General features: G+C 57.5%; 74 protein-coding genes and 2 non-coding genes across 76 annotated transcripts; 39 read left to right on the forward strand and 37 right to left on the reverse strand.

Annotated features, from left to right (window-relative positions):
* Window positions 1-890: 890 nt before the first annotated feature.
* TRAVEDRAFT_42845 (uncharacterized protein) lies at window positions 891-1,760 on the forward strand (the record flags this gene model as incomplete). Its single annotated transcript, XM_008035515.1, has 2 exons — window positions 891-978; window positions 1,036-1,760. 2 exons carry the CDS (start codon window positions 891-893, stop codon window positions 1,758-1,760), a joined length of 813 nt encoding a protein of 270 aa, XP_008033706.1.
* Window positions 1,761-2,365: 605 nt separating this feature from the next.
* On the forward strand, window positions 2,366-5,765 carry TRAVEDRAFT_55947 (uncharacterized protein). Its single transcript, XM_008035758.1, has 10 exons — window positions 2,366-2,666; window positions 2,713-2,819; window positions 2,878-3,178; window positions 3,231-3,537; window positions 3,587-3,696; window positions 3,744-3,824; window positions 3,879-4,433; window positions 4,491-4,901; window positions 4,957-5,132; window positions 5,184-5,765. Exons 7-10 carry the CDS (start codon window positions 4,335-4,337, stop codon window positions 5,359-5,361), a joined length of 864 nt encoding a protein of 287 aa, XP_008033949.1. The 5' UTR covers window positions 2,366-2,666; window positions 2,713-2,819; window positions 2,878-3,178; window positions 3,231-3,537; window positions 3,587-3,696; window positions 3,744-3,824; window positions 3,879-4,334; the 3' UTR covers window positions 5,362-5,765.
* A 1,731-nt stretch (window positions 5,766-7,496) lies between these two features.
* Window positions 7,497-9,450, reverse strand: TRAVEDRAFT_160370 (uncharacterized protein). The gene is made up of 6 exons (XM_008035867.1): window positions 9,050-9,450; window positions 8,897-8,993; window positions 8,732-8,842; window positions 8,297-8,499; window positions 8,152-8,243; window positions 7,497-8,093 (listed from the first exon to the last, which is right to left on the reverse strand). The coding sequence occupies exons 1-6, from the start codon at window positions 9,408-9,410 to the stop codon at window positions 7,821-7,823; spliced, it is 1,137 nt and encodes a 378-aa protein (XP_008034058.1). The 5' UTR covers window positions 9,411-9,450; the 3' UTR covers window positions 7,497-7,820.
* Window positions 9,451-10,316: 866 nt separating this feature from the next.
* On the forward strand, window positions 10,317-12,861 carry TRAVEDRAFT_55948 (haloacid dehalogenase). The gene is made up of 11 exons (XM_008035759.1): window positions 10,317-10,533; window positions 10,606-10,657; window positions 10,706-10,763; window positions 10,824-10,926; window positions 10,975-11,069; window positions 11,125-11,189; window positions 11,243-11,594; window positions 11,654-11,844; window positions 11,904-12,149; window positions 12,212-12,733; window positions 12,788-12,861. Exons 1-7 carry the CDS (start codon window positions 10,407-10,409, stop codon window positions 11,478-11,480), a joined length of 738 nt encoding a protein of 245 aa, XP_008033950.1. The 5' UTR covers window positions 10,317-10,406; the 3' UTR covers window positions 11,481-11,594; window positions 11,654-11,844; window positions 11,904-12,149; window positions 12,212-12,733; window positions 12,788-12,861.
* A 503-nt stretch (window positions 12,862-13,364) lies between these two features.
* TRAVEDRAFT_104248 (uncharacterized protein) lies at window positions 13,365-14,187 on the reverse strand (the record flags this gene model as incomplete). The annotated part of the gene is made up of 2 exons (XM_008035868.1): window positions 13,365-14,033; window positions 14,080-14,187. Coding segments are annotated over 2 exons (777 nt in total), but the record flags the coding sequence as incomplete, so codon positions are not given.
* Window positions 14,188-14,448: 261 nt separating this feature from the next.
* TRAVEDRAFT_160372 (uncharacterized protein) lies at window positions 14,449-16,390 on the reverse strand. Its single transcript, XM_008035869.1, has 2 exons — window positions 15,906-16,390; window positions 14,449-15,850 (listed from the first exon to the last, which is right to left on the reverse strand). Exons 1-2 carry the CDS (start codon window positions 16,342-16,344, stop codon window positions 14,544-14,546), a joined length of 1,746 nt encoding a protein of 581 aa, XP_008034060.1. The 5' UTR covers window positions 16,345-16,390; the 3' UTR covers window positions 14,449-14,543.
* A 3,086-nt stretch (window positions 16,391-19,476) lies between these two features.
* TRAVEDRAFT_33947 (U6 snRNA-associated Sm-like protein LSm2) lies at window positions 19,477-19,990 on the forward strand (the record flags this gene model as incomplete). The annotated part of the gene is made up of 5 exons (XM_008035436.1): window positions 19,477-19,479; window positions 19,537-19,634; window positions 19,690-19,750; window positions 19,813-19,915; window positions 19,965-19,990. The coding sequence occupies 5 exons, from the start codon at window positions 19,477-19,479 to the stop codon at window positions 19,988-19,990; spliced, it is 291 nt and encodes a 96-aa protein (XP_008033627.1).
* Window positions 19,991-21,602: 1,612 nt separating this feature from the next.
* Window positions 21,603-23,332, forward strand: TRAVEDRAFT_114871 (acid protease; the record flags this gene model as incomplete). The annotated part of the gene is made up of 6 exons (XM_008035870.1): window positions 21,603-21,633; window positions 21,686-21,865; window positions 21,920-21,939; window positions 21,991-22,532; window positions 22,590-22,778; window positions 22,843-23,332. Coding segments are annotated over 6 exons (1,452 nt in total), but the record flags the coding sequence as incomplete, so codon positions are not given.
* Window positions 23,333-24,390: 1,058 nt separating this feature from the next.
* TRAVEDRAFT_42853 (acid protease) lies at window positions 24,391-26,339 on the forward strand (the record flags this gene model as incomplete). The annotated part of the gene is made up of 7 exons (XM_008035516.1): window positions 24,391-24,564; window positions 24,618-24,648; window positions 24,704-24,883; window positions 24,941-24,960; window positions 25,010-25,548; window positions 25,607-25,798; window positions 25,853-26,339. 7 exons carry the CDS (start codon window positions 24,391-24,393, stop codon window positions 26,337-26,339), a joined length of 1,623 nt encoding a protein of 540 aa, XP_008033707.1.
* A 1,104-nt stretch (window positions 26,340-27,443) lies between these two features.
* TRAVEDRAFT_42854 (acid protease) lies at window positions 27,444-29,535 on the forward strand (the record flags this gene model as incomplete). The annotated part of the gene is made up of 7 exons (XM_008035517.1): window positions 27,444-27,626; window positions 27,679-27,709; window positions 27,765-27,944; window positions 28,004-28,023; window positions 28,073-28,614; window positions 28,674-28,865; window positions 28,920-29,535. The coding sequence occupies 7 exons, from the start codon at window positions 27,444-27,446 to the stop codon at window positions 29,533-29,535; spliced, it is 1,764 nt and encodes a 587-aa protein (XP_008033708.1).
* A 1,826-nt stretch (window positions 29,536-31,361) lies between these two features.
* On the forward strand, window positions 31,362-32,878 carry TRAVEDRAFT_33948 (endo-beta-1,4-glucanase; the record flags this gene model as incomplete). Its single annotated transcript, XM_008035437.1, has 8 exons — window positions 31,362-31,619; window positions 31,681-31,771; window positions 31,826-31,952; window positions 32,073-32,089; window positions 32,143-32,289; window positions 32,342-32,646; window positions 32,708-32,764; window positions 32,825-32,878. 8 exons carry the CDS (start codon window positions 31,362-31,364, stop codon window positions 32,876-32,878), a joined length of 1,056 nt encoding a protein of 351 aa, XP_008033628.1.
* Window positions 32,879-33,746: 868 nt separating this feature from the next.
* Window positions 33,747-37,488, forward strand: TRAVEDRAFT_33958 (uncharacterized protein; the record flags this gene model as incomplete). Its single annotated transcript, XM_008035439.1, has 15 exons — window positions 33,747-33,843; window positions 33,960-34,039; window positions 34,087-34,106; window positions 34,246-34,300; window positions 34,358-34,735; window positions 34,787-35,137; window positions 35,207-35,364; window positions 35,423-35,491; window positions 35,545-35,704; window positions 35,759-35,876; window positions 35,940-36,172; window positions 36,223-36,353; window positions 36,408-36,431; window positions 36,483-37,325; window positions 37,401-37,488. 15 exons carry the CDS (start codon window positions 33,747-33,749, stop codon window positions 37,486-37,488), a joined length of 2,805 nt encoding a protein of 934 aa, XP_008033630.1.
* A 3,341-nt stretch (window positions 37,489-40,829) lies between these two features.
* On the forward strand, window positions 40,830-43,209 carry TRAVEDRAFT_113190 (carotenoid ester lipase; the record flags this gene model as incomplete). Its single annotated transcript, XM_008035871.1, has 13 exons — window positions 40,830-40,978; window positions 41,028-41,227; window positions 41,282-41,346; window positions 41,403-41,443; window positions 41,501-41,575; window positions 41,633-41,640; window positions 41,692-41,757; window positions 41,811-41,880; window positions 41,941-42,208; window positions 42,277-42,382; window positions 42,431-42,482; window positions 42,547-42,797; window positions 42,917-43,209. 13 exons carry the CDS (start codon window positions 40,830-40,832, stop codon window positions 43,207-43,209), a joined length of 1,644 nt encoding a protein of 547 aa, XP_008034062.1.
* A 231-nt stretch (window positions 43,210-43,440) lies between these two features.
* Window positions 43,441-43,856, reverse strand: TRAVEDRAFT_42858 (uncharacterized protein; the record flags this gene model as incomplete). The annotated part of the gene is made up of 3 exons (XM_008035518.1): window positions 43,441-43,528; window positions 43,578-43,649; window positions 43,717-43,856. The coding sequence occupies 3 exons, from the start codon at window positions 43,854-43,856 to the stop codon at window positions 43,441-43,443; spliced, it is 300 nt and encodes a 99-aa protein (XP_008033709.1).
* A 1,662-nt stretch (window positions 43,857-45,518) lies between these two features.
* TRAVEDRAFT_55952 (carotenoid ester lipase precursor) lies at window positions 45,519-47,891 on the forward strand (the record flags this gene model as incomplete). The annotated part of the gene is made up of 14 exons (XM_008035760.1): window positions 45,519-45,637; window positions 45,691-45,890; window positions 45,940-46,004; window positions 46,064-46,104; window positions 46,163-46,237; window positions 46,295-46,299; window positions 46,353-46,418; window positions 46,472-46,541; window positions 46,597-46,864; window positions 46,933-47,038; window positions 47,093-47,144; window positions 47,210-47,460; window positions 47,519-47,553; window positions 47,616-47,891. 14 exons carry the CDS (start codon window positions 45,519-45,521, stop codon window positions 47,868-47,870), a joined length of 1,608 nt encoding a protein of 535 aa, XP_008033951.1. The 3' UTR covers window positions 47,871-47,891.
* A 601-nt stretch (window positions 47,892-48,492) lies between these two features.
* TRAVEDRAFT_42860 (uncharacterized protein) lies at window positions 48,493-49,132 on the forward strand (the record flags this gene model as incomplete). Its single annotated transcript, XM_008035519.1, has 4 exons — window positions 48,493-48,521; window positions 48,594-48,621; window positions 48,674-48,718; window positions 48,773-49,132. The coding sequence occupies 4 exons, from the start codon at window positions 48,493-48,495 to the stop codon at window positions 49,130-49,132; spliced, it is 462 nt and encodes a 153-aa protein (XP_008033710.1).
* A 1,056-nt stretch (window positions 49,133-50,188) lies between these two features.
* On the forward strand, window positions 50,189-52,405 carry TRAVEDRAFT_160385 (HET-domain-containing protein; the record flags this gene model as incomplete). Its single annotated transcript, XM_008035872.1, has 3 exons — window positions 50,189-51,342; window positions 51,415-51,952; window positions 52,004-52,405. 3 exons carry the CDS (start codon window positions 50,189-50,191, stop codon window positions 52,307-52,309), a joined length of 1,998 nt encoding a protein of 665 aa, XP_008034063.1. The 3' UTR covers window positions 52,310-52,405.
* Window positions 52,406-54,616: 2,211 nt separating this feature from the next.
* On the reverse strand, window positions 54,617-55,757 carry TRAVEDRAFT_68910 (golgi SNAP receptor complex member bos1; the record flags this gene model as incomplete). Its single annotated transcript, XM_008035873.1, has 5 exons — window positions 54,617-54,784; window positions 54,840-55,222; window positions 55,278-55,344; window positions 55,483-55,585; window positions 55,661-55,757. The coding sequence occupies 5 exons, from the start codon at window positions 55,755-55,757 to the stop codon at window positions 54,703-54,705; spliced, it is 732 nt and encodes a 243-aa protein (XP_008034064.1). The 3' UTR covers window positions 54,617-54,702.
* A 145-nt stretch (window positions 55,758-55,902) lies between these two features.
* Window positions 55,903-58,651, forward strand: TRAVEDRAFT_160389 (uncharacterized protein). The gene is made up of 7 exons (XM_008035874.1): window positions 55,903-56,077; window positions 56,509-56,819; window positions 56,896-56,997; window positions 57,047-58,144; window positions 58,196-58,268; window positions 58,332-58,437; window positions 58,494-58,651. Exons 1-4 carry the CDS (start codon window positions 55,988-55,990, stop codon window positions 57,570-57,572), a joined length of 1,029 nt encoding a protein of 342 aa, XP_008034065.1. The 5' UTR covers window positions 55,903-55,987; the 3' UTR covers window positions 57,573-58,144; window positions 58,196-58,268; window positions 58,332-58,437; window positions 58,494-58,651.
* Window positions 57,699-58,606, reverse strand: TRAVEDRAFT_33953 (uncharacterized protein; the record flags this gene model as incomplete). Its single annotated transcript, XM_008035438.1, has 4 exons — window positions 57,699-58,144; window positions 58,196-58,268; window positions 58,332-58,437; window positions 58,494-58,606. 4 exons carry the CDS (start codon window positions 58,604-58,606, stop codon window positions 57,699-57,701), a joined length of 738 nt encoding a protein of 245 aa, XP_008033629.1.
* Window positions 58,652-59,979: 1,328 nt separating the features above from the next.
* Window positions 59,980-63,673, forward strand: TRAVEDRAFT_68913 (OPT oligopeptide transporter). Its single transcript, XM_008035875.1, has 19 exons — window positions 59,980-60,295; window positions 60,355-60,429; window positions 60,483-60,652; window positions 60,709-60,870; window positions 60,927-60,981; window positions 61,037-61,068; window positions 61,135-61,192; window positions 61,244-61,488; window positions 61,539-61,571; window positions 61,638-61,716; window positions 61,770-61,824; window positions 61,880-62,190; window positions 62,254-62,340; window positions 62,393-62,456; window positions 62,512-62,785; window positions 62,835-62,923; window positions 62,993-63,225; window positions 63,295-63,487; window positions 63,567-63,673. Exons 1-19 carry the CDS (start codon window positions 60,190-60,192, stop codon window positions 63,580-63,582), a joined length of 2,337 nt encoding a protein of 778 aa, XP_008034066.1. The 5' UTR covers window positions 59,980-60,189; the 3' UTR covers window positions 63,583-63,673.
* A 1,986-nt stretch (window positions 63,674-65,659) lies between these two features.
* Window positions 65,660-67,728, forward strand: TRAVEDRAFT_68914 (S-adenosyl-L-methionine-dependent methyltransferase; the record flags this gene model as incomplete). Its single annotated transcript, XM_008035876.1, has 9 exons — window positions 65,660-65,950; window positions 66,006-66,171; window positions 66,227-66,350; window positions 66,424-66,477; window positions 66,534-66,808; window positions 66,875-67,023; window positions 67,080-67,250; window positions 67,305-67,523; window positions 67,591-67,728. 9 exons carry the CDS (start codon window positions 65,660-65,662, stop codon window positions 67,726-67,728), a joined length of 1,587 nt encoding a protein of 528 aa, XP_008034067.1.
* Window positions 67,729-67,903: 175 nt separating this feature from the next.
* Window positions 67,904-69,585, reverse strand: TRAVEDRAFT_68915 (uncharacterized protein; the record flags this gene model as incomplete). The annotated part of the gene is made up of 6 exons (XM_008035877.1): window positions 67,904-67,960; window positions 68,025-68,333; window positions 68,388-68,853; window positions 68,928-69,205; window positions 69,272-69,390; window positions 69,461-69,585. 6 exons carry the CDS (start codon window positions 69,583-69,585, stop codon window positions 67,947-67,949), a joined length of 1,311 nt encoding a protein of 436 aa, XP_008034068.1. The 3' UTR covers window positions 67,904-67,946.
* Window positions 69,586-70,426: 841 nt separating this feature from the next.
* On the reverse strand, window positions 70,427-71,894 carry TRAVEDRAFT_42868 (ubiquitin; the record flags this gene model as incomplete). The annotated part of the gene is made up of 6 exons (XM_008035520.1): window positions 70,427-70,527; window positions 70,584-70,799; window positions 70,854-71,075; window positions 71,132-71,347; window positions 71,400-71,627; window positions 71,684-71,894. 6 exons carry the CDS (start codon window positions 71,892-71,894, stop codon window positions 70,427-70,429), a joined length of 1,194 nt encoding a protein of 397 aa, XP_008033711.1.
* Window positions 71,895-73,356: 1,462 nt separating this feature from the next.
* On the reverse strand, window positions 73,357-76,437 carry TRAVEDRAFT_115187 (ubiquitin 10.1; the record flags this gene model as incomplete). The annotated part of the gene is made up of 5 exons (XM_008035878.1): window positions 73,357-73,838; window positions 75,371-75,844; window positions 75,898-76,125; window positions 76,178-76,281; window positions 76,334-76,437. The coding sequence occupies 5 exons, from the start codon at window positions 76,435-76,437 to the stop codon at window positions 73,357-73,359; spliced, it is 1,392 nt and encodes a 463-aa protein (XP_008034069.1).
* An 856-nt stretch (window positions 76,438-77,293) lies between these two features.
* TRAVEDRAFT_26238 (uncharacterized protein) lies at window positions 77,294-77,775 on the forward strand. Its single transcript, XM_008035325.1, has one exon. It carries the CDS (start codon window positions 77,394-77,396, stop codon window positions 77,688-77,690), a length of 297 nt encoding a protein of 98 aa, XP_008033516.1. The 5' UTR covers window positions 77,294-77,393; the 3' UTR covers window positions 77,691-77,775.
* Window positions 77,776-78,619: 844 nt separating this feature from the next.
* Window positions 78,620-78,720, forward strand: TRAVEDRAFT_t19. The gene has a single exon. It is a non-coding gene; the product is annotated as a tRNA-Trp (tRNA).
* A 484-nt stretch (window positions 78,721-79,204) lies between these two features.
* TRAVEDRAFT_17178 (ubiquitin-domain-containing protein) lies at window positions 79,205-83,464 on the reverse strand (the record flags this gene model as incomplete). The annotated part of the gene is made up of 13 exons (XM_008035247.1): window positions 79,205-79,281; window positions 79,336-79,551; window positions 79,606-79,827; window positions 79,885-80,103; window positions 80,156-80,383; window positions 80,440-80,651; window positions 81,127-81,247; window positions 81,364-81,512; window positions 81,796-81,857; window positions 82,104-82,543; window positions 82,612-82,736; window positions 82,772-82,876; window positions 83,331-83,464. The coding sequence occupies 13 exons, from the start codon at window positions 83,462-83,464 to the stop codon at window positions 79,205-79,207; spliced, it is 2,310 nt and encodes a 769-aa protein (XP_008033438.1).
* A 1,581-nt stretch (window positions 83,465-85,045) lies between these two features.
* On the forward strand, window positions 85,046-85,146 carry TRAVEDRAFT_t20. The gene has a single exon. It is a non-coding gene; the product is annotated as a tRNA-Trp (tRNA).
* A 2,854-nt stretch (window positions 85,147-88,000) lies between these two features.
* On the forward strand, window positions 88,001-90,098 carry VP2 (manganese-repressed peroxidase). Its single transcript, XM_008035326.1, has 12 exons — window positions 88,001-88,208; window positions 88,266-88,309; window positions 88,367-88,412; window positions 88,466-88,524; window positions 88,579-88,592; window positions 88,645-88,765; window positions 88,836-89,067; window positions 89,196-89,365; window positions 89,442-89,479; window positions 89,540-89,752; window positions 89,816-89,840; window positions 89,899-90,098. The coding sequence occupies exons 1-12, from the start codon at window positions 88,092-88,094 to the stop codon at window positions 89,912-89,914; spliced, it is 1,095 nt and encodes a 364-aa protein (XP_008033517.1). The 5' UTR covers window positions 88,001-88,091; the 3' UTR covers window positions 89,915-90,098.
* A 993-nt stretch (window positions 90,099-91,091) lies between these two features.
* Window positions 91,092-93,164, forward strand: TRAVEDRAFT_113364 (cytochrome P450; the record flags this gene model as incomplete). Its single annotated transcript, XM_008035879.1, has 10 exons — window positions 91,092-91,290; window positions 91,347-91,476; window positions 91,538-91,726; window positions 91,778-92,046; window positions 92,112-92,231; window positions 92,288-92,301; window positions 92,366-92,637; window positions 92,690-92,818; window positions 92,874-93,017; window positions 93,074-93,164. The coding sequence occupies 10 exons, from the start codon at window positions 91,092-91,094 to the stop codon at window positions 93,162-93,164; spliced, it is 1,557 nt and encodes a 518-aa protein (XP_008034070.1).
* A 314-nt stretch (window positions 93,165-93,478) lies between these two features.
* TRAVEDRAFT_55960 (cytochrome P450) lies at window positions 93,479-95,911 on the reverse strand (the record flags this gene model as incomplete). The annotated part of the gene is made up of 11 exons (XM_008035761.1): window positions 93,479-93,795; window positions 93,866-94,072; window positions 94,136-94,429; window positions 94,493-94,502; window positions 94,560-94,785; window positions 94,848-94,993; window positions 95,054-95,156; window positions 95,214-95,279; window positions 95,332-95,363; window positions 95,491-95,605; window positions 95,663-95,911. The coding sequence occupies 11 exons, from the start codon at window positions 95,909-95,911 to the stop codon at window positions 93,627-93,629; spliced, it is 1,617 nt and encodes a 538-aa protein (XP_008033952.1). The 3' UTR covers window positions 93,479-93,626.
* Window positions 95,912-97,427: 1,516 nt separating this feature from the next.
* Window positions 97,428-98,520, forward strand: TRAVEDRAFT_62539 (uncharacterized protein; the record flags this gene model as incomplete). The annotated part of the gene is made up of 4 exons (XM_008035880.1): window positions 97,428-97,497; window positions 97,561-97,780; window positions 97,843-98,084; window positions 98,147-98,520. The coding sequence occupies 4 exons, from the start codon at window positions 97,428-97,430 to the stop codon at window positions 98,518-98,520; spliced, it is 906 nt and encodes a 301-aa protein (XP_008034071.1).
* Window positions 98,521-98,898: 378 nt separating this feature from the next.
* Window positions 98,899-101,655, reverse strand: TRAVEDRAFT_112944 (uncharacterized protein; the record flags this gene model as incomplete). The annotated part of the gene is made up of 6 exons (XM_008035881.1): window positions 98,899-99,550; window positions 99,603-99,881; window positions 99,934-100,412; window positions 100,470-100,727; window positions 100,781-100,948; window positions 101,002-101,655. 6 exons carry the CDS (start codon window positions 101,653-101,655, stop codon window positions 98,899-98,901), a joined length of 2,490 nt encoding a protein of 829 aa, XP_008034072.1.
* A 1,871-nt stretch (window positions 101,656-103,526) lies between these two features.
* On the forward strand, window positions 103,527-110,448 carry TRAVEDRAFT_55962 (multidrug resistance-associated ABC transporter; the record flags this gene model as incomplete). Its single annotated transcript, XM_008035762.1, has 41 exons — window positions 103,527-103,549; window positions 103,755-103,926; window positions 103,977-104,402; window positions 104,455-104,518; window positions 104,574-104,614; window positions 104,667-104,713; window positions 104,770-104,884; window positions 104,945-105,182; window positions 105,245-105,308; window positions 105,378-105,474; window positions 105,528-105,558; window positions 105,613-105,748; window positions 105,800-105,845; window positions 105,902-105,929; window positions 105,989-106,015; window positions 106,068-106,130; window positions 106,184-106,224; window positions 106,274-106,654; window positions 106,716-106,764; window positions 106,823-106,910; window positions 106,970-106,982; window positions 107,035-107,094; window positions 107,146-107,238; window positions 107,293-107,557; window positions 107,608-107,705; window positions 107,758-107,825; window positions 107,876-108,019; window positions 108,070-108,131; window positions 108,185-108,424; window positions 108,480-108,582; window positions 108,644-108,762; window positions 108,822-108,888; window positions 109,001-109,130; window positions 109,181-109,244; window positions 109,295-109,317; window positions 109,376-109,501; window positions 109,559-109,805; window positions 109,862-109,876; window positions 109,929-110,041; window positions 110,101-110,124; window positions 110,179-110,448. The coding sequence occupies 41 exons, from the start codon at window positions 103,527-103,529 to the stop codon at window positions 110,299-110,301; spliced, it is 4,374 nt and encodes a 1,457-aa protein (XP_008033953.1). The 3' UTR covers window positions 110,302-110,448.
* Window positions 110,449-110,506: 58 nt separating this feature from the next.
* Window positions 110,507-111,839, reverse strand: TRAVEDRAFT_42879 (cytochrome P450; the record flags this gene model as incomplete). The annotated part of the gene is made up of 7 exons (XM_008035521.1): window positions 110,507-110,597; window positions 110,661-110,804; window positions 110,862-110,990; window positions 111,047-111,318; window positions 111,388-111,401; window positions 111,466-111,589; window positions 111,663-111,839. 7 exons carry the CDS (start codon window positions 111,837-111,839, stop codon window positions 110,507-110,509), a joined length of 951 nt encoding a protein of 316 aa, XP_008033712.1.
* A 157-nt stretch (window positions 111,840-111,996) lies between these two features.
* TRAVEDRAFT_42880 (cytochrome P450) lies at window positions 111,997-113,516 on the reverse strand (the record flags this gene model as incomplete). The annotated part of the gene is made up of 4 exons (XM_008035522.1): window positions 111,997-112,189; window positions 112,247-112,376; window positions 112,431-112,775; window positions 113,468-113,516. 4 exons carry the CDS (start codon window positions 113,514-113,516, stop codon window positions 111,997-111,999), a joined length of 717 nt encoding a protein of 238 aa, XP_008033713.1.
* Window positions 113,517-114,195: 679 nt separating this feature from the next.
* Window positions 114,196-114,601, reverse strand: TRAVEDRAFT_42881 (uncharacterized protein; the record flags this gene model as incomplete). The annotated part of the gene is made up of 2 exons (XM_008035523.1): window positions 114,196-114,437; window positions 114,502-114,601. 2 exons carry the CDS (start codon window positions 114,599-114,601, stop codon window positions 114,196-114,198), a joined length of 342 nt encoding a protein of 113 aa, XP_008033714.1.
* Window positions 114,602-115,928: 1,327 nt separating this feature from the next.
* Window positions 115,929-116,246, reverse strand: TRAVEDRAFT_42882 (uncharacterized protein; the record flags this gene model as incomplete). Its single annotated transcript, XM_008035524.1, has 2 exons — window positions 115,929-116,089; window positions 116,150-116,246. 2 exons carry the CDS (start codon window positions 116,244-116,246, stop codon window positions 115,929-115,931), a joined length of 258 nt encoding a protein of 85 aa, XP_008033715.1.
* A 431-nt stretch (window positions 116,247-116,677) lies between these two features.
* Window positions 116,678-117,197, reverse strand: TRAVEDRAFT_160425 (cysteine-rich protein; the record flags this gene model as incomplete). The annotated part of the gene is made up of 2 exons (XM_008035882.1): window positions 116,903-117,197; window positions 116,678-116,838 (listed from the first exon to the last, which is right to left on the reverse strand). Exons 1-2 carry the CDS (start codon window positions 117,003-117,005, stop codon window positions 116,678-116,680), a joined length of 264 nt encoding a protein of 87 aa, XP_008034073.1. The 5' UTR covers window positions 117,006-117,197.
* A 3,224-nt stretch (window positions 117,198-120,421) lies between these two features.
* Window positions 120,422-121,350, forward strand: TRAVEDRAFT_42883 (uncharacterized protein; the record flags this gene model as incomplete). The annotated part of the gene is made up of 3 exons (XM_008035525.1): window positions 120,422-121,073; window positions 121,132-121,277; window positions 121,339-121,350. 3 exons carry the CDS (start codon window positions 120,422-120,424, stop codon window positions 121,348-121,350), a joined length of 810 nt encoding a protein of 269 aa, XP_008033716.1.
* A 776-nt stretch (window positions 121,351-122,126) lies between these two features.
* On the reverse strand, window positions 122,127-123,691 carry TRAVEDRAFT_42884 (FAD/NAD-P-binding domain-containing protein; the record flags this gene model as incomplete). The annotated part of the gene is made up of 5 exons (XM_008035526.1): window positions 122,127-122,474; window positions 122,540-122,626; window positions 122,684-122,825; window positions 122,879-123,000; window positions 123,065-123,691. 5 exons carry the CDS (start codon window positions 123,689-123,691, stop codon window positions 122,127-122,129), a joined length of 1,326 nt encoding a protein of 441 aa, XP_008033717.1.
* A 1,105-nt stretch (window positions 123,692-124,796) lies between these two features.
* On the reverse strand, window positions 124,797-128,588 carry TRAVEDRAFT_17188 (uncharacterized protein; the record flags this gene model as incomplete). Its single annotated transcript, XM_008035248.1, has 11 exons — window positions 124,797-124,990; window positions 125,043-125,263; window positions 125,317-125,504; window positions 125,556-125,698; window positions 125,750-125,859; window positions 125,912-126,174; window positions 126,224-126,475; window positions 126,531-127,199; window positions 127,256-127,387; window positions 127,435-127,539; window positions 127,593-128,588. 11 exons carry the CDS (start codon window positions 128,586-128,588, stop codon window positions 124,797-124,799), a joined length of 3,273 nt encoding a protein of 1,090 aa, XP_008033439.1.
* A 205-nt stretch (window positions 128,589-128,793) lies between these two features.
* On the reverse strand, window positions 128,794-133,463 carry TRAVEDRAFT_26244 (ARM repeat-containing protein). Its single transcript, XM_008035327.1, has 17 exons — window positions 133,334-133,463; window positions 133,065-133,273; window positions 132,745-133,005; window positions 132,395-132,691; window positions 132,213-132,340; window positions 131,749-132,156; window positions 131,497-131,692; window positions 131,331-131,441; window positions 131,022-131,279; window positions 130,889-130,969; window positions 130,397-130,838; window positions 130,122-130,345; window positions 129,970-130,063; window positions 129,782-129,900; window positions 129,408-129,722; window positions 129,216-129,357; window positions 128,794-129,159 (listed from the first exon to the last, which is right to left on the reverse strand). Exons 1-17 carry the CDS (start codon window positions 133,440-133,442, stop codon window positions 129,107-129,109), a joined length of 3,447 nt encoding a protein of 1,148 aa, XP_008033518.1. The 5' UTR covers window positions 133,443-133,463; the 3' UTR covers window positions 128,794-129,106.
* Window positions 133,464-135,093: 1,630 nt separating this feature from the next.
* On the forward strand, window positions 135,094-137,659 carry TRAVEDRAFT_160437 (cytochrome P450; the record flags this gene model as incomplete). Its single annotated transcript, XM_008035883.1, has 14 exons — window positions 135,094-135,366; window positions 135,433-135,547; window positions 135,611-135,628; window positions 135,689-135,708; window positions 135,770-135,781; window positions 135,833-135,898; window positions 135,959-136,064; window positions 136,126-136,268; window positions 136,339-136,570; window positions 136,630-136,639; window positions 136,692-136,985; window positions 137,048-137,134; window positions 137,199-137,318; window positions 137,374-137,659. 14 exons carry the CDS (start codon window positions 135,094-135,096, stop codon window positions 137,540-137,542), a joined length of 1,665 nt encoding a protein of 554 aa, XP_008034074.1. The 3' UTR covers window positions 137,543-137,659.
* A 1,872-nt stretch (window positions 137,660-139,531) lies between these two features.
* On the reverse strand, window positions 139,532-141,237 carry TRAVEDRAFT_55967 (TFIIH basal transcription factor complex subunit SSL1; the record flags this gene model as incomplete). Its single annotated transcript, XM_008035763.1, has 7 exons — window positions 139,532-139,745; window positions 139,836-140,184; window positions 140,236-140,414; window positions 140,468-140,573; window positions 140,626-140,855; window positions 140,905-141,020; window positions 141,073-141,237. The coding sequence occupies 7 exons, from the start codon at window positions 141,235-141,237 to the stop codon at window positions 139,532-139,534; spliced, it is 1,359 nt and encodes a 452-aa protein (XP_008033954.1).
* An 805-nt stretch (window positions 141,238-142,042) lies between these two features.
* On the forward strand, window positions 142,043-143,276 carry TRAVEDRAFT_55968 (GroES-like protein; the record flags this gene model as incomplete). The annotated part of the gene is made up of 4 exons (XM_008035764.1): window positions 142,043-142,085; window positions 142,135-142,454; window positions 142,510-142,845; window positions 142,899-143,276. The coding sequence occupies 4 exons, from the start codon at window positions 142,043-142,045 to the stop codon at window positions 143,271-143,273; spliced, it is 1,074 nt and encodes a 357-aa protein (XP_008033955.1).
* Window positions 143,277-144,430: 1,154 nt separating this feature from the next.
* TRAVEDRAFT_114346 (nmrA-family protein) lies at window positions 144,431-145,667 on the forward strand (the record flags this gene model as incomplete). The annotated part of the gene is made up of 4 exons (XM_008035884.1): window positions 144,431-144,620; window positions 144,676-144,863; window positions 144,920-145,072; window positions 145,134-145,667. 4 exons carry the CDS (start codon window positions 144,431-144,433, stop codon window positions 145,665-145,667), a joined length of 1,065 nt encoding a protein of 354 aa, XP_008034075.1.
* A 345-nt stretch (window positions 145,668-146,012) lies between these two features.
* On the reverse strand, window positions 146,013-147,847 carry TRAVEDRAFT_26246 (uncharacterized protein). Its single transcript, XM_008035328.1, has 3 exons — window positions 146,687-147,847; window positions 146,272-146,619; window positions 146,013-146,205 (listed from the first exon to the last, which is right to left on the reverse strand). Exons 1-2 carry the CDS (start codon window positions 146,784-146,786, stop codon window positions 146,324-146,326), a joined length of 396 nt encoding a protein of 131 aa, XP_008033519.1. The 5' UTR covers window positions 146,787-147,847; the 3' UTR covers window positions 146,013-146,205; window positions 146,272-146,323.
* A 1,457-nt stretch (window positions 147,848-149,304) lies between these two features.
* TRAVEDRAFT_42892 (uncharacterized protein) lies at window positions 149,305-149,641 on the reverse strand (the record flags this gene model as incomplete). The annotated part of the gene is made up of 3 exons (XM_008035527.1): window positions 149,305-149,318; window positions 149,359-149,445; window positions 149,518-149,641. 3 exons carry the CDS (start codon window positions 149,639-149,641, stop codon window positions 149,305-149,307), a joined length of 225 nt encoding a protein of 74 aa, XP_008033718.1.
* A 3,113-nt stretch (window positions 149,642-152,754) lies between these two features.
* TRAVEDRAFT_42893 (GroES-like protein) lies at window positions 152,755-154,012 on the forward strand (the record flags this gene model as incomplete). The annotated part of the gene is made up of 4 exons (XM_008035528.1): window positions 152,755-152,794; window positions 152,853-153,172; window positions 153,229-153,567; window positions 153,638-154,012. 4 exons carry the CDS (start codon window positions 152,755-152,757, stop codon window positions 154,010-154,012), a joined length of 1,074 nt encoding a protein of 357 aa, XP_008033719.1.
* Window positions 154,013-156,660: 2,648 nt separating this feature from the next.
* On the forward strand, window positions 156,661-157,303 carry TRAVEDRAFT_26247 (uncharacterized protein). The gene is made up of 4 exons (XM_008035329.1): window positions 156,661-156,784; window positions 156,842-156,951; window positions 157,033-157,224; window positions 157,280-157,303. Coding segments are annotated over exons 1-3 (267 nt in total). The 5' UTR covers window positions 156,661-156,783; the 3' UTR covers window positions 157,189-157,224; window positions 157,280-157,303.
* Window positions 157,304-159,487: 2,184 nt separating this feature from the next.
* On the forward strand, window positions 159,488-161,802 carry TRAVEDRAFT_55970 (acyl-CoA dehydrogenase NM domain-like protein; the record flags this gene model as incomplete). Its single annotated transcript, XM_008035765.1, has 7 exons — window positions 159,488-159,626; window positions 159,679-159,877; window positions 159,935-160,054; window positions 160,108-160,254; window positions 160,309-160,822; window positions 160,882-160,936; window positions 160,993-161,802. The coding sequence occupies 7 exons, from the start codon at window positions 159,488-159,490 to the stop codon at window positions 161,541-161,543; spliced, it is 1,725 nt and encodes a 574-aa protein (XP_008033956.1). The 3' UTR covers window positions 161,544-161,802.
* Window positions 161,803-165,151: 3,349 nt separating this feature from the next.
* TRAVEDRAFT_68931 (acyl-CoA dehydrogenase NM domain-like protein) lies at window positions 165,152-167,291 on the forward strand (the record flags this gene model as incomplete). The annotated part of the gene is made up of 7 exons (XM_008035885.1): window positions 165,152-165,215; window positions 165,269-165,467; window positions 165,519-165,638; window positions 165,694-165,840; window positions 165,900-166,413; window positions 166,469-166,523; window positions 166,573-167,291. 7 exons carry the CDS (start codon window positions 165,152-165,154, stop codon window positions 167,130-167,132), a joined length of 1,659 nt encoding a protein of 552 aa, XP_008034076.1. The 3' UTR covers window positions 167,133-167,291.
* A 465-nt stretch (window positions 167,292-167,756) lies between these two features.
* Window positions 167,757-170,377, reverse strand: TRAVEDRAFT_68932 (uncharacterized protein; the record flags this gene model as incomplete). The annotated part of the gene is made up of 10 exons (XM_008035886.1): window positions 167,757-168,191; window positions 168,261-168,715; window positions 168,769-168,913; window positions 169,002-169,309; window positions 169,366-169,518; window positions 169,571-169,609; window positions 169,665-169,835; window positions 169,889-169,990; window positions 170,045-170,297; window positions 170,351-170,377. 10 exons carry the CDS (start codon window positions 170,375-170,377, stop codon window positions 167,757-167,759), a joined length of 2,088 nt encoding a protein of 695 aa, XP_008034077.1.
* Window positions 170,378-171,781: 1,404 nt separating this feature from the next.
* Window positions 171,782-172,306, reverse strand: TRAVEDRAFT_114359 (UPF0041-domain-containing protein; the record flags this gene model as incomplete). The annotated part of the gene is made up of 4 exons (XM_008035887.1): window positions 171,782-171,835; window positions 171,888-171,961; window positions 172,047-172,157; window positions 172,243-172,306. 4 exons carry the CDS (start codon window positions 172,304-172,306, stop codon window positions 171,782-171,784), a joined length of 303 nt encoding a protein of 100 aa, XP_008034078.1.
* A 4,178-nt stretch (window positions 172,307-176,484) lies between these two features.
* On the reverse strand, window positions 176,485-178,333 carry TRAVEDRAFT_115077 (uncharacterized protein; the record flags this gene model as incomplete). Its single annotated transcript, XM_008035888.1, has 2 exons — window positions 176,485-177,891; window positions 177,950-178,333. The coding sequence occupies 2 exons, from the start codon at window positions 178,331-178,333 to the stop codon at window positions 176,485-176,487; spliced, it is 1,791 nt and encodes a 596-aa protein (XP_008034079.1).
* Window positions 178,334-178,884: 551 nt separating this feature from the next.
* TRAVEDRAFT_42899 (uncharacterized protein) lies at window positions 178,885-180,012 on the reverse strand (the record flags this gene model as incomplete). The annotated part of the gene is made up of 5 exons (XM_008035529.1): window positions 178,885-179,237; window positions 179,303-179,423; window positions 179,480-179,600; window positions 179,651-179,870; window positions 179,934-180,012. 5 exons carry the CDS (start codon window positions 180,010-180,012, stop codon window positions 178,885-178,887), a joined length of 894 nt encoding a protein of 297 aa, XP_008033720.1.
* A 2,600-nt stretch (window positions 180,013-182,612) lies between these two features.
* On the forward strand, window positions 182,613-183,692 carry TRAVEDRAFT_160456 (NAD-P-binding protein). The gene is made up of 5 exons (XM_008035889.1): window positions 182,613-182,655; window positions 182,717-182,966; window positions 183,029-183,268; window positions 183,326-183,395; window positions 183,448-183,692. The coding sequence occupies exons 1-5, from the start codon at window positions 182,627-182,629 to the stop codon at window positions 183,576-183,578; spliced, it is 720 nt and encodes a 239-aa protein (XP_008034080.1). The 5' UTR covers window positions 182,613-182,626; the 3' UTR covers window positions 183,579-183,692.
* Window positions 183,693-183,809: 117 nt separating this feature from the next.
* On the reverse strand, window positions 183,810-186,189 carry TRAVEDRAFT_26251 (uncharacterized protein). Its single transcript, XM_008035330.1, has 5 exons — window positions 185,742-186,189; window positions 185,564-185,686; window positions 185,244-185,497; window positions 185,071-185,185; window positions 183,810-185,015 (listed from the first exon to the last, which is right to left on the reverse strand). The coding sequence occupies exons 1-5, from the start codon at window positions 186,105-186,107 to the stop codon at window positions 184,011-184,013; spliced, it is 1,863 nt and encodes a 620-aa protein (XP_008033521.1). The 5' UTR covers window positions 186,108-186,189; the 3' UTR covers window positions 183,810-184,010.
* A 6,360-nt stretch (window positions 186,190-192,549) lies between these two features.
* On the reverse strand, window positions 192,550-193,898 carry TRAVEDRAFT_141013 (uncharacterized protein). The gene is made up of 4 exons (XM_008035890.1): window positions 193,754-193,898; window positions 193,495-193,687; window positions 193,285-193,417; window positions 192,550-193,171 (listed from the first exon to the last, which is right to left on the reverse strand). The coding sequence occupies exons 1-4, from the start codon at window positions 193,802-193,804 to the stop codon at window positions 193,051-193,053; spliced, it is 498 nt and encodes a 165-aa protein (XP_008034081.1). The 5' UTR covers window positions 193,805-193,898; the 3' UTR covers window positions 192,550-193,050.
* A 1,117-nt stretch (window positions 193,899-195,015) lies between these two features.
* Window positions 195,016-196,096, reverse strand: TRAVEDRAFT_141014 (uncharacterized protein). The gene is made up of 2 exons (XM_008035891.1): window positions 195,134-196,096; window positions 195,016-195,075 (listed from the first exon to the last, which is right to left on the reverse strand). The coding sequence occupies exon 1, from the start codon at window positions 196,063-196,065 to the stop codon at window positions 195,208-195,210; it is 858 nt and encodes a 285-aa protein (XP_008034082.1). The 5' UTR covers window positions 196,066-196,096; the 3' UTR covers window positions 195,016-195,075; window positions 195,134-195,207.
* Window positions 196,097-199,437: 3,341 nt separating this feature from the next.
* On the forward strand, window positions 199,438-200,565 carry TRAVEDRAFT_114782 (uncharacterized protein; the record flags this gene model as incomplete). The annotated part of the gene is made up of 5 exons (XM_008035892.1): window positions 199,438-199,516; window positions 199,576-199,795; window positions 199,854-199,974; window positions 200,030-200,150; window positions 200,216-200,565. The coding sequence occupies 5 exons, from the start codon at window positions 199,438-199,440 to the stop codon at window positions 200,563-200,565; spliced, it is 891 nt and encodes a 296-aa protein (XP_008034083.1).
* Window positions 200,566-201,262: 697 nt separating this feature from the next.
* Window positions 201,263-202,390, forward strand: TRAVEDRAFT_17204 (uncharacterized protein; the record flags this gene model as incomplete). Its single annotated transcript, XM_008035249.1, has 5 exons — window positions 201,263-201,357; window positions 201,392-201,842; window positions 201,898-201,995; window positions 202,057-202,146; window positions 202,213-202,390. 5 exons carry the CDS (start codon window positions 201,263-201,265, stop codon window positions 202,388-202,390), a joined length of 912 nt encoding a protein of 303 aa, XP_008033440.1.
* Window positions 202,391-202,644: 254 nt separating this feature from the next.
* Window positions 202,645-204,625, reverse strand: TRAVEDRAFT_42906 (acid protease; the record flags this gene model as incomplete). Its single annotated transcript, XM_008035530.1, has 7 exons — window positions 202,645-203,137; window positions 203,194-203,382; window positions 203,437-204,011; window positions 204,059-204,078; window positions 204,133-204,312; window positions 204,371-204,401; window positions 204,455-204,625. 7 exons carry the CDS (start codon window positions 204,623-204,625, stop codon window positions 202,645-202,647), a joined length of 1,659 nt encoding a protein of 552 aa, XP_008033721.1.
* A 1,170-nt stretch (window positions 204,626-205,795) lies between these two features.
* Window positions 205,796-207,799, reverse strand: TRAVEDRAFT_62554 (acid protease; the record flags this gene model as incomplete). Its single annotated transcript, XM_008035893.1, has 7 exons — window positions 205,796-206,297; window positions 206,360-206,548; window positions 206,606-207,180; window positions 207,230-207,249; window positions 207,308-207,487; window positions 207,544-207,574; window positions 207,629-207,799. 7 exons carry the CDS (start codon window positions 207,797-207,799, stop codon window positions 205,796-205,798), a joined length of 1,668 nt encoding a protein of 555 aa, XP_008034084.1.
* Window positions 207,800-209,041: 1,242 nt separating this feature from the next.
* TRAVEDRAFT_114559 (WD40 repeat-like protein) lies at window positions 209,042-210,698 on the forward strand (the record flags this gene model as incomplete). Its single annotated transcript, XM_008035894.1, has 4 exons — window positions 209,042-209,078; window positions 209,173-209,594; window positions 209,823-210,363; window positions 210,418-210,698. The coding sequence occupies 4 exons, from the start codon at window positions 209,042-209,044 to the stop codon at window positions 210,696-210,698; spliced, it is 1,281 nt and encodes a 426-aa protein (XP_008034085.1).
* A 1,774-nt stretch (window positions 210,699-212,472) lies between these two features.
* On the forward strand, window positions 212,473-215,319 carry TRAVEDRAFT_160473 (H+/nucleoside cotransporter). The gene is made up of 11 exons (XM_008035895.1): window positions 212,473-212,834; window positions 212,909-212,944; window positions 213,208-213,385; window positions 213,442-213,539; window positions 213,592-213,781; window positions 213,839-213,918; window positions 213,977-214,131; window positions 214,181-214,442; window positions 214,496-214,716; window positions 214,797-214,989; window positions 215,050-215,319. The coding sequence occupies exons 1-11, from the start codon at window positions 212,542-212,544 to the stop codon at window positions 215,087-215,089; spliced, it is 1,746 nt and encodes a 581-aa protein (XP_008034086.1). The 5' UTR covers window positions 212,473-212,541; the 3' UTR covers window positions 215,090-215,319.
* Window positions 215,320-216,668: 1,349 nt separating this feature from the next.
* On the forward strand, window positions 216,669-217,799 carry TRAVEDRAFT_42910 (NAD-P-binding protein; the record flags this gene model as incomplete). The annotated part of the gene is made up of 6 exons (XM_008035531.1): window positions 216,669-216,917; window positions 216,989-217,132; window positions 217,191-217,313; window positions 217,369-217,496; window positions 217,558-217,707; window positions 217,766-217,799. The coding sequence occupies 6 exons, from the start codon at window positions 216,669-216,671 to the stop codon at window positions 217,797-217,799; spliced, it is 828 nt and encodes a 275-aa protein (XP_008033722.1).
* A 1,574-nt stretch (window positions 217,800-219,373) lies between these two features.
* TRAVEDRAFT_68942 (Metallo-hydrolase/oxidoreductase) lies at window positions 219,374-220,813 on the reverse strand (the record flags this gene model as incomplete). The annotated part of the gene is made up of 4 exons (XM_008035896.1): window positions 220,688-220,813; window positions 220,413-220,636; window positions 220,353-220,360; window positions 219,374-220,287 (listed from the first exon to the last, which is right to left on the reverse strand). The coding sequence occupies exon 4, from the start codon at window positions 220,256-220,258 to the stop codon at window positions 219,374-219,376; it is 885 nt and encodes a 294-aa protein (XP_008034087.1). The 5' UTR covers window positions 220,259-220,287; window positions 220,353-220,360; window positions 220,413-220,636; window positions 220,688-220,813.
* Window positions 220,814-221,496: 683 nt separating this feature from the next.
* TRAVEDRAFT_55980 (cytochrome P450) lies at window positions 221,497-223,933 on the reverse strand. The gene is made up of 14 exons (XM_008035766.1): window positions 223,790-223,933; window positions 223,617-223,731; window positions 223,545-223,562; window positions 223,469-223,488; window positions 223,395-223,406; window positions 223,274-223,339; window positions 223,107-223,206; window positions 222,888-223,033; window positions 222,600-222,834; window positions 222,535-222,544; window positions 222,183-222,476; window positions 222,041-222,127; window positions 221,870-221,989; window positions 221,497-221,802 (listed from the first exon to the last, which is right to left on the reverse strand). The coding sequence occupies exons 1-14, from the start codon at window positions 223,880-223,882 to the stop codon at window positions 221,634-221,636; spliced, it is 1,485 nt and encodes a 494-aa protein (XP_008033957.1). The 5' UTR covers window positions 223,883-223,933; the 3' UTR covers window positions 221,497-221,633.
* A 1,255-nt stretch (window positions 223,934-225,188) lies between these two features.
* TRAVEDRAFT_42913 (cytochrome P450) lies at window positions 225,189-227,657 on the reverse strand (the record flags this gene model as incomplete). The annotated part of the gene is made up of 14 exons (XM_008035532.1): window positions 225,189-225,360; window positions 225,416-225,535; window positions 225,613-225,699; window positions 225,760-226,053; window positions 226,109-226,118; window positions 226,176-226,410; window positions 226,478-226,620; window positions 226,685-226,790; window positions 226,849-226,914; window positions 226,966-226,977; window positions 227,052-227,071; window positions 227,124-227,141; window positions 227,204-227,318; window positions 227,388-227,657. 14 exons carry the CDS (start codon window positions 227,655-227,657, stop codon window positions 225,189-225,191), a joined length of 1,668 nt encoding a protein of 555 aa, XP_008033723.1.
* A 1,179-nt stretch (window positions 227,658-228,836) lies between these two features.
* On the reverse strand, window positions 228,837-230,312 carry TRAVEDRAFT_42914 (uncharacterized protein; the record flags this gene model as incomplete). The annotated part of the gene is made up of 1 exon (XM_008035533.1): window positions 228,837-230,312. The coding sequence occupies one exon, from the start codon at window positions 230,310-230,312 to the stop codon at window positions 228,837-228,839; it is 1,476 nt and encodes a 491-aa protein (XP_008033724.1).
* Window positions 230,313-230,538: 226 nt separating this feature from the next.
* TRAVEDRAFT_26260 (uncharacterized protein) lies at window positions 230,539-231,146 on the forward strand. Its single transcript, XM_008035331.1, has 2 exons — window positions 230,539-230,955; window positions 231,009-231,146. The coding sequence occupies exons 1-2, from the start codon at window positions 230,805-230,807 to the stop codon at window positions 231,050-231,052; spliced, it is 195 nt and encodes a 64-aa protein (XP_008033522.1). The 5' UTR covers window positions 230,539-230,804; the 3' UTR covers window positions 231,053-231,146.
* A 1,150-nt stretch (window positions 231,147-232,296) lies between these two features.
* Window positions 232,297-233,747, reverse strand: TRAVEDRAFT_33987 (uncharacterized protein; the record flags this gene model as incomplete). Its single annotated transcript, XM_008035440.1, has 2 exons — window positions 232,297-233,628; window positions 233,685-233,747. 2 exons carry the CDS (start codon window positions 233,745-233,747, stop codon window positions 232,297-232,299), a joined length of 1,395 nt encoding a protein of 464 aa, XP_008033631.1.
* Window positions 233,748-235,436: 1,689 nt separating this feature from the next.
* On the forward strand, window positions 235,437-236,330 carry TRAVEDRAFT_112869 (40S ribosomal protein S2; the record flags this gene model as incomplete). Its single annotated transcript, XM_008035897.1, has 3 exons — window positions 235,437-235,549; window positions 235,608-236,154; window positions 236,211-236,330. 3 exons carry the CDS (start codon window positions 235,437-235,439, stop codon window positions 236,328-236,330), a joined length of 780 nt encoding a protein of 259 aa, XP_008034088.1.
* Window positions 236,331-239,976: the final 3,646 nt, after the last annotated feature.

Consider the following 239,976-nt stretch of genomic DNA (forward strand, 5'->3'; position numbering starts at 1 on the left):
CTCTTCGCTTCGCGAGCGGGCTTTGCGGCCGCGGTGCGTATCTCCCGAGGGCAGCGGCGAAGAGCCAGGCCGCCCCGTAGTTCCATCTACCAGGCGGGTTGGGTCTTCGCGGTGTCCTCGGGAGCACACCGTTGCTGTATCGGAGGCGGCAGTTAGGCTTGCTACATTGCGGGCACCCGAGTGCCCGCCGACTCATGTGTGAGTGAGTGAGCCATCAGCCCTGAGTGCTGGGCTGCGACGGCGTCGGGCCCACTAAGTGATCATATCGCATCTAAGACTCACGCGGCAGACCGCTCATTGACTCGCTTCTCTCGTGTGCGCCCACTGTGTCGCATCTCTGGCACTTCCGATGGCCTCGAACCCACTTACAAGCCCTCGGAACACGGCCAAGTTGCACTGAGGCATCCCGCGGCAACCCATCTCTTCTCCCGCTGTGTTCGGTAGTATTTCCATCTCGTTTCACTCGCTGTAGGACCGCCGCTCACGTTAGTATGATCAGGCTATTTTTGTCCACCGTCCACAACAGACAGTGGAGCCACGGCTGGTGTGCTATCGAGATACAATCACCCGGGGGCCCTGCAAAATCGAAGTAACTCGCTTCGCGAAATGGGCGTACCGCCGCGAACTCGCATGGACGTCTGCACGCATGCGCGACCTGCGGAGCATCAACAGGATTAGCCTCGTTGATCCATGCGAACACGCTCTGGACTCATCTGCTTCGCCGGCCGCTACTGCGCACCCAAGAATCCTCTGTGCACACCGGATGTGCGCCCTCTCCCTCTCCCTCTCCCTCTCCCTCTCCCTCTCCCTCTCCCTCTCCCTCTCCCTCTCCCTCTCCCTCTCCCTCTCCCTCTCCCTCTCACTCCCCCTTCCCCTCTCCTCTCCGCGACATGCCCTCGAAGCGCAAGGACGCCCCACGCGGCTGGGAAGGCGGCGACATCAAGGTGGAGATGCAAGGAAATCTGAATGGGGATATCGGTGAGCAACACTCACACATCACACTCGCGCAGCACCGTGACTGACCCTTTTATGCAGACCGTCTGTCTCACGGCAACCAGAAGCGCATGCGCTACGCTCCGCAGTGCTATGCCTCCGACATTGTACTCGGCACTGGCCATGTGCTTGTGGGGTGGCCGCAGGATGTCCCGTTCACGGACCTCAGCTCGGTCGGTGGCGGCCTCGATACGCTCCGCGAGATCCGTCGGCGCTGGTACCTGCCTGACGGGGACCCCGAGAAGCTGCGCTTCGAGCCAGCCTCGCGCAAGGACTACGCCAACGCCGCGCGCGACCCCGAGAGTGTCCATCCGACGCCCCAGCACCTCCCGGAGCTGAAGGCTCGAGCCGCCGCCGCCAAGGCGAAGGCCAAAGCCCTCCCCGTCGAGTCCGACGTCTTCCGCGCACGCGACATGCGACGGGTTGGCCGCCAATCGACGTCGACCATGCCGGAGCCCAAGGCGCAGTCGCAGCAGCGGCAGGACACAAAGAAGCGGCGCGCACGCGCATCGGACATGGAGACACGGGTGCGGAAGAAGCGGCAGACGACGGGGGTCACGAGCTTGCCATTTGTGCTGCAACGAGCGGACAAGGTGAGCAGCGGCGGTGATGGCGAGCAGGGTTCGGAGGAGGCGCACGCGCTGGACGACGACATCACCGACCCCGATTTCGAGCTGACACGCTCGTTCGGCGGCGAGCTCTCTGATGACCCGATCGAGGACGCGTCGGACAGCGAGTGGGAGCCTGAGACGGCCGGAGCGGATTAGGTATGGGAGCGGCGGCATGGCAGGTTCAGGCGGATTGACAGATTCCAAATCGCACTCGATTAGTGTATCTACGTATAATTTCCGCTATCTAATCGACGTGGGAGCGTAGAAGACGTCGCGGAGGTGGCGAGTCGGGCGCAGTGGTCATGGAGAAGCCAGAGATCGGCCGGGCGAAGTCCGCGCGCGCGAGCGCTCTGAACCACGCTACCTGCCAAATTGGGCATGTCTAGCCCATTTCGACACCTCCGCTCGAGCATCGTTTTGCTTGTTTTGCTGTCCGCCTTCCAAATAAATCGCAATGCGGCTGCATGGCGCTGACCAAATCATGCTAGACTGGCCGCAGGCGAAAGTTCTAGGCTGTCCGCGCGGAATTGACCACACTTGAAATTCCAGCGCTCTGGCCGGCTACCCCGAGTCTGCCCGATCGAGGCCATGCCACGCCGACGGCTGGCCTCACCCTGAAAATGATATATGAGCTGGCGTTACGGCGTACACCACAGGACAGATGAATCGGGAAATGGGCTACCTTGACGATAAATATAGGGCGGTGCCCGTCCCGCCGTCTTCTCTTCTTCCTCTCCGCCAACCACCTCTCCCCCCTACACGCGGAATCCCCTCCCTATGTTCCCATTCCCTCAACCCTCTATCGGCGTCTTCCGTCGTCGACACTCCTCTCCGACTGCTGCTTTATATTTGCCCACCGCGATGCGCTCCCGGCGACGCAGTGTCTGTCAAGTTCTCCCCATCTCCCCATCTCCTCGACACCGACAACGCCCGATGCGACGCGCCCACAGCGCTGAAGGCCGTCGTACAAGAACAATCACAGCTACATCGCAGAACACAGGACCAGCCGGCACCCAGAAGAGTCTCTGTCAGCGAGGTATGTGGGCAATGCAGTCAGACGAGGTGAGCACCAATGTCATGGTCCAGACATAGCCTTAACACCTTGCAGAACAGAGACGAGACGTTCCGAGCCACAGTGACAGCATGCCCGACCGTGTTCATGCACAAGACAGATCCACCAGAGATAGTCAGAAGCCCAGGTCGAGTTCGAGGTCTGTAAGTATTCGCACATGCAGTAGCAGCACTCTCGTTGTCTGACAGGTGTCTTTCCCAGGAGCACGTAGCCATCGTATGCCACGGCACATCCCCAGGAAGCGGAGATGGCTGTGCATGAGCAGATGCCAGCAGTTCCGGAGGTTAGGAGGAGACCGAGGCCGGGTTGAGATTGGTGTCGAGGAGTCGGTGAGTTTCAGAGCGCATGGCGGCAGGTTTCCCAGGAGGAGAGACAGAAGACCAGAGCCTAGAGGCACAACAAAGATGTGACGGAGTAGGGCGCGGCGCGATCGCGGCAGAGCGCATGAGTGCACGGTGAAAGTCGCCGTGCCGTGGGCGGATGACCTGGGCGTGTTCTCGAGGTAAGCGAACACAAAACGCGCTCGTCCTTTGCTGCTTCGCTCACTGTCGCAGTTGCACACCGCATCAGCCGGCGTGAGCGGCGCACACACTGCCGCTTTCGCGTGCACACCGCGTAGAGAGGGCGCAGACGGGGGCGCATAGGACACCGCCGCTCGAGTGCACCGTGGATACTATGCCAAAGGGAGCGTATGCGTGTCGTTCTCACGCTCGACACGATCGTATTCGCTCAGGGCCGCGTGCGTCGAGCGAGAGCGAGGACAACGCCGCGTCAAAAAGTGCCGTATCATAGGCCGGCCGCGGTAGGAGGACGGCGCGAACGCCGTTTTGGCATGGCTCGCGACAAGGGCGGGCTGAAAAGGTGAGCCCACATGCATCGTAGATGAGATCATAGCTGACATGTACCATAGCGAGAATACGCGACGCGGGCGCGTCAGCAGAGACGCGTCAAGCGCACACCACATCAGGAGGCGTGAGATGCAGTCTTGGTATTGCTGGTCAATGTGGCCAGGCTGTCAAGGTGAGCATTCAGCCACTGTATTCGTATTCATCCTCACGACGTACCAGGGCGCCGGCGAACGGCGAAGTGGACGGAAGACGGGAAAGCGCGAGCAGGCAGAGTGCTGGCAGCGACTGTTGACGAGAGAGGTGAGTAGCCTCGAGTTCGCTAAGCGCGTACCTTGATGTATCGAGTTCCCGCAGTCCGCGCTGTCGGCAATCGGCAGTTTGCACAGGGGAGTCGAGACCGCGGGCCAAGCAAGAGGCAGAAGCGAGGGGAGACGAAGGTGGGGTGGTGGCGGTGCAGGAGAGAGCCAGGATTGCAAAGGGCCGCCGCGGGCGGGCGAAGTGACTTTCGAGTCTCGGGCGCCAAAATCGGCGCCGTGCTCTTCTTGCCTCCCGCCACCATGCCGTGGCCTCACGCACGAAACACACTGCCGCGGAGGAGCATCCCGACACCTGGGACCGTCTAGGACGCACCACATATGACCTGGGCGACACCGCATACCACTGGACTGCTCGACTGGAACTCCGGCTGCCCGGGAGCTCGGCTTCTCCCCGGGAGCTCGTTACTTACTTGGAGATCACGACGACGACGCGTCGACAAGGTGCGTACTTTCTTGTACATCACTGAAGTAGCCGTTTGTTCCGCAGTGGGATATGCGATCGTCCGAAGAGGCTCGCAGAGCACTCAATGAGTGCCGCTGTTCCAACGCTCACCGAGCTCGTATGCCGGGCTGTATCTACATGGTATCGAAGGTACGCTCCCGCGCTCGCATGCACTACGTATCCCGTCACTCACTCATGCTTTTTCAGATCGCAGTGGGCACACTCGTGTGTGCGCCGCGCGGCGACGGTGCAATCGGGACCCCCACCGTCTGGAAGCTCGCCAAGCTTCTGAGGCTCGCGGACTACTTAACGAGTACCGCCGAGTGGAAGCTCACCGATCTCTATCTCGGAGTGTCTCAACAGGCTATCGAAGGTACCCACACGCGCTCGTATGCTTCACAGATGCGTCTACTTGCTAGTGCTTTGCAGGCCGCTGTGGGCACGCTTGCGCAGGTGCGACGGGGTAACAGCGCGGTCCAGACTCGCAGCGTGCGAAGAACATCGATTTGGCGCGTACGTCGCGAGGCTCGCCGATCTCAGAGGGCCGCGTACCGAATTCTGACCACACGCACCGGGCGGAAGGGTACCAGCTGCGCCGGAACGGCGGCCAGCAGTCAAGTGAGTACGCGCAACCGTATTGATCTTTTGGAGACGTCTGACTCATATGTCGCAGGCCCAGACCGCGCGAGCGGACCTGTGTCGAGTGCGGCGAGGGCGCCAATGCCGCGCACCCGAATTACGCAACGTCGGCGCGCGGGAGGGCGGTACACCGAACTCGGACAACGGGCACCGGCCGGGCGGGAGAGCAGCTGCGCGGGTACGACGGCCGGGGTTCCGCATAGCAGGCAGATAGGTGCCACCGCGACGAGTATTCCGAGACGTCTGACTCGTGTTTTGCAGATCTCGACTGCGCGAGTGGACTCGAGCCCAGAAGGAGTTGTATGGAGACTCGAGAGCAAGCAGGATCAGGCCACGAGCGAGATGGCGGCCGTGTCGAGTGCCGCGAGGGCGCCAATGTCGCGCACTCGGATTTCGCAATGTCGGCGCGCGGGAGGGCACGGGACAAGGCGAAGAGTGAAAGGGCGACCATGTCGATCGCCGCGAGGGCGCCAATTCCGCGAACACGGATTCCGCAAAGTCTGCGCGCGGAGAGCTCGCGCGAACGCACTTCGCAGCACGTCGCCGTTCTCGCGAGGGCGTGAATCTCATTGCTGGCGCGCTCGTGCAACTCGCGGCCATGCAGCGCGCGATTCGAGTGTCCGAGAGGTGTTCAGTGCGTATGCCCGTTTGGAGACTCCCTCGCCTCCGCGTTTTTCGAGTTTCCGTACGCCTTCGTCGGTGGACGTGCTACGACGCGATTCCCAGCCCTGTAGAGTCGATACGACATATATTTTTGAGCCCTCTACCCTCGATGACTTCGCCGCCCACCCCTCTCTCCCCCACCCCTCCTCCCCCATAGAGCCCCCTTGTCCCATAGAACCCTACTGTCCCATACAGCCCCCCTGTCCTGCCAGAGTCCTTGATTCTCGCCGCGGTGGTGAGCTCGCATCCGCCCGCCCGCGTGCACTCCCGCGCGCGCACAGCTCGTTCCGCACAATAAAATATATTCACCGCTACGTACACGATCGCGCCCGCCGGAGCGCCCGCCCTCCACGCACGCCTTCCGCGGCGGGATGCCTCCAGCATCGCCGCGCCCTTTGTGCGTGCGCGGGGCGCATCCGCGTTTGCAAAATCCCCAAGGCCGCTCTCAGACTCCGTCATGAGCGCAGAGTGCGCGGGGATGTTCAGTGACGTGCGGGACGCTGCTGGGGTGTCAAACGGGTTCTCCGCGAGCGAGAGCGTCTCCGGCTCCGGGGTTGGCGGCGCCGAGGGCGCGAAGGCGTCGCCCGTGGGCGTGTTCATGTCGGTGAGAGGGAGGGCGTTCGGGTCCGCGTCGCGGTCGTCGGTGCGCAGGGCGTGGTGCGCGCCGACGCCGCCGAGGGAGGCTTTGCGCGAGTCGCGCCGGAAGAGGCCGGCGAGGAGCGAGGGCGCGGTGCTCCCGCCGGACGTGGATGCGACGGAGTCGCGTGCGGCTTTCCGCCGTTGCCGCTCCGCGACTTCCCAGCGTCGCAAATTCTGCGTGGGGTGTTAACTGTGATCCAGCATGATGCGGCAGGTCTCCTTTGTAGGGCCCTGCAAGGGAACGGGGCGGAAAACGCACCTCTTCTATCCTCCGAGACTCTGCTTTCTCGTCTTGTGTGGGCGGGTACCCCGCCGCGCCGTCGCTCGCCTCCTCGTCCTCCTCTTCGTCAGTTGCACCTGCATTCTTCCCCCGCTCTCCAGAAAGTGCCCTCTGCTTCCCCTTCCGTGTTGTGCTAGCAGGGTTTAGATGCGCCTCCGACCGAGAGCTTGACGGCTCGTCCTCCGGATCATCATGCCACGCCTGTGCGACGTCGTCCGTATGGGAAGGCGAGGGTGAAGGCGGGAGAGACGGCAGTGGTTCTGGGGTCGTCGACATTCCGAGCTCCGGACGACGTGTGGTGTGCGTGTGCGTGTAGGTATGCTGCCTGCTCTGAGTCTCGAGGGTGCAGCTTCCGGAGCGGTGCTGCGCTGTGCGCGGTCCAGGTCGAGTCTATTAGATGGGTGAGACGAAGAATGTATGCGGCTCGAGCGTGGGGTGCCAGCCGTCGGTGTAGGTGTCGTGGGCGTCGTGGACGTCGTGGTGGATGGCGAGTATAGCGGGCGGGGCGGAGGGCTGCGCGCGGCCTGGGAAAGCGGCGAAGGGGAGAGCAAGAGAGGAAGAGAGCTGGGTCACGCCGTTCCTGGATAGGCAACGGAAATGACGCGCCACTACACCCGCGTTGCTATTTCCGGCCGCCGCCATGGCATCCTCCCGCTCCTCCCACTACGACATCGCGAAAACACTCTAGATGGGCTAGACGCGGACGTCGCAAGAACACATCATCTGGCTGAACACGCCGGCACCGACGTCATCGACGGCCGTACAAACGCCGCACCACCGCACGGACTTGAAGTCGTAAGGCCGTGCAACTTCACGGGAGCTGCTACAGTAAGTTTGATAGTAAGTACTACGGAGACTGCGTACTTGTTAAGATTGACGAACTACTTGCTATGTGATGGTGACAACTTCAAAGCAGCGAGCGAGCGGTGGAAGCACTAGTGGCCGCAAGCTTACCAGTATCTCCTCTAGCTTCCCACCCAGTCGTGCCCGCGGGGATCGTATGTATATACAAGCATGTGGTATATTATTGCTATACACTGCCAACAAACGAGGGGACGACTGCGAGGTTGAAAACCCAGGGGGGGCGTAGCACCAGTCATATTACTGAACCGTACGCTACAGTTGTGGGAGGGCGGGGAGGATTGCACGGTGCACGAAGCGTCCGAGCGCGTCGTTTCGTAGAGGGGCGAATGTGCGTACGAAGCGAGGGCCGAGCCTAGCCGTAGCTGATGAAGTCCGATGCAGCCCGCTATGCATTCGTAAATAGGAGTGTCTAGAAGAGAGCATGATCACCACGGACGGGGGGGCCAGCCTAATCAGAACCGGTCGCCCTGGTGCGGCTGCGGGTCGCGGCGGCGCATCATCAGGTCCTCGTCTGACCGGTCGTCGATCTGCGAGCCGTCGTCGGAGACGTAGTACCGCAGCGCGCTCGACTTGCTCGCCTGGTGCAGCATCGGCGCCTGCGAGTCCTCCGTCTGCTGGTCGCGCCCGTACATCGTGCTCCGCGGGCTCGTCCCTGGCGTGTCGAAGTTCATCAGCGAGTTTCGTGCTGTCTCCTGCATCTGCATGATGTTTTGACGGAAGGCGTTCTGCGCGCACGAGTGGGTCAGCAGTACGCTCTAATCGGAGGGAAAGGGGCAGCCGTACCTGCTCGCGCCAGTACTGCATACGCTTCTCGCGCTCCTGGTCACGGTCCTTCCGGTGAATGAAGTAGAGCCCAATGAGAGTCCCGATGATACCTGGAGCGACTGCTATGAGCCACCGTGCCACCTTTCGCATCTCGCCCACGTACCTCCGAAAATGCAAATAGCGACCACGACATAGACCCACTTGGCGACCTCGCGCGGGGTGTCGGCCCTATCGCCGCAGGTACCGGATGCCAAGCAATTATACGACAAGCACTCCTTGTCGGCATCGCACGTGTCCCCCACCGCCTTGCCCTGGACGCAAACCAGCTGCTGAGCGTCGCAGTAGAGCCCCACTTTGCAGTTGCCCCTGCAGAAAGGTCAGCTTTGTCGCAAAAGGAGAGCGCGCGGACAAGTCGATGTGCCGAGCAGTGGGCTCGAACGCGCTATTGATCGCAAGGGACCCGGGCGCGGACGGCGGTCTCCCGTAGCGCTGAGACGAATGCTGTAGCGATGTACGTCCCTTGTTCCCAGTCTACTCGCGGATATTTGCGGGCGTGGGACGGGATTGATGCAGCGACTTGTCCGTAGTACAACAGAACGAGGAGAGCACTTGCCTTGATACGATGTCGATGAACTCGCCGTCAGGGCCGTACGCAGTGTAGGCGGTGTTTTGCACGATACAAGGGAGGCCGACGGTGACGTTTGCCCACCTGCAGAGTGAGGTTAGAACGGACGAGAGGGATCATCACGAAGAGAAGACGTACATGCAGATGTTGTTTAGACAAACAGATCCGTTGGAGTTCAGTCCGAACCCAGTCGTGTCCTCGAGCTCCTTGAAGTTCGGCGGCCCCTCGCACTCATCTTCCGTCGGACATCGGTATTCCTCCACAATCGCACATCTAGTACATGGCACTCACCATCACGGTTGAACTGACACGCACTGCCTACGGCGAGGAGGGGTTGGCACAGGTCCTGCTCGTCCGGGCAGAACTGGCCCTTCGGGCAGCGGTCGGGCAGCTTCTCGGTCTTCGAGTATCCGAACGGAAACTCGTCCTGGCGGCAGCCGCGGTGCGCGCACGTCGAGTTGCCGCTGAAGCAGAACGTCATGGCGTCGCAGTCCGTCTGGAACTGGAACGTGCCCTCCTGCAGCTTCTGGTGGTCCGGGTTGCACCCTCCGCCGAACTGCACATCGCCCGCCCGCGCCGGGGCGGGGCCAAGGCCAAGGACAGCGAGGAGGGGGAGAAGGAGCGTCGGGGAGAGCAGCAGCGCCGGCAGCATGGCGGCAGGTGTGGGGAGGGAGAGGGAGAGAGATGAGGATGGAGGCGGGATGAAGGAAAGGAGTGTTGTGCGGTGGAGGCGGAGACCGAGGCAGACCGCGATCCATCACAGCAACGCCTCCCACGTGGGCGCCCCCCGCAGCGCCCGGCGCCTCGCTCAATGCCGTACTTTCGGCAGGCGTCGACTCTCTCTTGGCTACCACCACAAGCATGGGATGAGACGAACAGGACTGCTCACACATGACAAGGAATCTTCAATGAACAGCTAGGTCTATCTGAATGCAGTTGACAGACAACCCGCGGAAACACTAGCATCAATACTGCAGACAGTTGAAGTGAGTTCCGCGTTAGCTGCTCGCGCAAGATCATTTTACAGATCATTTTACGACGGATAATCGATAATGGGTCATGCATGAAGCTTTTGCGTAAGTCTACATTTCGTTGTTCATTATGTGCCTAATGCGTTCGTTCCCAGTTTCCTAGTAGCATGGCCACATCGTCCCAGATGACCCTAGACTGATTTCTCACAGTCGAAGATCAGGCCAGCCGTTACAGAGCGTGTGTTACCACTATGTACGACATGCGAGATAGTAGAGCACCAGGAAGACCCGACTGAGTTGCATCTCGCCGTGAGGATCATTCTTCAAAATCTGCTGCATACGATACTTTCCGTGTCTGCTTGACGCAATGCATGCGCCGTCAGCACACTCCTCCACCGCGCGAAGGATCAGTGCAGAAGCTCTGGGCCCGTAGGGCTAGTCATGCGCTCCATGGGGCGGGTCAATCGGCCGATGCCACTCAGGTTTGTTAACAGTCAGGACGGCCTAGCTGCCGATGCGCCATGCTCTTTATGGTGTACAGTAACATATGCTTCCCCACGGCACCTCATGACTGATCCAAGTCCCAGCCTGTTATAAAGCCAGATCGACGTCATCTGTGTCCACGAAGTTCCTTCTCCCAAACGTCCACCGTGTTACGACAACGACACAAAACCACCATGTCTTCCCAGGCTGCCTCAGCACTACACGGTGTCGAAGCGTTCGTGTTCGACGTCTTCGGCACCACCGTTGACTGGCAAGGGAACATCGTCCGCACGCTTGCGGCGTCTGCTGAAGGGACAGAAGGTAAGTGTTCTTCCTAGTGATGTTTACTTTGCATGCCATGCAGCTCGAAAGAATGACCGTCAGCTTCAACAGAGGATTGGAACGCCTTCGCTGAGGAATGGCGCCTGGGCTACTTCACGCACGCGTAGGTCGACACATGGATCCAAAGCAGGCTCGAGTCTCATAACCGCAGGCGAAACGTTGCACAGTCCGGTCACGGAATCACGAACATGGATGTTGTGCACAGGGAGGCGAGTCGCGAATAGCTGTGTCTGCGAATATCGTGATGCGACCCGGAGGGCTTTGTGTAGATACTGGAGGCGATGCTTGAGTCCCCGCGATGGAAGCACCTCGCGCCCGGGTGGGACGAGACAAAGCGACACGAGCTAGTCCTGGCGTGGCACCGCTCAGACGGTGCGCATACTTGATATGATTGGCTGCTGCGCGCTGAAGGCGACCCAGGTTGGCCGGATGTCACCAGTGGGCTTTACGCCCTCAAGAAGAAAAAGATCATTGTAGCGCTGTCTAACGGGAACATGCGTTTCCTGGTCGACGTCGTAAGTCTGCCTGACACAAGAAGCAGTTCCAGGCAGGCTGAGACACAAATTCCAGGCCAAGCACGCCGACCTGCCCTGGGACGTAGTCCTCTCCGTAGACCTCTTCGGGACGTGCAAGCCGTGAGCGCCCCAATCCTGCCCTCGGCACTTACGTGCTCCTAACATAGGCCCAGGAACCCAAAGGTGTACCAAGGTGCGTTGCGCTACCTCGAGCTCCCGGCGGAGAAGTGCGCGATGGTCGCGGCCCATATGTGGGACCTTGAGGCTGCGGCGAAGCAGGGGATGAAGACGGTGTACGTGCCGCGCCCGACGGACGATGGGGACCTGAAGCATAAGGTGAAGAGCAAGACCGAGGGAGGGGAGGTAGACGTCGTCGTGGGCTCGTTCGAGGAGCTGGCTAGCCTAGTGTAAACGCGTTCTTCTTCGGCTGAGTTCGAGGCAGACGGCTGGTCTTGTACGTTTAAGCAAGCAGGGTCCAAGAAAGTGTTGTCGGATGTTAGTGACAAGTGCGTTTGAAAAACGCGTCTTTTAAGCCCGGAGAACTATCAGCATAGCTAGGGTGGCAAGGAGGATATGAAACTGACCTAGCTTCCAGCGAACACGGTTTCGGCCTCCGGGCTCTCGAGTAGAATCGGTATAACGTGCGCGTTAGGCGATGGTGTGATATTAGTTTCGGCGACGGAAGGCAGGACGGGGTCCGCGCGCCAGTCGTCGACTTCATCGCGAATCGCAGGAGACACCATCGCAACTTCCGATAAGCGTCGAGTGTCGATACCTGGGATTGAGAAGCTCAGTATCAGTATCAGTACTATAAGTGCTTTCAAGCTTGCTTACCTGGTGTGTGAGGCATTTCGTCCCAGTAGATACCCATATCGAGGATGTACGATATGTCGGCGACGTCCATTTCATCGTCAGCTGGGACTCCGGGATCTGTATCCTGCTGCGTCTGTGCCGAAGGTAGTGGGGGTAGAGGGCCGGAGGGAATCGATTCCGGCGGATGCGTAAGCTCCCGGGAGGGCACCAAGGTAGTTTTATCGCCTGAAGACGGCTGGCTGTCAACCACCGTAAGCGTATTCGAACCTTCGAATGACCGCAATGTTCAGTACTTCAGGTCAGATGAATTATGGTGAGGGAGCACTGACCTTTCTGAACACGGTCCGGGGCTTTTGCGCCCTCGTCCTCTTTCGAGAACCGCTCGAGTTGCATCGCCAGCCTTCCGAGAGCCTTCCGAGTTACGCCGGAGGCCTCCGAACGCATGTGTTCCGGTGTTGGTAAATCCCGTACAAGAAGCTCTCCAACGCCCCGGTAAGCAGTGGCACACTTCGCCGCATGTTTCTGAAGCACGACGGTAGCCGCTGCCCCAGGCCGCCGCAGCTCCCAAACAAGGTCTGGGAGCGTGGTATCGACAAGAGCCCAGAGTAGGCTCTGCTGCCTACATGTGCTTTCCGGCCACGCGGGAGATCGGAGGAAGCACTCGAAACCAAGGAGCATAACTCTGATGCGCTCCTCGACGGGGAGAAGCAGTTCTCCCAGCGTAGCCCGATGGCGTAGCAGATAGCGCACGATGTGTTCAAGGCCAGTAAGGTAGTTGCTGATGGCGACGTAGTTGTTAAGGTCTACGACCTGCTCGAGCGCGTCCCATTTGCCCGGGAACGCTGCTTCTACTATCGTCAATGGATGAGTTACTCTCAATTCAGTCATATATTGCGTCGACTTACCGTCCGCAAGAACCGTCTGTCCAAGTGTCGTGCTCCTCTCCTGAGAGACCTGTGCGTCCCGCAGATAGCGAAGGATAACTTCGAATGCATCCCGCGCCGCGATCCCGTTGGAGACAAGGTTCGTCATGGAGAGCAGGAACAACATGGTTAGGTTGGACTTGGCAGAGGTCAAGCGGTGCTCCGGCATGACAGACAGAACCCTGCGCACTGCGCCCGGACGCGGGTCTTTGACGATAAGCGAGAGAACGACGAGGACGAAAGGCATGGTCGGCCGCCACAGCGCCCAGTCCGATTTCTTGAGCTTCTCCACGATGGCCACGAGGAGGTCACCGTACTGTACGGACATTCGCTCCGAGAGCGCGTTAACTCCAGACAGGCAGGGAACCACCGTGGAGGTCAGCACGGCGTTGTCGGAGACAATTCGGTATGTGGTGAGTGCTACTGCCTGTTCGAGCTCGTCGTGGAGTGCGTCGACGTCTGGCTTCTCGCGGGCTTGCCAGCTCCGGAAGGTCGCCTTGGACTGGAATTTGCCCAAGGAAGAGCGAACGACGTAGTGAAGAAGCCCTGCGTCATCGAGCCAGGACTCGGTCTTGCGCTGGATGAAGTCCAAGGTCTTGATGATAGCCTGCCGAACCGCCTGTATGGCGATGCACACACTTAGTGCCTGCGGTGACTGGTAGCAGCAGTCGGAGAAATACGTGGGGAGAATGGTGGTAGCCGTCGTGAAGATGATGAGGCCGCCGACCAGAAAGCTGACTGTTACCGCGACAGCCTGGTGGAGGCTATACAGTAAGATGAGGAGCCCACCGAGGAAAAGCGCTAGTGCGGTCTGCAATAGGATGGGGAGGAAGGCGATGATTCCGGGAACGTGCCACTTGATCAGGCTGTCGTACCGATACTGGCGTAGGCGTGCCACATCGCCAGGGTTCCCGGACAGCCCTTGGCCGTACTGGTGCAGCCACTGCTTGACCATGACGGCGATAGACGACGCGGAGAGGGTGCATGTTAGAGACGAGAACCAGAACGCGTTCATCCATACGGCATAGTTCGGGGGCGAGAACGACGCGGGATCGGGAGGTGTGAACGCAGGGCGGGTGGAATTGACGAAAGAGGTGCTTGTGGAGAAACTCTCCAGCTGCGCGGAGATACCGATAAGCGCTAAGATTATGGTGTCGGTGTTGTCCGGTTGAAGGAGGAGGTAGGACTGGACGTTAAATGCAGTTAATGCGGCTGAGAACAGACCAGCCTGGAGAGTGAGCCAGTCAGTATACACAACGAGAGCATTATACAACATGGATGGACCGTACAAATACAAGGAGCATGTCGAGCTCCGCGTTCCATCTCTTCAACTGTTCATCATAATGGCCTTGGAGAGTTTTCGCGCAAAATTTCCACGCCTCGTCTCGTTTCTCCGTCGACGAGAGACTTCCGGCAAGCGCATTACGACCTGCTGGCTACGATAATTAGTTTCGCTTGAGTATTCCAGTAATACAGACCTACTCTTACGGTGGACATGCTCGCGGTATCGGACCTAGTCTTGAGCGCGGCAGCATTCTATATATCAAGTAGCTTTCCCGCGCTATGTTAAGCAGGCAGTGCTGTCATGTCGTCGAAGGTTCATTGAACGCACTGCCGTGCACTGCATTGCTTCCGTTGAAGGAGGGAATGGAACATCTATAGGTACAACCTGTAATACAGATCCAAAGCAGACGAAGAGTATAAGGATAACGGATAAGCACGAACATCCCCGGAGGAACTAAATGTCAAATCGCCTGACTTCCACCTCCGCGCCGTGGGAGCTCACGATCCTCCTGTCATCGAAGACGACGGACCCCCGCGCGCCAACGGCCACGCGCACTTTGACCGTCTCGAACGGATCGTTCTCTTCGCCGTCGCCTTCTGTGTCCTGGGGACCGGTGATCCCGGGGGAAACCTCCGTCCCTGTCCCGGCTTCGAGATCCCACACCCACAGGCTGCCGTTCATCCCGAGGCTGACGCACCGCCCGTCCGCGAGGGCGAGCGTCGACACGGGTCCGATTTGTCCGTGGAGCGTGCGTACGTACGTGAGCTTCGGAGAGGACGAGCTGGACGAGGAGGAGGGGAGGTAGAGACGGTACAGTTGGAGTCCGGAGGCTGTGTGCAGACTCGAAGAGGTGTACGTCGAGCTCGCTGCGGGGGAGGGGGGAGGTGTGGTCGAGGAGGAGCCACCTGCAGATGGGGTTGACGGGCCCGGGATCGTCGAGAGAAGCTGACCAGGTGCGAGGATGACCCACTTCCCGTCCGTCTGCGTATCCGCAACACGCGCGACCTTGCGGCCCCATTGTTCCCGTACGGCGCGCATCCTACTCTCGTCCACCCAGCCTTGAGGAACGTCCATAGTGCGTGTAGTGCGCGTGTTCGTGACGGTCATCCGCGAGTCGTCTGAGCCAGAGATAAGGAGTTCGGTTGCGCCCACTGACCAATGTACAGGGTATACTGGGGTGGCGTAAGCGAGTATGAGCCTATAGGCAGAAGGGGATTGGCAGGACAGGACGAGCGAGCTCGGAGGGAAGGACGTGAAGGACGTCAATGTTTGTGTATGCTGTACGGAATTGGAGGAGAGGTCGTAGAGTGAGAGGTTAAATGACTGCGATAGCGTTACGAGGAGCGGATGATGATAGACAGCCTGGACGATGGGAGTGGTACGAGAGCTCTGTCTTGACGGCTGATAGGTAAGCACGCGCGAAGACGATGATGGCGTCTGATGGTTGATACTGTAAAGCGAGAACTCTCCAGTTGCGAGGAAGCATATAAGCCTCCCGTGGTGACCGGTGGTAGGTGGGGCTTGGTCTAAGGCGAGGGCGGTGATACGAGTGGTGGTGGCAGGTCGACTAGAAGGACAGTGAAGGGTGTGCGGCTCGTGCGCTGGCGATGAGAGCAATATGGCTGGGACACGATTTGCCTCGGAGGAAGCCATGATGGCCAAGTTGCCTGCTAGGAGGAGATGGGTCTGGTCGGGTGCTTGCGCATGTGCGAATAGTCGGGCAGATGTGCCTAACTCATAGTGCTCCAAGGAGCATCGACCTGCGCAATTCGCATTAGAAACTCAGCGAGTTTATCTTGTACGAGAAACCCATACCTGTCCGCCAGTTTGAACTGATGCGAAACATCCACTTCCAGTCCTTCACCTCCTCGGGTATCGCGCTTCTACCAGGCAAGGGCTTAATCTCCCTACCGTCCCCCCTTCCTATGAAGCCTCTTCCACCACGTAGTCGGGTTCGTCCGTACTCGTTGATGTACAATGACTTCCATAGCTGTACTGCCGTCAGCCCGCCGTTCCTAGATATAGATATACACACCTGGTTGTCCAAGGATAGCCGAGCCCAGTTTTTGTTCGTGCGCTGCACTGCACACAGATCCGAAGAAGAGAGATAATGGAAAACAAAGAGGACTATCTCATCGGAAAGGATAGTGTCGAACGGCCTGGATTCAAAGACAGCGTGAGGGTGGTCCTCGGTAGCAGTGTGTATTCTCTTGGGTGGTGGTAGAGGTGCGGGCGACAGTGATCGTTTAGGCATGATTCTTGATTGTATTTGCGGCCTCGTCCGCGCGCATGTAAATCGCACTTCAGCGCTGAGCTTCGGAGACTTGAGCCAGAGGGACAGTACGAGAGGAGAGGGGGAGAGCAGGGGACAACCACTAGCGCCCAGTAGGATGCAGCTCCGATCGAAGCAGGCCGGACCGTTGCGGATCACATCCGGCCCGTCTCATGCCGGTTCAAATCGTATTCGGTTGAGCGCTAAGCCTCCTCTCGCACAGTCCGCCGACTCGACAACGCCGCTGCCGCACTATCATGCTGCACCTCTTCTCCAAGGTCTCTCAACTGCTTAGCTTTCGTCTTCAATATCAGCCAATTCTCGTAATCATGTTCCACTGCAGCCCATCGCGCTACTAGTTATCGCACAGTGAGTTAAGTCGTCCTCATTTTGATCTGGCACCCCTCCGCAACGGTAAACTACTTCCGAGATGCTCATTCTGGCCCGTTGCTCTACGCTTATGCCTGTACTTAGTAGCAGCATCAGCGTGGAAGATGTCATATCGCGATAGCGCGCTCAGGACAAAAGTAGTCGTAGTCCAGTGCAGACTCATGACGCGCAAGTCTTGTTACGACGCCACGCGCGTGCGCTCACAATAAGGCTTCCTCTTCGCGAAGCTCAGGAGAGGCCCATTCTCCCATGGACCCACAGTGCCCTTCTGCTGCTCGCGGCTTGTGGCCTTTCAGCTGGCAGGTTTCAGAATCCGTATTGGGTGCCCTTTATGACCCTGCTGCCATCGGATGAGTGCCTTTGGCAGCGGTAGATAAAGAGGGATAATGGTGCGCGCTCGCTGCCACTGCTCCCCCGCCCCGGACGGCGTCCCCTCCCCATACCCTACTCTCTGCGCTTCCCTCTCTTAATATCGCCGCTGGTTCGGCAACATCATAGACGCACTCAAGCAGGCTCTTGAATCTAATACCGTCCGTTTACGACCCGCCACGACCGCAGGAAGACGATTCGACTGATATCATCGCACGCTTTGTGCACAACGAGTGGCGCGCCCGAGCAGTCAAAGCGTCACGGTAGACCTGCTTAAAGGCCACAGTTTCCGCCTCTCTCTGTATCCTGCGTCTTCCACCACCATCCCCACCTTGCACACCCGTAATCGCCACCGAACCACTCTCATCATGTCACCTACCTTCACCGAAGACCACCCGTACGTGCAGGCGTACCTCAAGCGCGTGGCCGCTGCCATGCTTCAGGCAGAAGACTCCGCGCACGAGCTCGGCTCGGTGAGCGGATGCGCGGACCCGCGATGGCACCAATGCACTGGCCACGATCAGTGCTCTAACTGGTGGCGCGCCGACTACGGCGGCGTCGCGTACCCCGCGGGCGTCGCGGACGTGCTCAGCCCCGCCGACGCCGCCAAGTTCTCGGTATACGACCTTCAACGCATCTTCGTGGTCGCCGCGCTCGCGGTGTACGCGCGCCCTAAACACCCCGCGCACTGGGCGTTCTGGGCGAAGAACGCGCGCTATCGCGTCGCAAAGGAGGTCCAGGAGGTCATTCGTGAGTGCCGCTGTCTGCAAGGGTGGCACGATGGTGGACTGACTGGGTGCTAGTCGAGAAGCACCAGCGGATTGTCGTCCCGAGAGAGGCTGGATGGATCGACGAGGAGTACAACTTGATCTGCCTGCGGGTCTACCAGAAAGGATGGTTGCCGCTCACTCCGCGCCCCGCTGGTGAGCACCACGCGCGCGCGGCGCTGCCGAAGAAGAAGGCCGCGGTGGGGAAGACGCGCACTTCCGCACGGCGCGGGCGAAAGGTCACCGCGAAGGTTGCTGCTGTAGCTGAGCCAGCGGAGAGGAACGCGAACGGGAAACGTGCAGCCCCAGTGGAGGAGGGCGAGGAGGTTGTAGGTGCCCCAGCCCCGAAGCGTCAGAAGCGGGCAGTGGGGGTAACGTCTGCGAAGAAGGCAGAGAAGGCGAAGGGTCAGTCCAACGTGAGCGAGAAGAGGGTTACCCGAGCGAGTACGGCGACGCGTGCGCAAACGCGCGCTGCCGCGAAGTCTGTGGAGAAGGCGCCCTCCCCACTACCCACCATCCACATCTCGCCGCCCACCATGGTCGATGTCTCAGAGCCCATGAACGTCGAAGAAATCGCCGTTCCTGTCACTCCGACGAAGGCGGCTGCACCCCCCATGCAGCGCACCCACTCAGAGGAGTCTCTTGATGCCTCCTTCTCGCCAACCCCCCTCTCCTCTCCCCCAAGCACGCCATCCCGCGGCGCGTCCTCGTCAGTACCCGCGTCTCCCACACCCAAGCGGCCCGCGGGACGATGCTTGCCTGCGCGTGCAATCTCGGAGGCGAAGTCGGACTACTCCGAGATCTCGCTCGCGCCCTCGGCGACGCTCACGCTCGTCGCGAGCTCTGCCGCGTCAGTGGATGGCTCGACGCGTGCCAACACGCCCCTGGAGGTTGTCGTCCCCAAGAAGTCGAAGGCGAAGGCGAAGGCTGCGCCGATCCAGTCGCCCCAAACACCCGTGAGGATCTCCGCGCGGATCCAGGCGAAGAAGGGCGATAGCAGTCCGGAGACGTCGGACTCGTCGCCGTTGGCCAACCGCAGCTGGAAGAAGCGCAGGGCGTGAGTTTATGTATGTGATTTTGTTTGTGTGATGAGTTTCTGTAGCGGTAGCGTATTCGTTCTGTGTATCTTGCTTTTTTGTTGTACTTGTACGAAGCCGTAGCCTTGTATCCTTGTCTAGCGCTTTGGGGTTTAGTTAATATCAGCAGTCCCGTAATCTTCCTAATGCCGTCCGCGCGAGAGTGCTCAACTGGTAGTGCATTGCTGTAGAAACAGGAGCAAGACGCAGTGAGTGAGTACAGATCGATTCCTAGTATACGTAGACACAGGCAGCTGTGTCGTCCCACCGTGTTAGTGCTTTTTGAGCAGAACCCCCTTGCACTATCGAAAGGGCTTGACCTGTCATGACAGAGCACACACGCGTAGGAGTAGTGGTCCTCGCAGGCAGATGGAGGAGGCAACTTGGGACGAAGATGGAGTCTTGAGGAACTCCGAGGTTGAGTTTATGCCTCGAGCCACGTGGGTACGGTGAAACCAGCGCTTATACTCAAGTCGCGCGTTGGGCGTCTACGCGACTTCCGGTCTGCCACCATGGTCGGTCCCTCTCGCTCGCCGCGCTGTCTCGTTTCACGCTGATTGCTCTCTGTCTAGCTCATCTTCTCTGTCTTCAAAACTCTGACGGACCAGAGAGTCACTGTGGAACTGAAGAATGATCTCTCCATCACTGGCACGCTGAAGTCGGTCGATCAGTGCGTCTCAGTCTCTACGCATTCCGGACTTGCGCTCACCGCGTCGCATCTGAAGGTTCTTGAACATCCGGCTGGATAACATCAAAGTTCTTGATGAGGCACGGCACCCCCACATGGTACGTCGAATTCCTTGCTTGAACCGCGCTAGTTGGCCTGAACGAGAGGTGCACGCGCGTAGATGGCAGTTAAGAACTGCTTCATCCGCGGGTCGGTCGTTCGATACGTCCAGCTACCCGCCGAACATGTCGATACACAACTATTGGAAGACGCTACAAGACGAGGTAAGTGAGCTTTTTGACACTGCGGTAGAGATCTGACTCGGCTTTGCAGAGGCTGCGGCAACCAACAAGCGGTAGACTGTCTCCTGCTACCTTTTCTTTCCCTATTCATCGGGCCTAGACGAGTGGCTCCTGTCAGGTACGCTCGTGTCGTGTATTATATTATCTGCAACTACGTGTTCTGTATCGCTGTGAACCTGGCGTGTTTGCGAACTGTGGCGGCGCGATCAAGTATAGACGCAGCCCTCACGATTGGTGCGGAAAACCAAGGTGAGCCGTCGTAGCTTTGTGGACCTGTCGAGTCGGTATAGCGAATGTTGGAGAAGGGGTATGAGAAACGAGAGTGTCGTGGAAATCCGCGCCTGCTTGAATTATTTCTATTGTTGACAGCATTTTACTAGCTCCCATGTCCGTGTACCCTGTACAACACGTTCCATCAAGCAAAATGCGCCACGCCGATGATCGAGGGCGAGCATAATACAAGGGCACACAGCCTCATAGCGCGGAATGTACCTAGTACCGCAAAGCGTGCTTTCCTTGCTACATCGACGTCATGCCGAATCTGATTATCCTATCCGAGTCTCCGAGAGGCTTGCTGAAAATTTGCAGAGCCATCACTGCCCTCAATCCGGCGATGACACGGTGAGTGTGCCAATCGCTCACAAAGAAGCGCCTTCGATCCTCTGACTTGGTGTTTGTCTCAGAACAGGTTCTCCGCGCGCTTCAGTGAGAAGACGGCTATCACTATGCGCCTGAGGAAGTGAAGTGGAAGCCCGCTATTCTCGGGCGTAACTACGCTTCCAGTGTCCAAGCCGCTCTGTCCGACACATTCTCTTCCGCTCGCGGCAGTCAAATCTGAGGTCTTTGATTATGCAAACTGTGCAATCCGTCTGTCTGTACGGGCATCTTCTGAGTTCTGGATGTTCTCGAGTCTCGCAAGCTAGCGTACAGGAAACTTACCAAGACCCAACTTGATCAGAGGTGACCGCGTGGACAGCCGCGCCGGGCTTTCTCCGCACATCGAGGTAGGTGTTTGGTCAACAACGCCATATTTGTTACCCGGTGGACTCACTGCATTGTGCTCAGACATCTTTCCGGTGCTTCGCCGTCTCAGCTCTCGCAAATCCTGGGCGTTAGCTATGCCTGTCGCTTGTCATCCAGTCCCCGACCATGATCCCTGACGCCCCAACCCCACACGGCGCGGTGCTGGCCGGTTGATCAGCGCTCAGGTCGCGGTAGCGCTGCCGCCGCTGCGGATCGCTTGTGGGTGCGTACAGGGAAGAGACGCCCGTCGATAAACCATGGAGCGGGGGTCTCAGTCGGCAATCCAGTTTCGACGACGGCGTGCGGACGGCGAACCCTCATCGCCATGCCCTGGGCTAGGTATAAGACGCTATGGATCGTTTGCATGAACTATTCTTGTTCTCCCTTCTCACTCCCCCCCTTTCTCGTTTCATAGTCCTTGGTCCCAGCTCGTACTTTCGACATGGGACTTCTTCATTCCAGTCGCTTTGCTCTGCTTCTGCTCCTCGTGCCCTGGCTTTTGGGGAGCGTATTTGCCGAGACCTCCAACTCCGGGTTCGATGTGAAGACCCACCATAGCCCTAATATCGGCATCAATACTGCCGACGACACAGTCGTAAGGTCGATTCCCTCATTGTATCTACTTTAGCTGACAACACTATGCTAGTACACGGTGGATATCACTCTTGGGGGCCAGAGTAAGTTCCAACATGATGCCTTGCAGAGGAATGTGCCAACCTAGGCTTGTAGATTTCACCGTCCTTCTTGACACCGGGTCCACGGACCTGTGGATCAACGCGCAAGGACGCAATGTTGCTTTGACCAACACGTCCAGCCTCATCGCTACCGAAGTGTACGGGCAAGGAGCAGTGCAAGGAAACATTGCTTTTGCGGAGTTGAAGGTCGGAAACTATGTCGTACCCTCACAGGGTGAGTACTTTCCGTTGGAATCCACATAGGTGCGTTCATTCATCGCGTGCTCAGCCTTTGTCAATGCTACGCGGGTGATTACACTTAATCTTGCACATTGCTAGCCATCGCTGACATCGCCGTAGATCGTGAACATGACTACCACGGTCGATGGTTACATGGGCATGTCATTTGACGTGTCCAACATCTTCAGCACGGTCGCGCAAGCATGGGGAAACGAGAGTGCTCAAACACTCGGCCGCTCGTTCATCACGAACCTCTTCGCCCAGAACACCTCGCTACCCAATAACTTCGATATTCAACTTGGCCGCACGGAGCAGATGGACGAGGATGGCGCTGGAACCTTCATCGTCAGCGGACACTCCGCTGCCTTCGGGGACGTTAGCGACGCGCCCAAGCTGCCGCGAGTGGTGTCGGATCGATGGGCAGTCGTCATGGACGAGATGAGGATCAACGGGGAGAAGTTCTCGTTCAACCAGTCTTCCGTCCCAGGAGTGCCCGAGGGCAAAGTCGCTGCCGTCATGGACAGCGGCTTCTCGCTGCCCCCTCTTCCCCCGGCTGCTGTTGACGCCATCTACAAGTCAGTCCCAGGTGCGGTGTTCTCGCAGGCGGCTGGCGGCTACGTTATCCCATGCAATTCGAGTACCATACTCTCCTTCGTGTTCGGGTAGGTTGATTTCCTGCACCTTGGGGACTGTGTGGCTCACCACCGCTTATCGGACAGAGGCCAAGAGTTCCTTGTTCATCCGCTCGACCTCGCGCTTCCTTTCGCTGTACCTATCGTGAAGAACGGGGCAACAACCAACGTCACGGTTTGCGTGGCTACGTATCAGTACCTCAACCTCGACCCCACCCAGTTCGCTGGATTCGATCTTATTCTTGGGGACGCCTTCCTTCGGAACGTCTATGCATCGTGCGTCCTGACCCCATACTTACACTTGCCGTCCGTTTGCTTAGTTGACGAATGTCTTGCCCAGATTCGACTACGGCGACTTCAACCCGATGACCAACACTTCCGGCACGCCCTTCATCCAGATGGTCACCACTGTCGACCCTTATACCGCGATGGACGAGTTCTACCAGGATCGCGCTACAGTTCTCGCCACCCTCCCTCCCACGATCGAGCCCTCCCAGTTCATCCAGTACCCCATCGCGACCGCTGCAAACTCCACTAGCTCGACCGCCTCCCAGGACGACGCCATCAGCGGTGCGCTATCTACGGACGACGATGCAGACAGCACACACTCCAGCTCGGACAAGACATCGTGGATCGTGGCGTTCGTGCTGCTCGGGGCTAACTTGCTGGTCGGCCTCGCGCTCTTGGTCGTCACGCTGACGATGTGCGTGCGCGGGACGAAGGGGAAGAGCGTGGGCTCCCGCTACGTGCCGGTGCGGCTCAAGGAGGCGGACGCGCATGCGGAACACGACTCGGAGCACGGCGTGCCTCGATACACAGACGAGGCGTAGGTTCTCGCGGACACTGCTAATCGGTGATGATTTGTTTGTTCTCTAGTACTATACTTTTGCCGTGTTAATATATGTATGTTACACTCCTTACGACCTCCTTCCTATCAAGACAGAACACTTGCTGGGGAGAAGAACTCAGAGGCCCGCTAGGTGAGTTTCTATAACTTATCCAGGTCGATCGAGTGCTGACGACTGGCTGTGATGCGCCAATGTTGACCGCAGTGAGCCCTGAGAAGTTCGGCGCAGTGCGTCCGTTGCAAAATCGGCCATCGCCTAACGTTGCGGATTTAGCTGAAGGCGGCGTTGTACGTCACCCAGACCGCGCCCATCAACACTCAGTCAGCTCCTTCAGGATTGATGAGACCGGTATCGCCACAGTCCGGCGGTGGCACGGTGAGCATGTTGATTGGACGGCAAGGTTTTCCCTGTTCCTGATCGCTGCAAATTCAGTGGTGTTGACGCACAGCTCTGCTAACGACAGACCTTGTGGCAACCCATTGCCAGCTCTCCGGAGGTCTGGTCAGCCTCACGAGAGCTTCTTCGCGGTACGCTCGGACGGTGAAAACTCCTTGGACATGAATTCACGCGCGACAAGCAACTTAAATAGTCGCAGAGAATCAGATCCGATGGATTCGGAAGCACGTCAACTCGGGGGATCAACTGGCTGCGAAGACGTGCCAAGCCATCTCACCTCGAGGCTTTAGGGACTTGTCGTCAAGGTGTGCACGTCTGCGCGTATTGCTTTTGGTCTTGCGCCCATCCTACTTTTGTGCACTGCGTTGCTGATGGGGATACGCCCGGACTAGTGGTGAATCGGCACTGGTACGTGAAGGATTATTGACAGGCTTGTACATGCGGTAGTGGCCTAGATTGTGCGCCCGGGGCAGCGCCTCCGGTAGGCTTCACCCCGTTGTGGACAGCATGTTATGAGATACTTTCGCCGGACAGGGTAGCGTTGCCTTGGCGCATGTATAAAGCTCGAACTGAGGTCAACCGGACATGGTGATTCCTTCATTTCCTTCACAGCTTCTTTCCCCATTTTCTCCTTTTCTTTGATCATGGGTCTTTTCCGCTCCTACTTTGCCTTACGACTTCTGACGCTGCTTCCCTCATTCTACTTCACTGCGGCCTACGGCCGCGGCAAACCCTTCGCGGACAGCTATGGCATCAGGGTGAACACCCACACCCACTATGATCCTAATATTGGAGTAGCGACATCGGACGACACGACAGTGAGTACCCTGCGATCTGAGGACACTGAAATCAGCTAACTGTAATCCTGCAGTATACGGTGGACATCACGCTCGGAGGACAGAGTACGTCAAGTTGACGTATCAAAGTTTTGCACTCAAGTCACTCACAGCATCCTAGACTTCACCGTCTTGCTCGATACCGGATCCACAGATTTATGGGTCAACAGCAGAGGGCTCGAACTTACCCTTGCCAACACCACCGACCTTGCCATGACTGAGCTATATGGAAGAGGAGAAGTGCACGGGACTCTTCAGTTTGCCGAGCTGAGGGTCGGAGATTACGTCGTTCCTTCGCAGGGTGAGTGCTATATGCGCACTTAGCTATATTACAAGGAGACCTGACCATATCTTTCAGCATTTGTCAATGCCACGCAGGTATGTATGAAGTTTCGGAAGCCCCGTACTAGAGCTGACGAAAGGGCAGGTGTTGGACTTCGGTGTCGCTGTGGATGGTATCATGGGGATGGCTTTCGACGTCTCCTTCATCTTCGCCGGTATCTCCACTGCTTGGGGTCGGGAGAGTGCGAGCACTCTTGGTCGCTCGTTCATCACCAATCTCTTCGCAGAAAACTTATCGCTTCCTAACAACTTCGACGTCTCACTTGGTCGCGAGGACGCCGTGGAAGATGGTTCCGGCACCTTCGTCATCAGCGGTCATGCACCTTCCTTCGTCGACGTTACAGAGGCTCCTAAGCTTCCACGTATCGGAACAGATCGATGGACGTTCGCTGTGGATGAGATGAGGGTCAATGGCGAAAGTGTCCCCTTCAACAAGTCGTCCGTGGCAGCTTCACCTGACGGAAAACTTGTCGCTCTCCTCGATACCGGCTTTTCTTTCCCTCCACTCCCACGTGCCGCTGTCGATGCCATCTATAATACTATTCCGGGCTCGGTTTTCTCGGTGGCCAACAATGGTTATTACGTGCCCTGCAACTCGACCACCATGGTCTCCTTCTTTCTCGGGTGCGTGGAACGCTTCACCCATATTCTTATATTACTGATCGGTGGTGTATTCGTACAGCGGCCAAGAGTTCCCTGTTCACCCCCTAGATCTCACTTTCCCCTTCGTTGGAACGTTACCTAGCAAGGGTGGTGTGGAGACCAGCGTCACTCTCTGCTTAGGCACGTACCAGCCTATCACCCTGGATCCCACCGCCTTCGCTGGCTTCGACCTCGCCCTCGGTGACGCTTTCCTCCGGAACGTTTATGCGTCGTACGTTTAGCTATCACAACTTGGTTCTCGTGCACTGGCTCACGTCGCACTCAGGTTCGATTATGGCGACTTCAATCCATGGACAGAGACCCAGGGAACTCCCTTCGTGCAGATGGTTCCCACGACCGACTCCAGAACCGCGGTAGCAGAGTTCTTCGACGAGCGGGGAGCCACGCTTGCTGGCCTTCCACCGACGATCGATCCCGCCGAATACTTCCGCCTGTGGGCCGCTGCCTCCTCTGCCTCCGCCTCTTCCGACTCGGAATCTGAAGACATTGCAGTCAGCGGCGCACTGTCTGCGGACGACGATAACGGCAGTTCGCCCTCTGGTTGGAATAAAACGTTCCGCACCGCAGTTCTTGCACTGCTTGGAGCGAACTTGGCGGTCGGACTCGCATTGTTGGGCGTTACCGTTACTATGTGCGTGCGGGCGAGGAAGGGCCGGAGTGTTGGCTCGCGGTACGTGCCGGTTCGGTTCAAAGAGGCGGAAGCTACGGGACGGGACGCGGAGTACGGCGCGCCTCGATACGGCTCGGATTGAGGTTTTAGCTGTTGGCGGACATGTTTTGTGATATTGGACACTGCTTTCTCTTGGGTATTATCCTATCTTCATGCTATTATTCCTGTGTTCCCTTGTGTGTTCGTTGAAGGCAGTGGAGCACTCTTCTATCGCAGGTAAGCTTCACGCCTTTCGTTTGAATCCATGCCGCTCATGCGTTCTCAGGCTTCTTCCAATGCGGGCGACCACAGTACTGCGCCTGATGGATTTGCGGTGTGTGCAAAGCTAATTTCATCGAAGTCCGTCGCCCGACGTTGCAGACTTCAGCAGAGGGCAATTATGGCGTTGTACGCCACTTCCGAGAGTGTGTCCATCAGCGCTCAGCTGTGAGATTGATGAGACTCGCATCGCCACGATCCTGCCGTGGCACGGTGAGCACGCTGATCGCACCTCAAGCTCGTTTGGTTCCTGACCACTTCAAACAATTTTAGCAGCATTGCGACAAACGGCTCCGCCCGAGTCGGGTCTTGTGGAAGAACTGACGCCCGCTCGCACAAGCAAATCTATTCACTCGCTCCCTCCCGAGGCGCCGTCGTGCAAGTTCACGATCTCGACGAGGTCACTCTCTGCGAGAAACACAGTCTAATGAGCTCTCTTGATTAGAAGCTCGGCGAGGAGTGACAAGATCGTATAGTTCCGGCGGATCCGGAAATTTGTCGCCTCGTGAGATTTGTAGCTATGAACAGATACGTGCCGATCTCATTGCGGACTGCGGGGACTTGTTGTCAAGGTGCGCATGCCAGCGCGTACTCTGTTTTGGATTTTGCGCCCATACTAGGCGCACCGCAATGCTGATGGGACCATGCACTGTATTACATAGGTCAACTCGCATCGCTCGTCAAGGTACTTGCTCTCGGGGCGCGAAGAATTAGAATCCAGCTATGCGTACCCGGGACAGCTCCCTGGGGCTTGCGCACGGGGCAGTGACTCCAGGAACCCGATTTGCGGACCCCGACGCGTTGTGAGAAGTCTAGACTGGCACTCCATTGGTGTGCGTATAAAACTCGAATCGACGTCAAGGCGGCGGCGTTGTCCCCAATTTCCTTCTCTACTTACATTCCTCGTTTCTCTTCCTCGGGTTCGACTATGGGTCCTTCTCATTTCCATCCCGCCTTGCGGCTTCTTATATTGCTTTCATTGTTTTCCTTCGCTACCGCGTACAGTCGTGCCAACACTACTACTACGGGGAGTCGTGGTATACAGGTGAACACTCATACCCGGGCCCGCTACGGCCCCAATATCGGATTGGCGACGTCGGACGACACGACAGTAAGTGTTCTGCTTTCAATGTCAGTAGAACAAGCTGACCACAATCCGACAGTATACAGTGAACATTACCCTCGGGGGGCAGAGTACGTCCAGCCGCCGTGTGACTTATTTGTCTTAAGGCACTCACGATCGTTCCAGACTTCACTGTCCTGCTTGATACTGGGTCCACGGATCTATGGATTAATAGCAAAGGCATCGACCTCGTGCTGACCAACACTACAAACCTGTCCGTTACCGAGACATACGGAATAGGAGAGGTGCACGGAACTCTTCAGTATGCGGAGCTGAGAGTTGGAGAATACGTAGTTCCTTCGCAGGGTGAGTGCTTCACGCGGTCAATACTCAGTATCACGCTAATATTCAAGTGCATATTCCAGCCTTTATCAATGCTACGCAGGTATGTTATAAGTCGAGGCGACCCTACGTTACAGCTAATGAAAAAGCAGATATCAGACTTCGATGTCGTTGTGGATGGTATGATGGGGATGGCTTTCGATTCCTCCTTCATCTTTGCCGAGACGAGTGCGGCCTGGGGTCAGGAGAGTGCAAGTGTCCTGGGTCGCTCATTCATCACCAATCTCTTCGCCGAAAACTCCTCGCTCCCCAACAATTTTGACGTCCAGTTAGGTCGCTCGGACGCCGTGGAGGATGGTTGCGGTACCTTCGTCATCAGCGGCCATGCACCGTCCTTCGTCAACGTAACGCACGCTTCTAAGATTCCGCGCATCGGAACAGACAGGTGGGCGTTCGCTGTGGACGAGATGAGGGTCAACGGCAAAACCGTATCTTTCAACAAGTCGTCTGTCGTTGCCGGCGCACCTGCCGGCAAACTCGTTGCTATGCTCGACACCGGATATTCGTTCCCCCCAATCCCACCTGCCGCTGTCGACGCCATCTACAGAACTATTCCAGGCTCGATCTTCTCGGCCCCCGACAACGAATACTTCGTGCCCTGCAACTCGACCACTATGGTCTCCTTCTTTCTTGGGTACGTGGTATGTTTTATTCATTTTCTTATATCACTGACTAGCGACATGACTTTTATAGCGGCCAAGAGTTTCCTGTCCATCCTTTGGATCTCACCTACCCGTTCGCGAACACGGTACCTCTTGAGGATGGGACACAGGCAAACGTTACTGTCTGCAAGGGCACGTACCAACCTATCGACCTCGACCCCACATCTTTCGCTGGTTTCGATATGGCCCTCGGCGATGCTTTCCTGCGGAACGTCTGCGTATCGTATGTCCTATTGTTGCGGCCCAACTGTTGCGTTTGAACTCATGTCTTGCGCAGTTTCGATTACGGTGACTTCAATCCTTGGACTCATGTTGAGGGCACTCCTTTTGTCCAGATAGTCTCGAAGACCGACTCCCGAACCGCGGTGGCTGAATTCTATGATGAGCGGGGAGCCACGCTCGCTGGTCTTCCTCCGATGATCGATCCCGCCGAGTACCTTCGCCTCTGGGACGCCTTCTCCGCCTCCACCTCCGCAACGGTTACGACCACGGCCACGGCCACGGCTTCTACCACCACCACCTCTAGGTTCGCCTTTGCAGCTACTTCCTCAGACCTCGCTTCCGCCACTGCTTCCTCTCCCTTCGCTTCTGCCTCCGCCTCCGTCTCCACCCTTGCTCCTGGAAAGGATGCAGTCCGCGGTGCGATAACCATCGACGACGCCACCGGAAACTCGCTATCTGACTGGAGCAAGACGTTCCGGACCGCCGTTCTCGCACTGCTGGGAGCGAATTTGCTTATTGGACTCGCGTTGCTGGGCGTTACCGTCACTATGTGTGTGCGGGCGAAGAAGGGGCGGAATGTTGGCTCGCAGTACGTTCCGGTTCGGTTCAAGGATTCGGAGGCTACAGGACACGACGCGGAGTACAGCGCACGTCGTTATGGCTCGGATTGAGGTTTTGACTGTGGAGGAATTAGCTTGTCATATTTTTTCTTCATTCCGGACACTAGACTACCTTCTTTATATTCTCTTCATCTCCCGTTGTGTGTGCATCTAAACGAGAGCGAATACACGGTATGTTTCTCGCGGGTAAGTCTTTTGCTCTCCTGGTTCATTAGCGTCACTAATGCAACTTCCAGATCTCTTTCTAGTGCTCCGGGTACGACGAACCCTTGACGGTGTCGACCGCAAGGCAGCACCAAAGCGCCAATGAGTGTTCTCGTTCACATGGAACGATGCGACCACATGATCGTGCTCGCCTCGAGGTTCGCTCCACTGTTCTGCCTGGTTCTCGCGCCAAGTTGAACTATCAACCACACTGTCTACTTGGACGCACGATACACCGCTCTGCGACTCTTCACTTTCCTGGTACGTCTCTGTTTTGCTTCCGGTCTGATTCCGTGTTCTGTCCATCGTTGTTACTTGTAGCCCCTGGAATAAGGTTGATGCCCGCCCACCCCAGGGCGAGCGGACATTGAGTCCATATAGGACCCGTTCGAACATCCTGACTCTGAATGTTCTCACAGACACACTCGTCAGGTACGCGTTGACATTCAGGATACACACACGTTTTGTTGCAGTGCAATTGTGACCGCGAGCGTGCACGCTGTTTGCCTCAGTAGAGGGCGTCCACGCTGCCGGTCCATAGCGTGAACTCAGGAGGTCTACTTGTATTCCAGCCGCCGGTTACATTTACTCGCTGTTCAGTAGGTCAGTGGAGCTTCCAAAGGGTATCTCCTATTGATTGATCCTTGGCCTATCAGCGTGAAGCCAAAAGCACCAGGAACGCATACCTCGGAGTGTCTGGTGTCAGAAGCGCATCGACCGCCCGCGAAACCGAAGGCAAAACGCCAAACATCCTCCCCCGCCATGCCCGGCGGGTACAACTCTCACGGTCACTCGGCCGGGCCGCACATCCTGCGAGATGTGCGCATGCGAAAGAGGAAGGTAAGATCGTCTTATGGCCATCAAGCTCTCCCGCATTGCGGCCGGCTAAACTCTGTTCTTCGCACGTCCGCTAAGAATACACGGACGCCCGAGCCCCCACATACTCACATTCCGGATTGTTCACAGCGATCTGACTGGGACTAGACGCAGGTGATCATGCGGTGCGACTTGGTGAGAAAACATGGGTCAATGTGACCCTGCGTGGTATGTCAGCCTCGAACACATCCAGAGCTGGGAGTGACTAACGAGTAGGACTTGTCGTTTGTATGCAGGTGCATCGCCTCTATCGATGCTGTTTTCTAACGTATACGTACACATCTTGGCGCTGCATGCTGCCGACACCGAAGAAGATTGTGGGCAACGTTTTGGGCCCTCGCTTCAGTGACACATCCTTGGACCACCTGCGCCGCTCACGCACAACACAAGCTGCGTGGGTTATTTTTCACGACAAGCACCATTTTAGCACTCCTGCTCCCTCTGGTGAGTGGCGTCAACTCATCGTACCATGTCCGGTGTCATGTTCCTGAGCCCGAAAGTGCATGCTGAACAGGGGCCCATGCAGTATCGATCACGAGAATTTGCGCCCGACCACAGGCGGCCTGCGGACATGAAGACCTGCGCGACAGGCATGGGCCCCGATCAGCACTTTCGGACACACGATGTCGCATGGCGTCCGGGGAGGGCTTCCTTCGGCCACAGACAAGCTCCAAGTCTCCACCGCTTCGGTCTATTTTCCTAACGCTAGGCCGCCGCGTCCGACTGCGCCTTCGCGTACATAAACCACCGAAAGCTGGCCTCTAAGACTCCAGAACCACCCTCCGATCGCGTTCACCATGCACTTCTCACTCCTCGCAGCATTCGTCGCTCTGGCCCCCGCCGCGCTCGCGATCCCTGCGACACCCGTGGCCGATGCGAGTCTTCCCGGCTCGACCGCGAACGTCGCGGGCCTGCACGCCGTTGCGAAGGCGGCGGGCAAGCTCTACCTGGGCACCGCGACGGACAACAATGAGCTCACCAACACTCAGTACACCGCTATCCTCGAGGCTCCAAACATGTTCGGCCAGATCACGGCCGAGAACACCATGAAATGGGTCAGTTTCGCCGCCTCGCGAGGTTTCGAACACGTTTAGCAAGCTGACCATTTCGTCCCAGGATGCAACCGAGCCCCAGCAGAACGTGTTCACGTTCGCGCAGGGTGACCAGATCGCGAACCTGGCGAGGTCTCACGGAATGCTGCTGCGCGGTAATAACAGTCTTGCATGAGCCGGAGATGTGGAGGAGCTGAACATATTCACAGGGCACAACTGTGTCTGGCATCAACAGCTTCCGAGCTGGGTGACTGCGGGCAACTTCAACGCACAGCAGCTGACGCAGATCATCCAAAATCACTGCGGCACTGTCGTGGGACACTACAGGGGACAAGTGTAAGTGTCATTCATGCTCGAGGTGTATTCTCATGCTCACCGTCGTTTGAAGTTGTACGTAGCGCCTCCCTGACCATTGCATTCGATTTAGCTAACCAGATCGACCGTGTGCATAGTGAGTTGGGATGTGGTCAATGGTAACGAATGTTCCCCTCATTTTTACACAACCCGAACTCACACTCGGTTGCAGAGCCTCTTAACGATGACGGCTCGTTCCGCCAGGACGTCTTCTTCAACACCCTCGGCTCGGGATACATCGCGACGGCGCTCCGCGCTGCCAGGGCGGCAGACCCGGCCGCGAAGCTGTACATCAACGAATTCAACGTAGAGGGCCTCGGTACGTCACGCAGCACCCCTGCTCGTTGCATAGTCTGAACACGAGCTTCTAGGCGCGAAATCGACCGCATTGAAGAACCTTGTGACGTCGCTGAAGCAGCAAGGCGTCCCGATTGACGGCGTCGGCTTCCAGTGCCACTTCATCGTCGGCCAGGTCCCTACAACGCTCATCCAGAGCATGCAGCAGTTCACCGCGCTTGGCCTCGAGGTCGCCATCACGGAACTCGACATCCGCATGACGCTCCCCGAGACGGCGGCGCTCCTCCAGCAGCAGAAGCAGGACTTCCAGACCGTCATCCACGCGTGCAAGTCCGTGGCGGGCTGCGTGGGCGTCACTGTGTGGGACTTCACTGATAAGGTATGTCGTTGACCCGCCTAGCGAGATGGCGGGATCTGCGTGCTCACCGGTGTTGTACCAGTTCTCCTTTGTCCCGAGCACATTCCCGGGTCAGGGTGCTGCCACTCCTTGGGATCAGGTATGTCCTGCCGAATTTGGGCTACATATTTTCGGAGGAGGGCTAACTGCGGATGCGCAGAACCTGGTGAAGAAGCCGGCGTTTGATGGGATCGTCGCCGGATTCCAGCAGTGAGGACGTGAGGGTGACGGATGGGGTTGGAGAAGCACTAGGGAATAGACGATGTGTCGTACCTTCCCGTAGGGGTTTAAACCAGTAGTGTTGCTCGAATCTATAGCAAAAGTGAAGAAGTTCTCTGTTCGCGTGCGATCTGGCAGGACCGTTCACGAGCCCAATAATGTCATGTTTGTGAATCCAGGAGAGTTACCTAAAGTACCACCTGGCGGATATGTCTTCCGAGTCTTGTCCTGGAGAAGCGGAAAGACGAAAGAAGTCTTACTATAGACGGCGGGCTCGGAAGGAGGGGATGGATGTCAATTTGTGGCCCTCTTCGCAGACTCTGCCCAACTATGGCTCCCGACACTTATCGTGAGGAGTTTTCTGTGTACCGCGAATATCGCAATCCTTGTTGGGATCGCGATGTTTCCTCCCGGGGTCAGACGGAGAACGACGAAGGGTGATGGATGAAATGTACATCGGGAGAGTCGAACTGGCAACCCTGATCGTAGACGCCCCAATATATTCGGGTGCTCGGCATAAAGCCTGCGGAACAACGTCAGCTTCACAGCCACCTCGGCGCCGCAAGTGGGACGGGGTTCGACTCCGACTCATCCTCGCCGAATGTCCAGTTGCGCATCCGTTCGCTCTCTCCTTTCACCACCAAGCTCGAACTACGTGGACTGGAACTCTTGCACCTCCCCTTACTCGTTCCCAACTCGTAAAGGACTTGGCCACCGCGGCGCCGCCAAGGCTCGGACGTTCGGATCATCCCCGAGACAAGTTGGTCAGACTTCTTGGTCAATCCCGAGCCATGCGCCTCCTGCTGACTCCGTATATCTCGCACTATGCATTTCCAAAATGAATGTAACAGATCACGTTCGATATGACGTCCAATCTCGAAGACTCGAATATTAGCTCGATCGACAGCGCGAAGAGGCCTAAGCTTCAACGAGCGTGCGACCTATGTCGCAAGAAGAAGAGTACAGCACTTTCCTATCTTCTTATTGCTTCCGGTGCTCAAGTATCTATATGTAGTTCGCTGTAGGTTGTGATATATGATAGCTGCGAAAAGTCTTTCACGGCGTCTTAAATCTAGGCGATGGCACGGAAATGCCCAATGGCCGCTGCTCCAAATGCATCTCTTACGGCGTAGACTGCACTTACGAAGCTGTTAATGTACGTGGAATTATTTCATACGTTGAAAGTTACTCACAGTCCACTAGAGACGACCCCCTACGAAGAGGTGAGCATCTGTTCACCCAGAAACGTAGGGTAAAATCCTCTTGCAACTACCCGGAAACACCAGCTATTGCGGTCTTCTATTTCTGCTTGCCCCTATACGAGTTACTGCGTCTATTCGGACCGGGCTGACGATCCCCCAGCTATGTCGAGGTTCTTGAGAGCCGACTTCAGAAGATGGAGGAGCTGGTCGATAAGGTAAGTACTAAGTTTACGGCTGTGCATCCAATGGAAGGCTGTATAAGTGTACTTTAGCTGCAGCCTCGAGGACATACATCCCCTCGAGAAGCAACCGCCACCCTTGGAGGCATCTCGGCTCTTTCATCCCCTGACAGTACTACGCAAAGCAGCCCAGCGGCTGCCGTCGCTCCCCCTGTCTTCAACGCCCCCTCTCCCGCCGATTCGGACGACCTCGACCCCAGCGACGACGAGATGGAGTCGTGGAACAAGCTTTTGCACAGCTTCCGCAAATTCTCTCTGCGTCCCGTCACTCAGCGGTACCACGGCAAGTCTAGCAGCCTGATGCTGCTACAGACCGCTGTCGACATGAAATATGAGTATACCGGCGCCGGACCCAACTCTTGGGTCCCAGAACCTAGTACCGACCCATCTGCGATGGCACCAAATGGCCAGGTACCGTTTTCGCTCACTCGCTCACTCATTCGGCTGAAACAGCGTCCATAGTGGTCTCTCCCTACTGCGGTAGATGACGTGCCTCCCCACACGGAGTTCCCGCCCATGGATTTCATGAAGGTCCTCGTTGACGCGTATTTCGAAAAGCTCAATCTCTACATTCCGCTTCTTCACCGCCCAACGTTCGACAGACAGCTGAGGGAAGGCCTGCATCTAGTGGACGAGGGGTTTGGCTCTGTCGTACTGCTCGTATGCGCCAACGGCGCACGGATGTCAGAGGACCCGCGCGTCGCTGATTACGGCCCGCCTGGACTGCCTGGCTGGAATTGGTTTTTGCAAGTGGAGAAGGCGCGGAAGTCTATCTTTGCCCCGCCGCAGTTGACCGACTTGCAGAAATGTGTCGTACGTACATTCGCTAGTAGTCCAGCGACAATCGTCACTCCTGCATCACTGAACGCTGTTGGTTCACAGCTTATGTCCTCGTATCTCGGAAGCTACAGCTCGCCACACAACTGCTGGACGCTCATCGGCATTGGCATACGTACCGCCCAGGACCTCGGCACGCACAGAAGAAAGACATACGCTTCCATGCCCAAAGCTCAGGGCGAGCTGTTCAGGCGGGCGTTTTGGTCAGCTGGATCAAATTACACTCGCCGTAGCTGCTGACACCTGTCTTGACATCGTTAGGTGCCTTCTTATGCTCGACCGAATGCTCAGTTTCAGCCTTGGACGCCCGTGCGCCCTGCAAGACGAAGAGTAAGTCCGATCCCCTGCCGTTGCGATTCTGCTGTTCATGATCTCATACATAGTTTCGACGTTGACCCCCTGATCGAGTGCGATGACGAGTACTGGGACACAGGCGACCCGGAGACGGACTTCAAACAACCCGCCGACAGACCATCCAAACTATCCTTCATGAACGGCATCAGCAGGCTCATGCAGATCATGGCCTTCGCTCTGCGAACTCTTGTGTGTAGCACATCGAGGACTCCTCGCATCCGCGGCTGACGCTTGCACTTTGAGTACTCGATAAACAAGTCGAAGATGCTTCTAGGATTTGTCGGCCACGAATGGGAAGAGCGTATCGTCGCGGAGCTCGACTCGCTTCTCAACAAATGGATTGACACCCTCCCGGATCATAGTAAGTCCTTCCCACAATGAACTTTGTGTCCATTATTTCTAATCCATGGCTGGAATCACAAAGTACGGTGGGATCCACATAGAGAGGACCTCGTCTTCCTCAATCAGTCGTCCGTCCTGTACATGAAGTACTACCAGCTGCAGATCTTCGTCCACCGCCCGTTCCTCCCCACCTCGCGCAAGTCGTCCCGTCTGACGCTACCTTCGCTTGCGATTTGCACCAACGCCGCACGGTCGTGTATCCACGTGAGCGACGTGCAATGTCGGCGGAATGGCACTCCGCTTGCGTACAGCCGCGTACGTCCAATATATAATGCCTTGATCGCATTAACTAATACGTGCTACAGATGCCTCTGTTCACCGCAGGAATAGTGCTCCTGATCAATATGTGGGGCGGGAAGCGGGCGGGGCTCGCGAATTGCTCTGCGGCGTCGGATGTGCAGAAGTGCATGGCCATGCTGAAGATGCTTGAGGCTCAGTAAGCGTTCTCTACCTTCGTCAATTGTCTATTTCATATCTCACCTCGGCTCAGGTCGCGTGCAGCGGGCAGGCTCTGGTAGGTGTGCGGTCTACCCGAACTCGGTCACGGTCACTGACTTGCTCCCAGGGACGTCCTCAAGAGCCTATACGCCGCTGGCGAGTTCAAGGGACCAGAGGACCCCACGCCAAACCGCAAGAGGCCTCGCGATAGCAATCAGCCCGAAGAGGCGTCGTCTGCACAGCGCAGCTCGAGTGCAAGCGAGACATCTTCCGAATCGCAGCCCTCAGCATCCAAACGGGCCTCCTACACCTCGATCCACCAGCGCAACCCGTCGCAGGACGTGCCACCTCCAAGCGCGCCCTCCGCAGACAGTCCCTGGGGTGGATCACAGGTGGGATGGTCTGGGCTCAGCTCGGACACAAGCTCGAGCTCGCCCGCGTCTTTCGAACTTCCAGTGCGGACGGTGGATCTCGAGCGGATGCCATTCGGCACCGGCTACAGCCCCTTCTTCGATGCCCGGTTCGCGCGACCGCAGCATACCGAGACTCCCGGGGCCTCTCAGTCTGTCTCGAACGGCATGGCGGCGCCAGATTTCGCGCAATTCGCAAGCCCTGTAGACTTCCCCTTTGCGGTCGCGCAGCCGCCTCCTACGAACACCGTGCCACCTGTGAACCAAAACCAATCGACGTCCGGGCTTGCGGCATTCTTCCACCCCTTTGGGTCCATACAGGTTGTTGAACCGTCCACCGTTGTGTCGCAAGACCCGGCCGCCTTCCAGTTCTCTCCGCTACAGCAACAGCCGCAGCCGCAGCCGAGCCAATCTCACATATCCACATTGTCGACGATGGGCCCGCCTCCGGACAAGGAGCCTTCTAGTAGCTCCCAGGATCTTCCGTCGTTTTCGGAAGACGACCTCGCGCTCGCGGACAACACACTCGACATGTGGTCGTCTGCGCCCACCAATCTAGAGTAAGTCTCCAAGCGCCCCCCCCCCCGGAGCCTGAATCGTGTGAATAAACGCTGACATGGCTATGGTGCAAGCAGCTGGGCGGACTGGGGCGTGTTTGTGAACAGCGTGAGCGGCGGCGGCGCGCCGCTCGAGTGGCCGGTCAGCGAGCCGGCGGTGCTCTAAGCGAGGTTCATGGTGATGGTTTCGGCAGCTCAGCTACTAGTATGTGTACACTATATACTACTCCCCTGGATTACGACGGAAGGGTCTTTTTGCTCTTTCTGCTAATGTATATGACGGTTTCTCCACTCAAAACTCGTACTTGTAGGAGATCGTGCCACGCGTTCATGCCGCCTGCATGGGTGGCATGGCAACTTCGCGGCGTTATGGCTAGGGATGGCTTGCGGGACCTTACACGGCCGTCCCGTCTGTATTTCCCCTGAGGTGGTCACTCATTTATCAAGCTCATTTGAACTGTATATTTCGCATTGTTATAGCGATCAGATACAAAACTTTCGACTAGGTATGCAATCCTGTAGTAGTAGTGCTCTGCAGTGTATCTGCAGATCCAAGATGTTTGTTGTCTTACGAGTACGGACTGTCCCACTACGGGTACAACATAGTAGCGTCAGGAAGCGGACGCGAAACGGACTTACCATCAAACAAATGGGATAGCTCATCTTGGGTTTCGATGAGTCGTTGGTTCGACACAGGGTCTAGATGAAAGCCTCCTACCCTCACAGAAGCAGAGGCCCGCCGCATACGCCTGCACCACATCTTTCGAAGACGCGAACGACGCGACGAAGTACGTAGGCCACCCCCGAGTTGATGCTTGGGATGAATGATTGTCTAGTCGCTCTCCAGCTGCCTTGTTGTGTGGATCGAGATCGCACGTGTAGCTGGGCAATGGGAGCCTTCGACTGCACAGACGCGCTTGACGAGAATGTTGGCGGGTGAATCTGCTAACCCGTAGCAGTGACGTGGTGGAAGCGAGTGGGGAGCGCGAGGAACGATCGTCTCCCGTGTTCAGCGGCTCCCACGCGTCGCGAAGATGCTTCGACTGGGATATGCGCAGTCAGCGCGGCGTGAATGCCGGGAGATCATGCGGCGGATAGACGAGCATGATCGGGGGAGCGAAGTCCTGAGCGTGGCGCTAAGGCATTCGAGGCGGGGTGTCCGGTGCGTTGTGCATGCTGTATACGCCACGTAGGATAGTAGATAGATAGCGTTCTCGGAGTGGACGTAAAAGAGGAAAGTAAGGCCACAGCGCTCGCCGCGCACGCGGTGAAGCCTTCTATCGTTGCACAACTGTCAGCGAAGAGTATGAGGGAGTGGGACGCGACGTACTGTCAACACCGCTGACGTGGAATGGTTCCGCCTGAAGTGTCTTCGTCTCCGGGATGAGCTCATCTTGGGCAGGGAGAGGCACGTGAGACGCGGGATGGGAGTGGGAGAGTGGCCAAGAGAGCGCCACAGACAAGGGTGGGGTAACTTGGTGATCTGGTCGGGACTGCTGCGTATCGAGCTCGGCCTAGTCGCCGTACGACATCGCGTCTAGGGACGAGGCGACGAATAGGTATGCGGGGAGTATGGGATGGGATGCTGCAATCGCTGTGCCCGAAGCAATTGGTATCGGGGAGGCTGCAATAATGATGAGAAGAGTGACGCGGTATTGCGGACTGCGGACTTACGACTCTGCTCCGATGATTGCCTGGGGCGTGGTACGGCAGTGGGTCAGAGGAATCACCAGCAGCGGACGCGGGGTTCTTCGAGCTTTCTTGGCTATACTCGACCAGTCCACAAGTCGTACTGAGAAGCAGTGAGCCCCTGGCGGTGTGCACCACAGAGGTGAACGAGGAGTATCACGGGCTGTATGCAGGGGGTCGCGGAGCTCCGCGGTGTAGATTCATGGCTAGCAGGAGATTGAGAGGTTCGCCTGTCATAGAGTTGGAATTCGCGGCGGGCCGCCAGGGAGGGGGTTCGGTGTTGCTCATGGTGTTGAGGGCGCGGGGGTACAAGATGGGGGTGATGAGGTCTCCAGCCGTCAGGCCTCGATATTTATACGGACGAACGCACGGAGCTTCGCGGAAAGCTAGGGTGCGCAGTCGCATTGTGGAGGCTCCTGGGCTTGTCTGAGGCGGCTATTGTGGCGCTCCCCATTTAGCATGGATCTCAAAGCCGGGTGGCAGAATGCCCGAAGAAAGCCATGCGAGCTCGGAGCCATGGCGCACGCCCTTTGTTCGCCTACGAATGGCATTGAATGTGGTCTGGAGTATTTCGGTCTCTTGCATTAATAGACCATGGCGGAGATGTTAGCGCCGTGTCCCAGAAAGCAAAGCAAGCGCGCGCGCTCATGACAGACACCTCCTATCTAGTCCCAGGTATGCTCACGCAGACCCTCCCAGTGCGGTCCGACTGTTATTCAAGCGCGAGGACCCACTCCCTTGCTCGCTGCAAAGAATTACATTGAGCATGTGGCATTCAGCATTGTACATCGTCTCACGCGTGATATGCATCCAATTAATGCCAGTGGACGCGTTGCAAAGACGTTGAGAGTGCGCGCCGAGTAGTCGTGACAGTACTTTCACCGGAAGGTGAGCTCCGAGTCTTGGCCACAGAGTTTGCACCTGCGACCTTATGCATGACAAAGCGGCTCAGCGCCGTATCCAGTAGACTTGATATCGGTCGGGCGATGTTCAGGACTAGTGTCGGAAAGAACGCTGCGTACAGACGAGTACGTAGTCACGGTCCAAGAGAGTGGCAGGCTGGTCGGAGCACGCTTCACTCCGACCATACAGGCGCTTAAACCGTAAATAGACCGTTTTGGTATTTCCGCCAAACTCCTAAATCGCGGATACATTTGGGCCGATCTCTCAAGACCTGTTTCCTTCTTCCCATATACATGCGCGCATACCCTTGGGTTACAGGCTGTAAACATCAAGTGACAAGCTCGTATAGAGTACTATCATGAAGAACTCTAAGGGCGGAGGTAAGTAACATACTACGCGCCGTGGCAAGTCCGCCTCATCTGGTAGTTGACGTATCATGTAGGACTGACAGGTCTCTGATATCCGGTCCCCAGCACTCAGGCCTCAGGCCTCATGCTCGACTAATGGCTCTATATGCACAGCATGTTCACCTCGTACACTTCGGCGATCGCCCTTAGCCCCGAACCCCTTTGCCGCGAGTGCGAACACACCCGGCATCCTGTACCAGCCGGCCATCGTGAGGTAAAATAACTCCGGTGGACGTTATTTGCATGCCCTCACGGACCAGCACCGGCGTGCCAGTGAACAACAGCGGCTTTGTGGATCGAGTGCTGCGCTCACGGTCAACCACTAATTCTGCGAGCAGGCATAAGTCGGCTACATACGTGCCCGACCCGGACGTGCTAGTACGCATGCCGACAGTACTTTGCCAGTTCAATCCTCGAGCCGCTATATATGATTGCCTATAAGTACAGCACAACTCGATGAGGGGTGTCACCCACCAACAAACCTCTAATCACCTCAAGTCCCACTGTCATGTTGCTCGTACTTCTAGCCTATTCAACTGCGGTGATCGCTATCGCCCGTGCAGCTGCCCCAACAGTCGCATTGGACAACGCTATTGTCATCGGCGAAACGAACGGTACGGTGACCAGCTACTTCGGTATACCGTACGCGGAGCCCCCGTAAGTTTCCCATCCACAACGTCTTTCTCGTCTAACTAAAGAATGACAGGATTAACGACCTCCGACTCCGTCTTCCCAAGCCTATCACTGCATACAACGGGACGATCAACGCGACGGTCCCGGCTACTCAGTGTATCCAGCTTCCGGCAATACCTCGCAGCGACCTACCTGCCGAGATCGCCCAAGACCTACTTGCATACATCGCTTTAACTCCCTTCCCAACAGTCACCGCGCCTGAGGGCGAAGATTGTGCGTGGACAGTGCTAAGATGGCTGTGCGGCCTCTGAAGACTCACTCGAGCAGGTCTCTCGGTCACCGTACAGGTCCCTGCCGGCACCAAGCCCGGGGCGAGCCTCCCTGTCCTGGCGGTCAGTCGTTCGGCACATTTGGCTCATCGGTCGCACTTATGCTAGGGAACCTACAGTACATTTATGCGGGTGGCTTCACCAGTGGCTCCACGGCGCAGTGCGTGTCTACGCTGCTCGATATCCCAACCCATTTGCTCACATGTCCGTAATCCAGGAGCTCAGCGGCTGTGCTCATCCAGAGGTCCATTGAGTTAGGACAGCCGATTGTATTCGTCAGCATGAACTATCGGTATGCATTCCCCGTAGCCTCAGTCGCCCCCCAATGACTCACAGTTTTTGGTGATAGGCTTGGCCGTAAGTGCTATGTATATGGCTGTGCTACTGCTTCTCACTAACCTCCTGCAGCCTTCGGATTTTTGGGAGGCAAAGAGGTCAAGGAAGCCGGTGTCGGTAACCTTGGACTCCATGATCGTAAGAGCATACGGTGTTCTTCTGTCAGGACTCGTTGACGACGCCTCCTCCAGAACGTCTCGCGCTGCAGTGGATCCAGCAGCACATCACCGCGTTTGGCGGAGACCCCAAGAAGGTTACGATGTGAGCACTCATCATGCTGGTTACCTCTCGTCGCGCTTGAATGCTGAACTTCATCGTCAGTAACGGTGCAAGCGCGGGCGCCGTCTCCGTCGGGCTTCATATGGTCACCAACGGCGGCGATAATGAAGGCCTCTTCCGTGCCGGCATCATGCACGCTGGCAGCCCTCTGCCGACGGGCAACATCGAGATCCAGCAGCGGTTCTACGACACGGTCGTCGAGCAGGCTAACTGCACGGCCGCCGCAGACACCCTTGACTGCCTGCGTGGCGTCTCGGCTGACACGTTGCTGCAGGCCGCTAAGGCCGTCCCGAACACCTTCGACTACTCGGTGAGCGCACAGCTGTCTGGCAGGATGTGGAAGGACATTTCACTCACGCAGTGCGTCGTGTATTTCAGGGACTCGCACAAGCATGGGCTCCGCGCGCCGATGGTGTGTTCCTCGAAGCGCCGCCGCAACACCTGGTCCTTGCAGGAAGCGTGGCGAACATTCCCTTCATCACAGGTAAGCGGATCGCGCAGACTCTAGGCTAGCATTAACTCCGGTTTTCAGGAGACGCGCTCGACGAAGGCACAGTCTTCTCCACCGGCAGCTTCAACGTAACGTGCATACCGCCCTCGCGCTTTCTCCAAGCACTCGTTCTAGCGCTAATTTCACCATACCGCCAGCACCGAGGACGAGTTCCGCACTTTCGTCCAGCAAGAGTTCTTCCCCAACACCCCGACCGACGTCCTCGCGCCCATATTCGACTTGTACCCTAACGTCGCTTCGGAGGGCTCCCCGTTCGAGACCGGGGATGCGAACGAGCTCTACCCAGAGTTCAAGCGCATGGCCGCATTCCAAGGCGATATCACGTTCCAGGCGCCGAGGCGGTTCTTCCTGGACCAGCGCTCGCTGCTGCAGCCCGCGTGGACGTATAGTACGTCTCCACACTCGGGCTTCCATTTATTCTCTAACTGACATCTTCGCTACGCAGCGAGCAAGCGCGGCGCCATAATGGGCCTCGGATGCGTGAGTGCCTACCACGCTCAATTCAAGTCGCATGGGAGATGGCTAACACACCGCACGTTTACCAGCCGCACGGGAGCGACGCCGTCCCGGCCCTCGCAGAGGGCGACGACCTCGCGGACTACGTCATCCAGTTCACGGCGACGCTCGACCCGAACGGCGGCGCGTCGAACCGCACGATCGCGTGGCCGCGCTACGACCCGCTCGCGCGCAGCATGCTCGTGCTGCTCGACGGGGACACCCCGTTGGAGATTGTTCCGGACACGGCGCGGCTCGAGGCGATGGCGGGGTTGACGGCGCTGACTGTGGCGTACCCGCTTTAAGGTCGGGATGTACTCGCTGTGATCGCCAGAGTTTCATTTGGACATGTTAATGTATAGTTCATAGAAGAGGGAACACCATGGCTTCATGCACATGACCCTCGCGTTCGAGACTCCCACTACCAACTCAAAGTCATTATGTTTAGAGGAAGCCTCCACTGTACTCGCATTGTTATGGAGATTAGATATAGAACTATCGACTTTCTTTGAGGTCCCGTTCGTAGCAGCATTCATTTACCGCGGGCCGCCAGGTAGCCAGCCCAGGATCGGGCTATGTTGTACTGCTTCTGTCCGGCGAAGAAGCAACCCTCCGAAGACCGAGCTAAGGGGTTGTTAGAAGGCGGACGCGAATAACCAATAGACAGACTTACTGCTCGAAGGACGCGATGAGCTGGTCCTGAGTGTCGATGTTGGACCGGCGCCGAGGCTCGATGAAAACGTCCCTGTGCAATTCGTGGGGGCTGTAGTGTCAATGATGAGAAACGTATCGCAGCAAGGCTGACGGCAGACGTACCAGGCGCGGCTGAGTCAATTCGTCTTCGCTGCTCGCTGCGACAGCCTCTCACAGCGAAGCCCAGCAGTGGGTGGTGGATGAGATCGATAACGGGCTCGGCGAACGCCGGATCTTCGAGCATCTTGAGGTCGGACATCCCCGAATCGGATCGGGCGCGAATGTGCTGTCTGCAGTGCCATCCGGCACAACACCAAGGTGGGTCGTGGGATGCGTGCGATGTGCACCGGGGCTCCAGGTGTAGATTCATGGCTAGCAGGAGATTGAGAGGTTCATCCTCCATAGAGGAGAGATTCGCGATGGAGGCGCGGGGAGGTGGATCGGTGGTGCTCATCGATATCGTAGCGAGCTTGCGAGGGAGAGCGGAGGCGAGTTGATGAGGTCTTCAGCTGTTAGACCTCGATATTTATACGCATCGTGCTTCCCAGTATGCTGGTGTGCGCAGTCGCATTGTCAAGGCCCCTGAGCTCGTCATTTGCATGTTGGTGCGGAGCTCCCTTTCAGCTACCAGCATAGATATCCGAACTGAATGGCATTGCAGATCGCTCGGCGGAGCCAGCCATCGGAGCTTGGAGCTGTGGCGCAGGGCTTTTGTTCACTAGTCAATGGTACTGAATGTGGCCGCGAGCGTTTTGGTCTCCAATAGACCCCGGAAGGAATGTTGACGCACCTGCCATCTAACTTACTATGTGGAATATAAAGCGAGCGTGCTAATATAATATGACAGACACTCCCGTCTAACCCGTTTCTGTTTGGGCCTGGTACGTTTACGCAGACCCAGGATTAATTCTTAGGCTCTTGGGGGCACTAAGGTGATATTGATTTTTAGAAGACGGCCGGGTCTCCGTCACAGTTTCCGTGTTCAAGCCTGCACAGGGTGCGTCAACATCTAATCAAGTTGATTTGACGGAGGTTAAGCGAACCTTAGATATGACACGGACGGCAAGTTTAAGAACTACGCACGAACGAGTACCAGAGGTGAAGCGGTTCCGGAGAAAGCTGAAGTGGTGGCAGGAGGTGGCGTAACAACTGAGCACGCTTCTTTACCTTTTACAGATATTTTCTGGGTAATCCGGGTGGCGGGCGGTACCGGCGACCCTTTTTTCCGCCAATCACGTTCCAAAACGATAGTACATCTTTGCAAAGTTCTGATTTCTCATCCCGCCGCGACAACGCACCGCTTCCTTCTTCCCATACATATGCACACATACCCCCGAGCTGCACAGCAAGGCGCGATGGGTTTGAATCTCATGAACGGAAAGCTACCCGTCACGGCAAGCCTGCGTCATCCAGTTGACGCGTCCAATCGACGCGTCATTTATGACCGGAGGGACTCTCCGAGCCCCAATTTGATGAACCACAGATCAGCACTCGACCCATCCAATGCCACCACATGCACAGCAACCTCATCCCAAGGATTCCCAACCAGCTTGGTGATATCCCAAAGCCCCGTGTCCCATTGCCGTGCGTACGACTTCATCCGGCATCCTCTATTTCCCGCCCACCGTGTGGCAATATGCCCCCGATGCACTTTAATTGCATGCCCTCGATCAGCACTGATGCTATATTGGTATCCAGGTAGTCTTATGAATCGAGTGCTGCGCTCACCGCTCACTTATCCATTCAGCGAAGAGTCGGGAGGCATATCTTGACCAACTACATGCCGGACATAACGTGCCGCCGCTTCTTTGCTGAGTCTTACCTCGACAGGTTATAAATGTAGATCAAGAACGACATCCACCCCCCAGCCTTCCATTCACTTGCAGTTATGCTTCTCCTGAGTCTCCTGACGTATTCGTCTATGGTGTTCGCTATTGCCCGAACAGGTGCACCGACGGTCCCCTTGGACATGGCCACCGTCATTGGCAAAACGAATGGAACGGTGACCAGCTACTACGGCATCCCGTACGCACAGCCTCCGTATGTTCTCCATTCAGTGACGTCCTCTTTTTCGTTTAACTGAATCATCGCAGTATCAACGACCTCCGGCTCCGGCTCCCCAAGCCCGTGATCACATACAATGGGACCATCAACGCGACGGTCCCGGCCACTCAATGCATACAGGGTTCGGCGGCACCACGCAGCGACCTGCCTGCGGATATCCTGCAAGACCTACTTGCGTACGGCGCTACAATTCCCCTGACAGCAGTCGATGTACCTCAGAGCGAAGATTGTATGACTCGGATGCTCGTCCAGTCCCCTAAGACTCATTACTTGAACAGGTCTGTCTGTCACCGTACAGATTCCGGCTGGCACCAAGCCCGGAGCGAAACTGCCTGTACTCGCAGTAGGTCGTTTCTCAAATGGCTCATCCGTGGCGCTCACAAACCTCGATTCGACCTACAGTATATCTATGGAGGCGGTTTCACCTCTGGGTCTACGGCGGGGTGCGTGTATACGCTGCCTGGTACTACGCTTGACCTGCTCACACATCCACAAATTCAGGAGTCCAGGGGACGTGCTAGTCCAAAGGTCAGTCGAACTAGGACAGCCGCTCGTCTTCGTGAGCATCAACTACCGGTATGCCTCCCCCGTCTTCTCAGTTTCAGCCAGCTAACTCACAATTTTCCGTGATAGGCTTGGTCGTGAGTCCTCATTTTCCTGTGTATCACTGCTTCCGACTAACTATGTCAAGCCTTCGCATTCTTGGGAGGTAAGGAAATCAAGGAAGCCGGCATCGGCAACCTTGGACTCCACGATCGTAAGAACATGCATCATTCACCTGCCCGGCATCGTTGACTTTACTTTCTCCAGAACGTCTCGCGTTGCGGTGGATCAAAAAGCACATCGCCACCTTCGGCGGCGACCCCAAGAAAGTCACCATGTCAGAATACCCCTTGGCACCCTCACGTCGTCCGCACATACTAAAACTGCCCCAGTAACGGCCCGAGCGCGGGCGCCATCTCCGTCGGGCTGCACATGGTCACCAACGGCGGGAACAACGAAGGCCTCTTCCGCGCTGGGATCATGCACGCCGGCGGCCCTCTCCCCACGGGCGACATCGAGATCCTGCAGCCGTTCTATGACACGGTCGTCGCGCACGCGAACTGCACGGGCGCCGCGGATACGCTCGAGTGCTTGCGCCAGGTCCCGGCGGCTACGCTGCAGGAGGCGGGTGCGGCGGTGCCGAACCTCTTTGATTACCCGGTGAGCGTGCACTTGTCTAGCGGGGTGCGGTAGAATGGCGAACTCATACATTAGGGTGGGTTTGGTAGGGACTTGCTGAGGCCTGGGCTCCGCGCGCGGACGGTGTCTTCATCGGGGCGCCTCCGCAACACCTTGTGCTCGCGGGAAGCGTGGCCAACATCCCTTTCATCACCGGTAAGTGACTTTATAGTTCGCGGGTCCGAGGACTAGTGTTGATCCGTTTCGCAGGGGACGCTCTCGACGAAGGCACGGTTTTCTCCACGGGCAGCTTCAACGTGACGTACGTGCCGCCCTCGCGCCTCCCACTCGCAGCACGTTCTCGCCCTGATACCGCCGTGCCACCAGCACCGAAGACGAGTTCCGCACCTTCGTCCAACAGGAATTCTTCCCCAACACGCCGGCCGACGTCCTCGCGCCCCTCTTCGACCTGTACCCCAATGTCGCCTCGGAGGGATCCCCGTTCGAGACAGGGGATGCGAACGAGCTCTACCCTGAGTTCAAACGTATGGCGGCGCTCCAGGGCGATATAATCTTTCAGGCGCCGAGGCGGTTCCTTTTGGACCAGCGGTCCCTGAAACAGCCCGCATGGACGTACAGTACGTTTGCGCGCCTGATCATTCATCGTTTCCTTATACTTACGCGTCCATCTCACAGCCAGCAAGCGCGGCGCAGTGCAGGGTCTCGGATGCGTAAGTACACACCCCTTCTGCATCGCACGGGATGAGTCTCTAATTGAGTGCGCATTGTCCAGCCGCACGGGACAGACGCGGTCCAGGCGCTCGTCGAGGGCAACGACCTCGCGGACTACGTGATCCAGTTCACGGCGACGCTCGACCCGAACGGTGGTGCGTCGAACCGCACTATCCCGTGGCCACGCTACGACCCGGGCGCGCGCAGCATGCTTGTGCTGCTCGAGGGCGACACGCCACTCGGAATCGTGCCGGACACCGCAAGGTTGGAGGCGATGGCGGGGTTGACGGCGCTGACCGTGGCGTACCCGATTTAAGGTTGGGATGTACTAGCTGTGCGCGCCAGGGTCACGTTGGGACATGTTAATATCCTGGTCATAGGGACCTGCAATGTTCAATTACGCTCAGGCTCTCTCGATCCTTGCGCGGTGAGCAACGACTTGGTACGTGGCGATAGATGACTGGCATGGACCCGCTCTGTGTTTCCCTGAGATGGCCTTTGTTGACTTGGTACAGCGTAAGCCCTAGCCCATATGTATGACGACTTGAAATAAGTAGTCCAAACGCGAACGAGCTGTTTCAAGTTCGAGAGATTCTGACGTTTATTCCTTTTTATAGACATTTATCGGGTAAATCTGACTCCGGTCCGTACAAAGGCCGTTTATTTCCGCTGAACGTGTCCTGAAACGGTGCATCTTTACAGATATCTCATCTTAAGTACGCCTCGTACGCCTCAACGGAATGACCCAAACTTTCCGCGACGCGTAGCATGACATTCCAGATCACGGCTTGCTCTCTTCAGCTCGTACATAGTTCACAGGAGGATCTGTGCATAGCGCTAGCCCACGGGAAGAAATAGGGCCACTACGTGGGACGAGAGGGCCCCTTGCCGGTGAGCCCCAATTTGTTGAAGCATAGACGTGTATTTTGCGTAACTGTATGGTGTGTCTCGGTATTTTCACCGGCTGGTACGTGCATAGTCGAATCTCCCTTCGTTTGCTCATCATATCTGTAGTACCCTTGGCTCTGTGCTGCTGAAGCGATCCTCTCTTGCTGGAACCGGGTCTCGTACTTCCCCGCATTCGATGCCGGCAATGTCATGTTCTAATTCTTCAAGCAGGTCGTCGTCTTCTGGTTGTTGCAATGCGTGGGGAACACGCTCGACGTGGGTATTCACGCAACGCTCTATGCGTCACGTGCTATAATCACATTGGCATAGTACGACCACAGCAACAGCAAGGTTTGCTCCGCCCTGATCACCTCCATGTACGTGGACATCCTTGAAACCTCCGGTGCTCTACTCTGTATGACTAAATTCACCGGCCTCCGCGACCCCGCCACTTCCGATCCCGAGAACTCGACGACCACGTACTGTGTTGCTGCGTTCTCCATCTCCCAAGGCACACTCATGCGTACCTCCCCCGTCACAGCCTTCGCCGAGTCCGCCACCGTTATCTCCGAACGTGGCCAATCCGGCACCATCGTCATGTTTGCCGATACCGTTTCGTCGATTCTCTTCATACCCTTCTTCGCATCGATCCCGCCCTCACTGGGGCGACCAGTGGTGCTCTCGCTATAGCCGATTCGTTGTTTGTCAGGAAGTTGAGTATCAACCGCTAGATTCTCATAGGTTCCGTTGTTGACAACGTTGACAGCGTTCGTGAAACTAAATGGGACTAAGTCAGTGACGGCGTCCCCGCGTCCTTAACCATTGTTCACCCCTCTCTCGTACAATCTCGCGTACGGTACCATCGACAGTGTACTCTCGTGCGTCCTCACGAACGGCACGACGTGGCTTTTTAAGCGGCAAGATCAGCGATATGGTGCCTTGATTCGTTGTCCCGCATGGTGTTGGTGTCCTGGCCTGAAATTTAGTAGTCTGTCGTCCTTTGATCCTGTGCAGCGCTGACGAAGCTTTGCGCTTTACAGGGGAAAGGCTCAACTCCCATCAACTCATTGACGGACTAGTACTTACCGCTGCAGCCCCGTCACTCGCCGTCAATAACCGAGCACAGCCACACGAAGGCGAGCATGACCGAGTAAGTACGACATGCGCGTCACCAGCCGATAAGTATGTGTTTTTGGCGGCGCACCCACACGTCCGCTCTCTCTATTCAAGCCTCGCCATTCCCCCGTTGGAGTCAGCTTTTTTTTGCGTACCACCACATATCGAAAGCCGCCCGCACGGCAGTTTACATTCATCACGCACGGGATTAGTACATAGTCTCCGATTGGAGTTTGAAGTGTACGCACACTACTTACCGTAGGGGGACTTTTGGTGCGCCCATTGTCATGAAACGTGTGGTGCTATTGATTTCATAGTTCTTATCATCTGCACTTTTTCTTTTCCGTTCCCAGCAGCCTAAGGATGCGCGCTCCGCCGGTCCCACGAAGCAAGCGGGTGGCAGGTGCGTTACTCAATTGTACAGGGCTCGACTTTCGAAGCTCCCCGTCGGCTAGACAGTACTTGGCGTCTCCCGGTGTTGGCATTGACGTGATCAATGGTGATACGGCCATATTTGGCTTTCTCTCTCCATCCGCTGAGGCGATAGTCGGGTGACTCTCTAACTCTCGTCCTTACCTATCTCGTCACTTTGCCCACTGGCGCACACAAAGCGTCCTTACCTATCTATGCATGTGGCTCCTCACCACCAGCCGAGCACAGCTCCAATGGTTCGCTCATCCGCCAGCCAAGTACGCCGTCCTCTCGCACGTGTGGGGGACTGAGGAGCAGTCGTTCGGGGAGGTCCAGGAGATTGAACGAAAGTGCAGGGCGGACGAGAACCCGCGCAACTTTGTATCGGACAAGATCCGCTGCTGCTGCATGTGGGCGGAGGCGCACGGGTTCACGTTTATCTGGGTGGACACTTGCTGCATCGACAAGACGAGCAGTGCTGAGCTGTCGGAGGCGATTAACTCGATGTTCGCGTGGTACGCCGCAGCAACAGTCTGCTACGTCTTCCTCTGTGACGTGTCCGATGGCGAACCCCCGTCCGCCCCGAACTCGACCTTCCGCAAAAGCAAGTGGTTCACGCGCGGGTGGACACTGCAAGAGCTCATCGCCCCCAAAGTCGTCATCTTCCTCTCGCGGACATGGTTCCCTATCGCGTCCAAACGCTCCATATCGCCGTTGCTCGAGGATATTACCGGGATCGACGCCGCGGTGCTCATGGGCAACATGTCTCTCAGCGAAGTGAGCGTGGCGCGCCGCATGTCCTGGGCATCGGCAAGGCGGACAACCAGGGTGGAGGATGAGGCGTACTGCTTGATGGGCATTTTCGGCGTGCACCTCTCCACGATCTATGGCGAAGGGAAGGAGGCATTCCTCCGGCTCCAGGAGGAGATCATGCGACGCATCCCAGACACGACCTTGTTCGCGTGGGGGCCGCGCGCTGATCCTGTCGAGACGCTGCTAGGCTACCGCTCCGTTTTCCCGACGTCGCGCGGCACCGATTACGCGGATCGGTCCTCTCTCCTTGCATCGGGACCTGCGGCGTTCAAGGATTGTTCTGACCTCGTCAAGCTACCGGAGAAGTTCTTCGCCGCGGCATATGACGTCACACCTCGCAATACGTCCTTCACTGTATCAAGCCACGGCATCCAAGCCACTTGTCCCGTCATACGTTTCTCTGGAGGATGCGCCCTTTTGTTGTTGCCTTGCGCCAAGGCGCAGGGCGACCAACTATCGTTTGTGGGGGTCATCCTGCGCTTCCAAGGGGAGGGAAGCCCCTGGGCTGTCGGAACCCGTGCACTGGTAGAGGAGGTTACTCTCGAGCAGCGTGAAGCGAGGTAAGCGGCCTGATTTTCAATGTCTGGCGTAGATATATATAATTGACATGCTTGCACGGCCGATCGCTACAGTAACTCTGCTAGCCTCATCGAACAATTACTAGCGCGGAAATTGACAGCCAAGACCCGCCAAGACCACTTCGACGTGCGATGTGTTCTCCTTCCTATGGGATTCGACTTCGGGACATGTCTTCAACGACCCCTCAAGCGGCCGTCACGGTCTCAGCCCCTCGCACCTGTATGGGAGCAAAGCTATGTCGCATACCGGCTGGAACACGTCATTTCGAAAGACCCCAGACCAAGTAGCCCCATAGGATTGCAGCGCACGGCGTCCCTATCGCTATATTACAAACTGTTCTTCCCTTCGTGGGTGATCGCTCGGCTCGAGCTCCGCGGCTTCATGGTGCCGGCCCTCGCCGTTGACCCCGCTCCTGGCTTCAATGTAGGGGAACGACTCAGTATCCCCTTCTTTGACTGGCGGAAGAAGGAGCAGATGCGCATGGAGCTCCGGACGGATATCCGAATACATGCCTCCTCGGGCACCCGTATGGCGGCTCTGTGGTGTACAATCCTGCTGCCTACCGACACCAACAGATCTCTAGACGCACAGGTCAGTTGCAGTGCTACAACCTGTTTCTCCTGTGTACTGATCGGGGCTTAGATGTGCGCTCTCCATGGGGGAAACGGGAGCATGGGGGACAGGGGCATGCAGAAAAGTGGCACGGCGGGTGAAGGCGGCTTGCCAGACAACGGTCCGGAATCCGCGAACGGGGGCGCCATCGAGATCGAAGCAGGGTTCGTGGATCTTTGGGAGCATTCAGGGTGCAAGGGGTGCAAGGAGTTCTCCAGCGGGCGTTGGCGTCTTCTCCTTACTTTCACGCGCTTGTGTGACGACGTTGGCCAGGAGGATGCCGATGTAAAGAACGTGTATCTTGTCGATATTGACCTGAGCAACGTGGACGTGTAAGAAGGGCTTGTATATGTGTAATATTGGCGATGCTGTATGTACTTTGATGGTCGTGTAGCACCTGCGTAGCAATATCTCTCGGTACCTCAGTCTAGCCCATTTTGTATTGTCAAATCTGTCATTACTCAGTACGCCGGTTTCTGCACCATGGGACTGTTTCTCGCGTTGCAGCCTGTATTAATGGTAAACATGGCGCATTTTGGGATGCAGGTAGCATGCAAACCCCGGACTTTACGCAAATGTGAGGAGTTTAGATCAAAGTTCTGGATCTCGTGAGGAGTCGATAGTAGAGGTCTGGGAGAGGATCATGATTGCAATACTTAAACTTTACACCACAACGCCGGCTGGAGCGTTGACAGATGACCGGTATCGACGTCACGTATTGTTGCTTTATTATGGCTCTGTCGTAAACCTATCGGAGATGCGAGAGTGAACGGAGCGGCGCGATAGGGCGAGAGAGTCACGGTCCCCGGAGGCGAAGGACAGGAGAGCCTCGAAGTCTGGACTAGCAGTTTAGCACAGCATATTACAAATAGAGCCAGATTAAGGTGGGGTCACATTTGGACTTGATGGCGTACTTCAAGACTACTTACTAAATTTCCGGGAAGGTCCACAGGGACCTCCTGTGCTCAATCATTTCCCCTTGGTATTGGTGCAAGCTTGGAATCGACCACTTTCCACGGGGTGGCCGTCGATATTGATCGTGATTGTTCGCATGGACCCGCTCTAATCATTGTCCTGGCGCGAGCTTACTCCCGCCGGTCCTATGGCTCTGCGTTTGGCGTGGGCCATGGCGCATGAGCCTGCAGGTCCGCTTGGACCATCCGGAACCAGTACGTCACATCCCAAGCGCAGCCTGTCCAGGAGTATATAAATTTGCCTGCTCGAACTTCCAACAGGCATCGCACTCCTACACTCACCTCATCCCCCGCTTCCTGAGTCTTACCCTCATCATCTTCAACCTTTCGCGCTCAACCCTCCGCATCCTCCACCATGGGCACGGCCCATCGACACCAACCCCCACCCTCGGCCTCGCCGTCGTATGACAGACAAACCTCTCAATGCACGCTAGCCCCCTGGGCCACTGCTGCAGACCTCTGCACGAACCCGACCCACAGCGTCAATCCACCAAGTGAAATCGAAAGCAACAGACACCCTACAGACGCGTTCAACTCCCCCCAATCCCCGGGGGCAGCCGTACGCAGCCGCCCCTGGACACACTTGATCTCCAACCCCCACCTTTCCGTACGCTCTCCTGGTCATGCCTCTCGGAGCGTGCGCGTTTATGTACGCCTTGCAACACGCCGCGTACACCACTCGCGGTCCAAGCCGCTATCCCTGGCCACACGCCGCCTAAGCCACTCGCGGTCCAAGCCGCTACCCATGGCGATCGCCGCGGTACGGTGTGTGGCGCAGGGCGGTAGACATTCCAACACCGGTGCCTTACTAGGATTGGCGCTGTCAGGTATGTGTGTTTACCTGCGCGGAGACCCCGAGTGAGTCGCTGACCTCCCTATTCTACTCTACAGGAGCGCGCTTGAGGGCCGACCGTTGCACAGTCAGGGCCTCTCGTGCACTCTAAGCCGAGGCATCCGCTCACCGAGTACGTCCTTTCGAGCCTGCTCATCGCGCTAGAAGTGGAGCTTAACTTCGCTATAGCACAAGAGGACCCTGCATCACTACTGCTCACGCCTCCCAGGCATCCGGCGACGTCTTCCCGCACTCCGGCTCATTTCATCCAGCAGACTTCGACATTGACATCGGCACACTCTCGAATATCGACGTCCATGGGATCCACGCGCCTTGCAGGGGCCGCTGGAACTCGCGCGAGTACTCAGCTCAATGCCTCCCCCGCCTCCTGGTCCCTGGGATTCTGTCACGGTAAAAATGCGACACCTTCTCTTACTATTTAAATAGACGTGATTTAATCGAAAGAACATATATTCTTCGTACATATTAGTCGAAACCTATATAGTGTGCGATGTTGTTGAACCCGTCAACCTCTGCAGCACTGTCAGCCGACTCTGCGAGTCCCAGAGGTCCAGAAGAGATGACAGTTTCGGTAGCCCAACCATATGAATTAGAATCTTTCTGCTTAGGACCGTACTGCAAGTACTGCCACCACGGCTCTTCTGTAGTACCTCATGTAAAGTCTTGGGGACCTGGTGATGCAACAGCAAAGATAGCTCAAACACGCTCAGTATTGCTGACTTCTGCTCGGCTTTGGCTCGAAGTAGGCAGAATCCACGCTCGAATCGGTGGAAATTCCGGCGGCGCGGCAAGAGAACGAGCATAGGCTTGAACCGAAGAGAGTACCGATAGGTATGAGATTAGTAACCCAGCTACTATACAAAGTCCGGGAGCAAAGGATGGGAGCAGAACCGACGCCAGAATCAACCCAGATATCTCCATATAAAGTAGAAGCAGATAAATGTGAACACCGCGCCCGCAAAGAAGATGTACATATCCTGCGTACTGCACGTCACGGTCAGCATCACTATCAGGTGGACACGAAATACGGCAGACTGACCTCCGCCGCTCGATCCAGCCAATGACGTCCCTACTGAGGCCAAGGGTATTTGCGGCATCGAGCAGCCGCCGCTGCGTGCCCTTCAGCACGTTCCGCTGGTCGACAAGGTCGTCCAGCACCGCCCGGCCCTGCGCGATAAACTCATCGAGGCGCGTGTCTGTGTTCTGGATGAATGAGTGCTCGCGCAGCGCGTGGTGTTCGCGCGAGGTGCCGTTCATGTTCAAGGGTGTGGACCCGCGGAAGGGCGACTCGGATATTTCTTCGGGCACTGGTTGTGGCCCTCCCGTCGCGTATCGTCGCCGCGTGTCTCCAGGGGCGGGTGTGAGGGGTGTTGTTGATGAGGATGCGCCAGACAGGAGCTCGGCTCGCGTCGCTGCTTCGTGCTGCAAGATGTTCTGGTAAGTCCAAGATGGAGACTGCGACATTGTGTGCACTTACCTCTGACTTCACGCGCTCAAACTGTGCCCGTAGTTCTGCGTAGTCTGTGCGGAACTTTTGGACGCGCCTGCGGTCAAAACATAGGTGTCAGCGATTGCCCAAAGTACGCGCACTGTACGTAAAGTGCATATGTATGCAAGGGTACTTGCGCGGGTGCGTTGGCACGAGCGCAGGGACACGGTCGAGTGAATGGGCAGTAACGCACATTACAGCCTTCTCCTGCTTCGCCTTAATGATTTCGCGCTTGGCCATGGAGTCGTAATCTTCGATAGTCCTATGCATCGCACTCAGCGACGCAGAGATCTGCCCTGTCACAGCAACAAAGAGGCCCGGGTGTCAACACCACTCCTTTCCGCCCAGCGACCGCGCGCACGCCGACAGACCTAGCAGCGACGCCGACTTCTCGCCATTCCGGAGGCGTTCGAGGTCGGCCTGGATCGAGTTCGTCTGGCGCACGCCTTGCGTGTACAGCGAGTTCATGGCTGAGTTAAATAGCAAGCAGACAGAGGGAGGGTATATGGAAGCGGAGAGCGGAGGTGGTGGCAGGAGAGTGCAGACGTGTAGCGGTGAGCGTGTCCTGTCGCCGGTCGCGCAGCCCGCGCACAGCCGGGCGCTTATCCTCCTTGCTCCCGGCCATTTGCATCATCTCCAGGTCATGAATCTGCAGACGGCTTGTTGCGCGAGGATATTCTTTTGCACTATAAAGACGTATGGACGAGCCTGATGAACACGCACCAGCCGCGCGCGGCGTCGTACAGCTCCCGGCGGGGTCCACTTGTGTAGCGGACGCGGACGAGGAGGTACGTCGCGACTGTGTCTCTTCTTTCAAGAGCTCTGTGACCAGATGTTATTCATATCCCCGGAGGATATCTGGAGGTGACGTTCAAATGCGTAGAGAAACGCTACCATCCCTTCTTGATTGAATTTTCCTGGATGGGTTTTACGACGGGGATGCGGGGTTGGTTTCCTACGCCCGATCGCACTGTTTCGTCTTGATGTTCAAGTGCTCTCTTAGGCCTGGACGAGTTACGTGGCGACAAACAGAAGTGCGTCGTGGCTTCTGAGGGCTTTATATCTTTTCCACCCAGGTTTTAGCCCAGGTAAAGCTATGTAGTTTCTAGGGGCTTCAATCTCGTAGCCTCCGCGCATGGAGGATGTACACGATGTTCCGATGACAAAGTACACCTCACCCCCTCACCGAGCACCTTCGCTGATATGCTGCACGTTCTAGGTCTTCCTCCTCTACACCGGTCTCGCCGCGCGCACCGCCGCGGACGGGTCCTCCGGGTTTCGCGGGCTCGGGCATATCGACTCCCACGAAGATACGCTCACGGTCACCTTGAATCTGGGGGTCCCTGAGAATGCAGATGCGCCCGAAGATACGGCCAGGGCGGGAAAGCGGAAGGCGCGGGGGTCGCAGACCAAGAAAGCGCGAAGCAAGAAAGACGCGGCGGAACGTACGATCGAGGTCGAGATCGTGCAGGACAAAACCGCCTTGAGGAGTCGCAAAGGCGATACTGGGAGTGTCTTATGGCACGCAAGGTAGGCATTGTGGTCGTGTGCTCACCGACTGTCTTCGATGTGCAGATGTGCGAAGTTTGACGCTGTGATATGATAGTGTGGATTTCGCACAGACGGTTCTGCGACAGCTCTACAACAGCGATACCGAATCTCTGTTCGTACCCGAACTGCTCAAGCAAGCGCATGTCGTGGAGTTAGGGTACGTGATTCATAACATGCACCGAACGGTGGGTTCTCATCTGGAGCAGGGCCGGCACAGGCCTCCTCGCAGTGGTGTTGTCTCCATTCACACATCACTACACCGTCACCGACATCGATGCTCTGGTGCCGCTTATCCGGAAGAACATCGCACGAAACCTCCCGCACCCACCGACATCTCCCTGGTCGAAGGGAGCACGCTTACCACCCAGCGCCACCGAGCCCAACGTGACTGCGGCCGCTCTGGACTGGGTAGAGATACGCAACGCGACACCCGCCCTGAGACAAAAGCTCGCGCCGGACGAAGCAGCAGACCTCGTCCTCGTGGTCGACTGCATCTACCACCCGTCGCTCATACCACCCTTGCTGTCTACGATCGACCACCTCGCGGTGCCCGGGAAGACCGGAGTGCTAGTGGTGGTGGAGCTACGCGCGGAAGATGTGGTGAGAGAGTTCTTACAAGGTTGGCTGTCACTATCGCCGGCAGGCGAGTGGGAGATATGGAGCATCGGCGGACTTGTGGACGGCCCATACGCTGTCTGGGTGGGGTGGAGATGCGCCAGCTCCGGAACCTAGATAGGATATGCGCGACATGCCCGAATATTACATCTTCGTGATCGGGGACTTCAAGCGGGAAGACAGCGTGAGCGGGCGGGCCGTGCACAGATGATACGGGGTCGAGAAAGCAAGATGCACAGGGTACTATCGCTTGCCCTTGGCAGGGCCCTTCCGTCTGGAAGCCTTCCCACCTGCTAGTTCCGCCTTTTCTGTCCTCCGCTTGCGCTCCTTCATGCGGTCGGATTTCCGTGCCGCTATCGTCTGGTACTTGATATCCTTGGGTTTGGACTTCGTTTTCGGTTTTGCCTTGTAGTTCTCTGGCCGCGCTTTCGACTTCGGCGCTGCAGCAGGTCGTGGTTTTGATCGAGGTAGCGCGACCGGTGCTTCAGGAACGCCGTCCGAAGCAGCGTTGGCGTCTGGTGTGGGTTTCTCACCGTGGATGAGGCTGTCGGGATCAAACTCTTCGACCACGGTGACTGTCGCCAGCTGCTCTTCGTCCTCGTATTCTTCTAGCTCCTCCGACGCCTTTCTCTTCCCTTTTGACGTGCTGGCGTCGGCTATGCCGTCCCAGTCACTATCGCTCTCGTCCTCTGTTCGAAAGTCAGTAAGTTACCCAACAGTATAGGACGAATGAGACGCACCAACGATGCCGCCATAAGCTCGCTCCGTCTCCTCCGCGTTCTTAATAGCACGTTCGGCAAGATTCCGGCGGTGCTACAGACGGATGTGATGCGGTGAGCTCGGGCTTGACGGGAGACAGGACACTAAGAGACACACCTCCCGCCGAGCCTCTAGCCGTTCCTGCTTCTCGCGCTCTATCGCCTTGGCCTTCGCGTCCTCCTTCTTTTGGAGTTTCCGCTTGTGGAAGCCGGTCAAGAATTCCCTGTGACGAGCGCGTGAGTCTTCGAGGCTGCAGATGTATGGTCGAAGTGTGCGTACCTGCGCGCGGTATCATCGAACACGACCTCCTTAATCTGCTCTCTTTTCGCCCTTTTCTTGGCCGCAATGATGGTGTGGGACTTCGTGAGCGTGGTCAGATTAGAGGGAGCCATGTGAGCGTAGCAGGCACTCGAGTGAAGACTGAGTGCAGATGGTGGCGGCGAGTAGGGACTTTACAGGCGCCCGGAGTGGGCGCCTTGCGAAAAGTATCGCCGCCACGTGTTTCAGCTAGCGCCCAGTTGTGTGTCCATCTCTCCGCAGCAATTCCGCAGCCAAGTTCGTTCTTTCTTTCCGTCCAACCCCCTCAGGCACCATCTCGGACAGCGCGCCCTCCATCCGTCCTCAATCTCAATGCTGTCGTGCAATGTCTGGCATGGGAAGCAGGGAACATATCGGAATACACCCATCTACAAATCTGGGCGGGCGCAGTAGCTCACGTACGCACAGTCCACATGCTACACTGAGGGAACATGCACACGGTCGGACGCTGTCTTCACAGGCGTGGCCCCTTGGCTTCTTCCATTCTCAGCTCTGCCCCTTGCATGCGCCGTCGGGCTCTTCCAATCGCGCCGTGTTGATCATGTCAGCGGCGGCCACACCGTCGCGCTCCGTTCAACCGGCCAGAATGAATTGCGAACCAGCTCCATTACGCGTTACCTTCACACTGATAGACTTGCGGCCTTAAATGATCGTCGCGGAATTGTTATCGTAAGGTGAGTATTTCATGGCACCCCTCCGCAAGGTCTGCGTGTTGACACTTGGAGTCCAGCTCGGTCCGCAGGGAGCATGCGGTGGCATTCGTCGAACGCGCTCAACGTCATGCTCACCATGTCGTGTGCTCGGCGTGCTAGACGGCGTTCCTGACAGCACAAGCTGTCTAAGGACTCTTTTGCACATGTCTGCTTCTTATCTCGTGCCGCAATAAGAAGGTGACCCGGCATCTGGGACAGACCTCCATGCGTGGCTTTGTTTAGAACACCACCCACTGCTGCGGAATATTGTCGTGGAATGGTTTGCGCTCGTCCCATGTATGGCTATGATCTTGGCCCGAGTCTCTCATAGCCATAACGCGCCCCGGCGTCCTCGGCGTGATGCAGACATCGCAATCAACGACGAACACTGCCAGTAACCTCACAGATATCACTGCGACGGGCGTCGAGGGAGTACATGCGCTATACCGGCATTCTCGCTGTCGCCTGGTGGCTGACCAGCGTTGTGCACAATTATAGGTTCCTTCCGGAAGAAGTCAACGATTCCCCTGCAATCCGCATTCACGCCAGATCTCCTGGGAAGGGTGTTCTCCGGTGAGAGCAGCGCGCGGTAACGCAAGTACGTGCTCCTCGCGTATCTGTCCTCAATTAGCCGTAGTTCGCAGGCTCACTTCGGCGGTGTTCGCAGCTCAGCGCCGCCGTAAAGCTGCGAAGATTGCGCCGTCTAGGCCAGAACGCCAGCAGACTCTACAGATGCGAACGAGCTGTCATGGCCTGATGGCGGCGCATGAGCGCAAGCGGGCGTGCAGAGATCCACGCTTGGCGGGGCGGCACACAGTTGATAACGCGGGCGCAAGGGACGCTGCATACAATTTCGGCTGGAAGAGTGGTGTCTTATCGCGTCAGCCCGGGGGAGTACAAGTACCCACAGCGCACGCGCTCCACGCCTGCGTCCGCCTCCGCAGCCCTCCCTCCTCGGTCCTACCATGGATTCCGCTGGCATCACTGCCGTGACGGACCAGCGCAGCGTCGCGCCGTCCAGCTCTAACTCCATCCACGATGAGAAGGAGAAGATTGACCTGGAGAAAACTCGTACGTGGTCCGTGCAGTAGTCGTGCGCTCGGTGCATACTCATGAGAATTGTGTACCAGCGGTCCACTTGAACGTAGAGGACGTAATTGCGGACTTTGACGACCCCAACATCGACAAGGATGCCATCCTATTTGGTTCGTCTCGCATCGCTATCCTCCGCGAGCTAGGCTGACCACCGGACAAACAGAGGACGACTCTCCATATCCGGAGGTCCGTTCCGCCGTGGCTAACACGGACGACCCCTCCATGCCCGTCTCGTCTCTACGAGTATGGGTCCTTGGTATCATCTGGGCCATCATTATCCCCGGCATGAACCAATTCTTCTTCTTCCGCTTCCCCAGTGTGACAGTCAGCGGCGTATGTTGTCTGACCAATCTTCCTACCCGAACCGACGCTCACCTATCGCTATACAGATCGTCGCCCAGCTGATCTCATTCCCCATCGGTCGCGCGTGGGCGCGGTGGGTGCCCAACGTCAAGATCTTTGGTATCCCGCTCAACCCCGGCCCATTCAACGTGAAGGAGCACGTCCTCATTACCATCATGGCGAGCGTTGGCGCAGGTTCGGCCTATGCGGTACGTTATTTTTGTCGTACTGCGCAGTCAGACGCATCCGAGCTGAACGTTTATAGACGGACATTGTTGCCGTGCAAAGGGTCTACTACAACCAGAACTACACCTTCGGCTGTATGCGTCCGCTTCTTTGCTGCCCCAGCGCGTCTGCTGACCCTGCTTTTCATAGACCAATGGATGGTCGTGATGAGCACACAACTTGTGGGTGTTTTCCGCAGCACGGAAGTCTGATCTTGTTATTCACGCTGTCATCCACATCGATCTTAGATCGGCTTTTCCATCGGAGGCATTGCGCGCCGCTTCCTGGTGCAGCCGCCATCCATGAGTACGTTCGCTCTCCTCACACCACCCCACGCACACTGAAAGCTGTTCACAGTCTGGCCCGCAAACCTGGTGACATGCGCGTTGTTCAACACGCTGCACTCACAGGTGTACGCGGGTATGGGCAACCGCGGCGGTATCAGCCGCGAGCGGTTCTTCTTCTACGCGTTCCTCGGCTCGACGTGCTGGTACTTCCTCCCTGGTTACATCTTCCAGGCGCTCTCGTTCTTCAACTGGGTCTGCTGGATCGCCCCCAACAACATTGTTGTAAACCAGCTGTTCGGGTACAGCAGTGGCTTGGTGAGTGCCTTGTAGCCGTGCAAGTGGACAGATACTGACACACGCTGCAGGGCATGTCGTTAATTACGTTCGACTGGGCTCAAGTACGTTTTTCTTCTTCGGTCATGGAAGCGGCGTTGAGACTCACACACCATGTGTGTACTAATCAGATCGCCTACATTGGCTCTCCGCTTGCTACGCCGTGGTGGGCCGAAGCCAACATCGCTGTCGGATTTGTATTCTTCTTCTGTGAGGATATCCAGTGGCTGTTAATCATGTGTCGGTGGGCTAACATACTACAGGGATCCTCACCCCCATCCTGTACTACAGCAACGTCTGGTACAGCAAGTTCATGCCGTGAGTCCTCACAAATCAGTCCTCCGGCCACCAATATCTAAACACGCATGCGCAGGATCTCCTCGCGCACGTCATTCGACCGCTTCGGCCAGACCTACGACGTCTCGCAGATCATCAACGCCGACGCGAGCCTCAACGTCGCGAAGTACGAGGCGTACAGCCCGCTCTTCCTGTCCACGACGTTCGCGATGTCCTACGGCCTGTCGTTCGCGTCGATCACCGCGACGCTCACCCACACCTTCCTCTACTTCCGCAAGCAGATCTGGGTGCAGTCGCGCCGCTCGATGAGCGAGCAGCCCGACATCCACGCGCGCCTGATGTCCAAGTACCCGCAGGTCCCCGAGTGGTGGTACGGCATCATCTTCCGTACGTCGTCCTTGCTTGTTTCGGCGTCGGATTTGGGGGGCTGATGGCTTGTGTTGGGGACAGTGTCCATGTTTGTCTTTGGTGTCATCTCGATCGAGGTGTGGAACACGCAGTTCCCCGTCTGGGCATTCGTGCTCGCTCTGATCATTTGTAAGTCGGTCGTGATGTCTTCCCCTAAACTTTTCTAACGTACATCCTCCAGCGTTTGTGTACACGATCCCCATCGGCATGATCCAAGCCATCACAAACCAGCAGATCGGCCTGAAGTGAGTCCCTCTCAGCAACATGCCCGGCGTCGCACATTTTAACCACCACCCCAAGCGTGATCACCGAGCTCATCATCGGATACGCGCTGCCCGGGCGCCCGATCGCGATGATGATGTTCAAGACGTGGGGGTACATCACGATGGCGCAGGCGCTCACGTTCGCGTCCGACTTCAAGCTCGGGCACTACATGAAGATCCCGCCGCGCCCGATGTTCTGGTCGCAGGTCGTCGCGACCGTCATCGCGGGCACCGTGCAGCTCGGCGTGCAGGCGTGGATGTTCACGAACATCCGCGGGCTGTGCGACCCCGACCAGCCCGACGGCTTCATCGTACGTCGTGGGATGTTGGCGTTGCGCGCATATACTGAGCGTGTCATAGTGCCCGTCGACGCAAGTGTTTGGAACGGCGAGCATCATCTGGGGCGTCATCGGCCCCGCGCGCCAGTTCTCCCCTGGGCAGATCTACTAGTACGTCCCCATCCTCCCATTCCCAAACCTCTGAACCTGTAAGCTGACACGTGGGGCGGCGCGGCGCAGCGGGCTCGTGTTCTTCTTCGTGGTCGGGATCGCGTGCCCGCTCGGGGGGTGGCTGATCAGCCTGAAGTGGCCGAACTCGTGGTTCAAGTACATCAACTTCCCGGTCATCTTCAGCGGGACGGGCGCGATCCCGCCCGCGACGGCGGTCAACTACGTGCCCTGGAGCATCGTCGGCTTCATCTTCAACTACGTCATCCGCCGCCGCCATTTCTCGTGGTGGACCAAGTACAACTGTGCGTCCCCCCCCCTCTCTCTGTGTCCTGTCCTTTTCTCTATCGAACACATCGCTGACGCGCGCGCAGATGTGCTGTCGGCGGCGCTGGACTCTGGGGTCGCGGTGTCCGCGATCCTGATCTTCTTCATCCTGCAGTACCCGCGCGACGGGAACATCGGGAAGAACACGATCCAGACCTGGTGGGGCAACACCGTCTCGTTCAACAACGCGGACGGCGCGTCCGCGCCCCTCATCGCCCTCGCGCCCGGCGACCACTTCGGGTGCGTGTCTCCCTTCGCCTTATTGCTGAGGTGGTAGAAGAGAGAGAGATCGCTGACTTTTGTTTTGTTTTGTTTGAAGCCCGACGAAGTGGTGAGCGGGAGGTGTCGCGCGTCATCGTGCGCCTGGGCCCGGTTTGGTCATGTATGCTACGAGAAGATCTGTGACGACTGTACGATACGACTTTGTTATGGAGCCTGCTTTCTCGGTCTGTTGGACGCGTGTGGGGTTGTCTCCAAGCTGGAGATCGAGCGTCTTCGCGGAAGCGTGTCTAGTCTCCTAAGCATTGTCTCCGTGCTCGCTCTTGGTTGTTGATCATTGCCATCTCTCTCCATCGGCACATAGACCGCCAAGCAGATTCAGTCTGCCGGTGGGCAACGGCATCTGACAATATTCAATACATGGGCCCTACGGAGGCCGTATGATGCGCTCGGATTGGTCAGTGCGTGAATTTGCTTGGAGTAACGCTCCGACCTGTTCATTAAGCACGCCCTCAATGGACCATGCACACGCTCTCGGCGTCGCGCTTCAGCAATGGAGGCGGTGCTGTGGTGCTCGTCGTCGCACTGGCCTCGCCCAGCGCCACTCCCTCTCCCGGAGTATATAAACCCGAGCGATACACACTGAATCCCATCACACTTCACCATGAGCTCCCATTCCCCACCACCCCGCATCCCCGCCGCTATACCGCACTCGTATGACAGACAAACCTCTCAAACCTCAGGACTGCCCTGCACCTGGTCATCGACCCGGTCAGCTGTCTCTCGCATGCCATGGAACTGGGAATTGACCCAGGTATGTCTTTTCACGGTGGTGCATGCCTCTCCGTTCGCACCGCGTACTGACCATACTGGCGCAGCACCCTCGGACATTTTTATAGACGCTCTCACACCTCCTAGGCGCGGGCCTGGCCCCTCGACCACCGAAATGGCGTCCAACCAAAGGACCGATACCACCCTGGGAAACCGCGCGCGGGCGGCGCAGGTGCCTATCCAGGGTGGCGGCGGCAGACAAGCAGGCCTCAAACCTGCATTACACGGATGGAGATGGAAATCTATCCGGCGTACTGCAAGGCGCATAATGGAGAGAGACGGCAGCGCCGGGACCGAAAATATCGAAGAAGAAGAAACGGGCAGCATGGCACGCCGATGTCCATCCGGCCGCCCCCGCGGCTCGCCGGTCGTTCCTCCCCACTTTAGGGAAGGGCTGGAGGCGCCTCACCACCCTCACACTCAGCATGCGACCTTGTAGTTCTCCCAGACCTGGAGGCGGCCGATTGGCCCGCGACCCGCCGCGCCGTGTATCGAGGTAAGCACGCGGTCACGTGGGCGTTCCTTTCCGCGTCGATGCTCACCTTCCCCGCTTTCGTCCAGGCTGGCAGGCTGCCCCGGATCCTCCCGGTTCTTCTTGCTGGATACGCGTTCCAAAGATTTATTCAGAGCGCGCAGGCGAGCTTTGCGACGCACAGAGAGTGCACCCGGATAGCCCGTCATCGACCCATCCCAGGGCTCGTGCGCCGCTCCGAAATCCCGACTTTCTGAGTAAAGTCGCTGTCGCCTGCGCTGCTACGGGATGCGGGGAGACTCAGGGTACGAGTAATGGCTAGCCACTCAAGCTCACGCCCGATCCTGGCGTGCCCGGTGTGTCTGTACAATCAGACTCCCACATACAGCGGTCGGCAGTACAGACCTATCGCAGCGTATGCGTACCGAGCGTGGCGGCCCCAGCCAGCTCAGTATATGCCCGACATATAGATGTAGAGATACGGATTGTAAAATCGCTATATCTCTCCATAAAGCATATTTTTCGGTTGCACTTGACCTCCCGCGCGTCGTGTGCGTGTGACCACAAGTACGCGTGGACGGAAAGTGATGACTCGGATCATTCGTTACTTGACGGAACACCATCCTGACCGAGGTATGCATCTCCATCAAGCTCCTCCATTCGCGTGGCGTCTCTCGGCTCGTGTCAAGGGGGCAGTCCTCCCTAACGCGTACTAGCCTAGGTGCAGTGTCCTCGTCGGTCCAGTTCATAATAAGCCATCTGACGGCCTTTACAGACCATCAATCATAAGGTTCGTGGCACCGGCGGGGCCAAACCTTGCCACAAGTCGGGCCAGCTCCCTCCGACTTCATCCATCGCTCATCCCAAACCCTCACCATCCTCGTCGCAACATGGCCACCTTCGCAACCCTGCGCGCCCTACACACGCTCCTCGGCGACGCGCTCGCCGAGATCGAGCGTGTCTACCACGCACCGCCTGCAGGTGGGGGCCCGGTCGACTATCCTTCGCTCGACGTGCCGGTCTACAAGGACAGCGCACCGAGTGGCAACACGCGTGCGGCGGAGGATCTGACATCAGATCCGACTGTCGTGACCGCGGCGAACACGATCGTGGCTGCCTGTGGCCAGATCGCGGCGACGCTGCACAAGCCGTTTTTCCAGCTTTGTGAAGCGAACATGGGTGTGAGGGAATTCCCGCTTGGAAAGCTGTCCGCCTCGCACTGACTAATTGCGATAGGAAATCATAACTTCGTGCATCGGCTTCGCCGAGGCCACGCATACAGTCGAGATCCTGCGCGCCGCCGGCGGGGAAGGCCTGCATGTCCACGACATCGCGCGCAGGATCAACGACCTGCGGCGCGCTGTGGACGCCAATATAGCCCCGCTCGATCCCGGCAAGCTGGGTACATCGCGCATCCTGAGCGAAGTTGGTTGTGGATGACTCACTGCATCGTGCAGGTCACATCTTGCGCCTCCTGGCGACCCACCACTGGTTCCGGGAGGTCCGCCCTGATGTGTTCGCGAATAATCGTTTGTCGGCCCAGGTGGACTCAGGAAAGACCCCGGAAGAGCTGCGTGCGGTGTAAGTGAACAGGGAGGCTACGCGCACTGCTTGCGACGTACGTTCTGAGGGCGAGACTGACATTGAACCATAGCCCGGAGAAGAAGTACGATGATACGGACGGTGTGGCCGCGCTCGTCGCCATGAAGTACGCATCACGAATTCCTTTCCTACTTGATCAGGGCATGATCAGTGTCATCACAGGACCGACGAGTTCTGCAAGACCGCAACGCACCTTACAGACCACCTCCTCCCCGAACGCGCCCGCACCCTCGCGACGCGGACGCTCCTAGACCCCGCGCGCTCGACCGCGCCTGCCGCGACCGTGCGGTACCAGACGCCCTTCAACCTCGCGTTCCGCACGGAGCTTGGCTACTTCCAGTGGCTCGAGCTCCCGGAGAACGCGCGCCGCATGACGAACTTCGGGCGCGCGATGGTCGCCGCGCGCGCGTGGGAGGTCGCGGAGAATATTATTGACGGTTAGCATGGGCGCATATATCCTCCCAAAAAGTATCCAGGCGGCTTACCTGGTCGGCGTTTGGTAGCGTTCCCGTGGAAGGACCTCCCGGAGGACGCGGTGGTCGTCGACGTGGGCGGCGGGATCGGCTCGACGTCCATGGTGCTCGCGAACGCGTACTCCCACCTGCGGTTCGTCGTGCAGGACAGACCGATCGTGGTCGCCGTCGCCCCATCGGTGATCACCCCTCCCGGCTTCTGCCCTAGCCCCTTGACTCATTATATGGCGCGTAGCTCTGCGACAAGTTGAACGCGGGGCTCATCGCATCCGGCCGCGTCTCCTTCATGGCACAGGACTTCTTCGACCCACAACCTGCCTCGCTCGACGTCCCAGGGGTAGGCACCGTCTCCGCGCCAGCAGTCTACCTCATCCGCGGCTGCGTCCACAACTGGCCCGACTCCGCCGTTCTCAAGCGCGCACCCCTTTTCCCCTCCCGCGCAGCATGCTAAGGCTGACAGTCTTCCCGCAGGATGCTCGGCCTCCTCCGCTCCAGAGCCGCCCTAACAACACAGCTCCTCATCGTCGACACCGTCCTCCCCTACGCCTGCCCCGACTCCACCTCCGACCCCACCTCCGAGCCGATCCCGGGCGCGCTCTGCACGCTGGTCCCAGACGGCTCGCCCCTGCTCGCGAACCTCGGCAGGACGCACGCGAGCCTGTACCAGCTCGATATCTGCGTACGTGTTTCTAGTTTGGGTGTTGGGGGGCGGGCGCTGATGGACGGTGTGGATGGTGGGGATGCAGATGATGACGCTGCTGGACGCGAAAGAGCGTACGATAAGGGAGGTGGCGGCGCTTGCGCGTGAGGCTGGGTGGGAGGTGACGGGGACGACGCGCGGGGCGGGGTCGTTGTGGGGGTATACGGCGGCTCGGCCTATCTGAGGTTAAGCTCAAATATTAGCCCAAAGTTTGTCCTTCGAGAACTAAACAGATATCAGCCACCATGGTTTGTTGTACATTTTGTATGCTTTTAATGCCTGTACAACGACGTTGGACCATCTGGAATATACCTGCTTTCTGCACACAGGACGCACACATTAAAAATGTGAAGCTGACTGTGAATTCTGTCTTATGCGTGGCGTTATCATACACACCCCCGATCACAAATTCCCCTCTAAAATGACAAGTTAGCACGTCCAAGATCACATTCCGCCCAGAACACAACGAGAAACACGTACTCCAGATGAGCGGCCCAGCATAGATTAACGAGTGACTAGCATCCTCTCCATTCCAGACCGCGACGCGCTGATCCAGACTGGCCTTGACCTTCGCGCGGTCCGCCACCGGGTTCGCAGTCGGGTTGTCGAACGAGGCGGTCACGATGACTGCCACGCCCTTCAGCGCGCCCGCGAGGGTGACCCCAGCGCCGCTGGACGCCGCGGTCTTCGTCGCGAACGACTGCGCGTTCGGGATGTTGCTGAAGCGGAACACGGCCCTACCTGTGCTCACGTCGGCGGCCGTGGCGACGTTGAAGGTAGGCTCGTCTTCTGGCGCGGGACGTCAGCTTGAGCACGATAAACAAGACTTAGATAGCTACTGACCTTGCTGGTTGATGACCTCGAAGGCGAGCTTCGTGTAAGGCTCGCCTTGGAAGCCCCGGTACGCCTCCAAGAAAGCGGCTTCACAGGTCCGGATCGCCTCCTCGACGTTCGGCCCATCGTCGGCCGGGATGAGCCTGACTTCGGTTGCCTCGCCCGCACTGATGATATCCCAGTCCGAACGTGCATCCCTGAGATAGTCCGCGAACTCGCCCGCACCCCCAGGCCCAAACCATGCCGTAGCCTTCACCCGAGCCTGAGGGGGTTCGGAGTCCGAGTCCTGAGGCGCCGCGAGGATGCCAGCCATCTTCCATAAAAGCGCAGGAGTGGGTTTCTCGATCGTGAACCGATTCGTGCCCACGTCGTACGTGCGGGAAAGCGCGAGCTGGCCGTCGAGGATCCACACACCCCTGCCAGCGGCGCCGAGCGCATAAGTCACAGACCGCGAGACCGCCCGGGTGAAATCGATCTGCGAGCAATGCGGTCGCGTAAGTATCACTGATGTACAGTCCCGAGAATGCAGATTCCGAGCAGCTCACGTACGTTCACACAGTCGGCGATCGGCTCCACCAGCACCGTGCCCGCAGTGCGCGTCCTATCAAACCAGACGAGCACCTCCTCCTCGGGCGTGACGCCCACGACCCGGCTCGTGGGCGGGTTCTGGGTGATGCATATGGGTGCGTAGGTGCCGTCCAGGAGCCCGCGTACGCCGATGCTCATCTGGGCGCCGAACTGGTTATCGACGCGGAAGGTGCCCGAGTTGTCGGGTGCGCCGTTGGGGTTGTTCATGATGCCCATGATGTCTAATGTCGCGGTCTGGCCTGGGGATGCCAGGCGAAGTGTGTCACCGACTGCTCGAAGAAAACAGGACATCTATGAGAACCTACCAGATTGAATTACCATGGTCTGTGTGTTCGGCTGCACCGGTTTTCCATCCGTATGATACCCCAAAGAGCCGAACACTTGATACTTGGAGCTCCAAGTGAATTTGTTGAGGTTTGAGAAGCTGGGGACGCAGTGATCAGCATCATGTTCTGGCAGTTGCAGACGAACAGGCAATGAACGATACGACGTACTCGCCACTCCGCCATACAATGTTGAACGTGCCGTCGACCTTCTTCGCTAAGCACAGCTTGAAACCTGCCGCTTTCAGAGGAACGATGTCCGCCGTGTTGACAGTAACTATCAGGGAGAAGTTCATGCCGGAGTAAGGCGTTCGTAGCTGGGTTGGTATCTCGAGATATATCAGAGTGTTAGCAGCGGTGCCTTCATCTCTTCCTCCTTTATATAGTGCTTGTATTTTTTGACTTGCACAGGCGACATGTTCCTTGCGACGTTTTGTTGACATTGCTGCTTTGCTGCCGGACAGATGGCGGGCCCTCGTGAGCTCGGCCATATGCGCTTCACCGATGCAGTCAGGCACATCTCCGTACGTGTTCGGCTCTGCATGACAGCCTATCTGTATACCTAGATCTGTAACTAGAGAGCGAAGGGTAAGTTTCTTTGAGCGTGATGACAAAAGAGCCGCGTACCAGGGTCGGAGAGACATTCCAAGCCATACGGTTTGCGTGTACGGCCGAGTCGAAGGTGGTACAAAGTGCTCTAATGCCACCTTCCCCCGCACGGACATAGGAGACATGGCCGACGTGAAACTGACAAGCAGCACCGGCCATTGTTGCGGGCACTGACTGCGTCCTCAAATGCCCGAAGCTCTAGACCGGTGTCAGAAAGTGAGACGCTGGATAGGTTAGTAGTAGGTTAGCGCCAACGCTATTACCATCGCTGCGAGTACTTGCTGGTCGCATGCGCACCTCGGACATGTTGGCCTTGGAAGTCGTGAGAACGTGTGTATCGCCACCATCTCGGCTGTTGACCGATCTGACATTGTCCGTACAACGAAGCATCCACATCCACCCTGACAACAGGACCATCGACCGCAAGGACTACATAAGAGACCAACCAACCGTGGCGACGCCCAACCTTCAGAGACCATCACGGAGATGCAAAGCGAGATGAAGTCACTTGTATACTCCTTTCTTCTTCTAAATTGCCGCGACTGTGTCTGACGACTCGACATCCAAGGCGATCGGCTCGCTCGGAAGGGTCCCGACGGATGGCTGCATGCCACCAAACTGACGCCAAACTGGAAACGGTTGTCAGCACAAGTCGAGTATCATGAATAGTGGTACATAAACTGACCAACGTGCAGGGTCGACTCCTTCTGGATGTTGTAGTCCGAAAGAGTGCGGCCGTCCACGAGCTGCTTGCCTGCAAAGATCAAGCACTGCTTATGTGGAGGGTTGCCATCCTTGTCCTGAATCTTCGCCTTCACATTTTCGACAGTGTCGAACGATTCAGCTTCGAGGGTGACAGTCTTCCCTATCATGGTCTTGACGAAGATCTGGAAATAGCGAGCTGTGTGAGGTGTTAAACTCAGTAGAGCGACTCGGGACACACGCATATACTTACTGAGATGTAGAGTGTCGTCCCACTGAATGTTGTAATCCGAGAGCATACGATCGTCCTCCAACTCTTTGTCGGCGAACTTCAAGATGTAGTCGGATGGGATCTCCTTCGTGTCCCGGATCCTCTCCCTGACGCAGCCGATCGTGTCCGACGATTTGGCCTCTATGGTAATCGTCTTGCCCGTGTAGCTCTTGACGAAGATCTGCATACCAGGGAGACGAAGGACTGCAGTATACAGTTCGTCAGAACGACCCAAACACAGAAGCGGTGCAAGTGCTGACCGAGATGCACGGTTGAATCCTTCTGGATGCCGTAGTCGGACAAGATGCAGTCATCTTCAAGCTCTTTGCCGGCGAAGATGAGACGCTGCTGGGCGGGGACGGCGCCCTCCTTGTCCCGATATTTCTCCTTTACGTCTTTGATGGTGTCGGAGGATACGACCTCGAGAGGGGTGGTCTCTCCAGCGACGGTCTTTACAAAGATCTGAAAGCGGCCGACTACATAATGCGTCAGGCGAGGCGAAGGGTCCTGGGACACATGTCGACTCACCGAGCTGCAAGGTACTGTTCCACTGAATGTTGTAATCCGAGAGCGTGCGATCGTCTTCTAACTGCTCCTCGGCGAACTTGATGCGCTGCTGGTCGGGCGGGTTCCCTTCCTTGGCTTGAATCTTCGCTTTGATGTTGCGAATCGTGTCCAACGGCTTGACCTCCAGGGTGATCGTCTTGCCTGACAGGGTCTTGACAAATATTTGCATCCCGTCGAGGACGCGGAACACTGTGTACAGCTTATCAGCATGGCCTAGCGAGTACACAATTGGCGCTGATACGAACTTAGGAACACTGTCGAACCCTTCCGCAAGTTATAGTCGGACACGGTGCGGTGAGAGTCAAGCTGTTTGCCGGCGAAGATGAGGCGTTGTTGATTGGGGGCCACGCCCTCCTTGTCATGGATCATCGCCTTCACATTTTCGATGGTGTCGGACGAGTCCACCTCGAGCGTGATGGTCTTGCCGGTCGTCGGGTTCTTCACGGATATCTGCATGCTGAACGTCGAAGGGTCAGCATCTGTTTCAGCAGGACGGGAGGTCGGACGGCGCTTACACAAGTGCCCGCGCTATGCAGCGAAAGGGGGAGTTTGTATGGTGGTCGGGGATACAGCGAGCGGCGCAGAGGCAGCCTTCTTATGAATATGATGGAGCCATGATCAGCGCTGCAGCATGCGGCCATGCCAGGAGATACAAAGTTACAAGAAGCACGCCCCGATCGTGTGAAAGGGCAGCGGGCAGCGCACCGATGCCTCGGGTAGTCGCACTATTACGCTCGCAGGCACTTATCCACCCAAACCTCAGTAGTGAGGTATTCGCAGACACTTCCACAGTGTGCACGCTCGATGAAGCGACGGCACTTGCCATGTACATGAGACTCCTCATAACTGCGGTGCAAATAGTACTTGAATCTAGGATAATGAGGTCAGTCTGAGGTGCCAGTGCAAAGCTAAGTGATATTGTTCACCTTCGACGACAGGACATGAGGGCCTGACTCGGAGCAGCGAAGCTGCGCAGCGGGTGGTGGTGGTAAGCAATCGAGGAGAAGCCCTGCAGGTGCCCTCGCACCTGTGTGTCCTCAAAGTTATGATCCTCGCTACTTCGCGCGCACGTTGAAGCCCTCTTTCCTCCCCTTCTACGCATGTATCAGCGCGAAGGACGACGCGAAGGTTTGCTCTATATATGGCCTTCCATGTGCCCACAGCGTTTGGTGTCGCGGCGACGCCAAAAGCAGGCTCGGCATCCTCGTTCCCTAGCACGATATACGTCGGTCTGAGTGTGGTGCATGCGAGAGGTCGACGGCTGCTTACCTTGCTAGTCAGTATCCTCGAGGGCGGTTTCGTACTGGCCACCAGACTCACGCCACGTTGCAGCCCCCACCGGAGGGAGCTCTGCGCACCCATGCTGCGGTGCGGCGAGAGCGTTCGTCATCTTCCAGCGCAGCGATGGGTAGGCTTCTCCGCGTCGATCGTGAACCGATTGGTATCGGTATGCACGTCGAACGTCTGCATGCAGAAGCAGTGGCACTGCGAGCCTCCCATCATCGAGGCTTCATGCGCTGCAAGCTGGCTTGTTCGCAATTAATGGGAACACAGGGACGAACCAGTGAACCTTGCTTGAAGTCGACGTATGGGCAAGGGGGGTGGGTCTCGAAGTCCGAAGAAGCACACACAGTACTTGGATGACCGTAGAGCCGCTGAAGAGACGTTAGCGTGTAGTATAGTAGCGCCTAGTAGCGCGCAACTTACTATCCTTACTGCGACTTGTACACACACCTTATCCTGCCTACTCAGTACTTAGAACGGCGTTCGATGGCAAGCGTGGGTTCGTTGAATCATGAAAAGGTTGTAAAAAGGCTGTAGTACTTACTCCGAGGCTCCCAGAGCCCACATCCACCATGATACAACAATCACCAACGACGACGCAGCGAGGACCGATCCAACCGAGGACGCGCAACGCTCAGAGGCCACCGCGGAGACGCAGGACGAGGTGGAGCGTACTCTCCTTCTGGATGTTGTAGTCCGAGAGCGTGCGGCCGTCCTCCAGCTGCTTGCCGGCGAAGATGAGGCGCTGCTGGTCGGGCGGGATCCCCTCCTTGTCCTGGATCTTCGCCTTCACGTTGTCGATCGTGTCCGAGGACTCAACCTCCAGCGTGATCGTCTTGCCCGTCAACGTCTTCACGAAGATCTGCATGCCCCCGCGCAGACGAAGCACGAGGTGCAGCGTCGACTCCTTCTGGATGTTGTAGTCCGAAAGAGTGCGGCCGTCATCCAGCTGCTTGCTGGCGAAGATGAGGCGCTGCCGGTCGGGCGAGATCCCCTCTATCTCCTGGATCTTCGCCTTCACGTCGTCGATCGTGTCCGAGGACCTGACCTCTAGCGTGATCGTCCTGCCATGCAGCCACTTCACGAATATTTGCATGCTGTCAAGAACGCGGAACGCTAGTAGGCAGCTCGTTAGCGTAACCTTGCGGATGCACAAATGGCGACAATGCGGACTTAGGTGCAGTGTCGACTCCTTGCAGATGTTGGGGTCGGACACGGTGCGACTATGGTCAAGCTGTTTGCAGAAAATATGAGACGCTGTTGGGTTGGGGCAATGATTTTCTTGACCTGAATCACCACCTTCACATCTTCGATGGTGTCGGACGACACGTCGAGCGTGACGGTCTGGCCGACCGCCATATTGTTTACGAATATCTGCATGCTGAACTCCGAAGGGTATAAATCCCCTGCTCCAGGACGAGAGGACAGTGCTTACGTGAGTGTCGCGCTATTGAATGACAGGCGGAGATAAATGGTGGTTGGGGAGACAGGGGGCAGCGTCCTTATGAAGGTGAGGCTCCGGCCAGCGCCGCCACACACGCTGTAGCTTGGGGGCAAGACCTCATGGAGTAAGACTTGTTTCATCATGGAAAAGATGTCACTGCAGGGCTCGGCGCACCTGCGGCGACGGGGGCTGCTGGAGGATGTAACGTGGTAAGTGGTCGAGGCTTCGGCCGAGGAAGGAGCACCCTGCAGGTTCCCTCGCACCTGTGTCCCCAAATAACGATCCTGGCTCCTTCGCGCACACGTTGAAACCCTCTTTCCTAGCCGTCTGCGCATGTATCAGCGCGAAGGACTGGAGAAGGTTTGTTCCATACAACCAAGTCGCGTACGCTCATAGCATTCGATCTCGCAGCGACGTCAACAAAGGCTGGATGTCCTCGTATCTTAGCATGATAAGACTGCCTACTTTGTTGGTCGATGATCTGGAAGGTGAGCTCCATGTACGCCTTCAAGCTCAAGGGTATCAGTAACATTCCAATCGCGACGTGCGTCCCTGAGGCAGTTCGCGGATGGTTCTACACCGCCAGACTCGAACCACGCTGTGACCTCCACTCGAGGAGTGGCGAGAACTCTCGCCATCTTCGAGCGCAGCGCCGGCGCAGTGGGCTTCTCTGAGTTGATCGTGAACCAACTTCAACGCATGTCGAACGTCCGCAGAAGTGCCAGCCGGTCATCTAGGCTCCGTGTGCTGCATCCTGGCTCGTTGGCGAAGGGCCCATAGAGAAGGTCCGCGAGGGAACCTACGCGAACATTAAGTCGGACTGTGGGCAGGGTGAGTCTCGGCGTCCGAGGAGGCGCACATGCGTAAGGCACGTACATGGAATCGGGAAGAACTTTACGATCATGGTGTTCTCAACGTGCAGTGCCTGACCACACCTGCGGTAATGTGAGGCCCGCAGTTCACGAGCGGATTCAGCTGGCTCATGTATGAATACGCGGGGGCATCAGAGTAAACCGCTTGTGCGCCGGTGGTGATGGCGCTGTACTACTTGCACTAAGATGAACAAGAACACGCACGTATGTTCACCATCCAAACGATCTGACATTATCCGTACAATGATACATCCACATCCACCATGATACAACAAACACCAACGACGACGCAGCGAGGACCGATCAGCCAAGGACGCACAACGCTCAGAGACCACCGCGGAGACGCAGGACGAGGTGGAGCGTGCTCTCCTTCTGGATGTTGTAATCCGAGAGCGTGCGGCCGTCCTCCAGCTGCTTGCCGGCGAAGATGAGGCGCTGCTGGTCGGGCGGGATCCCTTCCTTGTCCTGGATCTTCGCCTTCACGTTGTCGATCGTGTCCGAGGACTCGACCTCCAGCGTGATCGTCTTGCCCGTCAACGTCTTCACGAAGATCTGCATGCCCCCGCGCAGACGAAGCACGAGGTGCAGCGTCGACTCCTTCTGGATGTTGTAGTCCGAAAGAGTGCGGCCGTCCTCGAGCTGCTTGCCCGCAAAGATCAGGCGCTGCTGGTCCGGAGGGATGCCCTCCTTGTCCTGGATCTTCGCCTTGACGTTGTCGATCGTGTCGGACGACTCGACCTCGAGGGTGATCGTCTTACCCGTGAGGGTCTTGACGAAGATCTGCATACCACCACGAAGGCGGAGGACTACACGCACTTTGTCAGCACGAACCGAGTACGAAAGTGGCGCATACACTCACCAAGGTGAAGGGTCGACTCCTTCTGGATGTTGTAGTCGGACAAGGTACGACCATCCTCAAGCTGCTTGCCAGCGAAGATGAGACGCTGCTGGTCCGGAGGAATGCCCTCCTTGTCCTGGATCTTCGCCTTCACATTGTCGATAGTGTCGGACGACTCGACCTCCAAGGTGATGGTCTTGCCGGTCAAGGTCTTGACAAAGATCTGCATACCGCCACGAAGACGGAGGACTACGCGATGTCAGACTCTAGGGCGGAGTTCGGTATATGCGCATATACTCACCAAGGTGCAGGGTGGACTCCTTCTGAATGTTGTAGTCAGAGAGGGTGCGCCCGTCCTCGAGCTGCTTCCCGGCGAAGATAAGACGCTGCTGGTCCGGAGGGATGCTGAACGGATGTCAGTTCTGCGCCCTGTACGACGATCACGATGGGAACGCACCCCTCCTTGTCCTGGATCTTGGCCTTGACGTTGTCAATGGTATCCGAGGACTCGACCTCGAGTGTGATGGTCTTGCCGGTGAGGGTCTTCACGAAGATCTGCATGCTATAGACCGAGAGATCAGCATTCACTTGCAGGATGGAATGAATAGTTATGCGTACATGAATGTGGGAGTAGAGGATGAAAGGGGAGGAGATGGTGGTTGGGGAGATAGCGAGCGGCGCTGGAGCTGCGTACTTATGAAGGCGGGGCTCCGGGCAGCGCCGCGGCACGCGCTGCGGCAGGTGGTCGAGACCGTTCGGGTCCTCTGATTGGTCCGCGCGCGCCCTTCCCGACGTCATCCTCCGGTGGCGGCGCGTCTCGGTTCCTGCGCCCTCTCGCGTCGTCCGACGACTGTCTGACCACATCGCTCCTCATCGACATCGCTCTTGTGCTCATCGTCCTCGTCGTTGCTCTCTCACTCTGCTGTGTTCTCGGCAGCAGCATCGCGCCTAGCTGTCCTCAAAGTGATGATCTACGCTACTTCGCGCGCACGTTGCCGCCCTCATTCCACGCCTCCTGCGCACGTATCAGCAAGTGAAGAGCTCGCGAAGCTACGGACGCCGCCTTCCCTCCGTCCGACGGGATTCCCTTTGTTCTGTCGGACCCCGGTGACCTCGAAAGGACGATCGACCAACGGAAACGTGCATTGACTACTCATACTTTGGCGACATTCGTCAGCACATATCTGGGGTACGGATTATGTGCCTGGACTCGCGACCAGTACGGCTTCTGTTAGAAGACGAGACAAAGAGGGTCCTTCTTATAGCCGCTAAGCTATCGTGAAGAAATAAGCTACTCCCTTTGCTCTTCATGTTCGCGGTAAGTGAAAGAGCATCATCCTTCGCTAGCAGAAATGCGTGTGGTAGCAGAATACTGAAGGAGAGCGACTTCATTTGTTGTCTCTACATGTAGTGAAGGTCAGAGTTCACCAGAGCGTCGTTGAAGCTGATGAATCCGTCTGCCAGATAGCGTGATGCTACCAGCTTGAACGTAGGCTTTTGTCAAGTAGCCGTTGACGATGCGAGACTTCACTCGGGCCCGCATGTGTCCAGAGTTCTCCGCTACCTATTCATCACGTCAAGGCATCAGGACAGCGCAGAGAAGTGGAAAGCCCACAGAAGCTCCCCAACGCGCTGTACCCGGACTCCGGAGGGTACGGCTTTTGGGGAACTTACAACGCGCTCCTGTTCCAGCCGACGCCGCGCGCCCATCTATATCTGCGCACCCTGTACATCAAGAGCTACCAAGAGAACCAGAGGTTCTCAGCGTTTTTCGTGCGTCTCTTCTATCCGATTGCTTGCCACATTCCACATAACCAGTCGTGCCACACATGTGCCCCCTGCGCGCAGGCCTAGGACGTATCCAGCGTCTTCGGCGACATCGTAGGAATCTAGCTGCGGCCAAGAAAACAACGAGCAAGTCAGAACGCGCGAATTGCGAAGGTGGCCGAATATACGGTCATGCCACACCTCCATCTCGCGCCCAAACCCGTCGTTGTCAACGCTTGTTCATTGCTCACCGGCTAACATCAATTATGCCGGCGTTCAGGTGAGTCGTTGCCTCGCCTCGGCACCTAAACAGAATAGAGTTGCATTTACCGCGTATCCCCGTGAACAGCAATATGTCTCCCCGCGCTGCATGGCGCACGGGCGCGTTCGCCGCCACGCCGTCGACAGTGGGCGAGACGCGTCTACGTGACATCCGCCCATGCTTGCAGCTCGCCTTCCAAAACGCGTGAACCTGCACGCTCTTCTCTCGAGTAGCACATGGTCCTCCACATCTCCACATCTCCCCGTCAAACGATGGTCTTCTCAGGCCCGCCATACGTCGCTGTTCGCGGTGCTTCCGACCCCGCTTCCCCGTGGAGGCGCAGTACGTTGATCGTCCGCGAGCGATGTCGATGCGGGCTCACACAGATGCGCCGTCGTCTCCGGGCTTCCAATCCGGGTGTGCAGATCGATCTAGCGTAGGGCGACCGCAGGGACGCGGCAGATGTGTTTGACGGGAGAAGGCTCGCAGGCTCTCCCTTGCCTTCGAATTCGTCCTCGGACTACAGAGTCAAGTACACAATGTATACTTGCGTTCCGTTCCATACCCCATATGTCAGACATCACAGCTGGCCTCAGGCCTGCTGGCTAGTCGCACACTCCTTGAAATGGATGAAGAACACGTCGCTCAGCTGCAGGATTGAACGCTTCGACACGCTCTGTAAGGCCATAATGGCAAGGGCTGTATGCCCACTATGAACCTTTGGCACAGTGGTAGCGCGTGAGATTCCAGAAGTCGGTGCTATTCCGGTTCTAGGTAAATCCTCAAGGTCGTCCGTTCAATCCGGGCAAGGTTCATCAGAGGAGGAGATTCACTTTTTATACACAGCGTATACAATATCTAACCCAGCGACCTACAGATCCACTGCGCGTAGACGACATGATACTTTCACGAGTGGACCGGTGTCAGAAAGGGAGACGCTGGCTAGGTTAGCGCCAACGCTATCACCACGATCGTTCGTGCTGCTCGTACCTCCGACATGTTGGCCTTGGACCTCGTGGGAACATGTATACCTCTACCCTTCCCAGCTGTTGACCAATCTGACATTTTCCATACGAAGATACGTTCGCATACGCCATGATACACTGATCATCAACGACAAAGACCGAAAGACCTTTGCTCGCCCAAGATTCAGGAGTCATCGCGGAGACGCAGAGCGAGGTGGAGCGTATCTTCCTTCGAATAATTGCAGGAGAAGACGAAACGCGGCCGCTAGGATGTGAACCCCCCTGTCGGGTATGTTCGCCCTGGTGACGTTGACTGTGTCCGATAACTCGACACCTAGGGTGATTCTCTCACAGATCCTCTCACTTGAAAGAATGTTGACGAAGGTCGCGTACCACCGATACTGCGGTAGACTACGCACGTTTTATCAGCACGAGGCGAGTACCAGAAGGAGTGCATAGACTCACCGAGGTGCAGGGTCGAATTGTTCGGGATGCTGTAGTCCGAAAGAGTGCGGCCGTCCACGAGCTGCTTGCCTGCAAAGATCAAGCGCTGCAGATCCGGAGGGCAGCCCTCCTTGTCATGAATCTTCGCCTTCACATTTTCGACAGTGTCGAACGGTTCAGCTTCGAGGGTGACAGTCTTCCCTCTCATGCTCCTGACGAAGATCTGGAAATAGCGAACTGCGTGGTGCGTCAGACTCGACGAAGAGGCTCAAAATACACCCATCCACTCACTGAGATGCAGGGTGTCCTCCCCTTGGATGTTGTAATCCGAGAGCAAGCGGCCATCCTCCAACTCCTTGCCGGCGAACTTCAAGATGGAGTCGGGCGAGATCCCCTCTACGTCCCGAATCTTTTCCCTGACGCGGCCGATCGTGTCTGACGGTTTGGCCTTTATGGTGATCGTCTTGCCCGTGAAACTCTTGACGAAGATTTGCATACCAGGGAGACGAATGACTGTAGTTTGCGGTCTGTCAGCACGAATCAAGCTACAGAAGGGGTATATGTACTGACCGAGGTGCAGGGTGGACTCCTTCTGGATGCCGCAGTCGGACAAGACGCAGCCATCTTGAAGCAATTTGCCAGCGAAGATGAGACGCTGGTGGGCGGGGGCAACACCCTCCTTGTCCTGATATTTCTCCTTCACATCTTTGATGGTGTCGGACGACTTGACTTCGAGAGGGGTTGTCTCTCTAGTGAGGGCCCTCTTGACAAAGATCTGGAAGCGGCCGACTACGTAATGCGTCAGGCGAGGCGAAGGGTCCCGAGACACGTGACGACTCACCGAGCTGCAGGGTGCTGTTCCACTGGATGTTGTAATCCAAGAGCGTGCGGTCCTCCTCTAGCTCATCATCGGCGAACTTGACGCACTGCTGGTCGGGTGGAGTCCCTTCCTTGGCCTGAATCTTCGTTTTGATGCTGCCGATCGTGTCCAACGGCTTGACCTCGAGGGTAATCGTCTTACCCGAGAGGGTCTTGACGGAGATCTGCATACCGTCGAGGACGCGGAAAACTATACACAGCAAGTCAGCATGGCCTAGCGAGTACACAAGTGGCGCTGATACGAACTTAGGAACACTGTCGAACCCTTCCGCATGTTATAGTCGGACACGGTGCGGCGAGAGTCAAGCTGTTTGCCGGCGAAGATGAGGCGTTGTTGATTGGGGGCCACGCCCTCCTTGTCATGGATCATCGCCTTCACATTTTCGATGGTGTCGGACGAGTCCGCCTCCAGCGCGATGGTCTTGCCGACCGTCGGGTTCTTCACGAATATCAGCATGCTAGACGTCAAGGGTTCAACGTCCGTATTTACATACAAGACGGGAAAACGGTACTTACAGAGGCTCCGCGTTATAGAGTGAAAGGGGAGTATGAACGGTGGTTGGGGAGACAGCGAGCGGCGCAGCGACAGGGGGCTTTTGAAGGCGGGGCTCCGACTAGGGCCGCGGCACGCCTTGTAGAAGGAGGCCGCAGGCTGGTCGAGACGGGAGTGCAGAGTTACAAGAAGCTCGCGTTGATCAGGTGAAAGGGCAGTGGGTATTAGCGTAACGCTGTGCAAGCTAAGGGACTCCCGCACTGTGCACGCTCGATGAGGTGACGACACTTGCCATATAAGTGAGACGCAGTACGACAAGGTTCATGCTAAATGAGACCTGAGGGCCTGACTCGGACTCGCGGCGAAGACGATGAGAGCTGCGGTAGAGGGTGGTGGTGGTCAGCGGTCGAGGAAGGAGGATTCTACGGGTATCCTCGCACCTGTTTGTCATCAAGGTGTGGATCCTCGCTCCTGTGCGCACATTGAAACTCTCTTTCCTCGCTTTCTGAACATATGACAGCACGAAGGACTGGCGAAGGTTTGCTCTATATACGGCCTCGGCTGTGCTCACAGCGTTCGATGTTGCGGCGACGTCAAAAGTAGGATCGGTAGCTTAGCCTGACACACCACACCCTCAGTCCCAGCACGGCCCATGCGAAGCATAGACGGGTGCTTACATGGGTGGTCCAACGGTGAGCCGCGGTCTGCCTGTAAGCGCCCTGGTAACATTCCAGTCCAGATCCGCATGCGTGCCTGCTCGAGGCAGTCCACGAAGGGTTCCACACCACCAGGCCGGAACCACGATGTAGCCTCCCACTCGAAGAACCTTTGAGCAAGTACACGTGCTGAGGAGCAGTGGCGAGAACACTGGCCAACTTCGCGCGCAGCGCCGGCGCAGTGGGCTTCTCTGAATCGATCGTGAACCAGCTTGAACGCACATCGAACGTCTGTGCACAGAAGTGCGAGCCGATCGTCGAGGCTCCCCATTCCGCAGCATCTTGCGGGGGGCCCATCGGGAGTGTCTGCAAAAGATCCTACGTGAAGTTGATCTGTGGGCAAAGTAGGTGGGTTTCGTCGTCCAAAGAGGCGGATCTGCATAGAATACGTACATAGCATCCGGAATGGACTTCACGATCATGATGCACACAACTTGCGTAGCGTCGGACCACACCTGCAGCACGATCCTCATGTGTGAATTGCATAGGGGCCTCTGAGGAGACCATTTGTACGCCAGTGGTGACGGCGCTGTACTAGTCGCACTTAGATGAACGAGATCACGCACGTACGTTCACCATCCAAACGATCTGACATTATCCGTACAATGATACATCCACAACCACCATGATACAATCACCAACGACGACGACCGATCAACCGAGGACGCGCGACCTCAGAGGCCACCGCGGAGACGCAGGACGAGGTGGAGCGTGCTCTCCTTCTGGATGTTGTAATCCGAGAGCGTGCGGCCGTCCTCCAGCTGCTTGCCGGCGAAGATGAGGCGCTGCTGGTCGGGCGGGATCCCCTCCTTGTCCTGGATCTTCGCCTTGGAGTTGTCGATCGTGTCCGAGGACTCGACCTCCAGCGTGATCGTCTTGCCCGTCAACGTCTTCACGAAGATCTGCATGCCCCCGCGCAGACGAAGCACGAGGTGCAGCGTCGACTCCTTCTGGATGTTGTAGTCGGACAAGGTACGACCATCCTCAAGCTGCTTGCCAGCGAAGATGAGACGCTGCTGGTCCGGAGGAATGCCCTCCTTGTCCTGGATCTTCGCCTTCACATTGTCGATCGTGTCGGACGACTCGACCTCGAGGGTGATCGTCTTACCCGTGAGGGTCTTGACGAAGATCTGCATACCGCCTAGAAGACGAAGGACTGTACGAGGTCAGACTCGGTTAATGGAGCTTGAGATATGCGCATATACTCACCGAGGTGCAGGGTGGACTCCTTCTGAATGCTGTAGTCAGAGAGGGTGCGCCCGTCCTCGAGCTGCTTCCCGGCGAAGATAAGACGCTGCTGGTCCGGAGGGAGGGATGCTGAAGGGATGTCAGTTCTGCGCCCTGTACGACGATCACGATGGAAACGCACCCCTCCTTGTCCTGGATCTTGGCCTTGACGTTGTCAATGGTATCCGAGGACTCGACCTCGAGCGTGATGGTCTTGCCGGTGAGGGTCTTCAAGTAGGTCTGCATGCTATAGACCGAGAGATCAGAATTCGCTCGCAGGATGGAAGGAGCAGCCGTGCGTACATGAATGTGGGGGTAGAGGATGAAAGGGGAGGAGATGGCTGGAGATGGTGGTCGGGGAGATAGCGAGCGGCGCAGGCGGGGCTCCGGGCAGCGCCGCGGCACGCGCTGCGGCAGGTGGTCGAGACCGGTCGGGTCCTCTGATTGGTCCGCGCGCGCCCTTCCCAACGTCATCCTCCGGTGGCGGCGCGTCTCGGTTCCTGCGCCCTCTCGCGTCGTCCGACGACTGTCTGACCACATCGCTCCTCATCGACATCGCTCTTGTGCTCATCGTCCTCCGCGTTGCTCTCTCACTCTGCTGTGCTCCTGCTGCAGTCGCATCGCGCCTAGCTGTCCTCAAAGTGACCATCTACGCTACTTCGCGCGCACGTTGCCGCCCTCATTACACGCCTCCTGCGCACGTATCAGCAAGTGAAGGGCTCGCGAAGCTACGGACGCCGCCTTCCCTCCGTCCGACGGGATTCCCTTTGTTCTGTCGGACCCCGGTGACCTCGAAAGGACGATCGACCAACGGAAACGTGCATTGACTACTCATACTGTAGCGACATTCGTCAGCACATATCGGGGGTACGGACCATGTGCCTGGACTCGCGACCAGTACGTACGGCTTCTGTTAGAAGACGAGACAAAGAGGGCCCTTCTTATAGCCGCTAAGCTATTGGGATAAGGAGCTATGCTGCTCCCTTTACTCTTCATCTTCGCGGTAAGTGAAAGAGCATTATTCTTCGCTAGCAGAAGTGGTAGCAGAATATTGAAGGAGGGCGACCCCAAAAGTCGTCTCTACAAGTGGTGACGGTCAGACACCAGAGCGTCGTTGAAGCTGATGAAGTTGGTCTGCCAGATAGCGTAATGCTACCAGCCTGCACATATGCTTCTGTCAAGCAGTCGTCGACGATGTGGGACTTTACTCAAGGTCACATGTGTCCAAGTTTTTCCGCTGCCTATCCAACACGCCAATGCATCAGGGTTTACGGTGCAGGGGAGCTAAAAGCTCACAGAAGCTCCCCAACGCGTTGTACCCGGACTCCGGTAAGGCTTTGGGGGAACTTACATCGTACGCGCTCCTACCCAGGGATGCCGTGCGCCAGTCTGCGCACCCTATACATCAAGAGAATCCCATCTCTTCTATCCGATCTCTTGCCACATTCCACATAACAAGTCGTGCCACACGTGCCGCCTGCGCCCAGGCCCAGGACGTCTTCGGCGTCTTCAACGACATCGTAGGAATACAGCTGCGGCCAAGAAAACAACGAGCAAGTCGGAACTCACGAATTGCAAAGGTGGCCGAATACACGGTCCCGACCCGGTCACGCAACGCCTCCATCTCGCGCCCAAAGCTGTCGTTGCCAACGCTTGTTCAATGCACTCCGGCTAACATCAATCATGCCGGCGTTCTGCGTTCAGGTGAGCCCCCACCTCGTCTCGGCGCCCCCGCACACGAATAGAGTTGCACTTGCCGAGTATCCCCGCGAACAGCAATGTATCTCTCAGTGTTGCACGGGGTACGGACGCATTCGCCGCCACGAAGACGACAGCGAGCGAGACGCGTCTACATGACATCCGCCCATGCTCGCAGCTCGCCTTCCAAACCCGCCATTATGCGCGTTATTCTCTCTGAGCACATGGTTTCCTTCATCGCCCGTCAAACGACGGTCTTCTCAGACCCGCCATACGTCGCTGTTCGCGGTGCTTCCGACCCCACTTCCCCATGGAGGCGCAGTTGATCGTCCGCGGGCGGTGCGGGCTCACACAGATGTGCCGTCGTCTCCGGGCTTCCAGTCCGGGTGTGCAGATCAATCCAACGCGGGCGACCATGATCGAGCACGGATGGATTTGGGAGTTTGATCGAGGACGGGATAGATGTATTGACGGGGGAAGGCTCGCTGGCGCTCCTTTGCCATCGCCTTCGTTCCGACTGCAAAGTCAAGTACACTATACTGAATCGCGCACTATTCCATACCTGATATATCAGGCATCACAGCTGGCCGCAGGCCTGGCGGCTGAGCACCCGTCATGAATGGATGGAGAACTTGTCGCTCAGGATTGCAAGTCGTAATGTGTAAACGCGTCGAGGAGACACACAAGTCGAGGACAGCAACAGCTGCCCACAGCTTATGAACCTTTGGCACAGTGGTAGCGCGTGAGATTCCAGAAGTCGGTTGCATTCCGGTTCTAGGGAAATCCTCAAGGTCGTCCGTTCAATCCGGGCAAGGTTCATCGCGGGGAGAAGCAGGTTTTTTTATACACAGCGTATCGTTGGACGTCGCAAGCTTGGGAAGGGCACTGTAGCCTATAGCTAACTTGAATCACGGATGGTTGTATTGCAGGTACAAACACACATCGCGCTGAAAGGTGTGCGCTAGTTCGACACATGGAGAATTCGGGATACGACGTGCTATCGAGCTTACGCCCGATAGCAAGCCCAACTCATCGGCTCGTCGAGGTCGAGCCTCCGGCAGAAGACCTCGGTCCGATGCTCGTCGCCGTTCGCGAGTGCGTCTTCGAGTCTGAAGCGAACCCCCCGCGGTTTTGATGCCGTTCGGCCTGTCGAACGCGATACCGTAGGAGCGTATGCTTGATGTACAAAGTTTTGCGTCGGGCCTGGAGTCGAGAATTGGCACCGGGAGATAGCTCCGGACTATACGAGGGCGCCGGTGTTGTGACTGTGAGCGTGTCAAGGTCCGCGGGGGTTAGAACCGCGGAACGTGCGCGAGCACATACAGACCAGAGGAGCATTTGGAGTACGGCGCACGGTTGAGCATCAAGGTACGCTCACTGTGCGGAGAAGTTCCACTAGCGTGAGGCTTAGACACTAGGCACGCAGTAAGCTTCCGATCCTTCGAGCCGCCGTTTGCAGAGACTGACCTGAGGTGTCCCTTTCGGGCTATCTTGGGTCGCACATAGTACGGAGGGCGTCCAGGGAGTACGTGCGCGACGCCGAGATCCCGAATGGCGATAACCATCGGGCCGCATACAATCGTGGGGAGGACTGAGGAGCTCGAGTCACTTCACGTCTGATAGTACCTGTTCCTCCATTCAGCGAACGCATTCCGCCCCAACGGATGCGGCCTGGAGAATATGCATGCCGCGGGCACGTACGGATTGCCGCGCGAGTACCTATAGCATGATTGACGTGAGAACGCATTCGCCGCCGCCACATACCTCAGCAGAACGTCTTCATTGTTCTTTCAACTTCTCGAGACCGGAGACTACGGCGGTCCGACTCGGCGACAGAGTGCAGAGGGCCGCAGCGAGTCCAGACAGATGAACGCCTGGAGTTGAAGGTGGCGTTCCTGAGTGGCCAACCCGGAGCCCAAGATATCAAAGTCATATGTGCGCGGCGTAGTTGCAAGAGCTGTTAGTATCAATATTACCCTTCCTGAGTACTTGTACATCAGCAGGGTTGGAGGTAGTCAGGCTTTGGTCAGATTATAAAAATAACCTACATACTGTGCGACTGCCATGTCACAGCTGCTGTTCGCGGTGAAAAGGCTCCCGCCTTGATTCTGACTTACAGTATCCCACAGGAGCGTTTTTATATCGCTTTGACAATATTTGAAGGAGGACATGGCACCGTGGACGGTGAGGACGGCGGTCAAGGAGGTTGGTCTCGGAAACTTCGCCAAATGCGGCCCGGTGCGAGTAAGCGCCCGTACGAGAGTGCCGTCCGTATTCGGCATTCGTCACCTCAAGTCCGTCGGCGGGCGCTGCGTTGTCTATCACTCCTTCTCAACCGCCTAGCACGCTGCATGAGGTTCTCATGAGCGGCACTGGCAGTTTGGCACACGCGCTGGCTCCGTGCTCTTCTCTGTCCAGTATGTCGGAACGCGCCTCTCACGCTACACCGCTTCACGTCTGCTCTATCACTGTCTATTTCTCGGACGGCTCCAAGTTCGCCGCCAGCAACGCCACCCCGACAGCGAAGCCCCGTTCTCACTCTGGGATACTGAGCAAGGTGTCTCTATGCTCGAACAGGCGGCATTGCAGCGCCTAAGGCCGACATTCAGACAGGGCCTGCGGTAAGAACTTGAGAAGGCTCCGCACATCGGAGACATCCAGCGCCTTACGTCCACACCCGGTCTCCGTCCTGCGGCGGCTCTCTTCAAGTCGACCATCAGACAGGAGTGCGCGGCGCGACGGCGAGCGAAGACCTGCAACGCCTTTCGCAACAACTGCGGTCTCCGTTGCCGCCTTCATGAAACGAGTCGCCCGCCCTCCCGTTCGGTGGTAAATCCTCGTGCGCATTCATTCGTGACACCGCTGGTCATCGCCATCGTGATGCTCGGGTTCGTCGCCAAAGCGTCTAGGTCGGCCGCTCTATCAGCGATACCGCGTGCGGTCGACGCGTCCATCTACTCGGTGAGCGATCATGCGTTCGTTTTGTCAGAGCGTATGAGGCGGATGATTCATGACTCTCACCAAGTTTGCTCCGCACTCGCATATACACATTAAACATTCAGCTGGAAGCATCTATTGCCACACCACGAAAGAGGCATCGCAAGCTCGCCGTGCATGCCGGTGCCGAATGAAGGGCGTGTCGCGTCTCTTCCGCGCCCTGCAGAGCGGGCCCTCTCACGAACGTTCCTGGCGCGTTCCTGGTCGGAGACAGCGACGAAGGCCAGCGTTCTCCTTTGCGGGCCACATCGCGGCGGGCTCGCACACCTTCGCGAGAACGGATCTGCCAAATACGCCCGGGTTCCTAGCAAGACATACCACGCCTGTCGCCGGGCGGTACCGGTTTGCACAGCTCGGCAAGCGCACACTCTATACCACACAACCCGCAAAGACGGTACAACAAATGCTGGAATCAGCGCGTCGCGATTGGGCGTATCCGCTCCGCTGGGTCGGCGGTCACCAGAGGGCGTGCCGCGTCGGGTGCGCTGTCACCGTCCGAGGAACTGGTGGGCGGGGCCGCGCGGATGGAGATGGCGCGCCCGCGCGTCCGGCGGTGCGGTATGCAACACACGCTCTGCGGCATTGGTCCGGATGCGGGCTTAGCCCGCCTTGCATGCACCGGCCGTCTGTTGATCAGCATGCCGCACGGAACAGTATAAAGGGTCTGCGGGGAAGAGGAGGACTTCACCAACAAACGACACTCGTCGACGACTCGCAGGACAGCACTCGGGACCGCTTCAGCACGCTTGCATTCGACGACCTTCATCATGTTCTCCAAGGCCCTCCTCTCCATCGTCGCTCTCGCTGCGTCCTTCACCGCTGCTGTCCCGTCCGCCAACAAGCGGGCTACCTGCAGCGGCGGTCAGACCACTGCTAACGATGCGGTGAGTATCACGCTGCTACGTCGATCGTGCTTAGCACCGTGCTGACGATCTTCACAGTGCTGCGTGTGGTTCGACGTCCTCGACGACATTCAGAGCAACCTGTAAGTCGCATTCAGTACTCTGGACGTTGTGGCCGGTCCCTCATCCGATGTTCGCAGCTTCCACGGCGGCGAGTGTGGCGAGAACGCCCACGAATCTCTCCGGGTAACTACCCTTGGAAGCTTAGACATCTTTAGCCGCTGATCACCACCATCCAGCTCATCTTCCACGACGCCATCGCCTTCTCCCCTGCGTTGACGGCGGCAGGGCAGTTCGGGTGCGTTTACTTTCTTCCCTGACGGAAGTAACCCTATACTGACGTCTTCTATAGCGGCGGAGGTGCTGGTAAGTCCTCGGAAATCATACCGCCGGCGGGCATCATCTAATCACGTTCCAGACGGCTCGATCATGGCCCACACCGACGTCGAGATTCAGTACGCCGCCAACAACGGCCTTGACGAGATCATCGAGGAGCAGCGCCCCTTCGCGCTCAAGCACAACGTGTCCTTCGGCGACTTGTAAGCACCGCTCGCATCTTGCACTCAAATTGGTGCGTCCGGGAATCAGCTTCTAACTGCGCCCTAACAGCATCCAGTTCGCGGGAGCGGTCGGTGTGTCGAACTGCAACGGTGGCCCGCAAATCGGGTTCTTCGCCGGTCGCTCGAACGACTCGCAGCCCGCGCCCGACAACCTCGTCCCCCTCCCGAGCGACTCCGTCACCGACATCCTCGCACGTGTCGCCGACGCGGGCTTCGCGCCCGTCGAGCTCGTCTGGATGCTGATCTCGCACACGGTCGCCGCGCAGGACAAGGTTGACGACGTAAGTCCGCTTCTCTCCACCTCGAGGCCCCATCCCGCGTGCTTCGCATCCTGCGAACGTCGGGGTGGGACAGGTGCCAGTGGTATCAACGATCTCGTGCCGGCGCTGACGTGTTTGACCGAACGCAGTCCATCCCCGGCACGCCCTTCGACTCCACCCCGAGCGACTTCGACGCCCAGTTCTTCGTCGAGTCGATGCTCAACGGCACCCTCACCCCCGGCAGCGCCCTCCACGACGGCGAGGTCCAGTCGCCCCTCCCCGGAGAGTTCCGTCTTCAGTCCGACTTCCTCATCGGCCGGTGAGTTATTCTTCGTCGTCGCCGTGCCTTGTCAGGGCACGGAGAAGGGAGTGCGCACGCTAACTTCGCCGTCCAGGGACTCCCGCACCTCGTGCGAGTGGCAGAAGATGATCGGTACGTAACCGTCTACGATTCTATCCCTCGATGCCGCCGGGCTGACCGTCTCCCCCACAGCCGACCGCGCAAACATGCTCCAGAAGTTCGAGCAGACCGTGCTCAAGCTGTCCCTGCTCGGGTTCTCTCAGTCGGCGCTCACTGACTGCTCGGACGTCATCCCGATCGCGACCGGCACGGTCGCGGACCCCTTCCTCCCCGCGGGCAAGACGATGGCCGACATTGAGGCTGCGTGCGCTGCCACGCCCTTCCCTACGCTCTCTGCCGCGCCTGGTAAGTTCCCTGCAGCTCACATAACAGAATGCGAGCTGATCGGACGTTCTTGTGTTCTGACAGGTCCTGAGACCACCATCCCTGCCGTGTAAGTGATATCTGTCTTCGAGGGCGGTGCGAGATGCTGACGATGTTCTTCCCCGCAGCCCCCTCGACTCGTAAGATGCGGTAACACTATATGGTGGCGGGCAGTAATGTCTGGCACGATGAACGAACTTGATTGGAAGTAGATAACTTTATGATCCTTGGTATTATGGTGGAACTTGAAGGGCTTCGCGTACGAGCTGATTAGGTCTATTTGTTGAACGTGATGTGATACGCTATCGTCTTCGAAATGCATTCCCTGCTGCTCCTTAAAGTCTCCATGGTGCATTGAGTGACTTGGGAGCTGGTATGTGTCAGCGATGCTGTGTGGCGTAAAGTTGGAAGCGCTCGACGCCCGCTATGTTTGGTAGCGCCCGTCGTGCTCCGCACCTTGCATTCGAACGTCGATATCCTGCGTATCTAGTAGCGAGTCTGGCTTGCTACCTCTGGAGGGGTTATCTTGGGCGTGTGTGTCTGGTACGAAGGCCAGTACTGAGTACATGTGTCAACGTTTGGCAAGGCAAGTACCACAATGTTCTTGCATCGAAACAAGCGTGGCTGATTTAGTAAGTACTCAGCTTACTTATTTAGCTCCTGAGGTCTCGTGTGTTGCGTGTATGCGCTTACACGGTGGCCTTACAATGCGACAGCTTCACTATGGTAGTGCAGTCTCTCCGTGACAGCGGATTCGGAGGCTTACTCAGTCTCCGACGACTACTTCGTTACTATTGACATCGGGTATACCACGTCCGTTAAGACGTTGGATCGGACGCCACGGCGGGATCGCGGACGTACACTACCGGTATGAAGCGCCGGTCAGCGCAAGTCTCGACCAGAGGTATTATCTTCCTCCATGCTAGAGAATGACACACAATGGCGACTGTCAGGAACGGCCATCGGGATTGTCTAATAGCGCAATTTCTCCGCGCCACACCCGCTGAGACCGGTCGGTCGTATCAACCTGAAACAACTCCTGGAGATGTGTCATCCTATACAAGCAACTGGCCAGACCGATATGTCCACACGACCCGAAAAAAAACTCGTTCGCGGTCCAATTTCTCCTTCAGCGAAGATGCCATCGCCGGTGGGTACACCTCGCTCTTGATGCAGTGGATCGGCACTTACTGTATTGCTACAGTGCTCTCGAATCACCGAGTGGCTCATCATACGTCTCAATAAAGAGAGCGTCGTCTTGGTGCTCATAAACTCATCTCTCACCTCAGAAATACACGTCCCCAACCACCTCTGCGATACGATGACACTCTCTGCCCTCTCTGTCTGGCTGTTCGCAACTGGTGTCGGCTTCGTCATATACGTGCATAGGCGGCTTGCAAGACACCGAAACAGACTTCCGCTGCCTCCAGGCCCGAGAGGCTTCCCGGTTCTAGGAAATGTACTCGATATCCCTACGGAGGGCATGGTGTCAGCATTCCGTGATATGAATGCGACATATGGTATGGTTTGAAATTGCTTCACCCCTTCGAGCTTCTGATTAACGACACTCGGATAGGTGATATTGTTTACTTGAACGTTCTTGGACAACCCACGGTGATTCTCGGGAACCATTCGGCCGCAGTTGACCTTCTGGAGAAGCGGTCTGCTATCTACTCCGACAGAAATGTTTCCACCATGACCAAACTGTGAGTTTATCGTATGCATCTGCCCGCGTACTCTCCTCACTTTTTTGAACAACATTTGTAGATCGGGCTTGGATTGGCTCTTCGGGTCTACTCCCTACGGTTCATGGTGGAGGCAACAGCGCAAGCTGTTCCACCGGCACTTCAATTCCAAGGCCATCCTCCCGTACCGACCTATCCAGGAGCAAGAAGTACACCGCTTTATTCTTCGCGTTATGCAAGAACCGGAGAAGTTCCTCGAACACATCCGATTGTACGTGCTCTACTTTCGGTATGAAAGAGTCGTTCGCTTATATCCACAAAGCGCTGACACGGCCACCATCTTGCGTGTGACCTACGGTCTCCAAGTCAGCGGCCGTGAAAATGAATATGTCGTCCTCGCCGAGGCTACCGTCGCCATTCAGAATGCCATAACGGTCCCCGGCAAATATCTAGTTGAAGTGTTGCCGTTTTTGCGCTTCCTTCCCCCGTGGCTCCCTGGCGCAAAGTTCAGACGCGAGGGCAAGACGTGGATGCCAATCACTCGCCGTATGCGTGATGCCCCCTGGGACTTCACTATGAAAACGATCGTACGTTCCAAATTTGAACTACCTGACCGTCATGATAACCACATTTGTTCTTCCAATCACAAAAGCGAGACGGTTCGGCAGTCTCCTCCGTGGCAACCAACCTCGCGCAAGAGATGTCCACCCTGGAAGGACGCGAAGCCAATGAAGGAGAAGAGATATCCCGAAATGTTGCGGCTGCTGCGTACGCCGGTAAGTCACCCGCAATTGACAGGGAGGTTGGCTCGCTGACGATCATGCCTAATCAGGAGGAGCGGACACCGTGAGTCTCCTGCAGTTGTTTGGCTGCCGTTGACTCCCTCCGTTTATAACATGCCGTGATTTAGACACTTTCGGCGACCGAAACATTCTTCCTCGCAATGGCTTCCTTTCCCGAGTCACAGAAGAAAGCACAAGCTGAGCTCGACGCTATCGTCGGGCCCCATCGCCTTCCGTGCTTCTCTGATAAAGCGTCCCTCCCATACCTTACAGCTCTCCTCAAGGAGTGCTTGCGCTGGAAGGTGATCGGCCCGTTTGGCTTCCCTCATTGCTCAACTGAGGACGACGAATTCCGCGGTCACTTCATCCCTAAGGGCACTACAGTTATCGCAAACTTGTGGTAAGTTCATTGCTGGAAGGGAACGAACAGGCGGACTAACAGGATCTCTTAGGGCTTATTCGCGCGATACAGAGTATTACCCAGACCCGGAGGCGTTCAAGCCGGAGAGATTTTTGAAAGACGGCAAGATTGACCTAGACGTGCTCGATCCAGCGAATTTTGTTTTCGGATATGGCAGGAGGTGCGTGCGATGTACTCCAAACGCCGACGACCTGAAACGAGCTATCATGATTTAGGAGTTGTCCGGGACGCCACTTTGCCGACGACGCACTCTTCATGACTGCAGCCACCGTTCTGCACACACTGTCGATAAGTGCGCCGCTTGATGCAGAGGGAAATCCAGTCAAGCTCGAGGGGAAAATGACGCCCGGCCTCATCTCGTACGCGATTCTTTTGTCGCTCGTCTATCACCAAGCGCTAACGTATAACTGTGCAGGTATCCGGAGCCCTTTGATGTGGTCATCAAGCCACGTACGCATTGGGCTGAAGCGCTTGTCCGGGAGAGTTGCAGCATGGGTAACTCATAGCGGACTCAGTCTTGCTAAGATATCCGCAACTTGCACCGCGTCGGTCTCTGAACATCGCTCTGTTTCTTGGCTCATATACTTAGATCGTGTTGGTCGTGGGCGGAGGCCCTTGTCCGGGAGAGCTGCAGCCCGGTCACCATGTAGCCGCCCTGATATCCATAACACCTCAGACAGCTTCTCGTTTCGTTGTCCCGTCGCACTCGAGGAGTAATTTACGTTCCTTCGGCGTTGATAAATACGAGCGGAATGATGCGAAACCAGGATTGGCGGTCGGTGACGACCACTCTATCGACTTATGCTAAAATATAGGTTTGTAAAGAACGAAGGGTATCAATTATCAGATGCTCCTGGCAATAAGTCGACCTAACAGCGTCATAAGAAGTCCGAATACGCGATACCGACGCCAAACACACTGTCCAATACTGTATCGTAGCCTAGCGCGCCGTGAGTCCATCACACAGCTCAAGCAGCCTTGTACGGCTTGATGATAAGCGGAAGCTGGTGCCCCTTCTCCGGCTCGCTTCGCAGAGACGGGTGCCCCGTATGTGTAGTCTTGACGACGATGTCGTCCACAGGCACCGCGAGCTCGAACTCGAACGCGCGCACGAGCGTGAACAAAATCGCCTTCAGCCTGTGTGCAGGGAGGTAGGGAGGTGTCAGTGCAGTGTCCGCGAAAGCATAGGCGCGTATCGAATACGCACTCGACGACGGCGAAACGGTAGCCGATGCACGAGCGCGGGCCCCCGATGAAGGTGAGCAGGCGGCCCCAGACGCCAGGGATGGCCGAGCTAGCCTCAGGGGGTTGTTGCCAGCGCTCGGGCCTGAACTCCCTTGCGTCCTCGCCCCATATTTCCGCGGAACGATGCAGGGCCATTACAGGAACGACGAACTTCTGGCCCTTCGTGACCCTATAGGACAGCCAATGAATATCTGACCTCGATTGGACGGATACTTGGGTCTATGAGGCTTACCGGATCTCGCTGTGCATCTTCCCGTGGCGATCGGTGAACGGCTCACTGAGTGGGATCACGTCGTCCTTCGCCGCGACCCGCACGAGCATTGCAGTCGGGGAGTGCAGCCTGAGGGTCTCGGTCACGACGGCGTCGAGGTACGGTAGAGCAGAGAGCTCGTCCATGGTCGGCGTGTCGCTCTGGATGGAGAACAGTTCTTCGCGAAGCTTCTGCTGGGCCGCTGGGTACCGGGAGAGCGAATAGAGGGCCCACGTGGACGCCGTGCTCGTCGTCTCGTGTCCCGCGAGGAGGAAGCTAGAGAGGAGCAAACCGGGGTTGGTGGAATGCGCAGCATAGCGTTGCAACCCAAAAACTTACGTTGGAATCTCTGCACAACGAAGGTCGCGTCAGATTGTGGCAAGCGGGAGAAGCGGAAGGAACATACGATTGACGACGTCCTCGTCCGAAAGCCGCTGGCTCTCTGGAATATCCTCTGCCATGTTGGCGCGGACGAGGAGCGTCAGGAGGTCGCGGCCTTGCAAATCCTCGCGTTTCAAGTGTTTCTCCGAAGCCTCCCTGAGGATAGCCGTTTTCCGCTCTGCCACCAGCTGCGCGCCGATGCGGTGGACGGTCTCGGACGCATGCTTGACGGTGACCGTGCGGTGCATGGGCTGGTGCCAGATATGATGAGCCTACTGAACACCTAAACGCCGCATAGAGGAAGCTCACTCACGATCCGCTTCAGGATGGGAAACCAGAAGAGTAGGATGGGCATCAGCGCAAAGATCGGCGGATTGGTCATGAATAGCCCCTTGAACGCGAGATAGAGCTCGTTGGGTTTCTCTGCGGGGTTCATGGCATTGAAGTCGTATCCGAATCCTACGTGGGGGCAGGACATGTAAGTCGCACGCAACATGACTGAAAGATGTATATCCATGCCTGCTTGGCCAATGATGTCGAGCGTCAGTTTGCTGAGATCGTCGTTTACGTTCACTCGGACAGAGCCACTTCGTGCACTGGCTTCAGTCCAGTATTCACGTAGCTGCGCAGATGCGTTGAGATCGATCAGGCGTGCGTGTGTGATGATACATGGACGTACTTCGTTAGCCTTCTCGACAAAGATGTGGGTGAGGTCACGGATTTGCGCTGGTCCGAATGCAGGATTCTATTCAGATGGGTTAGCTGCAGTATGCGCAGAGACACGAGTTCACACTAACAAGTATTCTCCTCTGTCTCCGGTGCTCTTCGCCTAAATTTTGTGAGCCAAACGATATCTTCGTCAACAGGTGGCGTGAACGTACCCCACACGGAGAGCAAACCTGAATGCAGGGAGGTCGATCAGCGGTTATTAGACGGATTTTTGGGAAGGAACGTACCTGCCCCCAGGAGATCGCGAAGACTCCGCTGTAGTTCGTCTGTCCTGGGAAAGTCGTTGGGATGGGACAAAACGTGTTGGATGGCCCGTGAATCGAGCGACCATACACGCGGCCGCTAATTGCACGCATGAGAATGAGGGAAGGACGAGCGAGAGGTAAAACAATGACGAACCATGAAGAACTCGCGATCTATCAGGTTCTTTCCATACCGCGTGAACCAGGTGTCCGGGAGAAGATTCTCGTCCACAGCGGCGATATCTCTCATGTTCCCATATACCCAACTGGACGACGGTGGGCCCGGCAGGTCACTTAAGGGAGTAAGGTATACGATGCGCAAGAATCCATAGAATCTCCAGACTCCGTAGAGGAAAGCTGTCAGTAAGAGAGCACCGATTTCCAGCGTCGGAGTGGTAAGGCCCATGGCGAGAGGCAGAAGATGAAGAGAAACGAAGTTTACGACTTCGTGTCCTGAGCATTGGCCTATATACCCCTATACACCGCAGCAGTATCTATGGACGGCGGTGCTTCTGAGCTTATAATTAGTCTTGGGAATGACGCGGGGGAGGTTCGGGGAACCCACCGAAGGAGCCACCGCCCGCCGGTGTGTCAATTCGTTTTGAGAGGACGCAGCTCTTGCTCACGAGCCACCAAGAGCGCAGGATTGCTGTGGGTACTGTCCGACCACGCGGACGCTACTGGGGCTTGGAATTTGATTGGAATTTGATGGCAACGCTGCTGGCACGGCCCTTCGTAATGGTTGGAGGACAGGCAGCGATAGCTGTGCTGGCCCCGGGCGCCCTCGGGCGCCGAGTCGGCCCGAGCACTCGACGCATGCACAGTGCCTACGGTATACCGTGCTGCACTCCTCCTCCTGCGACGTTAGACCTCGTTAAATGGGCTAGCGCATCTCTCTTGGGCTCTTCTGTATGATACAACGGTCTCGGTTATTTTTTGGGATTAGAGCGAGCGAGCGAGCGCCTGCAGGCGCCTGCTCGCTGGCGCTTGCCGAAGCGTTCAGTATCGCGGGGCCCGAATCCTTTTTCGTACGCTGCATACTTGTCTGTTTGCCTCTGTACTACGACGCTACCGTACAGGAAAACCAGAACACCTAGCTCTCACTCGACAACCAGATTTCTGGCTCGCTCCAACAATTTCGGAGAAAGCACCACTGCTGCTGACGGGCGACGCACTGCAAGACGCTCCCCTCGCTTGCCGCAGCACCTCACTGCGCAATGGTCAGTACAGGTAGTAGACTATGCAGGAGAGCTCAGACATCAGATGGGCCCTTTCCCACTGCGCAGGTCAACCACCTGAAATGCCGCTGGTATTGGGTAAGCATCGTAAATATGTTCATTCCTATGGGCACTCGCAGTACTCGAGTACTGAGACACTGAGACACCCAACATTGTGCCAGGTGAAATGCTTCGTGTGTGATGGAAGCGTATACCGTCTGACGCCTTGAATGCATGGAGACAGATTCAGTTGGGCCTGGGTACTCAGACTGTGCCTTCTAAATGTACTGACGTTGCAGGTAGCAGGATATCGCCCGCGAAGGTGAGACATCATTGGTATTTTCGGAAATCAGAGTCAACAACTCACCAACCTCCATAACACAGTAGCTTCCTTCTGCCAAGGCGATTGGCTCGCATATGTCTCAATTTGAACCCTAGTTGACACGCGTCCTCCAACACGACTGCACTCGCTCTCCGTGACGTAGCGTCTGTGCGATGCACGTTCTCCATGCGCCCGGGATTCAGAATGGCCAGGGATGAAGCCTTCCCCAAGGTGCAGGGAGCCTCGCAGGTGTCGGCGACGTATAAATACTGGGCTATCTTCTGTGAAGTCCTCATCGTTCAGCTCCCCAGAACGGTTACCCCAGCCCACACGCACTCACCTTCCTTTGCGAGAAACCCCTTCCACTTCTGCATATCTTTACCATGTTCCGCAAGGCCATCCTCCTCGCACTCGCCGGTGCTGTCGCGGTCCTCGGAGCCAGCGACTGGGATGGTGAGCCCCGCCTCCCCTCTCTAGCCGGCATTGCACGACACTGATGACAACACGCGCCGACAGACCTGAGCATCGCGCAGTATATCCTGACGATCCAGCAAGCGGAGAGCGCGCTCTTCACCCAGGGCCTCGCCCAGTTCTCCGACAGCGACTTCCACACCGCCGGCTACCCCACCTGGGTCCGCAACCGCTTCAAGCAGATCGCCGCGCACGAGGCGGCGCACGTCACCCAGCTCACCAACGCCCTTTCGGCCGACGCGCCCGCAGCCTGCACCTACAACTTGTGAGCTTTCTCAATGCCCCCATCTCATACCGCTCAGGCGTCTGACTTGCGTCCCATCACAGCGGCCTCTCCGACGTCCCGTCCTTCATAGACCTCGCGCAGCGCTTCACCACCGTCGAGGCCTCCGCCGGCCTCGGCGCACTCCCCTTCATCGACGGCTCCGGACTCGCCGTCAACATCGCCGCCGCCGGGGCCTCCGAGTCGCGCCAGGCCGCCTGGATCACCTCCGCCATCCAGAAGCGTCAGCCGTGGAACGGCGCCTGGGAGACCCCGCTCGAGCCCAGCCAAGCCTACTCGCTCATCGGTCAGTCCTACCTCCCTCCCTATTACAGACACCCCATGCATCCCTCTGACCCCTCACTATAGTGCCATACATCGACGAGTGCCCGGACGCGAACCCGGACCTGCCCCTCCGGTCGTACCCGCAGCTGACGGTGTACCCCGGGTACCCCACGCAGGGCGGCACCGTCTTCGTCTCGCTCACGCTCAAGGCCGCGGCCGCGAAGTACTACCTCGCGTGGCTCGACGGGCTCACCGTGCAGTACACCCCGATCACGAGCGGGCAGGCGGCGGTCCCCGCGGGCCTCGACGGCACGGTGTACGCGGCGGTCGTGTCGACCCAGGACCCGCCGAGCGCGGCGAACCTCGTGAGCGGGTTCGCGGTCGTTCAGTTCCCGTTCGACTCTTCTGCGGTCGATACTACGTCGGAGAACCTCCCGAAGGTGTCCACGAAGAACTAAGCGGGGTGCGCTCGACTTGGCATTTCATACTCGTCTTTGGCTTTTGCGCTTTTGGGACTCTGTTGTAGCCGCTTTGTGTAATTGTGGCTCTCGTACTTGTATTCACTCCTGTAGACGTCGCTCTTTGTAAGGCCGCTCGTTGAATAAATCGCTTGTTGTGCTGTGACCTGAGCATGTGTTGATGCACACGAGTTCAGACTGAAGAGCATCACGCGTTCGCGACAAACTCGAGCGATGCGAGCAAGCAGGCAGCAAATGACGATGAAACAAATCGGATATGATGATATGCTACAAATTATTCGTACTTGTCATACAGATACAGCAAGGCGCTATCCTACACAATTCCTAGGGCGATAGAGTCTGTCCGATGTGAGCACTTCATACGACGCTGTACGCCTCGCTGCGCCACTCCTCGCCCGTCTTCGCAGCTTGCACACGCTCCTGCGTGCGGTTCACCCAGCCATCCGGGTGCCCGGCGTCCAAGATCTTGTCCCCCGGCGAGGTGACGACCTTGAACTGCGCACCGCGCGCCTCCTTCTTCGCCTTCGCCGCGTCCGCCTCCTGCTTGCGCGCGGCAAGCTGCTGCCTGAGCACGTCGCGGCGGCCGACGTCCTCGCTCGCCCTCGCCTGCGCCATCTGGTCGCGCACGGCGACGAGCTGGCCGTCGACGTACTCGAGCGCGGTGCGCACGGCCTGCCCGACCGCGTTCTGCAACTGCTTCTTGACGAGCCCCGTCGCGAGCGGGCCGAAGATCTTGTAGAGCGTGTCGTGCTTCGAGTCGCGGATGGAGAACTTGAGCGTGTGGATGTTCGTCGTGACGTCCTTGACCTTGAAGACCGACGAGCGGTCCTTGTCGGCGGAGACGAGGTGCACGGTGGTGGTCAGGCCGGAGCCGCCGAGGAGGATGTCGGCGAGGCCGGAGTCGGTGAGCTTGGGCGTGCCGGTCTTCTTGCGGAAGTAGAAGGCGACGTCGCGCATGTCCGCCTGCACTTGGCCGAGCGTGAGCGTGAACTCGTGGTGGAACTCATCCCTGCGTGTGCGTCAGCATGCAGTCCATAGCAGCCCATCTCGGCATCACGTACTTGATGTTCTTGTAAGCGCTGAGCTTGGCGAAGTTGCGTGCCTCCATCTCGATGAGGTTCGGGAAGAGGTTCTTGCCCGACAGCGCGAGGTTTTCGATGACGAGATCGACAGCTTCGTCCGTGTACTCGATGCGCGGGATCGGGACGTACCCAACCTGCTCGATGAAGCCGGGGATGATCTGCTGGCGGACATCGGCCCAGAGCTCGGGCTTGAACTTGAGGTTGCCGTCGCCGTCGAAGAACAGATCCTTCGCGAGGGTCGCGAAGTTGCTTCCGATCCTGCACGAGCGATCAGTAAACCACAACTATATGCTAACTATAGAACACGTACTGCTTGTTGAGCGGGTCGTCGGCGATCGCGCCGAACCAGGTCTGGACGCTGCTGATGAGGTTGTCGAAGTGGCCCTGGTACTTGTCGTCGTAGAACTGGCGGCCGTTCTCGCGCAGCTCCTTCGCGCGCTCGTTCGCCTGGTCGTCGAGGATGTAGCCCGGCTCGAGGAGAGCCTTGCGCACGAACTCGTCGACCTCGCGGAACCAGTGGCGGAGACCCTCGTCCTTCTGCGCGTCGTCGTACAGCGCGCGTGCGGCGTCACCGATCGTGTCGAGGCTGCGGCCGTTTGCGAACCGCTCGAGGAGAGTGCGGATCTCACCGAGCGACGTCTGCAGGTTCGGGTCGGCAGCGAGCTGCTGATGCGAGTCCTTGCCGTGCCCGGCGATGGTGCGCCCGTGCGAAGCGTACTCCTCGAGGAAGTTAAGAAGCCACTGCATCGAGCCCTGGTAGTCTTGGTGGCTCTGGCACTCGTAAACAACCTATACAAATGTATGACGTCAGAGCGGATTGGAAAGCACCAGATCACGGACACAAACCTTCTTCAAGCGGAAGATGAACTGGTCGCGGCGCTCCTCGGGGAAGTACTCGTCGCTGAGGAAGTTCTTGACGCGCTCGGTCTGCTCGTTGGCGCGGTCCTTGTGCTCATCGGGAACGCGGCCGCGGATCGTGTCCTTGACGTCTGTCCACTTTCCCTGAAGGCGCTGCTTGCGCGTCTGGGCGTCAGCCTCGTTCTGGACAGGCTCATCCACAGCGGCACATTGCCTGACGTCCTCTGTCTGACGGTTGGCTTCAGTCTGGGCGCAAAAGGTTAGAAGATAACTCCAAATGGATGCGCGATAAGACGAACCTGTGCCTGACTCTTGAACTCGTCCTTCTTACGCTGAGCTTCGTCATACGCCACGTCACCGCGCTTGACCTCATCGCCGTGCTTGATAGCAGTCCCAGACGCGGGGTCCTCGGCGCGAGGGTGGTGGGCAACACGAACATCGGTACCAGGGAGTTGTACCTCGGGAACCTGTACAACCGGGTTAGCTACGCGATACGAGTCCCAAGCACGATGTGACTTACGGGGGTCTCGTTAGGGCCAACCTCGCGGCCGCCCTCGGAAATGAACTTGTGCTCGGGAGCAGGCTCGTCGATGCGGCGAAGCGCTTCCTGGTCCGGACGCGCTTGCTCCGCGAGCTTCTCAGCGCCGCGCGCGACGAGGTCGCGACCGATCACGCCGAAGTCCGAGAACAGCTTCCGCACTTCCGCGTTGGTGAAGACGAGCGAAAGGAGGGTGCGGAGGTGCTGGACAGCCGTTTGGCCGTCAGACCTGACCTTGTCGCCCTCGACAGGGAGGACCTCGTTCGGGTCCTTCTTCGCGGAGTCAACGTTCACGTCGCGCGTGTGCCAGAAGAAGTTCTGGAGGAGCTCGTCCGCGTTCTTCTCGGCGACGAGTTTGCGGAGAGTCTCGATGATGTCATGGGAGTCCTGGACGAGCTTCTGCCCGTCAGGGGAGAGGGAGTCGGAGCTGGAGAGGCTGCCGTGGGAGAGATGGGAAAGAATGGAGTCGATTTGGTCATTGGTGGGGAGACGCGACTGCTTGATGGCAGCGAAGATACCGTAGAGGCGGAGCTTGCGGTCGACGTCGGTCTGGAGCTTCTGGCGGTCGATGGGCTCGGTGACGGCGCCCGCAGCGGGGTTGCTGGAGATGTCCTTGGTTGCTTGGGGGAGAGACATTATAGCAGATGGGTAGATTTAGGAAAGGTGTGTTGAATGTGGATGTCGTGAGTAGAGCAGCAAGGTCGTGAAGAGCGTCGTAAGTTTGTGGGGGCTTATGGCGCCCCGGGAGGAGGTTATATACATGGTCGTCGTCGCAGCGTCATAGGTATCCTTTGAGTGGATCGCTGCCGAACCACAGACCCTCACCCATCCTGCACCACCGCAACGTCAGCAACGAGTTCTTGACAAGCACCCGCTCCACTGCACTGACCGTATATGGATCTCCCTGAGCCACATTGCGATTGCTCCCCGTTTGTTCCAAACATGCGTTGTTGGCGGTCTGTCGTGCACCCGGTTCCGTGGGTCGAGACCTCCTCCGTTCATTGAGGACGGCTTGTGTTCCGTATATGATGTCATCTGTCAGGCTACGCGCCGTTGCACCCACTCCGCAGCGCCTGGGATGTCTCCGGATGCTTTTGCGCCACGCACCGATCAACCGCCAGTATGCTCCAAGGCGAGGATGCCGGTGGGAGCAACAGGAGCAAATTTGGAGCAAACTGAGGTGATCGTTCTCCAGAGACTAACGATTCGAGGATGCAAGCGATTGGCGATATGTTCCGCCGCCGGGTGCGCGAGGATGTGGCAACATCCGACACAACCGAGCCTTGAATTTATGTCTCCAATGAATCCTATAGGATGTCAGCTTCTGCCCCTAACCTGCTCAGTAGGGGGGATCGTGAAACAATACTCATGACATATTGGTCGAGCGGCAAGTGGCGGAAGACAGCGGAAGACGCGGAGCGATCATAGCGTGGCATGAACAAATACTGGCAGACAAACGCGTCGCGTCCAAGACGCGCTTGTGGCGCTCTTCGATCCTCCTCCGGCGTCTACGGTCGCACTAAGCTGCGTCCCCGCGGTCCGGGCTGGTGTGCTGCGCCCATAAAGTCAGGACTCAGCGCAGGAGAAAGGCAAGGTAGTTGATATCATACCTGGAAACATGGTTCCCTCAAACAGGAACTACGGACTACCTATATATGCCGGCGAAGCGGCAAACGATTACGGGATGAGCGCAGCATAACTGATAAACCTCAAGTGACTTGGCAAGCGTTCATGCGGATACGTCCATTCTGCGAGCGGCGAATATTTTGACGTATTCAGCTGAGAGCTTTAGCCTACCGAGTCCTGATCAAGATGTCGCCTCAAGCCAGGTTGCGATGTAGCAGCAAGGTTTCCTGCGGAGCGCCCAAAGTGGCCTCCCGAATATGATGTTCCCGAAAAGAAGCACTGCGAAGGGACCTGTCGTGTGCAAACATCGCTCCCTCTCTCCAACCACCACCATCTCCTCGCCCCCGCCGAGTATCTCGTCCGCTGCACACAGAAAACTTGGCACGCTGCGCCTGGCTGGGAGAACTGGGCGCCGCAGCGATGATTCATACTAGACGCTCGTGACAACCCAAGTCTAGCAGCTTTTCTCCTAAGCTTACATCTTCCTTGAGCTCGAAGCTTTCTTCTCTTATGAAACTCAAATGATGGGTCGAATGCACTGCGCAGGCACGGGCGCACAGCTTTTCATCGGCAGCGGATCTGGTGCCGCGAGAGTCCTGATCATCACGGCCGGCAACGACAAACGACACCGGCTATATGCAACCCCTTGGCCACCGAATCGGTCTGCGTAGTCCGTAGAGCCTTCATGTGTCGCGATATTGACGGATCTAGACTAACGACCATCTGCTCCCATACACGCGTGGCTGCTATCTGAACCGTATACGCGTCAGCGCTCGTCAGCGCGCGTACAAATAGACTGCGAGCGCGGGCGCGTCATCCTGTCACACTCTCCCTTGTACATTCGAAGAAGACGCGTCTTTGGAAACGACGCGGAATTCAACATGGACATACTACGCTTGCAGCAGTAAGCACCTCGAGCGTGTCATGGGCTCAGTACGCTGACCTATTCTACCACGAAGGTCCGCATTAGATGATTCGCGCATCCTTCCTGTCTGTGGAATAGTGTTGTCGGTCGTTGCGCTGTTGTTGCGTACGGCCCACAAGACATGTTTCTCGCTCACATCGAAGAGTGTCCTTCCAGATGCTATCGCTTGCGGTGCTCCTGCAAGCAACCCACTGTCAGGAGAAGAACACGGATCCGGAGTTCTTGTCTTCAAGCTTGCTCGCTTGCTATCCTGCGTTGCCTTGCTCTGTCTCTCGATACCGACTGTGACTACAACTTCCCATGGGTTCAGCGATACGCCAGCCTGGTGGTTTCAATTTGTGCAGGTCGAGACATACGTACGCCTCTCTATTCGTCATCGAGTCGTTCTTATTGAGCTATATTCCAGACTTACGTCACCGCGCTCGCCCTGGCCGCCGTACTACTCCCTCGCTATAGCGCTCTGCTGTCCCACCACCTGTCTTTGATCTTGCTTCTCACCTGGGGTGTCTACGTGTACCGGGATGCGGTCCCGCTTGCGACGACTACCCTACGCCCTGCAGATGCGGACGAGGGCGTGCTCATCTGGATCAAGCTGCTCATCCTGACAGAGGCTGCGGTTCTACTTCCGGTGTTCACGCCGCGTGTGACCGTTCCGCGCTCTCCGGAAGGACCCAACAAGGAGCAGAAAGCCGGATGGTACTCTCGGCGGATGTTCAGCTGGCTCAACGAGACCGTGGCGAAGGCACATCGGGTCGAGCATATCCCGTTGGAAGACCTTCCAACTCTTGCGAACTCCGACCGCACACGTAACTTGGTAGAGAAGAGTCTGAAGGTATGTCTTTCCTGAGCGCTCCCTTAATGAACTGCGCTCATGCCGTCAATAGTACCTCGATCCCTTAGAGACACGGAAGGACACGCACATCTTCTGGGGGTTCCTGAAACTCTATCGTGAGTACCGGAGAGAATCTGCCCGGACACGACTCGGCGGCTGATGTCATACCAGGTGTCGAATATCTCCTCGGCGCATCTTTGGTGGCGGTGTCGGTACGTTGGCAGCGCGAGTAGAATATGTCAGTCTAGTCTAACCCTCGCGCAGTCTATCGCTCTCCTGGCGTACCCGATCGCTACCCAGGGCGTCTTGTCGTGAGAAAATCTACACCGCATTTAGGTAGAATGCTCGAGCTCATTTCTGCTTCCAGGTACCTGGAGAAGGGACATGCACAGTCCGTCGTTCGTCCTTGGGCGTGGGTCATGCTCATGTTCGTCGGCCCTACGGTATCAACGATCTGTGAGGAGTGGTACAATTGGACCATGGTTCGTCGTTTCCTGCCCTGCCGTTCCCGTTTCGGGCGCCTGCTCATATGTCACTTCCAGAATCGACTGAGTATCCGTACCGAGGCGATTGTCACCGAGCTCCTGTTCCAGCACGCGCTTCGCATTCGCATGAAGTCGGAGACGTCTACTGACAGCGAGGGCACACCGAGTGACGGTGCTGCGGCTGCTGACGCACCCGCACAGCCCAAGAGCGATGTCTTAGTCGGGAAGCTCAACAACCTCATCACGAGCGACCTCGCGAACATCACCGAAGGAAACAAGCAGGGGCTCCTCCTCCGTCAGTCTGGACATACTATTTCGCATTCGGTGTCCCACTGAACTCACGCATCGTCGTCTCAGTTATTCAAAGCCCTTTACAAATGGCCGCCGCGATCGTATTCATGTACAGCATCTTGGGATGGAGGTACGCTGTCATGCCCTTGCGAATTCCGTCAGCGACGCACACGCTTACAATCTTTGCTCGTATGTGAAGTGCATTGGTGGGCCTTGCGACTCTGGTCGCTCTGATACCTATCCCGGGGTACCTCAGCAGTTGGATCCAGACATTCCAGAAGAGGATGATGGACAAGGTGAGGCGCATACATGCAGACATGTCCCGTCACTGTCGCTCACGCACTTGAAGACCGACGCGCGAGTTCAACTCGTCAACGAAGGTAAGTCAAGCACTTTAACGATCGCACGTTGCGTTGAAACACGTATTTGTACAGTTTTGAATGTCGTGCGCATGATCAAGCTCTTCGGCTGGGAGTCCCGCGTCTCCGCGCAGCTCGACGAGCGTAGAGAGGCCGAGTTGAAGCAGCTCAGCCAGTCGCGGTGGCTGGAGATCTTCAACGCCCTGTTCAAGTACGTACCGCGCCCAGGTTGGGAAGAGTAGTAGTACTGACACCCGCGCAGCTATAGCATTCCTCTCATCACGATGGCGGTTACGTTCAGTGTCTACGTGCGTAGCCACTGATTCCTATACGTGTACTCCGTTGACAGTCTGCCATCTGCTAGACCGCGGTCATGAAGCAAGAACTGACAGGTGCGTACTGGTATCTCTTTCGTCTTCGCAGAACCATAGCTTACGTCCTTGTCCTCCAGCGTCGAAGCTGTTTGCGTCGAACGCAGGTACGTATATGCGAAAACCTATCTCGAGCGACTTCTGATACAGCGATTGCAGCGTTCATATTGATTCAGAACCAGATGCACGGCATCTTCTTCGCGATCCCTGCATTGACACAAGGCACGTCGCACTGATGCGAAAGGCTGTTTACCTGTTAACTCTATGTGACATAGCTCGCGTCTCCCTTGATCGTATCAACGGGTTCTTGCACCAGGTAAAGCTTACGATCATCGCCCGTCAAGTCTTTCACTGACGTCCGCTAGACCGAGCTCCTCGACGAGTTCATGAACTCCGACTCCCCGGCTGAATACAATCGCCCCCGCGACAACGAAGACGTCCTCGGGATCAAACAGACCTCATTCACATGGGCCAGAGACGCAGACGTCCAGACGCCCGCCTCTTCGTCGAGCGGCCAGCAGAGCAGGAGGTTCGTCCTGAATGTCGACGGGGAGCTGCTCTTCAAGCGCGGCTGCACGAACCTCATCGTCGGCCCGACCGGGTCAGGGAAGACGTCGCTGCTGATGGCGCTGCTTGGCGAGATGCACGCGCGGCCGTCCGGACCGGAGAGTTTCGTCAGTCTTCCCAGGGGAGGGGGCGTTGCGTATGCTGCGCAGGAGTCTTGGGTCTTGAGCGATACTATTCGGGTGAGTCCGCAGAATCAGAGGGATTTGTGTATTCCGGTACGTTCGACTAATCCGCTGCTAGAACAATATCCTGTTCGGCGCGCCGCTTGACGAGGTGCGATACGCGAAGGGTAAGCCTTGCATCGATCATCTTCAAAATCGTAGGGCTGACACGCCCGGCTACGCTAGTTGTCAAACAGTGCGCGCTCGAGCGCGATCTTGGCCTCTTCGATGCCGGGGACCAGACTGAAGTTGGTGAGAAGGGGATCACGTTGAGGTGCGTCTTCAGACCTCCGTTCAAGTCAAGCTCTAACGTCGTCCTTTCTTTTCCGGTAGCGGTGGCCAAAAGGTTGTGGTCTTGCGCTTCATCTCCCGGTTTACATTTTAACGCCAGAGTCCAGGCTCGCCTCACCCTTGCTCGCGCGGTCTATTCTTCCGCGGATATCCTTCTTCTGGACGATGTGAGATACTCCACACTACGCGATGGGCCACTCCCTAACAATATCTTACAGGTTTTGGCTGCCCTCGACGTTCACACAGGACGGTGGATTGTAGATCAGTGCTTCAAGGGTGATCTTGTTCGGGGACGCACCGTTCTTCTCGTGGTACGTAAGACACGCCAAAAAATCTACGACGCGACACTGACGCCTACTCCAAAGAGTCACAACGTGGCGCTCATTCGCCCGATTGCGGACTTCGTCGTTGCGCTTGGATCGGATGGACGCATCGCGAGCCAAGGAAGCCCAGACAAGACCTTGCAGCACGACAGCAAGCTCTTGGCCGAGCTGAGTACCGAGGAGGAGCAGCTCAAGGAAGTGGAGCAAGTGCTGGGCAAACCCGAGCTCGAAGCTAAAGATGCGCAGCAGAACGGGAAGCTGGTTGTCGCCGAAGAGATCAAAGAGGGACACGTAGGCTGGGATACCTGTAAGCGTGATTCTGGTGATACTAGCGCTATGCTTACTCTATATCTATAGTGCGGCTGTTCGCGGTCAACTCGTCTAAACACCCTGTCTTGTACTGGGCCGCATACATGACCATGATGGCCGTGACGCACAGCTTCATGAACAGTCAGGTACACCGTTAATCGATGCTTCAGTGAATTGGGCGTGCTGATTCTGTTATAGTTCTTTTATCTAGGTATATGGGCCGCGCAGTACGAGCACCATGCACCTTCCGAAGTGTCTGTGGCATAGTAAGTCATCTATTTACACAAAGGGGCCTGAAGGCTCACGTATACCCCAGCTACCTCTCCATCTACGGGCTGCTCGTCTTCGCCACTATCGCTTCATACGCCGTAGCTTGGCTATTTTACATAAGCGGTTCCATGCACGCCTCCAGAATCATCCATAGCAAGCTGGTGACATCGATATTAGGCACGACTCTGAGGTAGTCCAGCTTCCTCGGTCTACGTCCGAATCGCGCTCATTTATCACCAGATGGCTCGATACGACCCCAACGTCCCGTATCATAGCCCGGTGCACGGCGGACATGCAAGCCGGTAGGTCTCCTGCACCAGGCAGCACCGAGCCATTCTTACGCGGTCTTCTTCAGTCGACACCACACTACCCAGATTTGTTCTAGCCACTGTGGAAACCGCCATCTTCATGATCCTGCGCGTCATCGCAACGGCCCTGGTAGCCCCGCTTTTCATCGTCCCCGCTGTCATCATCGGTGCCCTGGGCGCCCTACTTGGATGGATATACATGAAGGCTCAGATCTGTGTGAAACGCGAGATGAGCAACACCCGCGCGCCGGTGCTAGGACATTTCGGTTCAGCCATCTCAGGAATCGGTGCGTCTCCCTCGTGTGATATGTTGTAGGGCCGCGGCGGCTGACGCAGGTGCAGTCTCTATTCGCGCGTACGGCGCGCAGGACCAGTTCAAGAGCGAGTCGTACCTTCGTGTCGACCGATACAGCCGCGCCGCCTTTGTCTACAACGGCTTGAATCGGTGCGTCGTACTCCCATCGTCGCCGCGGACGAAGTTTATCTCGCCACCACTACTGTGACAGGTGGATTGCTGTGCGAGTAGACGTCATGGGCACCCTTCTCTCTGTGATCCTTGCTGCGTATCTCGTCTATAGTGCACGGGTCAGCGCATCCAATGCCGGCTTTGCTATGAACATGGCGGGTATGTCAAACGATATTCTGATACCTCCCACCCGAACACTCTAACACCAAGGTCCCCAGTCGGATTCAGCGCGACTATCCTGCAGGGAGTGCGGATGTTCAATTACCTACAAGTTGCAGGTATGCAGTCCTGCATCTGGAGTCCGTGATTTTGCTGATCGTAAGCATACCTTCACAGCGAACAGGTTAGTTCGGGTACACGACAACCGTTCCAACGTTTGACTGACTCGTATTATCAGCCTTGAGCGCGTCCAGCAATACCTCGTCATTGAGCAAGAGCAGAAACCGACCACCAACGGTGTCCCGCCTGCCTATTGGCCGGCAAGCGGCGAGCTGCGTGTCGAGAAGCTTTCAGCACGCTACTCGTCGGTAAGAAGATAGCTCAGCGGATAGTCTATTGTCGCTTACGATGCTTGCAGGATGGGTCTCGCGTGCTGCACGAGATCTCATTCGAGGTCAAGCCTGGGGAGCGAATTGGAATCGGTACGTCCTAGTCGTTGTAGCTGTAGCTTCTGTATTCTAACATCTCACAGTGGGACGCACTGGCAGTGGGAAGGTATGCGCGTGCTAAGATATATCCCTTCGGCATAAGTCTTACGACGTTCTCTGCACAGAGCTCGTTGACGCTTGCACTCCTACGATGTATATTGACCGAAGGCAATGTCTACTACGACGGCATCACCACGGACTCGATCAACCTAGACGCTCTCCGGTCGAACATCACGATCATCCCACAAACGGTACGCATCTACAAAACGTGTATGCTTGTTGTATTCTCAACAACTGCCTCAATCCAGCCCGAGCTACTCAGTGGCACGCTTCGTAGGAATCTGGATCCGTTCGAGGAGCATGACGACGCGACACTGAACGACGCCCTGCGCTCCGCCGGCCTCTTCTCGCTGCAGGAGGGTGAAGAGAACGCGCGGCTCACACTCGACTCCGAGATCGCAGGCGGCGGCAGCAACCTGTCTGTGGGCCAGCGACAGATCCTTGCCCTCGCGCGCGCGATCGTCCGCCGGAGCAAGCTACTGATACTCGACGAAGGTGTGTCTGTCAGCTCGTACGATCGTCATTGGGTACTAATGCAGTCGTGACCGCAGCCACATCTGCCATTGGTGAGCCGGAATGGTGAATGTAGGAAGGATGTCTGCTGACCAGAGTGGGCAGACTACGCAACCGATGCGATCATCCAGAATACGCTGCGCGAAGAGCTGGGCAGAGACGTCACTGTGCTCACTGTGGCCCACCGCCTGCAGAGCGTCATGGACGCGGACAGGATTGTGAGTACCACATCTAGGCATTCTGTCCTGGAGCTGATGCGACGGTATCCTCATTCTAGATGGTACTCGATGCGGGACGAATCGTGAGTCTGTCGCTTGGACTGCTCTCTACACGGGTTAACTGATCGTCATCGCAGGTCGAGTACGACGCACCGCGCTCGCTCCTCCAAAAGGAGGATGGCTACTTCCGCAGCCTGGTAGACGGGAGCGGGGACAAGGCTGCGCTTTACGCGCAGGCAGGATATGATGCGGCGTCTTAGACCGCCCCAGGTAGACTGTGGGGGTTGGCAGATTCGATTCGACTTACTAAACGTTGATGTTTTGCGTGGTCTGGGGTATATGTTATGCTCGATGTAATGTGGATCGCCGTTCGCCGTCGCCGTCTGTGGTCAACAAATTGATTCCATGAGTACGACATGATAACGAGACAAGAAGCTTTCTAAGGGCATAGGGATGTTAAGTCGGCTACACATTGACCGCGCTGCAGCTCTCCCGGACAAGGGCCTCCGCCCACGACCCGCGCGACTTGATGTCGGCTTCGAAAGGTTCTGGGTACCTAAAAGATGAAACCATGTAAGCATGCCGTCGTACCATCGTATCGGGGAGAAAGATAGCGTACGAGATAACACCCGCCGTCATTTTGCCCTCGAGCTTGACGGGGTGGCCGTGCGCATCGAGCGGGGCGCTAATTGTGAGGGTATGCAGTACGGTCGCAGTTAACATGAAGAGCGATGCATCTGCAAAGTGGCGCCCGGGGCAGATCCTGGATGGTAGCCCGCTCAGTGCCTCGCGTCAAAGATGGATCGCATGCGCAACAGACCTTCTCCCGTATCCGAACACGAAGGCTGCTGGATCAAGCACATCGGGGTTTGGCTTTCCGTCCTTCAAAAATCGCTCTGGAGAGAACGCCTCTGGGTCCGGGTAGTACCTCGTGTCGCGGGAGTATGCCCTGTGATGCATTGTTCAGCACAGGGTACCCGAAAGCAAGGTGAGGGAAAATCTCACCATACGTTGGCGATGGTGACCGTCCCCTTGGGTATGAAGTAACCTCGGAAGCAGTCATCTTCCGTGGAGCGATGCGGAAAGCCGAGGGGTGCAACCGGACGCCAGCGCAGGCATTCGCTGATGAGCGCACAGACGTACGGTAGGGACTCCCTATCTGCGAACGTGGGCAGCCGCTGCCGGCCAACTACAGCGTCGAGCTCCGCTTGCGCCTTCCTTTGTGCATCGGGGTTAGATGCCATGGCCAAAAAGAAACTCTGCATGGTCGAAAGCGTCTGTAACCCAGACAGTAGTAAGTGGGATAGCTCGATAATGTGTCCACGACTCAGAGCGGGGGAACTCACGGTGTCTGCACCAGCTGTACGGATGAACTTGATATGTGAGCCATAGACTAGATTTGGAAGTACGCCGGGTGCACTTACCGGCATACGCAGTAGCGGTGACTTTCTTAGCGGCGACTTCTTCCTCCGTAACCTCGCCGCTCTTCACATCAGGTACATCTTTCATGAGGCTTGTCGCAATCGAGGGAATCGCGGTACCGCCTCTCTGGGAGTGCCATGGAACCATGCTTGTCAACTGGTATTCGAGTCGCTTAGCGAATTAAGGAATTGATACGCACAATCTTTGCCACAGTCCGCTCCCACGGAACATCCCGCAAGCGGTGGACGGCTGATACCCAGACCTTACTCTTCCGCTTGAATTTGGCCCCGGGGAACCAGGATGGTAGAAAGCGAAGCGAAGGGAACTTCTCGGCCAGATACTCGCCCGGAAAGAGGGCATGATTGAATACAGCCATGGCGGCTTCGGCCATGTTCACATACTCATCGTAGATGCCTTCTGCTCGATCCCATAGGTGATACGCAGAACGGTGGAAGCGAATGCACTACGGTGAGCGAAGTTGCATGCGCGAGGACGAGTTGAGCGTGGTGCCGCGGTGAACCGTAACATGGCACTTACAATCGTATGTGTTGCAGGAAGTCTTTCGGGTCTTCAAGAAGGCGGAGCGCGAAATGGTGGGCCTCTTGTTCTTGCACTTCGCGGTACGAGAGGATAGCGGTGGGGGTGAAGTGTTGATGGAACATCTTTCGGAGGCGTCTCCACCCCGGGCCATAATGCTGAGTAGTGAATAACCAACCCCAACCTGACCTGTGCGTCGCAACCCGTGAGCTGCCCGCGAAGTAAACAATAAATAAGCATATATACCAGAGGGTCAATACAGAGACATTCCGATCAGAATGAATGGATGACCGTTTCTCGAGGAGGTCGAGAGCTGTTTCGTGTGTCCCCAGGATCACCATGGGCTGACCGAGTGGGTCGAGGTAGACGACGTCGCCTACTCGTAGGCCGACCTCAGCTCCAACAAATGAGCGAAAGACGGCGCTCTTACCATATTTTGTGTTCAGAGCATGGAAGTTAGGCGCCATATTCTTGGTAGGAACATCCAGTGCATTCCCGATGACAGGAAGGGGAAGTGGTCCTGGTGCAAGTGGTGGCCGGCCGCGATGCTTGACATAGTTCGACACGATATATAACAGGAGCGCCAGAAGTGGGATTAACCAGAGAGGCATGTCAGAGAGACCTAGGAGCATCGCGGGCGTAGGGGTAACGAATGCATGCTGGGTCGCGAGTCGCTTTATAGCAGAATTTGGGGTTGACCCCACGGCGCCGGACTCCCCCGCTGGAGGAAGTGCGGCCCCGAGCAGAACATGTGTTGCGTAGCTGACGCTACCGCCTAAGAGTTGGTGAGTAACGTATTCTGTGTCTAGAAATTGGAGGGACTTTTACGGACCAGCCTGACGTCGCGTGGAGGGGAGCTCGTCAGCGATGATCCACACCGAGCGGCTTGTTCGCAACTTTGATACCGCCGGTGCATTCCTGCTGCCCTTCTAATGGTAATTCGAGTGCGAGAACCTGCATTTTGTGTCGCCTAGTATACGGGAGCGATCGTAGGTCCACGGTCGTACTACGCGCGCAGTGTGAACACGTGTGATAAGCAGGCTGCGCATCTTAGTAGGACCCCTGAAAATGCCTATAATAGGCTGGCCGATAGACGCCCTCGATTTTGGGCCTTCGTGTCCGGACATTTTTTGGGCCTCAAGGCCAAAAATGTCCGGATCGCGGCCGGCTTCTGGCCCAAACAGCGCGGCGTTTTGTCCGGATTTTTGCGGCCGGCCCCTTCGGGGCCGGGCGTCTGATGGTTAGCGCCGGGAACTGAGCCCTCAGAGAGCCCCATGTCCGGACGAGCAGCCGGCCAGAAAACCGATTTTTGCACTTTTTGTCCGGACCTTGGCCATTTTTGGCAATTTTTTGGCCGGCCTAAGGCCCAAAAATCGCTAGACGCCGTCCGGATGACGGGCGTCTATCGGCCGGAGCCCTATGGGCATTTTCAGGGGTCCTATCTTAGTACATATGGGAAATACATACCTATGCGGAGCTCTTGCGGAGTAGACCCCAATTCATCTGGGGCGTGCATGGCCTGGTCCGGCAGTGATGCTGTCTTTCGCGTACCCCCCCATGTAGCAGTGACTCAGAGTGAGAGTCTGCGGCCAAACTTCGGTCAGGCTCACTGGACGCTGAAGCTTGAAGCGCTGATAGGCCATCGGCGTTCGCCGCGAAGAGCATGAGAGCGTCTAATTCGTCTTAGTGCGATATTTGAAGTAACTCATTTTCGGTCTCCGACTTCCCTCCACAAGCTCCTGAAGATCGCTGGAACGCACTTTATTCAACTCCTTCTCTTAGCTCTATCTCCTCACACGGATGTGACTTTATCGCATTAGGGTATGCACACGCAGTTATATGGGATGATCACCGCTACCTGCTCCAGTTCGCAACCACGTCGTACCGAAGTCAGCGAGGGTTCATTCAATTTTCAGCCTTGTGCAGGACATCTGCCCTCGCCATGAACGCGCACCCCAAACGGATTTTGTAGGTCCATGGGGAAAACCCCGATAGCCAATATGACCGGCGTCACGGTTGGACGAGGCAAGTGAATATACATGACAAAACAAGCAGAAATAGGCCATTGATGCCCCGCGTGGTCGCAGACCTGAAGAAAATCAGTCACTATGTACTCCGACGCGACTCTCCGCAGCTGATCACAAACTCCTGCGTCAGTGCACTGCCAAGGACGCGCAGAATGATCGAACCAAACCCTACAAGTCGGACTTCAGCGAGTAGACACGCTGTACCAAGTCGAAGGCAGTGCCCACTGGCACCCAACTCTGGCTCCCGGACCTAAAACGCAACGTGAAGGCGGTACATCCCGTGGAGCAATGGTCGAGGACGGCATCGCAGCCCGCCCTGACCTGAGCGGGTGACGGATCGCGGATACCGCAGATCGTGCTGAACCCGGAGGCGGCGGTGTTGTAGCAGACGAATGTCGCCACGTAGCACACTGAGATCGCCGAGACAAGCACGGTGAGTGTGCGCATTTTATGAGGATCAAGATCTGTGCTCACCGCCCTGGCAGAGGCCGTGTTCGATAAAACCCGCATTCGCGACCGCCGGGAGACCGGCGAGGGAGAGGGCGAGCGGGGCGACAACGAAAGAGCGCTTCATGTCGTCCGGAACACGCTCCTTCGCGCGAGGTAGGTTCCGAGCTGAACGTGTTCAAAGCTACCTCGAGCTTATATATCTGCTAGCGACACCATGGAACGTGTGTAGATGCCAGTCGAAGGAACTCTATTCGGTGCTTCCACCTCGCCGTTCTCACTTTCAACGGTCGCCGTCCCATGATTAGCATACCTTCACACCTTCACGCCTCGATGCCTCCAACTGCGCTGGTACCATGCCCTCGCGAGCTTCTATCTCCTACGCTACACAGCATCCTGGAGTTGTAGGAGCCGAGGATATCGCCCACGACTGCGAGCGAAGACGTGCATTCTACTGGTCTGGCCTTCCATTGCCATCAGCATGGGATACTCACGAATACGACGAGGACGCTGGCGGCGGAGCATCGCCATTACATGCAACACTCGCATTGCCGTTGCCGTATCGGCCAAACATCCAGAGAAGCAGTGGGAAGGTGTCGCTGCGGTAATAATCTCAGTGGAATGAATGCACCGATCTGGCTGATATGGTGGCATGACAAGCAGGCAGGCGCGCCGGTGGACGAGGCGCAGAGGACTACTTTATGGAGGAATGCAGAAAGCGCTTGAAGACCTAGGCAAGGTTCCTCGAGGTAGGCTCGTCAACTAACCTCTCATTCGGCGCGGAACGAAAACTAATACGATCATAGTTCGTCTCATAGATTAGGGGTTGTAGACTCATTGGAGCGGCGGACGACATGGCTCATGAGCTGCAGTCTGAGCACTGAGTGGCACGTACGACCCACAACAGGCTCCGGAAATTGGGCGAGACATTCTGCCGCAAGATGGTAGCAGAATCCAAGGGGCGTTCGCCGAAACAAATCGATACTGGAACCCGCCCTCCGCGTGCGATGTCGCCGTCTGCATCCTTACATATAAAATTCAATCTTTCCACGGCTGATCATCTAGCGACCTCAGGGTGCACGTCACCCTCATAGCTCACGCCTCGGTGACAGGGTTCAAATAGCGAAGTACCGTTCACAACTCAGTCTTGCGCGGTATGACCTCTTAAACTTGCAGCCGAGTCCTCACCAATACAAGATACCGTGTGTCCGCGAAGAGAGCAATTCGATATATAGCATGGCGGACGTGCGAAGCAAGGGTGGTGGTATTTGTATACAGGAGCACAACGATCGCGAACAAGGGAAGAACCTCAGACTTGCGGAGACGGTCGTCGCTCCCAGAGCGACGGCGTAGCTTTCGACAGGCTCAAGGCTGGACACCTTCTCGTTAGCGTACTGTAGGATACCGCTGGAGATGTGACTCGGACGCACCATTGGCAGGAGTGGCCCGGCGCTTCACGGGGTCGGCGCGAAGATAGCGGCAGCGCATCCGGCCATGCAGACCCCGAGGCCGGCGTTGCAGGCCACGACGGCGGCAGGGACGCCCGCGCCCGCGGTGACCGTGCCGAAGGTGAACCCGGCGCCGGCGTAGCAGGCGACGACGAGGGCGTTGCAGCCTGTGCGGGGCGCACACAGTCAGCAGGTGCGAGTGCGGGCATACTGTGGAGGCTGCTTACCGGTCTGGCAGATGCCGTAGGCGAGGGGGCCTGCGTACGCGGACGGGGCGGCGGTGGCGAGGACGAGGGCGAGGGGGGCGGCGACGGAGAACTTCATGGTGTCCGGCAGATGAGGCTCTCCAAGGGGGGTTCAGATGAGTGTGTGTCTTGAGTTGGGAGCGCTGAGCAACCCCAGCTTATATACAGAGATACCAGCACTGGCGCGGAAGCGATGGGGACACGACCTGGCTGGCAGGCGAGGAGACACCGTCCGATCTGTCCACCACACGCAGGCAGCGTGCACATGCCTTCGATGATCGCCGTTCTGGCGCAGTGGCTCATGGGGGATACGCGCTTTCCTGGATGAGGCGATATGTTACAAATAAGGTATCATGAACTCGAACGCGGCACAGCTTCAGAGACTCGAGTCTTCCAATCATGCCGACCTCGACGCAAACCACAACACGTCTGGAGGTCGTAGAATCTTGAAAATATGGTCAGCCGCGTTCGTTAGACGGATACTACATGTAAGCAACCGACCTCTTCTATTCACGGAGTCGGAGTGAGTGCGACAACAGCACAAGCGGCAGAGCACTGCCCTAAAGCAACGTTACAGGCGAGGACAGCAGCCGGGGTGCCCACCCCAGCGGTGACCGTTCCGAACACGAAGCCTGCGCCGGCGTAGCAGGCGACGGCCACGATGTTGCATCCTACCGCAGCACAGGCGCTCAGTCGAACCGCGACGCTGCGGTAATTTCAACAATATAAGCGCACCGGTTTGACAGATGCCGTACGCCAGCGGGCCGGCATGCGCGGTGGGCACGATAGCGGCGAGGGTGATGAGGGAGCGAAGCGAGGTGGAGAGTTTGAACTGCATCCTGAGCGAGGTGGGTTGCAGTTGGGGACGGAGGTGCCGGAGCGCGAGAGTTCTCCGAGGAGTATGATGCCTATCCCAGCTCGCGTCGCGTCGTTTATATAGATTTTTGGAAGAAAGTCCTGGAGGTATGCTTGAGACTGCCCTTCACAAGCATCACAAGTCTGGACATCGATACTCGACCAGCGTTTCCACTTGAGCGGCGGGCGCGCAGCATGCCGCCAACTTCGACGTCAGACATATCGCATCCTCAGTGCGGTTACGGTTACGGACTTACCCCAAACGTCCAGCAGCATTCCATGTGTCCTGCCGGAACGATCGAGAGAGACAGCTGCGTAGGCGCAACTTCGAGGACCCATGCCTTCGGATCGGTGCTGCGGTAACATGGGCGCTAGCTATCGGACACCATGGGTAGCGCTCCTCGACGGTCATGACATCATGCGTACACCTCCAGCTGCAGACAAGGTCAGCGATCGCAGTCGTCCAGCCCCCACATATGTCGAAATGGCGCAAGCTCCTAGGGGGGAAGTGTTAAGATCGAGGTCAGGTCAAGAGCTCGTGCCAAGCGCCATCAATATCCAATTCTGAATATCGGTGGCTTCTGAGCCGACTCTGTGTATACTGGAACTCTTTGCAGGGTAATAGTAGCAATTACGGGTGGTCACCACCAACCATAATGCTTCGGCATCACCGATGGTAGTGCTTTGTATTCACGAGCATTGAGAATCTAGACGCGTGCTCGTCACGGTCTCGGGCTTCATCCTTACCTTACGGGGTGCTATGACCCTCTGCGTGCCACTGACCGTGGATATGGATGGCTTAGGACGCGAAATCAGTGTCAGGCTTCTCCAATCAAATAGGAGTAGAATAATGGCCACGATGTTGAGTGACTCACCAAGAAATTCCATCAACGCGGGCCACATTCAGTCAAGTGTAGGAATGGAACGCGACGTGGCGGTTTGAGCAGCCGGGGGTGTTGACCCCATAGCTTCCACAGGTATGATTGCATTGTTCGAGGATAAGTTCGCAGCATCGATGAAAGCCTGTTTCGACACGGAGGTATGGGCCGTGCCGTTCCATGCGCTGATCACTAGCGCGCTGATGTGAGCAGACGGATGCTCGAACCATGCCAACGTGATTGTATACACATTGTAACGTGGAATGGGACACGCTAATCGCCACGGTCCAACACCTATTGGGGCGTGAAAGAGCTTTGAGGGAAGAGGGAGGAAAGCAGGCCACTTGGCAGGGCAAACTGCCAAACGCGGCAACGGTGTTCCCAGCGCATCGGACCAGGTTCGAGCATCACCGGCAACCTAATCATGTGAAACCACTGTAACCAAGTATGAGCGGACTGATATGCGGAGGCTGTCGGTATCTTACTGACCGTGTACCACACCACGGGGTCCAGTCGTGAATGCGGGTCGGCTGCAGTAGATGGGCCCGGTACGGAAGGCAGAACTATCGTTAACGCCGAGCTTCTGGATGCGAAGCGTGTTCTCCAGCGCAGCCATCTGTGCGAGGACGGTAGCTTCGCGGGTGCAGATAGATCTGGATGTTCAAGTTTGTCATTGGCAATAAACGGAGCGCCCGGGCGTCTTCGTGCGCGGTATTTATTCGGTAGGCCGTCTTCCGTAAAGTGGGTCCATCATGCGGTACGTTTGCGGTATTGCATCGCACTTTAAGCTTGCAGTTCTGACATCGTGATGGTGAGCCCACGAGATTTGATAGTGAATACGTTTAAAATCAAACGTGAACATGATAAAGCTCGCCTTGAAGTCAAACATATCGACTCGTCGCTGTATGAATCCTGCGAGCGAATGTGCACCACACTCACCGACAAATCATCAAGAGTCGCAGTGCATGAGGGTGAGTGACCACGATGACTGCGTACTACGGCGCTGGCACGCTAGAGGGCGGCGAAAGACGTGACGCCAAGGGGTAACGCCGGAGAATAGGTGTGACGTGACAGGCCAGAATGACGTAGCCGGCCTAATTCGGGCGCGTGGCGGACGCCAAAGGACTTGAAAGACAGGTTTTCGACAGACACTCCTGCCATGGCACATTACTGCTTCCTACCATCATGTCGACGTTCTTGTTCTACGCCGGATGACGATTCAGCGCTGCCCGTATGCAACAGCACATCCAGATTCACAATGGGACTCTCGCAAAATCCGTAGACTCGCATTTTACATACACTCACCGGAATCAAGTTGACAATCCGCAGCGTTCGTAACCCGGGTACTTGGCGACAAACGCGCGACTATCGGTTATGGTGCCGCCCAAATCTCGCCGGGTTGTGCTACTGGTCGCCGGTTAGCACTAATATCCTCGCAGCCACCGCATACTTATTTCAGTTGAAGCTTGTACGTCAATCGCTCAGAAGGTGAGTTTATTTGGCTCATCTGTCGCACCGTTGATGCAAAGCTGCTCAGGAGATGGTCGATCGCTTTAGAAAGTGTCTCCGGCGAGTGCAACAGGCACCGTCGGTCGTGTGGCCTGGTAAGGGGCTAGACGGACGGTTCCCAGCCAATGGCGCCGGAGGCATAAGTGAGTTTGGACAGCGCCTCCGGAACCCCCCGTCGTTAATGTTCTCCGTTTGAGCATGCCGAATTCTGCCGCTAGATGTTCCGCCCCAGCGGACCACGCGGGGACGTCGGGCCCGAACACAGACCGCCTCTGCGCGCGCGGGGCAACCGCCTTCGCCAGTGGCCGAGCACGGCCTCGGATCACACATCTGCTTCGACGCAGCCGTGTAATTGTACGGCGGTTCGCTCGTGGCGCATGGTATGCGCCTTCTCTCTGCCCCGCCAGGAGATGGGGCGGGGTGGAGATATGCCGGGATTAATTTTCAGCGTTCCCAGGGCGGCTGAACGCTGGTGGTTCACACGACGCCTTGTGCACCTGCAGTGAGCACCTCCCCCAGGGCGGAGGCGGACCATGGACGAACAGTGGGTCCGTGCTGAATGACGTCTAACAGCAGCTGCACAAAGCTGCCAGAGAGGCGGAATGGGCCGACTAAATCAAATGAGGGCCTCTTCCGCCAACGTCCAGGGGATTGGCGCGGACCCCGGAGGGCGGTCACCGTTGTGCGGGGCTGAAGACACTGCGATGCCCTGCGCAGAACTCGTATTTCGTCCATGAGGGAGTTACTGATGCAAAGAATCGAAAATTTGTCGCGGCTTATCTTCGACGGGTGAGCGCCGCGCTCGCTCTTGCGCCTCCGCTGCGCTCTTCGCATCCTCCTCCGAGCCCACCTCTCCACCCACCTTCCCCAGCGGTGTGCGACAGGATGGCCGTATGTCACCATTTCGCCGCCGCCCGCTCTCTGTGCTGGGCTACACGGCTTCTCACTCGTCTTGTCTTAGTCTCCAACGCAATCGGCGGACGGCGACCGCCCTGCAAGCACAGTGTCCCTTATGTTCAACCCCCACTTTCAGATCGATGGAATCATCCCCAACGTCCATATTGTCTCTGCAGACAGTGTCATTTTTCATGTCCACCAGCAGCGGCTTCTGGCCGCCTCCACCAACGCTTTCGGCGGCTCGCTCGCATACCCTCCACGCCTGATCGCTGTGTCCGAGAATTCGAGCGTACTCAACATCGTCCTCCACGTCATATATGGTATGTCTTGCCTGCGCTTCCAGCCGCCGTTCGAGTCGACAGAGGCCGCGGTCGCCGCCCTGATCAAGTACGGCGTGCCAGCTGCGTCCCTCGCCAACTCCCAGTCTCTCCACGAACTCTTCATGTTTCACGCCCCCCACCGCCCAATCGAGGTGTTCGCCCTCGCCGGCCATTACGCCCTCGAACCGGTCGCCGTCGCCGTCTCCGCACACCTCCTCGCATACGACCTCACCCGGATTTCCGACGCGCTCGTCGTCAAGATGGGCTCGGTGTACTTCAACCGGCTGTACAAGCTCCAGCAAACGCGCCTCACCGCGCTCCGCGACATCCTCCTCCGCCGCCCGCCGACCCATGCGCCGACCGCGACGTGCGCCGACGGAGGGCAGGAGGAGATCGGCCGCGCGTGGGCGTTCGCGACCGCGCAGATCGTGTGGACTGCTCTGCCAAGTAAGCAAGCGCGCGTCGAGTCCCCCCTCCCCCTCCGGTGTGTGTGCCACACCGGCAGACGTCGCCAACCTATGCGCAGGTACCTCAATACAAGCCCTGCAGAGCGTGTTCGAGCAGGCGGGGGCGACCATCAACTGCTTGGACTGTCGGACGATGCACAATTCGCGCATCGCGCAGATTTCTCAGGAGTGGGCTGCAGTGAAGGTGAGTGTTTTCAGTGCAGCGTCTCTGGCGGTCGCTAGATTCACATTTTGACGCATTGCAGAGAACGATTTGATGATCGGGAGGAGATCTACTAGTTGGGACATACATCCTGGAAATTTTCTTTGGAATCTTGTATTGCAATGTGAGTGCGTAGTCGACCATCGTCCGCAGCCACGTCCTAACATGGCTCATGCCGAGCGCCTTGCGACAGGTACTACTACTCCCCCACCCTGTCTGCGTCGGATATCACACCGTCCAAATTCCCATGGCGATCCCCCACCTTCCAATACAATGATCGGTCATGCCTGCGGCACATCGCGCGCAACTGTGGAGCCCGCTCTCCAGAGATAAGCCCGGTTGTGTGCGTGTATGTGAGTTGGAACGTCGCCACACAGCCACCCACGCACCCCTTCTCGGCCGGGAGGCCCAGCAGAGGCCAGATAGGCCTCAGGCCGCTCGCTGGAGGCAGGACAGAGCCGCTTCCGAATTTCAGGACCCGTCACCGCCCGCCTCGGATCACGCCCCTGCCAAAAGACCTCGTCACTCAGCCACACTCGGCATGCGCCCCTCGTCATCGACGTGTCATACATGATATTGGGGTCCACATTCGAACTTCGCATCCGCCCGTTTTTGTTTGTTCGCACCACGGCTTTCTTCGTACGAGCCGAGACGACAGGTCGCCAGAGCTGGTCGTGTGAGTGCGTAGGAACGCTGTACTTGGCCTTACGTGCTGCAGCTTGCGCACATACAGCCTCTCCAGAGGTATAGGAGGTACAACACATGCATAAAGCCACAAACACTAACGACCCACTCACCACCCCACCCCTCTCTGTCGTACCCACGCGCATCTCAAACCTCGCTTTTGCCCGCCTCAAAGGGGAAGCTGAACAAGTCCGCATACAGCGCCTTCACCGCATCCACGTCGCCCCGCACGTGCTCCAGCTTCCTCCACATCTCCCGCACGGTCTCGTCGCGCCCCCTGCACGCCTCTGCCCCACTCACGACGCGCAGCTCGCCCGCGGCGCGCGCCTTGTAGACGAGCGTGGACGTGCGCGGGATGCGCAGCCGCTCGAGCGCAGTGAACACGGTGGAGAGCACCGCGGTCGGGGGCGGGGCGGCGGAGGGGTTGTACTGCACGAGCAGGCGGACGAGGTGGTAGATGTCCTCGAGCGCCTGGTTTGCGCCCTGGCCGAGGTGCTGGAGAAGGCAGAACGCGTGAGAGGCCGTTGCACGAGAACGGAGAAGAGGAAGGAAAGGCGTACAGGGCTCGTGGGGTGCGCGGCATCCCCGATGAGCAACACTCTGCCCTTGTGCCACGCCGTGAGCTCGGGGCGGTCGTACAGTCCGAACTGGGCGAGCTGCGTCAGCTGGCGGGAACCGAGAGCATGCAACCGGCGTGAACCTACTTTGATAATCTTGTCGGCCGTGCGAACCAACTCTCCACCTCCAAACGGAAGCCGGGAGAAGGGCCCCTGCTTGAACTCGTGCTGGCGCGCCTCGTCCATGTCGCGCCAGGTCTCGCGCGCCTCCGCTTCACGCTGGGTAATTCTGACAGCCACAGTCAGGGCACGACATGGGGACGCGCATAAAATAAGACTTACGCCCACGACACCTGCGCGTCGTTGATCGGATACGCAATCATGTGCGCGCCGTCGCCATAGATGTTCACCATCGAGGGCCCGAGCGCGCGGAACCCCTCAGGCGTCGGGGAGATACCTCCAGTCTGCAGCACATCCCGCACACAAATCAGCATCCCGCCCCGTCACATACATAGTCAAGGCACCGACCTGCGTGAGCCCCGTGAACACGGCGTCCTCCTTCCCGAACAGGCACGCGCGCGTATTGCTGTGCAGCCCGTCGCACCCCACCACGAAGCTCGCGGAGTCCTCGTAGCCGTTCGCGAAGCGCACCACGACGCGCTCCTCGTCCGCGCGCTCCTCAACCTGCACGAGCTGTTGCCCGAACACCACGCGCACCCCGTGCGCCTCCGCCGCGTCCACGAGCGTGCGCAGCAGCACTGGGCGACGCACACCCGCGACCCCAACGCCGACGTCTGCTCCCGACAGGTCGCGCAGGCCCGCAGGTGCATCGCTGCGCGCGAGCTCTTCGTGCCCTAGGGCGGAGTAGAAGACGAGCTGGTCGATGGACTGGCGGGCGATTGAGTCCATCAGGCCTGGGATGAGCGCGAGGACGCGCGCGCCGTTGGCCTGGATGCTGTTGGGCGATGCGGGCGTTAGCGCTAGGTCGGGGGAAGCACATGGAGGTGGTGGTACTCGCCAGAGGCTGAGACCGTCGGTGCTGGGGCCGTCGGCGCGCTCGTACACGACGGGTTCGTAGCCTTTCATCTTGAGGAGGATGGCGAGCACGGGTCCGGCGACGCCGCAGCCCGCGATGATTACCTTTGCGCCAGACATGGACGGTAAGAGTAGTTAGCCGGTAGTGTTCCTGCGAACAGTGTGTAGTGAGAGCTGGCATAACGGAGAAAGCCTGCGTTCCTATTTGTACCCCTTCGGAAATGGCAGATCCTGACGCGTCCCTGACACAACCGGACGGCATACAAATGGAGAAGGCGCAGAATACGTGCCGCGGCCGTTCGGAGCGGGAAGTGCTCCCGGGCTCTCGGGGATAGAAGCGTTTTCGGAACCGTAAGTAGGCTGGACCCGGGTCGATGTAGCGCGCCCCCGAGTCATACGGACGTCGAGCCGCAAGGAGATGTGAATGAAAAACGGCGTACGACGGCTGTCCAGAGAGACTCAGAGTCGGAGGCGGGTGTGCCTTCAAGAGTCAAGCTCAAGGCCGGCACCGCGTTATGAATATCTCCGTACCAAACGCTCACCGCAACTTGCATGCACAGCCATCTCAGAGCTGTCAGTGCACCTCGAGAATTTTAAGGGCCGCCCATCAAATTTCAAGGCTCCTCATCCAACGAGCCGCTCGCGCCCAAGTCTTACTGCGTCCCACATCACCGCGGCTCCATATCGCTGTGCGGCAGTGTCGATGATTTTTAGAGCTGCGGCATGCACTAAAAATTTAGTAGAACTTGAACAAGGAAAGAAGTGCGCGTACGTACCAAACCCAGAGGCCCTGGGCAGACGGGAAATGATTTCGCTGGGGCGATGAACCGGAGTTGGTCTGACGGCGTTACCTTTCGCGTGACTCCAGCGGCGTTTCGGAGGTCAAAGTTTTTCCTGTGAGTCGTATGACGAAATTATCATTCTGTCGTCGCCAGTCAGAGGGAATGAGCCGCGAGGTGACCATGCAGCTGAGGTGCGGCGAAGATGGAAAGAGAAGGCATTGAAACAAACCGTTGCGTTCGTTGTAGAGGAGAGAAGGATCGGTACCCGGGGAGCGGAGTGGGCGCTTCCGTTCTATTTGCTCATCTTGGCGGTTGTTTGAGCACTGGACTTCCGCCAATTAGGGACCGCCCATTCTGCAGTCGAAGCTTCCAACGGAGCATGACACTGGGATCAGAAGACGATGAGGATAGCGATACATCAGTAGTACAGTAGAAGCTTATGGTCAGTCGATCTCAATAACAGAATGTAAGGTACCATGCCGCGGGGCCTCGCCCTCGCTGGCCGGCTCGCTCTCGTCCTCCTCGGGTGCGTATTGCGTCCTCGGTGCTGGAACGTTGTCGTCAACATGGAACGCCGCCCAGATGGACTCCAGCTCGGGGCCGTCCACTGCGACCTCCAACGCATCCTTCGCCATGTCTACCCGGCAAAATGAGCAAGAGTGGTAAATGGGGCTGCCCGGAAGGCCTACCGCATATCTGGTCCAGTATAAGTGCGTTCTCGGCCCCGGCCCACTCGGGCGGGTGTGCGTAGCTGATACGACCGAGCGAGACGGTAAACATGTGCCAGAGCGCATTGGAGAAGCGGCGAGGTGGACACATGAGCTTGTGGCGAAGGTTGATCTTCGTGGGGTCGGCGTTCGTCATAAGGTAGTGCAGGAGTACTAAGGTGCGAGTCATAACGTCAACAGTCCTAGTGTAATGTTAATACGAGAATGTCCAGCGACCCAAGAGATAGGTGCGTACCAAGTGATGAGCTTGGGATCCCCCATGAACGCTTCGTCCTCTTCCCATAACGATGAGGTGATGTTGTGCAGGAAGACGATAATAGATGGTAACAGGGCATGCGATTGGAGCAAAATGTGTAGCGCGTCAGTATGGGAGACAGCAAGAGTCGTGATAAAGTTGAGGATTGCATCCCGGAGTGGTCGACACTATTTTGATATGGTTAGTGATGATCGCGCTGCACGTGAATGAGAGCTCACCTCGGGCCCGTCGCGTGCACGGTCAGTAAGGAAGGATGCGAGTTGTTCGATGTGCGGTATTCGATAGAAGTCACTAGCCGAGGCGTCTTCTTGAATGCCGTTTGTGAGCGGGAACGAGAGGAAGTGCTTCCAAAGGGGTCGATCTATTACACTGACCTGAGTACCTAGTGCAACTAATACATGATCTGACTCACATGAAGCAGCGAGAGTCAAAGCTCGCATTGTCCTCAGTAGCAACGCAGTCGGCTGAACGCTGTTGATGAGGGCTGAAAGCACCCCTGCCTTGCGGACGAAAACGGAGAGTCTGCGAATATTCGTCAGGAGTACACTATGAAGAAACGCGGAGTTGTTCGTACCGTAGGGCCAGGTCCGGAGGCGTGTACCAACTAACAACTTCCAGCAACGCTAGCGCCTCTGTAGCAAGCTCACTGCGACCTTGGTCCACACTCTCGGCGATAGGTGTGAGATGAGTGGACACGACGTCGCAAAGCAGCAGCAGCAGCTCGGGGGGCGCATCCACACCGTCTTCGCCGTTTGGTGCAAGAGCAAGGGGAATGAATGCAGGCACGAAGAGGGCGGTCACCTTTACAAGATCTAGCAATGCGGCGAGAGTAGCGACCTAACATACGGTCAGTATGCACCTAAGCGAGAAAACGCAGGTCACGAACCGATCCCACGCCGCACAGAATGCGGCCCATCGTAGACAAAGTCCGCTCAACGGAATGTACGATGTCGTCTGCGTCCTCGTCTGCGGACATGTGCGCTACATCGCCGAGACTTTCGAGCAATTGCGCGATTTGTACCGTGTACTCCTGATCGCGTTCCAGAGGGGCGGTCGCTGGCATAGCATGGTTCAAGAGCAGTTGGAACGTCGGCTGCTTCGAGCTACGGTGCTTGTGGGTCAAAATGATCCCTTGCAGCTTGCAAGATCGTAGGATGTCAGCGATGCCAAGTGTTACAAAAGGCCACACATACCTCCTTGGTCCAATCTGGCGTGACAAGGGGTTCTGCAGGCGCTGTAGGTTCTGCGGGCTTCGCTTCGTCCTTCATGTCCACATCACCCTCAGCAGGAGAAGATGTGACAGGTTCGGCGCTGCCGCTTGGCGCAAACAACTCCTTCTGTTCATCGGCCTCTGGGACGACTACCCCTTCCCGCCGCTCTTCCTGTGGAGGAGAACTGAGAGGAGATGATCGCGCTTGCGCATCTTCCTGCGTTGGTCTGGGGTTGAAGAACAGATCCTCCGCTGGCAGATTTTGGACGTCAAACGACAGCTCTTCGACACGTTGCTTCCCCTTCCCGTTGATCTGAGTTGACTGTGCGGCTTGCGAGAACTGCAGGCTTGTCTTCAAAGGGGAAGGTTCGAAAGCATTGTAGAAGCCTGGGAGCCTCGCGGGCTTCTTCGGAGGAGGGCTGTCGACAATCCTCCTTCTCCGCTGCCGTTCTGGACTGTTGGGTAGCGATTTATCGATCCGAGAGCGCGAAGGTGTCTGGAAGATACTGCTCGGACCGCCATGTTGAGGGCTTGCGGCTGCCTGCCGCCGCTGGGCGGCCGCGGATACCGGGGTCAGTGATCCTTGGTTCTCCGGCCGCTTGATCCTCACAGACCACGGGGTCTTACGGACATTCGTCTCAAGCTCATGTCGCTGCAGCAATGGTGATATATATAACAAGAGACGGAGATTATAAACAGATTGTTTACCTTGAACATGTACTCGGTTCTCAGTCGCTCCCTTTCTTCGGTCATCTCCTTGCGTAGCTGCGCCTGTCCGGCCTCCGCTGATTCCCTCGCAGCTTTGATGCGTGCCACTTCTGCCAAGTGATCTTTCGTCGTCTGAGACCATGAGCACACGGACGGACACATACAGCATATAACGTTACCTTCTCCATAGTCTTCCTCAGGATGCTAACCTCGCCCTCCTTCGCGTAACGGGCGTTTCGCTCCTCTTGCACGATCTTCTTCGCCTCCGCATTCTCCTTCAGTATCTGGGTATCAAACATTAATGGTGAAATGACTATACTGCGGTGCATAGGCTCACGTCGGCGAGTTGGGCTCGGAGAGTGTCGATTTCTATGCGAAGACTACGTCCACTTTGCCCTTGGGAAGGCGGCGGAGGTTGAAGCTGCGGTGGTGGTCGCGGTTGTCCAGCCGGAGGTGCCACATGAGGGCGCGAGACGCTAGGAGAACTTAGTCGTCGATTTGAGGGAGCAGCCAACGAGCGAGGAGGGACGGGAGGTCGAAACGCCTGCGAAGTAGACGGCAGCCGCTGGACCGAAGATCTAGCTTGAGAAGGGGGTACAGCTGGGGAAACTCGGCGAGTAGGGGCGCCGCTATTAGGAGACTTGACTGATGGTGCCGCGTTCGCCGGGCGGGAGGTTGCCGTTCTCCCGTTGAGATTGGCATTGCTAGTGGGGGGGACAAAGCCAACCAGAGCGGCCTGGATGCTGTTGAATGTAGACCGTCGTACAAGTTTTGTACCAGCTCCAGGTTGGACACTAGATAGTTGACTGGAAGAGGAAGCAGGAGCACTTGGAGCAGGAGAGGGGGCAGGAGCATTTGCGGTGGTCGAAACATTTGAAGCGGACGCGCTCTTCGCTACTATGACATTCCGCACAGGGGGCGCCGGAGGAGGAGCACGGACGGTATTACGCACAGGCTCTGGTGGCTTTGGAGGGGGCTCTCGACTGGGACTATCCGCGTTGCCGCGTAGCTGCGCGGCGAGCACATTCGCTGCTGCCCGCTGGGCTGCAGGGTACTTGTACGAACCCCCTCCGCCAAGTACCGAGATCTCCGGTAGGCCCTCGTCATCCTCGACACTGTGAACCACAAACGCTGGCTCCACCTCCTCATTTCCGTGCGATTTCTTCTGTTTCTTCGATGGAGGGGGCTTAGCAGGAGGAGGCGCGTCGGCCGCACGGCGCTCTCCGACAACCTGCTGCTGGGCCGCATGGAACTGGGACTCAGCCTGGTCAAGAACAGCGAGCGCGTTATCATCGAGAACGAGGTCGTCGTCGAAGTAGTCGTCCAGGTCCATAGGCGGTCAAGGGGGCATGAGGGAGAAAGGGCATGAGGGTGGGTGGCAGAGGATGCGCGATCGAAAAGTCGCGCGACGCGTTGCGGAGGCGCTCGCGGACGCGTCGCATCATGTGCAGCACAAGGACAAAGAACAATTACAAAGTTGGATTGCATTTAAAAAGAGAGAAAACAACACAGTGCACAAGGACGTATTCTACATTGTACCGATCCAAACCGTCCATCGCATACCTGGAGACAGCTGGTCGACGCCCAATGGGCGTCAGGCGACCGACGCATACAAGCCGTGCATCGGGCGAGAGCTCAGGACGGCATGGCCAGGGATGCCTACGTTGCGGCCTGCCGAATCCTGAATCGTACTGAGAACGCGCTGTCTCAGTGAGCAGGCATCATATGTTCTGGCCTGCGGTCGCGCGACCGAGGCAGGGGCCGCCGGGGTCCGGCGAGAAGGGAGGGCGAGCACAAGCTAGAAGGTAGTTTCCTTCTTTCAGCGGAGGAGATGGTGGTGTGGGCGTGCTGCTAGCCTGCGAGCCGAATTTTGATAGGCCCTTGACGGCTGCGAGCTTCGAGGGCTGTACGCCGATAAGTCAGCTTCTGCCAAACGTAGGGCAGATTAGAAATATCGTACCCTTCAGCTCTTCGGCTTCCTCGCGCTGCTCATAGTTGAGCACGAGCCTCTTCAGGTGCTGCTGCTCAACCTTGTCTTGCATCTGTGCAGTGCGCGTTTGAATGGCCAACGTAGACTCCGAGGGGATGGCAATTTGGCGTGTCTGTCCTGGTCATTAGCGCGATGCCGTACGAACACCTTCTATCACCTCACCTGTTGCTTATTGCCCCGCTTGGTGAACAAGGTGAACTTCATGACACCAGCGTCTTCGGCGGCTTCCCCAGCAGCAGCCTCGCCATCCTCGTCGTATTCTTCGTGCTTCTTCTTTCGAATAACAGGAGGTGGTAGTGCAGTGTCCCAGAGAGCAAGCGCAGTCTTCTTGTCGATCTTCCTCGACTCAGCGGAAGTGTCGGTAACGAGCTTAGCGAGCTCTTTAGCGAAGTCAGCCTCGTCATCCTCAGTGGGGCCAATGTGCTCGTGCTGGGACTTAAGCAAGACGGCTTCCGGAGACGGGGCACGTTCGTCGACCTTTGAATAACCCCTTCATTAGTATCCACTCAAATATGCGAAAGATGGCGACGACTCACTGGGGACTCGGGCTGAAGCTGTTCGTCTTCGTCGTCTTCATCCATTTGACCTCTCTCTTTCTCGTCGTCATCCTCTTCTCCGCTCTCCTCACCGCTGTCGTCTCCGCCATCTCTGACGACTGTTAATAAATATACGGTCAGTACCCAAACACTTGTTGACGGCTGTCATCAACGTATCATCAACGTACTCCCGGCGTTCTGGTACGCGACGGCGAACATCTCGTCCACAGCCACCGCTGCTTCGTCGTAAGTCTTGAACAGGACTAGCCTGGGCCTCACTGCCTACATGAAATGTAAGCTTCGATGCTCCACACAGTCTCCCCGCCCACATCTCACATACCTCCAGTGAGTCTGACAGCATAAATTCGACGTCCATCGGTAACGGCCCCTTCGAAAGTATGTAGAGCTGGAAGAATGTGAGGAAGTTGTCGAGCTTTCTCAGCTGCGAGCCGCGGTCGAAACACATCCCGCATGTATCAAGCAGGACGCAGACGATCCGCACGCGGAAGAAATCGTCTGGCATGTCGATCTGAGACGGCTGGCCGGGAGTGGGCCGACCCTCCGCTGTGAATGTTCATCAGCGTGATAGTTGGTCGATGAAAATGCAATGCTCACGGTGCCCGAACGTAACGAGGGTCCACAGCGTATCAAAGATGATGCCGCTGCTGATCAGCCTGTAGATGTACAACTCCCCGAGGAACTTGGCAGACGCGATCCGGCGCTGGTTCATGCTATACATATTGGTCTCCAATCCACGCCGGATATCCTCCATGACCTGGTCGACGACCCCGATCGAGAACGCAGGGTGATAACGTTGCAAATCGTAGGCGAGTATCGCAAGGAGCGGGATCTGCCCATACTTGATCTTCCACGGCTTCGTGAACACTTTGTGCAACGTGCGCAAGACAACGGGGTCGTTCCAGTCCAAACGCCGAATGAGCCTGAGTACCTTCTCGACCGTCTTCTTTGTGAGGACGTCGTAGATGAGGTGGCGGATGAACAGCTCCATAGGCGTGCGTTCCTTGACTTGCCGGGCCGTCCGCTCGGGAGGGTTGCACTGTCCAGCAGGTTAACGAAGCTGAGTATATGCGTGCATGTGCAACAAACTTGGTAATATGCGTTCTCCAAAAGCAACAATTGCCTCTGGTCGAGGTGGGCCATGCTTTGCTTGCGGCGCATAAGCTCAATCTGCGAGCCGTTCAGCAGTCCGTGCATCCACAAGAGAGGCAAAAATACAAACCATCTTCCCGAAAGGGACCCTAGTATCCTCGCTTCTCAGCAAGAAGCGCCCACATCCTTCTAGCAGCAAGGCGAGATTCTCGACATTCGTCCCGGAGAAGTCGTCCAAGCATACCTTGAACATATGCAGGATGACGTGAGGAGGCACGACGCCAAATTTGGTGAGGTTCGACAGGAAAGTGGTATTGCGTAATCGGACTTCGGCGAGCTCCTTGACGACGTTCTTCTTACGCTGCAAATACCGAAACTCTTCGTCGAGCTATGGAGAAGGTCAGCGTCCGCGAAGCAGGATTATAACAATGCTGCTTACCATCGCGACAACATCCTGTCCGACGTCGGGCAAGTAGCGAGCAAGAATGGCTATGAGCCTGGAGTAATGAGGGAGCAAATCCGTGCGGCTTTTGGGAATCTGCCCCAAGAACTGGCGATACGGCTTAATATTCGTCTCATGTTTTCGAAAGAATCAAGTGCCTAACCTTCACAAGCCGCTTCCTCGCGGCTTTCGAGTTGAGGAAGGCAAAATCGACCGCTGCCTGGTCGATTAGCGAGCGGTTTGTCGCGTCTGGCAGCCGTGCCAAAAGCGCTGTGAGGAGCTGTGAGGGGCCCTGAGGTGCCAACTGAGGTGTCGCAGTGGGCGATTCCTTGGGCGTCCCGGGGGTCGGAGTGGGTGCACTAAACGCAGACATCAGTACTGGGTGTTAGCGTGAGGCGGAGACTCAAGAACGGACTCGTCTGCATCCTCTTCGTCCTTCTCGTCGATCTGTCTGCTGCGGCCGTTGCCGACAACCTGACCATTCTCGTCTATCTTCATCTCGGCGAGCTCCTCTTCCAGCTTCCGGAACTCTTCCTCGACCATCTCCTTCTCAATCCGCTCCTTCTCCTCTCCGTCAACCGTCTCAACGTCACTATCACCCTCGAGTCCCAGCACGCTGCGAGGGACGTAATCCTTGAGATCTGGGATCTCTTCGTAGAAGCGGCGCTCTTCCTCGTCCTCCCATTTTCCACCACTTGCGGCTGTCTCATCCAAGTCCGCGCCAAAGAGGCTAGAACCGGTGTTCATACCTATTTGAATCGACTCAGTCTTCTGAGAAGCGGTCTTCAGCGTGGGCATTGGCAGGTACAACAGTTCAGATAGGCTATAAGGCGACCAGTCATGAACATGACGTCAATGTACAAAGCTGCGTTGACGCACCTCTGGCAACTAGCAAGGAGCTTCTCGTAGCTCTTGGTCATCTTCTCGTACGCCTGTTGGCGATCCTCGAAGATCTCCCCGGAGCGGATATATGCTTCATGATTGCGCCTATCCTGTTCTTGCAGACGCTGTGTTTGCTTTTAGTACGCCTTGCACGCGCTAAACGGATAGTGCAAGCTCACGTTATGTTCGATGACCAACTTCTTAGCCACTTGGTCGAAGTAGCCTTCGCACATCTTCTTGAAACGGTCCCTGATCTCCTTCTCGACCAATTCTTCCTCCTCGTTGGCAAGCGCGGGAAAAGCACCATTCGTCTGTGAAGCTTCCTCGCTCGCGGCATCGGAGAGCGTGCCTGGCTCTGCGGCAGCGGAGATCTGCTTCGACGCTGCAGGCGGTACTATCCCTAGGTATGGTCTGGAGTAAGACTTCAAGAATACCAGTAGTAGAGGGAGTGAGGAGAGTGAAGGATCATTAGATAACTAGATGCGCATGCTATGAGTATTAGGACGCATATACGGCGGAGGGGGCTCACCAAATCCCGCACTATCTTCATGATCCATTCCCCGCCACTTCTCTCCGGCGTATCCCTTATGATTCCGACGAGGGCTAGTTCCGCGCATACACGCAGGACCGGACGTTGACGCGAAACCCGCGTTGAATCTTCCTTCTCGCGCTGCTCGGGAGACAGGGCCGCGAGAGAGGCCCGCGATGGCGCAGCAAGGGAGGCCGCCAGAGACGAAACTAGCGCAGGAGTGAAAGTCTTTGGAAAGCGACGGTGCAGTGCGGAGATGATCTACATGCCCTGGCAATGAACGATGCACGGGGCAAGGGGAGGTGCCGAGTGAGACGTACCTCGACCGCGCTCCAGACGTCTTTCTCCGTCTTGCATCTAGATATGCCTTCTACGACCGCTCCGACGATCTCGTCCACGTACTTCTCTAGCGAAAGCGAGTTGATATCCTTGACGATCTGGTCGTGGTTCTCAACGCCCAAGGATTGACGCGTCCGCTTGATGAGCGCGGTATGTCTCTTCAAGGACGAGTCGAGGGCCTTCTCAGGCTCTAATTTGAACAAGATCAATCGCCCCGTACCTTTGACCGAGATGAACTAGCGCGGCGCACCTTTCCCAGCTTCGGATAGGTTCAGTTCCTTCAGAGCGGTGCGCTTGGCGCGACGACTCTGCTCATCGTCCACTTTCGTGGCTGCAACACCGTTGGGTGCAGCGTCCATGCCTCTGTTAGGCTCTGTCGTGTAAATGTCGATACTGCAAAAGTGCACGGGAGATGATTGAGCTCACATGAGAGTTGGAGGTCGAGCGGTGGCTGAGTGAGTCGCGGAGGCACAGCGACGGCTCCGCGGTTCCGGGCGCACTGCAGCGCCTCTTGTCTTCCGCCACCATCTACGCTCAAACGGCATTCAGAATCACAATCCTCTACAGTTCCGCCTACGACGCGCTGGTAGAGCCAGAGACACATATTCCGGTATAATGATAGACAAACATCTCTTGAGTCCCTCTTCGACACGATGAACCGTCGAAAAAGGTTTCACACACCGCTCAGTGCTCAGCGCTCAGCATACAGTATCGGCTCAATCGTACTTCAGAGAAACCCTCTAAAGACCACCTCAAGTTATCGGGAAAGCAAGATAGCTGCGGTAAGTATTCAGTTTTCGACGAGCGTCCAAGGCTTTGTGCCAATCGCAGTCATACGCAGCTCAGAGACTTACGTTGACGTGTTTTGAAGCCTTTATTAAATCAATGCAAGCCCCAGAGTACGTACCTTCGAATGCTACGTGCGAGTCCAACAACTAAAACGTTCCTTTTCCGTACCTAGGTAACGCGGTGGGTTACCCAGACATCCAAACCCGTACAATCATATCCGCGCACGGCTGCGGCTCTGCTACATCGACTTGAAACTGGCGATGGTCCGTACCACCTTCCAAATCACATAGAATGTCAGCCGGTCTGTTGCATATACTTTCATCATAAGAACCCAAGGACTGCCCCCTTGGGGGTTGCCCAGTCACCCCGAAGCCACTGACAATCACGTCTGCGCATACGTGCCAAGTCGCGCCCCAGCATTCAAGCTACCCGTCTCCGTACAAGCTGTGCGGCCGAGCGGATGACAGCGGCACATACGCTACGTGTTCATTCGGCATCCTGACCGCGAAGACTTCTTGAATATATTCGTCTTAGGAACCACAAACCCTGCACTACTGGTGCTATTCTCAGTCGCGCGGCTGATTATCCATATTCGCAAAACACGGAAGGGGTGTTGAGGAGCTACAGATGGACGCGTACCAGTAATTCGTTTGATGCGGCCTGCCACGGAGAGGGGTGCCGTGCTGCCCTTGCTCGTCATACGGGATCAGTAGCGTTGTAAGCGCACGCTGATAGCAATTCCAGCTCCATTGAAGTCACAATCGAGAACTAGTGCCGTTGTATTTGGAACGTGCACATGACAGCTGTCACTGCGACATAGCGGAGCAAACACCAAACATTGCTGTACCAGGACCAAATTATCAACTGCACAGCTGTATGCAACGTCCAGCGCCCGACATGAGCGGACGCAGCACGGCATTTCAGTCCGATCTGCAGGTGATCAGCCTGGTGAGTTCCCGCGTTGCTGCGTCTCTGCGCTGTTTTAAGGTCTTCTCTCTCCTTTCAAGGTGCCTTACACATATGGGATGACATAACGCGGAGGCCCGCCGAGCGACTCCGCGTCCGCCCGCTCAAGAAGCGAGTGAGCTCTCGGTTAGGGCATCTGCGTCCGGTGCATATAAGGTGCATTGGAGACGTGAGTGTCAGCCAATCGACTCTTCGTTCTCCTCCCATAGTTGACAGCAACTGCCTCGTTCCTTCTCTAATCCCAACTGCAGTACCATGGCGTTCTCTCCCACCTTTTTCCACAACTTCTCTGTGACGTCTCCGGACGTTCTCGCTGTGATCTTCGCAGTCTCAGCGTACGCTGTCTGGCGGGCCTACAGCTTCGTGAGCTTCGTATACAGGACGCCGCTACGGATTCTCCCCGGCCCTCCTGTGGCCAGCCTCGTATACGGCAATCTGAAAGAGATCCAAGAGGTGGAAGGGTCTTCCCTGCCCGACCAATGGTTCACCAAGTACGGAAAGAACTTCGTCGACCATGAGTTCTTCCTGGTGAGCGTTCGAGTGGATTGGTGTCCTATATATTCACACCCGATACTCACTACGCGAGTAACTTAGACGCCGCGTCTATGGACGCTCGACACCCGGGCTATCAATCACATCCTCACTCACTCTGTCGATTACGCCCGAGCGGAGGAGAACCTTAGACAGAGCGTCCAGTTCTTCGGGAAAGGCAAGCGATCTTTTAGTCTCCCTGATGTTCATGACTGATCGTAACGCTGTGCTCCTCCCTTAGGCTTGCTCGTTGTGCAAGGTCAGTACTGAAGTATCACAAGCTTGAGTTCGTCGAGGTGCTCATGTGTCGAAAAAATAGGGGAGCAACACAGGCAACAGGTATGTTTTGCGTCATCCTTCCACGGGTCTCCTGTACTGACTACTCGTTGGTTGCTCACAGAGGAGAATCCTCGTAAATACTCTATTTTTAATGATATACGCATTTGCTCACGTGCTTTTTCAGAACCCAGCGTTCGGGCCTGCGCAGGTTCGCGACCTCACCGAAATTTTCGTACAGAAGGCTACCCAGGTCTGTCTCATGCTACGATGATAATCGACCTTAACTCACGTTCGCTTGCCCACATCATAGCTCCGCGATGTTTGGGCGGAAGCGGCATCGAAGGCTGGGGGCCTGGCTAGAGTGAACGTGAACCGGGACTTGAGTAAGGCTACTCTGGACATCATTGGGATGGCTGGTACGCTTCGAGCATCCTGCTGCACTACCGAACTCCTCTCCTGATGCCTACTTGCGAACAGGATTCAATTACGACTTCCACACACTGGACGGTGGTGAGAAGCCCAACGAGCTCTACGCTGCCTTCCGCCAGCTCTTCGCGAACCTCCGGCCCGTCTCCCTATTCGGCTACCTATCGGCTTGGTTCCCCTTCCTCAAGATGCTGGTAAGCCGCCCGTGTTCAGTCCCTCCATCTTCCGGAAATCGCGAGCTCACGCTGCCGTCATCGACGTTAGCCAAATGAGCGCTTGAAGGCGCTCAACGGTGCTGCGGCTTCAATCCGCCGTATCGGAGGAAAGATTGTTGCCGACCAGAAAGCTTCGGTCTTGCAAGCCGCGGCGGAGAAGCACCACGATATCGAACGCAAAGACTTGCAGAAGCGGGATCTCTTGACGCTTCTCATCAAGGCGAACATGGCTACCGACATCCCCGGGGACCAGAAAATGACGGACGCCGACGTCATGGGCCGTGAGTACATGTTCATGGCCAGGTCCGTATAGATACTGATTGACGTCCTCGTGTTATAGAAATCCCAACGTAAGCCGAGTACGTTGCTATTGACGTCAGTCATTGACTTGAGTTTGGAAAGCTTCCTCCTGGCTGGGCATGAGACAACCAGCACCGCCACAACGTGGGCTCTTTACGCTTTCTGCAAGTACCCGAAGGTGCAACAGAAGCTTCGTGAGGAGCTTCTGTCTGTCGATACGGACGCCCCGACTATGGAAGAGCTCAATGCCCTCCCCTACCTTGATCATGTGGTGCACGAGCTCCTCCGCGTGTTCCCGCCCGTAACCCTGCTCGTCCGCGAGGCAAAGAAGGACGACGTGATCCCCCTGGACGAGCCTTTCATCGACAAGTACGGCAAGGTGCACCACGAAATCCCGTAAGTGTGCAGGCAGTTCACGTTCGACGCCAGCCTGACCTCGGTATTGCGATCGCCACCAGTATCGGGAAGGGGAACAAGGTTGTTATACCTATCCTCGCAGCGCATCGGTCTAAGGCGATTTGGGGAGAAGATGTCCTAGAGTTCAAGTACGTGACACTGTGCATCCCATGCAGGTGTTGCAATCAGGCTAATAGCAAACATTTGCCACAGGCCCGAGCGGTGGGACCAGCCTCCCGAGTCCATCTCTGCGATGCCCGGCGTGTGGGGCCATCTCCTCACCTTCATTGGCGGTCCCCGCGCATGTATCGGATATCGTTTCTCTCTCGTCGAGTACGTATAATCGCTCATGTCGCTGATATTCACTAAAGCTGTTTCTCTTCTTTAGGACGAAGGCTCTCCTCTTTGCTCTTGTTCGTGCATTTGAGTTCGAGTTCGCGGTGCCGGTGGAGGATATTTGCACCAAGACTGCTCCGCTGCAGAGGCCTTCTTTGCGCTCTGCGCCCAAGGAGGGCTTCCAGTTGCCTCTGCTGGTCAAGCCGTACAAGGCAGCGTGATTGACGAGCAGTGGTCACACGTGGGCATCGGACACAGGTGTCGGTCGCGTATAGATCCGTTATATCTCATATGTCGTGTATCTCCACCTCCACTCACTCGCTTTCCCCTCATCGATGATCCAACCATTTCGATTCCTGTCTCTTCTGCCTTCCCATGCCCAGCGGCCTGAGGAGACTGTGGGCAGTTAACGTACCGGCTCCAAGCTCCCCAGCACAGGCGCTTGGCGTCTTCTAATCTGTGCGACTACAGATTGGAGCAGTCCAATTTCCGCATACGCAGACGTATTTCAATTCCAGGATATGGTCATGAAGACTCGTCTATCTCCTAAGAATCCCCACTTCACACTCCGAGCCCGCATATGGGGAATCTCAATTTCTTTTTGCTGCTTCGCGCTTCCATTCGGGCGTCTCTCGAGCACTACAGCGCGCAAGGTGAAACGCCCCCGACAGACGGACGGTGGCATCCCATGCGCGCGCGGACCGCTGGCGAAGACGTGCATGCGACACCATAACTCCGCTGAGGTAGTACCCTGGAACGCACCCCGAGCATGGCTGTGGTCTTCTTGGGCAAGCCATTCCACCGCTATGGTCTACCGCCTGAGACAGATCGGTCATGATCATTTTTTCTCGGCGTGTAGGTAGCGTTTCGGTGGACTGTGTGTTCTCACCCCAAAGTCTTTGAGTGTTAATGATCAAGACCGGGAGGAGAAGAAGGGGGCCCCCTTATTCAGCGGAGGTTAGCGGAGGTTACGCCAGCAAAATCCTGCTTGGAGAATGAAGCGTAGTCAAGGGGCATCCCGCTGCAGTACAGAACCACTCAACGAGCTCGCAATATTGGTCAAGTCTACCAGTCCCAGCGCACCTCGGATCATATGTAAGCACCTGAAGCGTAGTCGCAAATTCACTACTGTATATGCACAGCTTGGTTCAAAGCTCCAAAACGTTATTGCGCGGCTCAAGCTCAACGTTCAAACGTTCAAATTTTCGGACTTCGAACGTTCGGGGATCCAACGCTTCGTGAGCGTCTCTCTAAGCTGGTATCTCTGCGATTCATCGGTCGTACGCTCAACATGACCGTATCACCGACGGCTCAAGTCTCACCGACGGGGCCCTTGACGGCATGGGCACCGAGGCTAGAATGGAGAAGCTCACATCATATCCGGCGTCATGTCCAGACTGCAACAGCGACCACCGATCCAACAGCGCAGAGCGAAGGCGACGGGCGATCACCGCGGTCTCCAGAAGCGCTAGCGCATCCTCGCGGCCGCGATGCACTGCGCGGGTGGGGCGCGGGCACCTCGGCGCGTGCGACGCACTGTGGGTCCAGATGCCCTTGTGTGAGCTACGCGCAGCACCGTATGTACGTACGCGCGACGGCGTTTTGACGGCGGCCCTCGATTCGTGGTGTTCGGCGGCACAACGGCTAGATGACAGCGGCCCTCGTTTCCTGGTCCTCGGTGGTATGGCACCCCGCACACGGCGTTCCCAGCCAGCAGGAAGTGAGGGTGTCGGCCGGGCCTGGATGCCTTCTTGTGCTCGCGCCGTTACTTCGGCACGATCGTTCGCACGAGCGCGGGGAGGAAAAACGAGGGATCGTCGGTGCTCATAAGACGCGGACTTGCAATTGGGTTCGACCGCTGGATCTCTTGACTGGAAGGCGCTATGTTTTGTATGGGGACACCGGGATGAATGATGGGCGGAGTGGAGCCAAGGGGGGAACCTTGTGCTTGATGGCGGAGTTGTAAGGCAGTTCGCTGTGGGAAGTCGAGCTAAAGTCAGTGACACAACCGCGCACCCACAGGCATAACTTAGGGACGGCGTAAGAGCGACCAATGAGTGCGTCACCGGTGCCTGCCACCGAACGCTTCTGTGGACCTGCGGATGGCGTAGTGATGTTTCAAAGAGACAGCGGATGAACGTACACGCAAGAAAACGAGAACGTTCCGGTGTCCAGTGAAGCGATGGTCAATATGGCCATTGGCCATGTGATCATTGGCCGCAACCAGGGCAGCAGTGGACAACATCGTGCACGAACACATCACAATCTGTGCAAAAGTCGTTGTGGCACTCGGGACATCGATACCGCCCGAACGGGCTCATACCCTCCCCAGAAGCACCCGCCACGACAGAGGGCGTCCCCCTGAACGCTACCGAGCACCCGTGGCACTGTTTGCTGGGATTCAGCGTATCTTCCAGTGTGTTCCTAATTTCAACCGTTGGACGTTAGTCAACCGAAATTTCACATCAGATGTAAGAAGAGAAGAAGGAGATGCGCTAAGCTCCGGAAACTCACACTGCTTGGTAGGCTTTGACAGGAAAGAGGTGGTGATAGCTCCGTGCCAGATGTGGGGAGCTGACGATCATCAGACCGCAGATGTCGCAGTCGGTCGGGACGTCGCATACTTTCGCGAGGCAGCGTGGGCACAGGAAGCCCTCGCTCTTCATTTGCGAGTGGCATACGCACAATGACGGAGGAGAGGTATCTGGAAGACGCATCGGAAATCCCATGATCATGAGGTCTGCCGCGGGGTTCGCGGTAACCCCGCTACCAGTTCGCGCAACGGCGCGTTGCGCCGGAGGAGGGATGAGTTCGAAAAGCAGATCCTTGAAGTGACCTTCATTCATCACGACACTGAACTGTCCTGTGGATTGTGAGAGTTTGCAAACCAGATCGAAGGAATGGCATCACATACCTCCTGTTTTATCACATAGGTCGCGACAAATCTTCATTTCCGCAGCGAGTGCCACTATCGAAATGCGTATTCGGTCTTTGACACATTCATCCATTGTGTCGTGAATGTTTCCAGGATCGCAGGTCGTGAGTGACCCAAAGATGACTAGGATCTCGCGCGATGAATGTGTTGGCAAATGACTGTAAGGAAGTGCGTTATTATATATGCAAACTTTGAGCATAGGTGAATGAACCTCATGCTGCTCCGCGCCATTTCTATCGCATTTTGCAGGCTTGGTTCTCCATTAGGTTCAAGCCTATGCCGTTCTGAGATAGCTTTGAGGACGTCTTGAGGATTCCCTGGAAGGATCCGTCGATATATGCGCAATCGTATATATTGAGGGACGCGTACCGGACATCTCGCCTATTCTCTCGCCGAGGCCCCCCCTCATTCCCGCTATTCCAATCTGACCGAGAGGATTTTGGTCGAACCACTCCGTGACAAACTCTCTTGCGTACTGCAGCATTAGATCAAAGCGAGTAGGCCGCATGTCACGGTCCAACATGGCGGCGGATAGATCTAGGACGAGCACGAGTTGACGAATAATTGTTCGTCGGATAGCTGCAGCCGGTGCAAGTAACCTATTCAGTGTTTAAATAAGCCTGTACACGCTGAAACATTGCCTCGTACCTTCTCCGTCGACCCCGCGCTATGAGATCTTGCACGGAACCCCGTATGCTTCCGGCTTCATCTTCTTGTACAGTGTCCCAAGAGCGGACGTAAGTTGCCTCCCAAGCGTATCCTTGCTGCACGTTGTCGTAAGTGTGCGACCGAAGCTCTGGTGCGTTCACGCCACACCTCTTTGGCCTTGCTTTTGCCCTTGTCCTGCTTCCGCTTCTCCGCGGCTTTGCCCTTTCCTTTTCCTTTCGATCTGCCCGGTTCGTCATCGAACAAGTCGACATCAATGTCCGAGTCTGAGTCGTCCACGAAATCATCTCCTATGCGCCTTCCTGCTGGCGGCATGGTAGGACGGCTCTGGAGGACGGGCGGTATTCGCTTTCGGATTTACCCTGCTGAACGATGTGGTATTGCGACGAGAGAAAGATCTAGTAGGTCTTTGGCGTAGTTTGAGGCAGCAGCAGAATATAGGATTGAGAGACTCAGGGAGAGCGAGAGAAAGATCGAGAGACCATTTCGCGTGCAACTGAAGCGCGCTCCGGCGGCTCCGGAGTACGGGCCGTCCACTCCGAAGCATTCTACGGAACGTTAACGCTGGCGCTAGATGGCAGTGGCTTTGCCGCAATCCACGCCAACACACCACTCTGGCGCGAGGGCCTGGCAAGCATAATCGTTGTTCACGGCGCGGAAGATCTAGGGATGTAATTATATGTAAGTTTGTTTGTTTCTCAGCCCGTCCTTCAGACCATCATTTAACTTAGCCTGCACAGTACGCTCCGAATCAACCTCTTCCGTCTCACTCATCTTACCTGGGCCACCCCACAGTGCTAGTGAGCAGCGCGCACGGATTCGTATCATGGCGATACATGTCATCCTTTTGGTTTGGCGGCATGTTACACGATTGACTGTCTACCATAGCTAAGTCTCAAATGGGTCATCCCATCGCCGTATATGGACATGGGCGACGCTGTCTTCGCTTTCGAGCACCTCGTCACGAAGTCTGGCCCCACAACATCACGCTATGTCACCGAATTCTCTGCCCCTTATAAAGCGAGCCTACTGCGAGACAGAACTCGAACGCTCCTTCATCCCCCCCCCAACCACCCCCAGCATTTTCAGCGTCCCCAACCTCCCCATCAAGCGTCGTGACATGCCTTCAGAGACTGTGCAATTCAAGGGGTACGCATTGGCAGGTGAGGGCCGCGCTTTCGCTGCAATTCTGTGCGACACTGACTTCCTTAGATCCTGCCAAGTGGAACGACCTCAAAGTCATCGATTTCAAGCCGAAATCGTTCGCAGACGACGACGTCGAGATAGCCATTACCCACTGTGGAGTCTGCGGCTCAGACGTGCATACGCTTACTCAGGGGTGGGGTGAAACCAAGCTCCCCCTTGTCGTTGGCCACGAGATTATCGGCACCGTCACCCGCGTCGGGGACAAGGTGACGGAATTTCAACCCGGAGACCGCGTCGGAGTCGGCGCACAGCGTGGCAGTTGCCTGGAGTGCCGGGAGTGCAAGGAAGACTATGAGAACTACTGCCCGAAGAGCATCAACACATACGTGCGTTTTGATTACCAGGACGAGACAAAACTTGGCTGATGTGTGCTACTTACAGAATTCTGAGTATCCCGATGGGGTGGTCGCCCAAGGCGGATACTCCACAGCGATTCGCGCACAGGAGCGCTTTGTCTTCCCCATACCCGCTGAGATCGAGTCGCGCGACGCGGCATCCATGATGTGCGCTGGGCTGACTGTCTACTCTCCCCTCAAGACTCATGGGGCGGGACCGGGAAAGACGGTGGGCATCATGGGCATCGGCGGATTAGGTCACTACGCCATCTTGTGGGCGAAGGCGATGGGTGCAGAGGTATACGCATTCACCCATGACGACAGCAAGATGGAGGATATCAAGAAGATGGGCGCGGATCACATCGTGAATACAGGTAAAAAGGTACCATTCTGAGAACTGCGCAGTATCAGTGACCGTCACTGACGCTCCTGCAGAATTTCCATAAGGATCTTGCACGCAAGCTCGACATCCTGCTCTCCACCCGCGATATGTTCGGCGACAAAACGCCAATGGGCCACTACCTGTCGATGCTCTACATCCATGGACGCTTCGTGACTGTTGGGCTGCCGGACGCCGACGACCCGCTTCCCTCCATTCACGCATTCGACCTCGTACCCAGCGGATGTCTCTTGGGAGGTAGCAAGATCGGCAGCAAGAAGGAATGTCTGGAGATGCTGGAGTTGGCGCGCTCTAAGGGCATCAAGCCTTGGATCGAGGAACTTCCTATGCGCGAGGTCGGGCAGGCACTGCAGAACGTGAAGGACAACAAAGTACGGTACCGCTACGTGCTTACGCAGGATATCGACTAAACGGTGAGCACTCTAAAGGGTACAACCACGTGTGACGCAGTGCTGACGAGAGAAGAAGAGAAGCATCCCCTCCGTGTTCCCCGTCGACCAATGCGTCCAAATGCACAGACCGGGAACTTGCCGGTCGCCCATGATTGCTATGTATACGATATACGATAATTCCAGTTTATCGATGCCTCAAAGCTTCGCTTCCGCTTCGCGCTACCCCACATCTCACAAGAAAAGATCGGTGAAACAAGGTATTCGATACGCGCTCAAAGTTGGCTATGTGCATATTGGAGATAGGGTTCTGGGCCACTCAAGGTCCACCGAAGGATCCAATAATAACGCGCGTGAGATGAACTTCTTTATACTCCTTGCTGGAGCCCCAGACGCATCCATATGCAAACTTTGTCAGTACTTGATCCTTCCATCGTTCCCTGAAGCTGAGGCGTCTTAGGTCAGGAATGACAGTCCTCTATTTTTGAAGGTGAAAACCCGTGCTTAGGCTCAGGCTCTGGCGAACGAGGCTCCCGAAGGTTTGTCCAGCACGTCACTCAGAAACTACGTATGGTATGACGATTTCGATATCGGAGCTCTGCTGATTTATCCTCTGGAGCCTGCTTCGCGAGGTCGCAGTTAGCTTGCGAAGTGGGACGTGACGGCTAGCTAGTGTGTAGCTACTTCGGAGGGCATGGCCAGGACCGGCCACTGGTAGAAAGGCCGCTATGTGAACCGGTAGAGTCGGCTTTCCCCTTGGGCGACGGACGTTATCCCGTCCCTCGACTGACCTCAGTGTGCAGCAGATCGCTGATCACAAAGTTTGTCAGGTGTCAGGTTATGCACGCTCCGGTCAAACTCGCGTGTGAGTACATTTTCTTATTCTGTAAGATTAGGACGTCTTGAATGGGTTATGACGTACATAGTCCTCCACGTTGTTGATGAGCGGAGCGAGCACACTGGCGAGCCAGGCTCCTGGTGGTTTGTCAGCTACTGCGCGGCTTCAAGGGGCTGAACAATCCAGTACGTGCTCTTTGTAATCTAGCTTTCCATCATCGCAGTCTGAGGCTTGGCAGTGTACAATGCAGCCAGTCATGGCGACGCACCATGTGCATATAAGTCTCCATGATTATAGGCAGAATCCGTACCACAATAGCTCGCCACCCTGCAAAATCTAGATGTCTACCTCCAAGAAGATCATCCTTGTTATCGGCGCAACCGGAGCACAAGGCATCGCCGTCATCGATGGACTCTTGCAGCCGTCCGCGGACGGTTCTCCATCTCCATATGCTGTCCGAGCCTTGACTCGCGATCCCCAAAGCCAGCGTGCCAAGGATCTGACTAGTCGGGGTGTTGAGGTCGTCAAGGGTGAGTCCCTGCACACCGACTTTCTCAAGGCTACCTAAAACGTTGGACAATGTAGGCACGACCGATGATCTCGACAGCGTCGCCGCGGCATTGCACGGCGTATATGGCGCGTTCGTCAACACGGACAGCTTCTCCATCGGCGAGCAGAAGGAAACCTTCTGCGGCATTCGCATCTTCGAAATCGCGAAACAACTCAAAACCGTGAGGCACTACGTGTGGAGTGGTCTTGACAACATCAACAAAGTCCGTGGTTCCGTCTTCCCACGGATCCGATCTTCACTGACACGCGGTCTAAGCAGAAGACCGACTACAATCCGTTGTACGCCAGTGCGCACTACACCGGCAAGGCCCGCGTGAGCGACTGGATGCGTGCCCAGGACTCCGTCGTCAGTGATGACAACATGTCATGGAGTATTCTCAGCACCGCTCCTTACATGGATATGCTTAAGACGGTCCGTATATGCCCAAGACTGCGCTGTCTATCGCCGCACTAACGCTGACGATGTGTCGCAGGGCATGTTCGGGCCGCTGCGAGTACGCCCGGACGGTACCCACGTATTTGCCATTCCGCTCGGGAAAGGCCACGTCCCGCTGATAGCGCTCTCGGACCTCGGCTTCTTTGCGCGGTACATCTTCGACAATCGCGGGACGACGTCCGCCCAGGAACTCGAGGTCGCCTCGGATGTAGTGAGCTGGGACAAGCTCGTTGCGACGTTCACGGCGGTGACGGGCAAGAAGGCGGAGTACCTGGCGCTCTCGAACGAGGACTGGTTTGCGCTCTTCGACCAGGACGACATCGCGCGGCCGGTCGCGCCGGACACCACCATCTCGTTCAAGGAGACCTTTACGCGGTTCTGGCGGGCGTACCATGACGACATCGTCACGCGCGACCTCGAGTGGGTCCGGCGCGTGCACCCGGGCGCGCACACGGTCGAGAGCTGGATGCGCGCAAACGCGTACTCGGGTGCGATCGGGCACGACGTGCTCAAGAACGCGCAGGACGGGAAGGGCCCGCGGCCCAATCTCGAGCGGATCGCCCAGCTGTAATTGTGGCTGTCAGATAGCCGTCCTGCGGTCGATGTCGCCGAGTCGCCCCAATTGACTGAATGGCAGTCGTGGGCGGATCTGAGTCGTAAGTGACAAGCGGAGTGCCCTCGAGCAGCCAGGTTTGAATGGCGTGATGCGCCAACGTTCTGAGTCCGATTTTGTACTCCCCCCTTGCACAGGAACCCGGGATGAGTGCCCGCTGTGCTGGAAAGGTGGGCGGCTGTCCGTACCTCAGTCGCACGGGGACGAGACGGAGAGGACCGAAGATTGACTCCGCCCTTACATAACAACTCCATCCCTGGTTGGCTGGGCTGGCAGCGAGGGAGCTTGTCGGGCATCTGCGATCCGGGGTGCACAGCAATCGACTTTGAAAGCGTGGAGACTACATGCCAGATGCGTACTACGTGTATGAAAGCAGCGACACCGTCGGACGGATGATCCGTTGTCGATCCGGAAGCAGAAAGCGTACAATAACAGCAACCGAAAACAATGCAGGTCGCGCTCGCGCATGCCCGCGTGGCGTTGAGGACGGGAGAAGCTGCACAGGATGCACGCGGGTCAGTGGCGGATCTCGGGGAATGGATGGCGGCAGCGTATCGCTCACGGGAGAGAGAGGGCGTGTCGAGCAAGTTATTGTGGAGTTCCGCTGCATGTGTTCAGTCCTCAGTCTCCTCTGCGTCTCCAACAATAAGAGGACCGATCCAGGGGCTTGGATCTGCGGCCATGATGTAGTATTGTTCATCGGTTATGCGGACGAATCGAATCGACCCGTCCTTCCAGCCGCGCAGAAGCATCTCGAGCTTCCCGAGGTTGGGCACGTCGCTGAGGTTCCTGAAGGGGATCTCAGCGTACGGCCACCCCTCGATTCGAACGCGGTAGCGCATCACGACGTTCTTCATGTACGACCGACGGCTCCACGACATCGTCGCGGCGGCGTCATGTGTGATCTGGCCTGTTGACGGTTCAGCGGTCAGCACTCGGTGGACGGTCAGAGTGACGAGCGAGTGAAAGAAACTTGCATAGCTGCTCACGGATGAGTTTGCGCAGCTCGGCGCGCGCGTCGGTCATGCGCTCGCTGTACGACGGCCTGGGGTTGATGCGGAAGGTGATTTGTGCCATACGGGGAGAAAGAGGTTGGGCGGAGTTGCGAACGCGAAGTGGGGCAGAGCGCGGGGGACAAGATGCCGCTCCGATTCTCGCACGCGGACTTATACAAGTCGCGTCCCCCCGTGTGCCTGCGACCGAGGCCACATCGTGCGCCGGCATCGTGGGCGAAAGGGAGGTGGATTCGAAGCGATGATCACCTCAACCAGTTGGGGACTCATGTGCACCGCGGTCGGCAAAGGCGCACGTCCGTTTCGGACCGCTGCGCTTCTGACAAGGGGCGAACCATATCGTATCGAGCGGACGAGAGGCGAGGAAGAACTGTCGCCGGGAACTCGCCAGCCCTGGGGCATGTGCGGCACTTGCAACGGCCTGGTGTGCGAATCGCAATGCGAGCGGTGCGCCAGCCTGAGAGCTTGGTTTGCGAAATGATCTGCTCTAGGCAAATGCGGGTCGACTGGCCGGGACTGACACAGGGGCAGCGGGGCGCGCAAGCGAAGCAAGGTGGCGCATCCAGCGTTCGCGGGTGGTCTGCATCTGATAACGCGCTGTTCGCGCCTAGAGGCCGGGATCTTGGAGGGATTCCGGGGGGCCGAGCAGGAGCGCAATAGATTCCAGCGCGGACGCAGAGTCAGGTGTGTTGCAAAGCCGCCGACGTGCCGTAAGGAGGGCCAATGTTCGCGCAGGACGGCAGAGGGAAGAGGCATGGAGCTCGTGCAGCCTTCTGTGCAGATGATGGCGGATATGATAACCCTCGGTAGCCGATATTCGCCTTAAATGGCATCTGCACAGACTGCAGTTCCGCCCCACGGAGGCAGTAGACGGAACGGCACTCGGCGACCCCGGAACGTGAGGCGACCATCATGGGCACACTCGCGTGGCCGCAGAGCCCACGACGGCGCAGCGGAGGCCCAGCCCAGCGAGCCCCCGCTTCGCCGTGCGCCTGTGGGACGGCGACCGCACGCGAGAGACGATGGCCGCACGAGTGACGCATAACTCTGCGGTGGGAGAAGCGAAGAGAAAGCCTCACCGTCTGCTTCCAGCGCGTGCCTTCGACGCCGCGTCCCGGGAATTAGGCGGGGTGCGTCTTTATATTCGCGTTCTCGTCTCCGCTTTCCCTCGGACTTATATGTATCGCGATCTAGCACAGGCGCCGCCCGACACGTACTCCCCGGAGGCGCGCCGCGCGGCTAGCAGCCCGGTCCATGTCGTTCTGGCCCTGCCGCTCCGCGTAGCGGACATGCGAGTCTGCCCATGAGGCCTGCAGACCACAGGCCCTGTATGCACTCTTGGAGTCTGGATGTGTCGTAGATCAACGCGCAGCATTCCAGTTCATCCGGCAGATCACCTACCGGCGTTCTTCTGAGCCTGTCTCGGCAGCCCGCCTTACTCGTACGGACGGCCCACTGACCAAGTGACCGCAAGGTTCGGCCGCGCAGCCGACACAGCGCAGGGGCACCATGCAGTCCTGCCTCACTCGCCCGAGGAAGATCGTCTGGTGCCAGCTACTGCACGCGTTATGCTTTTTGCTGGACAAGAACGCAGGGTGACGATCGCGAGGGGCGTCTCGTACGTCGCTCTTCACCACAGCACCACGGGTGCTATGCCCGGAAAGCGAATAGTCCCTTGCTTGCGCAGAACGTTATCGGCCGGTAAACGCGCCCTGGCGGGCGCCCGTCTTCAAAGGCAAGAGGCTCGCCCTGCCCGCGCAAGGATCGCGGCAGTGGGATTTCCATTCGCTAGGCCGCCCCGGCGATGCGCTCGATAATCTATATAGAATTGCCCGATATTCCGCCACCAATGGGCTGGCTAATCGGCGCAATATATCTCTGAACGACTGTCAGCGGGCTAAACCAGCGATAGGGATCTGCGCACCATGCCCGGTTTGCAGAACGGCTTATTGAGTCGCTGCGGTACATGACGCAGTTCACTACAGCTGGGCGATAGGCCCCGGGTTGCTGCTGGCCTGCCAAGGCTGGAGCGGAGCTGCTCCCGCGGAAAACGGCCTCGCGCCGCTGATCGCTTGACTCCTTCCGCTGGAGGATACGACCTGTCAGGCCGCACAAATTGCGCCCGTTCCAGCCGCAACTTCTCAGGGCAAAGCGGCGTGAAGAACATGGTATGTCCACGTAAACATGCCAGCACGCCCTTGCGCACGCGAGCGCCGTTGGGAAACTGTAGCACTGGACTTCCAGGGCAGGAGCGTCATCTACGGGCGGGGAGATCATTCTATATGACGGAATACTTAGACCATGCTGGAAAGCGGGGGAAGTAGATCTCCTTACGGTGTGCAGCGACGCTCGGCTCGAGCTCGATTGTGGCCTCTCTGGATGATTCGCGGTCTTGTCTGGAGCGCCTAGAGCCAGATAGCTACCGCTGTCGCTGGGGGTCGGGGGAGCCGATGGAAGATGAGAAGGCTTCATGTACAACGTGTGACGGGGCGGAAAACCCAACGGGCGACCTCTGAATCCGATGTGCGGCAGAGTCGCACAGGAAGCGTGCCGAGCTGGCAGGTCTTACAGGTCTGCAGGGATTAATGAGACATTACTGGTATCAGAAGTGGAAATGAGAGGCACGTGTGGCTTACCAGGGCCGGCGTCGTGGCCACCAACGAGGCGCGAATCGAGCACCGACTCCTCGACACCGGGCTCGTGGTCGAATAACGTCGTGGCTTCTGTGGAGAGACTCAGAGGTGGTGGTCTTGCGATTTCTGTCCTACAAATGACCCCAATACGGCAGGGCTTACCGTAGATGTACATAAAATTTGAGTACGACGGCAGGTCATTGCCCGCTTCCAAGTTGTCGTGGACAAGAACGGACAGCTGGTGCCACATTGAGTCGGAGTTACCCGTAGGCGCTGGCGGAGACATGTGCGCTGACTCTGAGTCTGAGCGCTGAGTGGAGTCGCGTCGGTGGTTGCATCTCCCGCCCTACCCCTCCCCCCTTTGTGGCAGCCCCTAACGCCTACGGAGACAGCTACACCAGCCAATCTAGCTGATCGTCTCGCAGATTATTCCCGCTATCATAATTTTCTCGGCCGCTGGGGTCCAATCACTCGTATCCCTATGACGCTTCGACTGAAAACCTCGTCAATATGACCAACAGCATCACCGCCGTACCGTTTCAAGAGGTCTGTCTGCTGAAGATGCCTAACACGTTCTGGCAACCGATCACAGGTGGAGCTCATGTCCAACGACGAACATGGGGCCGTATGTAGTTGACATCACCACCCCCAGCCGGACCTCCTTGACATTTGGCTACGGTGTCGTCCGCAATTCCGCGTAGCGTCCTTAATCGCGTCTTAGATGGCAGCGGTGAGTACCTCAGTTTTTGCATTGGCCAGCCGCCGCGGCGGGTCGTTGTGTTTTCGTTGGGCCTATCTCCCGATCAAATTTAACGTTTGGCCAATGGCTCGGGCATGCACTCGTATCTCTTGGGTCGAAGACGCACTGTCCGCCACCGGCGACCTTACACGCCTCAAGAAAGATTCGGACGGGGTCTCCTCCCCGTGCTGGGCGTCCGCTGAGACGGTCAGGTCCCCACCGAGGAGGTCCTCTGCCTCTTCCACTGCCCACGCTGCCAGGCAGCGGAGGGAGGCTATCGCGCCCTAGGCAGGGCTGCGCTGCGACGCGGCACGCCACGTTCCCCCGCCCATCGACTTCCACGTCCGCTGCGAAGCCAGTTCGAGTCATGTGTATTTTGGGCGTGGCGCATGAAGACGTATGGGAGAAGCAGGCGAGGGAGCCTCCCCGCGTTCTCGCTAGGCGGGCACGTCGAGCGGGTGGGCGTGCCCGCGCATGTGACGGCGCCGCGCATGCGCGGCGGTCCGCACGGTGGGCCTCGTCCAAAGCTGGCGATTGGAAGCACCGAGATGGAGCGGCGCGCACGGCTATCTGGCCAGCTGAGGGAGGTCGTACCCGAGGCGGCGAGGTGCCATCGCTGCTGCTGCCACTGGTATCAGCTCTGTCTGGCCAGAACGCACTAACGGTCCTCTCTGCCGCACAGTCGCTACCCTCACTTAGTGACCAGCGACTTCTTTCGATATAATTCACCCGAAGTGCACCCCAAATCCTCCGAGGACGCCCTCGTAGTCGCACGGCGTTCGTACTGCCTTGAGGTTTTGCTTTGAGGTGACATCGCAGCACGAAGCCTATCTGCAGGGCCGCTTGTACGGGGCGACCGTCCCCGGAGAAAGACCGCGCTGCGTCAGCGAATTGCTCCCGCCGAGAATGCGTGGAGCGAATGACATGCCTGTATGGGACAGACCTCGCCGCAACGTGCGACATTAACTCTGCAGGCAAGTCCTCTACCAGCAGCGTGTAGCCCAGAGTGAACGACACATTGCTATCCTCGCGCGTTGAATTGGCCGTATCGTCGGGAGGGCTGTCAGGCGGGCGTCCCGCCTGAACATCATGCACGGAAGCCGCGATCTCCGCCGGACGGGCGTATAGCCGTTTGAAGAGAGGAAATCGATACTCCTCATAGCGCGCTAAGCTCTGAGCTACCCTGAACGTTCGTAAACATGAGGTTGGTCTACGGGCATGGTGGGCCGTCAGGAACGCCGCGGAGTCCTCCGCTTTTTACACGACGTCAATTCGTCGGGACAAGCAATTCAAGTCACTCAAATAGTGCGTCCGGTGAGATTTCCCGTGAAGCGTGTAATAGGCCGTACTTGCAGTCCATGGGAAGGCTACCGGGAGGCACGTTGACGAGGCGGGGGGAATGCGAGAGATTGGCAATACTCCTTCGTACGTTGTTTGAAGGGAGCAGATACATAAAACTGGTGTAAGACATGAGTGAGGGGGCCAATATCTGAAGAGTCGTTGCAGAATGCAGTCTACCGCGATTCGCATGAGATGCATGCAGTTTCTAGCGGGTTCCTTGAATCGCACCGGTTCGATTTCCTCGAGCCGCTCACAAAGTTCCGTCTCGCAGGGCTGGGCGGGGGCCTGGATCGCTTGGGCGCTTCGTTCTGCGTCCGCTCTCTGCTTTCGCCACCACCATCCCATTGGCGTCGCTCGTTGTCCCTGGCCCTGTCTACCACACTGTGTGGCCTCTGCAATTTACCTGCAAATATTTTTATGCTGCCTGATCAACCCTGCGCTCTTCCAACCCCTCAACACGCACACTCATGAGGCACGGAAGCGACCCCTCTGGCAGCAGAAAGCTGTCGAGGCTCTAGATGATGATATCATATTCCGTCCGAGTCGACGTTCGAAGTGTGGATGAGAGAAAGGTGTGTTTAACTATATTTTCCCCGCCGCGCCAATTTAACATGGGTGCTCTTCAGCGTGCGCGGAGACGCTGACGGCGTTCAAACTGTACTCCGCGTCGACTGTATGTGTCCAGCGCGCCAGGAGCAAGGCCCAGTGCACATGTGTGGACTTGTGTGCTCCGTCCGGTTCTGCGTGAGAGCGACGGCTCTACTCTGGCCAGTTGTTGGTCCCTCCGGTTCCGGGGACTCGCTCGCGCTGAGGTGATGCGTTTGCTACGTCATCGACCCTTTAATCGGCGATCCAGTGCGTTTGCGGGACGTCGGTGAGAGCTTACGCGGCGTGGGCCAGGACTTCGGCCTCTGCGCTTTGATCGTCGCTCCCGCCCACAACACTGAAGCGGCCGCAGCTACCACTTCCTTCCTTGGCCATTCGCGGCGCTCGAATGCGTGCTGGCCGGCTACACAATCCATTTACATGCGGTTGAGGCCGGCAGGTGGACAGATCGCTCCACGCGGCCCCGAGTTTCAATGCATGTCATGGCGTTTTCTCTTCGGGCAATTCTTGGCAATTCACCTACCTCGATGAACGCCCTGCGTGGCGCCGTCGTACACCTCACGTCTCTCCTGTGTGTCGACGCGTCATTCCACGACCGTCGCTCGACGCAATGACGTCGGTAGGCCTGCTTCTTTCGAGAGGTATATAAGTCTGCCGCATAGACCGCCCGCGGACCAGCAACGCCCCGTCAACGTATCCTAGCCCCACCAAAGATGTCCAGCTCGCTCCAATTCAAAGGTTATGCGCTTACGGGTAATTTATACTTTTTTTTGCATCTACGCGCATTCATTTACCGCGAAATGCCTCGTAGATCCATCCTACTGGTCCGACCTCAAGGTGGTAGAGTTCAAGCCGAAGAACTTCCAGCCAGAGGACATCGAGATTTCGATCACCCACTGCGGCGTATGTGGCTCAGACCTCCACACACTCACGCAAGGCTGGGGAGAATCCAAGCTGCCGCTCATCGCGGGCCACGAGATCGTCGGCACTGTGACGCGCGTAGGGGACAGGGTGACGGGGTTCAAGCCGGGAGACAGAGTGGGAGTCGGCGCGCAAATTGGAGCGTGCTTGAACTGCAAACGCTGCGACGCGAACTACGAGAACTACTGCCCGGAACAGATCGACACATACGTGTGTGTTGACGGTTCAACGGTCCATGGCTACGCTAAACATGATCCTTTGGACAGAACGCGGAATACCCCGACGGTGTTGTCACCCAGGGAGGATACGCTACTGCTATCCGCGCGCACGAGCGCTTCGTGTTCGCTATACCGAAGAATCTGGAGTCGCGTCACGCTGCCTCGATGCTCTGCGCAGGCCTGACCGTCTACTCTCCGTTGAAGACCAACGGCGCCGGCCCGGGTAAGACTGTTGGTATCATCGGGATTGGTGGCCTCGGACACTACGCCGTTCTGTTCGCTAAGGCTCTCGGCGCCGATGTCTACGCCTTCACACACGATGCGACCAAAGTCAAGGACATCAAGCAGATGGGTGCTCATCACGTCATCAACACCTCCGAGCAGAAGGTAGGCGCATATTGGCGGCCATCTGAAATCTTTTGCGATCGGAATCCATCTAACATTCGCTTCCTTGCAGGATTTCGCCAAGAGCCTCGCAGGCGAATTCGACATCATCATCTCCACCCTCGACAGCTACAGCCCAGAAACGCCGCTGGCCGACTTCCTCTCGATGCTGGTCGTGCACGGCAAGCTCATCACGGTCGGAATCCCCGACGCGGACAACCCGCTTCCGCCCATCCATCCATTCGATCTGATGTCGAGCGGCGCGCTTCTCGGCGGCAGCCACATCGGAAGCAAGAAGGAGTGCATTGAGATGCTGCAGCTTGCCGCGGAGAAGGGGGTCAAGCCGTGGATTGAAGAGCTCCCGATGAAGGAAGTCGGGAAGGCCCTGCGTAGTCTCGGCGACAACAAGGTCCGGTACCGGTATGTGCTCACGCAGGATCTGGTATGAGTTAACCAAGGTTGTGGAGGCTGGATCAGGGTGAGCTCAACTTCCTCGTCTTCTGCTTCGATTCGACTCATGAGTCGTTGGAGACTGTGAGATACTTGGTCGTAAATACGAACGTGTACGAATACCAACGAGCCGCACGGGCTATATTGATACGGCCGCGGTGACATGCATCTGGCCCTCTCAGTGTGAACTCCGCGCAGCGTGTAACGGACGTATTTTGGATGCGAGTGTGTACTTTGACTGCGAATACGATTTGAAGGTAAGTTTGGTTTTTTGGTTTGTGGTCATATGGACTGACGTTTGCGTCACAGGAGAGCTGACGTCTTCCTTACAGAGCACCGCTGCGATGATTGGGCGGGCGGCTCTCGGATCGCTCGACGCGATGTGCTCGAACCGCCCCAACACACCGTGCGGTCGCGTAAGCCACGTCGGATCTCTCAGTCCCGGCCGTCCGCATCCAGTGAGGTTCGCGGCAAGAGAGCCGAAGTGCAAAGACTCCGGAGCCCACCCTCATCAAGGGCGCTCAGGTTAGCACCATTCACAATTTATTAAGGGTCGCTGCGTCCACGCGATCAATTGAAAATTCAGACTCAGATAACGACGGTGGGTCCTTGGTGATCGTCAGGTCTGTCCCTGCTGGATTCTACTCGTGACGAGCCTGGTCTGATTGTTGCAGCCAGTCTCCCACAGAACCCCTGCATCGTGTGCAATGCTGGCTAGCCCTGAACACGTTGAAGTCGGCCCAACGTGTACCGTAGTCCGAGGCCTCGTTCACGGAATCGCTTTCGCTCGCGTTCAGACGCGAGCGTCGCGGCATCTCATAGCAAGTCCGTCCGTCGCCACGCCTGCCCCCTCGCTTATAGCTACGCGGGCTCTCCGCGTGGTCCATAATGGACCGTGGGCACACCCGTCCCGCTCTTGCGTGCTGCGGCATGTGTGCTCGCACCATTCCGGTGTTGTTTATCTGCCAGTGCCGTAAGCGTCTCCCACACCGGGCACGCGCGTGGCAGCGACCGCCTTCGGTGCTGCCGCGCGCCGTCATCTGTCAGCTACCAGGGCCGAGTTCACAGTAGCATGTTCAACGTGGCCGCCCTCGAGAGCGGAAAGGCTGAGCTTGAGCTTAACTCATGAAATCCGCGTTCGCGCATTGGTCGACGGGCTTGGCGATGACGGAGGGAAGGCACTCGTAGCAACCCCGTCCATCCCATGGCAGCTGTCCGCTAGCTGTAGTCGGCTGCATCTCCCTCTGTGCGCTCTCCGGCGGAGGAGCGGCGGTCGAGACGCGTACGGCGGCTTTCGAGGGGTCCAGGCCATCCGTTGCCAACCCGGAGGAGAACACAGCGGTCGCTCCCGTCGCAACCGCAATCCCGTCAAGCGTTAGGCCTCAGCGTCGGTTCGCGGACTCCTCGCGATGTACGCGGGTAAGCTGCGTTTCAATGCGTTTCACGGTTCGGTGTCGAAGATCTGACAGCGTTTGCTTCTTGCTCAGTGATGTGTGGCAACGCGTCGTCAAGTTGGCTGTATACAGCGCTCCCGCCAGCATTTGAACATCAAGAAGTGCACAAGAGCGCTGTCGGGCATGGTCGTTCATGAACCGACCAATACTTGAGCCCTGACGCTGACGCCATTCACTTGCAGGGTCAACAAACATGCTTTCATGACACGTCGTAGGGGATCAGTGCTCATGCCAACATAATCCCTCAAAGGCCGGTATCACTGGAGACGGGGTCGAGGTGGACGGTACGACGGTACCGTTAACGGCCATCGGAGCATCGGAGCATATTCAGCAGAAGCCGGCGTGCAGCGGCTTCTGTTGTCGATCTTTGTCCACGACCTGGCTCGGCGGAAGGCGGGCATGGTGCCGGCTATGTGTATCTTTAACGACACATGCGCGTCAATGAAATTCGTAGGTCATCTCGCTCACCAGCGCGCTGAGTTACAGTAACGCAGATTTGTCCTCTCCAGCTGCGTGGCTATGAATTCTCCCAGTTCCCGGTTGAGGCAGACATGGCCCATGTGTACCCTCGTGTCGTGGTTCGCGACGACACATCGCCGAATACATCGCAATATCTCCAGCTTCCGCCAACGTGCCCGTGAAACAGCTCCGAGTCGTCGTATTCTACCCATGCCTGTTCTGGGACGTATCCCGTATGACTAAAACACGGTGCGCTTAGCTTGCAACGCCCTCAAAATTTCCGTAATCCCGCTCACTACGATCCTAGTTCATTCCACTTTCCATTCCTGGACGCAAACCGGGTGCAAACTTAGTTGTCTCAGACGCACACGAAGCACATCGCGCATGGATCCCGATCGCAGTGTCGCACACAGCGTACGCACCCGGGAGCGCCACCAGTTTGCGTTTGTTGTCAGACAGGTATCAGCAGATCGGCGGGATGGGCGCACATGGGCGTTAGTTGGGCAGGACCCTGCGGGCTCTGTACAAGACAGCACGCCCGAATCAGGCTGGCGGTGGCGTCGCGGTAGATGCCGCAATGAACACCGCGCGGAAGGTTAGTACGTTGGCTGGATGAAGGTCGCTGGGTGTTTGGACACGATCGTGTTTCGCCAGTAGTGGTCCGCACGGAGTTCCGAGGACCGAGTATACGAATGCGAGCGGAGGCTCGGTGCCGACGGCGTTGGTAGAGCAGATAAGAAATCGATTTGTTATGTCATACAGGACGTACTGGCGGGGCACGCGAGGAACTCGGAAAGAGTCTAGTACTCGCTCCTAGCGTGAAAATAGAATAAGCAAAGGTACGTACGTAGTAGTCACTGGTTTACAGAACATAGCGTAAGAACCCTGCAGAAGTCGAAGCTTCGAAGGCGTACTGAGCCGACAACATGAACGTTCGGGCCCGCCATTGTCCGCCAACCGTGGTACCACAAGCCGAGCGGCAGCGAAGGACGCAGGGTCCCGTGAGGCCCTCGCTTGCCACTCCCTACGCCGAAATAGCATAAGATGAGCGTATTATTCGGGCGACGCGAGGAACTCGGACTGATGGGGATGGAGGTGCGCGTACCGAGGCGTACCGAGCGCTGCTTCTGGCCCGCCGCGTCTGATGCCCGCGACATATTGGCCTCTGCCGACCACGTCCGCGCGCCGTGCGCGCCGGGGCCTGCCCCTTCGTTCGCCATCGCGTGGACGTGAGGGCGCGCGCAGCTGGGGCATCTTCTAGCCATCGGGATCGTAGCGATATCTAGATTCTAGAGCACTGTGATCAGAGATCAGATGCGGTTTGGCGAAGGAGGGGGCGAAGCCGATCCCACCTACTTGCCACACAGGCCACACCTGGCCACACCCACGTTCCGGACGAAGTGTCAGGCAAGGGCAGTCCCGCCCCACTAGGGGACACTACAGCGCACTACCCCCTAGGCCTACGCCACGACGCCTAGCCACATATGACGAGGCGCGACACGGGGAAAGCTATGTTGCGAAAGCGATGACTGAGCAGGGCACGCGAGTGACCAGCAGCGGTCGGAGCGAAGTAGCCGGAGTCCGAGCGAGTGCTTCCAAGACGAAGTGCACGACGGTCATACCGGCAGGACGCGATCGCGAGCAGATCATGACATAGTTACATACGCCCTGCGGAGCCACATGCAGGCACCAGATGTCGACGATCAGATGTTCAGGGAGGCTAGCATGGATCAGGTCGTTGGTGTAGTGCATTGGCAGTGCTCGCGCGCCATCAAGCTTGAGCAGGCTTGAACAGGTTTGGTACGCGGGCGAAACGGAGCTGAGATGCTAACAATCTAGCAGTTAGCCACAGACTGCGCTGTTAGACCCTCAGCCACGAAGCTACCAGACGCACCACTGACGGATGACAGGACCGCGGGGAGACAGACATGCGATCTTCGTGAGATCGACAGAGTTCTTCTCAGCCCTCGGCGATGCGCGCGAGAAGAGGGGAAAGGCTGACAGGCGGCGTATTGAAAGAGCGAATGCTGGCAGGAATGCCCCGGGGAGTTGACTTCTTCAAAAAAGATCAAGTGCCCAGAAAAGCCTAGATGCAGCTGCGCATGGCCTCAAGGCGCTGCAAAGCCCCGGAATATGGGCCACTACGCCAAATTTGCGCAGGACTGGAGATAGGGATGCCATGTGGGAGTCGGGGGGCATCGCGAGTGGTGCTTGTACGTGTAAGGATGGCGAGGAAGATCTGCGAGAACATGTCGCTTGCGCGGGGATGAGAGGGACGTGAGCCGCGTTGTACGCCTTGCGGCGCTAGAATCGACATCAGCAGACCACATCGCCGCAGGAAGGGCGCGGGCGAAGGATTCTTGCGGAACGTGTGTGTGGGCGTCCGTGGGGATGAGGACGTACGGTGTGCGGGTGAATGTCGTAGCCAGGGCGAATCGCGCCGTACTTGCGCGCCGGGATGTGGAATGTCGGAGAGCCGCCCGGGGTTGATACGGACACCGACTGTTGATAGCGGCTGGAGCAGGTACATCAGCGCCCCTTGCTTAATTAGGGCTGGGACCCTGCCTGTGCAGCGCTACCGCGGGAGAAGCAAAGCGTGCAGGGTCGGCGTAGGGCGGGCGACGACGTCGAGGGGCGGGCCTGATTGTGCAAAATGAGCGAAAATGAACGGCGTCTCACTGCCGAGAGATCACTGTTCCGGAGGTCTGAATGGACCCGTCATGGCGAGAACCTGATCCCCCGCTAGCGGTGACGTGAAGGGTCCCGGCCAACGACCGTCGCAAATCCGGACGTAACTGGACGTGATGTCTGTGGGGACGCTCACCTCTGCGATGAGCTAGATAGAACGTCCGTGGTGCGCACGAGGGGGCATTAACACGCATGGGGCGGGGCGGCCGTCGGGAGATCGGAGTCGCCCACAAGGATCAACTGGAGCAAAGCACGGCATGCTCGAGGCGGAACAAAGGCGTGTCCCAGTGCATGCAGAAAGGGAGATCGAGTTCCACGCGCGGACGCCTCATGCACTCTCGGCCAAGCTTCGGTGCTAAATCCCGGCCGCCGAGGGGGTAATGAGTATTTTCGAGCTAGCAGGTCGGACTACGTACTCGCACCTTTTTCGTCCGGCTCGAGGCAGCGGGATGGCGACGGGGAGCGGACGAGAGCCCGGGGAGCTGCCGGAGCAACCGCCGGCAGTGATGGGCGCAGGCGAGGCGGATGTGCGGGCGGAGATCCAAAAGATGGCCGGGCTGCGGCTCGGGATACGGCGAGAGATTTGGATCGGCGAGTTTCCTTCGCGGCATCATGCTGGAATACGCAGCGTGCACTCTCCCACCAGCTCCGCGAAGAGTTTTGCGAGAAGAGATGCAGGCCGAGCATCACTCGCTCGCCAGGCTCACACATGTCTTTTGCGGTATGGCGCGCTCGCCCACGCTCACACACCCGCCTCCGCTCCCTGATGTCGCCCAGCTCGCGTCGTCCCCCGACCCCTTAAGTACGCCATATGCGACGCGATCTGTTTGCAAACCCACCCCCGCTCCCGCACACCCCGTACATACCGCGCCATGTCGTCCGAGGGCTACCCCCGCCGCACGCTCGCGCTTCCCCACTCGCGCCTCTTCTCCACTCCGGTCCATAGCATGGACCACAAGGAGCGTGCCTTTCTCTCCTACGAGAAGGCAAGGGCAACCGGTCTCTCCTACGGTAGGTCAACACGCTGCAACGTGGCCGCATCTTGATTAATGTTGCCCTCTAGACATGACCATGGACGACATAGTCTCCCTGACCCCGAAGTTTTGGCAGATGCACAACGACCCCATCGTGCTACTGGATGGTGCCGCCATCACATTGCTTACCATCCAGTACAACCTCTGCGCAGGAACCATTGCTCGCTACGCTAGACGCCGGCCTGAGCTGGTGCCTCTCGTCGAGGACCTCTTGGGATATCGTAAACAGTGCGTGACTTCCTGTTTCCTCTGACATGTTTTGTCGCTCAACTGCACCGTCTGCAGCGGTCAATTCTTGATGACTGAGCTCGGGCACGGTCTCGACATCGGCAACATCGAGACCACCGCTACACTCCTTCCGTCTGGCGAATTCTCGCTGAATTCGCCAACACCCGCTGCCGCGAAGTAAGTTGTACTACTAATACCTGCTTCGTCATACTAATCCTCCCTGGTCATAGGTTCATGCCCCCAACTGTACCAGCAGGCACGCCGGCCATCGCTGTCGTATTCGCGAAGCTCATCGTGAATGGCGAAGACCGCGGCCACCGGCCATTCGTCGTTGCCCTCAACGATGGGAAGACAATGTGCGCTGGTGTGCAATCAAAGTACGTCCCTTCGAAAGAAAATCCTGCAGTATGATCTTGACGTGTTGCCTCCAGGCTACTACCCTTCCGCGGAGGTCCTCATCCAGTTACCCATTCCATCACTACCTTCCGCAACGTCCGCCTGCCAAGAGGCTCCCTGCTCGGATCTCTTGAGAAGCCCGCTAACTTCCACGCGAACCTCATGAACATCATCGAGCGAATCACCATTGGCACGATCGCCCTTGGCTGCCTCGCTCTGCCGTTCATGCAGTGCTACGCAACCATTGGAACGATGTACTCCCTCCGCCGCCAGATCGGCCCCCCCTCGAAGAAGATCCCTCTCCTCACCTTCCGCACGCAACAGGCGCCCATCCTCGCTGCCGCGTCCAACGCCTTCGTTCTGCAAGCGATGCAGCGCTGGTGCATCAAGAATTTCTGCAACACCCGCATCGACGGGCGTGTGCGACACGGCATCGCGGCGATATTCAAGGCCGTTATGGCGCAACACTCGCAGCAGGGTGCCATGGGCGTTTCGGAGCGTTGTGGCGCGCAGGGTCTGTTTGCACATAACCAGATGACCTCCTTGCACGTAAGTCGGATTGCTACCTCGCTGCGGAGCATAAGCTGATAGTGGTGTTGGTATTCTAGAGCGAAATGCGCGGCATCGCTATCGCTGAGGGCGATGTGCTGGGGCTCGCTATCCGTATGTTCTCGTCCCTGCCCGACCATAGCCGTCTGCTGACACGTCTTCGCGCTCAGGGTTGGTGAACGAGCTCCTCCTTGGGCGCTACGCCATGCCCCCGCCCGAGAACCCTCACTCCCTGCTCGCGCGGCATGAGGCCGGCCTCTTCGCCGAACTGCAGGGCATCATCAAGGGCGTCTCGCATCACCGGAGCGACGACGTGAACAGGCTTATCCTGCCGCACTGCCAGCCCATGATGGAGGCCATCGGGCACCGGATGGCCTACGACGCTGCGGTCGCGCAGGGGGTGCGAGGCCCGCTCGTGGATCTCTACGTGGCGAACGTCGTCAAGCTCGATGCGGCCTGGTACGCGGAGCACGCAGCGCTCGGCCGCGCCGCGCAGCAGGCCGCGGAGATCCGGGCGCACGACGAGGTGCTGCCGATGCTGGGCGAGCTCGTGAAGGAGATGGACGTGTTCCCGTACGTGACCGCGCCCATCGTCACGGACGAGCGCTGGGACGCGTTCGTCGGCGGGCTGACGACGTTCGCGGGCGACGCGCACGTCGAGCTGTTCGATACGCGCGGCGGCGCGCTGGCCGATCCTGAGATGGTGAGGTCCCATCTGTGATTTCTGCCCGCGTGGACGTGCACCGACGACCTAGATCTTCCCCTACCGACCCCTGCTGTTGACGCTCTGCTGAATCTGCCGCTCCCTCGCTTGCTTTACGCTCTCAGTACGTCGAGCTCATCCCTGTCGTGTTGAGCTACGTGTTGTAATCCGTTCGCTCCTTGTCACGGTGTACATTAGCCTGTTGTACAACATCTCTACTATGGTCTCCCCGTATTTTCTTGTTGTTTACTACCTCGCGTCAATACATGCGATACACTCACTACACCAACTAAAAGCTAAGCTCTAGGCGCCTAGCATCTTACCATCATACTACGACAACGGTGCATCGTGTCAGTACACCTTACTCCCTCCCCGAAATTCAAACGCCAACGGAAGAACTCTGGACCTCCAGTGTTACATGTGGTACAAATCTTTGGAAGTAACACTGACCATCTCTTCTCTAGCTGCCCCGGGTGATGCCCATCAATCAACGGAATACAGCTACCACTGCTGGTAATGCTCCCGGGGTCGTTCACATACGGAGATGCGATCCGGCCGTCGTCGGAGTCCCCCTCATCCCAACCGTGTCTGGCTAGCATGCATGCAGTGGACACACTTGATTAATGCACGTTCTGCCACTGTTGGGCCTCGCTTGGCCTGATGCGCTCAGGCTGGACCCACATTTTCACCATGGCACCTCATGACATGGGGTGCGAAGCTGGATATATCACAGGAAGGATATTTCGCCGGCTCGGGGACCACACGCTATGTCGGGCGCGAGGCCTGGAAGCTTGGATGTCTTCGCGGTGCGTCGCCGCCCATGCTCTCCGTCATCATGGCGACATCCCGCGCGTGAACTGATGATCATGGTAAACTTCAAGACGTCGCCGTGTACACTTGCATGCGTGGTGTGTCACGTTGGCCCCATTTAGGTTCGACTTTGTCCTACGGGTTCCCGAAGAAGTTCGACGTCCTGCGCGCGCGTTGTGGGAGTTCACCCTTCCGCAGTACGTACTTGTTCCTTCCAAGCTTCTCTCCTCCCGTCTACCACGATCTGTCAGATGGATAAGACCAACCATGCAATGCATTTCAATGTCGAAGGAGGGCGCAACGCCGCCCCATCGCCGAACTTGCAATAGCGTGCGAGTTCCTTTGACTTCGGGCGCGCGAAGACAGTTTATCCAAGAACGTGAAACGACCGCCCACACAAGCATCAATGGCTACTGTTCCCTCATCGTTCTCACATTGTGGGTCACAGGCCGATTACTCATCTATGTACCAGGGCGGTGATTCGAATTTCGTGCCAGTGGTAGTTGAACGAGGTATTGCACACCCCCGAATGATCCGGACGACAGTGATACCTCGTCGGAGACATTCGTAGCTCCGCTCGTTTCCTCTCCTCTCGGTTCGTCGACTCCGACCGCGAGTACATTGCAGGTCCCGAACATATCCATTATCGTTTGGCACCCGGCGCGGGCGGCCCTCGGTCCCGGATGGCCTCTCCGACAGTCTCGAGATACACGTTCTCTCCGTGGGGCAAACCCGCCGAGGCCGGCCACACATCGTCTCCGCTCACGAAGCGAGATAAACGCGTACATACCAATATGTCATTCAGGTGCGTCCTTCGGGCCATGTTCAGCCCTGCTCGGCTGGGTGCACTCAGATCCCCAACGTTTTCTGTCAGCACCAGCCCGCTGCTCGATACCGCGGCGACACGGTCTCGATCATGCATGCGTTCCCCACGAGGCCCCGCAACTTCCGCATCAGGCTTTCAGGCGTGCCCGCCCGGTGTACCGACCGCTCGAGAGGTTCTTCCAGAGTGCGGATCTTGTGGGCATTGTCCATTTGCAGCGCATGGGTTGACGATCGGCGCGGTCGCGCTCAGGCTTGGCTGTTGGCACTGCATGGGACATCCCTGGCACGACCATCAGCATGTTGTCAGTGCTCGCTTCGTGTACTACGAATATATGGCAACCACGAAGACAACTTGTCTTCTGACGTTCCAAAGCAGGCTCACTATGCGTGCTTTCTGCTGCGGAAAATGTATACCGGCTAGAGGCGCTGTGGCAGCGATCGCTAGCCTCGAGGCTCTTTGGTGCAACTCAGGGGCGTCATTAAGGTGAAACGCACTCAGCAGCTATCTATGTCCTGCACACGTGGGTGAGCAATCAGTTGCCTGCACCTTGGTCTCCTCGTTGTAGTTTTTCCCGAGGCCGATCCTCATCTCGTGCTTGTAGAGCGAGATGCGCGGCACTGCGATCTCGGGCCCGCTGTTCGTATCTTGTCTGCCTCGGGGTTATGACAGAATTTGAGTTCGACGAGTTCACGCCGAGCCCGAGGACTCGCAAACTTGAAGTCGTGGTCGATCTGAGCCCGTTGCTCAGCGCTGAGCGGACAACGTCACGCCGTGCCTGTTAGCACCCGCACCCAACGCACTCACCACCACGTCTCCATGCGACCTTCTCTATCTTCAAGTCCGAGGGCTGTCCGTTCTCCGTTATATCCAGAGTGTAGAGTTTTGTGGCTGGAGGTTGGCGATGATCAAGGCCTAACGGTGCTCATACTTTTCTCGCCGATTGGTAGGTTTTCTGGATTAGGCAGGAGACTTACCTTATTTGATTGAGGGTTACGTCACAGGCTGAAATGTCCTTCCTCGATAGACGCCGATGTGATCGTTGACCGCGACCACGACCATCCTCCTCGACGCGGCTCTCGTCGTCGCTGTCCTTCCCTTTTCATACCTGTCGTCGAGGCCGCCATGCTCGGTGCGCGAGTGGCGGCAACATTTGAGCTCGAGCTTGCAGAGCTGGGTATGACAAGAGACTTTTAATCGTGTAGAATAATACCGTATTGAAATGGCACGGGAGAGTCAGTGTATGTGTGGTGAGCATATACACATCTATCTTCCGATTTGGCTCTCATTGCTTATAGTAAGACTTGCGGACTATCCTCGCTCTGGCTTTCCGAGTAGTGAGTCAGCTTGTGTTCAGCGGCGCGTCGACGCATCCCCATCGACCACATGGGTGCACGGTGCACTAGCGCGTCCCAGTGCCCACGAAAAGGGTCCAAGTGCGCTAGCGCTGTCCAAATAGCGCGTACTAGGGTGCGTATCTGATGATATGTGCGAAGGCGGCGCGACGCCCGTCAGAGGCCCCGATGTACGGCTTGACGGCGTCGAATAGCGCCATGCCGTGCCAACTAACTGTCACCTCGAAACAAAAGCCGCCTTTCGACCGCATCCGAGTTGGCGGACATTCGGGGGTTATCGAGATCGACGAGCATTGGCACTCAGCCGCATCTACGATCCGATGCTGGTTCTCGCTCTGAGAATCCGGCATCATCGTTGAGTCGAGAACGCGGAAGGAAGCCTGCAAGGTGGTCCATGGTGCGGCAGCACGCCGCCCGTTTCCGTCATGTACCCCTCACAAATCGCATCGGTACCTATTCTCGAATCCATAAGTACGCAGTCCTACTCGACTCTTTTGCTCTGTCACCCCCCCTCCTCTGTTTCGCACCCCTCCTCTCCTCACCGGTCTAGGATAATCCAGGCCATGTCTTCCCAAGGTCACCCTCGCCGTACATCCCACCTCCCTCACTCCCCCCTCTTCTTGACCCCGACCCACTCCATGGACCATAAAGACCGTGCCATACTCTCGTATAGGAAGGCAAAGGCGATCGGTCTTTCATACAGTGCGTCGCTCCCTTCCTATCACCGCATGTTTCATCTAACACTGTCTGCTTAGACATGACGATGAACGATTTACTCTCGCTTACCCCAAAGTTTTGGCAACTCCATGGCGACCCGATGGTGCTATTGGATGGGGCTGCGATGACTCTTCTTACGATACAATACAACCTATGCGCAGGTACACTTGCCCGTTATGCCGTGCGGCGTCCGGAGTTGGTTCCCCTTGTCGAAGACCTTCTTCGGTACCGTAAGCAGTAAGTCACTTTCGCCAATACCCTCGTGGCGCTTTCTGATGGCATTCTCAGTGGACAGTTCATGCTGACGGAGCTGGGCCACGGCCTCGACATCAGCAACATGGAGACAACAGCTACTCTACTGCCTTCGGGGGAGTTCCTTCTCAACTCTCCGACGCCCAGCTCTGCCAAGTGAGTTGTCATGCTATTGACCTATCTGCTCGCTTTGACTAATTCTCCACCATAGAGCAATGCCTCCCACTGCGCCAGCTGGGTTGCCGTGCATAGCGGTCGTGTTTGCGAGGCTCATTGTCAACGGCGAATTCTGTGGACACCGCCCGTTCGTCGTCCCACTCAACGATGGAAGACAGATGTGCACAGGCATCCAATCCAGGTACGCAGGGGATAACCTATTCGGCCCCTTGCACGTTGACTCTGACGCGTTCTTTCAAGGTTGCTTCCCTTTCGCGAAGGTCCAAACCCGGTCATGCACTCCTTGACCACGTTCCACAACGTCCGGCTTCCCCGGAGCGCGCTCCTTGGCTCACTCTCCCGCCCCCATGACAACCACACGAATCTCCTGGACATCATTCACCGCGTCTCGATTGGGACTATTGCCATCGGTTGCGTCCCGTTGTCCTCCATGCAGGCCTGCGCGACCATCGGAGCGATGTACTCCCTCCGTCGGAAGATCGGTAGCCCGACACAGCAAGTTCCCATCTTGACGTTCCGCACTCAGCACGGGCCTATCCTCGCGGTGACCGCCAGCGCGTACGTGACGCAGGCGCTACAACGGTGGTCCATCGCACAGTTCTGCGACAAGACCCTCGATGCTCGCGTGCGGCATGGCATTGCCGCCGTCTTCAAGTCGGTCATGGTGCAACTTTCACAACAAGGCTCCGTGCACGTGTCCGAGCGGTGCGGAGCGCAGGGCCTGTTCGCGCACAACCAGATGACCCGTGTACACGTACGTAGCTGGGTGTTTGCGCCGCAGATATAGCATTGACAACATATTGTTTCAGAGCGAAATACGTGGACTCGCGATCGCCGAGGGCGACATCCTCGTGCTCTCTATCCGTACGTCGTAAAATTTACCAGCAGCGAGCGTTCTCTGACATATCCGCAGGCCTCATCAACGAACTGCTTCTCGGACGCTACACCTTGCCCCCTTCCACAAACCCAGACTCCCTCCTCGCGCGACACGAAGCAGCCCTCTTCGCTGAGCTGCGCGCGGTCGCGGCCGAACCACCGCACCACCGTGACGAGGAGGTGAGCCGGCGCGTGCTCCCGCGCTGCCAGCCCATGATGGAGGCGATCGGGCACCGCATGGCGTACGACGCCGCGGTCACGCAGGGCGTGCGCCCCGCACTCGTCGACCTCTTCGTCGCAAACGCGATGCAGTTCGACGCGGCGTGGTACGCAGAGTGCGCGGGGGTCGGGCGCACGGCGCAGCGGGACATGGAGGCGCGTGCGATGGACGCGGTGCTGCCGATGCTGGGCGAGCTTGTCGCGGAGATGGACGTCTTCGCGTACGTGAGCGCGCCGATCGTGAGCGACGAGCGGTGGGGTGCGTTTGTTGAGGGCCTCACGACCTACGAGGGGACCGCACACGTGGACGCACTGGAGCCGGCGCAGGGCGCGCCTGTGGTGCAAGCCCAGCCCGAGATGGTGCGTTCACACTTGTGATTCGCGCTTGGATTTTGGCCTCGTCGTATCATATTCCTCTTCCCTGCGCATCCGTCCCTAACACACTGTAGCATACTAGTGCTCCCGAGTTGTCTCGTTCCATACTGTAGACTATGACCGCTTGCTCTCGTGTTCGCCCCCTACCCTAGTAATACTTCCTAGTACCTAGTTCGTCTTTCATGGCTTCATCATGTATACTAACGCGCTTTACGATACTTGCGATATAATGATGCTCAGGTATATTTGTTTGTACCACGTACTCACACGATACCTTCGTGATGTCGACCGCCAGCGAGTCCGCTTCTGGGCACTACAGCAACGCTGCTCGTTTCCGCGCGTGCGCGAGCTTCGCTGTCCTCGGTCTTCCGCCCAACTTCACTCGACGCTGCAACCCTCCCAATCGGAAGATTCAACGAAGTCGTTTCCGATCTCGCGTAACAAGACAAAACCCCGCTCTCCCGAGAAGTCCAAGGTTGGTAGTTGTATTGCACGCGGTCTATCTATCCACGTCACGTAGCATCGTTGCTTCCCCGCCATTGCCGCCCTCCCAGACGCGGTCGTTTGCGTTACCCCGTGCCCCGCGCCCTCCCCACACCGTGGCTCTGAGTGAGCCACGAGCCTATGTTATTGGGATGCGGGGAAGTGCGCATCCCGTCCCTGCAGCACGTCTCCGCCGCCGCCGCTGCCAGGTACGCCCTCGCTCACCCCCGCTACGCCTTCGACCGCTCCGACATCCACGGTAGCGGCGGCGCCCTGCTCGTCCGAGAAGTGGACCTCCTTGGCTAGGCTGGGAAAGCCCGCCGACGGCGCGCGATTGCGGTCGGCGGCCTCGTGGCTGGCGAGCCGCGGAGGGACGGGGAAGCGAACAGAACGCTGCGTGGGCGACGGCGACGGTGACGGCGTAGCAGGGGACTGCACGCACGCGTCTGAGCCCGCGCCGGCCTGGCCAGCGTGGGGGAAGGCGCCCAGGGAGGGCAGCGCCAGCTTCACTGCTCGCGCGTCGTTGCCAGCGGCGGCGTGTTTCACGTTGACGTGGGTGTTGCCAGCTTCCGCCGGTGCCTGCGGCGCGCGCGAACGGCTAGTTAGCACAACGCCGTATATGCTTTTGGGTGGTGCGTGCGGACATACCATGGCCTGCTCGAGGACGGGGATTGCCTCTTGGGCGGGTGCGAGCGCGACTTCTATGTCGATGGCGCGCGCGGGGCCTGCCGCCGCGCCGCTGCCGCTGATCATTGCCGCTGCCGCGCCCAGTTCCGGGACGTGGTCAACATTCACATCTTCAACATGCATATTCACGATCTCCAAACCCTCGTCCTCCGCCGGTAGCAGCGCGGCCTGCGGCTCCGCCACGCTGGCAAGGAGGTCCTTCGTGTCTAGGCCGCGCTCGACATCGTCAGTTCCGCCGACGTTGAGCGGGGTGCCCGGGCGCGTGAGGGTGCCCTCATGCGTGCGACGCGCCCACAGGGTCCAGTCAGGCACTGCAGGGCCTACGCTGCCGGTGCGCAGTGTCCAGGTGTGCGTGAGCGAGAGCGTGCGCGCGCGGACGTTCCGTCCGAACGAGAAGAAGGGAATCGACAGGCCGTCTGCAGACGAAAGGTCAGGTTCGAACGCAGCGCGACGTGGTGTGAGGACGTACGGATGATGATGGACCCCAGTACGACGAAGGCGACAATCGTCTGCAGCGTCGCGGCGAGCAGCTCGGCCTGGTTTTCGGGCGGGGAGTGCGGTGTCGGGAGCTCCGTCACAGCCAGCGTCGAGACGAAGATAGCCCCGACACCCATCTAGGATGTCAGTCGAGTGAGTATGAAGGGCATGATAGATGCGACTACTCGCTTACTGGGCCTGTTTATAGCATTAGCTTCGTTATACGCCGCGGCTAGAATCGATCCGCTCACCGAAGTGTCCCGAGAACATGGCTTCTCTCCATGTCCTGATCTCCGGCACCCACTTGTACAGGAGCAAAAGAGGCGGGATGCGCCGCAGTACCAGGACAGCGAGAAATAGAGTGACGAGGCGCCACGGCGTGATACCGAGCTCGGGCGCATTGAACAGACTGAACGGCATCCACGCGCCGATGTACACAAAGCACCCGCAGTTGAGCAGGAGGTCGATCACCGACGAGAACACCTCGTCCTCCGTTTGCGTGTTGAAGTAGCCGTCCCAACTTATCGCGGAGCCTGCCCATCAACGGTAAGTTTGAAGCGTGTAGGGGATCAACAGTCATGGCACGTACCCGCTGCGAAGGCGGCGAGGAGATCGTCGCTGCCCAACGTCCGGGTGATGCCGACTGTGAACAGCGCGAGCGCCAAGTACTGTGCGACGTAGGACTGTCGGTCGATGTACCCTTTGCGGTGTGAGAACTTCATCAAGTGCGAGAACGCGACGCCTGTGGTGATTGTAAGCCCGGATAGAAAGTCTCGCGATATGTGTAGACGTACCGAGTACCGCGCCAATGACAGTGCCCAAGATGACTTGGTCTACAGCAAGCGTGAGCATGAGCGTTCGAGGGTAGGAGGTTGGACAAGAGCTTACAAAGCCAGCCAACGAGGAACCAGTTGCCAATTGCTACCCGACGGGAGGATTCCGTGGTAAGATAGACGGACAAGCTCAGGAATGGGTACGCGAGACCATCGTTTGCAGCGGACTCGGCAGAAAGAATGCGCCTGAGATTCAACGGGACGTGTTTCGTTGCGAATCTTCCGCCTGTACGTAGGTTTAGCACGGAGTACGACGTAGGATCTGTGTGGTGCGCGTACCGACAATGGCCGCGGAAATGATAGGGTCCGTAGGTGTGAGACAGGCCGCGATGACAAGGGACGAGATGAAGTTCAGCGGGGGAAATATCACGAAAATGACCGCTGCATGCGTGGTGAGGATCTATACCTAGATAGACGCATAGAAATTCCACATACCCGCTACGATACACCAACCGAACGCCATAGTGGGCACGACCATGACCATGAGGCTCCTGGCGTTATCCGCCAAGTACGACTGCGGCAGCTCAACGCCGATAGCGAAGAGTCCGGCGGCGAGGGTGATGCGCATGACTTCAAGCGTGATGACGTTGCTGTCCGCGCCCCAGGAGCGGGGGTCGAACACATTGGCGCAGTATGGGCCGAAGATGACGCCGCATGCGGTGCCGAGGACGACCTCGTTGATATACAACTGTACGCCCATGAGTGTCAACAGTATGTCTACGGGCGAACCTAGCCGCGTACCTTTTCTTTGACTAGCAATGATACCATGCTGAACTGTAGGCGGGAGACACATCAGCATAAGGGAACATGCACGACTGATTAAGCGAACATATACGGAAGCGGCAGTAGTTCTAGCTCTTACAGCTCTAAAAAAAGCGCGAGTTTGCAAGTAAGATATCTCAGCGAGTGCGAATGCCCGTTGGTGCGTGCAATAGACCAACCAAGAAATTTTAGTCAGCGCGACCGCAGCCGTCTTTGTGAACACGCAAGACAGCTGTGCCACTCGCGAGCTGGCCTCCCTAGTACTGCATAGAAGACATGGTCGACGTATGTTTCTCGTATCCCAAAGCTTTCTCTGCCATCGCGTGAAATGGCCGACCTACCGCGACGACGAACCCGCCTATGACGATATACGCCAACCCCGTATCCGTGACCTGACGGGCGAGTTTGTCAGCTGTAAAATGACACAGAATATAACACGGACTTGCAGCAACTCTATATTCATCTTGATGGCTCGAAAGTGCGTTCTAGCCGGCAATAAACCGGGATCTATGTTCCTGAGGCGCGGGGGAGATGGTGGAAGGACGGAAGAGCGATAGTGGCAGAAAAGCCGCACCCGTTCTTAAGAACCTGCTTCCGCTTACATGGGCGTCTATATTCAAGGAGCAGAGCCGATAGCCGCCCGCGCCAGCCGCCGGTTGTACGCTCGGAAACTGCTTGGCCACCGCGAGCGTGCACGCGCCGCCGACACAGAAGCTGCTGCAGATGCTTGCTTGCGAGATGTGCGGAGACAGTGCGGAGTGCAGTGAGCTAAGTGGTTGGGGGTGGTCCGGCCGAGCCAATCAGCGGTAATGAGCACGGTTCGAGACATTCGACGGGGAAGACAAGATGAGGTCTCCGTAAGCCCGGGCGAACTCAAGCGTCGATAGCGCGGCCACGGGGAGGTAGCGGTAGTGGACGGAGCGCACATGCCGTACACAAAGTTGGCGTATGGTGCGACGGCTTCATGGACGTTATACGAGCGCGCGCGTTGGAGACGGTTCGCACCACCTCGTAAGACGTACGAGGGGCTCGAAGATGGCACTGAACAGTCTCTAATGGCAGCACGAGTCTTGAGCAGGGCGCCGATGAGTTCTTCGGGACCCAAGATGCGCCGCCTTGGCATGCGTAATAACCAGGCCCCGTTCGCAAGGCACCCCGGCGGACACCCGCGATAACGTAGCGAGTGTATGGAGACAAGCAATAGAACTAGCGGGATAGAATATATCGGGGTCGTATGGTAAAGGTATGCACGCTTCAAGCAGCGCTTGTCGTGGGCCCAGTCTTCAGAGCAGTCGCTGGGGCGGCCGCACCGCCGAAGTAGTTCATGACCGGATCCTTCTGTGTCTTCTGGTAGCTGTAGGATGATTCGCTCGGAGGGAGTCGCGTATACTTAGAACGGGAAGGGACGTACTACCAGATGCGGCTCAGCTGGCCGAGACCTGTCGACCCAACGAAGAAGTTGACCTGCGCGGGCCGTCAGCAATATGGACCCGCGCCGAGGGGAAGAGAAACGTACGGCAGCCAGACTGTAGTTGATCGGGGTAATGACGAGCGAGTAGCGCACCCAGATGAAGCCGGTCGCGGTAAGAGCTATTCTCGACAAACGGCGCAAGATAGACATCGAGCAGCCCAGGTCAGTCTCACAGCGCGAACAGGATAACGGAGAACGACGCACCAAGGTTTTGCGACACGCTCAGCTTCTCCGCCGGGCGCGAGAGGTCCTTCAGGCCCGCCGCGACCAAGCACCACTTCATCATCGGCGCCCAGAAGAACACTGTCTTCGGGCCTGCACACCAGCATCCGAGGAACGAGTAGGTAAAGTCCGAGAACGTTAGACGCAGATCAAGTGCGGATGGGCCAGCTCGCCGCACCTGCGGGGTGGTTCATGAACGCCTGGAACTTCGACGCGCCTGCTGATGTTGCTGCTCCGGACATGGTGGCTGACTAGTGGTCGAGCGAGACGGGTGTCGGTACGGACGAGAAGGAGTGAGGAGGACGAGGGCAGCGAGGAGTCAGACAGAGAGATTTGCTGAGGTCAGACCGTAACGTAGCGCTTGCACGTCGCCTGCAAGCGCCCACGCTGTTGTCGCACGGAGGCGCCAATTTCATACCTGCTAACTCCTTCATCGATATCCTGCCCACCAGCTGTTCAGTACAAACATGTACACTCATGACATGGTACCAAGACGCGATTGTGCTGCGACTATCGTAACAAAGCAACCTAAGCTTCTCCAGAATCCTTAAAGTTCAGCGATACTGAGCTTCGAATGATTAAATTCAACACGGCTCTCCTTATGGCATCACCGTGAACCCCTTGTGGATATATGCATGACCAGCTGGGCGCGGGTAGCTATACCCAACAATACCCTGTCCCCACAATTCAATATCTGACACTCCTCTTAGCGACCCGGCCGAAATTCGCTGAAGGTGGCTAAGCCGTTCAAGTTGACGCTATCAGCCGCGCCCCGCGGCCGCAACTTCTGCACATTCGAGACCGTCGGCAGTGCGCTATCTCTATGCTCACAGGAGTGTACTGCCTCCGCGCGCATCTGACACGGCATGCGAGTCGCGAACGCCCCCAACCATCCGTAAATTCCCAAGACATGTCCGGTAAGTTGGTTCATAACGACATCCTTGAATACCATGCTCAATTTTATCAACCGAAGCCTCGCGCCTACTACTACTCCGAGTCGCAACTTCGCTCGTAGCCTATAGCTTTGCTCCAACACACAGGTACGACTCGCATGGACCCTCGGTGCACATGCGTTCTGTGCCTGTACGAAATGGGATCCTTTGTATCGCGTGGCAAGTCCCCGCAGCACGCCACCAGCGGCAGTCCAAACCCGGACATGCCCATCTTTACAAACACTCACGCCCAGGTTGCAACTCGACGACCCAAATTTTGAGGCGCTCGGAAGACACGTTACACGCCTCGCCGCTGGTATCTGTCTATACTCCAGCTTGATGTGGAGGCCCCGGTTGTTCTTCAACACAATCAGCTTCTCCGCCATGACGTCCAGCGCCAACCAAGTTGAACGTCCGGTGCGCGTCTTACTTGGTCTTGACGTCGCCGCGGTCACGGACGAAAGACGTCCATGAAGCGCGTTGCGGTGTCGAGCTCATCCTAGCCAGCGATTGCGGGCACAACGTTTCAGCCGGCACCCACCGATGTTGATGTTTCGTCGCGGGATGTCGCCACTGTGGACCCTCCTCGGAGTTATTGCAGGGCAATACCGTGTAAGCCCCTCATCTCAGCGTCTTCTCTCCACATCTGCCACTCTAACTCCTGTCTGTCCTGGGTGCATTCGGATGCATTTCTGATTTCTTTGCAGCCACCATCGTCATATCCCGGTCAGGACACACGCCTCTTGTATGGAAAGGCCCGCGCTACTCGTGCGCTGCTCACTTAGGCTCTTTGACGGCCCTGTGCGGTGTGTGTTTTCTGGCCACCATTCACATGGTTCCCACAGCGCCCATCCGACTGTCCAATCGCTAGCAGACCATGCTGCAAACCATTGCGGCATTGCAGCGTTGTTCTATTCGCTCTCGTTAATTTATGCACGGAAACACGGAGTCCCATGACCCGTCCATGGACGCGTTCTTGTATGATGCACCGATGTCTCCGGCCGGATTGGTCACGTTGCCCGTCAGTTAGAATCGGCCAACCAGGAGGCTACGACACCACAAGGCTTTTGCCCCCGAGGTTCAAGGTATGTGGACGCGAGCTATCACTATAGCGCGTCGATACGCATGATTCGGATAGATCCGCTAACATGTCTGCTGCGAATTAGGTCGTGGACGCGGCCAGGCCTTTGCGGCTTCATGCCTTACCTCCACTTCTTCGCCGCAGCCTATTGTTGCCGTTGCCGTGCCATGTTCTTCGCACGCGGCTCGTAGATCTTCCAGGCTCCTTCGCGGCCGAGCAAACCTCCCGGTGTTGAACAACCTCCCGCGTAGTTTACCGCAACAGCTGCTTCTCGGGGCCGCGTCCACGGTCAACGCGCCATTTGTTCTTTTCCCAAGTCTTCCGGCTGGACATCACGAGGCCATGTCAGGGAGCCGGGGAAAGTTGAGTTTGTCAGACGACACGCGATATCTCGTTACTGAGCTTATCCGCAGATGCCGTTGCCTCACTTCGCAAGGTTCATTGACCGCTTGGTGCTCGTTAGTGCCACCGAGTGCCGCATGAGCACCAGTCAAGCAGACGACCGCCGCAAACCGATACGCGGTCTCCAGGTAGGGAACGTATCAGCGCCCCTGATGCGCGGAAGCACCATCAGTCCCGCAGGCAGAACGGTCCCGGGCACAAATTTGCCCCCTCTGGGCTTCGCGATCTTCGCAGCGTCATCGTGCTGACCGCACATCCCAGCCCGATCCTGCTCGGTCCTGCTCACCGCGCAACATGCTGGCCCACCTCGCCGCGTCTGGGTCGCATTCTCTCGCTCCCGGACGCCCCATGCCCACCGCCTACGCGCGTCGCACACACCCCATCCAGGCCCCATCGCACCGAAGCCCTGCCCCGGCCAATCCTCGCAACTCCGCCCGAGCCCATACGGGGGTTTCGGGGACTTCGCGGGCAGCCTTGCGACGCGCAGCGACGTCATTCCGAGCTCTCCGCCAATCCGAGTGCGCCCCCGTCCTCGCTGCGGGCGTCTAGAGGGCTGCGATTAGGCCCCGGGTGCCGCGAAGCTTGTGGCGCGTCCCACGCCAGGCCAGGCACTAAACCCAGCACGGCCCGTATGTCTTCCCACTGCGCCCTCGTCCAAGCTTGCGGGAGCTGAAGCTAGTTTGTCATAGCGGTTGGCGCTGGCGAAGGCGTGCTCGCGCGGTCGCGCGGGGTGGCCGATCAGGCCTCCAGGATGCAGCCGGTGCGAACGACATTGCTCGTGGCGGCGCTCGAAGAGAAGGGCGCGGGAGGTATATAAGACCATGCACCATGGCTTGAAGAGGTCAGCGCACTCCTCACCTTCACCTCCCACTTGTGCTCACTGGCTTGCATTGGTCTGTTGTAGGAGCGGGCACCCCGGCGATCTATGCGCTCCACAACTCGACCGGCGCACAACCCCTGCAACTATGCACCGGTGTCGCGTTCGAGTTGTGGCGGCCGCAAGGATTGACGCGGTATCGCTCCTACACCAGCTAGCAGGCTGGTGCGTACGACCCACCCACCCGTACCCTCGACCTACTGCTTCTCGCCTCGGTTAAGTCGCACCCTCTAGTAGGCAGGACCGTCCTTGACGCAGCAACGCCGAGCATCCTTCATCGATTGTGGTGGCACGAGACCTCGAAGACGCCGTTTGCCCCCGTCGGTACGGTACGTTCCTACCGCATAGCTCTCATGTCTCATGGCCAACTGCACGTCGCGTACTTACAAACGTGTCACACGTACCCCTCTTGCTTCGCGCAAGCTCGCCGCGCTCAGGCACGATTCTGTTCCGCTGAGCCCGCGAGCCCTCTGCATTGAGTCGGTCGCACGGCCCACTCCCTTATAGGCGGCGGCTCCGACCGCGTCCCCGTCACGCGGGAACACATGTGCGCAATTAGGGATAAACACCACCACTTTGCCGTCATGACGTCCCACTGCGCACCATGAGGCGTCCTGCCAACTGGTCAACAGGCTTCTGATTTCCAGGTCTGCGCACACCCCGGGGCGCGCGTGGGTGTCGCTGCCGTATCGATCTTACCGGGGAGAAGGGGCGAGGGGAGGGCCTGGCCCATGCCGTCTTCAGGGTCGGAAGGGGACGAACAATTACTCGACTAGTGATGGATCCCTAGGTCTTGTGCCGGCCGATTGGCCTGCCATGTGCCTTTGTAGTACAGTAAGTTACCCGTGTCGTGGCAATCCAACGGGATTTTACTCATCATGTGCTTCCCTCGTACCAGAAAGCGTTGCTCCGAAATCTGCTTTGTATTGATCTACCCTCCACGAAGTCCATCCTACGCCGATATAGATATCTCACCCTGGCTGATGCATTCGTGCCGTCAACTCATTTGTGCTTATGAGGTTGAGTTGTTGCCGCGTTCCATCTTCCGAGAAGGGGCTACTCCCTTGTGTCCTGAAGCTAGTGAAGCACTCCGGAGGTTCCTCTGCTTTCGTTCAAAAATGCTCGGGCTCAATGCTCGCACATAGCGAACTCGGCTTCGAAGACGTTCTGGTTGTGCGTCATAACGAAATGCGCCCGCTCCTTCATGAGCTCCTCGCGATCCACCATAGCCTCCCCCTCCGTCACCATGCCCTCTAGCACGTATCCCAAAATAAGCTCAACAAGCTCCGGAGGAAGTCTCGCAGATATTTTTGCGCCGTACACCGCGTCCCTGTACCACTGCGCCTGCTGCCGGGGTACCACACTCGTGGAGTGCACCCGCGTGAGCGGGTCGACGAGGAACAACGCGAGGATCTTCCGGTGGCCCCCGCGCGTGGGGTCCGCAAGCTCGAACGGCGCGACGCGGTGCTGGTATATATTTGGGAACGCAATGCACTTGTCCTCGCGGGCGACGATACGCCCGAGCTCCTGGTTCAGCGCGCGCATATTCGTGAGGCCGTACACGGCGAGGTACCCGCGGTGGTCCCACTGCTCGTAGTTGAGGAACGTCCCGCCGTCGCTCAGCCCGTCGCCGACGGCCGCGCGGAACGCGAGCTGGGACTCCGTGATGTTGGCGTTGTCGTAGTAGTAGAGCCCCGTCGCGACGATCTTCTCGTTCGCCATACCCTCGACGTGCCATGCACCCCCCGGGTAGCTTGGGTTCTCCGGAGTGAGCACGATGTTCGCCATCTTGACGATGACCTGGATAGTGCGCCCACGCAGGCTGAGCGCAGCGCGCCCCTCTGTCTGCGGGGGCTCGAAAGGGACGACGTCCGGGATCACTGGCCAGCGGTAGCGGCTTTGCCAATCTTCGACCTCGCTGGTCCCGGGGGGTGCTTCCTTGAGCCACACAGAGTCCGGATGCTTGTACCACGTTAGCGGGTTGATGGGGAAGATCGGCGAGCGCGGTGGGTTAAGCTGGTCCGCAATGACGCGCTCGAACAGAGGGAGGAGACGCTTGAGGATGGACGAGACCGTGCAGTACCCCGCCGTGTACTGCTCGGGGTTGAGATTGTTGATGTAGCCTTGGGAAGTCACATGTCCCGAGTCGGACACTGCGAAATCGGTGGGGAGCCATTGGTATGATCTGGAGACAGCATACTCGAACGGCAGGCGGGGCTCCTCGGTGCGGCGATACCAAGCGTCGCGCGGATGGCACTGCTGGATGTCGAGACGATCGTGCAGGTACTCTTCGTGCGTGAGCAGTCGTAGTGGATCTCCCGTCTCAGAGTGAAGGCCCTGCACCAGGGAGTGTCCGATGCGCAAGCAAAATAACGAGGGGTGAACGAGGTCCAGCACTTGCTGGCCGGACCCGGGATGCCAGTCCTTTTTATCCTCCGGGACGTCTTCCAGTCGCTCGGCTAGTTCCTTGAGAGAGGCCTTGAGAGAGGGCGGAATGAGCTGTAAGGACTCGTACACCATAGGAAGAGTTGTTTCCTACGATTCTCGAAGTTAGACGTCCACACTTCCTATGTGCAAGCGCGGCAACACTCACAGATATCCCGGTCTCCTCGTCGCGCTGGGATGCGAGGTATCGGAGCTCGTCAAACAAATAAGCCAGCTGCGCGTCCGTGATCGGGTCGCGCGGCCACTGTTTCTCGCCCGCGCCCTCGTCATACCGTCGCTCGCCTCCCCAGAACTGCTCGACCATCGTGAGGTCGTGCTCGATGACCTCGCGCGTCCATCGCGCAACTATGTTCGGGTCGTGCACCTTTTCCCACCAGTTTGGCTTGTCGCGGATGGTGCGCGCGAAGCGGCGGAGGCGTAGCTCGACGAACGGGACAGGGTTGTTCAGGATAAATGTGAATGGGGAGGGGAACTCGAGCGTGCCGGAAGAGTTGGATGACAGTACACTTGGACTATCTTCCGCGACTGGCATTGTAGCCATGAAGGGTGTGGAAGAGGCTTAAAGCAATGCGTGATCTAAGAGAAGCGTTCGACCTTAAGTACAAAGTCGCATAAATGTCGTCTGCAACAACCTTGTGGCATCATGAACGAAACCAGGAAACTCACCTTCATGTTTAATTTACTGTCCGGCATACCCCGTTCTTGTCCGAGATGGGCGTTTAAACGTGGAAGATGCGCACCCAGCTGTATCGAGGGTACAGAGTCAACGTGTCCTTGAGGATGTTTACGTAGATCAGTGGGTGCTGCCTTTTTGTGGCCCAATGGAACTCGTTCGCGATCAACTCTGCCGGCACAGAAGCTTGTGCCTCAAGGATTATGTGCTACTGGAGTGTCGTTGCATGGCTTGGAGTGCGACCAAAGCTTCGGCACATCTATCACGAGTGACAAGCACTCACACCTTCCTACTGGATTCGCGCAACATGGCGAAGTCTATAAAGTTATATAAAGAGTATCGGGTATGCCTATTATCATCAATCACAGCACCTACAGAACGAACGTAGCCAAAGTCCCAATAACGCGAGCTCAAGGAGTGTCCACATGCGAGTCGAACGGGAACTGGGCGAACGTGAACCCAGAGAGCAGCGTGTCGTCGGTCGGCATCCCGCTGTTGACCGACGTGAGCGCCGCGAACACCGTGCCCTCGAGCCCCGGCGGCACCACCGTCTGCCCGTCCGCGGTCACGTTCGAGAACACGACGCTGAGCCCGTCGAACCATGCGACGAACGCGGGCGCGGAGGCTTGCGCGCCGGTCGGCTTGGTGAAGGTGAGCCCGACGAGGGCGCCGTGCGCGGGGGCGGCCTCGGAGAGGGTGAGCGGCGGGAAGGTCTTCACGGGCAGCGGGGGGTTGCTTGAGGGGCAGCTCGTGACGAACAGGGCTGTTGGTCCGTGAAGAGTCAGTTCTCACTCGCGAACAGGTGGACAGTGTCGGGGAATGACTGACAAGCGATGGAGAACGCCGCGCTCGGACTGAGCGGGGAGTCGAAGGGCCCGTTCCATCCCTGGAACTTGAGCACGGCAGAGGAGACCCACGCCGCGTGACGTGCCTCAACAGACAAGATGGACTGCATGTACGCGCTCAGCATGTTGCATCTGTCAAACGTCGTGTACTGTCACTTACAGCCGCGTCCGTCAGGACACCCTTGTCCGACACAAGCTGTGCCGCGCCAATGTATGCCGAGTCGCCAACGTCCTCCAGGGGCATGGAGAGCGCCGCGAACGATCGCGGGTCAGTGAAGGGGCTTTGGAGCGTGGTCAGATGGTGTATGTGCTCATCTGCCGTGGTACTCACAAGTTGTACTCGCACGCCTGCGTGGCGGCGGCACCGAGCGCGCCGCTCAGGAACTTGACGTGCTCGGCTTCATGCTCTCCGATCTGGACGAAGCGGCCACGGACCCAATCCGGGAAGCCAGCGTCCGCAAAGGCCTGCGCGTCGAACTTTGCGAGGGCTTGAGCGTAGAAGGCGCTCTCGAGATGCTCGAGAGTGAGTGCGAACTGAAGGACATCCGTATCTGGTTGTAAGGACGTGAGCGATGAGCGTAAGGGTGGATGGTGAAGCTCAAAAGAATGCTCACCAGTCACTTGAGCAGGCGCAGGGGCACCGAGGACGACGGATGCGGCGGCGAACGCCAGGAAGAAAGTTTTGTGGAACATGTCGTTAAAATGTCGCCCTGGGCGGCGTGAAGGAAAAGAGAGAAGTAAAAGGGGGGAGTCGTGAGGATGAAGATGGGACGCCTCGGATGGAGTCGCTTTTATAACATGGCACATGAGGGCGGCGGCGCATGAGAAACGGGCATAGCCGGCTTCCTGTACGAATGAACTTCGACTCCTGCCAGAACAAGGCAGAGGGTGGCGGCGCCATGGCCGGGGTGACCGATCCAACGGCCAACCATCGTCTGTCCCGGGCAAGCAGCTGCCAGTGCCGCATCTAAGGAGTACTCGGACACCTCGGCTAGGCCGGGCGACCTTTGACGCTCACACGGTATGTATGCCGGCCTGCATCCTCGAGGGTTCGGCGCATACGCTGAACGGGTGCGCCAGAAGACGATCCGCGCTTTCGCTCGGGAGGAGGCTTGGTTGGCTACAGAAGAACCGGGTATGTCACAGTTAGTCAGTGAATCGTGTGAGCAGGGATACGATGTGTATCTCGTACCTAGTAGCCCCTAACAATGGACGTGAGTAAGCGCCACGGGCAACTTAGTTCGAAACAAACTCTACAATAGATCGTAGTCGACTCCTCTGAGAAAGCTATACAGCGGCCAAGCCGAGTGTATCATCGAGACGGGTGCAATAGTGGGATTGCACGCCTGTCCAGACCGCGCAATACCCTAGAGAGCATTGCTGAAAGCACGCCGCCATCTCACACAAACGGAGATTATGACTTCGAATTCTTTAAGTGCCAGCAGCTTTGAGTGAGAGGGGCACTCCGTGTGGAACTTGTTAATGTAACGCTTCGGCCGGTCGCAACAACGAAATTGTTCTGTACACTGAGGCGGCATTGGTATGTGTATGTAACAGACCAGAGAGGGACTTACACGCCAAGCAAACGACCTGCGACGGTGTCCAGACACACTCCGCGCACGCCCGACGAGCAAATAGCCTTCCTCTCCCGTGGTTGCCTTCCTCGGTGGCAGCGTGTACGGCGCCGAGTCTGGCGACGCACGGGGATAGGCTCGATTGGCCCACGGCCATTCACCGGGGTATACGCATCTACACGCCGTTGGCGACGCGTCGCAACGTTTCCCCAGTCGTCATTCGAACACGCTTTGTCGTGGGAATGGGTGTCGGTGTTGAGAGGTGAACGACACGGTATCCGGCAAAGCGTGCTAGCCAGTCACAAACGCTGATGTCAAGCTCACGTAGAGGTTCTTGGAGGAGATGGATGGATTCCGGGTACTTAAGCTCGTGGGGGTGGTGGTCGAGCGCAAACCTCGCGGCACGTTTGCCGCAAGAGATACTGGACAAGGCCGGTGGCCGGTCCGACAGGCCGCCCTAGGCCGCCCTCCGGCCATATCGAGCGTTTCCGAGTTGGGATTTCTACTCAACGCCTCAACAAGTTGTTTTCGAGGGAGCCGGAAGACTATCGTTCCTCCCAATTCCACGCCTATGACAATTCATCAATTTCACATCGTCACGCCATCTGGCAACAGCATTACCACTACTGGGAGAGGGGGTCGAGTTGAGTACGCTGAAGTCCTGCACGCATATACAATCCTCAAGTCTACTCTGCTCTCTGCGCACCCCTGGTCGCGACTTCAGTAACAGCCCCCCGGTGGCACTCGAGCTCGAGCCTGACCGCAACCGCTGCCGGTAAGCTAGCGCATGCTGCTATCGCGCCTCCCGCTACCTTACACCGCACGTCGAAGATCGACGATGTCGACGCGGAGATAGCATCGCGCATAGCGGCCTATGACGACTTAGAGTACGTACTGCGCCCACCTCTTCTGACGAATCGCTGACAGGGACTTATCACGTCACCTAACGCCTGCTAACAGGTGTTTCTCGTGCTCATTTGTCCCAGCCAGCTTGGACGCCAGCACGAATCATCGAGACGTGCCCCGGCTACCGTCGCTGGTCCACACCTGCTGGCGTTCGAGAACCTGGCTTCTAAGTCAGAGTATTCAGTGCGGCGTGTAGATGTGCGCCGTGCGGTCATGCCTCAAGGACACTCAAGTAAACGAGGGTATGTGTTGGGTATGTGTGTACAAACGCAAGTATGCACACATCAGTTCACATCTATCGATGAGGGCTCTGATATATGATATGGCGCCGCACACCGTTTGTCGCTCCGGACGGCGGACTTAAATCCCAATCGGCGGTATATGACTGGTCGCGTACGACGCTGTGCTTACTCACCGCTTCAAGGAACATACGTCGTACGGAGCCCAGATCGGTCCACGGCAGACTCATGCAGCCAAGTCGACGCTCCTGCGACAACATAACCGTCTCACACACCCATCTCACATGATCGTACACCAGCTAACAACGTACGAGAACACTCTCGTTCTCATATACACGCCACGCGTGCGCCGGCTTCCTCTGCATCGCGCTCACACGCACATATTGCTAAGCATATGACGATGCGTCGATCTACGCATCGAGGCCCGCGCTTAGCAATAGCAGCCCCTCTCGGTACCACATCCACATCCACTCCCGAGTTTCCATAGGCAAGAAAGATCCACAGGATGTCTATAAATTACGCCTCAGACGCATCGACGTCTTCGCGTCTTCCCAGTCCTCTCACTTCGGAATCAATCGAACACACATCATGTCCCCGACTACCTGGCTCGTTACCGGGTACGCTCTCCTTCCTTCCCTTCTCACACCCTAATCAGCCACTAACTGCCCCCGCCCTCAGCGCGAACCGCGGCATCGGCCTCGAGCTCGTGAAGCAGCTCCTCGCCGTCCCCACCAACCTCGTCGTCGCAGCTTCCCGCAACCCCGACAAAGCGACCGCGCTCGCGGAGCTGAAGAGCAGCGCAAAGGGCACGCTCCACCTCGTCCAGCTCGACGTCTCCGACTTCGACAACGTCCGCGCGCTCCCGAAGCAGCTCGAGCCCATCCTGGGCGCCACCGGGCTCGACTACCTCATCAGCAACGCCGGAATCGTACGCTCCCCTCTCTCCTACACGCTTGAGCTGCGGCTGACTGCGCGTGGGGCACACGATAGGCGATCTTCGACACCGCGTTCACGCTCGACCCGGACGCGCTGCTGAACGTCGTGCGCACGAACGCGGCGGGCCCCGCGCTGCTCTCGCAGGTCGTGCTGCCGTTCCTCGAGAAGGCGCCGACGAAGAAGATCCTGCACATCTCGAGCACGGCGGGCAGCATCGCGAGCGTCGCGCAGATCCCGCCCGCGTTTGCATCCAACGCGTCGTACCCGATCTCCAAGGCCGCGTTGAACATGCTGGTACGTCACGCGCTCATTCGGTGAATCGTGGTCGCGGGCTGACGAGGGCGTGTGTAGGCGTATAAGCAGAAGGTCGAGCGGCCGGACCTCACAGTGATCACGATGTGCCCGGGGTGGGTCCAGACAGGTGCGTTCTGCATGCTCGCACTATGTTGCTGCATCACTGACGCGCGTTGTAGACATGGGCGGCGCGGACGCGCAGCTGAAGCCCGAGGAGAGCGTCGCGGGCATCATCAAGGTGATCACCAGCGTCACGAATGCGGACAGCGGCAAGTACCTACGCCAAAATGGAGAGGAGATTCCGTGGTAGAGAGCGATCGCGATGTCTCAGCGCCACCAATTTGTAGCCTTTTGCTGGTAGAAACTTGTATTACTGTACCTCGAATTGGGATGGTTTGAAACCTCGGAGTGAGAGGTGGTAGATGACCGAATTTGCAGCCCCTGAGAGGGAAAGCTATGGTGATTATCAAAGAAGTGGAACGTTCGTTCAACCTCAACGCGTAATCAACTGTCATGAGCACCATTCATGCCGCAGAGAGATGCAAGAAGAGATGCATTTTATAAGTAGAGCTAAGCAGAAAACATCACTAGGAATACAATGGTACAGAACAAGCGTAACAGTCGTGGTATTCATTAGATTAGCAGGTGCACGTAGACACGTCCCACCACCTCCAACCACCACCACACCTCCGGGATCCTACAACAAGAAGGAGAGAAACGCCTGGACAAAGCGTGGCGACGCCTATGCGTGGCCAGCGCCGCCCGGGGCGTAGTGCTTCTCGCCCTCGATCGCCTCGTGCTCGTACAGCGGCGGGAGCGGGTCGACCTTCATGCGGAAGAAGTACTTCTTGATGTTGTGCGGGAGCGCCTTGAGCTGGTACGACGCGTGCACGTGCGTCGGCACGCTGAACACCTGGTCGAGCTCCTCGAGCGACAGCGCCTTCGTCTCCGGCAGGAACAGCAGCACGAGCAGGAAGCCGATGATGTTCCACCCCGCGTACCACCCGAACGCGCCCTGTGGCTGGAACGCCCCGAGCAGGCGCGGGAACGTGATCGCGACGATGAAGTTGAAGAACCAGAGCACGGACGTCGCCCACGACATGCCGACGTCGCGGATGTACAGCGGGAACGCCTCGGCGGAGTACGTGAACGGCACGGGGCCCTCGCCCGGGGAGTACGCCATCGCGAAGAGGTAGATACCGAGCGCGACGACGCCGATGCGCGCGTTGTTCTCCTCGGGCACGTAGAACGCGAACCCGGTGAGGAGCAGGAAGACGGCCATGAGCGGGAACGTCGTGAGCAGCAGGTTGCGGCGGCCGAAGGTGTCGATCGTCCAGACCGCGGGGAACGCGAACACCCAGTTGATCATGCCGAAGCCCCAGGAGGCGATGAGCGCCTGGATCTGCGTGAAGTTCGCCTGCGCGAAGATGTTCGAGGAGTAGTACGCGATCACGTTGATGCCGCAGAACTGCTGCATGAACATGACGATCGTGGACGCGAGCGTCGCGCGGCGGTTGCGCGGCACGGTGAAGAGCTCGAGGAAGAGCGAGCGACCGGTCTGGATCTCGCGCTCGGCCTCGAGGAGGACATGGATGTAGTAGAGGTCACGGGCAGCCTGGAGCTTGCTCTTGCGGAGGCGGAGCAGCGACTCGAAGGCCTTGTCGTAGCGGCCCTTGCCGATCAACCAACGCGGCGACTCGGGGCAGAGGTAGACCTGGGTCATGATGATGAGCGCGGGGATACCGGCCTATCAAGGGGAATGTGAGCGAAGATCTTTGCATCCTTGATAAGGTCGAACTTACACTTGCGAGCATCAGACGCCAGTTAAGACCGTGTACGTGAGCGGTGTCGTGAACACGGAAGAACGCCAAGCTCATAACAGTTCCGACCATGATTCCGAAGGCCGTCCACATTTGCCTGTGATATCGTCAGTGTCTGCACAATGAGACGACGAGGTTCAAAATGCTCGACGTACCACATCATAACCAGCGCTCCGCGAATGGCGGGAGGCGCGCACTCAGCCGCGTATACGGGGACAGTGCTCGACTTGGGGCCGATACCGAAACCGAGGATGAAACGGGCGATGAAGAGGTGCCACCAGGTGTTCGTAAGGCCTTGCCAGATGCAGGTAATGAACGAGATAAACGCGGAGATGAAGATCGTGCCCCGGCGGCCGAAGTACTTGTTCATAGGCGCGGAAATCCAGCAGCCGATAAGACCACAGCAGAGCTGTCAAAGAGAACCGCCGGTCAGACCGGCATTCCACACCAAGACGCGAAGCACGCATATACGCACGTAAGGGGCGCCGTTCACAAGCCCGAGCAGCCACTGGTTGTTGCTCGCGTTGGGACCCGTCTGCGGGATGCCCAGCTGGTCGGGGAAGAACAGGTTGGCACCGTTGATAACGGACTCGTCCATCTGTCAGGATGAGTTAGGCCGGATTTGGCAGAGTGGAACAAAGAAAATGACGTACACCCTGCACGGCGGCGGCGAGAGAGCAGAGGATAACGAGGTAGTAGAGCTGCGCGGGCTGGGCCCAGCGGTGGGTGAGCTCTCTCCGGAGGACATGCTTGTCCTCGTCGCTCAGTTGAGTGAGGGACTCGAACGCGGTAGGGTCTTGCGCAACCAGGGCACCCTTGCGGAACTCCTCCTCGAGGTCTGCGAGCCCATGTGACTTCGCGAACGCGGAGCCATCCTCCATGAGCTGGTCATGAGGGATACCGATGAGGGGGTTCAAGAGCTTGACATCGGGGGCGGTGTTGTCGATATGCTTGACCTCCTTGGAGTAGTCCGAGATGGACTGCTGCTTAACGGAGCTCTTCTCGTTTTCGGCAGACATGATAGCGTGTGAGGTCGTAAGCGTGAGGGGGAGGGGATGAGAGTCGACTCCGGATCCGGGTAGCGCGTCCACGGGAAGGTGATGGACAACGGTGCGGGGAGGAGGGGACAGGGGACGGAGAGCGGAGGGAGCGCGTTTATATAATTTTTAGGACGAGCATGAGCATCAGGGCCTCATCAGACGGAGACGCCGGGTGAGGGCAGGAGCTCCACCCTCTATCGCCAACGACATGCATTTCCGGAAGAGGACGCTGCAGCGCAACCCCGGATGATCGTTTGCGCAGGCGACCCCATCACAGACGCCCCACCGGCTAACCCAATCCGTCCCCGCCCCGCACTCCTTTCCCCGCCCCCGCCCCCGTCCTCCTCAGAACCCCCGCCCCCAGCCTTCGTCTTCTCCACCTTCTTCCTCGCCTTCCTCCCGCCGTCCACGCTCGCGTCTGCTGCGCTGCACCCGCCGCACGACGCGGGCCCCGACGCAGGCGTTCCCACCGCCCACCCGGACGCTCGGCAAGCAAACCTAATTCACGGCATCCGCCCGAGCCTCTGATCTGGGGTCCCCTCTCCTCCGGCGACTGTATTCATCCCGTGCGGCATGTCGGCGGGTCGCGGGCCAGCACCGCGTCCTCCTTCCCTCGTCTCTTTCGCTGACGCCACCGCCGCCCGCCCGGCGCGCTCTGAGACATCCATGCGTCGGCGGCGGTGGCCTGCGGCCTGGAAAACGCTAACGCGCTGCCCGCCTTCGAATTCTTTTCCTCCTCGTGGGCCTGTGGTGTGAACCATACGCTCGATTCTCTCACTGTCACCGCTGCGAACAGAACACGGGTCTGATGATAGCCAAAATACGCTGCCAAACATGCCCAGCGCGGCGGCGCCGCCCTCATCGGGGTCCCGAGAGGGACATGCAGGCTAAGAACGCAGCCGACGCGTTTTGCGTGCTGATGCTGCCCGCCCCCGCCGAACCGACGCAGGGAGGTGCCTGATCGCGCGGGTCAGCTGCACGATCCTCTCCGGCTTCTCGCGCGTGCACGCCCACGGAGCTCCCACCTCGCTCGGGCGGCGCGAGCCTCGAGGCGGCCCTGGTCGCCGCCGATCCCTTGCAACTTGCCCATCTTTCTTGCGCGCGTCGTCGCGCAATCGGCGACGCCTGATTCACGCGGAAAATCCCCCAGCCGTATCTTGTGCGTGCGTGCAGTGCTGCAAATGACACACGACGACAATGAAGACGACGACACCTACGTCAACGCTCGAGCCCCGAAAAGAGCCTTTGTGCGATCGAGCAGTGACAATCGATCACAGCAGCCCGTCGTGGCGTCGAGGACCGTTCGCCATCCGGGGAAGGGCCCGCCCGCGCTATCCCCGCCCTCGGGGCGTCGGACCGGACACCGACTGCGCCAAGGGCGACGGCCCCTGGGCGCGCGGGTCCGAGAACAATTTCCCGCCCCACCCCCGCGGGGAATTCGTAATGGCGGTTCATGAAATTTGCGCTTCCTGCTGGAACAGACGAGCGAGGATCAGCTGCAGTCCGCCGTGCGGGCGCACAGTCAGGAGTGCTTGCGACGATCGTCCTGCGGGTTTTCTGCGAGCCTCGGGTGGCGTTAGGGAGAGAGACGCTGCGGCCGCGTGCAGGCAATGACAGAAGAATGCAGGATGCGCCGGAGCTCGAGGACGCGCGCACCGACAGCATTTCCCGACTCAACGCTCGCGATGCCGAGTGTCCCGGATCTACGGCAGCGTGCCCCGGCACCTCTATTTGGGCGCTAGCGGGTATGCGTATGATGTCATGGCGCGCGCGCCGGTACGCGTCGGGAATGGTCGGTGTGTGCGCGCCTGTTCCGGTCATCGCCCGACGCGCCGCAGCCGCGTGCCTGTCTTCCTCATCGCCGTGAACTTGCGCCGACGGAGCTTGGACGCGGAAGAGCGACAACTGGGCGTGATGCCGTGTGCGGAGGCCCGTGAATATGTGGGCGAGTGCCTGGCGCTCACGCTCACGGCGTTCACGGTGGCTTCGCGGGATGGTCGGATATCGTATCATTCAACGTGAGTGGCTTATTCTTACTGAGTCATTCAAGATACGTGTTAGCATCCAAAGGATGTCAGCAGGAGAGCAGGAGACAGTCCCGAAGAGAATCGTGGCCATCTCGCTATCCAAGGCACTGTGTGCCTCAAAAGTGACGATAAGCTCAAGTCCGGAAGTGATGGTTTAGTGATGATAAATGCTACTATCAGTCGCGCTTATCGTTACTTATCGGCTGTAGCGCCCGTCTGCGAACTAGTAAAAACCATCACTTCAAGTTGTGGCTTAAAGTGACGAATTTCATTACTTTACTGTTCGTTTCGTCACTTCATACAAGTGCCGCAAACCGTCACTTCTTGTTGTCTTTATGGTCACTTGGCTCTGGAGGCGAATGTGCAGCATTCCCCGCCTTCCACACTTTGATTTACTCATTCACACATGTAGGTAATGCGAAGGAGAACATCACAGATGATATATTCACAAGCAGGTCCATACATGAGTAGTATTATACACGCTAAGAACTCGACTACTCGACCCCCCGCGGCGCGCCCGTACGCATGCGCGTGCGACGCGCGCCCCTAGCGCCCACATCGATGCCCGCTACTAGGGGCACGGGTCGTGGACCGAGGCACAAGCACGCTGTGCATGCTCTGTATTGACGCAGTGGGAAGAGCGGGGCATATGCGCGCGAGCAGGCGACGAACGCGCGCGTAAGGAAGGGGAGATGGTCGAAAAACATATCAACTTTATCGCTCACCTAGGCCTACGCCCCACGCGTACGCGCGTGCGCATGCATCTACATCGCAGCGAGCCTGCCACCGAGCGCGCGAAGTCTGGAGTAAATGACAGTAGGTCCAGAGAGTCGCCGTAGCACAAGAGAAAGTCCAGCAGTACAGTAGCCTCGTACCCAGCACAGCACGTCGTAGCGTAGCTTCTAGAGCCTCAGCACAGGAGCGGGAGGCTGCGAGATCCCCAGCAGGTACAGCAGGTACGGAAAGCTCAAGCAGCGAGTCCAGGACGCTAGAGCAAGCCCGCCATCCGGAGTGAGCGAGACCTTGAGTTTTCGCAGAAAGCCAAGAGCCCCATCCTCGAGGTTTACCAGCATCCAGAGTTCCATAAGTCTCACAGCTGCAGCAGCCCAAGCAAAAGATATCCAGGGGGACCGAAAGCAGCAGCAGCCGACGAGAACAGAAGTCCGCCCGAGTGACAGGGAAAGAGAGAGAGCGACGAGGACTTAGCAAATTGCCAGCGGTTTGGCGTGCCACGTGCACAATTTCCACGCTAGCGCCCTGGGCCACGCTTTAGGCGCGCAACCGCTCTACGCCCCCAATCGGAAGCCCTACTTTTCATCACTTTAACTCGCGCTATCTGCAGTCGCATTTCTTATCACTAAAACACAAGGTATCACTTCAGCCTTACTTAAAGTGACGAAACGCAAAAATCATCACTTTTAGTACGGCGGATCGTCACTTCTCGGGCACACAGTGAGGACCACGGGTGCGCAGTGCGCACCGCAGACGTACAGTAGGTTTGTGGTCAGATTGAGTTCTAGGGGAACACAGCAAACCGCTGCGGACCCTGCTGTGGACGTAAACGTATCCACCACCACTCACACGTCTATCACGTCTTGTCGCGCCTTCCGCGACGAGGACATGGTAAGCTTGGCAGATTGAGACGTCGTAGATCCCGCCGTACGTACCAACGCCGCACATGCACCGTTTCATTCTCATCGGGTAGGAGTACTTGCTCAGGAGGTGTGCTGCGGATATGCACGAGATACGGGACCATGCTTTATTCGAGCAATTGCCGTAAACTGCCTTCTTACATACAGCTTCTTGACCATGGAACAGGCTCGTCCATCATTTCTTTCCGTTCTTGCACCGAGTCACGGACAACTCAGAGAAGTAGTGTATCAACGTCAGGAGGTGAGTAGCCCCGATCTCCTTCCCTTATTCACGAGGTTACGATGTACTCACATCTACAGTTGGTCCTGGATCAGATCGGAGAACCGAAGCTCATCACTGAACGTACAGACGACTCCCTTCGACCATTACCACAAGATATACAACGTACGCTGATTACGCATCTGCCTCACGCTTCATTACTCCCCGTGCCACCCCCTAGGAGTCTTGAACGCGCAGCAGCACGGAAGGTACGCATACAGCCCTACATGCAACCCACCGCCGCTGAGCTTCATTCCCAAACCCCGCCAGCGCGGTCCCACATCGGGCCCCTCCGACCACCCGGGGTATTCGCGTCGCTCGAGATCGGGGAGCTCCACTATGGCATCGAAGCCGCCGCGGTCTGCGCCGCTAACCAACCACGTCTCCATCCCGTGAGCTTTTGCATTGCGCAGACGCCAACGCCCATGAGAGGCTCACGCGCGCACAGAGCTTCTCTCCGGTGATGTCATTGTCATCGGGTGCAGGTGCTATCGGTCGCTGTCGCTTCTTGTTCGCCGCTGACTTGACAGATCAGGCTTGTGGCGTGGCGACCTCCAGTATTGCATCCACCGTGCTATATGTACGTACGCGCGACACCACTACTGCGCGCACACGCTGGCATAGCTCACGGCTGCTCTCGCTCCTGCTCTGTCGTTGGTGTTCGCGTCTTGCACCTTGGGTGTACTCCTCCAACTTCTCTGGCGGCGCCTCGGAAGCAACATCTCATCGGGCTTCTCCAAATACTCCTCTCAACCGCCGAAGGTTCGCACCTTCACTTCCGCGAATAGGCGACCGCTCATGCACTGCATCTGGAGTAGGTACAGTCACTCGAACACTAGCGAGACAGGCACCCTCATATCTTCCTGTCCAGCGCACCGCCCAAGCCTCAATGGAAGCTCGATAGACACCGTTTCCGATGTGGCCGGGTACGTATCGCGCGCAGCGGCTATCTGTCACTGGACGTCCACGGCGGTGCGTCGATGCCTGGCATTGCAGCGCGGCTGCAAACGGCCACAACGCTATTGGTATTGCATGCTTTCTGGCCGTGTTGTGCGCACTCGGCTTCCCGCGCTGGGAGGCCAGTGCACGAAGGTTACACACCATCGGGTCACCTTCGACTGGAATATGTTGTTGTGATCTTGCGCTGTTTCCGGGGCGTTCCCAGCATCTTCAGACCATGTGAGTACATATCCGTCACCGCATCAACTTGTAAAATGGTGTCCTCGTATGACTCCTAGACCTCAGCACTTGGACAACCCAACAACCCCTCGTCGGCTACGCTATAATGCGCAATGAACGGAAGTGAATAACGTGTTCACGAAGGTGCGCAATCATCAGTCAGTACCATCCTGATGCGACTCGCGAATCGACAGGGATCGCAGCACGCACAACTCAGGCCCTCACGTCCATGTGCACCTTGCGCTAGGATGTATACGCATCAAACTAACTGTCTTATTCAATAGCCACATATTCCCCAGGGACGCGCGACGCGCATCGCGCCTTTGCAAGCACCGACTTCCGGCCACCGCGCACTAGAGAGTCACACGACAAGCTCGGAGTGTGTGCGTACGCCGTCTGAGTACGCCGGATGAGCGCAGGCACGCGCGGCCACCGCTTACCGTCAGTCAGCATTCGATATTCAGGTCGCGGGTCTGCTTCGTGCCTTGCGCGGACCCACCGGGAATCCGCTTAGTGCGAGGTCACCTGCACGGGCACACACCTCAGGTGAGTGTGGCCATAGCGTCGAGTCGACCGAGGGCGACTTAAACTAAGTATATATTAGGATGTACAGCACGGTCGGCGCAGCCGCAGTTCGAAGGATCCTGCGTGACTGCGCTCTGGTCTAAAGCAGTATGAGTCTGGGCACCCATCGAGACCCGTCGGTGTGATACATCGTAGTATCCGGGCAATATTCGAGCGGATTTAATTGGAACCAGTAGCTTCTGAAGCCCTCTATGAAAGCTTACAGCACCGGTGGAAGACGAACGTCTGAACCGCCGTTGCTAAGACCGCGTTCTCTTTCTCAGAAGCACACGTTCTTTTCGAGACACGGTGTAAGCAAACCGCAAGAAGACGCCTCGGGTGTAGTGCTTGAGGTTGTGCAGGCCCTGCGCCGCTCAAATGCCTCACGCTCAAGCTTAAGCCTTCTTAGCCTGTCCTTCTGGGCCGCATCTAGACCGCGCGTATATAGCAGCTGTACTTACACGACGCTATCCGCAGTAAACCGAACGCCGAACGTAAGGATGGTAACTTACGTCGTATATGCGCGTCGGCGTCGTACGATGCAGCAGCGTCCGTCAGATGTCGACACTGACCGCTACAGGGAGCGGCGAGATACCCAGCAACGACCTACAATTATGTAGAAAGGCGAGTGTCGCAATGACAGATAAGGTTACCTGAGCAGGGAGCAAGCACACGCATTCGCACAGTCGAGGAGCAGAGAGCTCAGGACGAGCAGCGATGATATACACACACGAAGAGCACAAATCTAGTACGGTACTGGGCGATGAGTATGACGATGATGGGGGGTTTGGGGTGGTAGTAGCGCGAGTCCGTCGAGTGATGACAACAGGCATAAATACATCAGGACAACAGCGAGACAAATGCAACGGGAATATGCGAATGCGAAGGTAATAAAACAGACCGAAGACGAGCAGACAACAACCACCAGTCAAGACTGTCAGGGAGAGGTCGGGTGTCGAGGATGATGTGAGGGGAAGGCGTGGTGGCGACTGGTCGATGTTGTCGTTTTGCTGAAAGGCGGAAGAGCAGGGTGAAGATGCGAGACGTGGGCCGAAGAGTGCCGCCAGAGTTAAAAAGTAGAGGAGCCAGGACGGATAGGGATGGGGGTAACGCAGAGTAGAGCAACCTCACTATGAATACCACTCAATGGTGGTAATCATTGTCGCCGAGAATTGGCAGCGACCTGCCGGAGTTACCGAATGTCGAAGGCCCGTCGAAAGGACCGCTGGACCGAGGCTTCTTTAATCGCTGTCGACGATCTCGATCGCGCCGCATTCTTCGCAAAGAGCCCACATTGACCGACGGCCGTTGGGGCCGGCAGAACAGGCCATGCGGAGCTTCGGAATCTGGTTACAAGTTTGGCTGCACGCACAAAGTAAATCAGGTCAGCGTCGTCCTAACCGCAAACGCAAGAGCAAAGCTTGAAACCGACAACCATCACTGCTGTCCATGTAGAATAAGAAAGATATACCTACCCATGATGGGTGAAGCCATTGCCCTTCGGTTGGATGAGACCAATGGGCTTCTCGGAGGTGGGTGAGGGGTCGGGGAAGCCGTGAGAGGAGACGGCCATGTAGCTGTCGGGCTCGTTGGGGTAGAGGTCGAACACTGGATATGAAGCTAGGTGAACATCGCCGCTCAAGTTCAAAGATATGTCCGCTGCGGTATGGGGCACCGAGACTTACGAGAGTTCCGGGGCGAGTCGGACGCACTCGAAGAGGCGTAGCTTGCGTTGGAGGGAAGGCGGGCGTGGAAGGGGTAGACGTGAGTCGGGATGGAGAGGGGCTCGAGGTCGGACATGGAGGCGTCGGACATAGCTACATCCGAGTCGAGGTCGGAGGACTGGGGGAAGGGGACGAGCTTGAGCTGCTTAGCGTTCTACGCGAGCAAGCGCGTCAGTCAGGCGCTCGTGACGCGACTATATGCGGCGCGAGCATCACTTACGGTGGGGGCAGCGTCGTCAAACTCAGCATCGAACTTCCTCTTGAAGGCCATGGTGGTGGGCGGTGGTGATGGGTGAGGGGGACGTGTACAGGGGACGGTGCTGGCACGGCCTGGATGGAGGAAGAAGAGAGAGGGGTAGGGAGAGCTTGAGAGCGTACCTCGGGTGGCATTTAACACCTCCCTATTTGTTCTTGTTTGTAACCGGAACGAAGGAGAATTCCGCTGCCAGATATAGCGCCGCATTCACCGGCGCACGTCGGCCACCCCGACGCCCGCCGCTGATTGGCCGGCGGTGGTCGCTACCCCAGTTTCTGAAGCGCGGAGTTTGAAGCTTCGAGAATTGATCGCGGCGGTGCTGCAAGAACGACACCAAATGTCACAGATCTGTCACTGGTCGTTTGGCCGGAAAGGGTGGGAAGCGTGACGCCCGTGAGCTTTGGTGGCGGCCCTGGCGGGCGCAGGTGGTCGAGAGCGTCGGTGAACTTGTGATCCTTCTGACCGGGTCAGCACCATGACCGTGGATAAAGCGCCTCCGCCATGCACCCGGGCGCGCATACAGCTCGCGTTGTATTGTGCCACACCATGGGAAGACGGCCGGCGAGAGCGCGAGCAATCCACCGCCGGCCTTCCCGCCGCCCGCATGACCATATACATGGTGTCGTAATTCCAGTCACGACCCAACGAGGCCAAGAACGCATTTTAGCCACACGGACTCCGAGTCCGGAGACGGCCTATCGTCATTAGGCGTGGCAAGTTTTAGTGCGCCCATACGTATGTACAAGCACCTGACGCCAGTAGCCTCCGTTCGGCGGACGTTACGGAAGCCACTGGCCCAGCACATGCAACGTTCGATCGAGTAACAAGCCTCGCACCTTCGTTCACATGTACTTCAATTGTCGCTAGCACAACACTAGCTTCTCATTCGGCTTGCTCCTTCTCAGCCTTCTCGCATCGCTCGGAGAGTGGAGATACCAGTATCGCGATGACAGAACGAAGATTCAACGTCGTCCGCACAGTGCTCTAACTCGGTCGCTAAAGACAACCTGCGAAGTCTGGCATGATTGCAACATAACAAGATGCGCACATATACCGGTAAACACACAGCAATCAGCTCTGGATATGGTTGTTTTGAGGAGGTGCTCACATTAAGGAATGGATGCCTCCGAAGGAGGCCGAGTCCTTGCGATAAACTGGATCAAATGGACAGCAGCAGCGCATCTGTGAAACGAACGCTCTAACGTCGCCGTCTCGAACTCTAAGAATGATCCGCGACGTCTGGTATCACCAGGGACGCGAATATGAGTACCATGTACAAATACATACTAATAAACCACAAGCAGGTCAGTTAGAGCACAAGCTTATCGACAGATAGGCACTCACAACATCAATACATACCGTGCGTCCCGAATCCAAGAAAGCACATCGAGCCCAAATCCCCGCCGTATCGCCGTCCGTCATCGTGCGTTACTCTGGCCCTTCGCGTCGCGTTTCGGCCGTCGCGGAGATCGGTCGTCGTCCTCCCTCGTCTCCTCGCGACCCGCGCCCACAAGGCCGCTCCCCTCCACCGCGTTCTTCACCGTCTCCCACCACCCCGCCCCGAGCGCCTCCTGCACGACACCCATCACCTTCTGCACCGTCTCCTGCACACCGTCGTTCGCCCGGGCCGCGTCGTCCTTTGCCGCCTTCTTTGCGTCATACTGCCACTCGTTGTGCTTGTCCCAGCCATCCCACGCCTTCGGTCGGACGTTCTCTTTCTGCTTCTTCGTCTGCGCGCGTGTCCTCGGACTTGTACCCCCCGCTCGTGATTTCGTGTTCCTACTCGATCGCGCCCCGCCTCGCGCCCCAGCACCGTTCTGCCCGTTCTCGTTAAGCTGACCGAGGAGCGCATTGCCGAACATGGAGAGCAGGCCTCCACCGCCGTTGAACGCGCCGCCCACGCCATTCTCCCCGCCCACATTCGCGTTGCCCATAAAGTAGCCCGCGCCTGCGGCTAGGGTGCCAAGGATCCCGCCCCACTTGACGAACCAGAACGCGGTGCGGATCATCCAGCCGGTCGTGCGGTAGAAGCTGACGAGCGCGAGGTACGCCGCGAGCAGCGTGATGAGCGGCGGGAGGATCTTCTGCGCATCCCAGGAGTCGGCGTTGATGAGGGTGAGGGTGAACTTGACGAGCGCGGCGAGGAGGGAGACGGAGTGCGTGATGAGCGACTCGGCGATGGTGTAGATGGGCGGGGGGAGCACGGAGGCGAGGAACGAGAAGAGCGGGTCGAGGATCCGCACGAGGATCGTGTCGTCTGCGTCGTATTCGGCCATGTCGTCCGGGAAGAGGAGGAGGGGAAGAGAGAGTGGAGGGCCGCTGACTCGCCCGAGGGAGCTGTAGAAAGCGAAAGCAGCGAGTTTGGCGCGCGGACGTGTCCTGCGGCGCGTCCGCGGCTCAGCCACGTGGTGGGAAAGGAGAAAACGGGCCGACCTCCGTCTGCGAGCGCTGAAAGTACGCAGCAGCCGCGTTCGTCCCGACCTCCATGCAATTGCCCTCTGCAGTTTCTTATTGTCATTGCGTCGACATCACATTGGTCTATGTTGTACAGGCCACTAAAGCATGTCTATTCTACTCAGCCTGCTCTAGGATCCTTTACTGCGGCGCAACCCAAACAAGGAACCCTAGCTTCTCCTGCCTTCGTTCCGAGACTCCTCCATGTCCTCTTCCCAGAAAGCCGCCATCACAACGGAGGCACCGCAGGTGCACGGCGCAAAGCAGCACGCACAACACCTCCCCGCTGTCGTCCCGATCTTGTATCCGGCCATCATAAACACTGCAAGGTGTTCAGCCCACACAGTAGTTCATGCGCGATCTGGACAGAGCGTGCAAGACGTACGGGCTCCCACAAAAGCGATCCCGGTGCCTATCCCCAAACACACATCGTACGCGTCGTATTTGAGTGAGCGCAGTGCTGGCATATCGTCTGGCCCCGGTCAGGTGAGCTTGCCTGTGCTATGGCCTGAGTTATGTATCTGGACGCACCTCGCACGAGGGGAGTGATCAAGACGGCGAGGAGATGGGAGCCAGTCGTGCTGTCTCCCGTGGCGTTATATGTCTTCTCGTCTTCTCATAGGTGTATTCTTGGATGCCACTCCAAGACCCATAGTGGAAGAAGCAGAGCTTGCGTGAAGCATGCATGACGAAACTACTCCGCACGCGGTGGTCACCGGTACGCGTCCTCTCTGCTCTCTTCGTCTGGAAGCTGTATGTTATTGACTGCGCTGATAGGTATCCCAAACCCGTGCAGAAAGCTGGTTGTGCACCACGCACCCCGGCCTTCTAACGACAGCCGCAAGGCTCGAGTTTGCCGTACGAGATGTCGTGGCGTGAGGCTCGCCACCAGACCGACACAACATCATGTCGGTCCCGCTGTCCGTGTTGCTCGAAACATGCATCCATTATCTACTTTGTACCTCGGATTTCTGACTTCGGCGCGTCCCAGACAAGGATATCTATCTTCTTCTACCTTTTTTCCTCGCCCCCTCCCTGCCGTCTTCCGCAAAAGCCGCCATCACAAGGGAGGCGCCGCAAGTGCATGGCGCGAAGCAGCACGCACAACATCTTCCTGCGCTCGTTCCGATCTCGTATCCGGCCACCATAAACACTGCGTGTTCCAGCGGCGGGTCTGCATAACAGCTCGTGCGAGATAGGGCGTGCAAGACGTACCGGCTCCTACAAACACGATGCCACTCCCAATTCCCAAACACGCATGGTATGCGCCCCATTTGATTGTGCGGAGTACCGGCATGTTAACTGGGGCCCGGCCAGGTGAGCGCGTTTCTGGCATGGCTCGAACGGTGAATTATACGTACCTCAGTTGACAGAAGTGAATCGGGCGATCGAGAGGTAGTCCATGCTCGTGTTGTCCCTTGTCGCGTTTTATATGCCTTATCATAGGTATATTCTCGGATGCCTCCGTAGAACCCACGGCGGAGGCAGAGCTTGTGAAGCACGCATGACGGTGTCACTCCGCGCGCGGTGGCCATCGGTAAGCGTCTTCTGGTCGTCTTCGTCCGGGCGTGCGACCGCGCTGATAGCTTGTTGCGCAGGCGCCACTTGTCTAACAGCAACCGCAGGACTTGAGGATCCTGCGGCCAATCCGCTCGAAGTGCACGCGCTGCGGCGCCATCACGCCGATATCACCGGGACAAGGACGGTCCTGACCATGGTGGACGAAGGAGAGCTTGTGAAGCACATATGACGAAGCTGCCCCGCTCGCAGTAGCCATCGGTACGCGTGTTTCTCATCCTCTTCGTTTGGAAGCTGTGTGTTCTCGACTGCGCTGACACGGATTCAGAGCTTGTTGTGCAGTCCGCATCGACAGCCATCGAACGGCCGCCAGAAGATCCAAGTCCGCTGTGCGAGAGGCGTTCCAAGTCGTGGCAAGAGGCTTGCCTCCTACAGCAGGTGAGCGCATCACTTTTCAAACTCCTGTTGGTACATACGTTTCGTTCGGGAGTAAATCCTGCCGAAATTGTGAGCTGGGGCGATGTCCGTCGACTCTCCCGTGGTCAGCCGACTACGTCAGCCCGGCCGGGTCGGTCTTGTACGATGGCGTTGTCTACCCCGACATCAACCGAGGGAGGGCGATCGGAGGTTGCCACGCTATAGAGTCAGGGGGGCTCAGCGGCGACGCTGCTTATATCTGTGGAAGTATCCACACCCACGACACTCAGTACTGCATGGTGGCTGCCAAGATGCTGAACCCGTTTTCGCGGGGGAGACCGCGGTACCTCCGTCGAAACGGTAAGATCATCGTCGTGAGTCATATTTGTGTTGCACTGAGCGAAAGCGTATAGGTTCGTAGTCCACGAATTCGAGGAGTCCTTGAGGTTGGGATCAGGCGTACGGAGGTGAATCCGAAGCCTCTTTGCATGTTCCCCGGCCGTGTGCGCGTGCGAGCGACTGGTAGCTTCTTCGGCGACGTGCGGCGGCTTCCAGGGCATATATGTCATACTCCCGCCGCTACTCTGCTTCCCCGGACAGATGACGTCATGTCACCCTCGGTCCAATGTTCAAAGAATGTTCCTGTCCACTCGTTACGGTGCTCTGGAATCTGGATTCTGCACTCAAACGCGACGCAACCGGACGACAACGCACTCATTTTGTGACCGGCAATCTAGTTCAACATATCTCTCCTATTGCGAGGGGCGTCATCGCGGACTAGCGTCTCAGGATAATTCGATCCGGCCCGTACATCACAGGGTCGCAAGGCCACGGTATGTGAGGAGCAGAGTGAGAACACTGGTTTGTGGCCGAGGTGACCGATCGCATGCAGCTCGATGGGGCTTGCGGGCTGACACTGGGCCATTTAACGCGGATGGTTCGACGTCCTTGCTCGGCTCGGGCAGCTCGGGGGCTGGCGTCCTCGCACGGGGCGCACCCTGCAGCTTGGCCTGCTCCCGAAGGGGTCGCCAGGGGCCCGATCTGGCAGGAGCTGTGGTTCAAACGTTCGCGGGCAGCCGCACAGTCACCCGCTCCCGCCTGTCCGCCTCCGATCCCTTGCGCAAGTTCAACCTCCCCCGCGTACTATAAGAACGGGCGGGCGGGGGCCTGTTTCTCCACCGTTCACTCTCTGAACGCTTCCACTCCTTCCCCCTCCTTTCGTCCTTGCTGTCCTAACCTCCCCAGTCTAGCCCCACAAGATGTTCGCCAAAGCCATCCTCATCGCCTTCGCGGCCGCCTCCGTCGCTCTCGCTGCCCCCACCCCCGCGGCGCCCACCGGTGAGTATATTGTTTACTGCACGATGGCTCCTCACGCTCATGGTACCCGTCCCCCCTAGACACGGATGTCCTCCAGTTCGCCCTGACCCTTGAGCACCTCGAGAGTGCCTTCTACGCAGAGGGCCTCAGCAAGTTCGATGCGAAGGCGTTCAGCGACGCCGGGTTCGCCGACTGGGTCCGGGGCCGCTTCGTCCAGATTGGTGCTCACGAGGCCGAGCACGTCAAGTTCCTCTCGGGAGCCCTCGGTGACGCCGCGACCAAAGCGTGCGAGTACAACTTGTACGTTCACATGTCGCCACAGCAATGCGCAGAGGTTAACCGACACATTTCCATCTAGCGCTCTCGCCAGTCCGGAGGCCTTCGCTGAGACTGCCATGGCTCTCGAGTCGGTTGGAAACTCCGCATACCTCGGCGCTGCACAGTTCATCTCAGACAAGGGTGTTTTGACGGACGCCGCCGTACGTGGCACATCATTGTCTGATCGTCCCCTTTCTCATTTGACGTTGCCCGCAGTCTATCCTCTCCGTTGAGGCGCACCACGCGGCGTGGATCTCCTCCGCGGGATTGAAGCAACAGCCCTGGAACGGAGCATTCGATGCCCCGCTCAGCCCCAGCGGTGCCTTCTCCCTCGCCTGTGAGTCAAATGCCCGACCTCTGGCATTCCCCGGTCATTGACACTGATTATATGCGCCCTTGCAGCCCAATTCATCAAGAGCTGCCCCTCTACCAACCCCGCACTCCCGGTGAAGGCTTTCCCCACCCTCACCCTCTCCGACGCTACCCCCAAGCATGGCAAGTCTGTCGGCTTCGCGTTCACTCCGGCGGCGGGCCAGCAGGCCAGCACCACGCAGTACGTCGCGTGGCTCAGCGGCCTCGACATTGTGTACTCGGACCTGAAGGATGGCAAGACCACGGTGCCCGCCAACCTGCGCGGCACGGTGTTCGCCGTCGCGGTCTCGAGCAAGGACGTCGCCCCGAACGACGATAACATGCTCAGCGGGTTCGCGATCGCGGAGTTCCCCTTTGTCTCGAGCGCTGTTGACGTTTAAGGACGAGGTAGTCGGATACCATCCCCATACAATAGCATCCTTTGTGATAATCCTCTTAAATCATATATGCTCTTGTTGGCCTTTGCGTTTCGTACATCGTCTGTGTGCATCTAGGGGCGCTTTGGCCAAAGTGGCTGTGCACCATTCCACCAGGGCGCCATCATGTTCCAGGCGGTATGTTATACGTTGGTCTCTCACCCGTGCGGGCCAAAGCGTGGCCCGTCAGTCGTCTTGTCCGCACATACTTGCGCAAGTACTACATTTCCAGGGAAGAAGCGGACGTGTTGAAACCAGAAGTATGTGAACGCAGTCTACTACCCACACAGGCGTGTCGTACTGATTCGATATTCACGTTGTCTAGGAGAATGCTACTGAATGCTGCCGCGACTGACGGATGATGTCAGGAGGACCAGCATGCCAGCCTACGCATCCGCGGTCAATGCGGTTGCGCAGCGTCCTGGCGCATGCCCGTGGCGTCGGGACGATGCGACGCCAGGCAAGGTGGCTACGTCCATGCAAAGCGCCATGGTCAATGGCCCGGCCCCTGAGTAGGACCAAGCGACGCGTCCCCTGGAACGTATATAAAGGCCCACAGGAAGCCAGAGAGCTCATAAACACATCCACCCTCCACATCTCACTCACAACCACTTCCGCCTCTCCCACTCGACAACCACTCAGCTCGAACTCGACGACGACCATGAGCACGCACAAAGTGCGCCCACCGGGCGCGCGACACTCGTATGACAGACAAACCTCTCAAAGCATTGCTATCTCTCTAGAGACAACGTTAACGTACGTCGCGCCTCCCTCCCCTTCTGACAAGCAGACGGCTCACCCCCCGCCGCGCGCACATAGTCCCAATCACCATCACGCCGATCGGGGTGCATCACCCACTCCCACGTGTGACGCAACCAGTCCTTGGGCCCCCGCTGGTCACACCACCGCCCCCAGCGGCGGCGGCCACGCCCCTCCGGAGGAACCTCCCACCCTCCGGGGCGCGTGGTGCTGAGGGGCCCCAGCGCCATGTCCACCGCCGCGAGCGGCCCGTGTCAGTCTCCTTTGGAGACGTGAAGAAGACACTGCAGCCTGCCCCGCATCCCGGCGCTGCCGTCGAGGAACGCGCGGCGCGGGGGACATGCGAGCGCGACATTGGGCGCAATCATACGCCGCAGGTCGGGAGGGCGGTACGTGGATGGGTCGACGGCGCTGGCGCGCTGCGCGGCGTCCCCGCGCGGGGGACGTTTACGACGCTGAAGGACTCGGTGGCCAAATGCGAAGTGCGTCGTTTTGAGTGCTCGTGCGCGGTGGGTCGTGCTGATGCGGGCCGTGTAGCCACCCAACTGGGAGGCTACGTACTCCGCCCAAGGGCAAGCGCTCTCGATCCCGGCGAGGCGGAGGTTGAACCAGCCGGTCGTCGACGTCCAGCGTCCGTATGCGCGGTATCGGCACGCACGACGAACGGCTGGTAAGGGCTGGACTAAGGTCGCACAGAGGGACTGGCTGGGATGTCCAGGAACGTAGCGAGCACATCGCTGAGGACCCGGGGTCCTTTGCCGTTTCCGAGTGGGTCCACCCGAACATGTGAGTCTTGCGTGTTTGTTTCGTGTGCAGAGTGGATGCTGATGAGGGCGTTGTTATTTTTTGTAGACCGATGCCTCCGAAACGTACATCGACTCCTCCGATGTCCCGCACGGATGCCTCCACAACGTACACGGATGCCTCCACAACGTACACGGATGCCTCCACAACGTACATCGATGACTCCGATGGACCCACGCCCTCCCACGACCGCCACATAGCGTGGTTCCTAGTAATACCGCCGTAAAATTGCGGTTTTAAATTTAATGCACTTGTGCAACTGTTTTGTCTCACCGCGAGCATGCCCTCCGTTGAATAGACTTATGAGGAACTTGCTAAGAAGAGCAATACGATATCAGAGATTGTAAGGACAGGTATTATATAAATATAGAAGTAGAGCAAAGGCAAACGTCTGTAACGAAACAGTGGATGAAACAGGAAGCGAGAGCGGTGTTGGTGGAGTAGGATACATATGTGAAATGCTACCGATGATCAACCATCCTAGTCAATGTACAGCGGGGCGCCCTCGGGGTCAGCGACGCCAGCATCCTTTGGCAGGCGAAGAGGCGCATACCGCGCCTCACGCTTCCCCTTCGCGCTCCGGACGCACATTGTAAGCGTCACCGCGAAAACCGCAATCCCGATTGCAACGTTCGCGCCAAGCAGGCCGAGTGCAATAGGCCCGTACTTGTTGCTGTCCGAGTTGCTCGAGGACGAGTCACCAGACCCGTCGGCCACGGCGCCGGCGACCTCGAGGTCTCCTACGGGGGTGGCACTGGAGTTGGAATCATCGTTGTTGTCGCTGTCGTTGTCGGAGATGAACTTGACCCAGGTGGCGGGGTCCATCTCTGGCGATCCCTGGAGAACCGTCTGCGTATAGTACTCATAGTACTCGCCCCAGGCGGCGTCCTTGTCGGTTACGGAGAGTAGCTGCACGTACGGCAGCTCTCCGGTGATGTTGGTGCCAGGCGGCGTGTAGTTGCCGTAGTGGAACCTGTGCGAACATGCGTCAAATAGTGGCTAAGGGTATGGTGAGCGAGGAGGACGTACGAGCCGTAGACATTGCGGAGGAAGCCCATGCCGAGCAAGATGTCGTACGTGTCGTCTTGCTTGCCCGCGAAGAAGTGGTTGGTGCAGAGGGTCGCGTTAGCGACGACGCTGATACCATCCGTCTCCTTGATCAGGGGGCTGGTGATGAACTGGACGACGTCGAGCGGGTGGATGGGGTACTCTTGGCCGCTGCAGCACTCGTGTCAACTCCAGATGTCTTCGAGGGCGAACACGGCGACTTACGCGAAGACGAAGGAGATGTTGGCACTGGCGTTACAAGGGACGATCCAGTTGTCCATTCCGGCCTCCCATGGGGTGCTGAGAATGCTGCTGTTGTATTTGACCGCGCCCGGGATGGATCCGTAGATGGCATCGACAACCTCCCTAGGAAAAGAGGACATAGTGAACCCAGAGTCGAAGACCGCTGCGACCTTGCCGTCGGGCACGCCAGCGACCTTGGACTTATTCCAGCCAGTGAACGGCTGCCCGTTGATGTTCATAGCGTCCATCGCGACAGTCCAATGATGAAGATCAACGCGTTCGAGCTTTAGTGCCGAGTCGACCGCCTCCGCACCCTCCAGGTGCTGGCCTATGAGCATGTGTCCGTTCAGCTCGGTGCCGTTCGCGTACGTGCGGCCGAGGCGCAGGTCGAAGAAGCCGGGCGCGGAAGCGTTCTGGGCAATGAGGTTGGACATAGGGCCGCGCGCGAGCTCGTTCGCGGTGTCATTGCTCCAGGCGTCCGCCATGCCCCACCATATTGCTGTGGTGTCGAAAGCCATGCCCATCAAGCCTTGTGTGCCTTCACTTATGCCGGTCACCTGCGAACCGTGAGTGGTGGCGAGGTTTCAGCTCAATGTATGCTCACATTTGTTGCGTTGATGAAGGCTGAGTGAATGGTCAAATCGACGCCGAGGATTGCGGATAATTTATGAAGTTTACCTTGATGAGGGATGACATACGGCCCGATACGCAGCTCAGAGAACAGCACATTGCCTTTGACATCTCCGATGGCGTAAGGGGTGTCGACAATGAGATCGGTGGTGTTGGACACTTGGATTTCGATGCCTTTTAGGTCCAGCCATAGGTCCGTCGAGCCGGTATCGACAGTGACCCTGAAGGCTGTAGGATCACACATATGAGCGTCGGCTTCCTCGGGATACGCACAGTGACGACATACTTTGACCACCTAGGACAATATCAACCAAATACTGATCACAAATTGTTAACGGTGGATGTCGATCATGCATGACAGAGCTCGTACCTGCACATCGGAAAGGCCCGTTAAGCCGATATCGACAGGGGGCGAGCCACTCAAACTTCCATAGGTTGCACCAGCAGAGCTCGTCGAAGAGTTGATGTTCTGGCCATTCGCGGCGATGAACGAAGAGAAAAAGGAAAAGAGAGAAAGGACCCGGAAGAAAGAGATGGACATGGCAGCACAAGATACAAGAACTCTGGCACACCTTGAGAGTTCTTATAGACAACGAGATGTGCAATTGGGGGCGGAATGGCGGTGACGCATCAACGAATAGTCAAGTTCCGAGCCTGGACAGCTGCATCAAGGCTCTGCTTCGGCTCGTGTCTGTGGGTCGTGAAACAAGCAACCACGGGGGTCCCCGAGGTGGTCGGTATCTTCTGCTCCAGCAGGCTAACCCCCCGACTCCGAACACAGCTATGGCAAAGGAGCGTGCGGCAACTCCTTTTCTGCACTTATCGTATCTGTCGTGAGTAGTGAGTACCTTGGAGAATCAGATGTGCGACTAACTAGTGGAACTATGGAATGCCGTGCGACGTCTCTCCGGCGATGTGTGGGTAACTATTGAGGAAAGGCTCAGATGAACCGCTGCCAATTTCCAAAGACGAGCCCATCGCTTATGCCGTATAAAACCGACATACGCAACACGCATGATCGATATCGTCGTAAACAGTCCGTGTAGAGCGCCATCTTGGGCTGGCGCGGGTGAACTGTAAGACGAGCGATCGCGAGTGTGCGAGTGCGGGTGCGGTTACGACGGTGGGACACATGTATGAGATGGAACAGCTGCTCTTGTATTTTCTGGCGTTGTTTGTCTTGCTGAAGACAGCACTTGGGAGACTATGCATTATGAGTCATGACTACGTCTGTAGTCGCCGCGAACTGAGTGAGCAGGGTGACAAATTTTGAAATCACGGAAGGTCCGGGTACGCACCTCTATTCCTATACTAATGCACTACCGACCTGTGTGAGCAGCACGTACCATTTGATACTACCACAGTCTGTGGTATGGTCCGCGGGCTTCCAGTTCGCGACGCCGACGTATGTAGAGGTTCGAGACAGACCTACACTGCCGATTAGGCGCTCGCAGTCAAACCGACTTTAGCTGAGAGCGCTAGCCTGAATGTAACTACCTTCCGTTGAAGAGACTTCTGAGGAGCTGGAAACATTGGGTGATCAGGCCCTGAGTTTCTCAATCCCCACGTCAGTTAAAGGAGTGCACCAAAGCTTCGCGACGGTACCGAAAAAAGCAATACGATATCAGAGAGCGTAAGGACAGGGATTGTATAAATATACAAGTAGGCCCGAACGAGCAGGCGTCCATGGTTAAAGGTAGTGATATCCACCTCAGTCGCTGTACAGCGTGGCCCTCTCCGGGTCCACGATGCCAGCCTCCTTCGGCAGACGAAGAGGCGCATACCGCGCCTCGCGCTCCCCCTTCGCGCTCCGGATGCACAGCGTAAGAGTCACCACGAGTATCGCCAGCCCAATCGCGACGTTCGCGCCGAGGAGGCCGAGGGCGATAGGCCCGTACTTGTTACTGTCGGAGTTGCTCGAGGGCGAGTCTCCAGACCCGTCGGCCACGGCGCCAGCGACCTCGAGGTCCCCTGCGGGAGCGACACTGGAGCTGGAGTCATCGCTGCTGTCGCTATCGTCGCTGTTGATGTCTGCGATAAACTTGGGCCAAGTAGCGGGGTCCACCTCGGGCGAGCCCTGGAGGACCTTCTGCGTGTAATACTCGTAGTACTCGCCCCAGGCGGTGTCCTTATCGGTCACGGAGAGCAACTGCACGTACGGCAGCTGACCGGTGATGTTGGCGCCTGGCGGGGTGTAGTTGCCGTAGTGGAACCTATGCGACTATGCGTCAGATGATGACCAAAGGTACGGTCCGGGTGAGTGGGGGGGACGTACGAGCCGTAGACGTTGCGGAGGAAGCCCATGCCGAGCAGGATATCGTACGACTCGTCGTGGTCGCCCGCGAAGAAGCGGTTCGTGCAGATGCTGGCGTTGGCGGCGATGCTGATCCCGTCCTGCTCCCCGATCAGGGGGTTGGTGTAGAAGTTGACGACGTCGAGCGGGTGCACGGGGTACTCCTGGCCGCTGCAGCCCCCAAGTCAGTCAGTTCCGGACGTTTTGAAGGACGGAGAAGAGACTTACGCAAAGACGAAGGAGATGTTAGCGCTGGCATTGCAGGGAACGATCCAGTTGTCCAGTCCGGCCCCGTTGTCGGTGTCGAGGATGCTGCCGTTGTAGCGGACGGCGCCCGGGATGGACCCGTAGATGGCGTCAATGAGCTCCTTCGGAAAAGCAGACGTGGTGAACCCAGAGTCGAAGACTGCGGCGACCTTGCCTTCGGGCACGCCGGCGACGATGGACTTGTTCCAGCCAGTGAACGGTTTGCCGTTGATGTTCATGCCGTCCATCGCGACGACCCAGTGGAACAAATCAACGCGTTCGAGCTTCGGTGCCGACTCGACCGCCTCCGCACCCTCCAGGTGCTGGCCTATGAGCATGTGGCCGTTCAGCTCAGTACCGTTTGCGTACGTGCGGCCGAGGCGCAGGTCGAAGAAGCCGGGCGCGGAAGCGTTCTGGGCGATGAGGTTGGACATGGGGCCGCGCGCGAGCTCGTTCGCGGTGTCTCTGCTCCAGGCCTCTAGCATGTTCACGTAGATTCCTGTGGTGTCGAATGCCATGCCCATTAGCCCCTGCGTGCCTTCTGGCATGGCGGTCACCTGCATAATGTGAGTGGGCGGATGAGAGGCTTAAATCAGTATTACTCACATTAGTGGCGTTGATGAAGGCTGAAGGGAGTATCAGTATCGACCTCGAGAGCCGCAGCCTAGAAGTTGACAAAATCACCTTGACTAGGGATCACGTACGGCCCTAGGCGTAGCTCCGCGAACAGGACGTTTCCCTTGACTTCTCCAATGGCATACTGGGTATCAACGATGAGGTCCGTGGTATTGGTTAACGGGATGTCGAGGCCTTGTAAGTCCAGCCAGAGGTCCGTCGAGCCGGTATCGACAATGACCCTGAAGGCTGTAGGATTACACATATGAGTGTCGGCCTCCTCGGGATATGCAGTGACAACGTACTTTGACCACCTAGAACGATATCTACCAGGTACTAATCACAAAACTATCAACGGCGGATGTCGATGAAAGATAACGGAGCTCGTACCTCCTCGTCGTCTACGCTTATCAGGTCAAGATCGACGGGGGGAGAACCACTCAAGCTCCCATACGTTGCGCTAACAGAGTTAGACGCAGAGTTGGTGCTCTGGCCATTCGCAGCAATAAAAGAAGAGAAGAAAGAGAACAGAGAAAGAACCCGGAAGAAAGAGACTGACATGGGAGCACAAGATACGACAACTCTGTCAACCCTGGGCCATTCTTATAGGGAGTAGGATGTGCCATCGGGCGCGGAATTGCGGCGACGCATCGGCGCATAGTTCAGTTCCGAGCCTGGACAGCTGCATCAAGGCCCTGCTTCGGCTCGGGTCTGTGGAGAGTGAAACAAGCAACCACGGGGGTCCCCCGAGTGGCTGGTTTGGTGTGCTCCCGAAGGCCGACCCCCCGACTCCGAGCACAGCTGCGGCAAAGGGACGCGTAGCGGCTCCTTTTCCGCCTTCATCGCATCTGTCGTTGGTAGTCACTGGTCAGTCGAAGGACAGATTTAGATGAGCGACTAACTCGTAGAACTTCTCCGGCGATGTGTGGGTATCCAGTGAGGAAATCTTCAGTTGAGCCCCTGATAATTTGCAAAGACGATCGTATCGCTCAGGGGGCATGGTTAACACCGACATAGCACGCATATCCTATGTCATCGCTTACGGTCTGCGCAGAGCGCCATCCTGGGCTGGCGCCGGCCAGGGTGAGACAAGCGCGAGTGTGCGGATGCGGCTGTAGTTACGACGGCGGGACAAACAAATGGAATGTAAAAGCCGCTTCTGTATATTATAATGCTGCTTCACCCGCTCGAGACGGCACTTGCGTATGTCTAGTGTATCCGCAAACCGGGTGAGCAGAGAAACACCATGGAAATCAGCTACGTACCTCTATTTCTGTACCAGTGCGCTGCCGACCACTGACAGCAGCATGCATCATCTGATGATACCGCAGTCTTTGGTGTAGTCCGCGGACTGCCAGTTCGCGAAGCCGAGGTAGAGGTTCGAGACAGACCCCAAAGATATCCCCGAACTACATTGCCGCTTAGGCGCCCGCAGTTAGACCGACATTAGTTTAAGCGCCATGAGCGAGCCGCAGTGGGTGTACGGGTTGCGTCCGAAGAGACGCGAACGCACCTCTTGCACCGACGTCGACCTTCTGCTTACCATACCCCCATGCTGTCTGTCTGAACACTTGCTTTCTCGAGGTCTGGAACGTGTACAACAAGAACCCTCCATCTTCTCTAACCGCGGGAACCCGAAGATAGCTCCGTGCACGAGCAAACCTTGAGGCACGTATATGCACATCATCGCAACATGAGATAGCCTCTCATACTCACCCCCGCGTTCTCGCAATGCGCATGAAACATTCAGCCTCGCCTGTCCACGCGAAGACTCTCCGTAGACGCTACGAATCGCCGCCGATCATGACACAGACCACTTCTCTCCAGTACGAGGCTCCCTGTGAGTACCGATCTGCGTGCTGCGACCGCGCCCACATCTCATCTGACTATCCGTCTCCTTCTCTGTCTCGTCGCACTTGCTCCGTCTTCCGCAGGGCCTGTATATGCTCTCGACTGGTGCAAGTCCCCCGCGCCCGGACAGTCACTACGCCCCCGCTCTGCGTTTCGCCTCGGCATCGCCTCGCTCACGGATGACTACCGGAATCGGATCGCCATCGTCGGGCTCCAAGACGAGCGGGTACTCGTCGAAGACGACTACACCGAGTATCCTGACTTCGTCACCCTTGTCGAGGCGCAACACGGCTATCCCGCTACGCGGCTTCAATGGCAACCCTCGACCGCGAACAGTTTTGCATGGAGTCAGAAGTCGGCAAACGCGGAGCTCCTCGCCACCACGGGCGATGCTCTCAGGGTGTGGGAGTACTCGAGCGATGGGACGGGGAATGTCAGTGCGTATGTCGGTCGGCAAGGGAGCGGCGGCGGGCACAAGTTGACACTCAAGACGGCGCTTTCTGGGGTGAGTACTCGTTTCCAGATACCAGGATATCTGTGGTGGCGCTGCTTCTGCTCGGCCTTCAGTGTACTGGGTTCGGCCTCTGTATCTGATATGCAACTGGAAACTGGGTCTTATCGAGCCTGAGCTCTCGGATTTGCTTCTGTTGTGTTAATTCTTGCTTCCATCTGCCCAAGCTTCTCGTAGACGCCACAGCTGTTCAGCACTAACCTGTTCGTTTTCCCCACACAGCAAAGCAAAGTCCAAAATAACAACACTGGCGCACCATTAACGAGCTTCTCATGGAACGAGAAGTCGCCTAGTCTAGTAGTCACCTCCTCGATCGACACGACTTGCACAGTGTGGAACATCGACACCTCTACAGCAATCACCCAACTCATCGCCCACGACCGTGAGGTCTACGACGTCGCATGGCTGCCTGGTTCGACCGACATCTTCGTCTCCGTCGGCGCCGACGGCTCGCTTCGGGCATTTGACCTGCGCAGTCTGGAGCACTCCACCATTCTCTACGAGACCCCGGCGCCGAAGAACATGCCTCCACCGACGACCACGCCGTCCTCGACCGCCCGTCCCCCTACCTCCCCTCTCCTCAGGATAGCCTTCAATCCTGCCGACTCGAACTACATGTCCACATTCCACATGGACGGCACGGAGATCCAAATTCTGGACATGCGAAGCCCCGGGCAGCCCGTGATGGAGCTCAAGGCGCATCGCTCACAAGTGAACGCGCTCGGCTGGAGTTCTACCGACTCACAGCTGCTCGCTACCGCAGGTAAGCTCTACACCATCCTTCACCTACTCTCACTCACCGACCTTCTGCGCGCAGGCGACGACAGCCAGCTGCTGCTCTGGGACCTCGCGCCGCACACGCAGGCCGCGGCGGCGTCTCCGCGGAATGCGAGCACGGGCCTGAGCTCGCCGCGGCCGGACGTGAAGAAGCGGACGATCACGGACCCGGTGATGGCGTACACGGGCGCGGGAGAGATCGCGAACCTGGCGTGGTCGCCGCACATCGCAAGCATGTCGATGAACACGGGGCACACGACCGCGCCGGGCGAGTGGATCGCGATCGCGATGGGCAAGTCTATCAAGGCGCTCAAGGTGTAGGCTGCGCGGGGCTGGTGCGCCCGGCTTACGATACTGGACGCCGGGCTCGGACGGGGGCTCGGGCTTTGCGTGGACGGGCGGGCGCACGGAGTCGACTTGGGGTGGTGGGTGGTGCGGCGGGATGGGAGGCCCGCTACTTGGCTCGTGGCATGGACTGGTGGTAGCTCGAAGAGCGGGTGCGCAGCGGCGGGAGGAGGCCCGCGTCGGGACTCGGGGTTCGGACGCTCTGGGTCGGGGCGGCGGGGCGACGATGGAGCGGTGCGCCGGGTGATAGGGCTCGCTCGGTGCTGCGCGTCCTCGGCGGGGAGATTGCTTATCGTGTGCACGCCTATCCGCGGGGCGGGCGACGCGCGGACGGACGCCTCCAAACGCTAGCGTGCCTCACCGTGGACGTGCTTGCGCTGGGCAGCCTCCTCTGTGCGCACGCAGCCGCTTGAGATCCTTGCACTTGTTGTCGGCATAGTGGGTATGCATGTCGCTGCACACCTGTACGTCTCGCTTGTTTTCTATCGCTGTTGACGCGTTGAGCGTCATGCTCCAAACGCTGCTGCAAACGGACGGATCCTGGCGCTGCTAGCGGTCGTAGTATGGCGCCGTGAAACACCAGCACTCACCACCCCTGCGACGCTGCTGGTAACTGTTCTCACTTCTGAGAAACTCAAACCACGCGCGTCCTAATTAGGCACCGCACCTATGTACGTGCTTCAAAGTTTTAGAGCAAGGGGTTCGTCTTCCAGAACGCCGCGGGAAGCCTCTGCGATCGTAGCGGTGAGTGGGCAGATCTCGAGGGGCTTGGCATTGTTTATCTGTTGGAACTTGATGCTGATGGTGAAGGAACAGGTCGCGCATCGAAAACGCCCGATGTCTCTTGCAGAGCTCTGCCCGAATCTTCGATCGCAGCCCTGGTGGTTACCATGTACGGCCTGCACAGTGCACACGACACCAGCTTGAGAGTCGAGACTCACCCGCCCACAAAATTTACCGTTCGCATGGGTCTAGCTCGCCACGAAGCACGTCGGAGCAGGAGTTATCAGCTGCCCGGGCAGCCACTCCGCCACACGGGGGGCTTGGGACGGGGAGCAATCACGGTGGGTGCCTGGGCAGCACAGCGCGCTCCGGCGTATCATACGCTCGTAACGCTGCAGCTGATATGTGCCGTGTGCGCCGTCGCTGAGGCACTGGGCGGTGGTGAGACAGCGCCCCGATAGCAGCACTCGGTCTCGCGGTGTGGCAGCTGGTGGCAGACGTGGTGGGTGGGTCTGATGCCCCGCGGCGCGACAGCTCGCTCGGGGCGGCGAGAAACGCGGGCTCTGATCCAGCACAGGGCGTTGAATAGATATCGAGATACCGGTCCTGGACGGCGCCGCTTGGCGCGTCAGCGCTGGCAGCGGCCGTGTGGGCAGGGGGGCGTCATGTGTGCTGCAGAAACTGGGTGCGCACACGGGCGTCGCAGCGTCGAAGGACCGCGATGAAGAGGCTGCGGACGTCCGGGGATTTATGCTCCTTCCTGCTGTGCGCTTCAGACTCGCGAGACGCATCTTTGAGATGCCCGGCCGGGTGAAAGGGAAGGGAGGTATTCTTATCATGCTTATATTGACGGGCGGGGCGATAAGGATATGGGTCCAGGCACGAGCCAATCCGAACAGGGCAAAAGGAGGATTGATGGGCCCGCGTGGTGCGGCGGCCCCATCGGGCGTCTGCGCAAGATCCTGACCCGCCCTCGAAGGTATATCTGCCACTCCCTCCGCCGGCTCGACTTTCTCTGCCGCTCTCTGCCCCGCCCGCCGCGCTCTCTCTTCGCTGAGACTTGCTTCCCCCCACTCTCTCTGGAAGCCAGGACGACATGAGCACCCCCATCACCCAGGAGCTGTTAGACAGCCATGGCGTGGAGCGCAGGCACTCGCGCTCCAGCGGCAGCGACTCGCTCGCAAAGGTCGACCCCACCAACACGGAGGTGCGCGTAAACGACCCGGAGAAGGGCACGCACCACTCCGCCGCGCCCGAGGACGAGGAGGACGTCTCCGCACTCACTCGCCTCTACCGCCGCTTCCGTCCCTTCGTCCTCATCGCCCTCGCCGCCGTCATCCTCGGCTGGTGGGTGAGCTCGACCGTCCTCACGGCCACTCGGCATCGATGGTGCGCCCGATCGCCCCGCTTTTTTCCTCGATCGTCACGCGTGACTGACCCGCCCCGCCCGTCACGCCCTCTAGGATCGTCCAGACCATTTGGGCCTGGTTTTTCCTCGCGTGAGTCCTTTTCCTGCGCGGAACCATCGCATATATGCGCATTTGGGGATGCGAGGCATCGCGAGACGATCCTGGGCCTGCTGGGGGAAAGCCGCAAGTCGCGAGAGGGGCCTCGGCGCTCGGATCTTGGTAAACTGCGGGCAGCCAGCAGGCGCTTGTGTCGGTGGCAAGGGAAACCTTCGTGGTGGCAGGAAGGGCGGAGAGGATCCTGGACATTGTCGAGCCCGTAACGTTGCACTCGCTAACAATCAATATTTACACAGCGTCATCGCCTTCCGGTTTATCCCCTCCACGGTTGTCTCGCGCCCCATTGCTGCCGCATGGGTTCCCTGCGTGCAGACGCCGTTCTTCAAGCTCCCGTACGCCGTCCGCCTGACCATGGGATGGCTCGCTCTCCTCGGCATCATCTTCGGCTCGGCCTTCGGGTTCCCGCTCACCGGTGTTAGTACTCATGAACTGCTCGACTTGCTCGAAGAACGTTGATATACGTTTCGCAGAACACCGGCTACGGTGATCGCGCGATCTCCGTCCTCGGCCTGTTCGTGTTCCAGTTCTTCTTCTGGGCCACCTCCAAGCACCGCAGCCACATCCCTTGGTATGTTTATCCATATCGCGGGCGCCCACAACATTTTCTGACAGTTGTACAGGCCCACCGTTATCGTCGGCCTTTTTACGCAGCAGGCTATCGCCATGTTTGTCCTCAAGTCTGGCGCCGGTTTCTCGATCTTCAAGTGGATCGCGTTCCTCGCGGCAGACTTCCTTGAGCAAGCACTGGCTGGCGCGGAGTTCTTCTTCGATGCAGAAACCATCACCAAGCATTGGTTCTTCGTAAACACGGTGTGTACACCCTAGGATTATGGCCTCTGAGCCTATCGCTGAACACACGACCATTAGCTGTCCTCTATCATCTTCTTCATCGCCTTCGTGCAGATGATGTACTACCTCGGCGTCATGCAGTGGCTCATCCAGGGCTTGTGCGTTGTTATCCCTCCCACGTTCATGGCTTAGGCTGACCAGGATCACCTATCGTAGCGCGTGGTTCTTCTTCAAGATCATGAACGTCTCTGGTGCCGAGGCTGTCGTCGCAGCTGCCTCGCCGTTCATCGGCCAGGGTGAATCTGCATGTCTCGTCAAGCCCTACGTTGACTACATGACCGAGTCCGAGCTCCATCTGACGATGACCTCTGGTAAGCATTCTTCTTGCTGGCCATTGCATCACTTCTCATCTGCTTGAAGGTTTCTCCACCATCGCCGGTTCCGTGCTCAGCGCCTACATCGGTCTCGGTGTCCCGCCGCAGAACCTGGTCACCGCGTCAGTCATGAGTATCCCCGCGTCCATTGCCATCAGTAAGATGCGCATTCCCGAAATGGACGAGCCCGTCACCCGTGGCCACGTTACCGTGGACCGCGGAGACGCAGACAAGAACAAGCCCGCCAACGCGCTGCACGCATTCAGCAAGGGCGCGCTCTTCGGTCTCATCGTCGCCGGCCAGATCTTGTACGTCCGTCTCATGCCAATAAGTCGCACCACTGCTCATTACGCGGATTAAGGACGAACGTGTTAACGGTCGTGTCACTCGTCGCAACGATTAACGGGCTGCTCACCTGGATCGGCCGTGGCTTCGGCTTCCACGCGCTCACCCTGCAGCTCATCCTCCGCTACATCTTCTACCCCGTCACCTTCTTCATCGGCGTGCCCCGCAACGAGATCCTGCGCGTCGCAGAGCTGCTCGCGACCAAGCTCGTCGCAAACGAGTTCGTCGGCTACCTGAGTGCGTCTCCCGTTCCTTTTACCTTCTCACCCTCCTTTTCTCTTGTGTGGGATAACGGTCGTTGACGACACGGTGTGCAGACCTGCAGGCGATCATGGCGAGCGAGAACCCGCTGTCGGAGCGCGCGTACACGATCGCGTCGTACGCGCTGTGCGGGTTCGCGAACCTGGGCTCGCTCGGCATCCAGATCGGCGTGCTGTCCGCGCTCGCGCCCTCGCGTGCGCGCATCATCGCGCGCATCGCCGCGTCCGCGATGGTCTGTGGCTTCATCTCGTGAGTCCCTTCCCCCTTGCCCTTGCCCAAGGACGATTCTGACGCGCATGTGGGGGGCAGGACGCTGCAGGCTGCGGGCATCGCGGGCATGCTGGTATAACCGGCCTCTGCCGCGATCTCTCCTTTCTCCACCGGGGCTCTGTACGATGTGGAATTTGTAATGCTGTGGGGAGGCGGGTGCTCGATCGAGCACGTCGCGTGGCGTGGATGTTGTGTTTATTGCTATGTTTGAGATCTTGGGGACACAGTGGGTGGGAAAGTAACCTATCACGTTTTGTAACTGCACATGTACGTAGCACGTCAGAATATTAATTAGGCACTGTACCCTCCGTCTCTTACGAGCTTGCTGACTGAGTAGGACAGGTCAACCGCATCAGAAAGCAGGGCTGTAGGGTCCGAGTTCGGAGTCTGAGAGAGGAGCGCGGCGGCGTGAGGCGCTAAGTGAATGATGTTAAACGCTCGCACAGCTCGCAAAAGGCGATGTGTATCGGATCTAGAGCCGCCCACTACCAACCCACTAAGTACTTGCCCACTACCACCCAAAAACACGTCCAAAGCGGCTGAACTCCAGATGACGCGGTCCCTCACGTACGAGCTCGCGTAGGACTCATAGTATTAGAGTCAACTCAATCAGCCACGGAAAGTTCATGCACTAGTACTTGAAAGTAAGCCTCCATTCGCGTACGGTGCTCTTTCAGCGTTGACATTTCTGCGCGCAGCAAGTTTATCAAGCCGTAACTGGATGCCAGTGTACGCCGTGGTCGGAGTGCGCGGAGCGGTGGCGACAAAACTCACATCATTTTCACGCGTTCCAGCGTCTCAGAATCTGCACTTGATCTGCACGGCCGATGACATGCATGCCTTTGCAAGGAAATCCGCGCGCCGCTTTCAGTGAAGCTCTGGGTAGAGTTCAACCCTCTCTACCCCCGGTGCGCGCCCCCAAATCTTAGCTCCGTGCAGGGAAGACGAACGCCATAGAAAGGGACATAGTGTAGGTCCTAATGTGTTCAGAATCACGGGGACTACGGCTCACTCGGGTCCCAGTTCCAAAAATTACTTTGCTGCCAGAGAGCTAATTCCCTCACGAGTATCGCTATAGAAATCTGCCTGCGGTTTGGGCTCTTTGCTACCGGAGAGATAGGGCTTGTGATCGTGGCTCCACGAGGGCAATGCTTCGGACGCACGCCCTCGAAACCTCTTCAGTGTTGCAGATCGCTGCGTCTGGAGTTGAAGGACATCCAAACAGGATTTGGAACCCCGACAGCGCGCCTCAGGATACTTAAGTGCACGCCATAACGGAAATCCGGGTGTGCTCTATTCCCCGTGACTAAGGGTGCGTCCTCGCAGTCGTCTGGGGCTGACGGTCGCTGTCGTTTGTCTACCCCTCATACGACAGCTCCCCGGATGTATGGCTGATTGTTTGCCACAGTACTACTGCCAACGAGCTTAATGGTTTCCATGATCACCCAGAACGCTCGGCTTGTGGTAGCTGCAGCCACTCGAAGGCTATGCGCTCCTCGACGTGCCACGTTCGTTACTACAGCTACCCTGAAATCGGAAGAAAGCGCCTCCGCTCTCCGGGGTGTCAAGAGAATCCTTCAGGGTGGGGAAGGTCATAGGCTTCTCATAAGTCATCCAATGTGCGTTATACTGACTTCAGCGTGACAACAGCATCTACAATGGCCCCCTACAGGAACGATTTCTCGCTCGCCGACAAGGTGGCCCTGGTGTCAGGTGGTCATCGCGGGATCGGTCTTGAGGGCGCGCTCGCTTTGAGTGAAGCAGGTGCACGAGCGGTTTACTGCGTAGATATCCCCGTCGCACCCGGGGATGAATGGTCCAGGGTGCAAGAGTACGTATCCCACTTGCGCGGGCCGGACGGAGAGACGAGGCGCTTGGAGTACATCTGCGGAGACACCCGCGACCAGGTCAGTTCGTTGCGGGCCGTGTTATCAGGCGTCGTACCTCGCTAACGCATAGTTCGTCGTGCTTTGCGCAGGAGCAGATGTGGCAAATCGGCAAGACAATCGGAGACAGGGAGGGTCGTATGGACGTCTGCTTCGCTGCGGCCGGGATATCGGGCGAATTGACGAAAACCTTGCACATTCCGGAGGAGCGCTTCCAGGAGGCGAGTCGGACCACCGTTCCATTCACATCACACGCGGGCCGGGCACTGCTGAATGCATGAATACGTATTCTAGGTGCTGGACGTCAATTTGAAGGGTGTACTGTACACCGCCCAGGCTGCCGGCCAACAGATGGAGCGATTCGACAGCGGAGGAAGCATCGTCATGGTGGGAAGCATTGGAGGCACGATCACTGGGGTAAGTGCCATACCTACTAGCATTCATAAAACCGCCACGGACCTCAACTTTGCAGAACTTCGGAATGACGTCCTACGAGGCGTCCAAGGGCGGCGTGTTGCAGCTAGCACGGAGTCTCGCATGCGAGATTGCCCCGAAACGCATTCGCGTGAACAGCATCAGCCCCGGGGTGACCAGGACCGCGTGAGTGCTCGTCTTGCATGTAGATCGCCTGGAGTACCTTGGGCTAATTCAATGACTCCAGTATGGTGGAGAGTGCGTGCACAGGGATCCCCCACCTGCTCGAGATGTTGGTGAACAGGATCCCGATGAAACGCATCTGTTCCCCCCACGAAATGGGTGGCACCCTGGTGTGGCTTGCCAGCGATGCGAGCTCCTTTGTCACTGGTACCAAGTACGTGGTCGCGGCGTCCTCAGGTCTGCACATGACTGACCGAACCACCGTTGCGTAGCATTGTTGTGGACGGCGGCTACTGCGCGTGCTGAACTACCCACCGAAATCTTCAAAATTGAGGGCGGTCACGGCGTGTGCCTGTCGTGGGTGGTGTCGGAATCATCTTTGTGAAATAGAAGGGTGGGGGTATCGTGTGTATGTAGAACTACAGTGAAACTCTGACGAGAGTCCACACCTCAGACTCCGAGCCCCAGTCCGAGTATAGCGTGTCGCCCGCCAACTTGCATACGTGCTGCTTTGGGACAGGCACTGGTGGGGACGGATAGTCTAAAGGCGGTGGCAGAATGGAGGTCGAGGCTGGGGTCCGCGTCGAAGTCCGCGCGTATAGTGTATGGGGACGGGGGACGGGATTGGGGATGGAGTATGTTGCAAGAAGATCCTCCAATAGAGATGCGTTGTTTGTGATTTTCTGGCGTGGATTGTGAAGTCTCCGAAGAGGAGGATTCCGATACCAGACTCTTCTCCTGTGTAGCTGTCTATCCAACGTTGCAGGAAGGGGGGGGGGAGAATATGAAACTTACCAGTGCACGTAGTTTCCGGAGTTGCTGGCGTTTTCCGCCACGGGTTCCTCTATGGGTTTTCTTCTTGGTCACGGGTACCGAAGCGGAGGGTAGTAGTGCAACAGGAGTAGGTTCCAGAGCCGCGGTGGGTTGTGGAGTAGCCAAGGCGGAAGGCACCAGACTCAAGGCTCGACTGCTCCGATACGATCGAGCTGCGATGAATACCACTCGGAGGACGCCAGCGCCCGCAAGCGATACGAACAGGAGCAACATCCGCGGGGAATACATGTCCGCTACGCCCGCATCGCGAGCCTCGCGATCAGGAAGCAGCAAGATAGAGTCAGCCAAGCAGATGCAGATAATCGAGGGTATGCCAGCGAGTATTGTTTTAGACCAGTTGACTGATGGCGAACAAGGAGTTGACGCGAGATACACTTCATCGGGAGTGCTACCAGGCAGAACGGAATGCTCCCAGAAGTCGTCGCCGGGAGCACTGTCATACGAGTGTTGGTCCGAAGACAGGGACGCTGAGGATATATGTTGCGAGGCTGCGGAGGCCTGGTCATATGAGCTAGGCTGTGTGGCACCGAAGACCCGTGCGAGATAGAGTCGAGCCCTGGTAACAGGTGGGGCGAGGTAAGCGACGGAGACATCGGTGAGCGTGCCAATGAAAGCGGCGTTGGCGGCGGCCAGAGAGTAGAGACTGAACATGTTCGAGAGAGAGAAGACGAGTGGTGGTGGTTTGGGGCGAGGCAGTGTTCACGTTGGTCCGGGCACACCCGATGTGGAGGGTGGTGCAGTTCGTCACAACGGTCAACCTTCACAACGCCGCTCTTCGGATACGAAGACTCGCGCTCCAATGGAGCCAATCTAAACACAACACATGCGGGGCCTCGCAGGCGTACTTCGGAGGATCAAAGGAAAATTAATATCGAATTGAGCGGATTCGACACACAGGGATTCCGATGCTTGAGATCGCGCGCAGAATAACACAACTTCGGATGATCGTACATTTGCTACTTCTTCGCCCTCGAGGCCGGTTCTAGAAAACATATGTCAGGAACCGGCATGCTACAGATTATGCCTGACTTACCCAAAACGCCTTCCTACAGGGAGTCGATCACCCCAGGCCAGAACCCGGGCCCGCCCTTGTTCACTTCGTACCATGGCACGTCGTGCGCAAGAAGCACCCGCACGCGCGGATAGGTCTCCATGAGCGCCCGGATCCTCGCGAGGTGTGCCGCCGCTACCTCCTTGTCGCCGTGCGCGCAGCCATACACCTGATGAACCGGAATGTGCGCCTCGCCTGTGAGCAGCCGGCGGTCGTGTCCACTATCCCCAGCGAGGTAGATCCAGCCTCCGTCGGGCGACGTGCGCGCGAGGACGTTGATATGACCCGGCATGTGCCCTGGTGCGTCGATGATGTACAGACTTCCGTCTCCGTAGAAATCGAGCGCGTGCGGGAACGGGCCGAGCGGCGGCCAGTCCGCGGGGTCGAGGAAGCGCGTACGCCCTTCGGGGAGCAGGTTCTGCGAGAAGAGCGACTTAGGGTCCGCAGGCCATCCGTTTGTGGCGAGAGGCCTCGCAGCCGCGCCGACGAGGAACGTCGCGTTGGTGTAGGGACGCGAGTCGCCGATGTGATCGAAATGGATGTGCGAGTAGCAGAGGTGCTTAACGGCCGTGGGGTCGAGGCCGCCCTTGGCGAGCGAGTCCGCCGCGTCCTCCGGGACGGTTATGGCGAACATCTGCGCGATACGCTCGTGGTACATCGGGGGCAGAGTCTGGAGGTCCTTGGGGATCCCGAGGTCGAAGACGAAGATGTCGCCGTTCTGGGAGTGCCGAAGGAGAAAGGAAAGAGAGGGGAGCTCCCGTGTCTCGCCCCCCTTGGCGGTGTCAATGAGATAGTCAAGGGGGACCCGGACGTGTCCCGCTTCGAGGGCCGATACGTCGCAGTAGGTCTGACCAGGAGCGTGGGCGGGGAGGTTGGACATACTTCCGTGCTGATTTGTGACTTCTGTGTCGTTTTTCATAGGTCAGCGTATGGGGCATACCTTCCTATCGGCAAAGCTTCCACCTACCTCTGTTTTGGAAGCCTGACGCTGAAGTGAGTGGGTCTGGTAAGGAAGAGACACGGCTTTGACGTACAGTTGGGGAGACTCCTTTGTCAGCTGTCCATGGGTAGAAGGACGTCACGCACATCCACACATGGGAAATTCAGGTTCACCAGAATTAGAACTAAAGCGCTATCCAATCCATGACGTCAGTGTCCTATCATGAGGAGGTGGTTCGCAAGCTCGTGTGTTTCGGCGATTTCTTGAAGCGGCATCGTGTATTCTTTGAGTTCAGCCTCGGGTGCACAAGCGGGCGGACTGGGGCCAGTGCTGCAAGTGAGAAGAGGCGTGCGAGTAAGTAAGACGCACCTTCGATGAAGGTGAACAGGTGGTCCCAAACGCCAGGAAACGCCCAAACAGCCTCCTGGATATGCTACACCTCTAGCAAAGGTTCCAATATTTAGCGGTGCTCAGTCAAAAGCCTATGAGAGCGAGAGCAAGTGGAAAGCACGCTGAGGTACACACTGCTCATAGCTGTGCTGGCGTCCGATATAACACGCGCATGGCCGGCTACGGCCGACGCGACTAGCTCCGACCAGCCAGGCTGAGCGCGTATGTATGTTATAACTTACCACGTCCAGCGGCAGGGTGCATGCCATACCCTCAACTCTCACAGCGATACCACAGTCACTAGCGGTTCATGGCCCTAAACACTTGAAAGCAACTCGAAAGCTCGGTTAGCATGGAGCCACGATTGAGGCAAGTAGTAATAGGGGGGCGCTCAAAGCATGCTAAACTTGTGCCAAACTACCGCAGCACACGGCGCACGATCGCTGGCATGCACCTTATATGTATTTGATTACATCCTGTCTAAAACCCTCTTGCAACATCGTCGCTCGTAGGTCTCTACAGGCGATCCGAGGTGAGTATGTCCTTCCAGGGAGGCTGCATAGACGCGACACTGACTCGGACTATGTGACATAGATTGGCGCCGCGCGTGAAGACGGATTCAGTCACGTCAATGCTGATACATTTTCTTCGACGATACTCGATGACCCTTTGCGATGTCTTTCAAGGAGGCTAAGATACTGAGGTCACCTCTAACTGGCAGGCTTCATCCTCCTGCGTGTTTAGCGGTAGCCTACCGCTGTTCATGCCAGAGCTAGTAGAGGTTCTTACGGAACGAGCGACATTGATTGAAAAGATCTTCTAGAAATAGAGCGACCGGACAACACCATCGTAAAACGAAGCTTGTGGTATCGAAGTCAAACACATTGCCCGGCATATCATCGCCCAGCGTGCCTCATCTCTCTGCTTAAGAAGTACTGTATGGCTTGACGAGAAGCGGGAGTTGGTATCGCTTCTCTGGCTCGCTCAACAGAGACGGACGCTGTAGGCCTTCGGTCTTGGCGACTATATCCTCCGCGGGAACAGCGAGCTCGAATTCGAACGCGCGGATGAGCGTGAACAAAATGGCCTTGAGCCTGGACAAGGAACGAAACGCAGAATCAGTTCCGCACATGAAATTGGATGTGCTCGGCGAAGACGCACTCGATGAGGGAGAAGCGGAAGCCGATGCATGCGCGCGGCCCGCCGATGAAGGTAAGCAGGTGGCCCCATACACCAGGGATTGCCGAGATGGCCTCCGGGGGCTGCTGCCAACGCTCGGGTCTGTATCGCCGTCAGCGTACGCAATCGAGCGACGCCTCCAATCAGGCATACCTGAACTCCATAGCATCTTGTCCCCAGATCTCCGCAGAACGATTCATGGCCAGTATGGGGATAACGACTTTGTTGCCTTTGGCAACCCTGCGGCGCGCGTGAACCTCCAATTTTGGTTCGAAAGTGTGCAGTGGATGCTTACCGGAGCTCGTTATGGACCTTCCCATGGCAATCGGTGAAGGGCTCGCTGAGGGGTATCACGCTATCCTTGCTCGCCACGCGGAATGACATGGTAGCGGGGGTGTACAACCGTAGAGTTTCGGTCACGACGGCGTCGAGGTAGGGCAGCGCCGAGAGTTCTTCCATTGTCGGCGTGTCGCTCTGGACGGTGAATAACTCTTCCCGAAGCTTCTTCTGCAGAGCGGGGTTCTTGGAGAGCGCACATAAGGCCCAAGTAGACGAAGTGCTCGTGGTTTCGTGTCCCGCGAGCAAGAAGCTGGAGGGCACCGAAGTTAGTAAGGAGGGATGACGTCGTAAATCGATTGAGCACTCACGTAGGGATCTCTGTACCACAGGGCCATGTCAAATAAGAGCTCGCAGGAAAAGGATGGATACGTACGATCGAGGACCTCTTTGTCAGACAGCCTTTGGTTCTCCGGGACATCCTTCGCCATGTTGGCCCGCATGAGGAGCGTTAACAGGTCGTGACCTTGCAAATCTTTGCGCTCGACACCTTGCAGATGTTTCTCCGACATTTCCTTGAGGATAGCGGTCTTCCGCTCTTCGACTAACTGCATACCGACACGATGGAATACCTCAGATGCGGCTTCGATAGTAGCTACTCGTTCGGTTCGCTAGAGTCATCAAATATCAGTGAGGTTGTCGCTGTCAAGGACCGTTGACTCACAATAAGCTTGAGGATGGGGAACAAGGTTCTCAGGAACGGCACCAGCGCCGAGATGGACGGAGAGCTCATGAACAACCTGCTGAAGGCGAGACTGAGTTCGTTGGGCTTTCCTTCGGGATTCAGAGTGTTGAAGTCGTATCCAAATCCTGCACGAAGATGGTAGAGGACGTCAGTCGCGCACATAATAAATGGTGGCATTGGATCGAGGCGTTGGCATACCTGCGACGCCGATGATGTCGAGTGTCAGTTTACTCAGATCCTTGTTCACATTCACACGGGTGCTGCCGCTGCGCACAACGTTGGCCCAGTATTCACGAAGCTGAATCGGGAGGTAAAGCACGGTCAGAAATGCGCAGATGCCCCACGCGGTGGAAGGGTAGACTTACTTGTATAGATTTCTCGACGAAGATGTGCGTGAGATCGCGGACTTGTGCGGGCCCAAAGGCAGGATTCTGCTTAAGCGTGTCGGCGGCGGCGGCGGCGTAGGCGAAGCAACCTCTGACTGACCAAAATTCTCCTCTGCGGCGGGAAGCGAGATTCATATAAAGCTTGCGTCACGATCATCTAACATCGCAACATACCTGCTTTCTGTGCTCTTCGCCTGACAGTTCTGTGGTCAATATCGATTCCTACTGTCACTGTACTGCAGGAACTCACCCGAAACAGACAGCAAACCTAAGATACGGATGTCGACGAGTCGTTATGGGGGAGATTAGGAACATGGCGTACCTCGTCCCAAAACCATCTGAAGAGCCTGCTGTGTCTCCTCTGGCGGGGGGAAATCGTTGGGATGCGACAGCACGTGCTGCATGGCTCGGGGATCGAGGGACCAGAGACGCGGCCGCTAGGTGTCATGCGTATAGATGATCGACGTCTCGGTATGAGGAGAGACAGTGACGTACCATTAAGAATTCACGATCTACGAACACCTTTCCATACCTCTTGAACCAAGTGTCCGGGAGGAGGGTGTTGTCCATGGCGGCGATCTCTTTCATGTTACCATAGGCCCAACTTCCCGCTGGCGGACCCGGCAGGTTACGCAGAGGAGTCAGGTATGCGATGCGCAAATACTGGTGGAACCTCCAGACTCCATAAAAGAATATAGTCAGCAAGAGAACACCGATTTCCGGCGACATCGTGGTAAGGCCCATGGCGGAAGAAGCAGCGGTGAAGAGGCGAAGCGCAACGCAGTCTATAGTCCCAGAGCATCCTATATAACAAACCTTTATATCGCCGACATGCGTATGCGCAGCGACTCACCCGCGCTTCTTACTCTGTGAGATATGACACGGAACATTCAAGCGACGCTGCCGAAAGGGCCGCCGCCCCCCGGTTTGTCAACTCGAACAGGCTCACCAAAAGCGCAAGTCCGTGCGAGGTTCTGTCATACAGCTGAAACCATGGCCTGGGTACCGGGTATGTATGACGCCTTCGAAGCTTATGACCCACATATGCGAACTGGACCTCAGGGTGTGTAACTCACAAGTTCAAAGCACACTTTTGAATCTCAAGGTGGGAGGTTCGCGTGCAACCACTGTGCTCCGATGCAGGACGAGTGCTATTCTTCGTACCGTGAATAGAGTAGACGCTTCAGAACACGAGTCATTGTTGCCAGTCAAGCTGCTGCGAGCGCAGTGATGGTGAGAACGGGAGGAGTGCAGGAAGAGGAGGCGAAAGTCTGTCCCTGCATGCTGTGCTGGCGTCTCGTAGAATCACTTCGGCCCGAGCCTCCCGCTGCACCACTAAGTTCGCCCCGCTCGGCGAGCGTGGTACATACTACTAAGGACGATATCCCTCTGGAAATACCTTGTGGTGACAGGATGGATGCAGCTAGGTGCTACTTTCTATGCCTTGTTGTTCCAAAAATTGGGGCTATCGCTAATTTCTCCAGCACATGAACTCCCTTCAACCACGTAAAGGCCGCGCTAGCCGCGCAGCACTGCGGCGAGAAGCGTTGTATTACAGCCTCCACATGCTTGACCACGGCAGCAAGATATCTCCGGACGTTCCGGCTTTTCAGGCCATCGACTGACACATCATGGATGATTCAGGTGCCTGAATCTCAAGGGATTCGAGTCCAAAGGACTCCTTACCTCGACGGGGTGCTCTGGACAACACTGTTACACCCTGTAATGGAGATCCAGAAGCTTGGAGAAACGAAGCCCGAAGTCAAACGATGTAAGCTCGTTTCATTTCCACTAGAACTGATATTCCGAGGAAGCGAGTAAATCGAGGGAAGATACGCAACATGAAGAAACCGTAACTGAGTCCGTTGTTAACCTAGCGCCTGATGACAGGTGCCTAAGCCGCCGCTTTGTACGGCTTGACCACGAGAGGAAGCTGCGCGCCCTCCTTGGGCGCAGAGCGCAGCGATGGCCTCTGCAGCGCAGCGGCGACGTTGACGACATCCTCGGCTGGAACAGCGAACTCGAATTCGAACGCGCGGACGAGGAAAAAGAGGAGAGCCTTGAGCCTAGGACAGAGATCAACTTCGAGTTTCTGCACGCCATGCATTGAGAAGAACGTACTCAACCAGGGCGAACCGATACCCGATGCATGCGCGGGGGCCGCCGATGAAGGTGAGGAGGTGGCCCCACACGCCGGGTAGGGTCGATGTCACTGCAGAAGGTTGAATCCACCGCTCCGGTCTGGATTCAAAGAATGAATACAGCGCATCAGCGCATCTGCACAAACAGACAATAAGGCTATGGTCGGGATCACGTACTTGAACTCCAGAGCGTGTTCGCCCCATATCTCCTTCGACCGGTTCGCCGCGAGGATAGGAAGCATCACCTTGTTCCCTTTCGCAATACTGGTGATTGCAGAACTGAATTCAGCGTGAGGTCTGACGTGGGTTGCGCGGCGCACTTACCGGATCTCGTGGTGCACCTTGCCATACCGGTCAGTCATGGGCTCGTTCAAGGGAATCACGTCATCCTTCTTCGCCTCGCGACTGAGTTGCGTTATGGGAGCGTACAGACGGAGCGTCTCGCGTATGACCCCGTCGAGATAGGGGAGCGCGTTGAAGTCCTCCATAGTCGGTGTCTCGTTTTCAACAGCCAGAAGCTCCTCGCGGAGCTTGCGCTGTACCTCCGGATGCTTGCAAAAAGCGTAGAGGGCCCACGTAGTTGAAGTGCTGGTGGTCTCATGACCAGCAATAAGGAAACTGGTCGCCCCAAAGTCAGCGACTGTTACGCTCGGTGTACTCATGTATAACCTACGTCGGGATCTCTACGACGTAAAATCCGGTAAGCGCCGAGACGAAACTGAGCACTAGGATTTACTCACGGCTGATGACATCCTCGTCCGTCATTTTCTGGTTGTCGGGGATGTCCGTGGCCATGTTCGCCTTGATCAGCAGCGTCAACAAGTCCCGCCCCTGCAGGTCCTTGCGTTCGGGGCCTTGGACGTGCTTCTCCGCCGCGGCTTGCGCGGTAGCAGCCTTCTGGTCGGTGACGAGCTTTGATCCCACACGGTTTATAACATCCGCTGCCTCTTCTACCTTCTTCAGACGGGGGTTCGGCTAGAGGATATATCGCATTGTTGAGACAGGCAAACTCAAGAGAACGGGCACGATGAAAAGAACTCACGATGAGCTTGAAGATGGGGAGGAAGGCCATCAAGTAGCCAAACAGAGAAAAGGTGCGAAGGTTGGTGAAGAGCTTCTGAAAGGCGGCGCTGAGCTCGTTCGACGTGTCCCCGGCATCCAGAGCTTGGAAGTCGTAGTTGAAGCCTGGCCGCAGAAAGGTGTCAGGGAAGCCTTCTTTGCTTGCCAAACGTAACGGCGTGGAACGTACCAGCCATTCCGATGATGTCGAGAGTCGCCTTGCTGATGTCCCTGCTCACGTCCACACGCACTGCGCCCCCGGTTTTTGAGGCTGCCGTAGCCCAAATGTCACGGAGCTACAGCGTATGACAAGGTTTCAGCGAACGCTATCCTAAGGACAAATTGCAGACATACCTGGGTAGATTTCTGGACGAAGATCGCGGTGAGATCGCGGACCTGTGTGGGCCCAAATGCCGGGTTCTGATGGGGGGTGTGAGTGCGAGCAAAACAAACCAGAAATTACGCACTCACCATGATCCTTCTCTGATGTGGGAAAAAGAACATGACGTCAGTACTACAGATACCACAAATAAATGATCTACGTGAAAGCGGCGGACCTGTTGCCTGTGCTCCTGGCCTAGTTGCACATATTAGTTTAGGTGCGGATGAGCATTAACCTGGCTGCATACCTTGCACGAAGAGTATGCCTAAAAGGAGGCAGACCATACGATTAGCAGCGAACGGCGAGCAGAGCCTCGCAATTGCACACCTTTGCCAAAGTTCTTGATGCGGTTCCGGACGGTCTCCTCCGGCCTCCCATACTCCGTAGAGTGCATCAAAACATGGTTGATTGCCCGGGAATCCAACGTCCAGAGACGCGGTGTCTGCGTCGCCATCATGCTTATGAGTACGGCGCCTGTGCTCCACCAGAATCGGCTCGGCTCAGGGCTCACCATGAAGAATTCGTGGTCAACGTAGTTCTTCCCGTACTTCGCGAACAGCTGGTCGGGCAAGAAGGACCCCTCGACCTCGCCGAACTCGTTCAAGTTCCCGTACACGAGGCTGGGCACGGGAGGGCCGGGGAGAACGCGCAGCGGGGTCATGTACACGAAGCTGAGGAGGCGGTAGAGCCGCCAGGCGGCATATCCCAAGATCGTGCCGACCACGGCGAGTTCCGGGGATGTGGCAGAGATGTTCTGCAAAAAGGAGAGTGTGTGATCCATAGTGTGGTTCGAGGACGAGAAAAACGAGTGAGGCGGTTGTTGGAGATATGTGGACTGGTGAATGAAGAATTGAATGGTTGTCGCTGCTGTGGCCTCGAGCGTTGTACTTATGCTACGTGCTGCACAGTGCACCCATGGCCTGCTCGTTTCTTCGCGGACGGACGCGGAGTCCGCTCGGCGTCCCTCCGCGTCACCCGACGCAGATGTGTCAAGCAGCTTAGAGGCCTGATAATAGAGAAGTAGATGTTAGCACAGCGCGCGAGACGCGGCAGCGACAGCCCTCACCGCGGATCGGCACATGCACATCAAATTCCACTAGAGGCGCACGGCGCCTCTAGCTGTGGTACTGTTGACAGTGTTGTTGCCTTTCGGTTGTTACGAAATCGCGACGGCGGTATTCCCCCGGCCCCAGTTGCGTGTCCTAACGGCAACCCTTGACGGTTGCAGACGGGACGTGACGGCTAACGACACCGGCTCCGAGCATCTAGTCGCCGCACGCTTTGACGAGTTATTTTGGGTAGATGGGTTCGAGCGCTGCTAGAGAAGGGTATAAGATTGGAATCGCATGACAATCCACTTCCATACCTTGACCGTGTATCCGATGAAACATTCCGACTTGAGGATCCCACTTCCTGGCAGGAGACGGAGAGAACTCTTCGACGATGTACGGGCTCCTATCATTTGTGCCGCTAGTGGGAGTAACATCAAGAGGAACCCGTCGCCGGCCCCTAGAGTGTAGTAGGCGTCTGACGATCACACCGGCTTCTTTTTCCTGTTGGCGGGCTGGAGGCCGCTCAAGCGCTCGTTGCGCACACCACAAAGCTATCTACCAACGCTCGTTACGAAGCACTTGTACAAACAATACCGCGGGGTATGAGCGAATGCGTGAATCGATTCGGTTCTGCAACGCCTAGACCACAGAATGCTGCGTATATGCGGATAAAACGCCTGTGAAACTCGTGTATGCCTACAGTCTCAGAACGCGCTCATAAGTACCATGTATCTTCGCCCGAAAGGGACAACGCACAGAACAATCCTGATAACAAAACTAGTTTGCGCAGCGCGCATAACCATCGAGGAGAGGGAGAGGGTCTCTATCTGAAATCTAGTCAACCGCCATCGTGGTATCGTGTCCCCGCTCGACGAGCGCAGGACGGGCAACGATCGTCGCGGGTGTTCCTACCGGCACGACCGTTGAAACATCGCTCTGATATTCTCGAGAACGTCGTTCTCCGCGTCGTTCTCGTTCTCGTCCACCTCGCGGACGCGTAGGATCGGCTTCCGCGCCTTACGCAGCATCTTCTCGATCTCCCCAAAGACGTCCGTCTTCGGCCGCGAGGAGGCGTTCGAGGCGGGGGAGTGCGGGACGGAGATCGTGCGCAGCGGCATGGCGGGCAGCGTGCCCATAGGGATGGGCCGCGGGGGAGGGCGGAGTGGAGGCAGAGGTTGGAGGGCGGGCATAGAGACGACGCCGTGGCCGGGCGGGTGGCGTGTGCGTCTGTCGCGATCGTGCTCCCTATCGCGTTCGCGGTCGCGATGCCGACGCCGTTTATGCCTATGACGGCGTTCGGCGCGTTCCTGCTGGTCGGGATGTGTGGGCGTGGGGGCTGATGCTGGGACAGGTACTGGGAGCGAGGATTCGGGGCGGGTCCGAGAATGGGGAACAACTCGTGAATGGGCTTGAGGATGGAAGTGGACATGGGGGGCATGAGAGTGAGAGTGAACTGGGGGATGGGCGGTTGCGTGCTGGCGTGCATCAGTGTGTGCGTGCCCAGTGGGCTTAGGTGGCGAAGCAGGTCGCGGATGCGGATGTGGGGCAATGAGTTCCCGCTGTGCTGCGAGCTTCAGGTTGTCCGGAGATGGTCTCCCGATTGGAGGAGAAGATGAGTTCTGCTCGCTCCCAGAGCTCTCCCCGTCCGCGACGTTGCCTGAGTTCTCCTCCCTCTCGAAAGACCTCCGCAGGCTGATGTCCCTCGATCGGCTGCTGGGCCGCTTGACGCTGCTCTCGGCGGATGTGGGTAAATCGCGCATGGTCTGTGTGAGACTCAGACGGTTGAAGTACTCGTCCAAGCCGGAGTGAGGTGGCTCAGGAATACTCCGCGTCGACAGACTGGTAGGGGCTCCTGCTGGCGTCGCCTTGGCCCATGCACGGATGCTGGCTCGTGTAGGCCCGCCGTCATCTTCTGACTCGCTCGTGCCAGAGGGAGGACTTGCAGAGATCTGTGAAAGCTCCGATAACTCCCTAGACAGGAGCGATGCGGGAGTGTGGGAGTCGGTGTCGGGTTTGGCAAACTGGAAGTACGCGAAGCGCGGTGATTGACCGGGCTTGGTAGATGCTTCCAGCTCTGCATCTGGGGATTGCGGTCCGGAGAACGTCGACGTGGACACGACATTGCTGAATGAGAAGTGTTGCTGTGGGAGAACGTTGATAAAATGTGATTGATTAACGGTGAAAGTCATAAGTACCTTGCTAGACGAGGATCCGGAGCCATCACCAAAGGAGCTAAGGGGCGAACTTGCGGAGTGCATATCTAGACTAATCGGTGCGTTTGGAGACAGCGCGGTGTTTCGGCCGTCGCGAGAGGCAAGAGTCTGTTTGGCGAGATGAGGACGCGTAAGAGGCTCGGAGGCGCCCTTGGCATGTTCGTCCGCCATGGGGGTCAAGCAAGACTATAGATGAAGGTCGCGCAGCTAGAGTAAGCAAATGCCTGATGTGGACCCACACCTAGTGTTGCTCAGCCAAAACCGATGGCAAGCCAATAGAGACCCAGCATCGGCGATGGCCACGCACGCGGGGCAAAAGCAGCATGAATAAGGTCAAGGCAGGTTCCGAATCACGCTCATGCCAGGACAGAGAACTGAACTCCAAGAAACTCGAAAGGCGGTTGGAGCAGGCCTGTCAAGTCGAGGGACGGTGTCATAGAATCCAACTCTAGCAACAACTGTTCTGTTTCATTTAAGGTATGCTCGGCATGAAGACCTGACCGGCGAGCGCGTGCTCATAAGAGTCTTCTATGCTGGAATCCACAGTCATCCCACATCTCCAACTTGCTGGTTTGCCACTTGCACTCGCGCCCCACGTACCTAGTTGATGGATCGCAGAAGATCTACAGGGTGTAGACTTGTAATGGCTTCGGGGCCGATAAGATGTGGGGTGGGAGGCCGTTTCGCGCCGACGTTTCTTCAACGTTGCAATCCCACCCCAACCGGGGTCTCGTGTTGAGCGAGATCTCTCTAGTACGATTCACTGTTGGAGACCTAAATGTCAGGGAGAGAGTCAGAGGAAGGCCTCTCTATGCTGCGGCTCCAGTCAGTGGTGGCGGTCGGTATGAACGAGCTGTACGCTCGCACCTTCAACCGAGGCGACCCGGCCAATGTCAGACAAAATGGCTTGATATCCTGATGGTCTGCGCCCGGCACCCGTCGACCGGCGATGTCCTATGCAGTAAACCCTCTTGAGTAGACCGTACGTGACAGCGTGAAGACGAGACGCTAGGAATGGGAGTGAACAAGAGTGAATGAGTGGATGAGTGAATGGGGATGCTAGCGTCGAGACGTCGACGGGCCGGCGCTTGTTGTTCCAGGGTTCGCTTCAGGGCCGGCTCCATCCCAATCGGGCGCCTCACGAAAGTCGTACACAAGCTCACACATCGCATGGGGAGCGCGACCTTAAGATGGACCTCAAGTGTTCCGTATACCCAGTAGGAGAGACTCTGGTTGTCCACCTGTGATTCTGAGCCGAGAACATGCCAAATCTGGGCTAGGTTACCCACTCCGCCGAGGAATGAGAATGGACTTGGCGCAGAAGACTCTTGAAAGTACTGCCGATACTTAGTACTTAGTAGCCATAGTACGAGTGTTAATCCAAAGACACAGGCGCCGAGGATAAGTATGAGTTGCGAGGCTGCCAAGGACCAGATATACGCACGAGCCTGTGTGACGCCGAAGACCCGTGCGAGATAGAATGGAGCGTCGGTAACAGGCGCAGGGGCGAGGTATGCGACGGAGACATCGACAGGCCTGCCGATGAAAGCAACGTTGGCGGCTGCCAGAGAATACAAAGACACCAGCAGCGACAGCACCAGTAGCGGACCGCGCGTAGATAACTCGATGACGGCTGTTTCTGGTGGATGCGTTCAGTTGCACGGTCCACAGCAGAAGGATAGCGCCGTCTTAATAAATACCTTGTCGTGCTTCCTTCGGGCAGTCTTCGGCCGTTCAGGCGCATGCATACCGCAAAGCTGCAGCCTGTGACGATGGCGACGGTGACAACCAAGGGGGTGCAGACACTCAGCGGCACTCGGTACTAGCGGGGGCATAATTCGATTCAGTAACGTCTCGACAACAATTGCTGCGTATGTGTTGATAATAATCGCTAGATCCCCACATTCATGTCAAAACCACATATAGCCCTCAGATAACTTCCACCTAAACCTGCAGAAAAAAAGAAAGAAGGAAGGAGGACGACGCACGACGATCAATGCGAGAGCCAGGCTAGTATGTAAGGGTGCGAGCCCCGATGCGGCGACAGAGCAGGAAGCACGGGGTATCATTGCCGGGAACCCGCCACCATAGTAGGAAGTACAACCCGAGGGGTGCGACATGGGACGGGCGGCGATCCACCGTCTGCGCTCGGGGGCTACCGGAGCGACCAGTGAACCATCGTCCGGATGTCCTCAAGCACGTCGTTCTCGCGGCGCACAGGCGTCGAGCCATTGGACCGGGAGCGGCCCGTAGGGAACGGCGCCCAGCCCATATCGTCCTCGTTCGGGTCCATCTCCCGGTGCACGCGGAGCAGCGGCTTGCGTGTCGTCTTGAGCATGTTCTCGATCTCCTTGAAGATGTTGTTGCCCGCTTCGGAGGGGATCGGCACCGAGATCGTGCGCGGCGAGAAGGTCGGCAGCGCACGCATGGGGAGCGGGGGAGGTGGTGGACGGAGCGGACGGAGGGGCGGGAGCGCAGGCATGGAAACGACCTTGACCCCGGGTGGCTTGGGGTGACGTGTTCGCCTCTCCCGGTCGCGTTCCCGCTCTCGTTCCCGCTCTCGTTCCCGAGGCCGCCGCCGGTGGTGGCGTTGCTCTGGGTGTTCAAGTAAATCCGCATGCGTAGGCGTCGGGTCTGGGATCGAGGCCGGCGCTCGGGCGGCGATTTGGTCTGGGGACGAGGATTCGGGGCTGGATCCGGAGTGCGAGGAGGGATAGTGGGCATGAGGATAGGGGTGGGCATGAGAATGGGCGTGGGCGTGGGCGTGAGCATGGGCATGGGCATGTGAGTGAGGATGGGCGGTTGAGTACTGGTGTACATCAGCAGAGGGTCTCGTAAAGGCTGGCTGGGGTTGTGGATGCGCAATGGGTTGAGCATTTGATGACGGTGAAGGAGGACGGGGATGCGGGTGGGGAGCAGTGAGCTCACGCTGCGCTGCGAGCTTCACCTTGTCCGGAGACGGGCTACTTGTGAGGGGCGAGGCGGAGTTTTGCTCACTCCCCGAGCTCTCGCCATCCGCAGCATCCCCTGAACTCTCCTCCCGGTCAATCCCCGGGCTATTGTCCCCGGACTGACTGCTCGTGCGTTGGATGCTGCTCTCCGCAGACACTGGTAGGTCGCGCACTGCCCGAGTGGTGTTTGAATGTACGAGGCTGTCGTCTGAGCCGGACTGCGGTAGGTTGAGCGCGGTCCGAGTCGACGATTTCTTGGGTGGTCCCGCGGGGGTTGCCTTCGCCCAAGCGCGGATGCTAGCGCGCGTTGGCCCGCCGTAATCTTCTGAATCGTTCGCGCCTGGGGGAGAATCCGCAGGGATCTGCAAGAGACCCAACGGCTCCTCAGAAAGGAACGATGTAGGAGTACTGAGATGACGGATGTAAGCTGGTCTTGGAGACTGAACGAGCTTGGGGAGTATGTCGAGCTCTGTATCGGGGGATTGTGTCTGGGAAAATAAGGACGGAGATGTAACATCACGGAGGTAGAAGAGCGGCTGGTTGGTGGATGTGGGTCAGAAGCGTGTTTGAATGCAGATGGCAAGGAGCATACCTTGCTGGAAGAGGATCCAGAGCCATCGCCAAATGAGCTGAAAGGTGAAGTTGAGGAGGGCATATCGGGGCGGGTGGGCGCATTCGGAAGCGTAGTGCTGATCCGACCCTCGCGAGAGGCGAGACTTTCTTTGGTGAGATGGGGGCGCGTGGACTGGTCCGGAGGTGAGGCGGGGGCGAGCCCGGCATGGTTGTCGGCCATGAAGGTCGTGCAAGACTGTGAGAGGGAAGTGAGCAGATGCCGGGCACGAACTCATAATTTCGGCCAAAGGAAGACAGCCAATAGAGATTCGGCATGGCGATGATCACGCACGTGCCAAAGAGGGCATGAGCGAGGTGCAAGTCAAAAAGATGCTCAACCTCGTTCATGTTGCCCGTCTCCAAGGAACATATACGGAGAGGTGACTGGTACTTACATGGGTTTGCCTTGCGGGGTAATGAGACGGCTTGATTGGTGCGATGACGCAATAGCCTGGGATCGCCGGGACGCCACGCTGGAGGAGAGAGAGAAAGGAGCGATAAGAAGCAGTTGGAGGGACACGACTCGTCCGAAGAGAGGACGAGAGCAGGAAAGCAGAGGACGAGAGGGGAGAAGAGAAAAGGAGATGGGGGACTAAAGGCAAGGAGCGAACTGCAAGAAGCTGAAGAAGAGGCTGGAGTAGGCACGGCCAGGGCGGTGTTATGTACGCTTGTCTGGCGGAAACTGCCCAGCGCTCATATTCAACCTGCGCTCGGCCAGTCCTATGGCGCCCGCCCGCCGAACACTCGTCAGAGTCGCAAACGCGTCATGAGAAGCCTGCGCTTTGCGTTGCGGGGCCGCTAGCTCGCGGTCGGTGCGGGTGTCCGCACGTGCTCGGCTGCAGGTCCCAGGAACCCGCCGCACCCCACCGTTCGCCGACGCACTGCTATTTGCACTAGTGCACTCACCGCTACCCCACGTACCTGGAAGTTCGGTTAGGTGGAAATGAGAGGCTTGGGGATAGTCTGAATGTTGATCCTTGATGGCCTCTTCCTTTAGATTCCGCGTCTCGTGTTGAGCGAGATCTTTGATACCAAACTCACTGTTGACCGCCTAAGCCTTAAACAAAGCAGGAGCTCTCAGCTGCACCTTCGGTCAGTCCGGTGGTGGTGGCAATCATGAGAACTGGGGTTACCTGAGCGGCGCGCATGTGCCTATGTGCGGACTGCAGACCAACCGATGGCAGGCAAAATAGGCTGATTATTGGGGGTTCTATGCCCAGCACCCGTCAGAGCCCCGATGTTCTACGTATATGCACCTCGTCGAGTGGACCGTACGCGCGCGCGTGGATGGAAGTGAAACTGAAAGAATACTTCTGGACGCTCGTCATCGGATAACGTGCCAGCGCTTGCCGCTCCAGGGAGTCACTTCAGGGCCGGTTCCATCCCGATCGGGCCAGGGCGCCTCAGGAAAGCTGCAACATACACACATCGCACGGCGAGCTCGACCTTCAGACCAACCTCAAGACGTGAGTACCCTCTGTTATGCCCCTTTGGCGTTCCGTAGGCCCTGCAGGAGAGGTTCTGGTCGTCAGACCAAAAGATTGAGCGGAGGAAAGCCCGGGTTCGGGCTGGATGGCCCACTTCGCCGGCAGATGAAGATGGACTTGCCGACTCGCAAACCTTCGACCGGGCCTCTCTCTGCATCGATCCTCCTGCACGCTCGGACACATCCTGAAAGTTCGCGTGCTTACTCCCTTTCTTCTTTGTGCAGTAACTTCCCGGCAAGATTACAATGGCTGACGCTGCCCCTCGCGGACGTGGTGGATTCGGACGTGGACGTGGTGACCGTGGACGGGGCCGTCGGGGCCCCCGCCGCGGAGGCCGCAAGGACGAGGAGAAGGAGTGGTGAGCTTCAACATCCTGCGCACTTCTGTGCCGCGTTCCGACGCGCTTTTCTCCCCAGGGTTCCCGTCACCAAACTCGGCCGCCTCGTGAAGGACGGCAAGATCAAGTCCATGGAGGAGATCTACCTCTTCTCCCTCCCCGTCAAGGAGTACCAGATAATCGACTTCTTCCTGCCCAAGCTCAAGGATGAGGTCATGAAGATCATGCCCGTCCAGAAGCAGACCCGTGCCGGTCAGCGCACCCGCTTCAAGGCGTTCGTCGCCATCGGTGACTTCGACGGCCACGTCGGTCTCGGTGTCAAGTGCGCCAAGGAGGTCGCCACCGCCATTCGCGGCGCCATCATCCTCGCCAAGCTCTCCGTCATCCCCGTTCGCAGAGGCTACTGGGGTGCCAACCTCGGTGAGCCCCACACCGTGCCCGCGAAGGTCTCCGGCAAGGTCGGCTCCGTCATGTGCCGTCTCATCCCCGCGCCCCGTGGTACCGGTCTCGTCGCTGCGCCCGCATCGAAGCGTCTGCTCCAGCTTGCCGGTGTCGAGGATTGCTACACGCAGTCGAAGGGTTCAACCGCGACGATGGGTAACTTCTTGAAGGCTACCTTCGCTGCGGTAAGCAATCACATTCTTCGTGACATGGAGGAGGCCGCTCATCTGCCTTTGTATAGATCACGAAAACGTACGCGTTCCTCACGCCCGATCTGTGGCGCGAGATCCCTCTGTCGAAGTTCCCGTACGACGAGCACAGCGCGCATCTGCAGCTTGCGCAGGGCAAGAAGGCGTACTAGACGTCTTCGCGTTCTCGCCGGCTCGGGGGAGGGTAGAGGGTCCGATTTGTATAGCATGTTTTCTATCTGCCGCTTTCCATCACCATCTCCAAAACGCTCAGGGATGTCATAACCACTACTATGATGCGCTATGACGATGACCCCGTCCCATGCACTCGCACTCGCCCTGCTGTGTCTCGCGGCTTGTTGTATAACATACGTTGTGTGTTTCAAGTGCGTGATGCTTAGTATACAAGCACACAATCCGTAAGACGCAGTTGGTAGGTCACATCAAATTGATGGTTATCCTAACATACGCAATTTTATGGACGTACGTGTATACAGGAATGTGCTCTACATTGCCATCGTCGAAGAGGTCTAACTGGGTTGGCGTCCTCTGGTCAACGCCATCCGTGTCCCCGGGCTTCAGTGGCGTGCGCGCAGATGAGTGAGTGCCCGAGGTGCGTAGGTTGCCGTATGAATATGTGGACATTGATCCTGACCCCGCGCGCGATGGTCCACAGTGACGTCGGCCTGCATGATCCTTTCCACCTCTCCGTGCTCGGAGAGCAGCCCTTCTGGATTTCCTACTGGCTAGCATGCTGTCTCCGTCGCAGAGAACCTGCTTGTAGAGCCCGGAAGGGCTGCGGGCCAGCCTCAAGGGCATTGCACGTCGGGGTGTCTGGTCTGGAGACTGTTCATATCCAGAGTAGTCGTCTCCGGTCATGATGCATGAACCCGCACCGCGTGTGGTGGATGCCCAGGTGGGTTCCAGTGCCCGTACGACGAGTGGCTCTTCCCGATAGTGACTGAGGGTCGCGTCGGCGGGGTGTCCCTTCGCTGTCACGGGTGTCATCCGAGTTCTTGCGGTTCTTCTTCCCGCAGGAGATCGGTGAGCTCGTACACAGCCCGCAATACCTCTGTGGAACGATCGCTGTGTGAGTACGCGTGTACTTGCAGCTATGGCATGGAAACGGCTACTCACGCACCACCTCAAGGTAGCCTTGTCGGGTCTCCCACGTCGACGCTCAGGATCTCCGGCGTACGCGCGAAGTCCGGGCGGTGCCCGACCGACATGCCTCTGGACATACATACGACTCGTCTTCGGGAGAGGGCGTCGCAATCTCAAAGACGCAGCGTGCGGCGGCGACGGCCCGAGTCCGTATGTTCGCCCCATCACAGCATGGACTATGAAGGGGGATGGATGTCGGTGAGTACTCTCTCATGGGTGGCGAGACTGGTATGTCGCTCACCTGTGAACGGTGGTGCGGTAGGCTGGGCGCTCGAGCGGTGAGCAGCTCTTAGAAGGGGTACTGAGAATGAGAGGTTTATCTGTCCGACGGTGTATATGGCTGTCGGGCGGCCATGGCGGCCGCTGTCGCTGCGTAACCATCTGAATGCGTGGAGGGTGGAGGATGTAGATGGGGTGTGGGGGGTAGTGGTGGGTTTGCGAGAGGCGCACCAGAAGAGCAGGAGAGAGGGAGATGTGATGCTGCTCTCCTTCTCTTCGCGCCCCTCTTATACCCCGGGAGACACTGGCAGCGTCACCCGTCTCCCTATTGTGCCCCTGAGAGCAGGCTCCGCGGCTTGGGCAGGCACGGGCCATTAGCCATGGCTGCTCATTGTGGGTCCGCCATGGCTGTAGTGGCGGTGTCGCGGGGTCATTGTGCTTCTAGTCCGAATACCGGTGGCTATTCATTCAACACGCCACGGGACCTTACATTCCAATAGCGGTCATTGAGATGCAGCTATTCATTGTGCCATGCGCGTACAAGCGGCTCCATAGGGTTCCATGCGTTGGAGCGGATATCGACAGTATGTTGATACGGGCACTTCACATGCAACTTCTCCAAGAATGTACGTATCTACCAGTGGAATAACATGGCATGTATCTGACATAACCCCATCGTCAACAGATGTTGCGCCGGCGGCGCCCCGGAACGACTCGCGCGTGGCGTACGCAATACGATCGACGATCTGCTGCGGTAATATCACACACCGGCGGTAATACTCACTGCGGTCATGGGCTGCCTGAAAAACTTGATATGTGCGGCAGCAGCGCAGGGATGGGTACGCCAGCCTGTTTTCTCCTTGCCGCGCTTATAGCCAGGTTCACTCGGACCCCAAACGACGCAGTGCACGAGCGAGGCATCCTGCGCTGAGAACGCATGGCGGCAAGCACCCGACCACCACGAATAAGCCGTGCATGTTATGTGCCGCGTTCCCTACAAGTATGTCTGTCTTCACTTCGCTCTTCCCTCTCCGTCCTCCGTCCTCTCATCTCTAGCTTTCGTTGTCTTGCCTACATGTCCTCCCAATTAGCCAACAGCTGTACTTGCCAGGTTGTTCCAGCCAAGAACGAGTCACCATGCGCTCGTATCGCTACGAGTTTATTCAGGAAAGGCTCGGGAATACCTCCACTGTGCGGGTCACACCGGCAGGAGTACTGCCAGCAGTACAAAGCTTACAAGGACTCTTCGAGGGTGTCCGAGGCGCTCTCTGAGATGGTCTGGAAGCTCCTACAAATCATAGACTGGACATGTCCCATCGCAATCGCCATGGAGAGGGCGGAGACTGCGCTCGCTGCTACTCGACGATGCATCGTGGCGCTTGACAAGGAAATCTGCGAGCGCGAAGCACACCACAAACGCTTTTTCACTCAAGGTGAGTATTTATTGCGTGCTATCCGTTCAGCTTGTTTAAGCTTGAGGTGGGGTTATACTCACATTGGCTTCCACCTAGTACACCCCGGGCACGAAAACTGGATCTACGTCCTGCGGAAGAGGCGCGAACGAGTGGAGGACAGCGCAGAGAAGCTGCGCCTCCAGACCATGATCGCTACTGAAGCCGAAGCGGCGCGACTCAAAGCTCTGGGCGAAGCCCGGAATCCATTTTTATATACACACTCGTTCAAGTTGCGGGTATGGACCATACCAATGATGTCGATGACACCCTCCATTGGAGACTACAATGCTTGTGACGGGCGGGATAATGAACACGACAAGACTCGTCGTATGGCCGTCCAGGTGAGACGGCGATTTCATTTGCTCTTGCTCGATTTCAGTGTTGACGGGCTGGTGTTGTGCAAGCAGACTGTCACAGCGCTGTATGTCATTCCGCACGTTGTAAATCATGAGCTAATCCTAGCTGTGCGCGTGGTGCGAAGTGTTGCCGTGCTCGCAGATTGATCAATTATTTGAATGGAGTTGACCCTGTCGTAGGGTATCGTGCTGTTATGCCCAGAGCGAGGTACGAGCGCTAGGCCTAACGAGTGCTTACTAAGCGTGCGGACGGATATGGAAGAGAGCGAATTAGGCCGTGGGCGCTAGTCGCCTTCGCTCTCTTCCACCACGTCTCCCGCTCGTTGACGTCTCTTTTTGAACAATCCTCGTTGAGTAAAAACCTTTTTACTACTCTTATACACTTATGGCTGGTGAAGGAAATAACGGAGCACCTCCCGAGGGGGTGGTGAGACCTAATTTGGGCGCATATAGTCAGCCGGACAGGGCGCCTGAGGGCCCAGGCGCCGGCGGCAATAGCATACAGCCTGATCTGACGACCACGGGGGGTCGGATAGCCGAAAACGAGGCACGAGCCTGTCGCAACGCGCTGCGGGTCGTGAGAAGAGAGGCCGGAGAAGAGACGTTGAGCCGGATGAAGAGTTGCT

Source organism: Trametes versicolor (assembly GCF_000271585.1).
Source record: "Trametes versicolor FP-101664 SS1 unplaced genomic scaffold TRAVEscaffold_2, whole genome shotgun sequence".
Taxonomy (NCBI): Eukaryota; Fungi; Basidiomycota; class Agaricomycetes; order Polyporales; family Polyporaceae; genus Trametes; species Trametes versicolor.

Coding starts and splice junctions, on each gene's coding strand:
- TRAVEDRAFT_55947 (XM_008035758.1), top strand. CDS start 4,335: ATGCGATCGTCCGAAGAGGCTCGCAGAGCACTCAATGAGTGCCGCTGT. Junction 4,434..4,490: donor GTATCTACATGGTATCGAAG/GTACGCTCCCGC, acceptor ATGCTTTTTCAG/ATCGCAGTGGGCACACTCGT. Junction 4,902..4,956: donor GAACGGCGGCCAGCAGTCAA/GTGAGTACGCGC, acceptor CATATGTCGCAG/GCCCAGACCGCGCGAGCGGA.
- TRAVEDRAFT_160370 (XM_008035867.1), bottom strand. CDS start 9,410: ATGCTGCCGGCGCTGCTGCTCTCCCCGACGCTCCTTCTCCCCCTCCTC. Junction 8,843..8,896: donor TGTCTAAACAACATCTGCAT/GTACGTCTTCTC, acceptor CTCACTCTGCAG/GTGGGCAAACGTCACCGTCG. Junction 8,094..8,151: donor TGCAGTACTGGCGCGAGCAG/GTACGGCTGCCC, acceptor TCGTGCGCGCAG/AACGCCTTCCGTCAAAACAT.
- TRAVEDRAFT_55948 (XM_008035759.1), top strand. CDS start 10,407: ATGTCTTCCCAGGCTGCCTCAGCACTACACGGTGTCGAAGCGTTCGTG. Junction 10,534..10,605: donor GTCTGCTGAAGGGACAGAAG/GTAAGTGTTCTT, acceptor CAGCTTCAACAG/AGGATTGGAACGCCTTCGCT. Junction 11,190..11,242: donor CTCTTCGGGACGTGCAAGCC/GTGAGCGCCCCA, acceptor ACATAGGCCCAG/GAACCCAAAGGTGTACCAAG.
- TRAVEDRAFT_160372 (XM_008035869.1), bottom strand. CDS start 16,344: ATGCCTAAACGATCACTGTCGCCCGCACCTCTACCACCACCCAAGAGA. Junction 15,851..15,905: donor CAGTTCAAACTGGCGGACAG/GTATGGGTTTCT, acceptor CGAATTGCGCAG/GTCGATGCTCCTTGGAGCAC.
- TRAVEDRAFT_160389 (XM_008035874.1), top strand. CDS start 55,988: ATGGACGAGCCTGATGAACACGCACCAGCCGCGCGCGGCGTCGTACAG. Junction 56,820..56,895: donor AGTGTCTTATGGCACGCAAG/GTAGGCATTGTG, acceptor GTGATATGATAG/TGTGGATTTCGCACAGACGG. Junction 56,998..57,046: donor GCGCATGTCGTGGAGTTAGG/GTACGTGATTCA, acceptor CATCTGGAGCAG/GGCCGGCACAGGCCTCCTCG.
- TRAVEDRAFT_68913 (XM_008035875.1), top strand. CDS start 60,190: ATGGATTCCGCTGGCATCACTGCCGTGACGGACCAGCGCAGCGTCGCG. Junction 60,653..60,708: donor CCAGTGTGACAGTCAGCGGC/GTATGTTGTCTG, acceptor ATCGCTATACAG/ATCGTCGCCCAGCTGATCTC. Junction 61,572..61,637: donor TTACGTTCGACTGGGCTCAA/GTACGTTTTTCT, acceptor TGTACTAATCAG/ATCGCCTACATTGGCTCTCC.
- TRAVEDRAFT_26238 (XM_008035325.1), top strand. CDS start 77,394: ATGCGAGACTTCACTCGGGCCCGCATGTGTCCAGAGTTCTCCGCTACC.
- VP2 (XM_008035326.1), top strand. CDS start 88,092: ATGTTCTCCAAGGCCCTCCTCTCCATCGTCGCTCTCGCTGCGTCCTTC. Junction 88,209..88,265: donor AGACCACTGCTAACGATGCG/GTGAGTATCACG, acceptor CGATCTTCACAG/TGCTGCGTGTGGTTCGACGT. Junction 89,480..89,539: donor CGAGTGGCAGAAGATGATCG/GTACGTAACCGT, acceptor TCTCCCCCACAG/CCGACCGCGCAAACATGCTC.
- TRAVEDRAFT_26244 (XM_008035327.1), bottom strand. CDS start 133,442: ATGGACGCTGCACCCAACGGTGTTGCAGCCACGAAAGTGGACGATGAG. Junction 132,692..132,744: donor TGAAGATAGTGCGGGATTTG/GTGAGCCCCCTC, acceptor ATGCGCATCTAG/TTATCTAATGATCCTTCACT. Junction 130,839..130,888: donor TGGAGAACGCATATTACCAA/GTTTGTTGCACA, acceptor CCTGCTGGACAG/TGCAACCCTCCCGAGCGGAC.
- TRAVEDRAFT_26246 (XM_008035328.1), bottom strand. CDS start 146,786: ATGGCACAAATCACCTTCCGCATCAACCCCAGGCCGTCGTACAGCGAG. Junction 146,620..146,686: donor ACTCATCCGTGAGCAGCTAT/GCAAGTTTCTTT, acceptor AACCGTCAACAG/GCCAGATCACACATGACGCC.
- TRAVEDRAFT_26247 (XM_008035329.1), top strand. Junction 156,952..157,032: donor AGGCCCTCGCTTGCCACTCC/CTACGCCGAAAT, acceptor AGGTGCGCGTAC/CGAGGCGTACCGAGCGCTGC.
- TRAVEDRAFT_160456 (XM_008035889.1), top strand. CDS start 182,627: ATGTCCCCGACTACCTGGCTCGTTACCGG. Junction 182,656..182,716: donor ACTACCTGGCTCGTTACCGG/GTACGCTCTCCT, acceptor CCCCGCCCTCAG/CGCGAACCGCGGCATCGGCC. Junction 183,396..183,447: donor CCCGGGGTGGGTCCAGACAG/GTGCGTTCTGCA, acceptor CGCGCGTTGTAG/ACATGGGCGGCGCGGACGCG.
- TRAVEDRAFT_26251 (XM_008035330.1), bottom strand. CDS start 186,107: ATGTCTGCCGAAAACGAGAAGAGCTCCGTTAAGCAGCAGTCCATCTCG. Junction 185,498..185,563: donor TTGTGAACGGCGCCCCTTAC/GTGCGTATATGC, acceptor TCTCTTTGACAG/CTCTGCTGTGGTCTTATCGG. Junction 185,016..185,070: donor GGCGTCTGATGCTCGCAAGT/GTAAGTTCGACC, acceptor TCCCCTTGATAG/GCCGGTATCCCCGCGCTCAT.
- TRAVEDRAFT_141013 (XM_008035890.1), bottom strand. CDS start 193,804: ATGGCCTTCAAGAGGAAGTTCGATGCTGAGTTTGACGACGCTGCCCCC. Junction 193,688..193,753: donor TTGACGACGCTGCCCCCACC/GTAAGTGATGCT, acceptor TTGCTCGCGTAG/AACGCTAAGCAGCTCAAGCT. Junction 193,172..193,284: donor AATGGCTTCACCCATCATGG/GTAGGTATATCT, acceptor TTGTGCGTGCAG/CCAAACTTGTAACCAGATTC.
- TRAVEDRAFT_141014 (XM_008035891.1), bottom strand. CDS start 196,065: ATGGCCGAATACGACGCAGACGACACGATCCTCGTGCGGATCCTCGAC.
- TRAVEDRAFT_160473 (XM_008035895.1), top strand. CDS start 212,542: ATGAGCACCCCCATCACCCAGGAGCTGTTAGACAGCCATGGCGTGGAG. Junction 213,386..213,441: donor TCGGGTTCCCGCTCACCGGT/GTTAGTACTCAT, acceptor TACGTTTCGCAG/AACACCGGCTACGGTGATCG. Junction 213,782..213,838: donor ATTGGTTCTTCGTAAACACG/GTGTGTACACCC, acceptor CACGACCATTAG/CTGTCCTCTATCATCTTCTT.
- TRAVEDRAFT_55980 (XM_008035766.1), bottom strand. CDS start 223,882: ATGAAAGAGATCGCCGCCATGGACAACACCCTCCTCCCGGACACTTGG. Junction 222,128..222,182: donor AAGGTCCATAACGAGCTCCG/GTAAGCATCCAC, acceptor CGCGCGCCGCAG/GGTTGCCAAAGGCAACAAAG. Junction 221,990..222,040: donor CAAGATGCTATGGAGTTCAG/GTATGCCTGATT, acceptor ACGGCGATACAG/ACCCGAGCGTTGGCAGCAGC.
- TRAVEDRAFT_26260 (XM_008035331.1), top strand. CDS start 230,805: ATGTGGGGTGGGAGGCCGTTTCGCGCCGACGTTTCTTCAACGTTGCAA. Junction 230,956..231,008: donor CAGAGGAAGGCCTCTCTATG/CTGCGGCTCCAG, acceptor GTACGCTCGCAC/CTTCAACCGAGGCGACCCGG.